Source organism: Macaca nemestrina, chromosome 1, assembly GCF_043159975.1.
Source record: "Macaca nemestrina isolate mMacNem1 chromosome 1, mMacNem.hap1, whole genome shotgun sequence".
Lineage (NCBI taxonomy): Eukaryota > Metazoa > Chordata > Mammalia > Primates > Cercopithecidae > Macaca > Macaca nemestrina.
In genome coordinates this window covers 66167443-66455800 of record NC_092125.1, presented here as the reverse complement: position 1 = coordinate 66455800, position 288358 = coordinate 66167443, and the positions used below count along the sequence as shown (strand labels likewise).

The 288358-nt window shown below is 46.9% G+C and overlaps 1 protein-coding gene and 2 long non-coding RNA genes across 4 annotated transcripts; 1 reads left to right on the top strand and 2 right to left on the bottom strand.

The window, feature by feature from the left end:
* Positions 1 to 39390: 39390 nt before the first annotated feature.
* LOC105484885 (uncharacterized) lies at positions 39391 to 41227 on the bottom strand. The gene is made up of 3 exons (XR_989270.2): positions 41119 to 41227; positions 40827 to 40877; positions 39391 to 39490 (listed from the first exon to the last, which is right to left on the bottom strand). It is a non-coding gene; the product is annotated as an uncharacterized lncRNA (long non-coding RNA).
* Positions 41228 to 49562: 8335 nt separating this feature from the next.
* Positions 49563 to 267030, top strand: LOC105484884 (plexin A2). Its single transcript, XM_011746981.3, has 32 exons — positions 49563 to 50301; positions 75393 to 76660; positions 82972 to 83154; positions 151109 to 151243; positions 190307 to 190407; positions 194577 to 194700; positions 196656 to 196809; positions 197414 to 197510; positions 200631 to 200745; positions 208942 to 209142; positions 210969 to 211065; positions 213961 to 214151; positions 232793 to 232944; positions 239078 to 239195; positions 241153 to 241289; positions 242527 to 242694; positions 242847 to 242940; positions 247824 to 248063; positions 248712 to 248855; positions 249179 to 249413; positions 250720 to 250862; positions 251529 to 251797; positions 253846 to 253912; positions 254136 to 254282; positions 254942 to 255101; positions 255452 to 255555; positions 259291 to 259390; positions 260353 to 260543; positions 262092 to 262261; positions 264785 to 264997; positions 265664 to 265814; positions 266490 to 267030. Exons 2-32 carry the CDS (start codon positions 75428 to 75430, stop codon positions 266583 to 266585), a joined length of 5730 nt encoding a protein of 1909 aa, XP_011745283.2. The 5' UTR covers positions 49563 to 50301; positions 75393 to 75427; the 3' UTR covers positions 266586 to 267030.
* Positions 67464 to 94794, bottom strand: LOC105484883 (uncharacterized). 2 transcript variants are annotated; one of them, XR_011613535.1, is made up of 6 exons: positions 94667 to 94794; positions 80474 to 80609; positions 76415 to 76760; positions 71784 to 71979; positions 68469 to 68730; positions 67464 to 67668 (listed from the first exon to the last, which is right to left on the bottom strand). It is a non-coding gene; the product is annotated as an uncharacterized lncRNA (long non-coding RNA). The 2 variants fall into 2 exon arrangements; XR_011613534.1 differs by lacking the exon at positions 94667 to 94794 and adding an exon at positions 89790 to 90138 and having other exon boundaries at positions 80474 to 80613.
* Positions 267031 to 288358: the final 21328 nt, after the last annotated feature.

Sequence of the window (288358 nt, the reverse complement as noted above, 5' to 3'; positions counted from 1 at the left end):
AAAGATGGGAGAAAGGAGAAGGAAGAGGAAATGGAAAGGACTAATTCAGTGTTGAGATGTATATTTTCTAGAGTTATTCCAGTCACTCATCTTCTTCTTGATCCATTCTGTTTTTGAGACTTGAAGCCTGTTGGAGTTGGAAGGCCCCTTAGAGATCAGTTAATTCCCTGGCTTTACAGATGAGAAAAACTTCTTGGAGGAAGTAACTTGCCTGAAATTTCTGGCAACTAACCATCAAAGTGTGTTTGAAAGCTGGTCTGGTACACAGCTATGAAATGAAGACAGCAAAGACAAAATGCAAAAGGTGAATAAGGAAGAGGAATTACCCCACAAGAAGCTTGTAGCTCCAGAGGAGGCTGGGGTGTGAGTTTGGAATTAACTGTTGTATGTCTTCCCATCCTCCATTCTCCACAAGTCTTCTCTAACAACGTTAGCATTCTTACTCTTTCCTTCCTTAAGCCTCTAAAATAAAATGAGAAAATGGGACTCTCCATCCCATTGTCTTGTACTGTCCTAATTTACCTTATGTAAGGCTTATTCCCCAAAACTACCAGCTCCTTCAGGGTAGGAACAAATTCCAGGGATTGTACCATACCATACGCTTCTCTTTAATGAAACGCCCAGCCCAATTTGGAATAAGCAATTCATACTCAATAAATACCTGTTGGGAGGTTAACCTTTGAGAAAACTGCAAAACTTTTCATAGTGCAAATTCTTACAGGGAAATAATTAAGGTGAGAAAGTGAGACTCAGTTTTCTAATCTGAACAACGGGGCAAAATAGATTCAATGATATCTTGCCATCATTCCTTCTTATCTGAGACCTGTCATTTGTGGCCAAAATTTAGCTACATCACGAGATACATTCTCATACCTTTCTCCCTTTCCCTGCCATCCCCTGTTCTTTCATCCCACACACAACCTTACAAAAGCCTTGCCATACAGCAGAGCTCAGGACACCCTGAAGCCTTGCAGGCCTCCAGCAGTGACACAGGCAGAAATTTGCCCAGAGCTTGTGAAGGGTGGCTGCTTTTTACTGCCTTCATATTGGTTCTATTGAAAATTTGTGACGGAAAGTGAGGATGGGGGTTCTGAGTGCATTTGCAGTGGTGGGAGCTGTCAGAGAACTGAGCTTGCTTTGCCTCCTGGGATGGAGGACAGGCAGAGGCTGGGCTACAAGTCAGTGATAGTCACAACCAGAAAACATTTCTCAGGCAGGCAGGAGAGAAGATGAATGTGTCAGTTGCTCACTCTCCCCAATATCTCCTTCCCACAATCTACCAGTTAATTTCCCTCTTTATGTCCATGTAGTAATAAAATTTTACTCATAATATAAAATACCACCCTGAAGTCCTAAGGTAACTATGAGACCTATAAAACTATTTTTGGAAAGCTTGGATTTTAAACTGTCTCTTCTCCTTATCTCAAAACCCTCCGGGTTGAAGAGGGAGGAAGGAAGGACCCACTCAGACAGCCTTCTTCATCAGCTTGGGAGATGGTGACAAAAGACAGGAAAGGTACAAGTATGTTCCTGCCTAGCATACCCATTACAAAGCCTTTTGCTTGGCATTATTCAGCCACTTAACCTTTTCCACTTGAAAAGCAGATTCGGAATTTATTCTTTGTCAAGCCAGGCTATAGCTCCACAGCCCTACCAGGGAGAAAATTCATCCATTGCCCATCCTTTCATTCGGGAAAATCTAGGTGCAGCTAAAAACAGGCTCCTCTCTGGTCCCCATCTGACCTTCACTCGTAAAAGCCACTTGCTTTCAAGGTGAGCAAGTTCTTGTCTTGGAACCAATTAAACATACATACCACCATGACTGGAGAGTTCTTAAAAAGATGTGCACAGGGAGTACCAAGAAAGAAGATTCACTTCAGGATGAATTATTGATCCAGATTCCTCTCAAACACTTACATGGGTACAAAGGTCTGGTGCTCCCAGCCAGGGGAGATTGCATCTTGTGTGGTCTTCACAGGGTTAAGAAAGATAACCTCTTTGCTCTAAATCCTATTTATTTGGTGGATAGGAAATGTGTTTACATCTCTGTGTGTCTCCTTTGGTTTGGTTTTCCAAGAAAGCCTGAATCAGCAGATTTCAGAAGAAAGCCAAAAGATCTGACAGGCTTAGAGAAGTGATGTGTGCCACGCAAAAAATATTAATTGAAAAAAAAAGACCCACTTTTCACTTATATAGCAGTTTTTACCCCAGTCTCTAAATAGGTCATAGATATTAATTAAATGTTGTCATGCATCACTTGTCACCTTCATTTTATTAACCCAAGTGGAAAAATCAAGTTTGATTACTGTTGAAGTGGGGAAACTGAGGCAATGTGGAAGGACTGATAAAATAGTCAATGAAGAAGTAAAGGGAGCTGTCACCTTTATCTGAACCACTCCAATCTCATTCATCTCCTGAGAACTGCCATGGAAATGCCAAACAGAATACAGTTCACTCTAATCCAGGCACCCTCACTCTCATCAGTCGCTATTTTCTGCTTACGCAGAGCTGATTGAGCTGTCTCCTTACAGGTCAGCTTAGTGGCTATTACTGGAGTATTAGTTTTCTATGGCAGTGTAACAAATGACCACAAACCTATAAGCTTACAACAACACACATTTATTGTTTCACAGTTTCTGTGGGTCAAGAGTTCAAGCATGACCTAACTGGGTCTTCTGCTCACGGTCTTATGAGGCTGCAGTCAAGGTGTTGATCAGGCTGTGTCCTCATCTGGAGCCTCAGCCGAGAAAGAATCTGCTCCCTGTTCAAGTAGTTTTGAAAGCATTCTGTTCCTTGCAGCTGCTTTGTGCTGGCATTCAGCCATAGTTCTTAAAGGCGGCTCACAATTCCTTGCCACATGGGCTTCACCAGCATGGGCACTTACCTCAGCACGTCAGCAAAGAGAATATCTGAGAGTCTGACATCAAGACAGAGTCTTATGTAACATAATGCAATCGCACAATGTGATCTGAGATTCCAAAGAAAATAGCCCGTCCATTTCGCTGTATTCTATTGGTTAGAAGCAAGTTGTGGGTCCTGCCCACGCTGGAGGTTAGGGGAATGACAAACAAGTGTGAGTACCAGGAGGCAGGAACACAGGGGCTACTCAACAGTCTGTCTGCCACATGCAGGAATTTGGAAATAGAAACTCTTTAATACTCTTAAGCTTTGCGGTAAGCTTTGGAGAAAAAAATGTAAGGATTTGGTCAGATTAGTTGATATTATCTATCTTGCAGAAAACACAAAGACTCAACAGAACACTGAACCCATACAAAATAGGTGTTTAATAAAGATATCGGGGAGCCGCAGTAGTTTAGTTCATTAATTGAGATCTACAGGATTAATACACTCAACTAGTAGCCAGAAAATATACTAAAATAGCCACCTTCACATCCCATTTTTTAGTTTCAGGAAAAAGGATGTATAAACAAGAGAAATTCAGTTCAATTCGATGAAGATTTATTGAATGCCTACTTTTTGCTCTCATCATCCAAAAGGTGGATAGACACAGGACACTTACAGACTGGAGCAGTGTTTTTCAAAGTGTGGTCCTCAGCTGGATCAGTGTTACCTACAGACTGTGTGACAAAAGGCAAGCGTCTGGGGGCTATCGATCTCAGACCTATTGAATCAAACTCTCTGAGTGCATAATCCAGTAATCTGCATTGTAACAAGAACCAGGGGGATCTCATTCACACTGAAGTTTGAGAAACAGGGGTGGAGCGTCACTTGCGACACTTTAATAATATGACCCACCTGAAGCCCTGTTAGGTTACAGATCCTGATTCAGCAGATCTGGAGTAGGGCCTGAGATTCTGCTTCTCTCACAAGCTACTGGATGATGTCATTGGTGCTGGTCCTCAGAGCCCATCTCGAATAGCAAGAGTAAAAGATAAGAAAGACTGGAAGGACCCAACAGCAAAAGGATCTCCTTACCCAAAGTGACTGTGAATTATGGAATGGAAAGTAATTTAAATATTTTAAGTGAAAATCCCTGAAAACTTTCCAAAGCCAGATGGGGATTGCTCTTTTTTGTTGTTTGTTTGTTTTTTCACACGGCATCTTGTGTTGGGAAGAAAGGAAAGTGATGTTTAGGCCTGTGGAGAGAAAAGGCTTGGGTCAGAACATTGAGTGATGCCTCGGAGTTAGATATGAAGTTAGTAGGTACATGGTTAGAGAAATAAAGACACACAGAGGAAGAAGTAAGGGTCCAGGAGAGTGTCTGGGGAGGCTAGAGCTTGGTCAGAGCTAGCTAAAATATCCTGGATAGGGAGAAACGCTCCTTTTAGCAGGACCTCTGGGAGAGATGGGGCACAGAGCATGCTGGTACAGGATCAGCCAGAGGGAGGGAGAAAAAAGAAAACATGAGATGGGAATATTAACAATTGTAGAGCAGAATCAACCAAGAGCTTCTGACCAAATGCACAGAGCTTAGAGAACAAATGGCACTTCCTAGGAGAAGCCTGAGGATAGCAGTCAAGTTAATAAGGGAGATGGCCACCAATTTAGTTTCTCACCAGAAAGAAACCAACAGCAATACATCTCGAAGGCAAGGGTTTGGTTCTGAGCTAGAGAGTGAGAGCAGGGAAAATGTCTGGGAGGTCCAGGGTGGCTAGTTAATATTTTAAACTCGAGTCAAACTATTTGACTATGGGAAAAACATCATTTTAGAAGGCCTGAGGCAGTGTGATCTGGAGGAGAAACTGTGGAACTAGGAATCAGGAGATCTGGCTTCTCCTTCCAATTCATTTATTCATTCATTACAAATTTATTGAGTATCTACCTGATTATACACCCTGTGCTAAGTTCTGGAGAATTTAAAATAACAATAAGATAACAAAAATGATATAACAATAATGTTAATGATAATAACCTATCAAGCAGTTAATTTGTAATAAGTACAGCCCACATTTACTCTTATATTTATTGGATACATTAAATATCAGAAGGGTCTACTGAGGTGAGTAGTGCTTTTATACCCATTTTTTAGATGTGGGAGCTAAGGTGGAGAAATAAAAAGACACTTTATTTTCTGCTGTAATGGAACTTACACTCTAACAGTCATGCCCCTGATCGATAGAATGACTAATGGTGACTTTTCAGACTGTTTCCTCTCCTACAGCCATGGCAGTAATAACTAAAAATGTTAAGAGCTGACTCTAAGTCATAATCCTCATGACAAGCTTATGAGATAATTACTACTATCATTCCCATTTTACAGATGAGGAAACTAAGATTCGAAGAGACTAAAGGGATTTAGACCCAGGGAGTATGCCTTCAGACTGAGATATAAACAACTGAAAATCCAGGAGACTGAACTGGTTAATCTCTGAGCTCACATCTCTCTGGAATGTCCTCTGACATTCCTGTGCATTCTCTAAATCTCATATAATTTATAGCTTAGTTTTATATCTGAACCAGCTATGTATGCTAACAGACTACAAGGGACAGGTTGAAGAAAAGGCCACAACCTAAGCTCCAGTTGTGGTACAGAAAAAATCCATTTGGCCTCGGTGTGCAGTGGCAGTGAAAAGCAGATTCTAGCTCTCTCATCTGTGGCTGATGGTGCAGGATGGGTTGTGCCCCCATGTGGGCCCAGACCGAGCACTGTATGAAGACTTTCTATGCAACTCAGAGACCTCAAGGTGCAGGGAATAACTGACACTTTGTGAGCACAGGGATTTGTTTCACTACAGATCCAGAAACCTTTCCTGATCAAGATGAACAGGAAAGAATTTAAATTGAGGTCCTGAACTAAAAGGAGAATAACATTAATCATGCTCATTACCGGAGTCAGAAGCAAATTCATTTTTTCCACAAGGAGTATTATCAAGCAGGAAATCAGGTCCCCAGGTGAGGTAAATGGCAAGATGCCAGAGAGGAATGGCAGAGGTGCCGGGTTAGACACCAGGGTGGGGCATCTCCAGATCCTGTAGAACTTCCTAAGATAAAAAGTCTTCCTAGACCATGAGCGACCTTTTGGCTTATAGAATTGGATGATCCAAAATTTGAGAGCTTCAACTTATCCAGAGTCAAAGTGGCTCAATCATTCATCCAACAAAAATTTAGTGAATGCCTACTAAGCTCCAAGCCCAAAGAATTTAGTCAAGAACCAACAAAAATTGGCCCTGCCTTTAGCAAGCTTATTTCTAGTTACAGAAAATAATTAAAGACCCTGTTAACTATAGATAAAATAATAATTAGGCACAACAGTTTTTGATGGTGATACATGTTATGAAGGGCACATGTAGGATGCTTTGATAGAGAGTGGCAGGGAGGGCACAATCTTAAATACGGTGGTGAGGAACAAGCTCTATTATGAGACAACTTTGGATCTGAGACCTGAAGGATGAAAAGGAATCCATGTACCAAGCAGGGGGAAGACAGTGCTAGAAAGAGCGAAAAGTATAAAGGCCTCTGAAATGGGAGCAAGTGTGGCCTGTCTGAAGACCCAACAGGAGGCCGTGATGGTTGATGTGTGATTGGGGAGCCTGTGGGATAAGATGTGTCAGAGAAGAGGCCAGGGCAGGACCAGATCACACAGGGCTTTTTGAGCCATGCTGAAGAGGTAGGCTCTATTCTAAGAGCATGCAAAGCATTTTAAGCAGAGGAGTGACCTGATTTGCTTTATGAAAAAGATCCCTCTGCTGCAGTGTAGAGAATGAATCGTAGGGATCCAGAACAGTGGCAAGGAGACCAATTAGAAGATGATTGAAGTTGTCCAAGTGGGAGATGATGATGACTTGCATTAAGGTGGAGGCAGGGGGCATGAAAAAAGTGGAGGGATTGAAGAGCTATTCTGGAAGTGGAACTTATAGGTCTTGCTGATGGATTAGGCATGGGGATGAGTACAATGGCGTATATGTGCCTTTATACCATAATTTTTCTGTACTTGAAGCTCTCCTCTGTAAATCCAGTTCAGCTGCATAGAATAGAGATGTCCCCATGTATGAAGCACAAGTGACCAGTCTGAGCTTCTCCCACTCCTCTCTCTGCAGATGACCATGCCCAAAGGTAAACCTCAGGAGGGAGGAGAGGGAGCCAAGAGCCTGAACGATCTACCACCTGGACCTGCAGCCTCCTAGCATAATCAACTTTTTGGCTTGCTTCAACAAGACAGTAAAACCTACAGGAATCCAATGACGCAAAGTGTTGAAGACGGAACACTGGAAGATGGCCATGCCAGTCATTTTAGATTGAGCTCATCCCATCAGTGAAGAATGGGCAAGAAGATCGGGAGAAGCAAGCCAGGTGCAGGGGCTCACGCCTGTAATCCCAGTGTTTTGGGAGGCCAAGGCAGGTGTATCACCTGAGCTCAGGAGTTCGAGACCAGCCTGGGTAACATGGTGAAATCCTGTCTCTACTGAAAACACAAAAAATTATCTGGGCTTGGTGGCACACACCTGTAGTCCTAGCTACTTGGGAGGCTGAGGTGGGAGGATTGCTTAAGCCTAGGAGGCAGAGATTACAGTGAGCCAAGATTGTACCACTGCACTCCAGCCTGGGTGACAGAGTCAGATCCTGTCTCAAAAAAAAAAAAAAAAAAAAAAAAAAAATCTGGATGAGCATGCTGTGTGTGTGTGTGTGCACGTGTGTGCACAGTGAAGCTGAGGTTACAGTTGGGAAAGACAGATAGCAGAGGTAGGCTTGCTATTGTCGTTAGTTAGAAAGAGTACTCCTTGGCAACACTGGCTGAAGAGTAAAAAAAATAAATGCATCCAAATCCTAGAGAGTTGAACTTGTGTTGATCTGAAGTACAAATTTGCAAGTGTGGAAGTGGTTAAAAAAAAAAATTGACCAAAACATTATTCTATAACCGCAGCTCACCTCGCCCCCAGTACCACAAGCCGCCTCTCCACGCAGCCCCCTCTGGCTAGACCCTGGCATGTAGAAGCCGGGTTACTGCTTCACAGAGGTCAGGTCCCGGGCCAGAGGAAATCTGTGGAAATGCTGCCCCCCTATGCCCTAGTCAAAGCCAATTAGCCTAGGTAGGGGAGTGTAGGTCTTTTAAAACCTTTCTTTTAAAAAAATATATAAACCCAGAGCAAGGCTTTAGTGATCTGCAGTGGGAAACCAGGGAAAATGGAGTAGAATCTTAGATGGGAGAAAAAAACAACAGCATCACTGAGAAGAGAATGGAAGTGTGCATTTGGTTTGGCCTGTGATAAAAGGGAGAAAGCCAGGAAGAAGGAGTGGTGCCCCTCTGACCCTTCAGACAGGGGCTCCTTCCCTCCAAGCCTTTAAAATCTCCATGTTTTGACAATTACTTAACCCCTTGGGACTCCATTGCTTTGTAAGGAAAGATGGAAAGGGAAAACATATAATAAAATCTTACTTACCTGGAGACTAGGGCTGGCCCAAATGACCAAGAGGTCCTTTCAAGCTCTGGGGCCTATGATTCTATACAGGAGGCAGTACCACACCTGATGGAGAATGCAGGATGGACCCTGAGTTTATACAGCTCTGCTGTGTCCCAGGTGAGTGGCCCTGGACGAGTTACTTACCTTCTCTGTATCTTAATTTCCTAATTTGTAAAGTGCAGATTATGATAGGGTTATTATGAGGAATGAATAGGTTAATATAGGTAAGTTACTTAGAACAGTGCCTGGTGCTTGGTTATTGCTCCATAAGTATTAGATATGTTTTCTCTGAAAACCAATCTTCTGTGCCAATCGCCCTATTATTTTGGCTCCAAGGAATTCATTTCAAGGATCCTAAGGCTATCAGGATGTCTATTCTCCTGACTTTATGGAAACTTTGTCTAAACTACCCCAAAGAGATAGAAATTGGTGCCACATACTATAGTTTGGGGAAGCACCCTGAGGTGTCTGGTTTCCATGGCTACCCTCACAGCTGGTGGGCTTGAATGATGTGACGAGGAGGTCCCCTTTGACTAAGAAAACTTGTGGATGCCACAGCCACCTTAAATGAAGCCAACATCAAAAACCGTTTGGGCAAAAGATTACCAATGATGGGTTTTGTTCAAGCATCAAAAGCTACTTAAAGGGCTTACTCTAGCCCTGGTCCCCCAGTCAATATTCCAGAGACTCGGGAAGCAGAATAATCTCTTCCCAAGTTTGTTTTACTTCATAAAGCCAAAGATTCATTAATTAACCATTAGCCTCATTAAAAAGACGAGACACTACTTCACAAAGCACTAGGGATCCACAGTTCTCAGAGCCAGGAGTGGAGGCTGTCGGGGGAGGCAGGAAGAGAACAGATACTTCATGACCTGGCTTGGGAAGCTGAAGACTGCCTAAAAGTCTGCCCTTCCTTAGTGCAGTTGTGAATGTTTCTCAAAAATGTGAATAATAAATGACATGTAGGCGAGTCCATTATTTAGCAAACTCAGAGGTCTTCAGGAGCAACCTCCATCTTAACTCATTCCAGAAGAGACAAACAGCTTTGCAAATGCCTGTCCCTATTAATAGAAAACTGAGGTCCAAAGACAGAACTTGTCCGAGGTTGTATGCACTAGAAAGGCTTGAAACAGAACTCCACTGTGCGACTCCCAGCTGCTCGGGCAGGCTCTTAAAGTTAGTTTTTAAACAAGGAGGGGCAAAGGTGACTCCCCACAGAATCTTCTGGTTAACTCCCTTGCTTGACCCAAAGCAGCAACAATGTTTTGGAAGGAGTAGGGAAACCAGCCCCTAGCTGGTCTTCCTGCCTCTGATCCCTTCTTCTCAAATTCAGTACTGATCCCAGAGTGCTTTTTCTAAAAGTCAAGTCTGCTCATGTCACTCCCCTGGTCAAATCCTTAAGTGACTCCTCATTGACTTCAGGATGAAATCCAAAGGCCTAATAGTAAGGCCATTCATCTGCAGGCTCCTGCCTCCCTCCCCAGCTTCGATCCCTGCCCACCCCAACACACTCCATACTCCACCTGTAAGAAGTTGCCCACTTGTCCCCAGTAGCCATACTCTCTCTTTCTCTTTTCTCTGAAGTCCTAAAAATGCTACACACTGCCCATCCATCCCTTTCAGCCTTCAACTTCAATTCCTCCCTAGCTCAGATATCACCTCCTCCAGGGTGCCTTCCCTCACCTTCACTCTGAATGAGGGTCTCCTATCAGTGCTCTCCAAGCACACCTTCTAATCAGGATGTTTCACCACCTTTCACGCTATCGATCTGTCAGGCTGCTCGTGAGCACCCCTTGGGCAGAGGCTGGAAATGGTCATGTCTATATCCCCAGCCCCTAGTACACAGCCTGCTGAATATATAGAGCTATCAAATGCCTCTCCCTTACCTAATGTAGGTCCCATTTATCTTTAATAATTTTATATACATAACTACTTGCATGTCTATTTTATTAAACCCTAAGAAAAAACAGAGGATCAGAACCAGTTGTGTAATTACTCTGAATGTGATTATCACCTGATTTATCAAAGAAAAAGAGTGGCATTAATAACACAAATTAACAGATGATCCGAAAGTCATTTCTAGCTGGCCTTGGATGTGGCATAGGTATGAATATGCGTATGAGGAGGCAAGGGGCATGTACAGTTATGTGTGAGGTTTACTCCTATAATTTAACCTTTATTTTTGCTGATATTTTATACGTGCCTGTTCTAAGAAAGCACTCTCACTAACGAAAAGAGTGAAGGGGAGAAAATGACAAGAAGTTGAAAGAAATGGGTCTAGTCTATGTCTGACCATAAACACACAATCCACCAAACAGATGGCTCACAAGCCTGCACCCCAGGAATTTAACAACAATCTATCAGTGTCCGTAATCCTTTCATAACAATAACCCTAACATTTAATTTGCATGTTAGAGTTTACAAAGCACTTTAACATTGCTTATTTGTTTCTCACAAAATGCAGAAAAGTATGAAGAATATTTTATTTTGCTTTTTTAATATTTAAAATATGTAATAAGCAATAATATTTCCACAAACAATATAAAAATGGAAAGTTTGACAAAAACTTGTGCCTATGTATGTTGTGATCTTCTCGGATTCCATCTACTTCATCTCACATCCCATAATACCGTGCTGAAGGAACCTATTTTATTTCCTTTGTATGTTTCTTAAAAGCATTTTTTTATTTTAGTTTTTAAACTTTATGAAATGAGCATCATGCAACCAACATGAGATAATTGGGCCTTACTTTTTGAAAAAAGTAGTTTATTGCTAAGTTCCATCCATAATGTTGTTTGATTTACATGCTAGGTAATATCATAATATTACCAACTGACAGTTTACTCACCTACTTCTCCCTCACTGGGTACTTGAGTTGTTGCATTTTTTTGCTATTGAACAGTGCTGCTATGAACATTCTTGTATATGCATCCTGGTAGACATGAGAAGGAGTATCCCTTGCATTTTAACCTAACAGTGCAGTTGCTAAGGGACAGGAAGAATGAATCCTTAACTTTTAAAATAATATCAACCTGTTTCCTAGAATGGTTGTACCAAATTGCATGTCTGCCAGCAGAGTATGGAAGTACCCATCACTCTGTATTCTGTCCACCGATAGTGTTGACACAAATGACTAAGAGTAAGAAACATAGGTCTCAAACTCGCATCATTTGAGCCAAATTAGCTCATCTGTCTTACAGAATATTTTATTAGCTTTTTAAAATTTTGCATTTGAAAGCCTTTAAATGGACAGACACTCTTCAGTCTACCATAGGCCCCACTATTCCCTAATGTCTTGTGCTTGGGCCAATCCACACATTTATGTTATCTGCCTGGCCCTTGTAGGCATTAGAGTTGGAGGTTTCTGTGATTCATAAAGTCTATGAATTTAGACTTAGAGAAGAATACTGGTTCTAAACAAAAGTGCTTTCTAAAAGAATGCAGGAGGAACCCAGTTGAATGCCCTGCAGATTTTTGACAATCAATCCTAAACAATGAAAGTGTGGATATTCTTCACACAATAAAGTGAATTATAATCTAAAGAGTTAGTGGAATTTGAGTTCAAATGATGGGTACAATTGGTATCGTACTTGAAAATAAATACTTGTTGAAGGTATCTACTGCCACAGGTAATCCTCTCACCAATCCTTAGATATATGTATTATTATCCCCATTTTATAGGCAAGGAAAATAATGAACTGAATTAAAAACCCATGCACAGTACACTACAGCACATTGCCTCCCAAATAACACTTACTAAATGGCTCCTCTCTGTTAGAGCACTGACCAGTTTTATGGGAAGCACCTGATTTAATCCCCAAAGCTCTGCAAGTGGTGATAGCAAGTGGTGACAGCAAATGGTTTTAGCACTTACTCTTGCTATTTTGTAGATAAAGAAACTGAGCCGGGCATGGTGGCTCACACCTATAATCCAAGCACTTTGGGAGGCTGAGGCAGGTGGATCACCTGAGGTCAGGAGTTCAAGACCAGACTGGCAAACATGGTCCCTGTCTCTACTAAAAATACAAAAAAGTAGCCGGGCATGGTGGTGGGTGCCTGTAGTCCCAGTCACTTGGGAGGCTGAGGCAGGAGAATCACTTGAACCTGGGAGGTGGAGGTTGCAGTGAGCCGAGATTGTGCCATTGCACTCCAGCCTGGGTGACAGAGGATAACTCCAAAAAAAAAGAGGAAGAAAGAAAGAAAGAAAGAAAGAAAGAAAGAAAGAAAGAAAGAAAGAAAGAAAGAAAGAAAGAAAGAAAGAAAGAAAGAAAGAAAGAAAAGAAAGAAAGAAAGAAAGAAAGAAAGAAAGAAAGAAAGAAAGAAAGAAAGAAAGGAGAAAGAAGAGAGAGGTAGAGAAAGAAAGAAAGAAAGAAAGAAAGAAAGAAAGAAAGAAAGAAAGAAAGAAAGAAAGAAAGAAAGAAAGAAAGAAAGAAAGAAAGAAAGGAAGGAAGGAAGGAAGGAAGGAAGGAAGAAAAGAAAGAAAGAAAGAAAGAAAGAAAGAAAGAAAGAAAGAAAGAAAGAAAGAAAGAAAGAGAGAGAGAAAGAGAGAGAGAGAGAAAGAGAAAGAAAGAAAGAAAGAAAGAAAGAAAGAAAGAAAGAAAGAAAGAAAGAAAGAAAAGAAAGAAAGAGAAAGAAAGAAAGAGAAAGAAAGGAGGGAGGGAGGGAGGGAGGGAGGAGGAAGGAAGGAAGGAAGGAAGGAAGGAAGGAAGGAAGGAAGGAAGGAAGGAAGGAAGGAAGGAAGGAAGGAAGGAAGGAAGGAAGGAAGGAAGGAAGGAAACTGAGGTTCAGAGAAATTAAGGGACTTTACCCAAGGCCAGTTAGTGAAAGCACTAAGATATGAACATAACCTCCTCACACTAACACCTACTTCTTAGTCCATGCTGACCAAGGATCCAATAGAAGGGATAGTTTTGGAAATAGAAAGTCAGTGAGGTTCACACCAAAAGGCCCCAAGAGGACTCATTGCAGGCTGATAGAATTTATTCTTCCTGGACAGAATCCCAAGTTTCTTTACAAGCAGGCACAGAAGATGATGGTCCCAGAAGAGCATGTTTTGGAAAAGAGAAAAGAGTTTTACCTCTATTGATTTAGTAACTGAATACCTCCACAGATATCGGGGCTGCACTTTGAGTGTGATTGTCTCCTTTGGAAGCCTGTTAAAACAGGAGGCACACACCAGAGCTTAGAGTTTTGCTAATTTTTCTGGAAAGAAGAGCAATGTTAGAAAAGCAATCTTCCAGAGAAAAGTGACATCTTTCCTAGAAATAATGACAGAGAGTAGGAACCCCCTTCCATGAAGTTTTAATGTGATGCCCTTCTCCTTCTCATAGTAGGTTTGGAAGGTTACAAGAATGAACTGATCACCTTGGAGAATAGATTAGACTTTGAAGTTTTTCAGTTTAGGTTGACTTCCTTCCAAGCTGAGTCTTACTGAGGGCTCCATTGTAGACACCAGGAGGACCCTCCAACTTCAGAAAAATCCCCCAGAGGAGCCACCACTGAATCATTTACCAATAACAATCCTGATTTCATATCTGTTGTGAGAAAGATCCAAAAGGATGAGGATGCCATCAGCACGAGCTGCTCCTAACTTTCACAGAAGCTGCCTCTGCCCTGGACTTAACTCTATGAAGTCGTGGGTGAGGACCACTTGCCTTCCTTCAGTGACAGAACTGGACACAGAAGAGACAAAGATGAATAAGATAGACCATGTGCTCAAAAATCTCACAGTCTAGTAGAGAAGGCATATTTAGAAACAGGAAGAAACCAGAGTTACTATGTGCAATGATAGAAGCGTGCAGTCAGTCCTATAGAAGAAGGAGAGAGTGATTAATACTCTCAGTGGTGGAGAAAAACACACAGAAAAGGAAGCATAGGAGCGGAGTTTTGAGGATGAGCGTAAAGCTCAGTTCTATCTATGCGATCTCAAACATGTTTCTGAAACTCTTTGTCTTGGGCTATCTATTTTCTTGGGCTATCCAAAGAAGCAGAGTAGTTATCTCCTGTGTGGCAGAGAATTAACACTTTCATTTGTCGAGCTGAGATTAGGTAGCCCTGAGACTAAAAAGCAAATCTATCACCTTGAAAGGCATCCCTACAGCACACATCCTTTTCCTACAGTACATGAGGGAGAGAGATCTGCTCCCAAGCTTTCTCCACCTATCTGGATATGTTTCATACCTGTGGAGACAGAGGATGAACTAATAACCTCTAGCAATAGCATCCTCTTATCTTTCTCCCTATTGTTCAGCAATAATAGTAGCCTCTTCTATTGTCTCGGAATTCACAATTTCACACTAGCACCTCTATGTCTTGTGACCATCAGACAGCCAGATGTGACTGCCTCTCAGCTCTCCTCTCCAGATAAACCACAGGTTAATTTTGTTCCAAAATAGTGGAGGAGAAAAGTGGGGGGAAATAATTGGCATCACCCTCTCCCAGGCAATTTTAGCATTCCCACTACTTCGTTCCCCCTCCCTCCCATTGAAGTCAAACAAAGCAAACCATTCCATCGTGATCTGTCCCTTTTCCCTGCACTATATAAAGCTAGCTACAGATGGCATGGAAGGATTGATGCTCCAAAACTCCCCAGTGCCCACTCCCTTCCATCAAGCTGGTTCCTAAATCTGTGGATGCAGCAGACTTCAGAGGAGGAAGCGGCGTGATCGCGCAGCATGGGCCTTGGCACGCCGGAGTCTGGGCTGTGCCAGGGCCATGATGCCCGAGTCTCACCCGATCTGATGCAGCACTCAGAATGGCATCTGGTTGCCCCACTGCCCACATGATGAGAGCCTGGTGCTGAAAGCCAAATTTCTCTCTTTAGTGCACCCTGGATTGTAGGTAAAGAAGTTCATGATAAAGTGGGGAGAAAGGAAAAATGAAAATGATCAGGGGAAAAGTAGTTGAGAAGCTTGGAGGAAACAATCATGAATAGATCCTTCTCTGCTAGTTTATTTTCCTGTGTACAACTTCCAGCAGAGGAACACGGAAAGTGTAATAAAGATTATTGGAGGTCTCTTTCCCTTGGGAGTTTTTGTACTGCTGGCAGTACTTTTCAGTACTCCTTCCCCCAGACATCCTAGATTTCATTCCAGACCCCTTCACAACCAAAACCATACACATTTATCGATATTTATTATGTGCCAAGTCCTGGATGAAATGCATTATACTCATTTTCTTATTTAATCCTCAGGAAAAAACTGAAAACTGCATCATTTTCCCCATTATTCAAAAGAGAAAACAGAGACGTTAAAGAAGTTGCCAAGATAGCACAGCTCTTAAATGGTGGAGCCAAACCAGGTGTATATAATTTTAAATCCTTTATCCCTAAAGAATCTCTTCAACCTCAACTATCTGTCATAACAGAGCCAAAAAGCATTACCTGAAGCTCTCTACCCCGAAGATATTTACATTTTAATAGCCTGTCTCTTAACGAGGCTTCAATGAGCAAAGAAATGAATTGCTTGTAATGCTATTTGGGGCACTGTAATAGGTCACAGAAGAAGCACATGGGGTCAGGGGCGTCTCAAATAACAGTGTCTATCTCAACTCCATAGAATGAAGCCAGGCTCTTCTGAAGGAATGTTGAAGCTACTGCTTTGCATTTATTTCAACAGAAACTGCTTATTCGGGGTTAGAACCAAGAAAAATGTTTGGATGTAAGAAAGGCTTCTCAGTGAGGGAGCACGTGGAAGTTTGGTAGATGACTGTAATACACACACACACACACACACACACACACACACACTTGTCACTCTCCAGCCTGGGAGGGGTTCAGTCCTGCCTGGTCACAGAGAAATGAACAAGGTGATTTGCTAAGAAAACTCTTGGCTCAACTTGGAATCCTTAACCTTGACTTGGAGGATCTCATTTTATTTCCCAAGACTTTCTTAGAGACCCAGATGTAGTTGATGCTTTCTGTCCTTAAAACAACATTAGACGAGCAAAGCTGGAGACTTCCAACACATTGTTTGAAAAGAAAAACATTTTCCCAGACTTGGGAAAGAATGAATTGTCCAACCAACAATGTCTAGGGATTCATTTGCCACCCTCTTCTAGGCTTCCAGATCTCTCTGCAGGGAGTCTCCAATTACAACCCAAGTTGACTTTGTGTCTTCCTGGATCAACCGTTATAGGAAATCATTTCCCAACAAGCTACAAAACACAACTCCTTGAAAGCAAACAGCAGACCCAAATGTTTTTATTTGTCTTTGTCTCTCCTCTCCTGCTGTGTAGAGAGAGCTCATCTCCAGCAGAGGAAGAGACAAATGGTGCCGACCTGCTCCACTCCTGGGACTGGCAGAGGCTAGGACACCATTCTTTTCTCTGAGTGGTGCTCCTTCTCTCCTCTTCCTTTCCTCCCAGAAGGCATCTGAGACTGCCCTAGCTGAGAGGGAGAGGAGAGAAGACAACAGCTACAAGAGGACAGTTCAGGTAACATTCTATCATTCAGGATCCTGCCATAGCAGATAAGGCATGAACAAAGATTTAAACATAGCTTCAACTCAATCATCCCTGACACAGAATTGCAGAACAGTTAGATGCATGTAAGTCTGGCTGCCCCAGGGTTGCCTTTCTATGTCTTCTTCAGCATTTTAGCACAGGCAAGAAGCCCTGAATAGTCTACTTTTATCCCATCAACAACAGATGCTCTGTGATTAATGCTTTCACAATTAGCTATTATATTTGTGACACAAGGTGTGTTTTTGTCCAAGGGGAATTTGCATTTAAGAAAGGAAGCTTAACCATTAAAAACAAGGCTATGAAAATACTTTTTTTAAAGAAAGAAAGGATGCTCAAACCAGGCAATACATAGCCTCAGAGGAAAAGCCGAAGTCCCCATTACAATGTCCTACAGGACACTTTGCAATTTGCCACCCCCACCTCTCTGACCTCATTTCTGCCTGGTGGCCCCTTGTCTTCCACTCACCCCACTCTGACCAAAATGGCCCTCTTACTGCATCTTCCATCTTAGGGTATTTGGCCTGGCTATTCTTTTTGACTAGAATAATATTTCTCCAGAAATCTCAGCTCATTCCCTGATTATATCAGGTCTTGCTCCAATACTACCATTCACAGAGGTCTCCTTCCCCAAGCACCAAATGGAAATAGAACCTGCCCTCATGCTCTCCATAAAACCCCTTTGCCCTGTACTTGTTATTTCTTTCACAGCACTTTGCATTTTATAACATAATGTATAATTTGCTTGTTTATTAGGTTTACTGTTTGTTTTCCTTTATCTTCACACCCTGCTAGAAAGTAAAACCTATGAGAGCAAGGATTTTTGAGTTATTTCATCACTGATAAATCTCGAATGTCTAGGCTAATGTCTGTCATGTAATAGTCGTTCAAGAAATATTGGCTGAATGTATGTTGAAGGAAAGGAACACACACTTCTAGTGGAGAAATTTCAAATACTCTCTAGAACCTGCCTATCCACCCCTACCTGTGTCCTAGGTGGTCAGGTCCACCCCAACATGTACAGAGCAGACCCCTATGCCTCTTGTATTTGCCACAGTCTTGGTGCTTAATCCACTTGGATCTATTTTCCTTTGCATGTTTCACGCTCTGCACCACAATTTGAAGTAAGTCCCTCCAGTTTTTTACCACCTAGTTCATGTCCCATTCTAGATTTAAGATGCCCATAACCCCTCCATTTGCTTCTTTTTTTTTTTCCCCGTTTGCTTCTTTACTTGCTGATAATTCAGGCTCTCCTTCCCACTCTCTCTCTGGTCTCCTGGGGCTGCATGTCACCTAGTTCTACTTGGATACCAGGCTCCCCTGCCTGGCAACAGCCCCCACAGGCACCCTGCATGGCTCACAGAGGCCCTTCTAGGGGAACGTGGACCCTACGAGGAAGTCAAGCCCCTGCATAATTCCCTGTTATCGATAATACCTGAACACATTTATATCAATAACAATAAGCTCTCAGTTCCATCAGGAAACAAGTCTAATAAAGAGTATGACACACAATTATGCCTTGCTTTCTTCTGAATGTCAGAACTAACCTTGAATTTGTACATCAATATGACAAGAGCAAAACATGTAAAAACCGGAAGCCACAATGATGACAAACTGTCCCCAAATTGCACATGTGTTTTACAGAAAATTTCTCCTGGTCTAACTCTTTCTGACAATAAAAATCAAATGATACTTTACTTTTCAACAGCCTTTCAATCTCCAAGCTGAGCAGCCATTTTTTAAACTGTCAACAGCCATACTGCCAACTTTATAGCATGGAAACTCTGAGCTCTCCAGCCCAGTTGGGGCTGATGTGTATGTGTGCCGCTGAGCTCTCCACCGGCCCATTACATCTGTGAAATTTCAGCGTCCACATTAATCACAAACCCCTCCCACTCATCCCCACCATTCCCCACTGTGTAGGACCTACCTGTTTTTAACTTCCTAGCTTTCTTCTTTGCCCTCCCTTCCCACAGTATAAAAATAATACCTAACATGTGCATGTCACTTTCTAGATTCCAGAGTACATTTACATCCGTAACCTAATTTTGCCCCCGTATCAACACGGTATATAGGGTATTATTGTCCACAGTTTCTGAAAGTGGAGACTGAAGTTCTGAAAATATAAGAGACTTGTGCAAGGCTACACAGCTGGTATGCAGTAAGCTGGGTTCAAACCCGGGTGCGAACTCAGTCCCCGGCACTCTTCAGCTCTCCAGTTGACATTTCTGTGGTTAAACTATTTTTATGCTGCCAACATGCTCTTCCTTATTGTAACTCTATATCAATGCCATTCCATTTGTGGATGTGCTGTGCATTTATCTGGGGTTCAGACACCAAGTGCACATTCTCTGCACAGTCTCTCCTTCCTCCTTTGTGCTATTGATTCACACTTTGACTATTTCACTTAATAAATTGTTTCACAGTTACTTGCTTATGCATCTCTCTCCTCCTGAAGTTTCCTCCAGAACCAGAATCATGTCTTACTCAGCTCTGTTATTCCAGATTTTAGCACAGTGCTTGATATGGAAGTTTGCAATAAATACATGTGATTTTCAAGATGTTGAATGAATGACAGTTGTGCCCAAGAGAAGAGGGAACATCCCACAGAGACCGGGTCCTGGCTCACTTGCACTATCACAGCCACACAGGCTCCCCCAGAGCTCAGCAGAAAGAAGCGTATGGAGTGGTTACTGCTCAAGGGAGGCACCTCACTTCTGAATCTAAAGTCCTGAGGATCCCACAGTACTGCTACTGCAAGAGCCTTTGGGGAAACTCCACACAGAGAAGAGGATGGTGGATAGGGTTGATAGGGATTGTAGCACAGGAATGGAGGGAAGGAGGACTGTCGAGAGGGCTGGGGAGGGAGGTGAGATGGCAGGAGCAGCATCAGCTACATCTCCAGCCATGCCCTTAACGTGGTAGATTCCGAGAAGTTGCTATGCTAAGAGTGACTTACACTGAGGCCTCTAGAAGGAGGGCAACAGCTGTGCCAAGGAAAGGCGTATATTTCAATGGGGAATTGTTTTCTCTGTACACAAAAGCCCAGTTGCAGTTGGTTTTACTTCCATAAAGCCTCACTCCAAATCCATCTTCCAGTTGGGGCCTCTTTCCTACACACAGACACAAGTTCAAACATCTATCACAGTGCTGTGACCTGGGTCTTTCTCAGTCATCTGTACAGATCAGTTAAATTGAAGTCACGTATTAAGGTCTCCTGTGCATCCAGCAATGCTCTAGGGATGCAAACCTGAATGAATATGACTTCTGCCTGCATGGAGCTCTGTCAAGTGGATCCCATAAATCCATATAGAAGTTAGGGAGGGACCGGGCATGGTGGCTCACGCCTGTAATCCCGGCACTTTGGGAGGCCGAGGCGGGCAGAGATCACTTGAGGTCAGGAGTCCAAGACCAGCCTGGCCAACGTGTTGAAACCCTGTCTCTACTGAAAATACAAAAAATAGCTGGGTGTGGTGGCAGGTGCCTGTAATCCCAGTGACACAAGAGGCTGAGGTAGGAGGATCACTTGAACACAGGAGGTGGAGGTTGCAGTGAGCCAAGATTACGCCATTGCACTCCAGCCTGGGTGACAGAGAAAGGCTCTGTCTCAAAAAAAAAAAAAAAAGTTAGGGAGGCAGTAAAAAGTGCTAACATAAAGATGCTTTGGGATGAAGGGAAGGGAGATTAATTCCACCTGGAGGTAATATATACGATTATATTACCTAGTTAATTACATTCGAATTCTCCTCCAGCCCGAAATCTCTGGGTTACTAGACTTGGGTGAAGCTGGGGCAGAAACTGGAAGTCAGTAGAAGTAAGATTTTGTTGTTCTTGATTCTGGGTTATTGGAGACTAGAGAGTGTTTCCATGACAAAATAAATAATCTGATAGTTACAGGAAACATATTCTTTAAAATGTAAAAATTGTGGTTTGATAAGTACTTTGGGAGATCTAAGAAAAAAGCATTTCAAATTGAGACATGCCCCTAAAAAACTCTTTGGCATGTGGTCATCTTCACAATGCCCCTTCTAAAGGAAAAGACAGTACCCATAATCCAGGATAAGTAAATTAACGCAAATCACCAACTGCAGCTATCACTAACCTACGGTCTACGTGTAAGAATTCGTCAGCACTCCTCCGCTGAGCCTCCTGGTGACTGTCAGCTGCTAAGCCAGGCACTCTGAGGTCTCAGCATCTGAAAGCAAGAAGCAGACTCAGAAGTTGATCAAGTTAAAAAGAGAATTACACACTGATCTCCTAGAAAGCTGACCCTGATGGATTCATTCATCTTCTTTTGTACAATGTAGACCAAAATAAAATAACAACTTCTGTTGCTACCTCAGTACATGTATGTACACACACGGTCAATCTCTCTCTCTCTCTCTCTCTCTCTCTCTCTCTGTGTGTGTGTGTGTGTGTGTGTGTGTGTCACACACACGCACGCATGAGAGAGAGAGAGAGAGAGAGAGATGTAGAAGCAGGCTCCGTTTGGTTATAGCTCCTAGGAGGGATGCAAAATGCAGCCAAATTTGCATAGGATGCCAGACAAGCCCTCCGGCCCCTGAAACTTCACACCTGTCTCCTGCCAGTACCCAAAGTGCCATCTGCTTTCCCAGGAAAGCCAGACACAAGGCCCCATCTTTATGACTTTGGTAGAGGATGAGAAAACCTGGCATGGGGAGGCTTAATTGCTCAAAACTAACTCCATGGTACATAACATACAGTTACATGAAGTTCAGAAGAAAAAGCCTTGGCAGTATTTTTTGCAAACATTCGGAATAATGGTTGGGGCATGCAAAAGGGAAACTATTTAAGGACTCAACCTAGTCCCAAATTATTTCCACTGCCAAGAACTCTACGAGTGAGTTTTGTGTGTGACAGAGAGTTCCACAAAAAAGAAGCATAAGGCATCCAGGCAGGATTGTATGTTTTCATCTACTCCACCCTGAATTTGAGATGCTCTCCTAAAGATTTTTCTACCATCTCACATAAATAATTGTATCCATTTGTGCTATTTTTAAAATACAGTTCTATCCCCCGGTATTAGAGCAGGGCAAAAGGAAGTTTTCTCTCTCAAGTCCATTCAACAGTGGCCGAGCAGAGCCCAGCAGCATGAAACGGTGATTTGAGAGAAGCCAGATAGTTCTCAGGATGGGCTCAGCACAGGCCTGTCTGGAGGCAGAAGGATAGACTAAAGCAGAGTTTGTCCACAGTGGCACTACTGACATTTGGGCTGGATAATTCTTTGCTGAGAGAGGCTGTCCCATGCACTGTAGGACTGAAAGATACTTTGCAGCATTCTAGCCTCTACCCACAAGATCCCTGTAGGTAGAGATTCCATCCCCCTTCCCATTAAAAATGTCTCCAGACATTGCAAATGCCCCTGATGGGCAAAAATAACCCCGGGAACTGCTGTACCAGATGATCTCTGGAAGCCTTATCAAAGGTCATTATTGGGGTATGTGGGTCGCAGAGAGGTTCTGATAGCACAGCATTTATCACAGAGAATTCTGTTCACTGGTTTATGAGTCTTTATTTCCCATTTGATGGTAGTTTTGAGGACAGGAACAATTTCCATCCAAGCACAGCTGTCTCTCTAGCACAAGGCCGAGTGCCTGGCATGGGGCTGAATGAATGACAGGCTGGATCCAGGGATCCCAGTCTTGTCTCCCAGCCCCGTACTCCTTGTGCCAAGTGCTATGTCTTTGTGTTGGATGTGGGGGAGGAATAGGGGGGATCTTCAGAAAACTAATAAAATAAATGACTAAATAAATGGAACCTCTTGTCTAAAGAACACGGAGATAAGATAAATCATTTTGAGTCCTGGAAAAATTATCTCTACCATCCTGCCCCCGTTTCTCCATTCAGCCAGAAAACACTTTAATTTATCTTGTGAAATTTTTCATCCACTAGACAAACATTAAGCATTTCTTTCTTCTTCTCCTCCTCCTTCTTTTTAATATTCCTCTCTCCACAAAGGTGGGTTGGCTCTCAACTCATTGGAATAAAAGCTCCATTAGCCTCAGTGCACATAAGGTTGTGGGGTTGGCAGGGATTCAGGATCCGCAGAAGGATAAAGAAACCTGATACTCATTCTTCAAGTAATTAGAGTTGGTAAAATAAACTGTGTGCATTTCATTAAGGGAATGGATCCATCAGGCTCAGGACAGGGCAGGAATCCCATGCTCACAGCACCAGCCTTTTGTCTCAAATTAACCCCTGGCTGATAAAAAAGGTTCCTGTGGAGTCACTGGGAGAACATTCTTGTATCCCATCCCCATTCCTTCCTGTCTGTCAGTCTCCGAATCCACATAGTTTTTCTCAGCTGTCTGAAGCCCTGCAGACACTACAGCTCTCTTCCTATACATGACATATGTTCTCCAACTCCCCCAACAAGTTCCTGCATGGAATGCTCCCTCCCTCAGCAACTTGCTGTAATTTGCAAACATATATCCAGGAACCTACTCTCAGTCAAAAGAACATGACTTTTCCAGGCTTGCCAGTAGCCAGGATGGTGTTGCACTGAGACAGCCACACTTTTGATCAGCCTTGTGACAAGTAGCAACATGGATTAGATGATTGATTAGACATCAACAGAATAATATGTGATTACGAAATAAATTCTCTTTGGAAAGTAAGAAGGTCTTTCCTAAATTCAAATGATCATTCTTAGCTATATTAGCACCTTCTTTTAAAAGTCTGAGACAACTGAACCAAACTCAGCTTTCAAAAAGCCAAGAATGTCTTTGAAATTTCATTCTACGTTCCTGGATTAACTGATGCTGCCTCTCTATCAGAGCTCTCTATCCTGCCTTCCCTTTTTGCAGACTTCAAATCAGCCTCAGTTTTCTCCAATTACCCTTTTGCTTCTCCTAGAAGATACTCTGAAAATTTTTTGCATATTTGATGGATAAGATGGAAAGGACGGTAGGTGAGGAAATACAGCAGCTAAGATGACAAGCCAGCTCTCCGCTGACCACACAGGCACACCTCAAGCAAGGGACAGGAAGACAGAATAATGAATGCAACAGGACTGCTAAGAAGTAAAGAGAGTCTTCAGCTATGCAAGAATAGCAGCTAGAAATGGATAAACTGAAGAAGAGTATATGGAAGGAGGAGCTGTTTTGTCCAGAGAGCAGCCTGGTAGTTTTCCCTTTTCAAATGCTTGGCTTGCAGGGCTCTGATGTTTCCTGGCATGGTTGTGTCCAATCATGACAGAGACAAGGGAAACAACCAAGGCTACAGTATCAGGGAATGAGGGGACTTCCCTGACAACAAGGGCTGGGAAACATGGCTTTCACCACTTTTGAGGGTCTTCGGGATTAGGAAAGGCAGTCTTCTATCCAGGGAAAACAATACAGAGCTATCCTGGATGAATTCTGAGTAGCATTTCTAACTCTAGAAAACTTGCACATCTAGGGGCATATACCAGGGCAGAATGTAGCACTGGAGTAGGGCTGGGATGGGGACAGGGTAGTGCTAGCAGGAAACTGCTCAGCTCCTCAACCCAGCCTGGTTCTCCTCTGGCTTCAGATGAGTGGCTGGTATACTTCCCTATAGTCCTGGCAGATATATTCCATGGTGTTTTGTTTCTCATTGTCTTATTGATGATAGTGTGTGTGTATGTGTGTGCACACGTGTGTTTCCTTGGCCATTTGCCCCACAGGAAGGTTTCCAGAGATATTTCCGTGAGCACAGATGCTTCAGTGGTGACAGGGAGCAGGCAGAGACAGCTTTGGAGGATTGGGACGAGGTCTGTTCGTGCCTGTGCCTTCTCTCCTCCATGAACTCAGCTACTTGGCATCCATGACGTCTCTCACTTTCAGCTCACTGGAGAGTCTGAGGGCGGCTCCTGTTCCCTGCTGTCCTTTGCACACTCCCCTCCCTTCTCCCTCCTCACCCCCTTCTATTCCCTGATCTCCATCCCCCCTCTGGTTTCTTCAATTTCAATGAGTTTATTGGCATGACGAATGTTGCCAAAGCCAATAACACTGAGTCTCAGTGTCTGGGGATGGATTTCACAGTGGGAAGGGGGCGACGGGGGCCTCGGACCGCATTCCCACTGTGGGTTTCTGCCTCAGTCTGAGGTGGTGGCAGGCTGCCAGAGACCTTGTTCACTTGGGTTTCCAGTCTCAGCTGAACCCACCAGCCTTGTCTCCAGACAAGGAGAATATTCTTACGATGGCAGAGGTCATGTCTGGAGCCTCGGGTCTAGGAGAGGAGGGGCTTTAAGCTTATATTTTCAAGGAACAGTCTATAAATAAATTCCACACTGCCCTATACTAACTATGTTGTTAAAACTCCAGCCTCCCACTGACACTGCACATTCCCAGACCAGGTCCAGGGTGATAAGACAGGTGGCTCTCAGCCCAGGAGTTCACACAGAATTTGAAAGTGTCTTTGAGGGGTCTTCTAAATAAGTAAGAGTCACCTTTTTCCATTTTTTCCATACAAACACACAGGCACAGAATACAAGAACAATTTAGAGAATCTGAGCTAGGCAAGAAAAAATGGGTTTTATTATAGCTAGAGCCTCAAACATCCATTTCAAATGAGATCTAGCTAAGGAAGTCTTCTTTCTAATGAATGAATTTTCTCAAGCTCCCATTTTCCCTCCCTCTCTCCCTCTTTCTCCCTCACTCCCACCTCCTCATTTTCTCAGACAACACACACACACACACACACACACACACACACACACACACCCCTTGTCAGCACAGCAGACTTTTCCCTCCAGGGTGCCTCAGCTGATGGAAATTTCTATTTGCAATGAAAATCAACTTTGGAAAACGTCACAGCAAGGGACTTTTTTTCCTGGCTGCCCCAAGATTGATCTGGTCCATAGGATGCCCCAGATCATTGCATTCGGTAATTTCATTCTGCTTATGATCTATTTCTTATACGATCAATATGATAAATGCACCGGAGAGCAAAGTGGGTTACGGCCCGACGCTGGTGAAGTGAAGAGGAGAAAGGAGCGCTGGGCTGCTGTGCTGTGTGTCTCATGAAGCAGAAAAGCAATTCAGTCAGACTAAAGGCTACAGACAAGGAGGCATATTCTCCTGATAAATGCAAATGATGTGACTACATTTCCCCCAGCACAAATGGGATGGGGAGGTACAAGAGGAGACCAGGCCTGCTGTCTGTATCAGAGCATTCTCCTAGGAACCCATAGGACATCTGCACACAGCACATTGGAGTGATGAGAGCAGGATATGGGAGGGAAGAACGAGAGTTTGCTTAAATAATCAGTACTAATGGCAAGCTCCCTCTTCCTGACTCCACTGCGATTCTGAACCTTGTTGTTTTTAAATCACAGTACGAGAGAACCAGGCATCCAGTGAGTGGAGAACCACAGGGAAATATCGGACTGTGCACTGACCCATGAGCACCCCATCATCTTCTCTGAGCATCAGAGCTCCCTTGGCTACAGGTCTTGTTAGGTAACAATCAGTTTCACTGTCTGTATTGTGATTTTGTGCCAGGGCCTTCTGTTTTCCCACATGAGCCCACATGTCTTGGTGTCCTTGGGCCAGCCATGGAATTCTCTGCCTTAAAGCTGAATCATCTGTAAATGGGGGTCAATTACATCTCTGCCGCTGCTGCTGCTGCTGCTAGAAAGTAATCTTACGAGGAAAAAAATGAAATAATGTAAATAACTTCTAAAAGTATATAATGTGCTGAAAGTATGAGGTATTAGCTGTGGTAGGCATCATGAAGCTCTAAAAGGAGAAGAAGAGGTCGCTGTCCTTAGACAGTTTAGAAATTAACAGAAAACGTGGGTCAGATGCTTGAAAAGGAGAAGCAAGACAAGTCAACACAGAGGGAAGGGTTCCGGACTCGGAGAGGCCAGCCCTGAGTTGTAACCAGGGATCTACCACTCCCTCAATGCACAAGTTGTACAAGTTCCTTCCCCACTCTGGGCCTCAGTTTCCCCAAAGGAACATAAGGCAGTTGAGTAATCTATTAAGGCCACCTCTGGCTCTGGCTTTTTGTGAAACTATAATAAATTGAGCCCTAATGTGGATTCAGATGTTAACGAGTGATCTGGGCTCCAGAAGGAGATGAAATAGAGCAAGATTTTAGAAGAGGGGCAGGAAATATTGGTAGGACATCCCAAATGTAGAAATCAACCTTGCTAAGTCCCCAGTTTGGAGTGAGCAAGTCCCAATCAAACATGTTCAAAGAGGAACCTAGAGAAACGTAGTAAGGAGAAGGGTGAAGAGGCAGGGAAGGTGCCTTTGGCTCAGAGCCCTTGTCCAGGATGAGAGAAGATGGGAAAGAAGGAGTGGACATTGTCATCAGGCTGGGTGGGATCTTCATATCACATTCAGAGGAGCCTGACTGCTGGCCCCACATCCTTCCATCTGCCTCAAGCAGACTGCAGCCTTAGGGGCCCCTTCTCAGTGGTGGGGGTGGTTGGGGAGGTACTCTGTCACTGCACACTGCCATTGCTTATGTCCTTTCAGGAAATTAAATTTGAAGTTGCTCAGTTCTGCCAATGCTTGATCCCTTCCAGATACTTTCCGCTTCTGCTGCGGAAAGCTTGAGGATGGCCGGGAAAGATGGGAGAGGAGGGAATGCCATGGGCGGAACTGTCATGGTGAGATGGATCCCAGCAACTCTGCATTGGTGATTCTCCGCATGGAAACCTAGCATGTGGACCTCTAGTCTGTGGAGAGAGGCAGACAGAAGGCCCCTTCTTCTATTTTCTCAGTGAGATGGCAGAGGCTGTGATGAGACTGTCATTGGGAATATTGATTACATGGCTACTGCTCCAAGGACAGGGCTAGGAACTCTGATTCAACTGAGAGCCAAGTCATTCATGGCTCAGGTGGAAGTGGTCAGGAGAACAGCTCACCTGGACATTTCTAATTTGCAAAGGGACCAAGGAAATTGTGTTCTGACTGGGTGCAGTGGCTCCTGCCTGTAATCCAGTACTTTGGGAGGCTTAGGTGGGTGGAACCCTTAAGGTCAGGAGTTCAAGACCAGCTTGGCCAGCATGGTGAAATTCTGTCTTTACTAAAAATACAAAAATTAGTCAGGCATCATGGTGCATGCTTATAATCCCAGCTACTCAGCAGAATTCCAGGAGAATTGCTGAACCTGGGAGGTGGAGGTTGCAGTGAGCCAAAATCAGGCCACTGCATTCCAGCCTGGACAACAGAGTGAGACTGTGAGAAGGAAGGAAGGAAGGAAGGAAGGAAGGAAGGAAGGAAGGAAGGAAGGAAGGAAGGAAGGAAGGAAGGAAGGAAGGAAGGAAGGAAGGAAGGAGAGAGAGAGAGGCGGAGGGAGGGAGGGAGGGAGGGAGGGAGAGAGGGAGGGAGGGAGGGAGGGAGGGAGGGAGGGAAAAGGAAGGAAAGGAAAGGAAAGAAAAGGAAAGAAAAGAAAAGGAAAGGAAAGAAAAGAAAAGGAAAGGAAAGAAAAGAAAAGAAATTGTGTTTTTTAGTATACACTGGGTTTACCAAAGGTGTATCTTAGGCTGTATTCAAAATCGCCATTCATTCATTCGTTCAGTATATTTTCAGTCATTGGGAAAAGGAATTCCAAAGCACTGATGTACTGCATGCCTTCTCTGCAGCTGAAATGACTGAGGCTTGCCCAGGATCAGACAGATGGTAATTAGGAGAGCCATGGGTCTAGACCAGCATGGAAGGTTGAAGGCTTTTTGAAGGAGATGGGGGCCTGGGTGGGTGGAGGGCCACATTCAGCTGCTGAGGCAAATGCAGCTGTTAGAAAATTATGACAAGAAATAAAACTTTTAAAAATGGGCACTGCTAATTTTAGTCAAAGTTTTCTCATTTCATCTCCACCCAAATTTCTCAGCAAGTGTGAAGTTCAAAAGAGACTGCAGAATAGTGTCAAGGATCAAAGGACAAGGCCTACCCTCTTTGACCTTCATGAAATGAGTTGTCTAGACAGAGCACATCAGCTTCCTTATTAGTGACTGAGGATCATCAGCAAAGTAAAACAAACAAAAAAAAGTTATTGACTTGCAATCCAAAAAGAGAAATATTCCTCCTCACCCTCTCCCACTGAGTTCGTTTTCTATTGACTTTACTTAAGCTTCTCTAGGTTCTTGGCCTTGAAGATGTTTCTGATTTGCTCTCTGCCAGCATCCTGGGATGCTCTTCTTTTGTTAGTAATGAGTTCAATTCACATGAAAAGCCAGAGCCTGCTTCTGAGGCATTTGGGTAAGTCCCAAGCTGCACTTCTGCCAGTGCCACTGCCTGAGAATTCTTATCAAGCCCCTGGACAATTTAGACTCTGCTCACTCCAGAATATTCTCAGTGCTCCAGAATAAGGCAAACACCAAAAATCAATAGGAATTTTCCAGTGGGAAGATTTCCAAAGTCACCAAAGATTTGAATTACCTTTCCATAATTGGAAAAGTCCACCAAATAGCAGAGAAATGATCTCTTTCTTTTTCCCCTGGCTTGCCAATCGAAACAGGGTCTGCTCCTAATCCAAAGAATATCATGAGACCTATTCCCAATGAGCTCAACCCCAGTAATTGAAAGCAGCCCTGTATCGCCTTTGGTCTTGGGTATTTTCATCATAGGACTGTTAGCGCCAAGACATACACTTTGCCAAGGAAAACTTTCCTTTGAAACCTCTATCTTATCCAAACAGAGAGTTGGAATTGACTCTTGGCAGCTCCATAGATAGTTTTGAGTTATGAAAAATAATACATATGTGTCTGCCAACCTATAAGATTGTCCCCAATCTGGAAAAAGTAGCCTTGTACATGGACCCATCTTTCCTTCCAATAAACTGATAAAAACCAATGCACCTGTTACAACTTCAGAGCCTGCTATGTTGGCCTTTAAAGCCACCTGTCCAGTTCCTCTGGATGTGACCCCAAGCTGTTTCTACTCAAAGAGATGTGTGTAGCAAAAGAACAGGAGATGTTAGAATGAAAGGGAAGAGCTGGCATGTAGAGAACTTCAGTTGCATTCTTCAAGGAGAGGCATTCATGTTTCAGCTCTTGGCAAGATTGCAGTTTGGGGAAGGTTTGGTCCAGCGTGGAGGAGCTGTAGTGTTAGAAAACAAGGCATTTCCAGGCACTGTCTACCTCCTGGGGGAGTGGAGTGGGTCTTTGTAAAGACAATCATGTTTATATCGAGAAGCCGATGAAAACATTTTGCAAATATCCAAACCAAGTATGTGACCTGGAAAAGGGAGGTATCCAGTCTACATGCAGCCTTTTGCAGGGCAGAGGCTTGGTAAGGAAGAAGACAGCCTTTCTTGAGGAACGGCAGGCCCTGTGGCTTGTCTGCCAATCTGCAGAGCCCAAGGCTCCCTGTGCTGCGTCATCCTGGGTTACTGATTTCTCTCCTAGTTGTCTTTGTAGCTCCTCAAGGTAAAGTTTTGCTGCACCACACTCTCAGGACACTCACTTTCGTGGGGGAGAAAACCTACTTAGAATCATAGAATCGCATAATTAGACATGACCTTAAAGCCCATTTAGTCAGATCACCCATCTCACGCTAGAATGCCTACAAAACAGAGCATACCGCCAATGACAAGACTATCACTACCAAGTGCACCACATGAGAAGCAGGACTGCACAGGACCAGATGACCCCAAGTAGCAGCCACAAATATCAAAGCAGATAAACCAACTTTGCCAGTTCAGGGGATGAGTGTTGTGGTTAAGATCATGGGCTTACACTGTGTGGAGTTAGACTTCTTGGGTTCAAACTCTAGCTTCACCATTTACTCCTAGATGACCTTGGACAAGTTACTTGATTTGTGTGTGACTCAGTTCTTCATATGTGAAATAAGAGTAATGCTGTAATACCTACTTCATTTGGTATCTATGAGATTAAAATGAGGTAATATAAATAAAGCACCTAGAATAGTGCTTGAAATGTCTATCCTACCTAATCAACTGAGATCCTCCTTAATTTTGTTTAAAAAATACTATACGTAATTTTAAATATGTACAAAAGCAAAAATAATATACTGATTTCTCACATATCAAAATAGTATAATGAATGCCTCCCTTAGCTTCAACAATGATTAGTATGTGGTCATTCTTGCTTTGGCTACACCCCACCCACTTTACCCACACTCCTGATTGTTTTGAAGCAAATCATGTTTAAACTTTCAGTATTTCAGCATGTATCTCAAGAAAGGGATTCTTTAAAAAATAGTAACCACAATAGCAATATCACATTCAACAAAAATATAAAAATAATTATATCATACTAAATATCAATGATTGTTTTATCTCTCCCTCTCATTTTATTTATAAAATTAGGTCATTTGTTGTACAGGGTTTCCGACAGCCTATATTTTCCTGATTGCACATCGTTTAACGTGTCCCTCTCTCCCCCGTATTTCCCGTAAATTTGTCGTTAGATCTGCCAGCTTGATTGATTCAAGCTCAATAATTTGATAAGGCTACTTCATAGGTCATGGTATTTCTATCAGGAGGGTCATAAGGTCTGGTCATTTCTTTTGTATGTGCATGCATGTGATGTCACACAATATCAATGATCATTGCCTAGATTTATAAACTCATTGTTGGGTTGCCAAACAAAATATAGAATATCCAGTTGCATTTGAATTTCAGATAAACAATGAATGATTGTTTAGAATTAGTATAGGGGCCTTCAAAAATTAATGGAAAATGTGTATTATGAAAAACCAATGCAAGGATTTCAAAAACCTTTTGCATCAAAATACACTTACTCTAATCTATTATAACATGTCTGAACAGAAGCTAGTTTGATGAACCAAGAAAGATAAGACATCAGTTTAGAAAGAGCTCCCATCAGAGCAACATGAATTCTGCTAAAATTGAGGCAAGAACCATCAAATTTATGGGGAAGCTTGAAAAAACAGTGAAATCTTTGCTGTTTTATGAAATCTTTATGGTGACAATGCCCCAAAGAAACCAGCAGCTTATAAATGAATAACTTGTCTTGAGAAGGGATAGGACAATTTTGAATTTGAAGCCTACAGCAGCAGATTATCCACATAAAGTTTTGAGGATAAAATTAATCTTGTTCATGCCCTAATTGAAGAGGACCAATGATTAACAGCACAAACAATAGTCAACACGATACATACCTCAATTGGTTCAGCTTACACAATTCTAACCAAAAAATTAGAGTTGAGAAAACTGACCATTGATGAGTGTCAAAATCATTGTACCCAGATTAGCTGCAAACAAATGCAGAGCTTTCAAAGGAAATTGAAAAGCTCAGTGGATCTTGATCCCCCTCATTGCTTCAAAGCATTTCTTTGAAGAGTCTTAACTAGAGATAAAACATGGCTTTACCAGTACAATCCTGAAGACAAAGGACACTCAAAACAATGGCTACCAAGAGGTGGAAGTGGTCCAGTCAAAGCAAAGGTGGACTGGTCAAGAGCAAAGGCCGTGGCAACAGTTTTTTGGGATGATGAAGACATTTTGTGTGTTGGCTTTCTGGAAGGCCAAAGAACAATTGCATCAGATTATTATGAGAGTGTTTTGAGAAAGTTAGACAAAACTTTAGCAGAAAAACTCACACTCACTTCACCAAGTCCTTCTCAATCACAATATTCCTGCTCCTTCCTCTCATCAAACAAAGGCAGTTTTGTGAGAGTTTTGATGGAAAATCATTACGTACCCACCTTATAGTCCTGATTTGTCTCATTCTGACTTCCTTTTGTTTCCTAATGTTAAAAAGATCTTTAAATGGCACCCATTTTCTTTAGTTAATAATGTAAAAAGACTGCATTGACATGGTTAAATTTACAGGGCCCTCAGTTATTTAGGGATGGACTAAATGGCTGGTATCATCACTAACAAAAGTGTATTAAACTTGACGAGGCTTATGTTGAGAAATAAAGTTTCTATTTTTTATTTTTATGTTTAATTCCATTTTCCATGAACTTTGTTAAAGTCCTCTGGTATATTCCAAATATTTCATGAGACATATAATAAGCAATTATGTGTTGTTTATCTGAAATTCATATTTAAGCAAGGGGCCTAATGTTTTTATTTGCTATATCTGGCAAGCCTAATTAGGGGGGCTTGCAAAATTGTCACATTTTAATTCCATTATTCCTTATTTGTTTGTTATTGAAATATTTTTATAAAGAGCAACTTCCCCTCATCTACTTGATTTTCCCAAGATAATAGATTGTATAAGAGAATCAAAATAAATGCTTGATTTTTTCTCCTTTTACTTAGTTTTTAAAATAATGAAAGTTTTTCAATGACTAGTAGAGATATAATTATAAACTCATAAAGTGAACATATTTGTTGTGAATTTCAATCCTTTACAGTTATTATCCTTTCTTATGCTCAAATTATTTCATGTTTGATCAATAAGAATCTATTCAAGTACATTCCTGAGTCCTTTTGACATGACAGTAGTGTTTGATACTTACTCTGTTTTCTGGTATAACAAGACTTTCCAGACTTGTATATTTCCTTCCATGAATCTGGACTCAGACATTTCTTCAAGAAACTCTGGTTCCTTTTAAGAGAAAATGGTATTTAGAAAACATAGTCTGGGAGTCAGAGGTGTTCAGTACTACTAGGTTGCTCATTATTTTTGTTCTTTTTGGTAGACAGAGCCCGTAAACATGTATTTTTTTTTAAATAATGTAGATCTCAAGTTCATAATGATACTTCCAGTGTAAATACAGAACCAGGTTTTCTTCACTTCGTCAATCCCACATCTGTATCTTTCTCCCATAAGAAAAAAATCCCAGCCAGGCATGGTGGCTCACGCCTGTAATCCCAGAACTTTGGGAGGCCGAGACAGGCAGATCACCTGAGGTCAGGAGTTCGAGACCAGCCTGGCCAACATGGAGAAACCCTGTCTCTACTGAAAATACAAAATCAGGCAGGAGTGGTGATGCATGACTGTAATCCCAGTTACTCGGGAGGCTGAGGCAGGAGAATCGCTGGAACCACAGAGATGGAGGTTGCAGTGAGCCAAGATCACGCCACTACACTCCAGCCTGGTGATTGAGCAAGGCTCCATCTCAAAAAAAAAAAAAAAAGAAAAAGAAAAAGAAAAAGAAATCCCCATTCTCTATGACAATCATATGATCACTCATATACAGCACATACCCATAAAACAATATGCATACCTAACATACTTTGCAGACACTATAACTTCAGAATAACCATACCAACACTACCACCAACAATATGATTACTAAGAATAGCTTAAGATTTTGTTTTGTTTTGTTGTTTTTGTTGTTGTTGTTCTTAAGGTATACCCCACTAAGGACATAAAAAATACACTTATTTTTTTTACAGTACTTGAAATACTTCCCTGGTATGATTATGCTGTAACTGCAAATACATTTAAGTACTTTATTTTTGCTTTCATTTTACTTTCTAAATTTTTAGGAATTGCTTTTTTGTCTTTGTTACAAAATTATGTAAAAATATTTGCATAGCTTCAAAAGCAAATCTATAAAACATGGCATATTTAAAGTCTAATCTCTATCCTGGTCTCTATTCTTTCTCTCTTTCTGAGGGTAAACTTGTTATTTTTATGGTTTATCCTTCATTGTTGTGTTCTTCCACACATTAAGCAAATTCAGAGATATGTTTGTATCCTTCTGACTCTTTGAGGTTCAATTCCAATGTTGCTCCTCTGAGGCATCACCACCATGAATGGAGTACTCATCAAACAAATTACAGTCAGAGGTGTGCCCTGCCTGACAATATACTGGAACAGACATACTAATTGTTCATAGTTACCCTCTGTTCTGATTGTCCACTCCTCTGTTGTAGTTATTGGCGCCTGAGTTTTACCCGATTACAATTCATTGCATTCATACCTGCCTCCTCTGGTAGCAAAAATTGCCAGGATTTCCTAGAAAGCCAAGACCAGACTAACCCTTACACAGTTTTTACATTCCACATAGCCACAGCCTCGATGAAAATTTGCTAAATTAAATGCATAAATCAGTGTCTCTCAGCCCTGGATAAGCATCCAAATTACCTTTACAGCTTTTTCAGATTTGTTAAAAAGTACAGGTTGCCAAATTATACCCAAAACTCAGTAAATCTTCAAAAGTGATCAACAAGAATCCGAATTAAATAATAAAGTATGCTTCTATTATGCAGCCAGTTTGAGCCATTGATCAAAAGCATAGCCACTCAGCATAAACGTACTGATAGAGCACAGGCACTTGCAGTGGATGTTTCTAAATAGATTCTCCCCTCTGCTGCTTGTGATGGTGCAATTCTGCTAGCACAGCCCAAAGGAAAATTTAGCTTGTCATTTTATTTATCCCAATGGTTTTCTTTGGAGAAAACTTAAGAACTGTGGAGGGTGTGGTTTCTGCTTTTGAAAGAGAGTTGGTGGCATATAAAGGTTAACTACATTTTCCAGGTTACACAGTTGGTCAACACTTGGGATGAACCCAGCTTTGTGACCCTCTGGCCCAGAGCTCTGTCCACCATTAGAGAAGCAGCTGCTTCCCTTTCCCAATCCTAAGATCACCGTGGAGCAGAGATGACACCAATCTTCTGATCTCCCTAAGGGCACTTTCTCCACCCACAGGCAGGACTTCAGAGCCAGAAGGAAACTTGGGGATTTTCCTGAATCCCTAAGGTAAGATAAGTGTGGCCTGACTCAGAAAGACAGTTAAAGGCAGCAATAGGACTAGACTCAAAGTCATCTGCCTCCCTGACCAGTCAGGCTTTTCACTTCCTGTGCTGCAGCAGTGACAGTCTCACCTATTCTTGTGCCATCAGAGCTAATAGTCAGTGCACTGAAGCCTTGTGGTAAGAATGAAGCCAAGTTAGAGTTGCTGGCATCTAATCGCAGCCAAACAGCCTAATATCACATTTCTGCAGCTATGCAGAAGGCAAGAATCAGACTCAACTCCACTTGCCTAAGCTTTAGTGACAATGGCCATTCCCAGACCTGGGTCCAGGACATTACACCCAGTGCAAGCTGAAAAGAGAGTGGGGAGTAGGCTAAGAAAGGCTTATCTCCTCCTACAATAACAACTTTAAATGAGCTCTCTCATTTCATTTTTCTTGATCATCCATCTAGCAGTGAAAAGAGGCAGTGGGTGGATGGGACGGCTGGGGGCAGGGGTCCCCAGGAGTAGCAGCACAGTCGGCTTCCTCCAAGTCTGCCTTTTCACTTTTATCCCCAGGACTCGATAGGCTAGAGATACTTTAATTGGTGTCCTGGTGGAAAGAGATGGCAGTTGGGTTCTATAGAAATAAGGCTTAAGTTTTTCTTCCATTGTGCAGGTCCACATAATCCTCACCATTCCCTGTGCCCTTGCCCACAGTTTGAACCAAAGGCAAAAACTGGAGGTGGTCCTCTTGGTACATCTGGCTGTTTTGGAAAGCTCCAGGGAGGGAGTCATCATGGTAATCAAATGCATCAATTAAACCCAACAGACCCTTTTAATCATAGGCACTGTGCACACGTGTGCATGTACACACACGTGCGCACACATACACACACACACACACAGTTGCCTGTCTCAGTGCACTCTCTGGGGCTCACTCTGGTCTCCCTGGCTTCCACGGTGTGAAGCAGGGCAAAAAAACTATCCAGGTCACAAGGCCAAGGTTATGTGGGAGGAAGGAAACTCAAGAGGGTGGGCAACCATGCTGGTGAACTTGAATGTGTGCCAAAGAAGGGGACTGAAAGGCTTTGAAGGCAAAGAGTCCTCTAGGGATGCTAATCATGAGTATTTTATTGTGATAATGCTGGGTCTCTTTCTCTCACTGGGATGCACACAAAACTGTGATGGGGAACAGGAGCCTCCCAGCTGCTCACTGTATTGCCATCAGAAAAGAGGTCAGTGGTACAGAAAAGCCAAAAGGCTTTTGGAGAAATCATTGCTTTCACTGGATGAAAATTCACAGGAAAAACTTAGCCTAGAATTTAAGAATCTTCTTGCTAAGAGCACTGTAAAACTATGATAGTATTCAAGGTTATTGGTAATATATTCTAGGCCCTTTAAAAGTTATAAGGTGGTGAATGTCCTATTATCGGATGGATCCAAGGAAATAAAGAATGACGACTTGCTGAGTTGATGTAGGAGATATTCTTACAGAGTGTGGAGTGGAGCTGAATCGTGTTTTCCGAAAAGTTACATGTGTTCAAATCTAACTCCTGGTACCCCAGCATGTGACTTTATTTGGAAATATGGTCTTTGCAGACATAACCAAGTTAAGATGAGGTTATACTGGATTTGAGTGAGCCCTAAATCCAACGACCAGTGTCTTTATGAGAAGACCATGTGAACACACACACACATGCACACACACATGGAAGATGGCCACGACCATGTGAGGACAAAGGCAACAATTGGAGTGAGACAGCTCCAGGCAAGGAATGCCAAGGATTGTGGACAACCAGCAGAAGCTGGAAGAGGCAAGGCAGGATTTCTCCCTAGAAATTTCAAAAGAAGCCTGGACCTGCTGAAACCGTGATTTCTGACTTCTGGCCTCCGGCACTATGAGAGCAAAAACTATTGTTTTAACTTACCCAGTTTGTGGTCATTTGTTATGCAACCTCGGAAACTAAAACTAAGGGTAAGACTAAATGGCCTGGAGGCTTTTTCCAACTATGAAAAGCTATAGTCCTAAATTGGTGGGGGTTTCTTTGCTGGGAGTTTACAGAGAAACATCTTTTTAGACTGCTCCCCACACTGTCCTATCATGACAGAGAGAAGTGTGACTATGAACGAGAGGAAGGGAGGAATGAAAGCCATTGTAGGCCCTTCAGGCAGAGCCCCAACCGGACCCTCCCTTCCTCAAGAAGGGTGCTGGTTCTCTCCACCTGTGCTGCCTTCTCCTACCCCCATGAAGAATAATTGCATACTTTATGCTGGCTCCTGAGGCAGAAACCAGACCCCAGTTCCCAGGGTTGTCAAGTGGCATTCCTGACTCAGGAGCTCCATCCAATTCCAAACAATTAGATAATTTAATTAACATTGCAGAAGGCACACACTAATGCCATTAGAGGCAAGATCTCCCAGGGCAGTCTGGGAGGAGCAGAAGGGGAGACAAAGCAGAGTGGGCTCAGCCTCAAGGTCACTGTGTCCTCCTCCACTGAGTTTCTGAGAGGGATGGTTCTCAGGCAATGCTGTCGTTCCCGGGGGTGGAGAGCAGTGACCCCTTCTCTAGAAACCAGGGACCAAAACCAAGATGGAATCTGCACGAGGACAAGAAATCATCCAGAGACTTGTAGAAGAAGCCTTGCATCTTCATGAATGCTGCATGGGGCTAGGAATCAATAGATCTTGTTTCAACCCTTGATCCATCATATATCAGCTCCATCACCTTGCACAAGGCACTTACTCTCCTAAGCCTCAGTTTCCACATTTAAAAATAGAGACAATTGGCCTGGCACAGTAGCTCATGCTTGTAATCCCAGCACTTTGGAAGGTCGAGGTGGGAGGATCACGAGGTCAAGAGATTGAGACCATACTGGCCAACATGGTGAAACCCCATCTCTACTAAAAATACAAGAAGTAGCTGGGCGTGGTGGTGTGCGCCTGTAATCCCAGCTACTCGGGAGGCTGAGGCAGGAGAATTGCTTGAACCACAGAGCTGGAGGTTGCAGTGAGCCAAGATCATGCCACTGCATTCCAGCCTGGCAACAGAGTGAGGCTCCGTCTCAAAAAAAAAAAAAAGAAAAGAAAAGAAAAGAAAAGAAAAAAAAGAAAATAGAAACAATTACACTGCTTTCTAAGATTTGCAGAGTAAGGGAAAGGAATACGTCATTTTTTGTTAGGATTGGGAGTCAGAGGTTGTGTTCTAGCAATCATTGTGCATTGTTTCAGGTCAGGGCCAAAACTGGAACCAAGGATTTAATAACTATTATGAACAAATATATGGAAATTACAGTAGTGCCTATGGCGGGGACCAAAACTGTGACTACCTACCTTAATGTGTTGGCCTGAAAACCAAAATGTATCAGGATGCCATGCTTCTTGCTTTCCAGAGGAGGAAAATAAGACTGTCTGATTTCCCAAAGTCACACCACCAGTTAGTGACAGAACAATGACTGTCACAGAGAAATTGTCCTGTAAGTAGCCGTTTTTCTTGTGCCAGATACTGTGGTTTACAAGCCTCTCATTTAATTCTCATAACAACTCTATGATGTTCACATTCTTTTCCCATTTTACCATTGAGGAGATTGACATTAGATAGAGGTTAAGTAACTTTGCTGAAACCACAGTGGAATGAGCCCTGGAGCCAGGAATCAAACCCACTCTGAAATCTGTGCTCTTAGCAGCAGCAATGGAACCTGGCAGTCTTCTTAGTATATATCTACTTGCTTCTAACGTACAAGAAAACTTTGCCAATGACAACTTGCTATACACATGACTGCATTTATTATTAGTACAAACTGTGAAATGCAATGATGACATTAAGAGAACTTAGCATTCATTGGACTTTAAAGCTTATCAAAAGCACAGAGGTGATTCATAGGTCCTGGGATGAGCTAGATATAGAAACCACAGAGCAATTTGGCACATTCCTTTATCACAGGGTCTTTTCTGAGCTCATCAGTCAAAAGGAAAGAGAAGATAGTACCTTGTTTAAACAGGGCCAGAGGTGTTAGTGGCTTTCCCTGATGGTAGAAGTTGTAGTGGTGAAATTCAAGCCATATATAAAGTCCCAGAGGAGATTTTTGGCATCCTGACATTCCCTGTGGTCAGCTTCTGTATATGAAAGAGGGATCCAGATTAGTGGAGCAGAACTGGATGGGTCCCAGTGTCAGCCTTAGAGAGAAACAGAGATCGTGGGTGCTTTCCATCCCAGGCCCACAGGGGTCCCAGCATCAGGACAAAGATCTTCCAAAGTGTCACTCCATAATGCTGTGCCAGTCTTGACAGACAGGAGAAAAGTTGAGGTGGCAATGGGTATAGGGAATTAATACAAAAGTTGGCAATGGCTACAGGGAATTAATACAAAACTTTCACTTCAGATGGAAGGTGCAAGAGAAACATAAGTCATAGCCCCTGCCTTTAAGGAATTTGCAATCTAGTGGGGAAGATGAAGGTGAAGTGCCCAGGTGGGGCACAGGGGCTCACGCCTGTAATCCTAGTACTTTGGGAGGCTGAGGTGGGCGGATCATAAGGTCAGGAGTTCATGACCAGCCTGGCCAATATGGTGAAACCCCATCTCTACTAAAAACACAAAAATTAGCCAAGCATGGTGGTGGACACCTGTGGTCCCAGCTGCTAGGGAGGCTGAGACAGGAGAATCGCTTGAACCTGGGAGGCGGAGGTTGCAGTGAGCCGAGATGGTGCCACTGCACTCCAGCTTGGGTGACAGAGTGAGACTCTGTCTCAAAAAAAAAAAAGAAAGAAAGAAAGTTAGGTGCCCAAGTTAAGCACACTGATTAGCAAAAGGAGAGGTCAGAGGGAATTGCAGTGAGAATGCAGCATAGCAGAAGAGAAAGAATGCTGGACTTGAAATTAAAACACCTGGGTTCCAGTAACTTATCTGCCATTTCCTGGACATGTGATCTACAAGTCACTTATCCTCTCTGAGTATCCTTGCTTCTCTCATTTCTGAAATGAGTTTCTTTTAAAAAAGCAGATACCACTAGTGAAAATATTTCAGCATATATTTTTTAAATGACTTACCTGTTACAAGCTCACAATGAAAAGAAACTAGTGTACAAATCCTTAAAACTCTGTATGAACAGAAAGTGTCATGGCATCTTAAAAGGCATGGATCTTGAGAAGGTCTTAAAGATTGTTCAGGCATCGGATGACCGTGGGAAGTGAGGTAGGGGAATGCCACATTCCACACTGCAGGATTAACATGGGCGTAGGTTCCGGGGAGCGAAATGAACTTAGTATCTTCAAGGAACCCCTACGCCCCGGGGTGGTAGGGAGGGGGCTGTCAGAAATAAGATTGAGCACAGAGGGTAGCGCAAGATTATGAAAAACTTTGAAAGATGGCCTTTAGCCCTCTGATATTATGGTTATGGAGTGTAATTTTTATTCAAGGAGAAGAAAAAAAAAGAAAAAAATGCATGCTTCTCACCCAAACATCAGGACATTCTGCTCTGTGATTGTGCTTCGTGAAAATGTTCTCCTGCAAAAAAGAAAGAAAAAGAATGATTAAGGGAAAAACATACTAGAGCCACATTCATTTCAGCTCCACTGAAAGCACAGCAGGAGAAAGTAGCTGTGTTTGCCAAACTCCAGAAAGAGACACAATTGATGGGGGGTGGGGAGAGGGGAGGGTGAGGCAGGGAGTGGGAGATGAGGAGGAGCAGTTCTGCGTTGTTTTATTCCCCCAAGAAGATATTGTAAATAATGGAGCGGTATCGTACATGGAAGGGGAAATTACTCTGACAGGGCCCTTTTAGCGAGGAAAATGGAACTAAATACACGTTCCATTATTCCTGATCTTTCATTCAACTCTCCATTTACATGGGGGCTTCCCGGAGCTGATGTTTCGCTTTTGCTGTCATAAGTAGTCATTGACTGGAGCCGATCATTTCGAAATAACGGCCTGCAACTCTTCCACTGTAGTGATTAACACAGAGTAATAATTATTAACCACACTGTAACTGCAGAGGAGAGGGGGGACGGCTGCCAGGTTGCCCTGCTTTTCTGAAGCCAGGAAAGTTCCCTGTCATTCCACCAGGGGGGGGTGATGTCCTGGAGAGACCACAGAAGGCTTTCTGCTGGCTTCTCCAGGAGACCAGGAGCTGGGGCTCCCGCACCCTGGGCAATCGCCAAGGCTGGGATTGCTGTCATATCAGGACCTTGTGCAACAATGCAAAAGTAGGAATTCCACAAGAAAAAGCTTGAGGGATGGGGGAAGAAGGGAGAAGGTAAAGAGACACCACAGGATTGTCCTATGCCCTTGGCCTTCGAAACATCAGGAAATATTGTCAGCTGAATGGATTGAAGGGGCTATAGCCACCCGTGACTCAGAAAGATTCGTAACACCAGAGCCCTGAACGGGAGCGTTTATCAAAGGCAGGCAGAGAGAGAAATCATCCGACTTGAGACAATTCAAAGGCAAAATCCTATTTCTCAGCTCTGTCCCTGGATTGCACTCCCTCGTTGATTTTTTAGGCAGTGAGTTTCTCAGGCATTAAAAGAAGCCTTTTTTTTCTTTGGCATCAACATCCTTCCTCCGTTCTCCAAGGAGAGAGTTGGAAGGGCGGCAGCATGACAGGCTGGCAGTTGTGCTGGGGAGTAGAGGGTGCATCAAAGCTAATTCCTGCTTTTTACAGGTGGGGAAACCAAGGCCAGAGGAGGGAAGGTGACCTATAGGACGTCACACTGCCAGGGAGTGCAGAGTCAGGAATCAAACCCAGGTCTCCCGAAACCCAAGGTGGAATTTTTTTAGTTCTGTTTTTTTTTGTTATTGTTGTTATTAATGGAGACAGCAGCCTTCGTCCTATCAGCATTGATTCCGAGTCAAAAGAAACCATTCCAGAAAATCAGTGCCGTAGCCCCAGAGAGAAAGAGGAGGAAAGCCAGAAGGCAATGATGGAGAAAGAGAACTGCTTTTGCTGATCTTTCTTTTCCGTCCCATACAGCACTCATAATCCCCGGCAAGAGAGTATTTCACGAAAGAATCACAATGAACTTAATATTAAACTGACTAAGAGGGGAAACCGAAACATGGACCTTTCTTTCTAGGAATTCGAAACTCAGAATATGGAAAACATTGTTAATGTAGCTATTAATTGTTTCATGATGTCAGCGCTGATGCAGTTGATTCCTGCCTGCCCAGCGCTCGTGCCACTCCTGGATTTTTCTTTTCAGATGCTAGTAATTCACGCCCTGTCCTAAATTTATAGCATGGGGGCAGGCACTGTGGTTTGCACCTGGATGCCAGGATATTTGATTTGCTTAAGCAGGTGTTTGTTTATTTTTGCATGGAGTGATGGACTTCACTCTGCCAGCCTCCTTCCCAGAGTAAGGTCCCACCCACCCCTGCAAGGCCTAGACCAGCCTTCACCTGTCTGGCTTGAGGCCTCCCAGACCCCCCCAGCCTGCTGCTCGGCATTGCCTTACAGTAGACCAGAGACAGGCCCCCAGAGCAGGGACTGGCTTTTCAAACCAGCCCCTGTTCATCACTCTTGTCACACTCAGGGCTACAGTCCCAGGGAGAACCTGGCACCATGTTAGGTACTCCAGATACGAGTCAGGAAAGAGAAGTTGGAGGCTGGGGGCTTAATGGGCTGTCCCTGAAGAGCTTGCAGTCAGAAGCAGGAAGAAATTCTTCTGCTATCATTCTTGTCTTTCTTTCTCCCCTAATTAGGAGGAACTGTGAGTTCAATTCTGTTGGGGTTTGTAGGGCACAGATGCAATCAAGGCGAAGTCAGACACTGGCTTTTTGCTCACCCGGCTCCCCGTGGATTACCACAAAGACCGACTGGCATGTTCTCTCTAAGGGGTGGGGGTGACACGCGTTGCACCCAATTATCCCATTATTTTGAAAGGCAGGCGTGGCCACATATGTGGTGTTGTGGTGTTGTACAGGGCAGAGGTGACAGAAGCTAGTAGAGATTTGCATGTATTGGCAACTTCTTTCCTACAGGCCAATTCCCATTGTTAAACACACACCCAGTATAGAATAGAGGAGAATTGAGCTCGTTAGTATGATTGTTTATAAAAATCATGAAAACAATTACAATAACATGCTCTCCTTTGTAAGAGAAAACGACACTCCTGACCCTCGGCAGAACTAAAGCTCTGCAATGCTTTGCCTGATTCATGATGAGTCTGGGGGCATTCTCCTATGGCAGGGGCTCCAGGTCCTTGGCCGGGGAAATGCTAAGAAGCAGGATGAGGCCTGTTGCTTCCCACTTACTGGCATTCGAACTCCCACATTGATGGGACCCCACACTTTCATCACTTTCTCCTCTTCAGAAAAGGGCAAAATTAGAGAAAACGGGTGCCAGATCAGCCTGCATTCACATTCTGACCATACCACACACTACCTATGTGACCTTAGGACCATCAGTTGACTTCTTGATCATCAGTTTCAGCATCTGTAAAATGGGATGATAAACCAGGCATGCTGGCTCACACCTGTAATCCCAGGGCTTTTGGAGAACGAAGCAAGAGGATCATTGAGCCCAAGAGTTTGAGCCTGCAGTGAGCTATGACCACACCACTGCACTCCAGCCTGGGCAACAAAGCAAGACACTGACTCAAAAAAAAAGGAAGGTGGGTGATAATAGCTACTTAATTACCTTGTAAGATTAGAGTCGTGAGGATTAGGATTAGCACAGAGTAGGAATTCAATATATTTTAACTTTTACCATTTTATTTTGATAATTATGGGCAACTGAAGAAAAGGTATTGTTTTGTCTCAATGAAGAAGCTGGGACAAAATAATTACTTCCTATCAGTTCTGTGAATTTCTGATCTCAAAACAAATAAATGGCACTGATTTTATCCAGTCTTATCCCCACCCCAGAAAGCCCTGGCAGGCCTGCCCAGGAGATATTGAGCCCTCAGAAAGCCTTAGCAACCCAACTGTAGTTCTGGCAGCAACTGTCCTCTGAACCAGGTTGGGCATCAAAGACAGGAGGTCAGTGACTCAGCACAGGCAAGGACTTCCTGGCCAGTGAGGGCTGCTGAGCAGGGGTGGACCCTAAAAGCACATTCGCATAATACATCTCAGCCCATGAGGAATGGGGCCATGCTAATTCTTATGCAATCACAGCGTGTTCTCCAAGGCACCTCAGCCACCCCTCTCTTCTCTTGCTGCCTGAGAGGGTGTGGGTGTGTACGTGGGCTGCTTAGTAATGAGGACCAACTCCAACATGGGTGTGCTTTGTGATTCCATAGTGGAAGGCTGGTGGACAGAATCTCTTTTTCTCTGCAGCATTTTTGAGTGGAAGAATAGGAGAGAAGGAAGGACCTCGTGGTGATGGACAACAGTGGCCCCATAAGCAAAGGGATATTTCTGGTGAGCCCAGCTGTTTTTCCTAGAAAACCAACCAAGAGAAGAACTGCAGTTGTACAGTTGGGAAATAGGTTTGCCTCCGGATGGAACTTTCAGGTTTTAAGAAAACATTCCCATGCATTTGTATAATGCTTTCTGGCTACTGAAGCTCTTTCCTAGTCAGCATCTCGTAAGACACGAAATGCAAGGGACATTATTCCACTTTATAAAGGAGGAAACCAAGGCACCAAGAGATTTAGTTTCTCCTTTGGGGGGATTCTTTTAGAAAAAAATAAGAGAGGAAGGCCCTTTTCCTGACCCTTAGTGCTAGGAATAGAGTAAGAGAAAAGTCCTGAGCCTCAGCCTTCACCTTCCATGCCTGGAGTCCAGTTGTCCACACTTCCCTCCCCCACCCCTCCCCTGAAGCCTTCTGACCTTGCAAATGCCAGAGCCTTGCAAACTGTTCCAGGGACCTATTTAAGTAGGTTTGGGACTGTAGTTGCCTGGGCTTCACAGAGAATATTCTTCTCCCAGAGCAACACACTAGATGGATGGAGGAGGGGAGGGAGGGTTAGGGAAAGAGGACGAGGTATACAGGGACATAAGCTCTGCTCGTGGGAGGTTTAGTGAGAAAGGAGTGAAATCCTGCCTTGTTTGATTTGGAGCCTTAACAGGCTTGCTACTGTTTAAAGTACACAGGAAAGTGGGATTTGTGAAGGGAGGAGAGGGGAGGGGAGGGGAGGGTGACGTCTTTATGAATGGTACTGAGAACCCCAGAGCAGGTGCCCTGTTCCTGTGTCCTGGGCTGCCGGCCCCATTGCCTGGGCTGAGACCCACCACTCTGGCATCCCGCAGTCTCTCTATTCCATTCACAGGACTTGGCCCACACACTCCAGTCTGGCCTGTCAGACCAATCCCTTTGTTCCTAACAATGTAGGGGATAAGGGGAGGCTGCTCTGCTGCTGGGGTTCCCTGACAGCATCTGCTGGATGAAGGTGAGGTGCCTGGTAGGGAGACAGAAGGAACCACATTCCTGCCTGTCTATAGTGGCAAGCCCGGTCTCAGGGCAAGTGAAAGATGACATGCATCTTAGAGCAGAGACCAGTCAGCTTGGTGGTGGCATCAGTAGTCTCAACTTTGGGAGCCAGATACAAACTGGGCAACAGCCAGTGCACCATCCAAACATTGCCCTCTGACACTGGCAAGCAGGAGCTCCCTTGGCTCCCAAGCACAGGTCCAGGCACACATCCTCCTGAGACCACCTCCCAGCCAACTCAAGGCACCATAAATATATGCATGCACACACTTGCAGGCAGCATTCCCATGCTAAACACTGATAGCTTGCCACCCCCCACCTCTAAGGGGAACAGACTTGATGCTGAAAGCCTGCCAAAGTGTGGCTGGCTTCCAGTACCAAAAATACCTCCTGTGATCCGAGGGGCTACTGTACTGGCATCTATTTGTGGGGCTGGAGCTGCTGCTGTGACAGAAAGGACTTTCCCTGGGGATGGGCTAGCTGCCCATTTGGGCCTGTACTCCCCAAAGCCTAAGAGCTTGCTTTCCAGGGCCAAGGCCTGCTCCCAGCCTGGGAAATGCAGGTGGGAGCAGCTTAGCCAAACCTGTCTTCCACAGGAGAAATATTCATTCTTCACAGGAAACATTCTGTGGCATTCCAGAATGCTGGTGCCCTGGCCTCTCCTACTTCTCGCATTCTCTTGCTTAAGTAATCCATCGAGTTTCTTAGTTTTCTTCTTTGACAAGCAAAGAAGAGGCCTCAGGCCTGGAACAAGAATGCAGAAGTGACAAATGACTTTCAAGGTGAGGTTCCAGGAATGTCTTGACTAGGGAAGGTAGGTAGGTTGGGGTGAATGGAGAACCCTGTTGAGTGTGCTACGATTTTCCAAAGATGAGAATTTGGCATAAGATAAACATTTCCCCATTCATTATTTTGTTCATTCATTTGATAAATATTTGTTAAATATCTACAGCCTGCTCACAAATGTGTTGCACTATGTCTATCCTTCCAGATGGAAATGAGGATAAACTACAAGGCCTTGACAGAGGACTGGTCAGTCCCCAGGGGCTGTGGGTCTGACATCAGATGGACAGAATGAAGAGGAATATAGTGAAGGCCAGAAACATACAAGAAAACCAGAAACCTCAGAAAGAGAAGGATCTGAGGGTATAGAATCTGTAGGGTTATTGCCATGCTTTCTTTAAAAATATGTGCCAAAGTAGTAATTATGAACTATGTATAGTTCTATTAAAGGAAGAAATTTAGAAAATTTGCTCTTCATAAATATTTGCATAATAAATGAATGAATACCCAGATCAAAAGGAGAAGGTGAATGAGCAGATGTAAAGACTAGAGGTTCAGGTATACCACTGTTGTCTCAGACGATGTCAAATCTAAATACGAACCCAAGGTTTTGTTTTTTTTTTTTAATTTCTCAGAGCATGTTATTATAATTAGATGTTTAGCTAATAAACATATACTTATTCTAGCCTATTAGGACTAAATATAACAACAATCTTTCCATTTCGATGATACTATTAATTCTTCCAACACTCTTACATATATCTATTTTAACTCCCCCAGCTGTCTGGAGAGTGAAGACAGAAATTCCCATCTTACAGATGGACAAACCATGGCCTAGAGAAGTTAGAGGTGCTTCATCAAGGGTACCTCCCAGTAGATCAAGTTAGTGCTTTTTCCATTGCTATGCTGACCACAGGCTCTTCCATAGTCTCACAGGACTCAGATCTTAGACCCTGTTCAGTGGTAATGTGGAATCTGGATGGCATCGTGCCACCCTGTCAGCCGCAATGTGTTCTCCCGCCTGTGTTCCCTCTTTCTCTCCCTTTATTCAGGAAACAGAGCGGAGGCGCGGGGGTAAAAGATGGGGTGAGTGGAGGAGTCTGTTTCATTTTATGCTTCCTTGCTCTTCATTCTAGGATTTATTTCTGGACCACAGGAGTGGGGCTGGAGGGGTGTATGAGAAAATTATTTAAATTGTATCATAATCTTCCCAAGATGTGATTAAATTGAGGCATGGGGAAGAGAGGTGACCTCTTCCAGAGTTAGACAGCACTTGATTTAGAACCAGAGGGCCCTAATTTTCAGCTTGGAGCTTTATCAATTAGATGTCTCCAATCCTACCACTGCTGGTCTTAGGTGTAGCTGGCCAGACTCCATGAACAAATGGGGGAAGTGTTCCAAAATCTTCTAGCATCTTCTTCAAATCATCTTTCTTAAGAAATTGTGGTTTAGATTCTGTCTACCCAGAGATAAAGGGATCGACTAGACTGTCTGCATGGGGAGACAAGATCTACTTATAAAAATAAATAAATAATAATACAGGGTAAATATGATAATTTATTGGTGTGTTACCAACAATAAATGCTCTTAAAGAAGTTTGAAGGAAAAAACAAGTATGGATCAGGCAACACAGCTTAGACAGATTCTTTGTGGCTCCACAGGACAAAACTAGCAGGAACCAGTGAAAGTTACAGGATCGCAAATTTCAGCTAATTACAATGAAGGACTTTTGAAGAATTAGCTGATTTCTGCAGATACTGGAGGAAAGCCTGGATCCCCCAGTCCTGTATTGAATGAACGATTGTTCGAGATGACTGGTTAGTCTAGATTTCCTTTTCTTCTTCCTCTCTTTCTCTCTCTCTCTTTTTTCTGGCTCCCTTTCTTCATCCCTCCCTCCCTTCCTTTCTTCTGCCCCTACTGCTCTAAGAATTTCGTGCAATTGCTTTTAGGTTTTCTGTAGTGATTTATGTTGTTTTTTCGATTATACCACTGAGGACTGTGGCCACGAGAGGGCAGTAGAGGAAGCTTAACAGAGTACTTGGACAGGAGTAAACTCGTGTGCGCTCTAATCGCGAGCAGGGACTACGCAGACCCTGTGAACTCGCTGGGGTCCAGCTTGCAGGCCCCTTCCGAAAAGCAGTGTTTAGAAGCTGCAGAGTTACTGAGACTGTGTAGCAAGGCATCAGTGGCCTTGAGGGCACCGAGGCATTGTCGTCCAGAATCCTGAAACCTCTCACCTTAGGTTATTAAAATAAGTTATCTTATCGCCACCCCTCTGATTCCCCTGGCAAAAAGATTCTCTGAATTGGATATAGAAAGCTCTTCTCCGGTCCCCAATGCCCTCATCCAAGTCGGGACTTCTCAGATGCCCAGGATCCCTATCAGGGCTGGAAGCTTGATATTCAATTCAGAGCAAGGTTCATCTTCTCGTTGCAATAATAATAACTTCAAGCCTTATTTGACAGCTTGCTGGCTTTTTTTTTTTTTTTTAATTTACAAGAAGAGGAAATTTGCTCCCACAAATTCCAAGACTCTAGTCTCAACCCCATCAGACAAGCCCCGTTCCTCCCCGCTCACCCCTCACTCAAAGATCAAGAGGGAGGTGTGCAGGATGTGCGCGGTGACAGGTGATGCGAATGGCGGGGGAGTCCCTGTCCCTACTGCCCTCACCCACTCTTCCTGTGTCCTGAGCTCCCCGCTAACCCCAACGCTCGACCTTCTATCTCCACCGGGGGCTAAACCAGCTGGGTTCGCAAGGCCCTACTCGAATTCCCGGGCCCTGGTAGCATTTTCCTTGCCCCCTTGGCTACTTAAGGTGGCCAATGGGTCCGGGCTGAGCTGGGCGCAGGACAGGCAGCGGAGCGGCCTCCGGATGCCAAACCTGCTTCTCCTTTGTTGACAGCTTGCGGAGGAGGAAGTCCGCGCGGGCGGGGGAGGGGGCACGGGGCTGGCTGTGGCGGGCGGTGCCAGCAGCGGGCGCGGCCCCAGCTCGGGCGGCCGCGGCCGGCGGGGAGGGGGTTAACGCGCGCGGCCTCTATGATAATGAGCTGCATGGTAAAATAGGGAGGCCGGCGCTCAGGGCTCCGCCGCCGCCGCCGCCGCCGCCGCCGCCGCCGCCACCGCGGGAGCCAGAGCTGCCGGGCTGAGAGGCATCCGCGCCAGACTGGAGCGGGAGGGCAGCGGAGCGCAGTTGCTGAGAATTTTTCAGCCGAGAGGGCGAGCGATCCGGAGAGAGACCCCGCGAGCTTGGGAACGGTAGGCAGCGCGAGGGCCGCAGCCGGCGGAGCAAACCTCGAAATAGATCTGGAAAGCCAGGCTCCCGGAGGAAATGGGACTGTGAACGAACCGGAGAGCAAGAAGGGAAGGAAGCGCCGGGATTGCTGATGTCAGAGGAGCCCGGAAAGTCGCGCTGGAAAAATCTGAAGACAGCCGGGGCTCTGCTTCTTCCCAACGAGAGACACCGCCGGCCACCCCCACACGCCCCCTCGGCGCCTCCAGGTGCCCCCCGCAAGCCGGCGACAGCGCCCAGCCGGGCTGCTGCGGGGCGACGGAGGACTGAGGGGCGCGCGGAGCGGAGACCGCGGGGCGACTTCAGGAATACAGATAAGTGGCTGGTGGCTTGACGTGGATTTTAATGAATTTGGACTCCATGTGGATTTGGTCTTCTCCCTGATTCGGAGCTGCGGGCAGGGAGAGGGGCCTCGCGCCGCCCTCAGCAGCCGGCGGCCGAGGCAGACGGAGCAGGGACGGAAGGACAGACCGACGTCGCCGAGCTGGGTAAGCGGCGGCTGGGCCGGACGCTCGGAGTCGGCAGCGCCTTCAGCCTTCTCCCCACAGGCGCGCACACCCGTGGCGGCTTCTCCCGCACCCGCCTCTTTGGGGTCCCGGCCCCAGGCAACCGGGCTTGGCCGCGGCGGGCGAGTCCCCGTGTGGGCTCGGCCACTTTCGCGGGCCGGAGCGCGGCGTGCGCGCGATCTCAGGCTCACTGGAGCCGGTGCCTCCCGCCCAGGGCTTCCCGGCCGGCAGCCAGCAGGCTTCCCGGCCGCGGGCTGAGGGCGGCAGCAGCGCTCCGCGGCGCGCCTCCACCGCGCACCTGCCGGCGCTCTGCGGCTTTGGGGAGCTCGGGGCGGCAAGGCTGTCCCGAGAGCTGGAGCCCAAAGAGGGCCTCGGTGGCACCAGCGAGACAACCCAAAGCCACAGTGGCCAGCGATCGATTTGGGGGCGTTCACTCCAGTGCCAGAGTCCCTGGTGGCCGCCGGCTGTCCCTTCAGATCCGGGACTGGAGATCAGGGGAAGGGGAAAACATCATTTGCGCGGGTTCCATAAGGCTCAGGGAGAGATTCCCAGGCACTGAATGGGTCTGAGTGTTTCATCTCCCAGGACTCCCTTTGCAGTGTATCGCCCAGCAGGGGTCCAGCCCCATAGTTTGAGGACCACGCGAGTGCTGGGGGTTGAAATGGGAGTTTGCTTAGGGTCCCAGAGGCTCCTTATGAACCATTTGAGAATATTTCCTTCCATGTGCTCTTTCTTGCCCCACCCCACAAGTTAGGTAGGGATCCTGGAAAATTCTAGCCCTTTTTATCCATCCCACAGGTAGTCTCTACAATACCAATCATGGTCTAGATGCCCAGAGAGTCACCAGAAACTACCATTCTAGGTCCCCGAAAAAGTGTCCACCTGTTTGGAATGACCCTTGCCCTAGTGGGACCTACCTACTCAAACTCAGCTCTGTTCAGGAGGGATAGAAATAATGGGGGAGAGGAAGTTGGATAAGAGATTTGAGGTTCTAGGTCAGCAAGGGTCTAGAAATGAGAGCCCCAGGAGGTGGGCAATGGAAATATGAACAGGATTCCTGTAGGAATCTAAGATGTTAGAGTGACAGTGGCACATCATAGAAGGTACGCAAGGGACATGAAGGCAGGATCAGTTTGAGGGGATTGGGACTGCCAATCACAGCTTGAGGCAGTCACTTGGGGGCCCATTGGCTTGGAGGAACCCACAGAAATTTGGGGTCACATTCATTTCCTTCCATTCACGTGCCCAGTGGACAAGGCTTATGAGCGGCAGGCCAAGATGAGTATCTTGGCTGGCCTGGGCTGGACACTTTGAGAGCACGAGTCAGGTTTAGCTCTCCCCTCTCCCCACACAATAGCAGTCTCCCTCCTTTGCTGGGCTTCTTTCCTAGACATTGAAACCTCACTGTTCCCTCTGGGTTGACTTTGGATTCTGGGGCCTTCTACTGAGTGACAGAGCCCCAGGAAGAGATAACCTTGGCTGGAGGAATTCAGCTATTCCTAACTGAAATGCACAACTTTTATGCAATGACCCCAGAAAGCTCCCAGAGTTTCTTGCAGCCCTCTCTCCTCTGACCTCCAGGCAAGAAAAGAGAAGAATTCATTAACTTCCCTCTCTCTTCACAGAGAACCATTTGAACTAATTACCTGGGATCTCTCCTCGGTGGTGTCCTGGGGGCTGAAGGGGCAGTGAGGAGAAAGGGTAGGGAACCAAGGAAACAGAGTGGAATCTGTGAAAATACCCTAGCGAGGTTGTTTTTCATTCCCCTTCTTCCACCCAGCATCACCACCAACCCCTCCTCATCCCGGAACTTGCCCCTGTTGCCACCAGCCAGCATTACCTAAAGGAGTTATTTCCCTCCACTCTGCAGCTGATCCTCTTCAGGGACCCGCTGATAAAGGGAGGGCAATGCAGACTGCCCTCTCTGCTCCCTCACTGTCCTCAGCAAATTGCATTAGGATGGGGGCAAATTGGCTTGCAAAGCAGTTAAATGGAAATGACATTTGGAGCGATGTGCAGGGAAGATGCTGAAGAGCAGCAGTGGTAAAGTACCAGGAGATCTCCTCTACCCAGGGACCATGAGTCTGCCAAGGAAATCCCAGCTGGTCCTTCTTTTTGACAGGGCATAAGGACAGGGGTCCCTTGAAGCCTGGAGCAGGACGGGGGGCTGGCTAGCTTTTCAGCCCGAGTCTAAATGAAGAGTATGGCAGTGTCTTATGTCCATCACCCAAAACCATGCCATTACAAGGTTGGTGGCCCCCCTTTCAGAGCTGGTCTGAATACCTACCTCTGTCTTCAGAGCACCAGGGGAGCATTTACCCTGCAACTCTCTTGACCATCAAAAGCTGCAGATGCGGTGAATGTAAAAGTTCATTCACCATCTGTTTTACTGAAGTCTGCACTTAAAATGAGGTTAAAAAGAAAGCACTCAAAGAACAGCTACCTGTTTCCTATTTACAAATACTTCTGATTACTCAGCTAATCTTTATTTCATGGGCAGGTTATAAGAAAACACAGGAGCAGGAGGCGAAACCAGTGACATGGTTAAATATACAAGGCAGCAGCTGACAGCAGCCTAAACTCACCACTTTAGGTGCTATGAAATATTTATGGTGCTGGAGTTGTCACTGTTTGGGGGTTTAATAGTTTCTATCCTACCTCATCTTCTATGATTGCCTCCCTAAGATATAGGGTTTGGTGTGGGGGAGGCAATTCCTGTCTCCAACAGCACCTCCCCACCACCACCAGCTGTCTCCCTGCATTGCCACACAGCTGTCTCCGCACACACGAACTGAGGCACAATATACTTCTGTCCATCATGGCAAATGGAGAGGCAAGGAGCGCCTAGCCGGCCCCCCACCCCCCACCCCCATTCTGATCATAAAGAGACTGCAGCATTGTGTTACAGTCTGTTAACTAGAAATAATTCAGGACTGTCCATAGGGAAACTGGTAGAAACAGGCTCTGAGGTGCTGGGAGTTTTACAGCTCATGTGCATTCCCCCCTCAGCCCCAGTCACCACCGCCCCACCCAGGGGCAGTCTGTTATCAATTCATTGTATGTGAATATTCTATTTCTACCCTTCACATATGTTCAGTTCAAACAATGATGAATGGAACCGGTTCCCTTAACAGTTTTTTCACTTCGTTACAAAGATTTCATGCCTGATTAGAGTAAATGAGGGGTGGGTGTGCATCCACTTCTTTTTTGGTCATTTCTAAAGGTGAGCCCTGTGGAGACAGAGAGAAAGGCAGTTCTTCCCAGGGTCAAACAGCTGGTCCCAAGGCGCGAGGGAGGGATGGCTGGTAAGAAGAGCATACCCCCGTCCTCCTGGGCTTAGCCCTCAGGCTCTCCTGGGCCTCATTCCCTAGCATTTAGGCATATGGAACCTCTTTATCTAGCTCCACACTGCTCCATCTGGAATTGGAGGGCAGAAATAGAGGCGAGAAAGTTCTTTGTTGGGGAGCAGGGTCCCTGCTGGGTAAGAGTGTAAGGGGAGATGAGGAAGGAAGGGTGCAGAGCTGAAAGAAATGGCTGAGGCCTGAGCAGTGCAAAAGTTCTCTGCTCCTACAGTTGGTTAACCATTAACCGCCTTCCCTGCCCCAGTTCTGTCTCCCTCTTGGGTGAAAGAATATCTCTGGGAAACTCAGAGGACCAGCAGGTGTTCCCCCATCTCCCCCCTCCTCACCCCAGCTTAACATTCGCTCTGTCTCCACTGTCCTGCCACAGCCCCAGGCTCAGCCTCTGACCCCTACTCACCTCTTCCTCACCTTCTTCCCCTGCCCTAGCATACTCTTCCTACCCACTGCCAGTTGTCCTTTTACCCAGGCATTGCCAGTTGTTTGCAGGGCAGGGTGTGTGTCAGAGACTGGGAAGCAGGCAGGGAGCTGGGGAGAAGCTATTGAAGGGAGCGACTGGCTTCACACAGGATTTGGAGCAGGAGCTCTGAGCTCAGGTTATAGACAGCTCTATAACCACTAGGATTTTCCTAAAGCTTCTCACTGTGGATCTGGCTTGTGGGTGGCTGTTTTGGCCCTTTGAGGTGAGTCCATGTGGTCCAAGTCCTTCCCAAGGCATTCCTAGCAAGTCAGACCTGGAATCCTGAACGTCAGAGGAAACCAGCAGGTGGATGGAAGATGTAGATCAAGATACAGGAGCAAAGGCACATGTGGAAAGACAGAAGTCAAGATATGGGCACAGGCGCAAATAAATGGAGAGAGGGAGGGAGACAGCAAGGGAAGATAAAGACAGAGAGACTGACAGTGTGAATGGGGGCAGACAGAGCTCAGAGCGAACATAAAGAGAAAGTGGGAAAGAGAGCCTTGCAGGCAGAAGGGGGTTTTCTGAATCTTCCCGGGCCAGGGAGGCTCTTGGCTGAACTGGGAAGCCGAAGTAGCAGGTTATCTCCACTAGAGGGGACTCTTGAAAGCCAGGCTTGGCCCAAAACAGTGGCTTTTGTGTGTGTGTGTGGTTTTTTTTTTAGAAGAAAAAAAAATATTAATAGATGAGATATATTCGAAACTTCCAGCTGTCACTTCCCAGAGACCACAACTGGTAGGGTCCTATTGCCAGGGAGACCTTTGGGCCTCTGTCTGTTTGCAGAGGATGAGAAGGCGCCTGCAGCATTAAGCAGGGGTGCATGGGTTGTGAGCAGCTCCGGAGAGGCCTGCCCCAGCAGGTCACGTCTAGGGGTGGGTGGCAGGGAGGGAGTGCATTCTCAACTTAATAGGCAGTCCAATCTGCTGGCTGGCCCCCCAAAAGGCCCTTGCCAGTTCTTATCAGCAACAGAAGTTTCTGGCCCATCCCCGAAGGGCCTTTACATGCCTTCCCATCTCTCAACTCCCTAAATGCAGATTTTTGAGACTCTCAGGTGGTAGCAAAACTGCTCCTGAGACTTTTTTTTTTTTTAAGACCTTTCAGGAACTGAATGCATGTCAACCTTGTATCGCTGATTTAATCTTTTTCTTCATATTCTCTGTGGGAGTCTTTCTCTGAATTAGAATTCCCCCTTTCATTTCAGCAGAGGACAATATTGAGAGACAGTGGAGTCCAGAGGCTTTTCTCATCTAAGGAGATAATAACTGCCTAAAAGGGGCATGGAAAAATATTGAAGTTTTGGGATGGGCAGGAGGCCAGAGCTTAGCAGCGTCTCTTCCGATCTGATAGCATCCCCTGATAGTTCATCTTGGTTTGCTTTAGCTCAGATGTACCTGGAGGTCAGGGCAGGGGGAAGGGAGGATAGAGAAAAGAAAGAAGAAAAACAAGATAAATGTATCGTGTTATGAAAGTTTAATTCTGCTTTTCTTTGGCTAAAATTACTGTGAGAGTGAGAGATAAAAGGCAGTGGAGTTGCCCTTGGAAAGTTCAAGTTGTCTTTCAGAGGGAAGAGGAGGAGGGATCCCAGGGCTCTGAGTGAAGAGCTGGTGAATGAGCTTGTCTCCTCTGTGCCTCCCAACACACACACATTCTCTCTGAGGCTTTGAGAAGACAGAAGCTTCTGACAGAGGAACCCTAGGCCCTCCCAGCCCTCTTGGAGGAGTTGTTCTCCCAGGCTTTCTCTTGTTCTATCTAAACAGCCTCCCTCTCAACTGCAGTATAGAGGGAGAGAAGAAGGAGAGATTCTTGCCCTTTGTACTAAACCAACAGGATGACACTGAAAGCGGGAATTGGAATTCATTTAAGTTTAAATAAATAGGGATCCATCATCTCTGTGGTGCCAAGAATGTGGTACCTCCCTCCTAATACAAGGATGAAAAAGTAATAGATCCTACCTTCAGGGCATTTACAGTACATTAAGGGAGTGAAGGAAGAAATTGCATAAGCCAAGTACCCCCCAAATACCTGTAGTAAAAGGCAGAATGGCATTAACAATGTGTACTAGGGGGTCAGAGGAAGTGAGAGCAGACAGCTCCTCAAAGCCTTTGCTTTAAGTCATGGGAGATGAAGATTTCCAGGAGAGACTCAGAGGTGCTGGAGAACGTCACAGTTTCCTGTGAAGAATGATGACTATTTAATGCCCTTGTGGGCTCCAGCCTCTCACAGCTACCCCTACTTACCCGATTTTTCCCTCATTCTTCTCTGAGGATTTTAAATGGACAGCGTTGGAGTTGTTTTCTATTAGTCAACATCCTAGAGCAAGGACTCCAGGGTGCACACTCCCAAGGGTTTTCATGTTGTATTCTATGCAAATTTCATCCCTTTCTGGTACTTCTGGAGCTGGCGTGTAGAGGCCAGTGTGGTGCCTCAGGAAATAATATTACTCATCCACATTCACATTTAAGTGTCCAGAATCCTGCTATTATGCACCTACTCTTATCTGAATGAGGTTATTAAATGGAAGGACCTGAGAGGGAAAATTTGGATTTTATCCCTACACCCTGGCTGGGCAGGGGAGTCTGTCCACTCCTCAGGCTCCCTCTGCCATGTGCTTGCTATCTGGAGAAGGAGCCATTCTCTTTTAAGCTTTCTGTCCATTAAGAGGGTAGAGGGATACTAATGGAGAAAGGTTAGAAGGATGAAGATTTCAACTCAAAGAGAAGGTAGCCATTCTCTTTTAAGCTTTCTGTCCACAAAGAGGGCAGAGGGATACTAATGGAGAAAGGTTAGAAGGACGAAGATTTCAACTCAAGGACAGTCTCTAAACCTATAAAGGAAGGTCATGTTCTCCCTGCACCTTGTCTGAGGCTGGGGGAGCCACATCAGTGATGCTGTCAGGGAACAGACCCCTGCACTGGGAAGCGCAGAGCCAGGGCCATACTTAGGCTTCAAGAGGCCTGTGAAACCTTGGAGATTCTGTATCTTCAAGAATGATGTGGGTACATGTTGTTTTGTATTTCTGAAGAGAAGGAGTTCTTGCCCCCTCCACAATGTAAAGAACCACTAGATCCCAGTCTCTAGAACCTTTCCTAGCCGTCGTTTCCGCTTCTGCTCTGGTGGTGGAATGGGGCTTTGGATGAGGAGTTGTAACCCCAGTGCCTCTGAGTGGTAGAAAACTCAGTAAGTGAACAAGAGCATGCCAGGGACAGCTCAGAATGTCAGGGGAGCCTATGGATTGTGATTGCTCTGTGACTATGGGCAGGTCTTTTTACCTTTGAGCAGGGATTAGAGGGAGTGGCCGGCCAGGCAGCGTGCTCCACCCTTTAAGGGAGAGAGGGTGGAAGGTTCAGGAGCAGAGGAAAGGGTGAGTAGAAAAGCCCTGCCTTGCGGTGTAGAGGCAGGAGGACCAGCAGGCAGACAGAAGTGGCGAGAGGGGATGTTGCTGCTTTGAAGTGGTTTCCTGCTTCATAAAAGCGAAAGGCCTCGGCCGGGCTGGGTAAATATTACGTTGGCCTCTGACCTCCCACCTCCCCTGACTGCTCCCCCGGTTTCCCATTTTTTTCTCCTGAGGAACAAAAATACCTGAAGGAGAAGAGCCAATTTTTTGAATTTCACTGAGAATGGGGTTCTTAGCGGGAGCCCAGCCCAAGCCGGACAGGAAGACCCAGGCTCCTTCCCTGTCCACAGACAGGAGGCCCCGCGTGAGTCAGCAAAGCTCTCGTTCCAGGTCTCTGCTCCGTGTTTTTGGGTAGTGGTGTTTTCCAGGAGCAGGGCTGGCTGGGGATTGCACAGTGCCCTGACGACACTGACGCCCCACCCTCACTCCTGCTGCCTGAAACTTTCTAACAAGTCCCACCACTCTCTGTGAGATTAAAACCCAGGCTACCACGTTTTCTGTAAGACAAACACCCCACCCCCATGAGGTTTATCTGTAAATGAACAAAATTCGAGTCTACCACCCCACTCGGAGTGACCCCCCGGGGGTCAAGTTCTTCAGCTTTCTTGACCCACAGACTGAGAGAGAAAGATCTGAACTGCATGGGGAGCTGGAAGCCACTCCCAGCGCCCTCCTGCGGGAGGTTTAGGCCCCACTGAGATGGTTGAGAGCAGATGGTCAGGAAGAGCCCGGTGTCAAAGAGTCAAACAGGAACTAAGTGCCTGCCTTCACACTTGTAGCCCTTCCCTCTTCCTAAAGATTTCTCACCTGTTGACCAGTGCTTACCCTCCATTTGTTCCCTGGTCCCAGGAAGGAGATAAGAGGTTAGTTACGCTCTAGCGGAATTGGCTCCTGCCCCTTACCCAGCACCTTGGTTTCTCTGGCTGTATAATGGAGTGAATACTCAAGCACCCTCACTTGTCTTTGTTTCTGGAGTCAGGCCCAGGAAGAGGGTGTTAGGTAAGTTGGAAAAATGACAAGTACTGGAAACAGGGAAAATTATTCTAAATTTTGGAACAGGTATAAAAAGCAAAACCAGGGTTATTTTCCCCCTCTCTCTCCAAATTTGTTTGGAATTTTCTGAGAAAAATAAGATTTCATTTAAAGAAAATCTGTATGCTAAAGTATAAAGGGCTGACTACTTGGTGGAGATGGGAAATAGAGAAGAAAGTCAACAGTGGCCCTGCAAGGAGACTACCTTCAGGGCTTGTGGTCAACACTTAACCAGTGGGATTGGAATTTGAATTCTGACTGTGCCGCCCTTGGATTTTTAGTGCCTTCAGAGCTCTAAGAGTGGACACGAGTGACACTGTCATAGGATTGGTAGGTTGGCATTGCTATGGGAGTCAACCCTTCATGGAAGAAGAAAAGGCAGAGCTCATGAGCGTCTGGCTGCTTGGCTGCAACAGGGCTTGCATCTCTCCTGCAGAGAGAGCTCCTGGGGCAGGGACGTGGATGGAGCAGACACATCACAAAGAGCGTTAGCAGGAGTGGAGTCCAGGAGCCCAAACTGGACCCTGGGGCTCAAGGATCATGTCCTTGGTAGTACTGATCATCGGTCAAAACATAGCAGGATGTCTGGGGAGAAGCATCAGCTGTCTTCTAGTAGGCCAAGAAGCTCCCCAAGCACCACAAGGAGACTTGTCCCTGTTGGAAGTGCAGAGTGCGGGATGGGGCCTGTGAGAGGAGAGTCCTAAACATCCCACAGCACTGTCCAAGAGCCTGCTTCAGAAAATGGGGGCAGCAAGATGCCTTGATTTCCTTTCTAAATATTATTTTTTAAGAAAGAGTTTGAATTGCAGAATAAATAGGTGTTTGGTGTAGAATACTTGGGAAATGTTTTTGAGCGTTTAATAGTAGCTTTTACCCAGGCCCTCATAGTGGATGTTAAACCCAAGTCCAAACTGGGTAAGTGCATTGCCCTGAGTCACACAGCAAGCTGCCATTCACTGCCCTCCAATTGCTAGGAGGTTTGTTTGCCCCAGCCTCACCCACCACACTCTCTTGATCTGCCCACTTAGCTACCTTTGCTCTCCAGTCTCTTGTCCCTGCACTGTGCCCAGTGACCTCCCCCATCTCTCTCTTCCTTGGTTTTGAGCAGACAGGCATCTCACGATGACGCAGTATTCCCTGTGAGAACTGACCTCTCCTCTTCTCTACCCATCTGCCGGCCCTCAGCACACACCACAGCCCTTCCATGGTGCTGGGCAGTGTGGTGTCAAAAAACTCCCCCTTTTGAATAGCTCCAACCAGCTTTCCTCCATCCACAGTAAGCCTTGATATTTGCACAGTCAATGGCTCTGGCAAGGCCAAGCTGCCCCTCCCTCCCCGAGAGGCACTGTGGGCACTGTTTGTGTTTCAGTCTCTATAGACTCAGCATTCACAACTTGAAGAGGCTGAGACAATGACCCAAGCAGCTGCCTGCAGACTGTGCTGGCTGGGAGGCGCAGAGAGCTCCAGTCTCACAAGGCTGCGAGGGAATGAGAGGCAGGGAGGGTCGGCCCAGACTGGATTTGCACATCATGCACCTGGGAGCATTCTCGGGCAGCTGTGGCTGACCTGAAGGGAATGAGGGGTGCTGGGATCCAGAGAACCTTGTCTAGGCCACCCAGTTGACGTCCACTGCATGCCCCCAGCTTCCTTGGCCAAGTTTTCCACCAACTGTGCAGTCCCTGGGGGCCTGGAAGAAAAAGCAGGGCCCTGGGGAAGCAGCCATGTCTGGCCTGGGGATGGGAAGAGGCAACATTTGTCTGCATAGAGAAAAACAGGAAGCTTCACCTGGGAGAAGAAAGGTACATTCCTTGCAAGAAATTTTAAAGTTGGTGCAGCATAATTTCATTTGACTGAACAAGTGTTTATAGAATATCCATATACTAAGTATGGTAGCAGGGAGATAAGTCACTGTCCAGGTTCTTGAGGAGGTTTCAACCTGGAAGAGAGGGTATGCACTCAAATCATTGTCCTACAAGTCACAAATAAGTATTGCAAAAAGACAGAAAGAGCAAGATTAGTCAGAGCTATCCCAGCCTGGAAAAGGCTATCTAGGGAGGGAATGGGCTTTACAACATTTAGGGAATTCAAGCAGAGGCTAGAAGATGGCCAGGTCTCAAGAAGAGATTCCTGCATAGAGCAGAGATATCATAGCTGATAGCTGAGGGCCCCACCCATCCTAAATTGTCTAAGCTTGAGTTTCCCTGTTTGCTGCTCAGTAAATCCAAATTCGGTGGAGGAAAAGGCTCTGTTATGAAGTGGAGTGTCAGGTCCATACAGTTGAATTACAAAGTAAGTAAAGTTGGTTCTCACACCTTCAGGCCCATGGCAGTCTCCTCTGAGCAGGGTGCCAGGAAGGCTAGGCTGGGATTAGCCCTGGTCTCCTCTGGAGCCAGAATTCTCCTAATCGTGTTAAAATTAACACTCCCTCTACAAGCAGGAGCAGACCCCTCTGAACCGAGATTTGGTCAATTCTCTGCTTGCACAGCTCTAACTTCTAATCATTGTCATAAACAGGATGGAAGCAGCTGCTCACTCCAGTCTATTATCAGCTTGGTTGGAGACAGAGAAATTTAAATGACAGTAAGATGCTTAGCAAAGAAACGAAAGTCAGTGTTAAAAATAAAGAAAACAAGACAGCTTGTTTCATCGAAATAGAAGGGTTATTAAACAGCCCTGAATTAATCAGTGATCTGCCACTGTCGGGAATTGAAGAGCAGCAAGGCCAGGGCTGAGAGCTGGGAGGAGATGGGTAAGGAGAGGAGTCTAAGGCAGATAAGAGGCTCCTGCTTTCTTGGGCTGGCTGTAGGGACTGTAGAGGTGGTTGGTCTTCAGAGGGGTTGCTGGCAGTTAGCATTCTTTCCCACAATAAAGGGCCGGCTGGGGAGAGGGAGACTGGCACAGTGGTCTCTCCTTACAGATTTGTGCTTTTGGATCCTTTCCATCTGCCACCACCTGTGCAAGCCCCTGGCCATGTCCAGGCCTCAGCCCCTCCCCAGCCTTCCTTCCCTCCCGCCAGAACTGGGCAAGAGCCAAATGGCATTCAGTGGATGGCCAGCAGCTCCCAGCCCCAGAAATTTTCCTCTAATCATTCACGGGGGGTCCCCAAGAATTCAACTCTGAGTCACAGCTCCTTAGACCCCACCTCCATTCGCAAAGAGTAGTAACAGGATATCCTCAACTATGGGCAGAGTATTGCTTATGTGCAGGCAGAGAGTGTCCTCTTGAGTAAGTGATCTCTTCCAAGATATATCAGTTGGTGACATCTGCAACACCAGGCAGCAGAGAAGCCAAGTGACATGTTTAACTCCAAGACCCCCCAAGTCCAAGTCCCATTTTCACATCTGGTGCCTTTGCCAAAATATTCAACCTCAAATACACCTAAGTCCTCTCACCTGTAAACTGGTGATGCGGATGCTGCTCTCAACCTCACCGGCTTGAGTAAGGGGTACATTAGTGGGATGATGCATGTGAAATTTTTAGGAAATTGTAAAATCACTGCACAAATACATGTTCATATTACAGTGGGGTCCCTTGCAGACTCAGAACCAAACGTCAGAAGAAAGGTTTTCCAGAGGGCATGGAATGCATCTGGGAGGAGAGCAGACAGACCTGCTCACACCTTCGCAGGGGTGTGGAGGGGAGGGCGGGTGGCCAGGCACATCTGCGTGCACATGTGCCTTCATCCAGTATGGAACATGTTGGATCTTGAGTCAATCACTCCAGGAGCATTTTCTTTGCTCCTTGACCTCCACATTCTTTCCCCTCACCCCTTCCTCCCGCTTCCCTCCTGGGTCCCTCCTGGCTGTTTACCCTTTTCCCGGCTTCTCTCTCACACCCCATTCATCATCCAGGGCCAGATTCTCACTCAGGGAGCTCTTTTCATCTCCTGCCCTAGGTCCTCCCTCCCCGGCCTGCCATTCCCACCCTGCTCCCTGTCAGCACATTCCTCTCCTTGTCTCAGCCTCTCTGAAAACTGCACCCTTCGCTCTCCTTCACAGCGGGCTGAGGGATCCGAGAGGGGTCTGGGGCTGGGCTGATAGCGCCTCGAGGGTCTCAAATGTCTACTTCCTGTGCTCCTTCACCAAGGAGCTGATGCCACTCAAGGTGCTTAAGTGTCCTTCAGGCCAAGTGTCTGGACCTCTTGGCACAGAAAAGACCTTTAAGTGGTCAAACCTCTTCCCAGAGTTCCAGCCACCCCTCAGTTTTCGCATGCCCCTTTAATCCAGCTCCATGGCACTCCCCTTGCTTGGTGTGTATGAGTGTGAGAATGCCTGTTATTTAGGAGAGGCTGTCTGACAGCTAAGGATCTCTACTGCAAGAGCTGGGAGTCTCAGACAAAGAGAGAAAAATAATAGAAACTGCAGGTGGGAAGATACAGGGTGGGGACATAGCCTGCTTAAGAAGCTTCCTCCTGAAAAGGAGTTAGAGCTTTTTTATTGGAAGGCTGGCTGTTGGTTCAGAAAAGCACTAGCGAGAAAGAGAGGCAGGGAAAGACAAGGAAGGAAGAGGAACTTCAGCCTGTGTACCAAGGCGGACCTGTATGGGAAGGGCCCAGAGAATGCGGGGCCCCAGCCAAAGGAGCTGGTATCTCAGCATCTTCTCCTCCTCCTCAGGACCGGTTTTCCTCTTTCCTCCTCTACGCCCTTCTGTGCTGCCACAGGTGGCTGGACAAACAGCAAGAGCAACACAAGTTGTCCTAAATCAGCTGAGGGCCATGAGAGGAGGGGTGGCCTGGAAGTCATGGGACCACTGATAGAACTGGTGGGAATGGCTACTCAAGACCTCAGGTTAGCATGGGGAGAAGGTGGGACTAGCAGCACCCTGTTTGTTTCTTCCAAGAGGACTGAGTCTCGGCAGGCAGGTGCTGGGTCACCACATTCTACTGCACATGATCACTGCTCTCTTGAGCTAAAACAGAACCCTCAGAGTTTGTCACCATCATACAAGGCAGCCCAGGAGATGATGTTTTTGTACAGTGTTTCTCCAAAAACAGAAACAAGAGTAACTGGTGTTTACTTAAAGCACTAGAGTTTACAAAACAATTTCACATCCATTATCTCATTGATTCTCACCACAGCCCTGTGAGGTGTCATTTTACAGCTGAGGAAAGTGAGGCTCCAAAAGGTTAAATAACATGTTCAAGGTCACTGAATTCGGAAGTGACAGAATGAGGCTTGAGCCCAGGTCCCTCTCCAAAGGCCAAGGTCTTTTGTTTGTACCATCCAGCACTGTGAGCTTGACCTCCTTGTTGAAGACCCTGTTCTGGAACCTTCCAAAGGGACTTCCCCCACCCCACTCTGTTGATCACTTTATATTGTGAATTTTTCATTTTTTATTATTTTATGCTTCTTATGTGATCCATGATATTATATGGTTAGCGACTCTGGAGTGCTCTTGCAAAGACTCTTCCTGCACAGGTCTGGATTATACATTCTTCAAAGACAGAGCTGGTATTTTCCCATTCTTCTCCATCTTTCTTCCCACCTCACCCATCTAGCCTCACCCAGTGTGTTCAAGACAAATAATAGCCAGGATCCTTCCTAAATTATTCACCTCCTTCTTCACTACCTCCTGAAGATCAGTCATGACAGATCCCTGAGCCAAGTGTATTAGTCCAAATCATTTCTTGAGGCCGACTAGCAGGGACAGTGTCCATTGAGGGAAAGCAAATGAGCACCTGGGTCCCGCCTCTCGCTGCTCTCGACAATTCAGGCTGAGCACAATATGGAGTGAAAGTTATCATGCTAGCCCTACACGGATACCAAGAAGCATGAGATACTGTTCTTGCCTTCAAAGGGCTTCTAATTCAATGGGGAGATAGGAAATAGTCACATAAAAAAGACAGCCAATGCTGCAATGTAGTGTGTGCTAGAATCAGTGTGTGCCCAAACCAGCAGTTTTTAATCGAGTTTAGAGGAGAGAAAAGAGATTGGAGGTGGAGAGGCCCTAGAGGGTTTATGAGGCTTTGAAGGATGGGCTGGGTATGGATAGGCAAAGAAGGGAGTGGAAACAAGCATTCCAGGGCAGGTTGTTTTGGGGACTCAACAGACCAGCCAGTTTGTTGGGAGAGGAGTCACTCTGGGAGAGGTGGGCAGTGAGGTTCGAGAAAGAAGAGCCAGCTGGGGAAGGACTTGAACTTGGGTGCTTAGCAGTGCTGAGTCTATCTGGGCAACAGCAAGGAGCCATAGAAGGTGTTTCCATAGGTGAATTTCACACTTTGGCCATGTGCGTGGCAAAGTTAGACAGTGGGTCTGAGGCACAAGAAATGAGGCAGCACAAGGCACAAATTGCAGATATGTGGCTGGATCTTGGCTGCCAATGGGTTTCACCAGGGTCTGTCTCAGAGGAAGGCCTGGATGGTGACAATGTGACTGGCTTAGAAGCATTATTTTCAGGGAGGCAGCATGGGGATTCCTGGTGAAGAGCCCTGCCTTTTGAACTTTTGGGAACCCTAGCTTCTGGAAATGAGCAGTGCTAAAAAGTGCACATCATCTGGCACTAATGGTCACTGTCCCTGAGATAGAGATGAAGAATCACGGATTGGGAGTCATCCTTGTCCCTAGAGAGCTTCAGTGGCCAGCCATGTGAGGCCACTGGAAGTAGAAAGGAAAGTCTGCAAAAGAAAGCAGGAAGTTCTCTCACCTGGGTCTTCTGGGAGCCATTAACATTTTTCTTCAAGAAGAAAAAGATGTGGACAGCTTCAAAGGAGAGTATGTGGGATTTTAGGGTCAGTTGAGATGAATGCCTAGTGCTTTGTTCTGGTTTTTTCTTACTCCATCATTGTTCCTCCTTTTCCCTCCCAGTAGTGTAAATTAGAGCAGTGTCATTATTTTTGAAAACGTTATGTTTAATGGCAGCATAATATGCCATTATATGGAGTAACTGTAATTTATTTAGTCTTTTAGTTGAGTACTTTTTAAGCTTGCTCTCCTGCCCCATCTCAACCTCAAAGAGTCCCTGGCTCTCCCTTGTACAGTGAAGATTACATGAGAGACATTTCCAGGCTGTTTGAAAATATCATTTGGAATTGCTCTGAAAGGTGGCTGCCAAGCTAGCAAGCCTCTTGCCACCCCTGGATTCCACCTGGTGCGTGATAACCATGACTCCTGTGTGCCCTACCCCAGCACTGCCTGGTTACCAAAATAAAGGATCAGCTCGGCGTAGACATAAATGGAACTGTGGAGCCCCAAGTTTTGACCTTTAACATAAAGTACTTGCCAAATCTTACTAAACATTCTGGTGAGTTCTTCCAGACCAGTGATAAGAAGGTTTGGCTGAAAAATAAGCCTTAAGAATCTAGGCAGTGTAGAGTAGTAGGGAAAGCATGGGCCTCAGCAATCTTGGCTTCCTAGCTGATACTCGTCAAGTTAGGCTTCCTGAGATTCCATTTCTTCATCTGTGAAATGGGGATAGTCATGCCCATCTTGCAAGGTAATCACACAACTATGGATAGCATATACAGGGCATGTAGCATAGTGTGCCATGTAGCAGGTGGTTAATAAAGGATAATAATAGTAACTTCTCTTCATTGTTTTCTTCCAGAAAATAAATGAGAGTTGCTAGTAATTTGCTACTTGTGGTCATTAGAGTATGAGGTCTCCTAACGTGAATCTTGGCTTAGCAAAGCCATATGCCTACTTTTATTTCCTTTTCCTGCCTTTGGAAGGAGCCTGAGAATTCCTTTTTCTGTCCTTTAATCCCGTAATGTCTACCAGAACAGCAACTCAACTGATAAGGTGGTTTAAATAGGGTCCTGTTAGAATCAGGGAAGAGGTGGGATGACCTTCCTTGGACTCCCTTAGCACAGAAGGCAGGAGTGCTCCCACGGCCTGCTTCTCATAGCATCAGAACTCTGCTAATTTGGAGAAATTTTTTCTGACCCAGTGGGGAGGTGGCCATGGCAAAAGAGGGCTCCTTCCTGACCCTCCCCCAAAGGGGGTTGAAGAGGACAGAGCCTAAGGAAGGGGGAGCAGGGGATGGGGTGGCAGGGAGGGCAGCTGCTTGAAATTGATTGCCCTTGTAGTTTAGTTTATACCATGCGGCTCTCTCAGCTCTGCCCGGGTGGCGACCTTTAGATAATAAAGGGAATTCTGGGAGATTTCTGACAGGCCCATGACATATGGGGCAGGTCTGCAGGGTCAGGCGGTGTATCTCCCTGCTCCCGGCCCCAGGGTAATGAATCTTGTTTTGACTTTGCAAAGCCAGCTCAGCCAGTGTCCCAGAAAGAAACAGAGCCCCCGCCAGCCCCTCAGATGAGTGCACATCTTGGAACCCTTCATAATTCAGGGATACAACTCCAAACTTTTATAGCCTGTGAGTGGAGAGGACAAACACTGCCTGTTTTGCTAAGGCCCTGGGAGAGCTGGTGTGGTTTCCAGGGCTCGATCAGAGCCTACTGGGAGACCTGGGGAAAAATAAAACCACAGAAATCTCTCCCTGACGTTAAAAGCAGTGGTCCCAGGACAGGGCCTGTGCCTGGAGGAGGAGCCGGGGTGGGAGAAGGGGAGATCTCTCCTTGGGGTCTGGTAAGTGGTAGATTCACTCTTCTGGGTAGGAAAAGCCAAAAGAAAAAAGAAAAAAAAAGGGTAGGGTCCACCCTGCAGGAAAAGCAGAAATCAGCACATCCTAATTCTCATCCCCAAGCTCTCAGGGGCAGAGCAAGTGAGTTCTCTGGGCTACTGTTTTCTGGGCTGGGTGAAGGCAGCAGGAGTCAGCAGCTCCTGACTGTTGATACCCCCCCATCTCTGCAAATCTGCATGTGCATGCACACCCACACCCCTCTTCTTTAAAAGAACAATTCCTGAACCATGAAGTTTGATTGCCTTTCTCCTCCCTGCTGTATTAGTTTGCCAGGGTTGCTGTAACAAAGTATCACAGACCAGGTGGCTTAAGCAACAGAAATTCATTTTCTCCAGGTTCGGAAACTGGGAAGTCAGAGATGAGGATATGAGGATGTCGGCAGAGTTGATTCCTTCTGATGGCTGTGAGGGAAGGAGCTGTTCCAGCCCTCTCTTCTGAGCTTGTTGATGGTCAGATGAGGATGTGGATGTCTCTTTACATCAGCTGGCCTCTGTGGGTGTCTGTCTCAGGCTCCACATTTCCCCCTTTTTATAAGGACACCAGATCATACTGAATTAGAACCTACCCTAGTGACCTCATCTTAACCTGATTACCTCTATAGAGACCCTGTCTCAGGGAGGGTGCTGTGGCTCATGCCTGTAATCCCAGCACTTTGGGAGGCCAAGGCTAGAGGATCACTTGAGCCCAGGAGTTCAAGACCAGCCTGGCCAGCATGGTGAAACCTCATCTCTACAAAAAAAAAAAAAAAAAAATTAAAAATTAACCAGGCATAGCCATGTGCCTGTGGCCCCACAGATCCCTGTGGTTCCTAACGCTGATGTGGGAGGATGGTTTGAGTCTGGGAGGTGGAGGCTGCAGGGAGCTGAGATCGTGCCACTGCACTCCAGCCTGGGAGACAGAGCGAGACCCCGTCTAAAAAACCCAAACCAAAACAATAGTAACAAAATATGCTGTCTCAAATAAGAACACATTTTGAGGTACTTAGGGTTAGGCTTCAACACAGGAATTTTCAGGGGACACAATTCAGCCTTTAACTCAATCCCCTGCTTTCTTGCTAATACCCAGCCCCTGCACTTGTGCCTCGTTACCCTGCCTCTGTCCCCCATTGCAGAGATGGATGGTCCCTCACTGTCACACACGTATGTAAGATCCAAGGGCCTTGTCCAAAGCTGAGAGCCACACACAGCTCCCTTCTCACAGTCCCTGCTGCCTCACCGCCTCAAGTATGGGTTCTTTCCTCTTTACTGATTGGGACTGTGAGAGCGTGCCCAAATTTCCATCTCTTACTCCTTGGTTATTGGAGTGTGGACGTAGTTTATCCCACCTGTGAAAGGAATCGCGTCTATGAAGACAAACAGGAGATCCACCTTCTTATAGTAAGAGAGGGTGACTGGGTAGAAATTGTCACCCAAATTTGTCTTGACACCTCCTCGAGGGGCCATACTGCCATCTGTGTCACCTTCTCGGAGAAGGCTGCCAAGGGTGCATGCAGGCAAAGATCTGTTTTCCTCCACTCTCTCCTCTCACCTTCCTTCTCCACTCTGGGGCACGGTATAGCCACTTCGCTTCACATAACCGCACAGAGTCTAGGGAAAAAATGACATTCGATTAATGAAGCAAATGCAGCTGGTACAGAAGTGACATCTAAATTGTTCCTTTGGTCCCGTTATTTTCCGTAGGAAATTCTTTCTCTCCTCACCCCCCCCCCCCTTTTCCCTTTAAATCGCGTGCATAAAATACGCTAATAACAATCTTCAGTGTCTGTGCATGAGTGACAGCTGAAATAAGAAAAAGACTAATCGTACCTCCTGCAGCCCTGTCACATGGAGATTAAATGAGTCTCTCCCCACCCTCTCCCTGTTCCCCATCCCCTCGCCCCCACTCTCTCCTCTCTTGGTTCTCAATGAGAATCATGGGCATTTGAATAATAATATTATAGACGCCATCAGGGTGACAGTGGGGAAAAAATCAGCTCAAACCCATGATTATTCCTTCACTCTAATAATTATTTAAATACCAGATAACTCCTTTCACTCTAATTGAGGCCTTTCAGCTGTCGGCATTACCCGGGGCTTTCGCGTTCGCCCTCTCGCTCACCTTGTGCTACCCAACGTGCCTGGACTACCTCTAAGGTCGGTGTTAGGCAGAGCGACGCTTAGAATGCTTGCACATACAGCTGCACAAGGATATGAAGACAAGTCCTTGAGTAGCATTCCACCCACAGGGACAAGATGGGGCCTCAGACTCTCACATTTAGACAATTTTATTCTCATAGAAATTTTGAACCAAAAGGAGCCTTCTGAGACCATTGGGACCAATTCCCTGCCTCTAGGTAAACTTATTCCTAGGCAGCTTCCAGGAAAATTCGACATCAGAAAATTTCACAATCTCCTTGGCAGGATGCTCTTGAGATCCTCTCTAGACAGAATGTCCCCCTTAATATCTAACTTTAGTCCCTTCTGCTGTAGCTCTAACTCTTTGGGAAGAAGGAGCTTTCTGTGCATAGACTAAATCTGACCTGTCCATGGGGTTGTGGCACAGGACACCATAGCTCCCAAGTTGCAGCCTAGGTGATGGTCCTCAGTGTGACATTTGCCTGGGCCTGCCTGGGCCTAGAGGAGGACAGAAGCAATCATTCTCCCCAAGGGGGAAAGGAGCCATTCAGTCATGTGTCTTTCATTCGTTCTGCCCCTTAATCTGCCCCTCTTTGAATCTGCCCTGAGCACCACCTCGTTGTCCAGGCCCAATGCCACACTCACTTCTGCATATCATGGGGCTACCATCAAAGGCATCTACTTTCCCCAAAACAGGACAGCCTGAAGGCAAAATGTAACTAACTCCCAGGACCCTTCCACCTGCAACAGAGGAAGTGCCTGTCTTTTTGTCACAAGGTCTGGGTTGTGACTGCAGCCTGTTTCTGACTCATTTTGAGTCAGCCTGGTCAATTTGTTTCCTTTCTGTGGGCTGTGGTGTCTTTCATATTAAAAAAAAAAAAAAACAAAAAACTAGTGAGTTGGAATAATCTTATAATCTCCCTCAGCATTCATCCAAAGTTCCTGCTTTAAAGGCACTACTCATTAGAAGGAAGAGCTGAAGGAGAAGACGGACTCCTCTCCACCATGGGAAAGGAAGGAGGCTAAGTGACTTCCATGAACAGCTGCTAACTTCCCTGAATTCACAGCCCTCATTTTCATGCTCATCTTTTCCCTACCACCATCTGGCTCCTCAGGGTGCGTGAGCCCCCTAGTAGGTGCAGCAGTAATAGTAGGCACCCTTTACTGTTATTGTTATGAAAACTATCAGCTCCAGGATGGTGCTGGAGGTGATGATGATGTTGATGACAGGGTTGTTAGGAATGAAGTTAGTGGCAATGGTGGAGCTACAGATGGGCCCACAGGTATGAGACCTACTAACATGAACTTTGACTCAATTTAGCAAAATCGTATTTCGAATCTAAATTCTCTTTCCACCAGCTCCTTTTGCTATAAGGGGAAGCCAAGTGGAAACATAGAGGCATGTGCACCCAGATCTCCTGAAAGGAGCAACAGGAGAGGGTAGCAGGGAGGAGAGAATCCTCCGCTGAGCTGAACTGGAAACGCCTGGTTGTCATTTCTTCCCTGCTTTGCCACTGACGCCTGCAGCAGCTGATCAGGAAGGTATCAGATGCCTTCACTAGCTGTCACTAACACCTGCCTCCTGAATCCTGATCGGGGAGATGGTGTCATCAGGCCCTCCACATAAAATATTCAGTGGCACTTGCTTCCCAAAGAGGCAAGCGTGGCCTCTCCTTGGCATCAGGAACACTCCGAGTTACATGTCCTGGGAGACTCTGTTGTTTGGGCAAGAGTCCCAGAGCAGCATTCCCTGGCTTGAGACTTGGAGTAGGAGAGAGGGAAACTGGTAGAACAGAGACTAGGCAACTTTTGGCTCTTGAGAATGCATGTGACAAGTGACTTCATGCACTAGACAGAGAGGGATGTGACAGAAAGAAGAAAGCATCATTATTAAGAGAAAACTCCTGAGGTTGACACTAGCAGAAAATTGGGGATAGGAGGAAGTGCTACTGGGTATGCAAAGTCATAGGCATGTTTGTTTATCAGTGTCTACCAAACTGAGGATGGGAAATTCATTCTAAGACAGATGGGATGGATGGAGGTGAGGAGCTGGAAATAATGACAAATAAATTGCTAATAACAAAGGCTAATGTATCTTGAACACTTAAGATGGCCAGGAACTGTTCTAAGTGCTTGATATGTATTAACTGATTTCATTGTAATAATACTATGAGGTAGCTACTAGTACTAACCCTATTTTATATGGATAGTTAGATAACATCATAGAATGGCTAAGTACCTTGACCAAGTATACACAGCTATAGGCTCCATTTGTATCCAGGCACCTAAGTTCAGAGCTCATGCATTTAACTATTATAACACACTGCCTCTCACCAGAGGCACAAAGGTGGGCTCCCTCCCTCCTTACTCAGAATGTGGATAGGAAGCCTGATCTTTGCCCACTGGGCTCTGCTTGGAACAGCTACTTAGTCACATCAATTTGGCATAGAAAGATGAAGGCTCTCAACGTGCCCTTGAAGTCAGCTGTCTTTATGAAGGCCACACTCCCAAGGTGGGGTGCAAACCTCCTTTCACTGCAGGAGACTGTGCCTCCTCTTGACTCCAGTGTCCAATGACAGCTGTTCCCAGGTGGGCGGTCCCTGAGCCCTGTGAGATGAATTCACTTGACTGGTTACCAGGAGCGGCTTATCCCGAAGCAGATGCTGATTGAGGGTGAGAGGAAAATAGCCCAGCTGGAGTGGTCTGTTTAGAACTCCTGGCCTGAAAAATAAAAAATTAAAAATTAAAAAAGCTCCTGGCCTAATCAACATCTCCAGGTTGGAGTGAAAAACCTCAGTTGCTATTGGAATCACAGACTCTGGGAACTGAAGGAACCAAGCTTCAAGGCAGCATTTTATCTGAAAAAAGAAATCTTATAGGTTGACTCATTCAAGTACCTTTTGTTTTAAGATCAAAAAATAGGCTCATGGAAATGCGAGACTGGTCTAAAGTGGGTGACACTATAATTCATGAGTCACACAGGCAGAATGTGAACCCAGGGTTCCTGAGACTCCCACCTTTCTTCCTGCCCTGTGACCTCATGCCTTATAGACATCAGGAAAGTTTTTTCATTCTCAGTCTAACTCTCAGGATCCTGTGTTTCCACCAGCCTTCCTGCAGTCTGCAGAGAGGCTACATTGGGACTTGTGCAGTAGTATGATGAGAAGATCACCTTGGATCTATTTCTTTCCGCTTGCCACATACTTCCAGACTTCCCAGCTCTGTCACTGGGTCGGGGAGGCCTAGAGATCAAAGGCCCACCCACAATGTTCATCTCATTGTGAATGGGACAGGAAGAATATAAGCAAAAAGAGAAGTCAAGAGCTATGGCGGGATTTCTGAAGTGCCATCTCCTGTGGAGTCTTCAAAGATAATAACAGGCCAGGTGCGGGGGCTCACACCTGTAATCTGAGCACTTTGGGAGGCCGAGGTGGGTGGATCATGAGGTCAGGAGATTGAGAGCAGTGTGACCAACATGGTGAAACCCTGTCTCTACTAAACACACACACACACACACACAAAATTAGCCAGGCATGGTAGCGCATGCCTGTAGTCCCATCTACTCTGGAGGCTGAGGCAGGAGAATCTCTTGAACCAGGGAGGCGGAGGCCTCAATGAGCCGAGATCACGCCACTGCACTCCAGCCTGGGCGATAGAGCAAGACTCCGTCTCAATAGTAATAATAATAATAATAATAATAATAATAATAACAAAAACTAACACAAGTTAAGTGCTCACTGTCTGCCTGCAACCATGCTAAGAGGTTGGTTTCTATATTGTCTCATTTACTGTCATGACAACTTGAAAGGTACATACTGTAGTTATTCCCATTCTACCAGAAAGGGACATGAGACTTAACTTGCCCCGAATCCCAAATTTGTTGCCGAATTCTGTCTAACAACAACATAAGCCACTCACTATTCAAACTGTGTCTTGGGAGGGTACCAAGCAGGGAGGTGAGGTGGCTAATCTTAACTGTATACCATGTCCTTCCATGTTATCTCTGCTACCAGGACCCCCTTCCTTCCCTCGTGGCTCCTCGAGGAGGAACCGCTCTCCACCTGGAACCCAAAGAGCTTTTCTTCCCAGAGACAAGGGTGTGCAGAGAATAGCCTCTTGCAATTCCCCGTCCAGCTGGAGAATTTAAGGATTCTGTTATTTCCTTTCCACAGCTCCTCTTCAGGAATTCACGTCCTGCTACCGGCCTCAGGACATAGCTAAAAATAACCTCTGGTTTCCAAACTGAAAGCTCTGTCTGTTGGGAGGCTTTGCCGGTGTGCGCCTGGGGCCGGAAGGGCTGTGTCAGAGTAACTGAGGTCAGCCTGAATCGCATGCCTCTGTTGCTTTCCCCTTTCCAAGGAAGCCCAGGGCCTCATGAGTCACCCCGAACACTCCAGGGGAGTCAGGTTGGAGGAGGGAGTCACGTGGGACCTGCTGTGGCACCATGGTGGCTGCCAGGCCGAGGATGCAGAACTGAACAAGAGTAAGGGTCATTCCTAAAGAAACTCTAGGGGATTCTCTAAGTGGTGCCTGTTCTAATTATAACCCCATCCAGCCAGAATGGGGAGTTGAGGGAGAAAGGCCTCTCCTAAGCTGCCTTGGAGCAAATTCTCTATCCTTCGGGTGTTCCCATCCCTGCCTCCTTATGTGCCCAGAGTTCTGTCTGGACTTGCCTGAGAAGGTTGCTGGATGATCTGTCCAGATGAGAAAAGCTTTCTCTGCGTGACAGCTTGCTGCCTTCTCCTCCTGGTGCCACAGTCACTTCCCACTTTCCCTCTCCATAAGTCAGGACAGTACCGTGATAGTGATGGAACAGGCCCTGCTCTCTGACCTCCAGGTCCTGCTCACTGACCTCCAGGCTGTCCTCTCTGACTTCCTGCCCCTGGCCCAGCCTGCCCCTGGCTACAGGCTGTCCTCAGGAGCCCCACCTTGCCTCTCTGGGCAGCTTCCTTGGAACAGGGAAGAGTAAGCACCAAGGCTCTGGAAGTGGAGGAGCCTTAAAGCCTAGGAGTCAGGAGGCAGGGGGAAATGTAAAGGAGTCAGGGCTAGAGACTGGGCTTTGAGCATGGCCCACTACGGCCCACGGGTGATTTCATGGATGCTGAAACAGTCAGGAAGCCCCAGCAGTGCCTGAAATGAGACTGAACCTCACTTCACCCTTTGCTGCTCGTCACATTCTCCCAAACCTGGTACCCCTGCCCCAGGTGGCTGAAGCTGAACTCAGCTAGCCAGTACTCCCTAGCAAGGAGACTGGTTCTCTATGTGTCCTGGCTCCCCATGTGCTCTGCCTGCAGAGAGGCAGAGGTTGAAGCAATTTCCTGAGGACCTGGCTGCCTGGCAGCAGCTGGGTGTCTACCTTGAGAAGGATGGGGGGATCTCAGGAGATCTGCCTATCACCCAAGGGCTTTTCAGGCTCTGGAATGGCACATGTGGGAATCCCAGTCTTGTTGGCTACAACATATTTCCCTTTCCTGACAAGTTCTAACAGCTAGTGATCCGGGTTCTTCTTGCTAGAGAAGAAAGGGCTGAGGTCAGAGAGGGGCACTCTCACTCAGGGTGACCAGCTCCTCGCCTCTCTGTGGACAACAGAGCATGAGAAAGTAAAGAGATGTAGTGGAGTGAGGTGATCAAAGTCTAAAATAGGAAGGAATTTTGTGTGCAATATCAGACTCTGGGAGCAGTTGACCTGGAGAGCCTGGGGGAGGGCCTGCCTAACAAGCTTTCAAAAAACAGGCGCGATTTCCACTGGACTGGGATAAGACGTGCCGGTTGAGTGGGGAAGACTGGCTTTAGTCCTGACATCGGATTGACTGTCTGGGTGAACTTCAACAGCCTTTTAACCTCTCTGAGAGATGAAAACGATGGCTTCAGAGGCCAGAAATAGAGATGCTTTGTAAAATAAAATTTTTTTAAAAAGCAAGTATTCTATAGCGTAAAGGCTAGGGACCAAAATAGATAACAGGATTCCCTGAACATCCCTAAGAGGGAGAAAGTATGTTAAAAATAGAAAAACCAAAATTCAGAAGAAAGAGACTCACAGAGCTAAACCAGGATGGGGACCCTGGGTCAGGCCAGCCACTTCGCTCCTCCTGGAACTTATTTTTGGTCTGACCACTCTGCCTTGTGTTTTGCAGAATCATGTGAGGGCCAACCAGGGAAGGTGGAGCAGATGAGCACACACAGGAGCCGTCTCCTCACCGCCGTCCCTCTCAGCATGGAACAGAGGCGGCCCTGGTCCCGGGCCCCGGAGGTGGACAGTCGCTCTGTGGTCCTGCTCTCAGTGGTCTGGGTGCTGCTGGCCCCCACAGCAGCTGGCATGCCTCAGTTCAGCACCTTCCACTCTGAGAATCGTGACTGGACCTTCAACCACTTGACCGTCCACCGAGGGACGGGGGCCGTCTATGTGGGGGCCATCAACCGGGTCTACAAGCTGACGGGCAACCTGACCATCCAGGTGGCTCATAAGACAGGGCCAGAAGAGGACAACAAGTCTTGTTACCCGCCCCTCATCGTGCAGCCCTGCAGCGAAGTGCTCACCCTCACCAACAATGTCAACAAGCTGCTCATCATTGACTACTCTGAGAACCGTCTGCTGGCCTGTGGGAGCCTCTACCAGGGGGTCTGCAAGCTGCTGCGGCTGGATGACCTCTTCATCCTGGTGGAGCCGTCCCACAAGAAGGAGCACTACCTGTCCAGCGTCAACAAGACGGGCACCATGTATGGGGTGATTGTGCGCTCCGAGGGTGAGGACGGCAAGCTCTTCATCGGCACGGCCGTTGATGGGAAGCAGGATTACTTCCCGACCCTGTCCAGCCGGAAGCTGCCCCGAGACCCTGAGTCCTCAGCCATGCTCGACTATGAGCTACACAGCGATTTTGTCTCCTCTCTCATCAAGATCCCTTCAGACACCCTGGCTCTGGTCTCCCACTTTGACATCTTCTACATCTATGGCTTTGCTAGTGGGGGCTTTGTCTACTTTCTCACTGTCCAGCCCGAGACCCCCGAGGGTGTGGCCATCAACTCCGCTGGAGACCTCTTCTACACCTCACGCATCGTGCGGCTCTGCAAGGATGACCCCAAGTTCCATTCATATGTGTCCCTGCCCTTCGGCTGCACCCGGGCCGGGGTGGAATACCGCCTCCTGCAGGCTGCTTACCTGGCCAAGCCTGGGGACTCGCTGGCCCAGGCCTTCAATATCACCAGCCGGGATGATGTACTCTTCGCCATCTTCTCCAAAGGGCAGAAGCAGTATCACCACCCGCCCGATGACTCTGCCCTGTGTGCCTTCCCCATCCGGGCCATCAACTTGCAGATCAAGGAGCGCCTGCAGTCCTGCTACCAGGGCGAGGGCAACCTGGAGCTCAACTGGCTGCTGGGGAAGGACGTCCAGTGCACCAAGGCGGTAAGGAGGCACGCACCTCGCTCTGCTCCTGCTCTGTGACACAGGTTCCAACCTTCCTGTCCATGCCCTGGGGCACACCTGCTCCCACACCACCACGGGCCTGAAATGAAAGAGGTTTTCAGACTCAGGTTATCAGGTGGTAACCAATAACGCAGGGTCTTACGTACACCAGATACTTGGGATATGTGTGTTGATTTGTTATCATTTCAAATACATGTATTGAGTGCCTACATCACACCAGCTGCTACTGTAAATGCTGCAGGCTTCAGCTATGAACCATACAGCCCTACAAAGCTCACTGCCCTCAGGGAGATAACGTGCCAGCTGGGTGAGACAAATGAACACATAATATATGTTAGTTTGCCAAATGGGGATAATGGCTGTAGAGAAAAATAAACAGGGAAGGGGAAGAGGCAGTAGCTGACAGGACTGACTCACTGAGAAAGTGGTGTCTAAGCAAAGACTGAGGATGAGAAGAAAGGGAGTCATGCAGGTGTCCAGAGAAAGCATTCCACAGAGAGAGAAAGGGTGAGGAGAATGTGCAAAGAATTCAGGGCATGCCTGGAGTGTCTGAGGAACAGTAAGGAGGCCACTGCAGCCAGATCAGAGTATGTGAGAGAAAGAGCAGCAGGTGATGGGGTCCATCAGAAGTAATGGGGGCCAGGTCATGTACACACAGAGCCATAGACCATTGTGGTTCCTAGTGAGGGAGTCAAGTGGAGATTGGAAATCTAAGTCAGAGGAGAGGGAAAGGAGTCTGGCTTGACCAATTGATGGAAAACTGGAGAAGAATCAAGAGTGTGGACAAAGGCAAAAGAGGAGGGGATGAAAAGCTGAGAATCCAGATCTGAGGAAAGCAGAGACAAGAAAATCAATGGCAAGCACTGCCCTGTCAGAGGCTCATGGTGCTGTCATCAAAGTATTCACGATCCACTCTTCCTTCCATCATTTATCCAGCCATCCAACCATCCATTCATTTATCCACCCATCCCTCCTCCATCCATCCCCTTTCCTTCCCTCCTTTTATTCTCCTATCCATCTATCCCTCCCTCCTCCTTAGCTCTCTCCCCCATGCATCTCTCTATCCATCCATCCATCCTTCCATCCATCCATCCATCCATCCATTCAGCCATTTACCCATCCCTCCATTCATCTGCCCCTGATCCTTCCCTTCATTCTTTCCTGCATCCCTTCATCCATCTATCTCTTTATCCACTCATCCTTCTTTTTTTCTCCCTTAATCTATGCCTCTATCTTTATCTATCCATCATCCATTTGTCTATCTAGCCCTCCATCTATCCATTCATCCCTCTCTTTATTCATCCACCATCATCCATCTACCCATCCCTCCATTCATTTACAAATAGTATTGAAGATCTTCTGAATGCCTGGCACTGTACTAGGCACTGGGGATGCAAACATAAAAAGACATGATTGGCTGGGCGCGGTGGCTCACACCTATAATCCCAGCACTTTGGGAGGCTAAGGCGGGCAGATTGCTTGAGCTCAGGAGTTTGATACCAGCCTAGGAAACATGAAAAAACTCCATCTCTACAAAAAATCCAAAAATTAGCCCGGTGTGGTGATGTGCACCTGTAGTCCCAGCTACTCTGGAAGCCGGAGCATGGGAGGTGGAGGTTGCAGTGAGCCTAGATCATGCTACTATATATACTCCAACCTGGGTGACAGAGTAAGACCCTGTCTCAGAAAAAAAAAAAAAGAAAGACATGGTCACTACTCTCACAGATCTTATAATCTAGTAGGAGAGAGAGACACACACAGAGAGAGATACAGAGAGAGAGAGAGAGAGAGAGAGAGAGAGAGAGACAGCTGGCAACATAATGTAGCGGCTAAGAGTTTGAGCTTCTGAGACAAAAGCCAGACTTCAAGTTCCATCTGCGTTTCTTCCTCCCTTCTTCAGAAGCACCTTATCATCTCTATATTCTCATCTGTGAGATGGGAATGATAATGCCTAGCTCATGGGATGATCAGATGAGATAATACATGGAGAGATTTGCACCATGCCTGGAAATGTTAGGTTTATCATTACACAGGGAGTTAACAGGGAGTGTGAGAAGTGCAAAAGTAGGTTTCTTATACACAGTGCTGAGGGCTCTGGATCTGCAGCCTAGAAAAAAATATATGAGACCAAGGGGCCCATATGGCTACTGAGTACTCTAAATTGAAGGTGCTTGCCATTGGGACCAAACACTAGTACTTGAAGCAAGAAAACATCATTCCAAGGCTACACTTCTATTCCTGTCATCATTTGCTTGGTGTGGTAGAAGAGTCATGGTTAAGGCTTTGAAGTAAAACAGATGGGGATTAAAAATCAGTCCTACCACTTACTACTTGTGTGACTTTGGCAAGTTATGTACCTGATCTGAGTTGTAAGTTTTTCGTCTTTAAAATAGAGATAATATTATCTTCTTTTGATGGTTAGTATGAGGATCAAATGGAAAATTTATGTAAAGTGCTTAGCACAATACCTGGAACATAATAAGCATTCAATAAATGGGCAGCTATGATTATTAATATTAATCACAGTAGTAAAGAGCCAGATATTTTCTGAGTTATCTTACTGTTGTAAAATGAGGAAGCTGGACTAGATAGTGTCTAGTTTTTTGTTTGTTTGTTTGTTTTTACACCAAAATTATATGGCCACTGGCCTTAACTAATAGGGAGAAGTGGAGAGGAAATGTAACCCTCTGTAAGGGTTAAACGCTTGCAGAGTCCAGCCTAGTTCCCATAACCCAGTGGGGGCCTTGTCAGGAGGAAACTGCTGATTCCTGCCTGCTTCTGAGCAAGAGGAAAGAGGAAGATGACACTCTTCTCTGCTCCAGCGCAGAGAGACAAGCCTGGGCTAGTTACAAAAGGACAGGAAAGGCACTGGGAGAGAGGTGACAGTGAATGGGGCTGGGACCTTAGAGTGGAGAGCCCCTTGCCTCCACCCCTTCAGCACCACACCCTTCTGGTGCAGGGGCTGCAAGAGGAATGGCCCCTTAAAGATCCCGACAGTCCAAAGGACCAAGACCCGGGGACCCAGAAATATTTTGGTGGCCTTAGAGGGGAATAAGGATAAATGAAAGAAGCTGTGGTCCCAGAGCTTGATTTTAACATGACTCTGGAATAACATGGAAATCTTAGATCAAAAATTTGAGCTCTGATCCCAGAAAAGGGAGAAAGAAGGGGGCTATCACTCATTGAATAGCAGCTATGTCCTAAAGGTTAAGCTTGGCAATTTAAGTGTTATCTCACTTGTTCCTCACAATGACCCCATAAAGCAAGAGTTATCACCCCCATTTTACAGATAAAAAAAACAAAGGCTCACAAAGACTAAGCAAGTTGCTCAGATCTCCACAGCTATAAGTGATAAAGTGGGGATTTGAATTTAGTTGGTCTATATTACTTCTTAGTCCAGGCTCTTTCTATGTAGCCCTTCTGTTTCCAAGGAAAGCCATACACAAAGCTCTCAACCATTGGAGCAAAAGTAAAGGCACATCAGGTGTTTGGAAATATCTGACAATATATTGAAAAAGAACTTGAAGAGAAAAGAAATTCTAACCAATCCTAATGGCTTAGGCTGAGAATAAATCTTTTTTTTTTTTAATAGTTCTGGAGATTCTAGAATCAATAAGATGGTAGCAAATTCCAGAATTACTAGGTTTTTGCTTCTGTGTCATTTCTCAAAAGCTGACTTGGGTTATGCCTCTGCCCAGACTCTGTGGCCTTACCAGCCCTGCAGAAAGTGGGAAAGAAATGGAAGCCATGAAATTAAGGACTTCTAGAGCTCAAAGGAAGCTTGACAATTACCTGGTCCAATACTTTTACTTTACAGATGAGAAAACTGAGGCTGAGACAGGGTACATGACATATGAAGGTCACACAGCTGGTTTCAGTAGAGAAAGGACTAAAATCTGGATCACTTTCTTCTTAGCCAGAGCAGTAGCTGCCTGGAGTGTAGGGATGAGATGAGGAAGAGAAGTACAAAATGTAAAATGTGTAGCTGATAACCCTGACCAGCCTTTCTAGGGAGCTAGAATTCCCATGGTTGGCTCCAGTGATGTGCTGGTAAATATTAAATAACTGGCTCTATGCAGGCAGGGGAGGGAAAGGAAAGCTGTGGTTTGTAGCCCCTGCCAATTGCCATGGTATAAATACACCTATCCTGGCTGATTTCAAGCATCATGGGATGTCACTTAATGCACAGTTATCCCCTGTGAGCTGGCTTCAGCACACCACAGCTTCACTCCCTTCCAGAGAAACTCATTCCTTCTGCTCTGTGAGGCTCCATATTATCCCACGTTCAAAAGTCATCTTAACCTAAAAATTTGTTTTCTTTCCTGAAGAATATACACACACGAGTGCAGCACCATCATTCCTACCAGTAGCAGGAGCAGCAGCTCTCTACAAAACACTACGGAACCACAAAAAATGAGCCTCTGCTCCCTTTGGGACTGAGAAGAGAAAGGAAGGGAAGTCCTTGGTTTAAAAAAAAAAAAAATCACATGCCATAACTTATAAACCAATTATTCCAAAGAAATGAGGCTGTCAACGAGTGATGATGTGTCAGCCTGCTCTTCCCTGGTGAGGGTGAGAGGAGGCTGAAGGGAGCAGGGGGGCAGGCTGCTCTGCTGCTTTCTATGATTCCTACGACAGCCATTTCCTTCCTCCTCTGGGATGCCTTCGCAGACCCAGAAGGAACAGCTGCCACAGGACGTGGGGCTCTTTCTGGCCCAGAGCCTGCAGCCTTTGCCACAGGATTCCACATTGTGCCATTAACTGGGGCATGTCAGAGCATCCATGCTGGCCCAGCCCCGTGCTGAGCACTGTGTACAGAATGCAAACCCCTCAGCAGCCCCTGCCTCAGGAAGCATTACAGTCTTTGTCTTTCATTCTTTTTTAGATGAGAGACCTAAGATCTTGAGATCTTAGAAATCATCAATTTAACGTTACCTTCAACAGCCCTACAGGAGGACCCTACTGGTCCAAGTTTTCACAACCCGTTAGTGGCAGAACAGGGAATAGGATCAAGATCTTCCTACTTTCCTTCCAGCAATTCTTTTTTTTTTTTTTTTTTTTTTTGAGACGGAGTCTGTTGCCCAGGTTGGAGTGCAGTGGCACGATCTCAGCTCACTGCAACCTCCGCCTCCCGGGTTTCACGAAATTCTCCTGCCTCACCCTCCCGAATAGCTGGGATTATAGGCACACACCACCACGCCCGGCTAATTTTTTGTATTTTTGGTAGAGACAGGGTTTCACTATGTTGGCCAGACTGGTCTCAAACTCCTGACCTCATGATCTACCTGCCTCAGCCTCCTAAAGTGCTGGGATTACAGGCGTGAGCCACCGTGCCTGGCCACAGTTTTTTTTTTTTCACTTGCTCAAGGTGATCTTTCAAATGTGCTCCGGTCACTCCTGACAGACATATTATGGAGCCACACCACCACTCTCCTTAAAGGCTGGAAATACAAAGGACACCACCTCCAGAATTCTCTCTTAATTATATTTACCCAAACATTGTTGAAGATCTATAATGCACAATAGTGGAAATAGCTGGACAACTTAACACAAATCTTTTGCATGCATTATTTCATTTGTTCCTTCACGGTTCTATCAAAAAGGTGGGCAGGTATTATTCCAAAGGAAGAAACTGAGGCATATGTAGATTAACTTTTCCAAAGTGTAAGGTACTGTCCAATATTGTTATGACACTTCTGATCTCTTTCCAGTATGGAAAGATAGTAGGGAGCTAGAATTCCCATGGTTGGCTCCAGTGAGGTGCTGGTAAATATTAAACAACTGGATAGTTGAATGGCCTAAAATTTCTTATGCCCAAAGGGAGACCCTACAGCCCAAGAAACAAACAAGAAACCCTCTCTGGGCTGGTAGAAGTCCTGTAATGTTGCCTTTAGACTGATTATCCACTGAAGGAACTCTTGTCTGAAATAGAAAGATCCCCACAGAATGCCATGGTCCTGAGGGACATTAAAATAAATAGAAAGTGAGTTCAGGCACTTAGCTTGACAAATTGATCCTGGTTCTCCTGGCAGAAAGGTAGATGCAGGTGACTCCAGGTGAGTGGAAGGTTGCTGCCTGTTCTTTCATCTGGCTTCATGAGAACCAACATGGAATTTGTGTGTAAGCTGGTGAGAAGATTTTGTCTGCAGCATGTGTTAGGGCCCCTGAACTCCCACGTCTGCCTCTCTGAGGCCTGGCGTCCTAAGACTGGAAGTTGGGGATATGGGTTGTGTAGAGACTCCACCAGGCCTCCACTGTTACTCACCCCAATTCCTTCCCCTTTCCTCCAGCCTGTCCCCATCGACGATAACTTCTGTGGACTGGACATCAATCAGCCACTGGGAGGCTCAACTCCAGTGGAGGGCCTGACCCTGTACACCACCAGCCGGGACCGCATGACCTCTGTGGCCTCCTACGTTTACAACGGCTACAGCGTGGTTTTTGTGGGGACTAAGAGTGGCAAGCTGAAAAAGGTAAGAGTCTAGGAGCTTACATGCCCCAATGCCATTCAGCTCCACCGTAGAAAGTCCCTCTTGGAAGGTAGCTATTGGTGGAGATTTAACTACAGGCAACTTTATTTTCTTGGGGAACGAAGGTGAAATGGGGAGGTAAGAAGGGGTTAATTTTGTGACTTAGCTTCTAACTACTTCCTCCAGCCATCAGTCATTGAGTATGTAAGGAATGCAAGCATGTTTCAATATTTCCCAAACTTTAAGAAAAAACTTTAAGAAGGTACATCCATCTGCAAAGGCAAAAAAAAAAAAAAAAAAAAATTGCTCTTCATTCCCAAATCAAGCAAAACTAAGTTTTTGGTTACGTACATTATAAATCTCCAACATCACAAACCCCTCCCTAGGACCTGTCAAGTTGATTATACTGGTCTTTGTTGAATTCAGAGAAGTTGGTTGAAGCAGATTACTGGTCCCAATTCTAAGACCTGGGGCAAACGGTGGGTGCTGCTCTCTGATGGTATATGATGCCTGAAGAAAACGCCATTCTCCAGTCTTTCCTTTTCCTGCAATCACAGTCTCTTCCCTTCCCAGCTCCCCACCCAGATGTGAGCTGCCAGGTGGAAGTAGACATTTTACCTTGTGCCTCCTTGGGCACTTCTGCCAGCTGGAGGGCACAGGCTGTCTGGGGCTGGCAGCATGGGAGGCCTCTTGTGCAGCAAGCTGAAGCCAACAGCTTGTGCCTACTTGTCTAGTGCCTAGGGTGCAGAGAGGGTGCACAATCTGGTTCATTATATGGGATTAGAGCAGCCACATTCTTTCCGGTCTCAGCTAATCCCCTTTTCCCATGCTTACCCTCCTGCCACCTTTCCCTGGTCCCAGCACCTGTGGATCAAGGAACATGCAAGACCTCACTGCCTCTCACCCTTTGATGTTGACATCACCCTGGAGCTCTTTCCTTATAATCCATTTAGAGCCTTGGGAGGGATGCTGTTTGGAAATGTGGAAGGAGGGTAACCTGGAGTGAGCCCAAGGAAGAATTTCCATGTTCTGCTTGTTCTGAATTACTGCCAGGGGAGGTGAGAAGAACTGGTCTGGGTTCACCTAGCAGTGCTAAACCCTCCAGGCTTCTTCTGGTTCCCATGATACCAAAGACATTTAACCATTTCCTCACTTGCTGTAGAGGTTCCTACATGTTCCTCTTTTGTGCCCTCCACTCTGCCTGGGACTAGAGACCCTAGGTTGGCTTTTCGGCACATGGAAGAGAGAAAGAATGTGGTCCTTGTGTTTGCTTTTTCAAAGTGGGAAGGGAAGGAGTTGCTCTGTGAAATTCTGCTAAGATTTAAAAGTGGCTTCTACCAGGAAGCAGTTTGGCTTGGAACCCTGAGGCTAGTTACTTCCCTGCTCAGCCAGGGTCACCACATCCAGTTGGACAAATTGTGCCTGGCCTAGGGGGATTGTGTTAAGGAGCCTAGTGGGAGTTGAAATCCAGCCTGAGCTCTCCCTGTCACATGATGTACCCTGTGGTATAAACATCTGCCCAGTGGGCCTTCTCTTACTAAGTCATCTGCCCATAGGGACCACCTTTTCCTAAATGGCACACAGGCTCTCTAAGGGCCAGCAGAAGCCACACAGGCTGGTGTGAGCACCTTTCCCCCACCTTCAGTCACTGCTCCAGGTCATGTGTGTCATTCTGTCTCCTTGATTCTCTTCAAAGTTCCATGAAAGGCAGGGGTCATGCTTTTTGGACTGTTCCCTTCTTCCCCTTTAATCACCTCACCAAGTGTTCACTCATGGGATAGGCTTCAAAACTGCTTTGAAAAATAGAACCATTCTTTAAGGAACCTTAGAGAGTGCCTGGCCCAATACTCTCATTATTTGACAGGGAAACTGAGGTCCAGAGAAGAAAATTGACTTGCCCAAGCATAGAGATCTAAGACAAGTTGCTTCTTGCCTTGACACCCAATTTGGCACCATTTTTACTTAAAGAAGCAGCTCTAGAGCCCAGGGAGGGAGACTGAGAACGATCTTCAGGTCCAGGCTTGCTACAGAGGTCAGCTAGGGGCTAGTGCGTTCACTCTCTTCAGATCTAGATGTGAATTAAGGAATCAGTGTATAATGAATGGATGGATGAGAAGTGAATAAAGGAAAAGGGACCCAACCAGACACAAAGGGACCTTGAGTTGCCTTTCCCATATCTCCATGCATCGCGCACAGCACACACGAGGGGCTGCTTGGCATCTTTCCAAGTCACACACCTGAGTTGGCCAAGTTCTCCTGGCCTTATTGAAACCCTGACGGACAAGTTGCTGTGGAGACAAGTCAGCAGGTTCAAGGGCAAAGCTGGGGGCGTGGTTACCCACAGCTTGTTCTGACCTGTAAGTTGGCTGCTTCTTCTCACTCTTTGCTTGGCCTTTCTTTGGCAGTTTCTATGAGCTCATGACACCCCTCCTTCCTCCTCTGTGCCGCTCACCCTTCTCTCCCACCCACGCTGCTTTGAGGTACTTGACATTCATATCCAGGCCCCTGCTGGCCTCCCATCTACCAGCTTACTTGTTCCCACCCCTCTCCAGAGAAATAACCCATGAAGAATTTATGGAATGTCCCCAGGAAACCCTACTATGGTCCAGGCCCCATAGCTCTTTCAACACAGGAAGGAAAATAAAGAAAAAAATAGCTAAGAGTTTGGAAAGGGAAGGGAAGGCGGGTGCGTCAGAACTACTCACTTCTCCCGGCGTCTGTCAGGCTGTCCAGCCCTCATCTACTGTGGCCTGTAGAAACAGGATGTCCCTGTATATGGAAGTTTAGAGGAAGCAGAGACTTGCTAGAAGCGATAGGACCACAGGGCACTCTTATGTGCTGTGTCACATAGCTGCTTATACACTGCTGCCTGCAAGATGCATAGAGAGCACCCTAGACAAGACCACTGCCTTCTGAGCTACAAACAAGTGGAAGGAACAGACAGAATAAGGTTAAGTCCCCAAAACCTGTATGTGAGGATGGGTGCGGTGGCTCACGCCTGTAATCCCAGCACTTTGGGAGGCCAAGGCAGGTGGATCAGCTGTGGTCAGGAGCTCGAGACCAGCCTGGCCAACATGGTGAAACCTCGTCTCTACTAAAAATACAAAAATTAGCTGGGCATGGTGGCACCTGCCTGTAGTCCCACCCCCTCGGGAGGCTGAGAGGGGAGAATCACTTGAACCCAGGAGATGGAGGTTACAGTGAGCCAAGATCATGCTACTGCACTCCAGCCTGGGCAACAGAGTGAGACTCCATCTCAAAAACAAAACAAAACAAAACAAAACAACAACAACAAAAAAACAGGAGTTTGAGACCAGACTGACCAATGTGGTGAAATCCTGTCTCTACTAAAACTCTGAAAATTAGCTGGGCGTGGTGGCACACACCTATAATCCCAGCTACTCAGGAGGCTGAGGCAGGAGAATTGCTTGAACCTGGGAGGTGGAGGTTGCAGTGAGCCTAGACCGTGCCACTGTACTCTAGCCTGGGTGACAGGGCAAGACTCTGTCCCCCCTCTCCCCCTAAAAAAACTATATGTGCAATGTTTGCATAAGCTAAGGGTCAGTGCATCACAGGTGATAAGAAGACATGCAAAGATTCACCATAAGGGTGGAATAATTCAAACAAAACAGCAACTGTAGTGTGATCAGTCTGCAAGGCTTTACTGAAAAGGAAGATTACCAGGGTCTGCTTATAGACTAGATGAGACAGATGAAGTGATGAGTTGAGGGAGAGAAGGGCATGCTAGACCTTGGGTGCCACACTGAGAAGGTACAAAGCACATGCAATGAAGGTCCAACATGCAGAGGAGTTTGGAAGACTTGGACAGATAAGAGGGGAGGGAGAGCCCCTGTGAGACTTTAAGCCCTAAGGAGATCAAGCGAAAAGGATCTTGGGATTTTAGTGAACCGTGAGGTTGACATGAGCCAACTGTGTGATATATTGCTTTAACAAAGTTAGTCTTCATCATGATAATAGAAGAACAGCTTCTGTGTCATGAGACATAGTGACTCCACTTTACCTTGAAGATAACATCACAAGAGGGTGTTAAGCAAACTCAAGTGCCAGATAAATAAGAGCTGAACGGATGTGGGAATCATGCTATGTGAAGGGGAAAAGAGTGAATAAAGCAGGACATAGAACAGCTGTCTTTAGATAACATAATTTACTGAGCACTTATTATATGTCACATGCTATTGAAGAGCTTTATATCTGTTAACTCATTTACTCTTTTACTCTATGAGGTAGGTGCTATCACCTCCATTTTAAAGATGAGGAAATGGAGGCCAAGAAACATTAAAAAATAATAATAAAGCCACACAGTAAATAAAATGGCAGAGCTAGGACTAGAACTGTGATTATCTGGTTTTACAATCTGCCGGCTTATCCATTAAGCTATGGAAGATGAATTAGGCTTATTCAGTGTGACCCCAGAGGAAAGAATAGGGCCATTGGGTAGGCGTTACAGCACAGCAACTTTCCCCTTCATATAGGGAAAATGTTTTTTACGGCCAGACTGTCCCAGGATGGAAAGAGCTGACTCAGGAGGGAATGAGGTCCTAGTCAGTGGAAATATGCAAGCAGAGACTGGATGGTCACCAACCAGGGGTGCTGCCAAGGGGACCCCTGCATCAGATCTCACGGTCTTTTCAATGATGCTGCCACTATTTCTCTGGCTCTGTCAGCAAAGCATGTGAAGAAGGAGTATGGGCTGAGGCAGAGAAGAGGAGCAGAAAAAGGAAGACCAAGGACCCCTGGGTGTGGACTTTGGAATAAGGCTGGTTTTGAGTCTGCCCTCAGAGTAGCAGAAAGCCCCTCAGGGTCAGGTGGGAGGGGCTCGGCACAGACATGGCAAAGCCTGGCCAGGATGATGAGGACAGGCAGTCCTGGGGCCAGATGTAGGGGAGGGAAAAGCAGGTTATCCTGGGGCCCGGGTCCAGTTCCTCATGACAGCATCCCTCCTGGTTAAGAATAGGCAGTGAGAGTCCAGATGATACAGACTGAGTGCGAACACCAAAGCAGATGGAGGAAGAGTGGCAACAGGAACTGGAAACTCATTTTACATGATTTTCCAGGTTTCAGGGCAGAGACAGGTGGCAAATCAAGCTCATGTCATGGGGCAAAAGAGGGAGGATGTCAAGCTGAGCAAGTGAAAGATGCCAGGACAATGGAAGGAAGGACTATCTTGGGTTCAGGGTGAAGTTCCTTTGGTTTCTTCCTTCCATTTGCAGCTGCTAAACTGCCACCTCAGCCCAGGTTTCACATCCCTGCAGGGCTCCTCACAGAAGCTGGAGGGTAGTGTTTTTCTGGGGCTCTCTAGCCTCTCAGTCCCAGGGACCTTAAACAACAGCAGATGCTGCTGGCTCTCTTCTCCATCCCCATCAGAAACCTCTTTTGCTGCTCAAGCATTGCTACATGTCCTTTACCCTGTCCCTTCAACCACTGTGCATGGCACCCTCCTAGACCCCACAGCATCTGGCAAGGGAGCAGCTGCTAAGGTGTCTGCCTCCCTTGAGATTCATAGATCCTTGAGGGCAGGGACCTTCCTTTTCACGTTCATCACCCCATCCCCACTGCCAGATACACATTAGGTGCTCATGAAAGTGATCTCAAATGTATTGGGTGCCTGTTCTATGCTAGACATCTATTTGTACTAATTGAAATAGAATCAGACACCAACAGTGACTCCTGTTGATGTGGCTGGTTGCAAAGAGGAAGGTATGATGTGTTGGGTAGGTCGATGCCGGGAGGAGGAGGGTTGGCATGGCAGTGGCATGAGAAGTAAAGGAAACAGGACAACTTCTGGTGGGTAACAGGAAAGGAGTTTGTTTTCTGGTTAACAACATCTGGAAGAGGGTGGGGTGGTAATCTCAGAAATGTTGGCTAGAAGAAGGGGACAGCATTTACACTGTTGCCTGGAGGGCCCCAGAATAGTACAGACAGCCATCTGCTTCACCTGGATCAGATGCAGGCTTGTGTATAGCAGGGAAGCAGGCAAGAATGCCCAGGGAACCACTGCTTCCTCCACCAGTCTCTGTCTGTATGACTCCTGGGATGTTTTTGCAAATCCCCAGAGACTTTCCAAGCTCTGGGGAGGGCCCCAGCCTATTCTGGCACTACCTTCTTTCCCATTAGCTAATGGTGGCCGATGAAATGCCTGTGAAATTCTTAAAGGAAAATTCTTTCTGCCTCTCCCTAAGGGACATACCAACCCAAGGTCTCCAGTCCCTGGCCCACAGGAAGCCCTGACGTCCCAATTCTATTCTTCTCTTTGTAATCACACAAACGATTTACTAAGCAAAGCCAGGAAAACTGTGAGCTTCTTGCAGTAGCAGCTTAGGCGTTGGAAAGAATCCATCAGGAGCACCAAAGTATTAACTCTCCTCAGCCCTGGGGTTAGTACTCAGTTATTCGATAACACTGACTGTTTATAAGATACGTTTCCATGGTTCTTTTCATCTTCCTCAAATATTTCAACTGAGGGTACTGATCACCACTGCATTTTTACCCCATTTTACAGATGTAGGAAACTGAGCTGTAGCAATACTAAATGTCTTGCCCAAGGTTATATGCTCACCCCCACCCTCCAATGCCAATATTGACATTGGCGTTTAGACTTTCTCCCCAAACACACTAACCTGTTACTTGGCTCCTCTCGTGGGGTGGAGTTGCCTTGGCGGACGGAAGGCCAAGTTGGATGAAAAGCTGAGAAACATGCCTTTCTCTCTGTGCCAGCCCCACCAAACAATAGCCACTCATTCCTCTGAGTGGAAATGATTCACTTGTCTCTCTGTATGAACCCTTGATTGAGTAAACAGCCGGAGCTGCAGGTCCACATCTAAGAGACTTAGTGGCTCTCCTGGGACCTGAGACCGCCCATCCGATACCCTAACTCTCCCAGGTGTCTCAGCAATGCTGGACACTGGGGTGGTGGGGAGTAGAGACCCTCTCCCCTTCCTCAGAGCCTGCACGGAAGGGGTGGGGTGGTGGTTCAGGGAGCTCACCACCACATCCCTCGTAATGAGTTTGGCTCCCTGCCCGGGCTCCTGCCGCCAAGCTTGCTGTTTGTTTTGTTGTTTTATAGGCCTCTTGGGTCCCCAGAACTGGTCTTCTGAAAGCTGGGAAAGGCTGCATTTGGTTGGCACAAGAAAGGGGCATATTTACAGAATGCCCCACTCCCACCCCCCTCGACACACACACTCCGGCCAGCACATCTCCTTGCTTGACCATGGCAGGTGTAGACAGGCGATGTCGGCTCTACCCAGAGCCCCAGCAGACCCCAGGGAAGGAGGTCCTGATCTCCCAGAGTCATTCTGAAAGGGGAGAAACTAAAGACTCTTTATTTTTTGTACTTTTTTGTGTAGTTTCTAATATACTTCAATCTTGGACGATTCTTGTATGAGGCATCAGGCTGTGTATTCAGCTGGCTGTTTTGCAGTCTTAACAGTGAGCTCCTGCAGCTCAGGGCTTTATTGCAGAGCAGGTGAAACACAGAAAACTGTGTTTTGGGGACAGGGGGGATGGGCGTAATGATTCAAGCTTGCAGAATCCAGGTGACCTAAATAGGCTAGGCAAAATTTTCAAGAGGCCAAGGTGCTGGTGTTTACAGAGGTCCTGTCTTTAGGAAAATACAGACTCTTCTATGCCATTAATCCTTGCCTGTCTGTGGATTTGGAACATGGACATAGATCTCTGAGTTGGAAGGGACTTACAAAGACCACCTGGTCCACTCTCCTACCTTCAAGTAGGGACCAATTTGCATAACAAAGAGTATAGGGGCTTAGGAGAGATCCAGTCCTGACTCCATCCTACTAGCTGTGTGACCTCTGAGCTTTAATTTCCTCAATGTAAAATGAGGACAAGTCTGGTACCTGCATCATAAGATTACAGTAAGGATTAAATGACATAATTCATTATTGACCTGATATTTATTGAATATGTACTGTGTGCCAGGAGCTTGGTATAAAGCAGTAGAAAACAAAACTGTCAAAAATGCCTGCCGTGCTCAGGTATGGTGGCTCACACCTGTAATCCCAGCACTTTGGGAGGCCGAGGCGATCTCATCACCTGAGGTCAGGAGTTCGAGACCATCCTGGCCAACATGGTGAAACTCCATCTCTACTAAAAATACAAAAATTATCTTGACATGGTGGTGTGTGCCTGTAATCTCAGCTACTCAGGAGGCTGAGGTGGGGGAATCGCTTGAACTTAGGAGGCAGAGGTTGCAGTGAGCCCAGATTGCGTCACTGCACTCCAGGCTGGGGGACAGAGAGAGACTCCATCTCAAAAAGAAAAAAAAAAATGCTTGCCCTGATGGAAATTATATCTTAATGTGGGAAGTCAGACAAACTAACATAAGTAAGCATAATATATAGTATGTTTAGTGGGTGATAAGTGCTAAGGAAAAAATAGATTACAAAGAAATAATTCATGGAAAGGATAGAGTGCAGAGCTTGGGCACATGGGCATATGTGCACTTAAATATTGCTACAATTGTGGCTTAACTTGTGAACCTCTACTTTTTTTTTTTCCTGTGGAGTGGGGTAGTAATAAACACTTTGCATATTTGTTGTAAGGATTAAATAAAATCATGTGTAAAAAGTGCTTAATGTAGTGCTTGGCATGAAAGTGCTTTCTATTATTACTGCTATCTTTGAGGCTTCCCCCAAACCCCACTTCTTCCCTGGCTCCTTGGGGTAGTGAAGCTGTCAGATCAGGCTCCTTTTCAGTGACATGTTTGCAAGGTCAGATGGAGGAAGAGAATCCTGTCCCCTACTCCTAGCCCTGAGTCATGGGAAAAAATACTTAGAAAACGGGACCAGCTGAGCCGAACTAATCTAATCCTGCTGGACTTTGGCATCCAGTTGCATTAGTCACCAGTGAGAGGTTTCACAGTCTCATATCACCAAACAATATGTACTGACCCCCTCCCCAGGGTGGGGCTGAAGGAAGTGTCAGTTGCCCAGTTGCAGTTTCGCAGAATTAACTAAAACAGGCCCATTCTCCCCCTTTGCATGTCTCCACACCAACCACAATATCCTGTGCTGCACAGCTCTGCCTTGGATGAACTGTGTGACCTGAGGGGACCTCAGTTTACTCATCTGGGTCACCCATGCCTGCCTGGCAAGATTGCTATGCCTATCAGACATGGAGGATACATAACATCTAACACAGATCTTGACGTAGTAGATGCTTAATAAATGGCAGTCATTGCTGCTACCATCTCTGTTACTGCTAGAGTGACTCCTCCTGCTAGTATTACTACTACCACTCCTGTACTATTACCATGTTTTTCTGCCACAGTCCCAAATTCTCTTTGATTCTATTAGTTCATTAATCCCATCTAATTTTCAGATGATCAAGAAGGATTGGAGGCCAGGCGCCGTGGCTCACGCCTGTAATCCCAGCACTTTGGGAGGCCAAGGCAGGCAGATTGCCTGAGGTCAGGAGTTCGAGACCAGCCTGGCCAGCATGGTGAAACCTCATCTATACTAAAAACACAAAAACAAATTAGCCAGGCCTGGTGGTGGGCGCCTGTAATCCCAGCTACTTGGGAAGCTGAGGCAGGAGAATCGCTTGAACCCGGGAGGTGGAGGTTGTAGGGAGCCGAGATCATGCCACTGCAAACCAGCTTAGGTCACAGAGCAAGACCGGTCTCAAAAAAAAGAAAAGAAGGATTGGGATATTTCATTACTCTGTTGCAGATGGTGATTCTGAAATTCAGAGATTATGGACTAACTTGGGGTTGACTTGTAAATCAAGGGAAGATGTGGAAGTTGGAACCAGAATGACAAATACTTCAGGGTGGAGATGGGCCCAGCATATACCTAAGTCACTTGTGTAGCCCAAGATGATCAAGCTAAGAGCTTATGGCTACTTTAACATCTCTTTCCTTCTTGCTAACATGTGCCCCTCTGTCCAGGGAAGCAGGAAATATATGGAGATGAATGTGGTGAAAATGAATCTGGAGCTCTGGCCTTCTGAGTCTCTTCCTGTGGTTCTACCCTTCTCCTGGCCTCAGCCTCCAGAAGGGTTTCTAGCTCCAAGGCAGGAAAGAGGTTCAGGAGCTGGTGCCATTGGGTTGTCCCAATCAGCCATCCCTGTCCTGGTTTCTATGGCAAAGGTTGAGTGTCCCCAGCTAATCTGGAAGGAGAAATGGCATCAACAGGCTTTAATAACAAATCTGGAATTCCCACGCTTGACAATTCAGGGGAAGAGGCTGAGGAATTGGGGTTAAGGCCCCCAGAGGATAAGATTGAAACTATCAAGCAAGATCAAGAGTCTTCCCTTGAATGTGTATCATAGACTTCGTAGCCGGAGGGGACCTCAGGAAACTGATCTGGTCACTGACTTTGGACAAGTAAGATGTGTATTGTTCTATTTTATGAATGAGAAAGCTGAGGCCTAGAAAGGTGGAGTGATCTGCGGAAACTCACCCAGGTTCTTCCCGCAGAGGCAAGAACAGAACCCAGGTTTTTGAATTCCAATTTTTGGGCCCTTCTCGATATTATTTTAAAGGACATTTTCTTTTCTTTTCTTTTTCTTTTCTTTTTTTTTTTTTTTTTTTTTTTTTTGAGACAGAGTCTTGCTCTGTCGCCAGGCTGGAGCGTGGCATGATCTTGGTTCACTACAACCTCTGACTGCCTCATTCAAGCGATTCTCCTGACTCAGCCTCCCAAGTTGCTCGGATTACAGGCACGCGCTACCACGCCCAGTTAATTTTTGTATTTTTAGTAGAACGGGGTTTCACCATGTTGGCCAGGACGGTCTTGATCTCCTGACCTCATGATCTGCCCACCTTGGCCTCCCAAAGTGCTGGGATTACAGGCATGAGCCACTGCGCCCGGCCTGAAGAACATTCTGCGCAGAACATCAGACTGACCTCGGCCTCTTTAGCATGCAGGCATTTTCTATGCAGAGCTTAAAATTGATCTAGGGATTTTTTCCCTGGAGCAAGAGTCCAGCTGAGCTTCGCGTACCAGGCCTGACCATACAACCTTGATCTATGGTGACCGGCAACCCTGAGCCCTCACTCCACATGGTAAGTCTTGGGAATCTTACCAGAACCTGCCCAGCAGGGAGACCTACTTAACTTCTTGCCTCAGAGCTAAGAAGTTTTGACAAATCAGAAGAACACTGAATTGGGACCCTCAAGTCTTACATGTTAGTCCTCTCTCTAGGAATGCCACATTTTTGGATGGGGATAGGCATAAGGGATCCACTATAAATTAAGCACTTACTGTATGCTAAGCCCTGGGCTAAGTGTTTTGTTTTGTTTCAGTTAAACCTCATTAACCCTGGAAATTGTAAAAATCATTAGTCTTATTTCCATTTACATATAACAAGCTGAGGCTCAACAAAATAAGTAACTTGGCAGAGTCACACTGCTACTAATTGGAGAGCTGGGATTTGAATCCAGAGCTCTCTGACTCCAGATCTGTGCTTTTAACCACTAGCTTTTTAGCATTCAATTGAACTTCTCTACGCTTCCGTTCGTCCACTCATAGCCTACCACTTGCCTGATGGAGAGCTGCAAGAAGATGCATGAGAGGAGGGGGAAGGGCCACCTCTTTGCACTCTTTTGAGTGAAGGTGCCCTGGAAACTCGGGACATGGCAGCTGTCACCTTGGCACACGCTGTCTTGCTTGTGTCCCTCTCCTCAGGCCTCTTCCTCCACCTCCCCACCCCTCTCAGCCTGGGTCACAATGCACAGGGTGGCAGCCTTTTGTGCCACACACAGTCCCCAGCTGACTCCCCTTTCTCCAGGCATCACTGTTTGCCATGAGCTTTCTGAAGGAGAGACAAAGGAGTGTTGCTGACAAGGCCAAAAGCTGCTGGGTAAAGCGTGGGGCCAGGGCCCATCACCCATGCATCCCTCGGAGCCCCCGGGCTCTTCTTCAAAGACATTGTCTGGGATCTTTTGTGTGCCAGTCATACCCATTCAGAGCTGGCCAGGCAAAGGTTTCAGTGGGGAGAAGGAGAACACTGAGAAATGGAGTCATTTTGATCTGGCAAAATTGGAAGAGACATTAATGCAATAGTTAACAGCAGACCACTGCTGGGGGGATGGGCCCAAATGCTTGTTCTCTGTTTATGGGGCTTATGCAATTCCATCAATATTGATGCCTGATGCCTTTGATTCTGACACTAATCATTGCTATGAATTAAATTTGCAGCCATATAATTAGGATTGCTATTAATAGGGCCCTGAGCTAAGCACTCCAATGCGGAGTGTCTTTTTCTTGATAGAAAATGGCATCCTTGGAACTCTGCTAATGGGGCGCACCTGGGATTTGCCAAGAATGATGTGAAAATTATACATTCTATATTTGTATTGGGTCTTTTACTGAAATACCAGCAAGCAAAGGTGAGGCTGGAGGGAGGGTTCTCTCCTACCCAGTGCTGTGGGCAGCAATTAGGTGTCTCTGCTGCTCTTTAAAGTCTTTAGGAAAGAATATGCCAGAGCCAATATTGGTCACTCATGGCCAAGCTTCAGACAGCTCATAGCCAGGAAGTTCTGCTTTATGTCTAATCTAATGGGAGTCAGTTTAGGCTAAGACACTAGCCAACTAAGGAAAGAGGGATTTTCCTCATACCCTAAGCTTGTTTGAAAGAGGCTGAGCCAAACTCCTATTGATGGGCCCAGTTGGGCCTCGTTTCTAGGTGGATGATTGGGCAAGACCCCTACTGACGACTGATTTCAAGGGTCCCCATCCAGAGAGCTCCCTGGGCCACAGAGAACCCGTTCACTTCACACACAAGGATTAGCTCTCTTTCATGTTGAGATTCTTTTCCAGGTAAATTTGCAGCACATTTAGTCACTGGGAAACCCAGTATTTTCCTGCAATTAGCCCCCAGTTCAGCTTCGGTGACTGTCAATGCCCCATTCACCCTCAGCCTGAGTAATCACGTGTCATCGTGCCCAAGGGTTATCTAACCCTTTTCCAACAATGGCACACGTGGTGACCTCCCTTTATCACTTAGAATAATAATTTGTACCAGTTGGCACAAGGGATGCATTAGTCCCTGCTCTTTTGATCTTCAGACTGAAAATAATTTTTCTTCTAAACCATCATTTATCGATTTTTTTTCTTTCATAGTTTTATATCATTGAGAGAAGACAATGGTTTGAGTTCAAGTCCTAACTCTACTGTTTACTAAGTACGTGACCTTGGCCAAGTTATTTAACCTCTTGGCAATTCAGAGTTGAGAGTTCTTGTCTTTAAAACGGGGATAATACTACCTACTTCAGAAAGATTATAATAAGGTTCAATAAGCTTCTAAATCTCTTAGCACAGGTCTAGTACACCTAATAAGATTCCCTGCCCTCCCTTTTTTCTTTCTCCTCACATATACCCAGATACGGAGGAGAAAAGAGATAGCTTTCTTTTCCAACATCTACCCCGGCCCTTGCCACCCATTTTCTGAGTACCACTTTATTTTCCACCCATTCTCAGGGACAACACACATAAAATTAATTTCTCCAAAGCAAATGGTGCAGTGGAATCTGAATTCCAAATGCCTCCAGTCTTTTTCTCCCCACGCACTGCAAGGGTGAACAGGAGCTTCTTGCCCCCACTGCCATGGTTTCTGCTGTTACTCTTTCTTCTCAGTTAACCCAGGGTCTTAGGTGGACTGAGTTCATTCTCCTGTTCAATTCTCAGGACCCCACCACAAACTCACAGGTGTTCAGCACCTCCATGATAGGGAGAAAGGAGAAAGAGCATCTCAGCACCACCCAAAACCAAGGCTACTTGAACACAGCATTTGCATTCACTTCTGTCCTCTGCCCCAAAAATACACTGTACATTTACCCACTTTGTGTAAGTGCATGCTTAAAGTCAAGTGTGTGGCTAGAAAGCAATTGGCTAATGGTCAATATTAGCAGAGAACAATTTTTTTTTTTTTTTTTTACATAAAACCCTAGGAAACAGTGTATTCGGTTGAGTCCTCAAGTACCTGAATTTTTTATTAATTACCAAACAGGTATTTTACTTTTCAAAACTGAAGTTGGGCAGGGATGGGATTCCTGTTGGGTGATTGTTGGTGATGGTGTTGTTTTGGTTCCTACTAAATAGAAAACATTAATTAGTTCCTTCAATATTGGAAATGTGCCTGCTGTTGGGCAAGTTCATGGTTACTCATAGATGCATTCAGTCATATGCCCAACATAACTATACTCGCTCCCTTCAGTTATCTTGTCGCTAGCAAGATCTTGTATGGTACAACCAAACCCCAAAATTAGACTCCCCCATGAGGCCATATAATGTACCCACCACCTCCCTTGTACCTTCAGTCTTTCCAATAGTCTAATGGCTGCCCCTCTTGAAGCTGTAAAATGTTTGGTAATTTCAGTCTCAGACAGATTGGTGGTATCCCCAGAGGAATGGTCATAGACAGAGAAGTGAAGGAAAAAATATGCCCAACCTCCCCCCACCATCAAATCAAAGAAATAAAAAAACTGTCTCCTTGGTGCCTCCCCAGTATTTATGTCTGAGCTCAGCAGACACCCCTGGGCTGCAGCCTGTCTGTGTATTAGCATTAGTCCATTACACTTTTTATGATGCATGTTACCCACCCCTAACTCCCCCAGAGGAACATTTTATGACTGTCCTTTTCATTTCTGGATAAAGCTTCACAGAATGGCAGATGCCTGAATCTCCCCACTCTTTGGGGAGCTATTTGTAGGCAGCCTGTCCCAGGCCATAAACAATGGGAGATAAACCACAGCCACTGACAGTAAATGCAGCCAAGGCCATGGAGGTGCAAAAAGTAGGGGGCGGGATAAGCTTGGTGGAGTCTTGTACAAGCACAGTGCCTGGTGGGTCTGTGGGTCTCCCCTACTCACAGAAGGAGAGTCAAGAGACTGGGGCTGAAGAGGTTGCCACCCTCCCAGATCTCCACAAAAGCTCGAGGGAAATCTTACCGCTCTCCCTCATGCCTGTCTCTCCCAGTGAAGCCATGCATCCCTTAACTGTGATCAGAACCAGTCAACTTTCCAATCAGAAGGAGAAGGTTCACTTTGGCATCATTTTCTACTGCCAGCTCATGCTGCTACCTAGATTACTACATGCCACTCATCTCCCACAGATGCTTCTAGATCTTGGAGCAACTTCTTGGAAGTTTCTCTGCCTTCTCCCACTCACTCTTCTTGTGACACCCACTCCTACCTCTTCCTCCTCCACTCTCCAATGCTCTTCTTCTCCCTTGTTGCCAAGTTCGAGTCTTACCAATCCATCACCACTACTTCTGGCTGATTAAAACTTCAGCGTGGACTCTGGTGGCCATGGTGGTGATACTTATTTATAGCACCTTTTGAGCTGTACCTACAAGCAAGTCACATAGGACACTGCAGGAAACAGCACCTTGAGCCGGCTTTGCTCCAGAAAAGATGCCCTTGGGAAAATAAAAACAAATTCTGAATGAATACTACAACAGTGGAGATTTCTGATTCTTCCTACACACACGAAACAGCAATTGAAAGCAAAGAAGGAGATGGAAGGGCTGGGAGATGGAGAAGGACAGCAGCAAAGCCCTGAATAGTTAGTGCGTGGCGGGGTTTTGTTTCTCATCTGCCCCATCTTGGTGGCAGGATGTATAGATAGGATAGAGGTAATGGTGTTCTTTTTCTTTTCCTTAGTTGGTTTTGGACTCCACATCAGATGGAGACATGTAGATGAAAGTGGTGTGCATTTAAAATGTATGTACACATCAGACTGCTGGAGATAGTAGCTATTATACTGCGTGTATTTTTTTTTTTCAGTAAGCTGTTAAATTATTTATTGGGCACTGAGCTTTAATCTCATAAACCTGCCTTCAGGCCTCAGGCACCGGCAGCCTGAGCACTGCATAAAACACATACGTCGGGCGGGCTGCATGGAGCACTCCGGTGACTCTAGGTAGTGATTGTTCATTTTCACTCAGCCTTTTCCCTCAGATCAGCTCATTAACAGCAGGCAGACCCTATGAAGAGCCTTCTAGTTTTCCCATCACTGTGAACTTGGAAATTGATTTGCATCTAGTAGCAGACAGGGGCCCCCAACCTGAGCACAAAGTACCAGGGGAACTGTGGCAAGAGGCTGTTCTCACAATCTCTTTCCTTGGCTGAGGGATCGGCCTAAAAAGATGGAGTAAATGACTCCAGGATTACAAACCATTGCTGGATTGTCCAGAGCTATGCGCCCTAAGCTATGAACCCCCTTAACTTCCCACTCCCAGAACTCATGGGTGACTGATCCTGGACAAGTGTTTTTTATTTAAAAATTTAAAAATAAATTTTAAATAAAATTTTTAGTTATTTATTTTACATTAAAAAATTTTTTTAGAGACAGGTCCCACTCTGTCACTCCAGCTGCAGTACAGTTGTGCAATCATAGCTCACTACAGCCTCCATCTCTTGTGCTTAAGCAGTCCTCCTGACTTGGCCTCCTAAAGTGCTGGGATTACAGGTGTGAGCCACTGTGCCCAGCCCAGATAACTTTTTTATATTTTGGGCATCAATTTGCCTTTTCTAAGTGAAAAAGATATTTATTATCCTCCCTGGTTTCAAGGCCTGAGAGCAACTCTCTTGGTATGAATCTCCTTGTCAGTCTCTTAAATGCCAAGATAATAGTAACCTCCTTAAACTTATTCATTGGTTTCAGTTCTATAAAGAGCTTTCGTAAGTATATATATATTGCCCGTTCTGATCTCATCTTGTAATCCTAACAGCCCCATGGGCTGCGATATTGTGGGTGAAGAAACTGGCCAGAGTGGTCAAGTGATTTGTCACTATCACCCAGTAATGACACTGAGATTAGAATCTGGATGTCCATCCTTTGTCCACACTAATCATTGCCTAGATGTGTGAACTAAGTAGCATTACACGAGTATGGAAACTGAGGCACAAATCATCTCTGGCACCAAGGGGCCCTAAGGCTATGAGGGAGTAATGTTAACACCAATGCCCTTGTCATGGAAATGTGAGCACAAAAAGGGTTGTGCTTTCCAAACCCTGGGCCTCTGCTGTCTTTGAGCAAACTAAGCAATGCCAGGACTGTCTGGGTTTCATCATTCACTGTGCTGCAGCAGCCAAAACCTTATGACCCTCCTTTACAAAGTCAGTAAGAAGAGGATATTGCAGTAGTTGGATGCACAGGGTTTTTCATCTATGTTCCAGGATTCAGGGGCTCCATGATCTACCCGAAAAATGTTTTACAAACATTTGTATATTTAGTTTTTTGTGTAGCAGGCCCATTGCTTACATTAGAATTTCAAAGTTGTTTATGACCCTAAAATATTAAGACCCTTTGTCTAATTTTTTTTTTTTTTTTTGAGATGGAGCTTTGCTCTTGTTGCCCAGGCTGGAGTACAACGGCACAACCTCGGCTCACTGAACCCTCCACCTCCCAGGTTCAAGCAATTCTCCTGCCTGAGCCTCCTGAGTAGCTGGGACTACAGGTGTGGACCACCACATCTGGCTAATTTTTGTATTTTTAATAGAGACAGCGTTTCTCCTTGTTGGCTAGGCTGATCTCGAACTCCTAACCTCAGGTGATCCACCTGCCTTGGCCTCCCAAAGTGCTGGGATTACAGGCGTGAGCCGCTGCACCCAGCCTGTCTAATGGTTTTTAAAAAGTGTGCCTTTGAGCTCTCGGTGGCCACTCCCAACTCCCAACTCCACCCTCCTTCAATCAAAGTGTCTTACTTTCATCTATTTCATCTATTTCTTCTAGTAGAGTTAGGAGTATGGTTTCTTTGTTGTGTAAGAAAAAGGTTCAAATGGCAGATGATGACATTTTAGGCCTGCTTGATCATCACATGTTATGTACCCTGGGTAATAGGCATATGTGCACCACAGTCACCACCTGCCATATGTACACACACACACACACACACACACACACACACACACACGCACGCACACCATCCCCAAACCCAGTATCCATGGCAGCAGGACAAGACAACCCTGGAAGAATTCAGATCAGGGCCCAGAGGTGAGCCAGAGGAGCCAGCGGGCCCAGGCCAGGAAAATTGATCAGGGCACGTGGAAAGAGTGGACTCTTGAAGGTTACATCTAGGAGACAAAGTCAGGGTCATGGTCTTGGTCGTGACACCAAATCAGGCAGCACGGGCTGAGAGAGGAGGCTAAAGAGGTAGCTCCAAATCAGTATTGAGAGAACCAAATCAGGCCAGAAGATAGGAGTCCCATCAGCTGGGTGGATCTTAATGCCACCATGAGGCAAGGGGAGGGAGTCCATTCAGGGAGGATAAGAATCGCCTCGTGGATCCCTGACCCTGACATGTCTCCATGCTTGTTCTCACCTCGGGACTTTGTGTGCAGTGTTCTCAGACTAGGAACCCCTCGCCCTGCCCCATGCCCAGCTAACACCTCCTCATCTTCCACGTGCTGATACACCACCTCCTCTGGGAAGCCCCCATGTGCTTCATAGCACCCCAATTATGTGGCTATCAGAGCAGGAGAGCACCGTGGTTAAGAAGAGTCCAGGCCCTGGAGCCAAAGTATCTGTGTTTGACTCTTAATTCTCTCCCTAATATTTGTGCGACATAGTGACAATAACCTCATCTCTCTGTGCCTGTTTCTTCATTTGCAAACTGGAAATAATAGTAATTTCTGCCTCCCAGGCTCATTGTGAGGGACAGGTAAATGAGTCAATACATGTAAAGGACATAGATAAGTGTCTAAAATAGAGTATGCACTCAGGAAACTGTAATATTACTATTGTATGTACTGTTATAATTGTCCTTTTTCTTTTCTCTCTCCCTTCCCTCAGTACACACAGTGATTTTAGGATAAGGGCTGCATTAATTATCTCTCTACCTACAGTACCAGCTAATGTAAAAGACATTCAATAAATGTTTCAAAAGAAGAAACGGAGACAAGAAAAGTGGGGAGGGGGAAGAAATCCTAGGACAGGAGCCATCTCTCTGCCCCAATTTTGAGGCACCTTCTTGATGTGAGTCAAAGGCGCTTGCAGATATGTGCTATGTTTCTGAGTGAGGTAGGACCTCGGGGATTCCTATCAATGTTTGTTGCTGGCCATGGGCAAAGAACAAGGTTCTTGGGGAGTGCACATGATTCAGGCAGTCACATCTCATACACAGAAATTCAAGCCAGCAGTGCTGCAGCTGAACCCTTTTGGGACTGCCCTTTTCCAGAGGGAAAAATCCTTTAGCCTCACTTAGCTCATAGCCTCCCTCACCTGTTAGTGCCCCATCTGCAAATCCCAGCAGATGCCAGGTCTGCACTGAAAGTCAACTACAGAGGATTCCATCAACCTTCTGGGGTCCAGGACTGAGTAGACTGTACTCCTCCTGCCACCAAAGTTTCGAAGATGCAGAGCAATGCCCGTTATTAGTGTGTTCATTCATACAATTATTTACTCACTTATTCAAAAAAATGACTATTACATATGGGCCTACTATGTGCTGTCAAACATATTACTTGTTGCGAATATCTGTATTAATTTCATCAAGCCAGTGGTTTCCAACTGGAGGTGATTTTGCAGACATTTGGCAGTATCTGGTGGTATGTTTTGATTGCCATGTCTTGGGCAGAGAGAGCTGTTGGCATCTAGTGAATAAAGGCCAGGGATACTGCTAAACATCCTACAATGGACAGGACTTCCTCCCCACAGTGAAGAATTATCTGGTCCACAATGTCAGTAGTACTGAGGTTGAGAAACCCTGATCAAGGCAACCAGCATTTCTGGAGTGTCAACTATGTGCTAACCACTGTGCTAAGCACTATTCATTTGATCTTTCTAACAGCCCTGCAACATAGGTACTATATTTTTTGAGATGAGAAAACTAAGACTCAGGGAGATTAAATCATTTTCCCATTTATTCACATAATATGTAGTTATTAAACAACTCAGTATGCAGTGGATTTGAAAAGCAAACCCAGGTCTTCTAGCCTCAAAGTCTACTCGTCTACAAAAGCATGCTAGCTCTCTGCACAAGGTCAGAAAGGAGAAAACATGAAAGAAGTAAGTGAAGAAGCATGAGTTTTGGGAGGAAAATGTTGTTCATAACTGCCACTGGGAACGAAAAAAAATTCCCTTTTCTGCCTCCTTCTCTCCCAGTCTCTCATCTATACTCACATACACACACATACACAATCGAACAAAATCCTTGAGGCCCCCGTTTGCCTTCAGGTTTACTTTGGTGTGGTTGGTAATTTTAGCTTGAGATTCCACCCTCCATCCCCCAGCCCAAAATGTTTCTCATCTTACACATACAACCACACTTTTGGCTGGGAAGAGGGTGGAGATATTTCTCCTGCTCCTGAAATGCCTTGATAAAGATCTTCTCTCTGCCAACCTCCAGCTTCTCCTCGTGCTGATTTAGTGCCTGCTGTAGGAGGTGTGGGATTTTATTTGTAGCTCCTGACTGGCGGGCTGTTGGATAGGAGCTGTGTGTGTAGCGGGAAGAATATGGACTTTGGCATCAGACTATCTTGGTTCAAATCCTATCATCTAAGGGGATGATATTGGGTAAATCCGTTAGCCTTATTGAGCTTTGGTTTCTTCATTTGCAAAATGAGAATGATGATACCTACCTTGCAGGGTTGCTCCAAAAGTTAAATGAGGTCAGTTGTGTTCATCTTTTAGTGCAGTACTTGGCAAACAGGGAATACTCAGGAAATGCTAGCCAGTATGCTCATCCTTCTGCCTCAGCCCCAGGTTCGCTTTTTTTTTTTTTTCCTCTTTATCTCTTCTCAGGATCTCAAAGAGAAGGGTAGGAGGAGTCAGGGTTCCCTTCTGGTGGGCCTGCTGGACCATGCTTCCCTCCCTATTCTGGGCCTCCTTTGGGGCCCTGTGTATAGCTCAGCCCAGGCCCTTGAATCAACCACAAGATCACTATCTTTGCTCTGCCTCTGTTTAGAGTCAGGTAACACAGACCACAGCTGCCGCCACCTCCCCAGGCAGGATCATGTGAGTGAGACTTATCACCATAAGACTCTCCCACTTCATCCCTAACTCAGCAGAGATCCACAACGTGGCTGGAAGCATTAAGCAGTGGTACTCGTTCACCCTGTTAAAAATGTAGCCCGAAATCCTTCAGGATATTGAGGCTGGGAGGGATCCCCAAGATGCCTTGCCCTTGTGATTGTCCTCATGACTGTCTTTTTGCCCTTTTCTTTGCGCTTCTCATAGAGAATGTTTTGGGATGGATAGAGACAGAAGGGAAACTCATTCATAGAGAACCTGCCATGCACCAGGACCTTTCCATCCTAAGGTGGCTTATCCCTTTTCCTGGGCACACTACATCCAGCCCACCTGGGACTGGAGTACATGAGCATTGCTCTACAGAAGAAGAGGAGCTTCCACAACCCTCTGCCATCTTATCTTTGGTGACTTCTGGAACCACAGGGTCAGGAAAATCCAATTTTACACATTGCAGTATGCAGTATACTTTCACATTTCTCCTCTCATTTACTTCTCATAGCAGCTTGAGAGGTGGGGATTCATAGCTCCATTTTTTTTCTTTTTTCTTTTTTTTTGAGATAGAGTTTCATTCTTGATGCCCAGGCTGGAGTGCAGTGGTGCCATCTCAGTTTACTGCAACCTATCTCTCCCAGGTTCAAGCAAGTCTCCTGCCTCAGCCTCCTGAGTAGCTGGGATTACAGGCACCCACCACTATGCCCAGCTGATTTTTGCATTTTTAGTAGAGATGGGATTTCGACATGTTGGTCAGGCTGGTCTTGAACTCCTGACCTCGGGTGATCCTCCCGCCTCAGCCTCCCAAAGTGCTGGGATTACAGGCATGTGCCACTGCCCCCGGCCCGTATCTCCATTTCGCAAATGGATTGAACTGAGATTCCCATGGATTATTCAGTCAGTAAGCGGTGGATCCTTGGCATAAATCCCTAGTTTTGTGGCTCAAAGTTCACAGTCTCCATGAGGGCTCCATACTCTTGTTGTGTCTTTTCCTCTATCCTACCTAAGACAGGCATTCAGTCTATCTTGCTAGAACCTCTGTGACATGTAATCTCTGTAGGTTTTGGGCTACAGGAGGTGTAAAGGACAATAGAACATGGGTTCTTTCTTCAGGTGCCTAGTTGAAGGCATGAGATAAGCTTGCCTCCTTTGTACTTCCCCTCAAGACAGGATCTGGGAGCTCCATTCTCATAAAGATTCGGGTGCGCGGCACTGGTGGTGGTGCAATGTGGAGCTGGGGAAAAGAAGCCCATAAATCAGGCAGGCTGAGCTCAGTCCCAACTCTACAGCCACTGGCCTTGGGGAAATCACCCAAGTTCTCTTATCCCTAAAATGGAGACATTGATCATTTCACTTCCTCCTTCACAGGATCGTGGGGCAGATTTAGCGAGATGATACGTGTGAAAGCAATAGTAACTGCATACCACTGCACAAATGTAAGGGTTAGTGCTGCCTTCTCTCTGCTACCTGACCCATCTGATAAGCAGCATCAGAAAGAACCTGACACCTGCAGGTTATATCCCTCAAGTACATGGCCTGGTAATGCTCTGAAGGTGGAGAAAATGCTTGCCAGGGACTTTTACAAGATCTTGGTCATTGTGCTAACAGTAAGGGAAACAACAGTTCAGACAGGACAGAGTACCTTGCAGACATCTTCACATAGCACTGGCTGGTTTGCTGTCTCTAAAAGATTTTTTAGCTTGTGAGAGTTTCAGGTTTGCTTTCATGAGTCAGCTTTAGGGAACTAAGCTAAAAGCACAGAGCAGAAAAGATTTCAGAGCTCGAGTGTTCAGGTGGTGGTCTTTGGAACGCATCTGTTGTTAAGGCTGTTGCTCCTGCTTCCCTCCCTTCCAAATCCAGCCTCCCTATGGTCTCTCTGTCTCTCTCACATACTACAGAACCAAGATCAGCCTCTCTGGGCTGTGTAACAAAAACCATCTTTCTCTTGCTGGTCCATGACACACCCCTGCCAGTCTGGGAGCTATTACCTTTTCCAGATGTGGAATAATTGCAGGGCTAATCACCCCTGGAGACTGCTGGGACCCTTCTCTAAGGGTCTCCAGGTCCTTTCATTTAATCCTCATGACAGTCACTAACAATAAAGAAGAAAGTGGTAGATGCTGAGTGAGGAGCTAAGATATTTGTCCAGAGACACAGCAAGCTGCATGTAATTCTGGTTCAAAATTCTTAGGTCTGCAAAAAAACTGAAAAATGTCTCTTGTCCCTCCCCCTACCTTCCTACAGGAAGGATTTTGTACAGAATAACATTGCAATTCCCAGGACAGCCCTTCATTCCTTAGCTACTTCTCTACAGATGTGGGGCCACCTACTCTCTCCCCATCCCATTTTCTCCATCACCGCCTCCTGCCTCCAAGCCTACCTTTCTGAAAGATGTTCTTGACACTGTCATTAAACAGCTGCCAGCAACACCTGCTGGCATTCTCTGTTGCAAAGATAACAACCCAACTTTAAAAAGAGAGAATACAAAACAAGAAAGGCTACGGGAGGTGTAGTTGTGGGTTTTGGTTTTATTGTGTTTTTTTTTCTGTTTATTTTTTGCCAAATTACATTTGTACATTTCTCTGTTGATTCTCTTATTCCTTTGCATTTTCTATTCTCTATTTATGAACCCCCTCTTCCAACCCCCACTTTGAAAATCAAGAAAAGGAAACGTGTTTCAGGATTAAATATGGTGTCAACATGTAGCTAGGATCTGAATACCTCAAAGAAAAGTCACAGGGGTTGTCTCCACCTACTCAAGCCTTTAATGGTGAAGAAACAAAGATGGATTAAAAAAAAAGATGGAGGGGCCAGCATTTTCCTCCTACCCTCCTGGGCCTCCTTCCAACAAATGCTGATGCAAGGTGACGAAGATAGCGTTCTCAGAATCTGTACCTAGTGATAACTCCCTCAGAAAGTCATGGGAATGCTTTCCCCACCTGTGCGTGTACACTGGTGTTTCTTCGGTTTATCCAGGGAGTCATTGCAGGGAGGGCTACATCTTGTCTGCTGCCCCAGCGGTTGCTAAGTCTTGATAGACACCACTTCTATCTGCCCCGCCCTCCTGCCCACCCACAGAGATGTGGCCCATTCTGAAACCACCAGCACCTCTTCCTTGCCACACCTGTCTCTAAGTGCCACGGGATCCCACTGCACAGCTAATTCCCTTTTGCGACCAGCTGGAGGAACACAAAGCTTATTATTCTTTTAAGACAATAGCTCAAAAGCGATAGGCTTTTTTTTTTTTTTTTTTTTTTTTTTTTTCTTTCAGAGACCAACAAGGAATAAAGGGGCAGCTTCAGGAAATCAAGTTGTGTTTTGTGTTGCCAGGGGGTTGGGGGCTGGCGAGGGCTGGAGGGGTTGGGTTACTGGAAGCAAGATTCAAGGGAGCTTTGCAGAGGTCAACCCCAAGCAGTGTTTGTGGGAACCATCAAACTGATGACTCTGCTGATTTTCTATAGTGTCATGGAAAAGGATTGTAGGGAATTCTTGCCAAGTCTTTAGAAGAAAAGATATATATAGCTAAAGACATGTATATTTATAGAGAGATATATGGATATATTTATGCCAGACATGCCAATGAGCTCTGCAACGAGAAGGAGGGGCCTCTCGAGAAGAGCAGGGCACCGGGATCTCCCTGCAGCACTTTCTGGCCCTTGGGAGAAGGAAATAAGAACATCATCGAAGGTACCTGAATCTGTGGCCTTAATCCCAAGGGGCCCTACCTCCTGGACTGAGAGGGCCTCCTTAACAAGGCCAAGCCAGGAGTTTTCCTTTGAACGGTTCAGTCAAATCCCTGCAGCCTAGAAGGCACCTTAGAAGGAAATCTTTCTGGGAGTCTTTGATCCCTGAGGAACCTAATGTTCAGAGAAGAGTGTGAGAGGCAGGGATTCCCTATGGGCCAATGCCAGAGGTAGGGAGGGGGCTGATGGGAGGGCTGAGCGCTCCATGCCTAAAAGAAGGGAAGAATGGCCCAAAATTCACTTTTGCTTCCACCTGTGGGCAAAAAGCTTAATTGGACTGTTGGGCTTGGAAGGGCCCAGACCCTGCTTTTAGAGGAACTGGGAGGATTGCCTATTTAGCTGGGACCATCTGTTGGCCCTCCGCTTAAGCCTGGGGGAACAGCTGAGGCTTACTGAGAAATTGGGCTAAAGATTCTTTCCAGAAATCTCCCTGGAACTGCATGAGGCGTGTGTGCGTGTGTGTGTGTGTGTGTGTGTGTGTGTGTGTGTGTGTGTGTACTCTTTGTGATTTCTCTGCACCAGCGGATCTCTTGATGTGAGTGAAGCAGTGCAGGCTCAAGGGTGAGCTGGGCGGGAGGCTTTGCTGGGTGTGCCCAATATCTGGCTTTAACATCTCTCATTCCATCTCCATCATGTCAACAACTTTCAAGATTGACTGAAGCATAACTGCTTGCCTCATCCCCAGCCTGTGTGCCCCTTCCATCCCTGCCTACACCCACCCCAGTAGAGGCCCTGGGGTGTGATGAGTAAGTCAGGCTAATGACACTACACCCACCTTATCTAGGGCTGGCCTTGGTATCCTTTCCTTGGTTTTTTTAAGCAGGGGGCGGAGATGGGAGGCAGAATATGATTGCAAAACCCATTTGGCTGTAGCTACCACCTGAATTCCTCCTTTGCTAGAGACAGCCTCCCCCTTCCTCCCCAGGCAAGTTGAATTGCTTAGGACTGGCAAAGAGACTCAGAGTCTAAAGAAAACCTTCAGGTTGGCAGAATAAACATTCTTACCCGTCCCTTCCCTCCTCCCTGTCTCAACCCACCCCACATCTATCCTCAGGGCCAGTTAGCCCTCATTCCTAAGGAGCAGGCTATCATGTGAACATCTGGAGAAATCAAGAATGAAAGTTACGCTTGAGTAAAAACTTCCTAGAACAGCACTGTCCAAGATAACATTCTGTGATGAGAAAAAACTTTTGTATCTGTGCTGTCCAATACAATCACCATTAGCTACATGTGGCTATTGAGAGAGTGACACATATTAGTGTGCCTGAAAAGCTGAATTTCTTATTTTACTTAATTTTAATTAATATAAGTATACATAGCTACCTGTGGCTAGTGACTATTATACTGGATGGTGCAGTTCCAGAATATGAAGTAGAAATAACTTAGAAGTCTAGGGTACCATGAAATCCTAAAGGAATAGTCTCCATCTCTCAGTCCCAGTTGAAAAGGGGGCAGTTTTGTAAGATGCTACGGTGCAATTTCTTTTTCATCTGCCCCAGAATAAACCAAATTCCCAGCTTAAATCATCAGACAGGACTCTCTCGGTGATCTCTTTCCCAGGTAAAAGAAACCGAGGGGTGGATAAGCAGGAGTGGGGCCCAGCACCGCCCCCCACCCTCAAAGAACCCCCACCCCCTGGCACCTGGCTCTGGCTTCTCGTCCACAGCAGGGACCCCAGCGGGGACGCCATGCAGAATGGTGCTGCAACTGCGGACATCTGGTTTTCCTCCCATCTTTGCCCCTTCATTTCTTTTCTGTCAGCAACGACTCCTGGCTGTGGATAGTCAGTGGAGTCAACGAGGCCCTGCAGACCTCCTTTCCGGCTCCCTCTACTCCCCAGTCCCCTGCTGAGGAAGGTTAAGGGGGAAAGCGAAAAAAAAGAGACAGGAAGGCAGACTGAGGGTGAAATGAAATGTTAGTGACATTCAAGAAAGTGACTTCATGGGGCTCTCACTGCCCTCCCTCCAGATTCAGGATGAACCTTGTCTGGTTTATAAGCCATCAGTGGCTTCTCCTGTCTGAGTTGCCAAACTCTTGTGCCCCCACCCTCCATGGCTCACAGCAACACATGTGCCTCCTCCCATATCATGGCAGGTCCATCTGTGACCTTTGTTCTTCTGACCTCTCCCCTAGACGAGGGGGGAGTGCCAGAAGAACTTTCCCTCCCTATTCCAGACTGAATACATTCAACCTGCCTCTCTGTACAGCCTTCCCCAGTCCCTGTGGGTAAACAGGAGGAAGAGAGGAAAGGCTATCTTTCTTGACAAGGAGGTTGGCAGCCCCAGCTAGATTCCACATGGGAAGAAGCTGTTCCTTTTTCTGATCTTGGCTCCTTGCCTTTTACTGTCCCCCACCCCTAGCCAGGGATGTGACCACCCTGTGAAGCTGCATTAATTCACCGGGTTACTCAGCAGCCAGATTCTCTTCCGGGAGAGGCTGAGCTGCCCATCCTAGGAATGGGCTACAACCCAGCAGTGCTGGATGCAAACTCCCCACACAGCTCTGCCCAGCTGAAAGGCTGCTCTTCAAGCCCCTTTTCTTACTCAGAACTGCAGAGGAAAGCAGGAGAGCCCTTGTTTTGCTACAAACCAGCAGAGTGATGGCAAATACGCCTCAGTTTTCCTATCTGCAAAATGAGGAGACGGCCTCATAAGGCCCTTCCAGAGTTCCATTCTATGAGTGCAATGTCCCAACATCGCCACTTGTGTGGGCAGAGCAGGATGCTTTCAGTAGCTATGGAACTGCCATCAAATTCTCTTGCAGTTTTTTGGTGGTTCTGATTTCTTTTTCTTTTCTTTTCTTTTTTTTTTTTTTGACACAAAGTATCTGTCATCCAGGCTGGAGTGCAGTGGCGCGATCTAGGCTCACCGCAACCTCTACCTCCCGGGTGCAAGCAATTCTCCTGCCTCAGCCTCCTGAGTAGCTGGGATTACAGGCAGGCGCCACCACACCTGGCTAATTTTTGTATTTTTAGTAGAGATAGGGTTTCACCATGTTGGTCAGGCTGGTCTTGAACTCCTGACCTCGTGATCCACCCACCTCAGCCTCCCGAAGTGCTGGGATTACAGGCATGAACCACCGCACCCGGCTTCTGATTTCTTAAGGAAGAGAGATGAGCTCATTGCTCATCTCCTTCTACTGGTTTGATTCATTGTGTTTCGAGTGCTAAGCTCTGGAGCTGAGCTGAGCTGAGCTAGACTGAACAGACAATGGTGGAAGAGACAGGAGAGGTACTAAGTCAATTTGTCTTTGTTTGTAAAGCAGCTAGAGCAGGGAGGAGTTGAAATGAGATAACAGAAAGAACTTCCTAAATGGGACAGGGTCTCAGGGGAGTGTATGTAACATTTCCTTTCCTAGCAAAATTTCAAAATAAGAAAGTTGGAGGAGAACATTTGCCTCCCAGAGCTATTTTTCAGGACATGATTTAAAATTACAGCTTCTCCTATCTCTCTGCATTCCGCCACTTCCCCATCCCTGGACCCCATCCCTCCCTTCACAGTGAACTCGGGCCCACAAGGGCCTGGTCTACAGATGGCGGAAAGAGGTGGGCGGTTTTGCCAGAGAGCAGGGGCGAGATTCCCTCCCAGCCCCTCTCTGACTTCTGACCTCTGCACCTTTCTTGCTAGTGATCCCTAAATTACTGAGCTGTCTAACCCTCTCTAGGGAGGAGGGAAGCAAACAGGGCTGACGGGAGGTGGAGCAGAGAAAGTATGAGGTGGAGGTCAGGGGTCTTTTCACAGTGTGTTTTGGCAAAGGAAGCCTGTGGAGCTGCCAGTGGGATTGGACTTTCATCTCCTGAGCTGGCCCCCTCACTGGGAAAGCAAAAGCTGTCACTGGAGCTGTGATTTGGAGCATGTGCTCTGGGGGACTGGGCTGCACCCCTCAGGGTCTGGGCCCCTGAAGGAAAGACCAGAGAACAGACAGGGCCTTCCCTGCACCCTCCTGCCACCATCCTCCTCAGCCTTAGGAGGCGACAGCAGTGCCTGGGAAGGGGCTTGCTCAGAAGGAAAAGGCTTGGTCTGGCCTGCCTGGGTTGGGAAGTGGTGGATGGGATGGTCCTCAGGGAACCAGACAGCATGAAGCTTCTCTGATGCTTCTTATAGCGCTCAGTGTGTTCCAATCACTCCAGAGAACCTCCCACATGCATTTGTCTCCCAGCCTAGCAAATTAAAATCTGAAAGGAAGGAAGAGGTCACAGGCTCAGAGCCTGGACCCTAGAGGTTCCTCGCTGAGTGAGCATGGGAAGGCTTGGAAGGCTGGAGTTTGGGGTCACAGAGGAGCCGGGCTCCACCATCCCCTCTCAAACTTGGGCAGGGGGAGACCCCAGAAGCTTGACATGGCCAGGGCCAATAGCGGTTCCTCCCTTTCCCTCCTACCCCCATTTCCCTTATCACAGTCCTTTTTACCCCTCCTGGGGTATCTTCCATCCCAATTCCCCTCGATTGCTTTCAGGTGTGGGGCAATGGCAGCGAATACTCACGAGGGGCAGAAACTTCAGACAAAATCTCTGAAGACTCACCCGTGTCTCCACGCTTCTTCCACCCCTTGCTAGCTGTGTTGAGTTAACCACTGTGACTCTCAGTTTCCTCATCTGTCAAACGGTGTAAATAATAGTGCCTTTCTAGGATGGATGTCAGTGTTGTTTGGATTCAACATAAAGCAGATTCAGAGGGTGTAACAGTGCCTGATACATGCAGGTTAAGCATGAGCTCTTGTGTTTTTGTTTCCCAGGTTTCTTCTCTGTTGGTGGCTCTTTAACGAATAGCGACAGTCCATACCCAGGCAGCCACAGCCACAGCCACTGCCACTGCCACAGCCAAGGCTCAGACTATGTGATGAACTGTTTTCTCTGTCTTCTGCCCCTGCTCCCAGCCATTCCGGCAGAGGTGCCCACTCAGGCCTCCCACTGGAGCCCCTCTCCCACCGCTTGAATGCAGAGGCGTTTCTTCTGCTGACAGCCTGAAGACAGGCCATTTTTCTTCTCCTCCCATATAATGGCCTTTACTCCCCTACCACTCCACCCCCCTTTCCCAGCCTTAATGACTTTAACATACACACAGTTCTTTAAAAAAAAAAAAAAAAAATACAAGCCCCCAGTGAGCTGCTCTAAACCGCCTGTTGTGGAGGAGAAACAACCCAAGCACATGTTCACAAGTCACTGCATGTGATGACAGGGGGCCTTGTGCTAATTTCCTCGCGTTTGAAGCCCCAGGGTGGGGGCGGGGCGGGAGGCAGCCAGAGGAGAGAGACCCAGGGCTTGGGTATTTGCTTGTTCCTTTGATCCTCCTAGAAAATGCTGTAGCATTTAGGGAAGTATTTCATCCTGGGAAATCTTGAAGAAGTGTAAGAAAGATGCCTTTAGGCAGGGGTTGAGGGTGGCAGGGGATACTGTAGAGGGAGGATGCTACCAGATGACCTTTTCTCTCCTTGAGATTCTGAATCCCTGCTCTGGCTTCCCTGGGCTGTGGGAGAGAGGACAGGATCTCCAAGGGGAGGCTCCAGCTCAAGGTATTTATGGATTTGCTGAAGTCTCCTACTCTAACACTCACACAGTTTCTGCCTCCAGTTTCTCTTTGTGGCTTATCTGAGAGAGGCTAATAGAGCCTCCAGGGCCCTCATCTGCCCCCGCTGTGGATAGCATCTAGGATAAGCCTCTTCCTCTGATCTTGACCTCTAGGACTGATGTGTAGTCTATGAACCAAGGAATGGTCTGGTGGGGGAGTAGGGGAGTGAGTGCTGCCTGCCTCTTGGCAGACCACTGTGCTAGGAGGGAGGAGGTGCCTGACCACAGGACAGGTCCGGCAGAAGGGAGGGAGGACAAAGAGCCAAGAGCCCTGTTTGCACCCCCTAGCATGGAAATGGAGCTGGCTGGGAGCCAGGTTTTCCTCTAAATCAGAAGCAAATGCACCAAAGCTGCAACCTTACCCCTTGACCGAGGACGGGAAAGTGCCTGTCTGACCTCAAGTTATTGGTGCTATTATCATCATTATTGGTAATATCACCATCATCATCCTGTAATTTACCAGCTTCAATGGCGAGGACGCTTCGGCCTCCTCTGGGCTTTCATGTTAAGAGAAAATGAGTTGTGGCAGCCTCCCCGCCTCCCTCCTCCCCATAACCACCCACAGGGCCTCTGCCCCTGTCCTCATCACCAGAGACTCTCTGTAGCCCAGGCCCAGCATTCTGTCGTGCTTGTGGGGATGCCGTGTGTCAGGGCTTACATGCTAGGGCAACGGGGAAGGCCCCTTTGCATGGTAGCATGTGTCCCTCCTCTTTAAACCAAGAAAAAGACTTCAACCCATACCCTAAACTAGTGGTTCTCAAACTTAAGCTTGCATCCGAATCACCTGCAGAACTTATTAAAATGCAGATCACTGGGTCCTACTCCCAGCGTTTCTGATGTAATGGATCTGAGATGCAGCCTGAGAATTTGCATTTCCCAAATGCTGATTTTGCAAGTTCCCAGTTGATGTTGATGCTGTTGATCTGAGTACTACATTTTGCAAACCACTGCCCTAAGGGTGAGTTATTGGAACTCTCCTTCTCCTTGCATCCTCCTGGAGACAGGTGTTTACATTTTCCCTCATTCGATACCTTCCAAATTGGGTTCCCAACAAGGAGGCCAAGGGCCCAGGTGCAGTGTGAGTGCTGCTAGCTCTCACACATAGGAACCCCTTGGAGAGAAGGCAGAGGCAGGCAACACCCCCGCCCCTACCCCTGAAGATTTATTCTTTCATTTGGTATTTCAGGCCTTCCTCAAGGGGGTGCTGGGGCCAGCCTGACTCATTGTGTAAACCTTTTTTAGGAACACTGGGCCGCAGCCAAGCTCTCCTCCCTCAGTTAGGCCCACCCTCATTCTTCCCCACCTGTTCCTCTAGCTGAGCTTCAGGCTCAGCAGAAAGTGACAATGTCCCTGGGCACACTCTCCCCACGCCCAGTAGGGAACAGGCACCTGGCTGCACATTGTGTACATTAATTTTCAAAGCAAGCCTTCTCATAACTCTTTGCCATAGCTTTCTCCTCTCCTCTGCTCCAAAGAGCTCAGGAATTCTGCAAAAACAGTGCCATGGGAGCATGACCTTTGCTCTTTTTTTTCTCCTCTCAGTAGGATAAAGAGGAAAGAAGGTAGGAATGAACACTTATTATGCTCCTATGGAATGACAGAGGCTGTGCTAAATGCATTGCACATCATCTTCTATTACCAGGAGTGTTTTCTGCCTAATGTTTGTTCAAGTCCTCAGGGTTAGCCCCCTGTTTTGCAATAAGAGGTTTGAAATCTCCAGGTATACACTATACACAGATAACAAGAGATGGGCAAAGTCTAGTCCAGTGATTCTCAAACATGAGAGTGCATCAGAATCACCTGACTGCTTGTTAAAACACAAATTGCTGGGTCCCACCCCCAGAGTTTCTGATTCATTAGTACTGGGCTGGGGCAGGGCCCAAGAATTTGCATTGCTAACAAGCTCTTAGGTGGGGCAGATGCTTCTGCTCTGGGGACCACGGGTTGAGAACCACTTATCTAGTTCTACAGCCCATTGGTTAGACTTTTGCTGGCTGTTATTTTATGTTTAACTCATCAGAACTGTATTTCCACCTCTAGACCAGATTGTACTCTTTCTAAGGTCCCTTGAGGTCACTAAGGAAAAATGTGATCAGCTTGCTAATTCCATGTTGTTTATTCATTTGTTCAAAAGATAATAATCATTATAGTAAACACTCATTTAGTGCTTACTAAGTGCCACTGTCCTAGAGCTTTGCATGTATTAACTCTTTTAATCCTCCTAAATAATCCTGAGGTATCTGTAATTATTATCCCCATTTACAAATGAAGCAACAGAGACACAGAGATGAGAAGGTTACACAGCTGATCCGAGGTGGAGCAGGGATTCAAACCAGGCAGTCTAGTTCCAGAATTTGTTTTGCTAATCAGTCCTCTGCTTGGTGAGTATCTGTTTTGAGTTAGGCACTGTGCTGGATTCTGAATGCATCAGGTAGGAAAAAAGCAAAAAGGTGAATAAGTCACAGCCTTTCCTTTAACAATTAACAGTGTTTAACAGTTACAGCCTTTCCTTGTATGAACAATTGGAACATCATAGAATAGTACCAAGACAGAAATCTGTATCCAGTACTGAGGCCCCTAAAGCAGGCAGAATGAATAACTAGGTCTGGGAGAGTCGGCAAAGGCATCAAAGAAAAGTGTGCATGGGGCTTGGTTTGCAATGCAAGGAGTTTTGAGCTGTGAAAGAGGCAAAAGGCCATTCCCCAGCAGCAGCCAAAGCAGTCTGTGCAAAGACACCGTGGTGAACTGGGCACAGCAGGTTCAGGGGACAATGAGTGGTTCAGTGCTAGAGGAGCCCAGGACTCAAGGAGGAAGGGAGTAGGGCAGAAAGGAAAAGCAGCTGACAGGCAGGCTATGGCTACGTTGTCAGCACTCAAGAGTCTGGACTTTGGTTATCAAGGGGAAACCATTTAAGGTCTTTGGAGCAAGTGAGGGACATAATCAGATGTGTCATTTTGAAAGATAACTCCAGGTTTTAGCTTTTAGTTCAGCATGGGCTACATGAACAGACACAGCAGGAGCTGGCCTTCCCTCGCATCCTCAGTCACTTACATCTCCCTGGGTAAAATCACCCTCTTTCCCTGGCACTTTCTGTCTACCTGGACAGCATCCCCTTATTGTCTGTTTCTCACTGTGGGACTTTTTCTAGTTGATCTTTTCCATTCTTCTCAAGGCTTTTTCCAACCTGTACCCACCTAACTCTGACCTTGTCACTCATTAATTTTGCATCCTAGTTTTCATGACCCCGAGATATCTGTAGCAATGTTGTTTGTAGCCTGGAAACCCATGCTTAGGTTGGCCACGGCTCCTTGCTCTGGTAGGTAAGGGCAGATGTGGATTCATGCATAATTTGAGGAGTAAAGAAGGGGCGACAGCCTCTTCCTACCCATGCCCGTGGAAATGAATGAGTCTAGAGTTAGTTGCAGTGCTTACCTGTCTCACTCAGCTCTTGTCATCTCATTGGAAAGGCTGATGGGAACCAGTACTAGAAGCGCCATCCCGGGACCTTTATTTTTTCATCTGTGAAATGGCAACAATTCCTTACCTGTTTATTCCACAGTTATTGTGACCTTAACACAAACCTGACTTTGAAAGCCTATTGTAAACTGTAAAGCACCAGACAACTATGAGAGAGAAGGAGGGTACGTAAGGCTGGTTGGTTCCAACAGAAACAGAATTGAGCCATCCATCAATTCACTTCAGACAAAACCCCAAGATACCACGCAATGGGAAGCTGGCTGGTGTCCAACCCTATAACCATCCCAGTGAGTCCCTAGGCACCTTTTAACTATGTTTTGAACCATACTGTCCTCTGTCTCTGGCTGTTAGGTCTTCTTAGGCACTCTCTTAGGAAGACTGCCTTTCTCCAGCCTGACCTCTGCCCACCAGGGCTTCAGGTTGTTGCTCCCAGCCCCCTCTGGGGCTATGGATGACCTTTCCAGATTTCCAGCCCATTCCCCTGGGGAGCAGTGATTCCTATTGTAGAGACAGCTGGCCCCAGGACTCCAGCTCAGGCTTCTCAACAAAGGACTGGACCAAGAAAGAGAACATAGTTCCAATCAGACTGCCTAGACTGTCACAGGACACAAGCATAGTTTAGTCTCCTCTACCCCTATAGGATCCTTTGGAGGCCATTTTACATTCTTCTTCTTCCTCCAGGCCAGGTAGCTTCTATCTCTTCTTACTTTAATGCTGGAGCCTTTGTGTCCTTGTTCAGAGGACGTACCAGCCCTGGAGGGATACAGTGGGGGAACAAGAAGGAACCTCCCCCGGGAAGGAAGGACTCTTGCCAAGTGACTGGCTGTATTCCATACTGGAGGCCACATTTCACTGTCGGGTGCTCAGCTAGGATGAGTGGACCCAGTTGGAATGTAGGAAGACTCACACTTTGTTCTTATCACATCCCTGCCCTCTTCCCCTCCACCCTTCAGCCTTCTTTCTCATCCTCCCTTAGTGGAGCTCCCAAGTGCTCTTCAGGTACAGGGTCTCCAGGTGTTCCAGTTCACTCATCATATACCTTTTCCCCCGAAAAGATTCCCAGCAGGATCAGCCAGTCTGCTCACTGCTGTTGAGTTCTGGGTACGGGAGCTCCCACAGAGCTGTTAGTGTGCAAAGTCCTAAAAACAGCTGGCTCCCAGCTGTCCCAGCTCCCCCAAAGGCAGCAAATGGCCAGGGCTGGACAGAGAGTTCCCAGCACCAGGGAGGTATCAGATCAGCATGGGCCAAATCCAATTTCCCTTGCATTCCAGAGGCATTGAGGGAGACCAGGAAACACCAGCTCATTTCCTCGGGGAATTTCTCTTATATCCACCACTGTTGTCACTTTGCAGTCATGAACTTGAGGATATACAGGTGGGTGGACGTGAGGAGGAGAGAAGGCCTAAGGGCTAGTGTGGAGCAGGGGGTGCATTGTGGGGTTTGAGTTTCAGAACTGAAAGCAGAGGAACTGGGCTGGGCCTTGAGCAGAAGTGCCTGGTGACCCCTGTGGCCCTGGTGCATGGACCAGCCTATAGGGGGCATGGGAGCTCCTCCGGCTTCCCACTCTGATGGCTTAGGTCAGCAGCCTTCACCTGCCTCTTCTGCCCTTCCCGCTGTCCTCCCCTCAGTTTGTCTTCTACCTCTCCTGCACACCTCCAGCCCGCCTCCTCCATATGGTCTCCACATCTGGCTGATGACCATCCAGAGAGTTTTACAATGCCTTCTTCACTCTCTCCACAGCCCTTACCTCCTCCCACCCCCACCCGCAGCGTCTCCTTCTGACTCTGCCTTCTGTGTTCCTCCCTGCCTCCCCCAGGTGCCTCTGCAAGAATAGAACAAGCAGGCAGGCTTTCCAAAGAGTTAGCCCTTCTCTCTCCAGCCCCCAACCCTACACACAACTGTTGGCTGCCAGGCCTTAGCAAATCCCCACTCCTCTCTTTTCCATACTTGAAGCCCCTCACTGACAGGAGCTGAGGTCTGCCAGTGGGCAGGACCCCTCCATGACCAGGCAAGTGGCCTAGACACATTTGCAAAACCCAGTCACATCATGACTCAGAGATTCTGCCTCTGATCCAAATACCCTTCTCAGAGGGGACTTGGCATAAGGGAGAAAACCCACATATTCCAACTTCTCTTTTTTTCAAAGTGCTATCTCAGTGGGCTCCTAATTCTGTCTCCAGCATATGTGCTTCTGTGTGAGTGGGGGTGCTCACATGCACCACATCTCAGCATCCTGGTACCCGCGTGGCATTCCCAGGAGGGACAGAGGAAATGAAAGTCGAGCAAGCAGCAGCAGATGTTGCTGGAATTCTTCTTCCTGGCTTGGTGCTGCTCATCCTTCTGCAGGTCAGGCTGGTAATGAGAGGATTAATTTTAGTTCCCCTCCTTCTTGGCCCCAATATGGCTGGCTAATGCTAGTTCAGCTGGTAACATTTTCATTGGCAAATCCTCCACCCACCCTTGAGACAGGCTCAGCATGCACAGCCCCAGAACCAGATCTGCTGGGAACAGGAGCCTTGGCCCTTATTCTTGGACAGATGTGACAGCTTGGTAGCAAATAACCGATCCTTTGTCCCCTTGCTGGTAGAGTGGAAAGAACACTGGACTGGACTGCAGGTGAATCCTGCTTGGCCGTGTGCTAGCTGTGTGATCCTGAGAACTTCACTTGGATTCTCTGAGCTCCAATTTTCTCAGTTCTTAATGAACATAATAACATGGGATGCACAGGGCTTGTTGTGAGGATTAAATAAGATAATATATTCATATGTAGTAAGCACTCAGCAAATGCTAGATTAAGTCTGAAATCTAAACCGGGCTCACAGTGCAGGAAAATAGAACCGCAGACTTTTTAAGAGACCTTCAAAGACTCACTAATCCAACATCCTTGATGTAGCAGTAAAAGCATTAATACTAGTGGCTGTAATACTAATAAACACATATGATGTTTTCTGTGCCATCTACTGGTCCAAGTACTTATATATATATATATATATACACACACACACACACACACACACACACACATACATATATATACTCTTGATCTTGCACCAACAGGATTCGAAATGAGGAAATTTTACAAATGAGGGCATTTGGCTTATAGAGGCTGAGAGCCTTGCTCTCGTTAGTGGTAAAGCCAGGAGTCCAATCTAGCAATACTGGTTGTAGATTTTGCTCTTAATCACTACCCAACACCGCCTCTCAGATATGCCAGTGAGGCAGTTCCAGCCTAGAGGGCATAACTTGCTCACAGTCACCTCGCTGTTAATCTTCTCCCTCTTAGGCCTGGGCTCTTTCGGTGACATTGAGCTGATTAGTTATATTCCTTGGGAGCTGCTAGAAGGACCCATTTTCTGCAGCCAGCCAGCCCTCCCCAGAGTATCCCAGTTACCCCTTTCTTCTCTAATGCTGCCTGAAAGTGTCCCCTGAACACAAAAAACAGCTTCGTGCAGGCTCCTGCAGGGACTCTCGGGTAAGGCCTGAGCACTGTCAGCCCTCCCTTCTGCCAAGATGGATAGCACTATCGAAGGACATGATGAGATCAGCTCCCCCAGCCCTCCAGAATCTGTTAGAAAGAGAAGGCAGCTTCCTTGGGATAGTTGCCACCCAAGAACTCAGAAGCCAAGCTTTCCAGCGGTGAGATAAGTGTCAGGGCATGTGCTCGGCTCAGCCTGCCCAGAGCCGAGATCAGACCCTTGTGACCCCGAGGTGTCATCTGCGGATGTGGGCAGTGCTGTGGGCACAACTAGCAGGCAGAGGAAATGGAAGAGGAGGGGGCAGCGATAACTTGGAAGTACTCAGGAATTGTTTCTAAAAGCAATGTCAGAGTAGAGACCTAGAAACTGAGGGAAGAACTGAACACATTTTTCAGAAAGCAAAATCCAGGGATCCCTGGCCTTTCACAATATGACCCCACTAACCTTTCCAATTCCACAGTACTTCCTCCAACCCAAAACATTACCTCTGCAGATAACAGAGCCCCAAACAGTGGTTTTCGCACAGGTCTGCAAACAATATGTGCATCTTTCCTTCGGAGCCACTCTTCAGGCTGCTATTATGTTGGTGCAAAAGTCATTGTGGTTTTTGCCTGTTTTCCCCCAGCTCTCTATTTTGACACTGCTTTGCGCTTATCTCACTGCACAACATTGGTGCAGAAGTAATTGTGGGTTTTGACTTTTTTTTTTAATGGCAAAACCCACAATTACTTCTGCACCAGTCTAATAACTGCTAAGATGTACTGAGCACCTACTATGTGCCCCAGGCACTATGCATCATGTGCATTTTCTTAAATTAATTCTCACCACATAATCCTATTAGGGTAGGAGCTATTATTATCATCTTTAAAAAAAAAATACTTTCTTTTTGTACAGGGTCTCACTGTCACCCAGGCTGGAATGCAGTGACGCAATCGTGGCTCACTGCAGCCTAGATCTTGTGGGCTCAAGCGATGCTCTTACCTCAGCTTCCCAAGTAGCTGGGACTAGAGGCATATGCCACATCATGCCTGGCTAACTTTAAAAATGTATTTATTGTAGAAACAGGGTCTCACTCTGTTACCCAGACTGGTGTCAAACTCCTGGCCTCAAGCCATCCTCCCGCCTTGGCCTCCCAAAGTGTTGGGATGAGGCATGAGCCATCTTGCCAGGCCTATTACCAACATTTAATAGTTAAAGAGATCAAAGGTTAGCAAGTAGGTTATGTAACTTAGGCAAGTTTCTTAAACTCCTAGTGCCCCCATTTTCCTTCTGCTACAATGGGGGACTAAGAATTTTATTTTGAGGATTAAATGTATTTTGAGAATTAAATGATAGAGTACATATCAAACCTTTAAAATGTATCTGGGCTATAGTAAGCATTTAGTAAAAGTTTACTGTTATTATTATCATTACTGCATTAACCATCTCCTCTGATTGAAAGTACCCCAGTCCTTCCCCGGCATGCTCAAATCCTACTAGTCCTTCAGATTCAAGCAGTGACAGTGCCAACATGGCACCCTGCACTACCACCACACTGCTCTTCTTTGATAAGGACAACTTGCCTCTTCCCAAGTCTGTCAAATGCTAAGGAAGCTTACCTACTTACCTTTAATCTATGTCCCCTGGTTCAGATTGCAGCCCATCACGAGATGGTACCACTCATTACAGCCTGTGTTGGGAATAACACCCACTCCAGGAAGTCTTTCTTCCTCAGCCCCCATTGATATCCCTGAATTCCCGTAAGACCATCCTCTATAATATTCAGCATTTGCTCACTGGCATTACTTCTTGTTATTTTTCTTCCTCTGTCTTGCCCTCTTCAATGGATTATAGGATTCTTGAGAGCAAGGACTGTATTTTATTTTATTTTATTTTATTTCTGTTTATACTGCTAGGATATTTATCACTCTGGAGGCACTTAAACCACTTGTTGGTTCATGCGTCAACTAATAATGGTTAATTGTTCATTAAAAACAATGTAGATTATAGGGTAAAAGGCGATTTTTGACAGTACTTATTCCTACTTCAAAGGCCAGAATAACACTGGGGTCACGAAATCATACCATGAAACCTATTGGGCTTTGACCACATCAGATTCATTCCATTTTCTTGTGCTTGGTTGAACTAGCTCCTTATGAACATGCCCACAGACAGCTCTTGCCTGCTAGCCAGGCTCATGCCCTGGCTCTGGCAGGCATCCAGCCCCACAGGGCCTCCTGCTCCCCTGCCTCTGTGGGTGGCTGTGCCTCTCCTCCTGGCCGTGGTTCAGATCCACCCACCCCTGCTTCCCCCTGCCTGTCAATCACCAGTCTCTGGAGATGGTCCCCAAGGCCCATGCTAGTTCTCCCCAGCCTCCAGTCACAAATGACTGCTTCAAGGCAGGCTGGTCTTTGTTTAATGCTCCTTTCATTTGACTTTGGGCTAAAGAGGAAGATAAATGACACTCTGTCTCTTTAAGGTAAAAGAGAGGCATTAAAAAAGGCCTATTTTTTTTTTTTGCCTTTTAAGAAAAAAAATCCTCCAAGTTATTAGGGGAAAGAAAATCATTTGACTTAAGCAGCCTCTGGCAGTCTGGTGATGCTGAGAACAATATACCTGTCAGCATCTATCAGGTTTGGAAAACAAAGCCATCTGCATATGGGGAAATGAAGGGGGGCTGGGGAGTGAGAAGAGGTGGTGAATATCTAATGAGGTATGCACAGAGCACCCCACTCCTAGCTGGGAAAGTTCTTGGAGATCCTGATGTCTGTGGTTGTCAGTGACTAGAAAAGTCTAGACATTTAGGGAGGGAGCATTAAGTCTGGACTTTGAGACTTTTTCTTAATAGTCAATACAGATTTTAGAGTTCATCCAATCTAAGCCATCTTTTTTTTTTTTTTTTTTCTTTTTGTAAACTCAAGACTGTAGAAGAGAAGTGACTTGCCCAAGGCTATACTTGATTTGCACCATAATCAGGGCTAGAATCCAGGTTCCCTGGCTTTCTGGGTTTGGTTATCCTGTCTTCTGACAGAAGCCCCTTTTCTCACCTGTTGAACACGCTGTTTCTTGTCTTCTTCCTGTCCCCCAAATTCTGCCCCAATCTTTCTTTCATTCCAGAATCTCTCCCTGTGGACCCCAATGTGACTTTCCAATCCTAGTCTTCTGACTTCCTGGTGCTCCAGCCCTTTGTCCACTTGCCCACCAGGCATACCTTCTAGGACAGGGGCTCTGTTTATTCCCAAACAGGTCCACGTACACCCAAAATAGACTTTTGGGTGCAGCAGTAACTTGCCTCAGGGCTAGGTCCCAGCAACATCAAGTCTGCCATGGAAGACAGAGAAATATCTATGACAAGTTAAAGTTCTGCCCACAGACAAGGCTGATGGTCCAGACTTGCTGATCGTGTGTGACCTGTCTGAACTCTCCCTGTGTCTTGTCATCACTCCGTTAATCTGCACTTGTTTGTCAGTTTTTGAATGTGTGCCCTGTCAACTCCTGCCTACTCTTGACTCCCAAAGGTCAGCCTCAGAGCCTCTTTTTCCCTTGAGCTCTCTCTGGGGCACATGGAGGAGCTCAGTGCGGGGAGGAGTCTGCCCTTACCCCAGCCCAGCTGTTTCATGTTCAATAACTTGGTCTGAGAGCATCCACAGGCCAGAGTGAGGACAATCAAGATCCTCTCTAGGGAGTTCATGACAAAGAGTGCAAGCCAGGTGGGTGATCAGCTTGGCCTTATAGAAAATCATTGAAGGGCAGGGTATCCTTTGAAATGAATATGGGGGTGGAATTGAGAGTCCATGATCCTGGAGGAGCCTGGTATTCTGACTCCCAGAGGTCCCGCTTCTTGTGCCTGCTGAGAAGTCCTGCTTCTCTGGCCTCATGTCCTGATTGAAATTGGGTCTCACTGGGGTAGCATGACCTGGCCACAAATGGCTCATTAGAACTGTGTTGAGCCATCAATCTCTCAGGAGCAGTACCTCTCATTCTTAAAACACACACACACACACACACACACACACACACTCTTTATCTTCTTTTTGTCTTTATTTTCCCTTTTAGAGACTCCGTAGTCTCTTAGGGCCTGCTGAAAGCAGCAGATAGAACCTTTGAGTCAGACACCTGAGTTTATATCCCAGGCTAGCTGTGTGCCTTGGGCAAGGCACTTACTCTCTGAGCCTATTTGTTCTTCTGCAAAGTGGGGGCAATAGACTTCCCCACCGACGTTATTATACGAATTGAATAAGAGATGAAATATCATTCATTTATTCAGTAAATATTTCCTGAGCACCTCCTATGTGTTGGTCACTCTCCTAGATGTTAGGGATATATCAGTGAACAAAACAGATCAGCGCCTGTTACATTCTAGTGCCCTGTTTTAAATTGGAATGTGTGTGTTTTAACTGAAATCTGAGGGAAGGATTTACATCCTTATACTCCATTCCTCATCTCTGGACAGAATACCTCTACTTGCTATCCAGATGTGGCTATATGTGAAGAGGAGAAAAGAGAGGGAGAGAAACATGAACATTTAAGGAGGACGACTTCTCCTAAATTACACCTTTTAGTCCTCACCGATGGTGTAGGTGTCACTGTCCCCACTTTTCATATAAGTAGATGAAAGCCCCAGAAGCTTACGGAACTTGCCCAAGGTTTCACAGCCCATGAGTAGCAAAACCAGGATTTGAACCACAGCCTTCTGACTCTAACGACCTGCCTTTGGATTCCATCAAGCTGCTCCACATAGCACATTCACTTTGTCACTCATCTCAGTATTAAAACTCTGGTCCCCCAAGCCAGAGAGCAATTCTGTAATGGATTTGGGTCGGGTGGGGTGGGGAGTGGCAAATGGGGGGCCAGCACGCAGGTGCTTGTGTTTGTGTCTGCTGAGTCTGTGTATGTGTGTGGGGTTTCAACGACAGGGATCTCAGTAGGGAATTGGTATTTGGGCTGCTAAATAACCACAATTTGTATTAAGCAGAAACATAGTCATTATGCACCACGTGCGGGCTGCTGCTGCTCACTCCCATTAGGGAAAAGCGCAGCTGATGGCACTTTGGCCTGTGGTCTGGTGAAAAGCTTCCACCAGGGGTCCTGAGATGGCCTTCTGGGGACAGGATATTGGGAGGAGGTGGTAGGGAGTAAGAAGAGCAGGGTGCTAGGGCATATGCACCTCAGTTTCAGGAGACGTGCTCCTCGCCTCCTACCTCTATGGGCCTCTCATCAGTAAGGCCATTCTGGTTCTCATTAACACAAGTAAATACGCATCCCAGCACTGGGCAGGGGACACATGTGTTGATATTTAATTATATAGTATGCGCTGAGCATATTATGGCTCCTCCAGGGAATGGCAGCTGCAGACAATGAGGTGCAATGGAGTACATTCAAAACTACTTAGTTAATTAATGCATTAGCGGCCCACTTTGCTGTGAGGGGGGTGTGGGAGAGAGGGCAGAGATTTTCCTGGTGTTCTTTTCTCCCTTCCTGTTCCTCTCTTCCTCTCAGCCTTTTCTTCCAGAAACTATAAAATCGCCATAGTCAGGGGAGTCCTCATTAGGAACTGTGGTCCAAGACTTACTGAGAGAATAAGGTTAAAATTCAGCACTGAGATAAGTGAAGATTGGAAATCATACATGGATTTCCTTTGCCTAGTTGATGCTTATCCCCAGCGACCTAGAGATGCTGGCAGTCAGCTAACCGACATTCCAACGTAGCCCCAAGCTCTGCTCTCTATTTTGGGAACTCCCTTTCTCGTTCAGTAGCCCCAGGTGCAGACTCAGGTGTGGAGTTGCAGCAACACACAGAATTCCATTGTGCTGGGAGCTTTGTGGTTTGACGTGAGGAAGAAGGAGTGCTATGCCTGACCCAGGTGAAGTGTGAGGAACCAAAACCAGAGGTTTAGAATCCATCTATTTAGAAAGAGACCCTTCCCTTCTAGGTTTCTTTCAATATGTGTTCCCCCCTCTCCTCCCACTCCACACGCCACCTTTAATTTTTACATCAATGCATGAAATCCTCATTCTGTGTTCTTTGCAGTTTTCATTGTTATAAACTTTGTACATTTGTTAATTTTCCTTCCTCACCCTGGAACCCTGGGACTTTATCTCTCATTCTTTTGAACTCAGAGGCATTTTCCAAACTGCTCCATGTGCATTTGTCATTAAGCCTCATAGTTACCTATATTGCTGCCTCTCAAAACAAGCTGCTAAGATCAAGGACTAGATCATACTCAGCATTCTGTGCATAGCACCATACTTTGCACAGGAGGCATTCAAGCTGTATTTGAATGCCTTCCTTATTGGATCTTCAGGAAGTACCTGCAGGTCAATGATCACGTCTTTTTGTCTTTTGGGATCCCTGCTGCCAGCTCAGCGGGCTGAGCCTGCTGAGGGTTCAAGCAATGCAGACCAGTTGGCTGCCTTAGGTCCAAGCCAGCCTAATGTCTGCTCTTAGGGCAGTCACCTAAGCCAGAAATCTCTCGGAGAGAAGGTGTTTTAGCAAATCTGTGACCAGGAATAAACTCCCGTCACTGATTTCTGATGTTATCGAGATTTTTTTCCCTTTTTCAACATCTCACTATTTGTGGTTGATTCTTTTCTATGTTGTGTGTTTAATGTGACAAACATAATCTGCCCGTATCATTTCTTTGTAGAGGTGGGATGGTGGGGAAGGAGAGGTTCCCTTTTCAGAGTTCTCTCTCCTTGGGCTGTTAGAGATGGGGTCTGCCCATGGGAAGTAACTGTCAGTTCATCTGTGTGGAAGAAAGAGCCCTCAGCTGTAGTAGGAAGTCAAACCTTAGGGGGGACCTTTCTGAGCAGGAGAGAGGAGTACAGTAAGCACTGAATCAGTTTGCCAATGGGAGTTGTAGAACATTTGTTCTCTCTGATCAAAAAATGAGACCCAGATGTCCTGGCCCATGTGGGAGAGGATGAAGTCACCTGAGGCTTGAGACCGCTCTCAGTCCTCGGACTCCGTAATTCTGAGGTGAGGCAGGAACGCCAAGCTGAGGTGAGGCAGACTGCTCAAGCTGCCTTCTGGTCCTGAGGGAGTGGAGACCAAGGACCCCAAGACCAGCCTAGGGTTCGACCAGCCCCAGACCACGTAGGGGCAGCTGGGCTTGTGGGGTTTTAAGACAGATGAAGTTGAAAGAGGCTGTTGAGGAGAACTGCCCCATTGGTGTTTTCCTGATGGGAAGGTTAAGGAGAACAAAATCGTGGAGAGAATGGAGGATGCAGGAGGAGCCCTGGAGAGGACATCAGAAAGCCCTTACTGAAGTCCACACTGCCACTTCTTAGATGTGTGACTTTGGGCAAGTCTCGTAAACTCTCAAAGCCTTGTTTCCCCAAATATAAAACCGGGGTAATTATCCTCACCTCATAGGCATGCTGTGAGGCCTCAGCGAGGTGTTCTATGTAGGAACACTCGGACGCAGTACAAACATTCTCTAAACACCGGGTACTATTACTTCTTCCCATCTGAGACTTAGTTCCTTTTCCTGGGTAAGAGAACGTAAGCTATAAGATGAATGAGGGCTTGGGTGCCCCCACTAGAGATCTGCTGGCATGCCAAGGATGCCCAAGCCTCAGGCTGAGAAGGAGGGAGGCCAGGTGACTGCCATGGTCCTCATTCGCTACATGGCTCCCCAGGCCTTAGAAAAGAGGCAACATTAATCCCTCCATCTCCACAGACCTTTGCCAATCATTGCAGCAAATTCAAATGGAAGGCAGAATAGAAGCGGAGGGTCCAGCAGCTTTGGTTCCATCCCTGACTTCCCGCCCCAGAGGCCTCTCATCACTGTAATTCCCCTGGCAAGGCCCCCACCTAAGCCTCTTTGCTAACAGAGTATTTTTAACCTGCCACCTCCTTGCAGCTTTGCCGATCTGCAGACAAGGGTCCCAGTGAGATAAGAGAATCCATTAGTGCCGCTAGAGTCAGGCAGTGCCTGCTAAGTACGTCCTTAGGAGCTCCCTCCTCTGCCCCCAGGGAGCCACTGCCGGACTGACACCCAGGGATCTGAAGGCGAGGCGGGCTGGGTTTGGCGCCTGCGTGAAGGGAGCTCCAGCTTCTTCACTCAGCCCAGCCTCTAAAACAGAGATTTTATTCTCTTTCTTAGGTGTTTTCAAAGATGGTCCCTGCCCTGTCTTTTTAAGGAGCCAAATTATTCCACTTCTAAGGGTATCAGATACCTTCATCTTTCCTTTTCCCTCCAAATTCAGTGGGGATTTGGAAAGAAAGTATCTCTTAGAAGGTGTCTGGAACTGGCCCTCGATGGAAGACACCACCAAAAAGCAACTGGTACTAAACCTCCCTGTGAGAGGGAAGGGAAGGAAGGCTCACCTCTGCTCTTACCTTTTGCATTAGGGCATGGGGAGCAAAGAACTGCCAAGTCCTGAACAGGGTTCAGGGAGTGGGGGTAGAGCTCTTGTTTCTCATCTTGCGCCTCTGCAGGTAGATGTTGGTGGTGAATGGGGCAGAGGAGGGTTTGGGGGAACAAAGAAGAGGCAGAGGTGGATTGGGCTGGGAGGGGCTTGCCCAGGAAGGGGAATCACAGATCTCTTCCTCTGCAGCCTGCAGGGTTAAAGGTGTCCCCTAACCAAATGCTCTCTAATGGGGCACACACACGCCAGCCCCTTCCTTCTAAGGTCAATTTCCATGCTAAATTGTTCATTATTGCCATGCGGCAACACTGTTTGGAAGCATCAGAACCCGTAAGTGTGGGCAAAGTGGACAGGTGAACACATGAATACATCTGCCTTCCTGTGCTCCATGGGGAGAAGCGGCCCCTTTGTGGGAGGCAGTGATGAGATCCCATCATGCTGACGCCCAAGAGTGGGAGAAGGGCATCCGACCCAGAGGCAGAGATCATCAATTCATTTAGCAAGGGTTTATGGAGCATCGACGTGCCAGGCACTGTGTTCAGCACTGGCGACACCGAACTCAACAAAACACAGGATGGCTGGGAGAAAGGACACCAGCAAGTGGTTGCACAAATAACTGTTTATTACATGGCTGGCCAGTGTTGTAGAGATGTCCAAAGTCCAATAAGCATCATGGAAAGCTGTAACTAGGGAACCAGAACTACTGGGAGAAAAGGGATCAGGAAAAGGTTCCTGGGGAAGCAATATTTAAGCTGAATTGCAAATACTTTGTCAGCCTCGCTGTCTCATCCCTAATATGCAAGTTTAGAGCTCCCTACCCCATGCCCCTTGGGGCAGCCCATCCACGTTTCCCACCAGCCATCCCAGGCACAGGTCAGCTCTCTGACTCCCCTACTGCTCCCTCTCCCTCATTTCCCACATTGAGTTTGTTGTCAAATCTTGTCTGTTCATCTTTTCCCTCACCTGCCCTCCTTTCCACCTCCCCGCCCCAGCCCAGGCTGAGACTTTTTTATTATCTGTTCTTGAACTTGTGCTGGCTCCTGCCCTGCCTTCTCTAAGTTAGCTTTCACATTTTTTATATCATTTAATGGCTCTCTGCAGCTTGTAGGTAGGGTATAGCTGAGTCTCTTGAGCAAGGTCTTGGCATCCCTCCACCAGAAACACTTCATCCCTCCCTACATCCCTTCCCCATGCCACTTCTGCCACACTCACACCCTGTTCTTCCAGCTTTGTCAATCCCTCCCTCTTCCCTAAGTGCCCCCGTGCCTTGGCTCAAGCTGTCCCTGCCATGCCTCCCTACTCTCTGCCTGAGGAAGTGCCCTGTCCTTTCAGGCTTAAGTTATATCACACCTCCTCAGTGAAGCCTTCCTGATTTGCCCCTCTGTAATCCCACGTTTCTTATCATTGGTTACGGCACTTAGCAGAGTCAGCCATGTCTGTGAGTTGCTTATATTTCTTGGTTAAAGGCAGTGTGCACAGGGCTGAATGTTACAGACTTTGGAGTGGGATTATTTGAGCTCAAAACCTGGCTCTGTTCTTACTAGGAGTATAACTTTGCACAAGTTACTTAACCTCTCAGTGCCTTACTTTCTTCATCAGGCATACAGAGATAACAGTAGGACCTACCTCATAGAGCTGTTGTAGGCATTTAATGTCTTCATACAGGTAAAGCACACGGAACAGTACCTGTTTGCTGTTGTGTTTATTTCATAGTTTATCTGCCTTCCTTGCCTAATTGTGAACTCCTGGAGGTCAAGAAGCATGCAGGATTCATTTTTGTACTCCCCTAAAAAGATTCTGCTTCTCACCATAATCTCCTCAAAGAGAGAAGCACAAAGGGCCAAAGCTAGAAAGGACTTCAGAGCTCACCTTGAGTAAATGCTAACTTTACATATCAGTCAACTGAGGCCCAATAAACTGAAGGACTTACCCAAATCACACAGCTAGAAACAGCTCTCAAAACCTAGCAGTCAGGAATGTAATACCCAGGTCTAGCTCACTTCTCTCCTGCTCCCATACAAATGCTATTTCCATCTCCTCTTCAGAGAAGAACAGATGGTTAGTGTCATCTCCAGTCTTTCCTTGGCATATCACTGAGCCACATTTTCCAATCATCCTCAGCCTTCTGCCCTGCCTGCTAATGGATGTCAGCTGTCCCGAGCCCTTTGGCCTTTCTTAATGAGGCAGGTTTTTCTACCTTCCCATCAGGGTGCTGTGGTTCTACACACGGTGCTGCGTGTTCTTTAAACAGAGAGCTCTAAGGAGCTACAAGCAGGATTTGCACTTGGCCTCAATGGAGACTCCAGGATGAAGAAGGGGAGAGATCAAGTCGAGGCACACACAGGCTGGCTCCTGCTCCCCGTCTCCTCCCAGCACCTACCCTGCCAGGCACCCAGGCCACATTCAGACTCCTCCTTTTACTGTGGATTCGATACAATCTGGAAAATGCATTAAACATGACACAGAGTAGTTGACGCGTAATTAATAAAGTACAGATTTTGGCTGGAAGCCTCAACTTAAAATAGCACCATGACTGTGAAGAAAGGGAGGGCAGGGGAGAGAGGCTGGAGATGCATGCGATGAGAACCAAGACCGTTACCTCTGAGAGTAACAGGACCACTTTTCCCTCCAAAGCACCCTGAAATTAGGGAGGGAGGAGAAAGATAACAATTTTTTATATTATTATTAATGAGATGAAGCTGAGGCTCGGAGAGGCTAAATGTCCTGCCCAAGGACACTTGTGCACCACAGGACAGAGCCTTTGCCACTCATCCATGCCCTCAGGTGGTCAGAGTCCACCATTTGCGTATTAGTGAATTACTCTCTCATGAAGTTGCACATTTCAGGACTGTTTTTAATTTGAGAGATGTTTTAATGGCATTTTGAGACAGACTGTTCCCTCACTGATTCTCCTGAGAGGCTGGAGGGAGCTTCGCATTTTCTTTGAAGAAGCAAAAAATAAAATAAAGCCTTTTCTTCTGCAAGCACATTCAGAGAGCCCTTTGCTACAGTTAACCAGCCTTCTGGTGTAAGGGGAGAGGTGAGAAGGGGCTTGAGGAAGGAGAAGGAGAGGGTAGAAAAGGCTTCTGTGGTTCATTCAAATGCTTGGGCCTCAGGGGCATTCTCTATTGAAGCTGGATCCCTGCTGCTTTCTGCCAGAGATTCCAGACTGGTTTTCTGAAGCAAAATGCAAATTTCAGCCCAACTAATCAACCCTGATAAGACAGCATCACCTCCAGCCTGCCAGTCATTAAAAAGGACCCAAGGCAGACCTGGGAGACTAGGAGCAGCAGCTCTGGGTGGAGGAGGCTGAAATGGAATGTTCTGGAAACTCCAGAAGCAAATCACCAGAAAGCAGAATTTTGATAACAAAGGGGAAACCGAGGCAGGAAATCCTGATGTGATTCCCTCATGCCACTTGCAGTAATTCCTTCCTAGCTCTACAAGGTAGAAATGAACTTGATCCTTTTAAAACAGCAGTGGAGAGATGAGGACGTGTAAAAGTCGATTATATTACAAGGCCCAGTGGGCCCTCTCTGAGAATAATTAATCTATGAATTATGTGACATAGGAAAACAGCACTGGTTTCTGTGGCATGATCTGTGTTGCATTTGTTTCTGTGCCCCAAAGCATAAATGCTATCCTTAACACATAGTAGGTCCTCAAAAATGTTTATGGCAAGATTCAGGAGACCGAAACCAAATCTGTGCTCTAAACCTCCCAGAGCCTTGGTATATCTGTCCACAGAATGGGGATAAAGAAAGCTTGTCTTTCTTCCAGCCTGTTAGGCAGATTGAATGAGATGATGCTGCCCGTGTGGAAGCCACACAGCAATAAGATGCAGTTGGGCTATCAGATATCTGACTGCCTTGTTCTACCTAGTTCTGTGTTCTCCTTTCTTCCCTCCCATGCCTGGGTCAGGGCCAGCTAGACTGATCTGGCAATCAGAGGGGCACAAGGAGTATCTCCACCCCCGTGGCTCCCCTTACAAGCACACTGTTCTCAAATATTCAGAACTTGAACCCAGAACCTTATACAGCTACCCTTCCCAGGGGGAAATAGTTCAGGGCTCCAGAGCTAGAGGCCCAACTGTCAGCTAAATTCCCCACACTAACCCTTTCTACTTCTGGGCGGCGGGGGGTTGTACTAATGAAGGGAAGAAGGGACACAGAAAAAACATGCTATCTATCTCTAGTAGCAGAAGGAGTGAGGGAGGCTCTGGTGGGAGAGACGGGTTGGGTTTCACTGGCATTCCATAGCAGGCCTTCCGCGTGCAGCTGAATCAGAGCTGAGGGAGCTGCCGAGACCAGAGGAGCCTTACAGTCGACTGTGGGCAAACCTGATAGCCCATCTGGAATCCATCCATGGCCTGGCTCCCTCCCCCATGTCCTGAGCTCACTGCAGAAGCCATGGTGGGGGAGCAGGGCCAGGCGCCTCAACCAGCAGGCTGGACAAATCCCCCAAGTGCCAGCCCACCAGCCCCTGCTGCCCCCTCCCTGGCTCTGGAAGCACAGGTTCTCCATCCCACACACCAGCCCCTCGATTCAGTTACTGCCCCTTCCTCTCTGAGAACCAGAGTGAATAATCTTATGGCTTTGAGTAACACAGAGAGGAGGAAGCAGCATCAGAGATCCGGCCCTCCTGAGGTTATTTAGAGGCCTGATAATACCAGCTCCAGTCCATGTCAGCAAGAAGTGCAGGTGGGCGTCACGGTAGCACCAGACTTTCAGATCTTCACAGAGGAGTTGACCAGCCCTTGACTGTCAGAGTCCTAAATGCCCTTGGATGGCTGGTGTCCCCAGTCTCCTATGACTCTAACATCCTAAATGCCCAAACTCTCAAGACAGGAAGAGCAGGAGCTGGAGGACATGGGATTGTGCGAAGAGCAGGCGCAACCATCTTCCCGGCAGCCATCTTCCTGGAGCCTGGTACTCGAGCATCCGCTCCACAGAGGTTTGCTTGGTGATTTTGAGCTTTCACCAGGACTCAGTTCCTCTTCTGTGGGAAGATACTTCCCCCCACAGGATGATCATGAAGATCAAAAAAGAAAAATTAGGTGGTACAAACAAACAAAATATCGTTACCTTCAGCCTACCCTCAGCCCAGCAGATGACAATGCGGTGCCTATTATATGGACAAAGGACAGCACTGGCTGGGAGAATCCACGCCCAGCTCTGAGGAGCCTTCCCTAGAGCCTCTAGGGAAGGGGTTTCCCCATTTTCCTGGCATTTCTCCCACTCCCTGGTTGATTGGAGTCATGGTGGTTTTGTTGTCACCTGCCATATTTTAGTAACATTTGACCATCGTCCAGCTAGCCTGTGGGGGTGGATGCCTATACGGCTCTGCCTCCCTCTCCCATGCAGAGAAGCACAGTCCTCCCTGGGAGAACAAAGGAATGTGCTTCCTGGGAATACTCCTTGCCCCGTGTGCTGGAGATAGAGCCCACCGCAGGGCTCCGCCACAGGGAGGATCCTGAAAGCCAAGAAAAGCGACCCATTTGTTGGAGAAACTGACAGGGTCAGAGGCAGCTCAGACCACCTGTAGGGAATCAGGCCCTTTTGCCCACCACAAATCTCTTTTAACAACAAACTTTGAGAACAGCCTGTTTTCCCAGTGCAGCTTCCTGCATAGTGTTTGCCTAATCTGTCTGTCCAAAATCCCTCTCCAAACAGGAGGTTTCCTGCCCAGCACTGGCAATCAGAGAGCTAATTATCTGGGATTAGAGATGGAGTTGTGGGTGGGAGGGGGTTCCTTTTAATTACAGGAAAAAATTAGTCCAACTAATGTTGGCAAGGCCACTGGGATTAGAATGGAAGTCCAGGTTTGGGCACAGGTCAGTTTGGGAGGTGGTAGAGTTCCCGTGCTCCGGGGCTGTTGTCTTCTGCCCTTAACTGCCTCTGCAGTCTGGGGCAGACAGGGGGAAATGCAGGTCTCTGAAGAGCTTTTCTCTTGGGGATCTTGGGGAGGTCATGTGTATGTGTGAGAGTGGAGAAAGACACAGGGAGAAAGGAGCAGAGGCAGCACAGAGAAAGAAACAGTGTATGTAGAGATTTGGGGATTGATGGGAGAGAGACAAGGAAGGGAAGGAGAAAGAGAGAGGCAGGTGGGAGTTAAGAGGAGACTTTAAGTAAAAACAGACAGAGGGACACATGTTTCGAGGACCACCATTTCTCTCCTCACACTCACTGTGGGCTAGCATTTTTGTGACTGTCTCTTTCAACGGAGGAAGAAGAGAAAGGCATCAGAAGCTGTACCTAGGCTTCTGTCCTCCCTCCTTCCTACCTTCCTTCTTTCCCACTTCCCACCCTCCTTCCTCTAGTGTCCAGCACACTGGCCTGGTTTCACAGCACACGGTGCAGGTGAGGAATGCTTTGGCCTGCCTGGGGACAAGGATGGCATGGAGAGCTTGGACTCCGCTGGGCTCCCAGTGATCTTGAGTCTCCTCTGTGGCCTGAAGATGGGGCTTTCTGCCAAACGGTCTTGCCTTCTCTCCTACGAGAAGGATCTCTTGGCCAGAAAAGCGTTCATTCATTATTTATTCATTCTTCCATTTTACAAATAATTACAGCGCCTTATTATGGGCCAGACCCATAGGAGTCTGGATTTTTATTAGTGCAGTGGAATACAAATCAACCACTGGCTTTCTGTTTTGAGTGGTATCTCCGCACCTCACCCCTGTCATCCAGCCCCTCACTTACAACATCCTGAGAGTAGCCTAGACCCTCACTCAGAAACGTCCACTGGCCAACTCCTCCTTGAAGAGGCAAAGGATATAAGCACAGAGTAAAAAGACCCGAGAATATTTTGAGGCAGTTTACAACAGGTACAGATTCATAGGGTACAAAGAAAAGACCTGAGCATAATTAATTGCATGTATTCATATCTCACTTCTTTCCAAAGAAGGAATTAAGATGACTTACAACAAAAGATTTGGCCAACATGGAATGATAACTGTCTTAGAACTAGAAAGGCCAAGCCACAAAGGGAGTAGAAACACATGTTACCAAGAAGGTCAACATAGGCACCAGGACCCAGCATGAGATTTGGCCTGAGTGTCCCAGCAGCCGAGTCATAAAGGGAAATGAAATGAGCTAGAAATCTTTACACTTTGAGAGAAGGCAGTGTTCCTACTTTTTAGGACAATTCCAAGACATTACATTCTGTAAGTGATTTATCATGTGAGACCTTGTACAGACATCAGGACAAGAGTTTGACATCCAAATCAGATGCTTCTTTTATATGGCAATTACTTGTATTAGCTCCCGACAAAGTGCCCAGGCTGTGACTTCCATGCAACAAGCAGCATTCAATGCGTTATTCTCATGGAGTAACAAACACTAAAAAATAAGTTCCTGAGGCTGTGAAGGAAAGGGAAGCTTGCTGGTTAGGCTTTTGTGGTCCAAGTTTGCGGCTTTCTGGAGCTCTCACTTGATTCAGGGATAGAATGCAATTTTTAAGCACCCTGTCATGCTTGGCACTCTGCTAAAAGTTGAATAAAATGAACTACACAGATTCAACTTCTACATCTGGGAATTTATAATTTATGTTGGCACTTAGATGAGGCTCAGACAGCAGAATAAGAGCATTAAAATGACAGACAGTAAGATGTTAACATTATACACAAGACAAAGGTGAGTGTATTTTAGGGAAGTAAATGGATTAATAAAAGATTTTATAATCAAACTGACTCAAGTTTGCATGCCTTTCTACTACTGACTGGCTGTGTGGCCTAAGGCAGTTACTTAACCTCTCTGAGTCTCAGTTTCTTCATCAGTGAAATTGGTTTTGGGTTTCATCAGTGAAATGGGTTTTGTAAATGATTTGCATGTAAATCATTTACATAAGGTGCCTGGTGTCCTGTCCAATTCGTCATATGTGCTCAATAGGTGTAGCTATGCTTACACTCTAGGATTGTTAAATAAGGATGAGTTCCTAGTGGGGAGAGAGGAGCAAGAGTTTTCTGATCCTCTCCAGGGAAGCTGAAGACTCATTATCTCTGTTGACGAGCACCCCCAAAGCCGTTTACTTCCTAATAGTCAGGATGTCTAAGGCTGAACAGGAAATATTCCAGCATAGGTCATCTCAGGTACTGGAGAAACCTCTCCCTTTGGTCTGTTTCTATCACAACTTAACTGGGAAACCCATAACCCTCCTTTCTCTCACCCTGCTTTCCCTACTTAGGAAACACCCAGGACTTAGACTTTGCTGCCCCAGGGTCATTATTTAGACCATCTTTCCTCACCAGCCACACAGGCTCTCCTTTCCTTAAGAATCGGGTACTCCTTCACTGCACTTCACAGGGAGGTCCTGGTGTCAGGCAGAATGAAGGGCATTAACTCCCATCTCTCCTGGAGGGATCCCTTTGTCCAGATTGGTTGTCAGCCAGCCCCAGGCAGCCTCCAGGCTATAGCAAGAGGGGGTGAAGATGGGAAGCCATGTGACGCTCCCCTGCACACCCCACCACACCCCCCTGACAGCTGGAGCCCAGCATCCCATGAGCCAGAGCTGGGCAGGGAGGGTGGGGCAGATCCAGTGCAGCCAGGTGTTGGGCCAGGAGTCAGGCAGGCCCCAGGCGGGTCCTCCAGGCACACCCCCTTGGTCTCGCCCTCCCCATCCTCACCCCCGCTTCTTTGCAGCTTCTCTGATACTTTCCAACTTACTGCCAAATTGTCAAAAGCTATGAGAGGCAAAGTGCTGTTCAGTTAATGATTCCAGTCCCCGGAGAGGTGGAGCACTCTTTTAAGAGAAAAAAAATTCTAGAAGAGTGGGGGTATGGGAGGGGCAGAACGAGGGATGCTTTAGTACTTTACACAAAAGCCAGGCTATAGCTCCTTTCAGTGCTTTTTAAGGAGCATATTAGCAGTGGGTAGGTTTGCCCCGAGCTGCCTTCTCTCTGTGGGTGAAGGACTGGAGCCTCCCCCTTGCTTTTCTCTATTTCACAAAGTGAAAAGGGTCTGAGACAGAAGGCTGCCGTCCTTTCGGCTCAGTGGCCGCGGCCCTCTGTGTCCCCAGCACTGGTCCTGTGGAGACCCTAGTCAAACGACTCCTCCTTGCTCTGAGAGAGGCTGCCTTCAAAAGCAGGCTGGAACTGCCACCATGCAAGGGGCTCCCGCTCCACGCACCTGCTGCCCTTCTGCTGCCGCCCCCTCCTCCTCCCCGGAATCCTGCTCCCTTGGAAAGGACAGAGGAGGAGGTATCAGTTTCCCCCATGTCCCCCTGAAGAATTTCCTCCCTGCCCAATTTTCCTCCTCAGTCTGGTCCCACCCAAGTCTATGAATCAGAGATAAATCAATCCAAAATCCCTCTCCTTCATGCTTTCCTTTCCATTTTCCCAAATGCTTTCACGTTCCTTATCTCATTTGTTCCTGCCCCTGCCTTGTCACGCTGCATGTTGTGTTACCAGTTTTGTAGATGAGGAAAGTGAGAATTAACTCCCTTGACTGAGTGCCCCTGTGTGGCCTCCACCCCAGAGAGCTAGACATCAGCCTTCACTGGACAATCAACATCTATCGGAAGGGAAGATGGAAGTGCAGGGCTTGGAAGATCTAGAAAGGAAATCAGAAAAATCTATGAAGAGACTGCCCAAGGTGACACTTGTACAATCTCTAACTTCCATTGTCTCTTGCTGTGATCTGGCTTGGAGAGGGGAGAATTTTTTTAAGGTTATTTTTGTTTTGAGTTGGTCCTAGTGTAGCTCCCTCGGTTTAGTCCTCGGTCACCCACCCACATCCTCTGCAGCGGATGCCACTTTTTGGGTGCGGTGATGTGGCTGCCCAGGCCCAAGAGCACATGACATCCTAGGTAGTGCCAACTTCTCAGGGGCCAGGAGGATTTGGGGAGGCCTGAGGAGAAGAATAGAGGCTGTACTTTGCCTACTGTTGAGCACACTGGATAGTCTGAGAATGCTCAGAGTAGAGGCAGGACAAAGTTCCTTCCTCACAGGGCCAAGCCTTGCGTCTGTCCTTCCCACTCTGCAGTGAGATCCGGGCACCTGCTGTACCGTACCCAGCATCAGCAGAGTCTTCACGCTGGCACTCTGCCCAGCAGCTGTGGGGCGTTATCACAAAAAGGGGGTGGGCATCGAGGACAAGCAGGTGTCCAGCCAAAGAGAACAAGGTGACCGGGGAGGGTCTTGGAGCAGTGATGGCGAGGAGCAAAGAGAGTCCATGGCAGAACAAGTGGATCGAGACAATCCTTACTCGCCACCCCACCCCCACCCCACCTTGATTAGAGTGATCTGGCCCCAGAAGAATAGCAATGAATTAATTAGAGGCCTGTTTTCATGAAGCAGCTCATTATTAAAGCCCCTCTCCTGGGAGTGGAGATGGGAAAAGGTGTGAAGATGACAGCTATTCAAACAGAATCTTTTAAAACAGCTAGACCTTCCTCCAGCTGTCTGTTCTGCCCTTGGGCTCTGCCAAGCAGTCAGACAGACCAGAGCACACAGGGTACCCCTGGGCTGGCTGCCGGGGACTACAGGGGATGGAGGCTTTCTGGCCTGACTTCCCTTCCCTCCCTTCTCCTCTTACCCTGCTCCTCAGACCCCAACGCTGACCTCATCTTTGTGACCTCAGTCCTTGCTTTCCACCTGTCTGAGCCAGCAGGGCTTCTGCTTAGTGGCTCTGGAGTTCTTTTCATAGCAGTACCTTGAGTGTTTATATTACTGTCCTCCTAAGAGCTGTCACCAGTCCACTGGGGAGCCAGAAAAGATCATTTCAACAGAAACAAATGTGGATAGTGTGTTTACACGCCAGGTTCCGGAAGATTTCAGGTGGGTAGGATGGCATGGAGCAAGATTTCCTCTTTCTCTGCTCGTTTTTCTCTAGTGATGGAAAAACAGAGGCCTAGAAAAATGAAGACCCAACAGAGTTCAGATCCTGGCTCTTTTGCCTACCAACTTTGTGACCTTGGGAAAGTTACTTCACCCTACTATGCCTCAGTTTCCTCATCTCAGCCTTAGGGATAATAGTAGTGCCTACCCCATTAGGTTGTTGTGAGGATTAAATGAGAAAATGTGCATAAAGTCTTTAGCATGACATCGAACAATAATAGGGGTTCAACCAATGTGAGCCGTGAGTAAAGTTCGACTCCTGCCCAGTCTCAGCAACAGGGATTCCTTCATTCCATCAGCCTGTGGTACTGAGAGCCTACTGTGTGCAGGGCAGTACCAAGTGTAGTAAGCCATATGAAGCTGTACAAAGCATGGTTTCTTCTCCAGGAGCCTTTTTTTTCTTTTTTACTATACTTTAAGTTCTAGGGTACATGTGCACAAAGTGCAGGTTTGTTACGTATGTATACAGGTGCCATGTTGGCATGCTGCACCCATTGATTGTCATTTACATTAGGTATATCTCCTAATGCTATCCCTCCCCCCTCCCCCACCCCACAACATGCCCTGGTGTGTGATGTTCCCCTTCCTGTGTCCAAGTGTTATTGTTCAATTCCCACCCCACCTATGAGTGAGAACATGCGGTGTTTGGTTTTCTGTTCTTGCGATAGTTTGCTGAGAATGATGGTTTCCAGCTGCATCCATGTCCCTACAAAGGACATGAACTCATCCTTTTTTATGGCTGCATAGTATTCCACGCTGCATATGTTTACAAGTAACTGTGCCAAGAGACATTCTAGGTGCTATGGGAATTCCAAGGAAGGATTGGTGCAGGCTTCATGGAGTAAGTGGCATTTGGATAAGGCCTTGAAGGGTGGTTAGAATCTAGGAGGTAGAATAAATTGTCAAGCAAAGGCATGAAGACCAAAAAGCTGGGGATGCAAATTGGAAAATGGTGAGAAGACCGTGTTAGCTAGACCCCTGAATGACAAACTGAGGAGTATGAATTCTTCTAAATTATTAAAGGGGACAATTGAAGGTGGGGTGTGTGTGTGTGTGTGTGTGTGTGTGTGTGTGTGTGTGTATGCATGAATACGTGCCATGATGTACTTTTTTTCAGTATTCCAAAAATAGTGTATGTTCATCATAAAAAAAAAATTAGGAGACTGAGATAAGCAAGAGAAAGAAAATTACAAACACCTGAAATTTAAGGATTTTGCATACAGAAAAGGCAGGATCAAACAAGTGTTTTAAGAAGATTAATCTGGCAGTGTTCAGTAGAATAGATTAGAACAAGAATATGCTGGAGGCAGGGAGATTTCTCAGGTTATTGCAGTAGCCCAGATAAGAGGCAATAAAGACTCAGCCCCAGCTCACTAGCAATGGGAAGAGAGATTCAATGGCATGGATGTAGGCTGCATTTCTCTCGGTTACCATGGGTTTTCTGCACCATGGTGGGCACATGCCACATGTGTGTGTGTTTTTAATGACTTCTTTTAAAATCTCTGGGAGTCTCCTGCATTTAGGCACAAGCCCAGTGTCAGATAATGGTGCTCAGCGCTCTCGACCTCCCTTCCCATCCCTACAGCTGGAAATGCCATCCTCAGTGTTAATCAAAGCAAAGATTACTGTTCCAGATTATAAAATGCAAGGCAATCTCAGGCCATAGAAAAGAATGAATTAATTAAAGAGAGTAATAACCCTCTTAAACACCCCATCCTTTGCTCCTTTCTCCAGACTGCAGGTGGCCTTCTTTGTCACAGCAGAGGAGACGGCTATATGATCTATTTTGTTCGCCAGGACTTATCTCCAGAGGCACCCAGTGCTTTTTAAATGTAGTTTTTAGTCCTAATGTAGTCATTGTCCTACTGTTTAACTTAGAGAAAGCCTAGGCTCTGGAGGGAGGCAGAATAAAAGAGTTCAGGCTTTGGAATCAGACAGACTCAGCTTCAAGTTTCGCTCTGCCACTTTCTAGCTGTGTGATCCTGCAATAGGCACTTAACATGTCTTTTTCTATAAAATGGGGATGCCTACCTCAGTGTTTTGAAGAGTATTCATGTTTATATCCCTAACTTTTTGCACATGGGTTGACATAGAATAGATGCTCAATAAATGTGTTGAACTAAATTTATAAAGAGAGAGAAGCTATTTGAAAGCACCATGTATATCCAGTCCCAGGAAGTGCTAGTTTCCTATTCCTGCCCATTTTTGAGGAGTGAGACGGGCATTTCCAAGGTAGTTAACCTGTCGATACGCCTAATTCCGCCAGTTCTCACCACACCCTATTCCAGAGCTTGGTGAGAAAGGCTGCCCTGCACTCCCCATGGACTTGAAAGAGTGGCTGTAAATCATTCCAGTTCAAAAAGCCTAAGAGGTTCAATTCTATACTGAAACAACCAGGGCATCTCTAGGAAAGGAACCCATGTGCAGTGTCTTGAATGGAGATTCCGAGTGCCCACACTACTAGAACTTGGGGTAAACAAGTGTTCAGATTTGGCAGAAGTTCCTCATTATTCTTTATTAATTCCTCCTACCACCCCTCCAGCTACACACCCCCAACTCTATGTGCTCCATGTGAATTATTGCTTTGCTTCTGCATGATTTGATTTCATCTGAGGCTGCTTAATGCTTCGGCTGTCTCCGCTGTGTTTATCTTATTGTTTCCCAGAACAATCAAATGCTTCCTCTGCCCCTGGCAGCTTTGTCTTGTTCCTAGAGCCTCCTGACCTGCCCAGGCCTAGAGTTGGAGTGGTGTTTAAAGGTGGGGTTGGACTAAGGCCTGAGCCCCGTGTTCCTGAAACACCCAATGTAATTCACCTCTCATAAGCTCTTGTTCTGGCCCTTGGAGTTCAAAATTCTCCAAAAGTAGAACCCAGAGGTCTGGATTCTTTTTGCTTCTAGCTCTTTGTGTCACTCCCTCCTTAGTGACAAAGGGAGAGACCCCAGGGATGGGGTGCTGGTGCCTTTGTGAGTGTAGTTTTTCATTAACTGTAGGAAGGCATGGAGCAGAGGCCACTCCTCTTAGTTCTATGAGCAGCATGGATCAGTGATGGCTTGGCCATCCTCATCCACACTTATCTGATGAGGGAGCAGAGACGCCCCAATTTAGAAACAGAAAACTGGTCTCTGGAGCTCCTCACCAGCCAATCTCCCCACCCTAACCTTTGAACACAGACCTTACTCATAGTAAATGCTCAATAAATAGTCATTACATCTACAGTCTTTACTAGTCAGGCTATTAATTCTCATACTGTCCCAAGATGCAAAAGTCCAGAGAACAAGTGAGTCCTCTGGGGCCTCCTCCCCACATTCCAGGAGAAAGATCTCCATGGCCTGGCCCCCTGAAATCCAGGACTCTCTAGCCCCCATGCACCCTGCTATTAGCTCCACCCACCCCTAGTTGAATGTCTAGGGCAGACTCTTAACATGCACAGAAATAGAAATAATTGTACATGGAAATGTCAGTCTCCAGTGTCAACCGAAGATTGGCCGACAACTCATTGGGGACCAGTCCTAGAAGCACTGTGTGTGTGCATGTGCGTGTGTGTGCGTTTGTGTGTGTGTGTGTGTGTGTGTAAGGGTGAGCGCAGCAGAAATTCTCAAAGCTTAGAACATCTTAACAACCTCCTTCCCCTTCATGGACAAGAGAGACCCTCGTCCCTGTTTCCCTTCTTCTTCTCCTCTGCTAGCTCAGTGCAAACCACAGGCCAAGTTTTCCAGGCTCCTGCGTCCCCCTCCAATTAGCCAAGCATTTAGGGCCAGGCTCCTTGCTGTCCTCCAGGGAGCCTGAGCCTGCTGAGTTGTGACTCTGCAAGCTTAGTTAATGTTTTCACAGCTCGGAGGGTGGGGCCAGCAACAGGCACCCTGGACTGCCACCACTGCCGTTTCTGCTGTTGAATGTGTATGTGAGAGCGTGTGTGTGTATGTGTATGTGAGTGTGTGAATGTATGTGCAGGATAGAGGGAGGAAGAGTCTCAGAGACAGAACTTACCAAAGACTTAAATCTATAAATAATTCGGGTCATGAAGCTCTACAAAAATAACCTTCAGCTCGAATCTTCTCTCGTAGCACCAAATGCTCAACTGCAAATACACTGTCTCATTAGCTCACTCCCAGGGTCAGCCTCAGCAGCACCAGGCTCTCTCCACCTTTCACCTCCTTAAAGGGCTGAACACACACACACACAATATACATACACCACACTTATACACACATACTGCATACACACACCACATACAACGCATATACACCATACTCATACAACAGACTTACACACACCACACATACATACATATACAACACATATTATACTCATACACACTCACAACACATACACACCACATTTATATACACGACAGACTTATACACACATACCACATACACACACACCACATACATACACATACAACACATACACACCATACTCATGCACACAACAGACTTATACACACCACACACATATATATCACACATACAACACACATCATATACATATAACAGACTCATGCACACACAGCACATACACATCATACACATACACACAACAGACTCACACACACACCACATATGTACACACACCACACATGCCACACACATACACATTCACATGCCACATATATGTTAATATATGCCACAAAAGCGTAGAGTCCTCAGGTGAACAGAGGTAGAAGCAAGTGATAAAGGCCTTTCCTGAAGTGAATTTGAAGACATCAGATGCTGAGACCTGCTGAGAGTGATGTTGAGTCCTCAATAACTCTGTGTCAAAAGTCTCATCCTCTCCAAATGCTCAGGTCTGAGAGACCAAGTTTCTAAGAAATCTGAACTCAGATGTAACAATCTGAACTCAGATGTAACAAGAACAGCTTTATATTTATATTACACTGTACATTTTCCAAAGAACTCACATTTCCACTCATGCATTTTGTCTTAGGCCTCACCTCCTCCAGGAAGTACCCCCTCAGGGCCTCCTTCAGGCCAGGTGAGATGCTGCTCTGCCCCCTATGCTGGTCTCCATGCAAACCTCTTCTCACAAGGGGTGACCCCTGTGTTCGTGAAGACCAGTTAAATTGTCCATTTCCCCATCCCCGGGCTTCCTGAGGGGATCCTTACCCTTTATCACGTATCTGCAGCTCCTAACACAGGCCTGGCTCATGGTAGGCACATAATAGATGAATACTGGACAGTACTGACATTCATAGCTAATAACTCATTTTACTTTCACAATATCTTTTTTGAGCTAAGGACCGTTACATCCCACCATTATGGGACAGCTACAGAAACTATTACATAAACAAGTGAAATGACTTGCCTGAAGTCACACAGCCAATTGAAGAAAAACTTAGGATTAAATCCCAGCCCTCCAGACATGATCCAGTGCCTCCCTCTGTGTGCTGATGCCTTTCAAACCAATCTCTTTGCTACTAAGAAACCCAAGAAGAAGATTCCCAATTCTACTGCTCATCCATAGCTCTTGCAAAACAAACAAATAAATAAACAAAAACTATTAGTGCTACTACTACTACTAATAATAACGTGATATTAGAGTACCAAATTGCAAGTAAGGGCTCCATAAATTAGGGCTAACTGGAGAAGAAATCGAAGCACAAGAAAAAAGGAGTTTAAAGGGGGCTGCAGGTAAGCGAGTTAATTGGATATGCTGATTGGAATTGGATATTCAAGAAAAGAGGCTGACATTAATTTCTGTCCAGACATAGCTGTAATTTAAAGGAAAGGTACTAATAGGGTTACTATTTCATTCTCATTTCAACTGGAGGACTGGACACTAAATCTCTGCTGGATTTTACCTCACACACTCCTGCCCCAAAGCCAGCCCTGATAAACTGAGTTTTATGCCCCAGGTAAGGCCCCCCAAAATTAGGTTCTGAGTTTACTGTTGTCCCCAAGAAATAGGAGATTGTCCCACTTTGAACTTGGGATCCTAAAGGGGGAAGAGCGGATGAGGGGGAAATGTGGACTTTTAGATGACCCATCTACTTTGTTGAGTGGCAAGGGCAGCTATGTTTGCCCCATATTAGCCCCTCTTCAGAGAATTCAGGCTCCAGCTGTGAATCTTAGTTATGCCACTCTCCAGCTGTGTGATCTTGGGAGGGTCGCCTAACACTCCTGTGCCTCTGAGTTTTTATCTATAAAATGGGATTAAAAATAGTATTTACCTCAGGAATGCTTGGAAGTGTTAAATGAGATCATTTTTGTTAAGTACTGTGACAGCACGTAGCGCTGTGGTAGCTATTATTAAATTCTTTAGGTGAAAAGAACCTTTCAAAATCCAAGTCTATCCTACTGCCTTCAGGCCGGGCCAAATTTAACCATGAAGCAAAAGGGGTTATCCTGGGTTTAAAACCCTCCTGAGGAGATTACAGTCTCCTATAGTCACCCATTCTATAGTAAAGTCTCCAGTTCTTACTAGAGCTAGACTAAATGTCCTTATGTCAGTTTAGTGGCTCACACCTGTAATCCTAGCACTTTGCGGGGCTGAGGTGGGAGGATCACTTGAGCTCAAGAGTTTGAGACCAGCCTGGGCAACATAGCAAGACCCTGTCTCCCTTCAAGAAATTAAAAAGTAGCCAGTTGTGGTGGTGGACACGTGTAGTCCCAGCTACTTGGGTGGCTGAGTAGGAGGATCGCTTGATCTCAGGAGCTCAAGGCCTCAGTGAGCCATTATTGCGCTACTGCACTCAGCCTGGGTGGCACAGAGTGAGACCCTGTCTCAAAACAAATAAGTAGTTTAGGCACATTTTGAGTAAAGACTGTCACTCTCTTGTGTACCTTGTGCTACCTGGCTGCTGAGCCTTGTCCAAGCAAAATAGCCTGCATTGGCCGGGCGTGGTGGCTCAAGCCTGTAATCCCAGCACTTTGGGAGGCCAAGACGGGCGGATCACGAGGTCAGGAGATCGAGACCATCCTGGCTAACATGGTGAAACCCCGTCTCTACTAAAAAAAATACAAAAAACTAGCCGGGTGAGGTGGTGGCGCCTGTAGTCTCAGCTACTCCGGAGGCTGAGGCAGGAGAATGGCGTGAACCCGGGAGGCGGAGCTTGCAGTAAGCTGAGATCTGGCCACTGCACTCCAGCCTGGGTGACAGAGCGCGACTCCGTCTCAAAAAAAAAAAAAAAAAAAAAGCCTGCATTTCCACCGAGGTCAAGTCTTCCCAGAAGAGGAAGTAGATCCCAAATAGAAAAACACACTCCAGTGACTCATTTCACCTCTCCCTGTCACCTCCCTCCTCTGCCCCATCTCCAGTATCCTCCGCTGCTTGGTTGGATTTTGGGACCTGTGCAGCTTGGTGTTGGATTGCATATAACGGATGGTTCAATTTATTGCTGTCACTTTGTGAGACACCATAGAATAGACTTAATTAGTTGGCTTTTAAAATCCCACTCTTGTTTTGGGACTCCTTGACCCTCCCCTCACCACTGGCCATCCTGTTTCTGGCAAAGACAGAGGACAGCTTTGAAACCCAAAATTTCCTGTCCAAGACAGAGACATGCAAAGAATCACAGACTTGAACTGCATTAGCAGCCTTCTTCCTAGTCACTTCCAAGGCGTTCTCCCCATCAGCCATGTGCTTTCCTCTGGACCCCACCAGCTGGGGCTGGTTTGAGTCCCAGTTCCACCATGGATTGGAAGCTTTGAATGGAAGAGTTTCGACAAGATTAGCTCCAGTAATTTTTATAAGTCTATGATTCTCCTGTGATAGGTACCCAGCAGATTGCTTCTTCTAGTTATTCAGAGAGGATCACTGAGGCTCAAAGAGGTAACTCACCTAACAGTGTTCCATTAGGCAAAAATCAAGCCCCAGGGAAGAATAGAGTCAGAATGGAAACCCAGGATGCCTGAGGCCCAGACTTATACCCTGCACTCATTGGTGTGTTGCCTTAAGGGAGCAAAGGGGATCAATGGAGGGGAAAGATCTCTGCTGCCCAGGGGATCTGCTGCCTCCTCTCTGCCAGCCCCTGCCCCACCTTTTTCTCCTTGACCTGGCCCCTACTTTCCATCTTCTCTAACACCCTGTAAGTATCTTGAAAGCTGACTCAATCTTGGGGCAGAGAGCATGGATCGGGGGGTGAGTCGGGGAAGTCACAGACTTCTTGGCCAATATCACCTTTCTCCCCAGGGATTTAGACTGAATGAAGTAGGATAGCTTAGTTCAGGTTCAGTACCAACAACATTTTCTGTTCTGGTTTGGTTTTAGCTCTGACATTTGAGACTTTATGTAGGTTTGATTCTGGCTTCAACTGGTTTATTAAAAGATTGGGGTTGCAGACAGGGAAAAAAATGAAAATCTTCAGATTAGGTCTCTGATTCAGTAAAACATTAATGGTTGGGATTGGTCCTGACCGAATGCAGCAGAGTATGTGATGATAAGTTGTTTTTGGTTCAATTCCAGCTCTAATCTTGCCACGGGTACCATCTGGTCCCAGGGACCACAGAGGAAGGGCCATCGCCATGGCATTCATTCTCTCTTCTGACTTGGTGTGCAGGCCTTGCTGAATCCACACAAGGGTTCAGGCTCTGGGAGAGGGTAGAGACCAACGTGTAGGAAAAGGCAGATGAAGAATATTGAAGTGCCGTTAGCATGAAAATAGCGGACTATTCCAGCCAGCAGAGGGTTAACTGGCCTTCTGGGGCAGGAGATCCCAGACCCGGCCTGAGGGAGGGGCCTGGCTCTGCAGCTCCTGGGACCCAGCCCTGCAGCTGCTGGGACACAGTCAGCACCTTGAGGAGACTTAAATCTCCCTGGAGAGGAGTAGCTGTCACAGGGAGGGTGGGAGAAGCACTGACACACTTTCTCTTTAGAGGAGGGGCACAGTTCAGACTAAGGCAAGAAGCAGGGGCTGAAAGCCCCATTTTATGGAGGCAGAAAACTGAGACCAGGCCAACCAGAAGTCATGACAATCACGTCTGCCCTCTACCTCCTGCAACAGCCCAAGAACTTTTGTGACTAAAAGCTATGATATTTCTGTAAGAGTCTTATGGAAATGTGGGTCTGTCTATCTAAGGGAGAATGTCAAGGGGAACCATTTTAATTGTGGGGCACTTTCCCAGACAGAGACCCCTGTTCCTCCTTCTGCTTGAATCTCCTAATCAGAGTTGCTCCAGGTTCGAGGGTGGTGGCCTCAGCCCTGTAACACCACTGCTGACTCTTACAGTCCCCTTGACCCTATGAAAATGAAACAAATGGTCTTCTAACAACATTTCCAGAAGGAGGGGCTTTACTGATAGATGACAAGGCAATAGCCTTGAACAGCAGGAAGCCCATTCACTAGGTAGAAAGAGGGCAAGAGTGGAACTTAGGGGAAAGTCCCACAAGGGGAGTGATGAGGGATGGGAATGGCTGAGAAGAGTTTATTTGGTTCTATTGAGGTTACCTCCTCAAGTTCAGGCCCAGAAGCCTCCAAGTCACCGAACAAAGCAGGTGAGGAGGAGAACATGGTGTCCTTGCCTCTGGACCCTGACCTACCATTTTCATCCCTGGGGTATAGGCACAAGGGCCTCAGGCAAGAATCTGCTGTTTCTACCACCGGGGACTCCTGGGCCAGAGCTTCCCACCTCATGATGGACTCATGGTCTGTTTCCCACGCACCTCGAGTCCATCCCAACCCGACAGGTACAGACCAGTCCCTGGCTCAGGCCCCTCAAGTATGCAGATTCTTAGGACAGTAGAGAAATAGGAATGAAAGGTCTTCTCCCACTCCGCTAGCTCTGCAATCAATAATGCTGTTGGCCTTCCCCACTTGGCCAGTAAGAACTGAAAACACATCCATCCGTCCATGCTTGTGTACTTGTTGTGGCATCAGGCATTGAACTTGGCACATGGGATGAATAAGTCATGGTGCCTTGACCTGAGGAGCTCTCAGTGTGGTGGGAAGAAATAGGCAGAGGGAGAAGATGGTGAAGGGCACAAGAGATAATCCAAAGGGTGTAAGGGAGAAGAAGCCTTATCTTAAAATCTTCCAGAAAAAATGTCTTTTGACCTCACTTTGATTCAGCCCTAAGGAGTCTAGGATATGCTGTCAGTTGGTGCACAGTTCATGTTCTTTCAACAAGCATTTCACAAGCATTCCCTTTTATCCATCGCCGGCTGTGTTCCCAGCCACATGCTAGTCCTCAGAGGGTTATAAGATAAATAGAAAAGATATCCCTGCCTTCAAAATGTTGACAGCACTTACACACATCTGAAGCAATTAGAGAACAATTCGAGTAGGTAGTCAATACATGTTAGCTAGTACGTATACAATGAACAAATCAATTGATTATAATCCTAGGACAAAATGTCTGGCCAAAAAAAAAAAAAAAAAAGGCATCAAAGTGGGAGCAATTAATTAGCCATTACAGAGGATGGGGAAGGCTTCGTGGAGGAGGTGGGGCTTGAGCTAGAGATGGACAGTGAAAACAGGCTGGGGTCATGAATATTGGTCAGCAGTCAGCTACTATGCTGGAAGAAAAAAACTAGAAAAACTGGAGGTGGGGCACATTCAGACCAAGGGCTCCCTGCCACCAACTTTTTGTATGACCTTAGGGACCTCTTTCCTTTGAGGTCAGCATTCAGTATAGGGGCCTAGATAGTACTTCTCAAACCCTTATAATAACATCATCAGCATCAGCTGGGGAATTTATTAGAAATGTACATTCTCAGCCCTCATGCCCACTGAGTCAGAAATCCTGGGGGTGGGCTTTGAAGTACATTCTACCAAACCCTCCAGGTGATTCTGAGGACATACCAGTGTGAGAACTGTAGGACTACCTCACTGCTCCTCGACCCTGGCTGCTCATTAAATTCACCCGGGGAGCTTTTAAGTCAAAGAAGATGCCTGGGCCCCACCCACAGAGATTGTGATTAATGGATGTAGCCCTGGCATTCATATTTTTTAAGGTTCCCCAGATGATTCTAATGTGCAGCCAGGGCTGAGAAGCACTGGACTAGATGACATCTCAGTCCTTTCTGACTTATTTTCCTAGGATGGGCTCGGAGAAGCTAAGCCAGGATTCCTGGCTCCCCACATCTCACAGGGTGGATTTGTGGACAGTCAGGGCATATGTTTGGGGGCTGAAAGACCCTCGTGGGATCCAAAAATCTTTAATCTCTTAATGAGCAGCTTTTTTGGTGATTTATATAAATTGTTCACCATTCCTTCATACTTGTCTGAGGCTAAGATACTGTGAACAGATGTTGACTTTCCCACCCCAGCCACCATGAAGGAGTGTGCATCAGCACACACTCACTTACACACACATACAATACACAGTGCTATAAATAGATGTACATGCACACAAGAATAACTGCATAGGGATATTCAAAATCATTCCCAAGGGTGTATATGCACACACAAATAAATCCACTGTCAGAAATCCCAGGCCCAGAACACTGAGACTGCTTGGGAAAGGATTCCTTTTGGTGGAAATTGGACTATTTAAAAGTAGTGGCACTTCAGTGTATGGAGTAGTGATTGGGGGCTAGCAATGGTCTTCTGTAAGCTACCTGCTCTGGGCAGGGGCAGGTAGCCCACAGGGGGATACTGAGGGCAGATGCTGAGGACATCCTTGTTTCTCATACAGATTCGGGCCGATGGTCCCCCCCATGGTGGGGTCCAGTACGAGATGGTCTCTGTGCTCAAGGACGGAAGCCCCATCCTCCGGGACATGGCCTTCTCCATTGATCAGCGCTACCTGTACGTCATGTCTGAGAGACAGGTAAGTGCTAACAGCCATCTCTCCTTTCTAAACTCCAAGAAACTGCTGATAATCTGTCACCTTTGTTCAGAAACTGTTCAGTCCAAGAAGAGAGACCTCTGGGCTTGCAGCACAGGGGTCCTGAGAGAGGCAGAGTCCCTGTAGGCTTTTGCAGGGAGCTAGAGAGAAGCAGCCGGGGGCCAGCCACTTCCCGGAGGCTTCACTCTAGGCCACAGCCCCTGTCTCAGCAAGTGATGAACAGCTCTGCAAGAACAGGCCAGACTGCATGGAGCAGCTTGGTGTGATTAGGAGGTAGATTTACTGCTCTCAGGCCCACAGAGTCTGCGGCTCAAGGGAGCCAAAGAAGTGTAAATAATCCAGGCCTCCAGGCTGGGCCCACTCCTGGGAGAGGCAGACCCAAGATAGGGCCCCAGAAGGAAATAAAAATCTTGGCGTGAGTCTTAGACTAGTGCAGAGTATAAGCTGGCCAGCATTGGGAAGCTGAAACCAGGCCTATGGAGGTGAGAAATAGACTTCCACCCTCGGTAGGGAAACAACTGAGCAAGTCTTCCACCCTCTGGGATGGATGGAGGCTGTATCTCCTGTGAATATGTGTGAGTAGAGAGAAGGCAAATGCAGAGAGAGCCATGGTGAAGGGAAAGAGAAGCAGGGAAGGCAGGGGATTCATGAGATCATTAGAGACCGACCCAGAAAGCTAAGCAAAGACCTTAGCCAAGCCTGGCACATTCCATTCACTAGGTCAGTGGGTTAATAGTTGTTCAGCAGCAGCAGGGGTCTTGTCATTTTTCTTAACAGGGTAAGTGAAATAAAAGTCAAAGAAATGAGGAAAAGGATTGCCAGTCTGTCCCAGCCGCTGAGGACACTGACTTTGGTAGAGCTGAAAGCCCAGAGAGCTTTCACCAGTTGCTTCCCAGCTCATGTCATTCTCAGAGAATTCTGCAAGAGTTCCAATTCTGCAAGTTGATCAAACTTACCCTTTCCAGAGCTCTCCTTACCTCCTTTCTTTTCAAATGTAAGGAGTCTGAATCAGGGGATGAGGGATGAGCAGAAGAAGTAAGGAAGAGACAAGTGTGCACGCGACAGCATTAAGAGAAGCAGTGATGCAGTTCTGACTTGAAAATTAGTTCTTGAGGACAGATGACGTAAATCATATGATAATTGCATGCAAATTACATCCAGATCCTCTTGAATCCACCTGTCTTTTTCATCTTCTTTCATGTGGCCTCTGCAGTTGAAGTATAAACAGGTCCAGATGGGAATTTCGTGGATCTGCAGACAGCTTTGCCTAACCTAGAGTGGGTAAGACAGTCTTGGAAATAAACACTGACCTATCATTCCAATGAAACCGTCAGTGGGCCTAAAAAGAACTATTCCTGGGCACATATTTATCGGGAACAAAGTGCTGGGAATCATCAAAATGAATGAGACTTAGTCACTACCTTAAGTTGATTGCAATCTAACAAGAGAGAGACAGGTACTCAAATAGCCCAATAACATAAGATTGAATTCTATACATGCTCTTTTATCCTGTTCTTCTTTTATCCTGTTCTTCTATCCTGTTCTTCTATTATTTGTTTAGTAAAAATGGTGGATACTTGTGATACAAATTCAAGCAATGCATACAGAAAAGAAAACAGCAGCAGGTCACCAAATCTCACTACCCAAAATATAACACCATGTTAACATTTGGTGAGCACCATTCCAGGCACTTACGCAGAAATAGATACAGATAAAAGGACAGATGGGTAGATGATGACCTATATAGGTGGATAAAACGATGGGCAGAGATTGAATAGACGTGCATTTTATGCAGTATTTTTAAGAGGCACTGTGGGTAGCAGAGGACCAGGCAGGTAGCTCTGGGTAAGAGCTTTCTTAGATTCTCTGAGCCCAGCAAAGTGGGAAAGAAGAAGTGACCAATGAGACCTTAGTGGGACAGAGAAGGTACCAAGGCATACATTTTAGCTGCATATCTTTTTATCCAATGAGACGCTTTCTGAAAATCCATCCGAAATGTAACCAAAGAAGAGGGGCTGGGTCAAGTCTGGAGGCGGATGAGTGGGTTTCAGAGAATATAGTCACCTCCTAGATCCATATCTGACACCATATCTGAGAGCATCAGCCTGGCCACACCAAGTGTCCACGTAGCTTATCTGTAAATACCCCTCCTCTGTCCCACCTTCTGCTTCAGGTACCCAGTTCTTGTTACAATCTGCACCAAACAGAGGGATTTAGCAGTAGCCAGCCACAATGAGCAGAGATAGGAAGAACTTAACGTTTCATGCCATGAGCTGTCTCTGGTCAAGTGAGATATTAGTAGGGGGAGCTCCCTGTACCAGATGGAGCTGTGATTAGGAGGCAAAGTCTAAGGGGGAATTGTGGTGGAACTCTGAGACCTGTCACCTGGAGAGCCATAAATTATGTAGAAATAGGTAGCCAGGTGACTTCACCAGGGGCTGAGTCCAAAGATGAAAGCCAAGAACAGCTCAGGAGGCCCATCTGTCTGAGGCTGGCTGTGAGTTAAGTACTTACAGACAGCTCAGATGTCTTTAAGGAAGCAGTTGACTGTGTGGCAGGAGAAAAATCTGTAAAAATGAAGCCAGATGTCCTGGGTTCTAGTCCAGCTTGTGCTATCACTGATAGTAGAATCCTCTGACAGCTTCAGCTCCTCTTTTATAGCTGAGAGGAGTTGCATCAGATAACAGGCTTGTCTCTGAAGTCCACGGGTCTGATTTGGACTTCATTTCACCATTCTCTATCTGAGTGGCCTTGCACAAGTCACTTAACCTCAGTGTTCTCACACAAGGTCAGTGTGAGGCTCAACTGAGACAACAAATGGGGAATTTCTTTTTATACTGCCTCACATGCCGCATTTTATATGGCCCCTTCTAACTCTCATGCCTCATGACCCCATTTCTCAGGAGTATGAAGATGGTGTGTGATGAGGAGGGGGTAGGGGGACATGACACAGCCAGTCATCCTCAGCCTGAGCCAGGAGATCTGTGTTCTAGGCCTGGCCCCACCTCTGACTTCAAGGGTGACCTGGGCCCTCAAATTCTCAGGGTCTCAGTTTCCTCATCTTTAAAGATGGAGATTATAAATCTAACTCTAAAGTCTCTTTCAGATCTTACAGAAATTTGTTTAAGGGCCTAGGACTGGGACTCTGCTCTGTCTCTCTCCAGAAGATGACACCAAAAGCATAAGAGATGGGCGTGAGACTAACCCAAAAGCACAGTGTTCTCTTTTTCAATTTTTAATTTTAAAATTTTTTTATTTTGTTTTGTTTTGTTTTGTTTTTGAGACAGAGTCTCACTATCGCTCTGTCACCCAGGATGCAGTACAGTGGCGTGACCTCAGCTCACTGCAACCTCCGCCTCCCGGGTTAAAGTGATTCTCCTGCCTCAACCTCCTGAGTAGCTGGGATTACAGGTGCGTGCCACCACACCTGGCTAATTTTTGTATTTTTAGTACAGATGAAGTTTTGCCATGTTGGCCAGGCTGCTCTAACTCCTGACCTCAAGTGATCCACTCGCCTCGGCCTCCCAAAGTGCTGGGATTACAGGCGTGAACCACCATGCCCAGCCAATTTAAAAATTTTTTGTAGAAATAGAGATGGTGTTTCACCATGTTGCCCAGGCTAGTCTTGAACTCCTGGGCTCAAGCGAAAAGTCCACCTCAGCCTCCCAAAGTCCTGGGATTACAAGCGTGCGCCACCGCGCCCAGTCAATACAATGTTCTTAAGGAGAGATTTATGAGGCCATGTGTGCTCATATGAGCATCTTTCCTGAAGGGTGAACACTGTAGAGAAAGCTGGAATGCTGGTTTGGTTATGGATATGTACAGATGCTCTTCAACTTACGATGGGGTTGCCTCCCAGTCAAGCCACTATAGGTTGAAAATACTGTAAGTCAAATACATGTTTAATACACCTAACCTACCAAGCATCATAGCTTAGCCTCACCTACCTTAAACATGCTCAGAACACTTACCTTCACCTACAATTGGGCAAAATCATCTAACACAAAGCCAACTTTATAATTAAGTGTTGAAAATCTCATGTAATGAATTGAAGATTGTACTGAAGGTGAAGGAGAGAGTGGTTGCATGGGTACTTGAAGTACAATTTCTATTAAATGTGCATTGCTTTCACACCACTGTAAAGTCAAAAAATCATAAATTGAATCATCGTAAATTGGGACCGTCTATATTCCTACTTGGAGGCAGCAACTTAAGACTTTCGAGTTCTCTAAAAGTCTTAAGACCTTTTAAGACATCATGGGAATGAGTTTTTCATCGTTTCACTTTAAAACAAATCTCTGGGCAACCTGTCTTCCACTCTGCCCCCAACCCTTGCCTCTCTGTTCCCCCGCCCCTCCTCCAAACACGACACATGTCATATTCTTGGGGCCGTGACCGTGGAACACACGGTGAGAGTAAAACCAAGTTTCTGGTCTTACATTCTGCCTAGAGAGGTTTTCATCTCCCCACAGAGCTAGAACAATCCAATATAGCTCTCATGTGTTCTCTCTCATTCTCAATGAATTAATTAAATGTAATTAAGCAATAGGACTAGTAAGTGTTGGGTCGTTAGTGTCACTGCCTAACAAGTCAATGTTAATGTACTGTTAATAGATCTAAGACCGGCCAGTCCCAGGGGAAAATTTGGGAACTGATTCCCCCAATCCTGTTAATTGCCCAGGTGCTCCACTGAGAGGATGCCTGGCTCTTTCCTAGAAAGTCTGCCCCAGCTTCACTGACAGCGAATCAGCAGACGTTATGGGCATGCATACAAGTTGCTCCCATATCCTCAGTGTCTAATGGAAGTCAGACAGCGAGTCCAGGGGAAATCAGGCTATGAGCCAAGTGAAAAACCAAGCAACAAGATGAAAAGAAACTTGATAGCCCCAGTTTTCACCCAACTTGTCAGGCTGGCCACTCCTAGAAAAGGAGTATAACTCTAGACACAGGGTGGATGGGAAAAGAGTATAGGGATGGAAGCAATTATTCTATTTTATACTTTAATTAGTTTGAATTAGCAGAGGGAATAGAGGCATAAAATGATCCAGCGAAGGGTGAAATGGAAAAAGGGAGTCACAGTGGAGAATGGCTCCGTACAGACTGGAAAGGGCCTCGGGAACAGCAGAAAGGATGGTGATGGGTGTGTGTGTGTGTTTGGAGTGGGTGGTGGGGCATGGGATTCTGTTCTCTTATTTCAAGGCCTGGAGAGGCAAAATAGCATAGATGTTAAGAGCCAGCCCATAGGAGTTAGGCCAACCTCCATTCCACAGACACTTACTAAGTACATGGTTTTGATAACGTTATTCAACTTCTCTAAACCTCAATTTTTTCATCTGTGTAATGGGCCTAATGCAATTGTTGTGAGGATTGAGAGAATGTATATAAATCACCTAGTGTCGTGTCTGACACATAGTGTTTTCAATAAGTAGTGGTAATTATTATTACTAGTATTATTCTTAGAACTTCTTTGGAACTTCAGAAAGGGCTAGAAACATCTCCACCACAAATTATGGCTGGCACAGAATTCCCATTTTCAGGCAGTGGCCTCCAACTGCCATTCCTCCTGCTTCCTCCCAAGCACTGCCTCAGAAGCCTCTGGTCCAGCCAAATGACAGCACTGGGCTAAGTATCTCATAATCTGGTATTTATTTTAAAAATCCAGGAATGTGCAGGCCAGACTAAACAGTCCTGCTCCCCTCAGTACACAGGCAGGCAGCCCCAGGCCGATGTGTGAGGCCCAAAGGCCAGGATAGCAGGCATCTGTGGGGAGAAGGGAGGGAGACCCTGTGAGCCTGGGGCTGCATGCGTGGACAACGGGCCAGAAAGGGAATACCTATGGGGCCTTTCATTTCTGGTTTCTCCAAGTAAGTAACAAAGTCTCATGCTCATTGTGAAAGATGGGTCTGTCCCTCTCCAGGTAGTGAACATTCAGACCCCAATTCCAAATGTCCTAGATGTGCTAGTAGTTGGCACACTGTTCTGGTTATTTATTGCTTTGTAACAAACCACCCCCACATTTGGGGATACTTGTAAAAAACATGTCACTATGCTCAAAGACTGTGTAAGTCAGGAATTCAGATAGGGTGCACCGAAGATGGCTCATCTGTATTCTATAATATCTGCAGCCTCTGCTGGGATGACACGAATGGCTGGAGCTGACTAGAAGGACAAGGGGCTAGAATCATCTGGAAGCTTCTCCTCCTACATGTCTGGAAAGTGGAAGCTGGGATCAGCTGGGACTATTGACCTTAGTGCCTTAGACAAGCCCCTGCCATGTGTGTTGGGCTTCCTGACAGCAGGTGGCCCCCAAGACAGTCAGAATTCTTGCTCATGGCAGCTCAGGACTCCAAGAGTGAGTACTCCCTACAAGAAGGCAGAAATTGCATTGCCTTTTTGTGACTTGGCTTTGGCAGTCACACACTCAGTCTACCTGCCTCTTCCCTCTGCTGCCCACCACCCATGTGATTCTGATGCGTGTGGCCCATGAGCACACATTAAGAACATGATTCCCCGGCTGCCAAGGTCATGGAATCACAGAGCATCAGAGCTGGTAAGGACTGTAGAGAGCACCCATTCTGACCCCAGAGGAGAAAAACAAGGCCCAGAGAGCACCCTGTTTAGCTGTCCCATCAGCATTGTGCAACACCCAACGCTCAGCTGGAGTCATCAGAGCTGGATTGATTTCTTCAAACATACGGGGAAGCACAGACAGCTTTAAAGCTTGCTGTTGATTTGCTGAAGGCTGTGTAAGTCCTAAGTGAGGTCTATCAAATGCCTATGGGCCCTGAAAATGCTTTCAAGAAGGGTTTGCAGGAATCCATCAGTAGCAGGATCACACTGCCTGGAAATTGCCCCATCAAGGGGATGCTGCTTATAAATAGCTCTCCAGGCAGTCTTCCTGTGGCAATATTGTCTCATCTTGCACAAGAGCAGGCCTCTCAGTGACTTACCTTCAGTATGCAGGGGAATGGGACCTCATCCCCATGGATTACAGGAAACTGGCTTTTTAACCACATCTGTTTAACGTAATTTAAGAGAGTTGAGGCAAGGAGACTGTCAGCCTGGAGTTTTCGGAAACAAAAATTATTTGGAAAGATTGTAAAGCCACCCTTTCCTGAAGGTCTTAAATGCAGGAGAGACCCCCCACGACCCCCCCAAGAAATTCTCTGCATTGTTTGAAGACCCTATGCAATGTCTGGGGAGAGATGGAAGGACAGGCCAGACCCTTAGCATGCCATCCACCAATGTCCAGCAGCTGCACCAGAAAACTAATTGTGATTTCCTCAGTTTGGAGGAGGCCCTGTCAACTACTAACCTGAATCTAGAGCCAAAAGTAAGAATCCTTTTCAGAGGTGCTATTGTGATCCATGGGGCAGTAAGTGTTCTACCTGTAGCCAAAGCTACTGAACTGTCAAGTCCCTAAGGCACCTAAAGACCTTGGAGAAGGGAAAGAAAACACGTGGGGAGCCATGCTTCCAGATGTCCCCTGCTCATTTATTTTGACATCTCAGACTATTATTTTGATTGTGCACATTTGTTTAGTCCAGGCGATAAGGCTTCCCAGGGCGCAGGCAGAGCATGCCAAGGTATATTTTTACAAGGCGGGCAAAGTCTCAGTAACAGGAGACCTCCCTTCTGCCTGGGCTGGGAGGCCTTGGCTGAGCCTCTGGGGAAGAGGGAAAGTGAGGGGGCAGGGAGGAGAGTTGAGCCTGAGGGACTTTGGGGAGAATTACAGAGTTTGCGGATTAGGAAAGTGAGGATAAGCGAATTGCTGCTGCACTTTTGTTTTAAAATGTGTCACTTTCAGTCCAAGCCTTTGATGCACATGTGTTTCTGGTTAAGGATGCAGGATCCCAGTGTGGCCCAGGAGCTGAGCACTCACATCAGTGCCTTTCCCAAAAAAAGGGACGGAATCCTGCCTCCCCCGGGGCTGCCGGTGCAGGCAACAATGACCACCTCAAACCCGGGTTTTGATTTTTTCCTCTTTCTTTCCCCCATTTCAAATGTCAAGGAACAAAGAAGCTGACAGGGAGCTGATTCTCTGGCTATTAATATTCTCATCGGAGCATTTTTTTTAAATAAATATTTTCACATGAGGGAAAGGCAATGCAAACCCACCCTATTAATCAGACACTTGGCTTGCTGTATTTAAGAGAGAAAACTCCAGCCTCTTATTTTGAAATCCTTTGGTTTGGAAAGAAATGATTGAATACAATGCCCAGGCTGGGAGAAGTGGTGCCAAAAACCTCATTTCTCTAAATGGGCAGGGGGTTGGAGACTCTTTCTCTAATCCTTGACGAGGGATTTGATTTTTCTTTCTAGATAGGTGCTGCTGAAGGCTGACACTGACTGCCCAGAATGATGTTCCTGTGAGCGGGAGATGGGAAGTTACAATGTCTCACCAGAAGGAAACTTACCCTCCCCCATTCTTTTAAAAATGGGGAAACTGATGCCTCCAAAGAGGACAGTCATTTGCCTAGGTCATCATCTGAATTACCAGAAGAATCAGGGTAAATCCTGAGTAACCTGGTCTAGCCCAGCATCCTTTCCCAACTTGACAACAGTTTCACTCAGCACAGGCAAGAGCGAACACTGACTGTGTTTAAAACTTTTAATTAGCAAAATTAAAACGACCTAGGCCCAAGAGAGTTCCTGAAGATGTTCCGATGGGTCAAATTAAAATAGGGAAAGATTTGCATATTGTTTGCATATGCAGACTCATTCATTCAATAGACCATTAAGTGTTGACCATGTCTAATGCATAGAGCTGTCCACTGACAAGTCATTTGCATATGTAGATATAGATAGGGCTGTCTTTCTAAGTAATATTCCAGCAAAAGTCTCCTTCTAAATAGGGCTGCCAGAAAGATAAGTACCTTCTTGATTTCTTTCCGCTGTTTTCAATGCAACAGTAGCACTATCATGTATGTTTTTGTATAGCAAAAAATAAAATAGAATCCCTGCCCTCAAGGTGGTCAAATTCTGGAGGGGCGCAATAATGTATAGATAAATCACAAGATATGGTTATTTATTTGTACATCAGAGCAATGCTGTAGAATGTGTTTATGTAAACGCATACCACCAGGAAGGGACCTGTCCTGGTTCCCTCCATAATTGGGTCACTCAGGGGACTCACCCTCTCCCTAACATAAGAATCCACAGCTGGTTTATCCAGAGATTCTCTAGTGAAGAGCAGCCCATTATTTTACAAAAAAAGGAGATGAGAGGTCTGAGGGGGCAGTGACTCCGGAGAAGAAAGGGTGTACCAAGCTGCACATGGAGGAGCAGACAATGATTGACTATCAGTAGTTTCCTGACAGCCAGGGGGAGCAGCCAGCCTGGGTTCAAGTCCTGGCTCTACCGCTTACTGCCGTGTGACCTTGGGCAAGTTGCTTCACCTTTCTGTGCTTCAGTTACCTCACCTGTAAAATGGGCATAATTATGGCGTCTGTTTGAAGATTAAATTAAATTAATTAATGCATAAAAAAGCACTCTGAAAAGTACCAGGAACACACTACCTGCTTAGTAAATGGTAGTAGTAGTAATTATATTTTTACGGTTGTGCCCCCATACATCGTCATTAGGCCAAGCCCTGCAGATCATGCTTTGCAAACAGCCACACCTAAAAAAAAGCTTAACCACCCTGCCTTGCCTCTCAGCCCTACCTTATTTAAGCTGTGTTGAAATCTAACTAATATTTTTGCCATGTTTTTCTTATTTTAGTTTACAAACATGATCTCAGCTAATACACCAGTCCCATGAGATAAGTATTATTGTCCTTGCCTTTTTAAACAGATAACAAAACTGAAATTCAAGTTGACTAAGTAATTTGCCCAGGGCCACCAAGCTGTCCAACAGCAGGGCTGGGACTCCACCCCACACCTCTGAAGCCAAATCCACACCTCTTCTGCTTCCTGAGACAGCGCCCCCTGGCTGCCCTGTGGCTGCAGAAGGCTCCTCCCCTCCTGTTCTCCCCACACCCGGCTCCCAGTTAGGAAAAGGGTTCAGAGGCGGCTTTCTGGGCTCCAGGAGACCAGCACAGACTCAGTAACTCCTCACTTGACACCTTCAAGGAGATTGGAGTAGTGCACTATTTTGTTTAAAAAACCAATAAAGGAAAGCAAGCACTGCCCCAGGACCTACGTGGACAGTCAGAGGAAATGCCTCTGCAGGTGGTCAGAGTGCAGGGAGAAAAAGGACCACTCCCCAGGAAGTTACTGTGGAGTTTATCCTGTGCAGCCGGCCAAGCGCCTCACAAGCATGATCTCCCCTCCTCACAACAACCTGGTAAGAAAGGTATTATCTCCCCCATTTAGCAAATGAGGAAGGCCAGGTGCAGCAACATTGAGGGATCTGAACTAGGTGTTTCTATGACTTTTAGGAGGCAGAGCCAGGAGTGAAGAGCCTGTCTGTGTGGCTGCAAAGCTCCTGCACTGCTCGCCCTCCCCCAGCACCAGGAAAGCCCATGCAGAGACCCCAGAGGGAGACATCATGACTCCCCTGCATATTTTTCTACCCCCATCCAAAGCTTGTCAGTCTGGCAAAGGAAAAACCTTTGCAAGGAGGGCAGCTGCAGAACACATGGGAGGCATTGAAGCCCTGATTCAGCTTCTCTGGTGCTATTTCTAGTGTGAACCGTGCAAACTCGTATCAGCTCATTCACTGGCCCTAAGTAAGAGGTTCTCAGGCTCAAGAAAGCATCCTCTATTCGCCATCTTAAGTCTTATCCAGCCAGACACAGGCGGTGGGGCCGGAATGACACCCCAGAGCTCTGCAGCCTGCTTTTCAGCTCCTTCCAGGAGCGCTCCCTTGTGCTCCCTGCGTTGAGTTTCAGTAATTGAATGTGTTTTATTTAGACCATAACATTTAGTGCCACTTTGGATTTCCAATTAGGCTTCAATCAGATGCCGAGAGTCTGATTCGTTTTGTTGTTTTGATCAACACGAAAGATGGCAACATCAGAGGAGCTGTCATGAAAAGTTATTTCCTTCCACTGATGACTAGGACAGTTTCTGTAGTGTGAAGACACAGGTTCAGAGGTGTCAAGAGAGGCACCATGCATCAGGGAGAGGGGCGGAGGCAAAGGGGAAGTCAGTGAACCCCTAGAGATAAGAGCAATTGGAAGTCCTGGGGTACGTGGCCGGGACTTGACAAGGCCCCCCTGTATATGTGGGCCAGGGCCCTGGGTGCCCCTGAGGGAGGGGAAAGGTGTTGGTCTCCACCCCAGCAGGTTTCTCACTCAAATGGTTCAGGCCTGGCAGCCCCTCTCAGGCCTTTTATCCAGGGAGCTCTTTGTGAACACAGCGTTCCCATGAGGTGGGAAGCTATAACCACCACCGTTGATTTCTTTAGGGAAGGCCTCTGAACTCCTCAGCCAGAAGTGACCAGCTGTACTCATTTACACGAATGTGTGGGGGCTTTTTCTCACCACCTGTGAGTTCTGGCCAGCCACTCGCACATGCTGCCTGTCAGATAAGGTTTCTCAATGGGGTTGATCCTAGGGACAAAATTTGGAATCCAACTTTGAACTGCCAGGGAGTTTATTGTGGGAGGGAGGTGGCAGGATGGCAGAGGGGTGATGGGACAGTGGCTGGGGAGTGGTAGGTAAGAGTCTGCCTGTGCCAATCATCAGGAGTCACTCACCATGCATCTGAGTCAAGGCCAACTGGAGCCTCCTTTTCCCCATTGATAAAATGTGTTTGAATGCCCCTTGCGGCCATGACATTGGGTGCATTCTTTCTGGCCATGAATGTGTATGGAATGGAGGCTGCATGCATAGCGCTTGGAGGCTGACCTGGGTTCGAGTATGCATGTGCTTGTGAGAACAGACGTTGGTGGAGTTGGTGAGTGAGATGAGAGCAAACATTACTGTGTATTCTGGCGGTGATAGTGTCTACACTATGTTAGTGTTAGGCTCTTTCATATACCATTGCATGTGCCCACTGGGGGAAATGTGTGTTCGAGCCCTTCTCCTCCCAGTTTTATGCTGTTTTTAGAGCCCAGCTTGGCTGCATTTCCAGCTGGCCCTTTGATCTTTCTGTAGCAGGCCAGCTCAGGGACTCAGCATTTCCGCGGCAATCTCTACTTCATAGAGTGCATGCCTTGTGGTTAAGTTCCCCGAGCCTTTGCCACTGTGCCTCAAGTTACCTCCCTCACCTCACCTTGTTCACCCCAGTTATTATGGTCCCCACTTTGCAAACAGGTTGGGGTTTGAAACTCCCACCAGGTGGAGAGAAGACTGACTGTGTAATCAGCTGTTGGTGGCTTAGCAAACAGTCTGGGTTCAGCCTCTGTCCCTCAACTAATATTTAATTACAAGAAAGAGGTGGGAAGAGATGTGAGCCAGGTAGAAGGAAAACAGGAGGGGGAAAAATGAACTGAGATGAAAAAAATGTTCTAGCCACTTAGCCATTAAATAGCTCATCAAACAGCCTTTGAGGACCTACTGTGTTCACAGCAAAGAGCTTATCCTTGCACTATCACACATACATATGGAAAACAGACAAGTAAGTAGTGAGTTACAGTACGGTATGCAGAGTGCTGGGATTACGGGAGAGGGTGCCACCCAGTATAGCCTGTGAGTCAGGGAAGGCTTCCTGGAGGAGGTGATGCTCTAGGTGAATCGTGAGAGGGGAGGGGCTCACCCAGTGGAATAAAAAAGCAAATAAGTATTGTTCAAGTTAAGGAAAGCTTGGAAGTGTGAGAGAGTTTGGTATATTCAAGGAATATTTCCCAAAACTTGATACTGGCAGAGCTGAAGGCAAGGATTAGGAGGCATCCATCCTCACAGAATGCAGGCGAGCAGCCTTCAGGTGGGCTCAATCCACCCACCTTTCCTAAGAGGGATTCCCCCAGCCCTGGCTGCTACAACATAGAATTGGTAGGAAGCCATCATGCACCCAGCCCCTGGTGCTTTCTGTGGCAAGCTCACCAGCGGGTCCTCTGGACATGCCCTGGTTCTAAGTAACATCATCAAGAAAAAAGATGCTAGCTCTGGCAGAGCTCCAGTGCTAAAGCCTGTTGTGACCTTGCCAATCCCCTCCCCTCAGGACAGCCATTTCTCTGACTGTACAGCAAGGAAGACCTCTGCCCATCCCCGGTTCGTGGGAAGAGGATAAAGGAAATGAGGTAGTGCACCCATTTCAGGCATTCATTGTATCATTTCTGCAACATTTATTACAGGCAGAGACCTTGCTCTCTGGGCTGCTTCTGTCTCCCCAAGAGATACCACAGTGTTTGGTACTTAGTAGTACTCAAGAAACACTTGGGCTGGGCACAGTGGCTCACGCCTGTAATCCCAGCACTTTGGGAGACCGAGGCAGGTGGATCACGAGGTCAGGAGATCGAGACCATCCTGGCTAACATGGTGAACTGCTGTCTCTACTAAAAATACAAAAAATTAGCCGGGCATGGTGGCGGGCGCCTGTAATCCCAGCTACTCGGGAGGCTGAGGCAGGGGAATGGCATGAACCCAGGAGGCAGAGCTTGCAGTGAGCCAAGATTGCTCCACTGCACTCCATCCTGGGGGACAGAGCGAGACTCCGTGCCCCCACCCCCAGAAAAGAAACACTTGTTGGAGCTTAGGAAGAAAGAGAGGAGGTGAAAAAAAGAAACAAAGGAAAATATCTATGAAAAGGAGGCATTCTAGTTTACTGTAAGGCCTCATCTTGGGAGGCAATTAGAACTGTATTCAAATCTTGGCTCTATCACTCTTTGATATGGCCTGGTGTATCCTCTCTAAGCCTTGGTCTTGTCTTCTGTAAACTAGGGATAACAATAATACCTACCTGATAGGACTGCTGAGAAAGTGAAATCCCTATACAATGCCTGGGACAGAGTGAGAGCCAAACCCTCGGACATGGCTGTAGCTAAGCCCTGTGTTTCTCCCTGCCTCCATGGTAATCTCCCTCTTTCGCTACCATGGAGTCCCCCACAACTAACATGTTGCCCATTTTTCATCCTTAAGTCATCTGCCAGTTGCGTCTATTTCTAGCCTCTGTCTTATGAGACAAGAATAAGGAAGGAAAACAGATAACTGTGGAGGCTCATTTGCCAGTTGTCAGCTCCTACCATCAGCTGAGCTCTCTTGTCTGCTTCTCCCTGGGTGCCTGGAAAAATCATTGTGACCTTTTATTTACTGGTTGATCTAGTCAGCTCTTGGCTCCGGAACTCTCTGCCCGCCCCTCAGGCTCCCCCCAGCTCTCCCAGCCCTCCATCAGCCAGTGTGGGTTCCCTGCCTCCCAGGCAGAATCATGCTGCAGGACAGGCAGGCTGTGCTGGGCCCTCGGAGCCTCCCTGTCTTCATGATCAGATTCCTAAAAACCTGTGGGCACAGAGAGGAGGGGCAGTCAGAGCTATTGATCTTCCCTACTCGCTGCTCCCACCAGAGGGGATTTCTGCTGCAGATCCTCTCCTGCAGGCCTCTTCTTCCCACCGCATTTTACTGAGCAGCTAAACTGAGCTTGAGGCTAGTGAGTGGCTGCCCCGGAGTTACTCCGTAAGTCAGCAGCATACTCTCTCGGCCCCTCATCCAACTTTTTGAGCTTTACCAGGTTCTTTTCATCCATGTCCCTTCAACCTCTTCTACTCCCTACATCAGCTCCCAGCCTGGCTGGCTGGCTGGCCGGCCATGGCCAGCAGCTATTTCTGCTTTTCTTTCTCTTTCTCCCTGGGCCCAGCCGTGCATTTCTCTGCAGCTCCTCTGAACCAACTGGACTGAGGTGTGCACCTCGGGAAGTGAAGGGTGGCTGTTGGGAATAGGGACAATTGTAGTGGTGACAAGGAGACAGAGGAGGCTAACAAGTGTGTGCTGACAAGAAGACATGTCACATTGGTCCCTGGAAGGCCAGGAATGAGCCAGGCAGACCCAAACTATGTCTGGATTGGTTGCAGGAGTTAATGGTGTATACATCATAAATGTGACCTTTTGTTTACTGGTTGTGAGTAAATAAAAGGAGTGTGTGTAGGTATGTGTGTGTGTGTGTACACACACGCACACATATGTGTTTCATACCCAAATCAGCTTCTGGAAAAACAATCATCCAAGGTAGAGTATGGCTTTCTCACTTCATTTTCTTCAGGCCATCTCCTTGGACTTCCCAAAGTTTTCATCGCCAGTAGTGGAATTAGGAAGCCTTATGCCTCCCTCAAATTTGGAGAAAGGAGTTTTAAAAGCCTCTTGTGCAAGTCAGCTCCCTGCTTTCCAAGCTCTCTTCTTGGCCCTTGCTGTCAGCATCAATTTTCTGCAGGGAGTGATTTAACCTTCATTTATTCATTAATTCCTTTTTCCTCTTAACTTCATTAGGTAAGATTTATAAAGGTGCTGAATTGGAAAGGTCACCTGTCCCTGGGCCCAGGACGCAGTGTGCCTGCCTCTCTTCTTGTGTGCTTCCTTTCAGGAGTGCTCCTGAGGTAGGTAGGCGAGGAGAGTAGCAGAAGAGAGAGTGAGAGCAGAGCCTGTGCTCCAGGAAGGCAGGGCAGGCAGGCGGATACCGTAGGCTCTGAACACGCTTCCAAATTGCCTGCTTACTGTTGGGAGGCAGGATGGCATGGTGGCGAGGAGAGGCTCTGTGTTAGGCACATCTGGAATCCTGGCGCTACCCTTCCTAAGCATCAGCCTTCCCCAAGTTACCTGTCCTCATTAAGCCTTCAGTTTCCTCTTAGAAAAACTGTCAATAATGCTAGAATCTACTCCATCAGGTTCTTGCAAGGATTAAATGAGATGCTTCATGAGCACAGTGCCGAGAACACAGCAAACATTCAACAAACAAATTGAAAATCTTTTTAAAAAGATCTTCAGTTTTCCAAGACAAGCCTTGGTAGCACTGGGCAGTCAGTCATTGGATCATGGACCACTAAAGGCTAGTGTGCAGGAAATCTATTTGATTCCTCCCCCAAGCAAGCTAAGCCCACATATTCAGTAACTGACCGTACCTCCAGAACCACAGGAAAAGCCTGTGGTTTCCTCATGGGGGAGCCAGAAAGAACCAAACCACCCCGTGGGGCCAAGGTTGCTCCCAGGGTCTAACAGATTTCTGCAGAGTTAGGGTAAGCTAGCCTCCTGTTCACTGCTGTCACCCTCTGAAGCCCACCCAGCAATCATTCACAGTCGTAGACCTTTTTTCAATCCCTGAGGCCTGCTGGGCTCAGCTGCTAATCATCTCATCTTAAGGTGCTGTCTCTCTCATTGCCAGTCTCCCTGGAAGGAGGGAACGCACTACAGACTAAAGAGCATGCAGGCATTTTGAACTTGTCCAAAGGTCAGAATATCTGCCTGCTGCCATCTCCGTGTTGTCTTTCCTCCTGTGACCACAACAGAACTCAAAACCATCTCAATCCACCCCAATCGCAGTGAATTCAGTCCTCTGAACTTCTCTAACTCTTACGGCAAAACTGCCTGTCTGGATCTATCTATGTGGTGTCTTCCCCCGTCAGTCTTTAAACTACTCCGGGAGCGGACACAGGCTGGAAGCAGCCCACCCCTCCCAGGGCCATGTGTGCAGCCAGAACTCAATCAGGTGTTTGAGAAAATAATTTTAATAGAAAAGCACAGAGGAAAGCGGGCAGGCAAACCTGTTCTGTGTGCCAAGCTGAGAATATTGGGTTTGAATATGATCACAGAGGATTACAAGAATTAATTTTATTTTATCTAATATGCTTCGAATTGGGCTTCTGGAATTCAACATGCAAATAATATGCTCCTAGTGCAAATTGGAGCATGCCCAGATTAATGGAGAAAATTCTCGTCACCTCGCTTTTCTCAGAATGCGATTTCCCTCACCTGGGATCACCTATTTGTTTGCCAAGGATGAACCAAGGGGTAAATTCTGATGGAGGAAGGAATCTGAGGGCTGGGTCAGTCTGACCAGTGCCTCCCCATGGCAGGTGGAATGAAGAGAGACACTGAGCAGTGCATGACAGCCCTTCACAGAGTATGGGGACCTCAGGGCAGTAGCCATGGGAAGTCCAAACTGCTCCTCTGGTTCCAGACCAGCCTTCACTGCTATACAGATCACTTCAAATGCACTGTATTAGTTCCTACTATCCTCACCTCCCAGATTTAATGACATTCTTGGGCATCGTTAATAAACAATGCCTGACCTTTTTAGAGTGGCAACCATTATATTATTTCATGAAATATGGCCCTACACAAAAGGCCATTTGGTGTAGTTATTGTTACAGTGTGAAGTGAATTTGGGTCTAACAATGAATTTGGTTCTGAGACTTTCACAGTATCCATTGAGAAAACTGGAGATACTAGTCACTGAATAGCCTAAATAGAAAGTGAGCAGTGTTTATACCTGCATGTCATGGCTCTACGTCATTCTCTGAGTTTCTGCCCTCATTCTCTAGCTGTGGCCGATACGACTACCACCATGCCTGGCCACTAAGGACGCTGTGACACCAGCTTGGCCTAGCTGTGGACAATTTCCTCTCCCTATAATTCAAGCTAAATCAATATTTGAATGTATAGGAAAGAAAGAAGGCCTCACATGTATAGGAAATTTATTTTCTCAACCCTCTTTAGTTGGGCTTGCCTAAAACATAGGGCATCCCTGGTTCTTTTTTTTTTTGTCAGAGTTTTGCTGTTGTTGCCCAGGCTGGAGTGCAGTCACATGATCTCGCCTCACTGCAACCTCTGCCTCCCAGGTTCAAGGGATTCTCCTGCCTCAGCCTCCCGAGTAGCTGGGATTACAGGTGCCCGCCACCACGCCCAGCTAATTTTTGTATTTTTGGTAGAGACGAGGTTTCACCATTTTGGCCAGGTTGGCCTTGAACTCCTGACCTCAGGTGATCTGCCTGCTTCAGCCTCCCAAAGTGCTGGGATTACAGACGTGAGCCACCGTGCCTGGCCCGGTTCTACTTTTTAAAACGATTTTTATTTAAGGTTCGGGAGTACATATGCAGGTTTGTTATTTAGGTAAACTTGGATCATGGGAATTTGTTGTACGGATTATTTCATCACCCAGGTACTAAGCCTAATACCCAATAGTTATTTTTTCTGCTCCTCTCCCCCTTCCGTCCCTCCACCCTCAAGCAGGCCCCCGTGTCTGTTGTTCCCTTCTTTGTGTTCATGAGTTCCCTTCATTTAGCTCCCACCTATAAGTGAGAACATGTGGTACTTGGCTTTCTAGTCTGACAACCACTGGATTGGTTCTACTTTTTATGAAGTTCAGTTTCTTTACCAGTGGCCCTAGACTAACATCTAGTGGCCATGGGGTAATGTTGGTAGACGTCAGTGTAGAGTGAAGCTGCACACACAACTTGGGCTTTAAATAGTTTCTCTCTCTGGGGTCAACTAGGTGGAATAGATACCTGGCCATTCCCGTAACTCTCCAAGTAGCTTCCCTTAGAGACACATCTCCCTTCGGTTATAGAAGAAAGGTGGTTTATGTTTTTCTAAGTCCAATAACTAGCTGCGTCCTTTTCAATCCAGATTAGAAGCTCCTCCAACCTCAGGAACTGCATTTGGCCCAGGGGTACTGCTTCCTGCTTTCCTGTATCCTAAGGCTACAGTCTTAACATATAAAATTACTTTAAACACAATGACAGATAACCATTAGAGGAGAGTCATTCTTTTACATTGTAAAAATCGAACTGGGAATTGTCACTTTTAAGAGGTAAGAGAGAGACTTATGGACAGACTACCAAGACGCCCTTATTTGTCTCTTAACATTAAATCTAAATCATAAAAACCATAGACAAGAGACTCTTACACTTGGAGCTATTTCATTTTCTTTTTTTCATGAGAGGTGTATGGAGGGTGCAAAAGGCCCACACTCAAAAATATCATTTCACTGTGCTTCGGTTTCCCCGGTGGTAAAAATGAAAGAATCCAGCTGCCTGATCTCTTAAGACTGTATATTAATGACTAAACTGGATCAGTGGGATTTCTTGGGGTGAACAGTTGGACAGTTTCCATCATGATACTTGCTTATGTGGGAGGATATTAAGCTCTTCCACCTTCTTGCTCTGAATTAAGAAATTTAGGAAGTTACTAATATAGGCTACAATATGGATGAACCTTGAAAACATTATGCCAAGTCAAGAAGCTAGTCACAAAGGATCACGTGTTGTATGATTCCATCGCTGTGAAATGCCCAGAATAGGCGAATCCTTACAGACAGAAAGTCGACTGGTGTTGCCTGGGACTGGAGCAGACAGGAGGGAATGGGACTGACTACTAATGGGTGTGGGGTTTCTTCTGGGGGATGATGAAAGTATTCTGAAATGGATTGCACTAATGGTTGTACAGTTCCTGAATATTCAAAACACCATTGAATTGCGCAATCTAGGTTGGTGAATTTTATGGTATGTTAATTATCTCATTAAAGCTCTTATATTAAAAATCTTGGGAAGATCATGTCCTAATTTTATGGCTACTCCAGCACCTCTCCTTCTCCTGCCAACCACCACCCAAAGAGGAAGTGGACACTGCACCATGGATGACGTCAATCTGTGCATCTGAGGGCTCGCCATCCTTATTCTCTGTTCCTCTTCCCTTCTCCCTGTTTTCTTCCCCCTGCTGTGTTCTCCTACTCTTTCCTATTCCCTCTATCTCCCTTCTCCTTTTTCCCTTATTTTCCTACTGATCTCACCATCCAATGGGTGCATCTCGTGGGCTTTCCTTAACCCTAGGAAACTTCCTTAAGCCTAGGAAGCTGAAAGGGGCGTGGAAGAGGGAACAAGAGATGGTGAAATTTAACAATCATCATCATAATAAAGTGTTAATATTATTATAAATTATTATTATAGCTGTCCAGGACTTAATTTAATCTTCACAACATTCCTATTAGGGAGATAATCATCCACATTTTATAGATGAAGAAGTTTTTATGGATAAAGATGAAGAAATAGACTAACATGGCTAAGAAAACCCAGCCAGTTAGAGGCAAAAACAGAATGCAAACCAGGGTCTGTCTGGCCTTGGAGCCTATTCTCCAAAGCATGATAAGGACCTTAAATATGAGGCTGGGACTAGTTATTTATTGATGAATTATAATAGAAGTAATTTGATGGGGTTCCAAACTGCAGTATCTAGGATCTCATCTGTTGGTCTGATATTTATGGCCGTTTATGGGTGATATCTGCGTGGCTCTTCCATTCATTATGGTTTTCATTAAGACTCTAATCCTGTTTAGAAGTCTGTTTGTCATTTTTAACTCTCCTGTTTAATCTTGGGCAGCCCTAATCTTTTTTCACTACCAGCCAGAGGAAGACAGCTCCTGATGACTCTTTTCTTCTCACAATTGTGTGCAGGTGGGGGTGTGAGGGGAGATGAGTGTAGTGGGCCTGCCTGTCCATGACTGTGTGAGACACGAATGTGTGTGTGGAGTATCCATGTGAGCTGTGGTGTGAGCATGTGTGAAGTTCGTGCATGGTGTCACTGTATTGGTGGTGTGCACTGTGAGTGTGTGGTATGGATGTGTGTTTGTGTTCATGAGTGTGTGTATATGAGTATGGGTATGGGTTTGTGGAGTAATGGAGTACATATGTGTGTGTGTCGGGGCCTACCATTCATGGTATTTGTATTAGTCTGTTCTCATGCTGCTACAAAGAAATGCTCTAGACTGGGTAATTTATAAAGAAAGGAGGTTTAATTGACTCACAGTTCCGCATGACTGGGGAGGCCTCAGGAAACTTACAATCATGGTGGAAGGCACCTCTTCACGGGGCGGCAGGAGAGAGAATGAGTGCCAGCAGGGGGAATGCCAGATGCTTATAAAACCATGAGTTCTCATGAGAACCCACTCATTATTATGAGAACAGCATGAGGGAAACTGCCCGTATGATTCAATGACCTCTACCTGGTCCTGCCCTTGATTACAATTCAAGGTGAGGTATGGGTGGGGACACAGAGCCAAACCATATCAGTATTCTTTTTTCAGAAGCATGAGAATTCTTGAATGGAAACCTAACCATCTGTTCCTAAAACACAGAGACCATTCTTGCCTCACATCTGACCTTCCCTGTTGTATAAATCCTCCTGGGGTAAGAAGGTTTTAGGGAATCTGGAAAGGGATAGAGATTGACCAGGCCCCCTCCCCTAAGACATTCTCGGAGCCGGAGAGGATTCTTCAGTCCAGCTCTCAGTCATGGTGGACCTTACTTAGGTTTCCCTGGGGATGGAAATCTCCTTCCTAGAAGCATTGGTTTACAGAGAAATTCTTCCATTGGGCTCTTCATCCTCGAGGGAGGCTTAGACTTGTTTTACTTTTTCAGTTATCAAGTGTCTACTCCTAAGGAATGAGTAACAAAGGAAATCTACATGGGTGACATCCCATATTGTGTCCTTCACTGTCCCCAAAGCACACCCAAATCTCATTCTCTCTGCTTTGGCTTATGGCGTTTTCATGCCCAGGCCACTTTTCACCCTGCGCCTTTTCAAGTCTTGCCTCCATGGAGCTTTGCCTACTCTCAGACCCAAAGGTGATTCCCATCTCTCTGCACCCTCTGACCTCCCCTCACAGACATTATAAGAGGGTCCACAATATATAGTACTTTAAAATATTCTAGCTCTGGGTCCGCCAGGCCAGAACTCTAGGAGACCCACCAGTTACATTTCAACTCCCTACTTCCCTAGGAACTTGGGCATCAAGGCTGAAATGATGGCTCAGGAAATGCACCACATAAAGGCACCTGGCTGAGGGGCAAGTAGGGGCTGAAACGAAGTCCTCATTCATCTTACCAAGCCATGTACCTAGAGGGGGCACTTCTTTCTAATCACACCAAAGTACCGCACTGGCAAGTGGTAGTTCTGAAAGGGAGTCTCAGAGAGTTCAATTTTCTTGTCTGAGGGCCTATAGTAGCAGCCAGAGGAATGCTTAATGAAGAACCCAAAGAGTGCTGCCTGCCCCTCCCCGTGTGTCAAAGATGAAGTCTGGCCTCCAGTCTGTCTTCAGAAAGCTTCACCCCCTCCCTGATGAATCCCACCCCACTCTAATCACCACTTAACTCCACATGCCCTTGTCTGGCTCCAGCTTAATTTTCACATCTCAGTATCTGCCTTTTAAGAGTCCTAAATCTTTTTTTCACATCTTTGTTATGTCCTTCCAACTAGTTAGCAAGCTCTAGAAGGGCAGAGAGCATGTTTTCATTTCCTTTGCTTTTGGCCACCCTTGTGACATCCATCAGAAAACTCTGCACCCAGCTGGGGCTAAATCAGTATTGTTGACACACTGAGTCACCAGCCAAAGGTGCAGAGACACCAAAGCCCCATGCTTAGAGCTAGGAACTGGGCCAGTGACCACTGTCCCCAAAAGCCAGCTCAGCCAGTCGTCTCAGGGGACACAAATCCATCCACTCACCTCCCTCCAATTCTGGACCTCATTACCCAAAGAAATGTCCCTAAGGATTAGAAAGCTCCAGAGGCCAGATGCAGTGGCTCATGCCTGTAATCCCAGCACTTTGGGAGGCCAAGGCAGGTGGATCACTTGAGATCAGGAGTTCGACACCAGCCTGGCCAACATGGTGAAACCTCTTCTCCACTAAAAATACAAAAATTAAATTAGCCGGGCATGGTGGTGCATGCTTGTATTCCTAGCTGCTTGGGAGGCTGAGGCAAGAGAATTGCTTGAACGCAGGAGGTGGAGGCTGCAGTGAGCTGAGACTGCATCACTGCACTCTAGCCTGGGTGACAGAGCAAGACACTGTCTCAATAAAATAAAATAAAATAAGAAAGAAAAACAGAAAGTTCTGGAGAAACTCAGCCAATCTCGTGGTCTCTTTCTGTGGTGACATAAAGTGCTGGACAGCAAGAGGAAGAAGTGGCCCTAGCCCTTCACCAGACTCACCTTTCCTTATCACTTAGTGAAGGATTGATTCGATTTCTTGTGTTCAGGAGCTTTGGAGGGACTAGAGCTTCACCCCTCCCTGAAGGTGTGTTTGCTTTGGATCAGGGACAGGCCTGTTTGCAGACAGAGCATCCAGAGACCTTTTGCTGGGTCTGTGATATAGTGGCTTTGTCGCTCTCCTAGACAACAATGTATATGGCATGCCTGGCCGGTGGCATCAGGGAATGTATCTCCTGCCACTTCTTCCTGGAGACCTCCAATCCTGAGCCCCTGGCTGACCTCCTCCACTTTCACCTTTCAGCCTCATACTCCTGTGCCGCCTCAGCACACTCTCCTGTTCTAAAAAAAAAAAGCATTCAGGCAGTCACTAAATAGCAGTATTGATGCCCCATCCCCACATGCCCTGGAATGATAATGCATCACCCGCGGTGCGTATCCAGACGGAGCCAGATTACGCTCAGGTGGTTAAAAGTCCAGGTCTAATTAGAGTTCCAGGGAATCAAGCCATTGTATTATTAATGATTCTCCGGCAATGTTCTGATTAAAACAGTAATTTTAATAAGCACAGCTCGATGCTAAGTGTTCACTGAGCACCTAATTACATCAGTTATAACTCCAAAATTATTTAAAATTCCGCTTTTTTTCACCAGACCCGGCATGCACCAAATAAAATAGAGACTCAGACAACTCAGGGATTATTTGCTCCAATTAATTTCCTAAGCACCTGTTTAAAATATATATATATATATATATATTTGTCTCTCTTCTATCTCCCCCAAGTTCCTCCCACTCCTGTGACCCCCAGAAGCTCGATGACATTGGTTACATTTGAGGCAGCCATATAGGGAGGTCAGGAATAGAAAGCTGTGAGGAAGGTAGATTTGCACAGTCCCCATACTAACCTCCAGGTGAGGGGAGGCTGCAAAGTGCTAATCCCCATTGACTGCCCAGGCAGGACAAGACCCTGGGGTGGGGGAGGCAGAAGCACCCAGAGAGGGCTACTAACCCAGAGCCAGTTCCTGACTGCAGCCTTATCTTCAGCAGACCAGCTTCAGCTGTCACATTTAACCATCACACTTGCATCTCCTGGAAGAGGGTGGCCAGTGGGTCAAGGGGCTTCCCTGTGTGGCTGTTCTCAAATTCTTCTGGCCACTTTCGTTGCAAAAGAGACTGCCTGACCTAGTCACTCCCTGGAAGGACACCAGGATTTCAGGAAAAATGGTCTGCTGAACCATCTGAGGGGTGGTGTCCGCAATTTTCTTTTTTTAAACAATTTTATCAGTAAGTTATCCATCTGTACCCAATAAGCCTGATAGTGAACAATGCGGTGCTGAAACTCTCACTTTTTGTGACCCTCATGACAATATGCTAGTGAGGAACAGTAGTCCTTAACATCATCGCGCCCAACCCACGTGCTGGGAGATACCATCACAAGGCAGCTTTCTGCTGTCTCCCACTGTCTCTTCAAGATGTTTATCATGAGTAAAGTTTTGCCTGGATCTCAGGCAGGTGGCATAGCTTCTCTGCATACTTGTAGATAATGAAAGCCCTTTTGTCACTCCAGTCTCAAACACAGCCTCAAATCGGAATGATAATGTCCAGTTCCAGACCAGACTTAAACTGTGGACTGACGTGCAGATTATTTTCCTCCCCTTGCCTAAGCCTGCTGCACGGTCTCCAGTTACTTCTCTCTCTCTCTTTCCCGTTTGCTTTCCCTTAAGTGGATCCACTTTGTAGAAAGGAGAGGGGTCAGAGGGGTTCTTTCTCACATGAACTGGAACTGGCAGCAGATAGCCTCTGTTCTCAGGCCTGGTGGATATTTCTGACTCTTACAGGGCTGGGTTCTTCCTGGGCCTTCAAAACTACCCCCTCCTGAACCATTCCATGGCTGCGGCTCTCATCAAGTGGGTGGTGCTTTCTCTTGACCGGACACTGTCCTCTCGGCTCTGATTTTCCAGTTCTCGCCATACAGATGTTCACAGTGGGGTCTCAGCACCACCTCCAGGGGGTCTTTTGGACGAATTGTAAAATGCTTCAGGCCAGCCCTCCCTCCTAAGGTGTTCACGTCTGCTGCAAGGGAAGTACTTGCCCATCCTTAGCCTGCCACCGATGTGGGGGTGGGGTGGGAGCAGTGACCTCCCAAGTTGCTGCTTCGCTCTGCCTCCTGCGGGCTCACCAGCCTACCTTCTGGGTTTCCTCCTGCATCTTCCTATCCACTTCCAGGTGGTCCTGTTGAAGGGTGGTTAGGTTTCAGCCTTCCAAGGGCTCCCTCCAAAAAACTCACACAATCTCTTCTTTTTTATTCCTTCAACCTTTTTTTATTTGAGACAGAGTCTTGCTCTGTCACCCAGGCTGGAGTGCAGTAGTGTGATCCCAGCTCACTGCAACCTCCACCTCCCAGGTTCAAGCTATTATCCTGCCTCAGCCTCCTGAGTAGCTGAGACCACAGGTGCACACCACCATGCCCGGCTAATTTTTGTATTTTTGTAGAAACAGGGTTTCACCATATTGGCCAGGCTGGTCTCGAACTCCTGACCTCAAATGATCCTGCCCAGCTCAGCCTCCCAAAGTTCTGAGATTACAGGCATGAGCCACTGTGCCTGGCCCCTTTCATCCATTTTGCTGCATTCATCTGGGTCGGGGACCCAGGGTCAGAGGCGGAAGAATCATGAACTTGGATCTTGAGAATCTACTCTGAAAAATTGTGTGGCAGTCTCCCACTTTACCTCAGAACACAGCATTATTATATCATGGTGTCTTCATGGATGCCTTAATTTTAACATCCAGTAATATTTAACAAATGTGAAAACTGAGGCCCAGAGAGGTTAAGGGACTTGCCTGGTACAGTTGAGTATGTGGTGAGGCTGAGCCATGTTCTTCTGACCTTAATAGCTATGTCCTTTCCATGACACCAAAAGCCTCTGCTGTGTTATAAACATTGACTATTAAAAAATTTTAAAAGCCCTCAAGTCACCTAATGGATCCTCGAAGAATACCAGGGGGCCTCAACCACACCTAGAGAACCTTAGCATAGTGCATTTGATTAAGGAGCTTAAAATAAAACCTGGATCATTGGGCAAGTATAATTAGCTTCTCAGCAGGTATTTATAGACCTATTTTGCACAAGAAACTGAAGTGGAAGCATACAGAGATATCTCATAAGAAGAAATAAAAAGCAGAGCCCTATAAGTAATCTAAAAAGATACCTACCTAAGAAGAGTATAAAAAGTGCATTAGAGTCATGCCAATTGGGCAGGTAGTCAGATTCTCAGTTCAGAGAGAGAAGTAACAAAGGTTGATCAAGGAGGGCTTCCGGGAGGAGGGAGGGCCCAGGGGTTTGCACATGAGCAGGAGAAGGGAGCACATTTGGATTAGTGGGAATGTATGAGCAGAGGCATGGAGGCAGGACTGCACAAAGCATGAGGGAAGGCCAGGCTGGCAGTTGACATTGACCAAAGGGGTTTGGAGTGGAAACATCAGCCTGGGTGAGGAGCAGAATTTAGAAGGCTGAAATGTCACACTGAGGTGTTTGGGCTATAAACTTCATGAGATAGGCAGAGTTTTCTTGTTGTTTCTGGATTTTATTTTCATTGTTGTGTTTCTTTAGCTGAAATTATCAGTACAAAACACTGCTCTTGAAAGCCTTCCCTGATTTGTACTTCCCTTTTGCTCCAATAGCTTTTACCATGTCTCAATCATATTGCCAATATTTCATTATAGTTTGGGAGGTTTGTCTGTCTTCCTGACAACACTATGAGTACTTTGGGATCAAGGTCATATCTGTTCATTCTGTGAACTTAATGTCTACACAGACTATATTTTAGGTGTTTAATACATATTTATTAATAATAAGTATCAGCTATCAGCAAGGCACAGGACTCAGCATTTTCTAACCCATGCCATCCTTCATGTCTCGGAGGCAGTATAGTGTCAAAGTAGAGAACATGGGCTCTGTAGCCAGCCTGCCTGAGTGTGAGTCCCAGCTGTACAACTTACTGAACACATGACTTTAAACAACTTCACTGAGACTATCTGTGCCTCAGTTTCTTCTTTAGCTGCAGACAAGTTTTATATAACTTATATATATAGCTAGTCCGGTGGATGGATGGATGGATGGATGGATGAACTCATAGTGGATAGACTAATGATTGAGTAAATGAATGAATAAACAAGCAAATGAATGAATAAACAAGCAAATGCACAAAGTATATGTGCCAGATGTATTTCAACCACATTCAGGTCTACTTGGAGATAAATCAAATATACCAGAATGCAAATTCACAAGACCATGCCAATCAACCCACACTGACTAACCCCTGGGTACAAAGCACTGAGGCCATGTGGCCATTGCTGCCTCCATGGAATGGTCTTGGTCCAATTGACCAGGCTATAAAGCTTCCCAGAGCGACACAGAGGCATGGAATCCAGCAAAGCCTAGGAGCTTTCCTGCCTCTCATATCACCACCTTGCCAGGGTTGAATGCATGAATGGCAGGAAAGAATAAATGAGCTCTATACAGAACGGAAATTAAAATGTTCCAATGTAAGTATAGGAGACTTAGGCAGAGATTTAACACATATTCTTATCCTCCATCTCCCTCCCCATCCCTCTATCCCTCCTTCCCTCTCTCACTCTGTCTCTCTTTCACACACATACACACACACTCATCTACTCACTCACTGCATCCTAGGAAGCTGTGATGGACAAGACAATTCTCTATAGTTCTACCCAAGGGAACCAGTCACTCAGCATACCAAGAAAAGTCAGAGAGAATACTATTACGGGGTCTGATGTGTCAGGGAGGACAAGATGCCCAAGTTTCGGATGGTTAGAAAGGAAAGCTGAGAGACAGTGGAGAAGATGCATTCCATGGTCTTCTCATTCTCATTCTCATTCCATGAATGAGGTTTGCTGAAAACCAAAATTCTGTTTTACAGCATGAGGTTCCAGTGGCTTCTTACCTACTCAGAGTCATACAACAGTTCAGGCAGAGAGGTAGAGGCTGGTCTCAGTTCCAGCGCCTATGGATAATGCTGAGCTAGCTCCCTGCTTCCTTGTGTACACAGCTGTTGACCTGGTGCAGTGAAGAAGGCCTTGAGCAGTCAGGCTTCGCCAAATCTGGTTCTATGTCATACCATTTGATGACACTGTCCTCCCTATGTAAAGATGACCTGGGAACATCAACGTGGGGTTCCTTCATAACTGGGGAAACAGATTCTAAGGGAAGTGTCAAGGATGGAAGATTAGAAAATAAGGAGTCCCTAAGAACCCACATGTATTATCAATAACCACAAATGCCAACAGCAGAGCAGGAAGTGTTGCTGGGGACCAAGAGGCAAAAACTGGAGCTCTGTTGGGAGGCAGTGCCAGGGACTTTGCCAAAGGGAGCTAATTTTTATGGTCTCTTTCAGGAGCAGTGATGTCCTAAAGGCCCCACTTTCCCTATTATAAAAGGATTCTCCCAAACATAAATTCTGAATCCTCATCTCAGACAACTCTAAAGGTGGCTTCGACCTTCTATTCAACAACAGCAAAGATGCTCTTACCCCAGCTGTCTGACCAGCTTCTTGGGCTCCTTCCCCTGATGATTTCCACTCCAAACCTCACCTTCTATGCTTAAAAAGGCCATAGGTACTTTAGATTTTAAAATGCATTTGGGGCTGGGCACAGTGGCTCATACCTGTAATTCCAACACTTTGAGAGGCTCTGGTGAGCAGATCGCTTGAGCCCAGGGGTTCAAGACCAGCCTGAGCCACATGGCAAGACCCCATCTCTATGAAAAATTTAAACAATTAGCCAGGCGTGGTGGCACATGACATGCCTCTAGTCTCAGCTACTCAGGAGGCTGAGGTGGGAGGACTGCATGAACCTGGGAGCCTGAGGCTGCAGTGAGCCAAGATCATACCACTGCACTCCAGACTGGGCAAAAGAGCAAAACCGCGTCTCAAAAAAAAAAAAAAAAAAAAAAAAAAAAGAGAGAGAGAGAGAGAGCATTTGGGATTAACTGGAGTTCCAAACCCCTTCTTTCATGCTCTCTTAGAGACTGGAAGGCAGGGGAAGTAGAAATCAAATGGGCAAAGCCCTGAGGTGGGGGCCTGTTAGGCAGATGCCCGGTTCTTGGATGAAGTCAAGCTCTGTGGTAAGGCTAGACTTGGGCTCTGTGTGTCCAGGGGCCTCACTGGAACAATGTCTGGGCAAACAACCATTGTGGAATGAATGAGTAGGAATGAATGGGTAAGGGGCATCCCTGCCTTGTCACCCCACCCCATGCCATCATCACCTTTCCCCCTCCTGGGGTAGGGCAGTCAATGTGGGCCCTATAAGGAGCTTTGTAGGACCTGGCTAATCCCGGGCATCTGGTCCCCAGATGAGAGGTCTGTTTTAGTTATTTCTTAGGCCCCAGTTCCCAAATCCTCCTCATCCCCCATTTCCTATCCCAGCTGCTTTTTCTAACTGAATAAGTCCACTGTTGTCATGGAGACAACATAGTATCAGCATCTCTGTTTTTTTGTAGGTCCTTCCAAAAGCCAGAACTTCCTAGAAAGTGTTCTACTTCTACCTCCCTAGTATTTCTGGCACGGAGTCTTCTCTGATAAAATATGGTGTGGTGTTTAGAATATCTGCCTTGTCGATAAGATTTTCTACCTTCTTTATAGTTTTACCTTGCCCAAGTTTTACCTTTATCCTTAGCAAGCTAAGCTTAATTTGACTTCTTTCAGCCAAGGATCCTGAGTTTCAGCACACTTCCAACATTGAGATTATTTAATAAAGACAGCAGTTCCAGGGGCTGGATGGCTCTTCATGCAAAGGGCAGACATAATTCTCCCCATGTCATAGATAAGCAGTCTCAGCTCAAAGAGGCTTGGTGGCTTGTGTAAGGTCACCCATCATAGAAGCACAAAGCCAGGGCCCTCTGCAGCTTTTCCATGCAAACACTGCCACCTTCAGTGGGGTCTGCATCTAGAGACTAAGCATGGTAACTACCACTATTGAGCACCAGCTGTGTGCAAGTCTGTATGTACAGACATCATGTAAGCCTCAGAACAACCTTGTGAAATTGATATCAATGTTGTCACCATTTTACAGAGAAGGAAACTAAAGCTCAAGGAAGTCCAACATCTTACTTAGTGTCATGCGGCTGATAAGCATAGAAGCTGGATTTGAAACTGAGGGCTGTCCCTTTCAAAGTGCAAAACCAGTACAAAACATGGCCTCTACCTGAAAACAGGTTTCAGGAACAGTCACTGCCCCAGCACTCATCCAAGGGTTTAATTCCACTGTATGGGGCCAGAAGTTTCTTTTCATATTGTTCTCTCCCCTTTGACTCCTGCAGGACCTCTACTGAGTTTTTATGAATGAGGAGAAAAAAAAAATGTCATTGAAAAGTTCAACCAACTTTGGACTCCTCTCTCTGAGTGATAGATAGGTTTAATTACTCCGAATTACTCAACCACTCTACTCTTCTCCCCCAAGTCATTAAAAATAGATTTTCTCTTTGAACTGCACTCTGCCCTCAGGTCTCCAGATAGTCAGGAGTTCTTAGGAGACAGCCCCGGGGTCAGCTTCTGGTCAGAAGGTTGTGTGTTGCTTTAGTTGCAATCACAGTCTCCGGAAACTCCAGCTGATTTTCTGGGGTTCTTGTGCCTCATTTTTCTTAATGATGTTGATCATGTGACTTTCACAGCCCAGAGGACAGGCAGGAGGCAAGGTTGGTATTTACTTTATAAGAATTTAAGGGGATCTGGATGCATGACTATTGATTTTTAAAGAAATGGATCTAACACTGAGAACAAACAATAATGAGTTCTTCACATTAATTACTGTGAAGCTGATTCATAGGAAAAACCGAACTGAAAGTGTGGGCTCGGAGGTGTTCTGCTTCCTGATGAGCCCCAGAGAATGGTGGGACAGGTATTGTCTTTATTTCAAAATAAGGAAATGAGGGCTTGAAGCATAACCGGAGTGCTCATGGCCACACAGCTGATCACTGGCAAGACCGGGACAGAAAACTCTCCTGTGGCCACTACCCAAGCTGTGCTAACAGAGGGCTCGGTGACATTCTGTAGGAGCCTCAGATGGAAAATGTGGAGCCTGCTCACAGCCTCTTCCCTTATTGTTCTGGTCCTAGTAGGCTTAAAAAAAGAAGTCCAGCCGGGTGTAATGACTCACGCCTGTAATTCCAACATTTTAAGAGGAAGAGGCAGGAGAGCCCTTGAGCCCAGGAGTTTGTGATTAGCCTGGGAAACACAGGGAGACTCTGTCTCTCCAAAAAAAAAAAAAAAAATTAATTAGGCACGTATGGTGGCACACACCTGTAGTCCCAGCTACTCAGGAGGGCTGAGGCAAGAGAATCCGTTGAGCCGGGGAGGTAGAAACTGCAGTGAACTGTGATTGCACCACTGTACTCCCGCCTGGGTGACAGAACAAGACTTTTTCACTTAAAAAAAAAATCCAGTAGGGAATCTTTCACCCTCCCCGATCTATGTCCCTCTTCGCCTTCTGGTGTCACCTCTCTTGCTGTCTGGCTCCTGATTCACCCAGCTGAATCATTGTTAGAAAACAGAGGGGAGTAAAATGAGCTAAGAGACTTGCAGCGGTCAGGCGGGTGAACATAATTGCAGCGTCCAGCAGCTTGCCTAGGAAGCAGAAAGATGTTCTTTCTAGGAAGAAGGATGGCCCCAGTGGCTGCTTTCGGGGCAGCTCCAGGAGAATGGGCCTTCCCTCTATAGTCTTTGCCTCTGTCTGTCTGGACCCCGCTGCATCGGTGTGGGAATTAGACAAGTTTAGACTCCAATTTTGTTTATGTTACCCTACAAAGTATATGACCTTACGTGCGTTACTTGAGACTCAGTTTTCTGATAGGTAAAATGGGCCTAAGAATACCTCCCTGGAAAGGTTGGTGTAAGGATTAAATGAGGTAATCTGTGTGACATGCCTGGCATGCAGTAAATACTGGATACATGCAGCTGTTGTTATTATTGTTCCTGCTGCTTCAATCCATTCAACAAGCTCGGTCCACTGCCCAGCTCAGGGCAAGGTGGGGCCAGCCAGGAGCCTGCCAGCTGTCAGGAGACCTCAGTGCCCATCACTTCCCCCAGAACCTTAGGCAGCAGATCCAAAAGGACATGATTTCCTTGCTGCCCCGCTCACCTGCTTCTAGCAGGGGAGATTGAGATTAAGGTGTTGCTTCAGGCATCCAGTAGACATCAGCTGTTTCCTGCTGAAGGATAGAAAGAGGTGTGGGAATTTTTCACTGGAGACTTGCTGAGCCAAAGGGGATGGAGGAAGAGGCATGTCAGGAGGGAGGGGGCCTGGATTTTCCCCAGAGGGTCTACCTTGGCCTCTATGCCTGAGAGAATCAGGTCAGGGTCAGGGGCAGGGTTAGACCTCCCCAAACATTGGCCCACATTTCTCTCCCTGTGAGGACTCTGAATGAGTGTCAAGGGAAGAATAGCACGCTAGGCTGCCAGGCAGAAAACCCACAGAAAATCAACATCTCCATGTTAATTGCACCCATTTACAGAAGGGCTTACAAGATTTGGTGCAAGCCTGTGAAGAAGAAAAACTCCACCCACCCATTTATTCCATCAGTTAACAGCTGCTGGGTACTAGGAGCTGTGGGGTGAAGAGAAGCAGAAGCCTCACCTGCCCTCAGGTTCCTTCAAGCCTCCTGATCCCCGCTCTGCTCTTGCCTCGGATCTCACAGTGGACTCCTGGGCCACCTTCTCCCTCCTCATCCCTCAGAAAGAGCCCTTGCAGTATATCTGAGAAGAGCAAACGGTCGGTCCCATCGTGGGCCGTGGAGGGTTCTCCTCCACTTGGCCACTTTGGCACTCACTGCAAGTGAGGACTTAAGTGCCCTTCGGGGGCCTTAATTACCCGGTGGATCCAGTGGAAATCATAACACATAAAAATACCTGTCCTCTCTTCCTCTCTGGGGAGTTGCGCAGAGCAAATGAGATAATGTGTGTGAAAGCATTTCAAAAATGCCAAAACCCTCTGCCAGGATTGCTGCGACTGCGTTATTGACCTCTGCCCATACAGCAGCCCCAGCGAGGGTCTCTCTTCAATCCACCATCAGCTATGTGTGTAAATAAGTGTCAGATCTTTTCTTGAAAACAGGTTTGGATTGGGGAAAAGAGACGAAAGTGGCTCTGAGACCCTACAAACCTGAAGGGGTGAAGGGGTGGGCCTGCAGGGAGGGACCACCAAGAGGAGGTACAAAGGAAAGGAGAGAGGCCCAGGGAGCCAGCTCCATCAGCTTCAGCTGCTGTGTGCTCTGCCCTGAGCCCTGGGGACCAGGAGGCTGTTGATGAGACCAACTGGTGCTCCATTTGGGCATCTGTGCCACCTCCCACCCCTGCCACCTGGCTCCCAGCCACTGAGAAGGCCTCTGTTTCTTCCCTTGTGTCAGGAGCAGGGGACACGTGTGAGGACAGGTGTACCATCTGGCAGGGGCGAAAGCAGATTCCAGGGAAGAAGGGGATTAAATTCTCAATCTCGGAGGGGCCCACCAGCCTGGGGAACAATTTTCCCTTGTTCCTTTCATCCCTCTGTGTCTCTCTTGCATTATTGCAAAGGAATCCTGCAGGTCGCTTGAACACTGAGTGCTCTTGCCGAGCCCCCTGAGGCGAGCTGCCACTCTCTGTCCTCTGAGCCATGACGGTCCTGGTTCTACTTCTATTGTGGCATCTGTCCCACCATATTGAGATTATCTGTTTCCTTGGTTTTGTTCTCAACTGAACCATGGTCTCCAAGAGGGGAGAGAATGTAGCCCTGATGCCTAACAGAGGGTTGAGCACAATGTAAGTGCTCAGTAGATGTTTAAGGACTAAATGGGCCTCTGGCATGATCCACTGTCAGAATCATATGAGGTTTTTTGCTTTCACCTCAGGTGTTTCTCCATAAGAGCCATGTAAGTGCTCAGAACCGTGTGGGTCCTTCCACGTGTCCATAGAGGGTGGCAGAGGTGCAGTGTTGATTCTCTGTTCCCGAGCTCACTTGGCAAAGGGCGCTTGTTCTTATGCCTACCATTGGGAAACTCCTCTGTGGAAAGGGTGATGTGTCGTCTTGCTCCTGATGGGAGTAACTGCCCAGGGGCTCTGTCCAGGATGACTCACTCTCAGGGCCTCTGAGGCCTTCCTGGCCTTACCTTGGATGGTCCAAACACTACACGTCTGCCATGCTTTTCGAGGCCTTCAGGAAAAAGCCTGGGTCCAGTGGCTTCTCTCAGTGTCTTGTCCCCACTGCCTCTAATTATCTGATAATGTGTCTGGCTGTACTAGGCCTGACACTCTGTGGGCTACTCGTGTGCTGAATTAAGAAAGTTGGTCGGGGAAAGAAAACTGCCCCACACTCTGCACCCCCTGCCAAGTCCTTCCCACATGTATCTTCAGCCCCGCTGAATCAGGCCAAGGCAGGCACCAGAGACGCGGGGCCCCGGGACCAGGAGAGCCAAGAACACAGTGTGAGTCACCTTTAATTAAGAGTATTTCTTAAGTAAATGACTTAATAGAACAGTTATATTCATCAAAGGCATAATTACAAGCCATAAGATCAGGCAGAAAAGAATGTCCAGCATGAGGGTGGAATCCGGTTTGAAGCAGTACAACGGGTCCCAGGGAGAAGGCCACAGGGGGACAGGAGAAGGGCACCCTCCCATTGTATAATTATATCATCACACTCATCCCCCAGCCCAGCCACCCCCAGATCCCAGCACTCAGAGTGGAGGGGGTCAGGGAGCCTCAGGCATAATTAAAATGCAATAATAATAAACAAATGCTAATTAAAGTGTCATAGAGTGTCCCATTAAACTCTGAGTCAGCCCCGACAGAGGACGCTCGACATGGTGGACACTCTCCAGGAGAAAGCTCCCTTTCTTTCTTGAGCTTCTGAAGACATCTCCCTCCCCACCCCACCCAGCCCTAGAGCAAGTGCCGGACGCCATTGGGGTGCACAGTGAAGTGGCTCCTGACTGCAGAGGTTTGAACTTGGTCCTTTATGGACTTCATAGTCGCAGAATGATTAGAACCAATTTCTCACTGGGCATAAAGTAGTCCCCAGAGTACTGTTGCCTTCCCCTACGCCCCTAAAATCCCTCTAATTCCTCCCATAGCCCCAAGGAAGAGTGATATTCTGTTTCTTCCTGGCCCCAGGACCTAACATGTAAAAAGACCCACTCGGGGAGCTGGAGTCATGTATATCAGTGGTTGACCTGCGTAAGAATTGGCTGGAGAGTTGTTAAGACCCATTTCCTGGGCCCCTTCCCCAGTGTTTCTGATTTAGTGGACCCTGGATTTTCATGTTCAGTAATGTCATAGGTGACACCAATGGTGCTGGTTTGAGAACCATACACTAAGGGCCATTGCTCCTTGAGAGCCCCAGGCCTGCCTCATGGAGGACATTGTTTTGGCCAAGGCTAGAAGGCTCGGAGGCATTACATATTCCAGCTCTGTGTTCTTTGCAGTTCTTCCCATGGTCACCCAGACCCACATATCCAGACCTGAACCATCCCTCCCTTGCCCTCACCAAAGGTGTCTGAAGGTGCTTTCCAATGTCTGCTTATTTGGTTCTTTCCACCTGGAATGCTCTTCATCTGACTAAATATTCTTCACTTTTTAAGGCCCAGACACAAACTGTGTATACTCCATTTAGGGCAGCACTGTCAGATAGAAATAAAGTTCTAACCACAGGCATGAACTACATGTGTAATGTTAACTTTTCTAGCAGCCACATTTCAAAAAGGAAGAAGAACAGGTGAAATTATTAAGACATTTAACTCAAGATAGGCAAAATATCTAACACGTCAGTAAAAAATTATTGATGTAATTTTTTCCCTTCTTTCTTTTCCTCAGTAAATCTTCCAAATCCAGTGTGTATTGTAGACTTACAGCACATCTTAATTTGTCCTAGCTACATTTCAAACTCAGTAGCCACATGAAGCTAGTGGCTATTGTATTGGGCAGCACAGATGCCGGCAGTGTTTTCTCCTTGCTCTGAATTCCCTCAGCCCTCTTTGAATACTTCTCTTAGAACATGTATCGCTTTCTTCTTTTTATTGCTTGCCTGTTTGCAACTTGAAGGTGCTAGTTGCGTTTTAATGCTGTTGTTGTTTTTATTCTGAAGTGCCTAGCACTGGCCTGGATAGAGGACATGATCAATGAATATTGGCTGACAAATGAATATAGAAGCACATGAATATAAGAGACAGAGAAGGCTCCTGGGAACATCTGACTTTGAAGGTCTCCTCCCGGTCACTGTGACATTTCTTTCCTCTGGTTTGTGTGTGGCTATTACATCTTAGAGGAGAGAGTAATTCAAGTTTTAGACCAACCCCCCACCCCCGCCAACTAAGTTTCCTGTTTCACTTTGCTCTTCAACTCAGTGCATTAAAAAAAAAAAAAAAAAAAATCACCAGGAGGGCCCAGGAAACAGGAAAAATAGTTGTGCTATTGGTTTCATGTTTGGAGAAGAACAGAGTTTCACTATCTCCGTGGCACTTGGCGTGAAAGTGGGCTTTGTTGCTAGAGACACTGCTCCCATTCAGGGCCCCTTTTCCCAGCTGCTGAGGGCTGGGCTGTGTTTTGACAGACGGGCCGAATGCAATGCAGACAGTTGTTTTAATTTGCAGCCAGATGCAGACATCACTCACAAGGAGCCCAAAACCCAAGAAAAGGACGCTAGGCACTGGACCGCCTCTCTCAGACCTCAGAGAGTGGTTTGGAGGGGGCCAGCGGAAGCCTCCCAGGCACCCTGGGTCTCTGATATCCCAGAGGGCTGATAGTCACCAGGCTCAGGAGAGGCACATTAGAAGGTCTCCTGCAGATACCTGTCTGAAAGGTGTTTCTTGTAGGCATTGTGGGCCATGAGGCAGGGTTCAAGGGTTGTTCTTTAAGGCGGTGTGAAATCAATTGGTGGTGGTGGTAGCTGCATGTTATCTTTTAACTGTAAGATTGTACAGGACAAAAATCATCAACAGTCTCAAGGAGGAGTTAGGGAAACTGTGGGAAATAGAAAGCTGGAATGTCAGAATTCGCAGGGACTAATGTAGCCTTCCTCTGAGGGCAGAAATCCTTTCTTCCAGCCTTTGGGATGAATGTCATGTTGACTGCTTATGCATCCCTGTGACAGGCGTTCCTTTGGAAAGCCAGGCGGTTGCATGATGTTGAGCTTTTCTGAGCTTTTCACCCATGAGTCCTACTGCAGCCATACTGCTCCCCTTCGAACACTGGAAAACAGCCTACATGACTACCTTGAGACTCTTCAATGGACTAAATAAACATCCCAGGTTCATCTGCTCTACCTCAGACACCACTTCTCTGTCCCACCCCATCCTGGTCACCCTCAGGGAAGGATCTCTGGTTGAGCCCCTCCTAGGGCAGATTGTGGAGACCTGAACTCCGTACTCCCCAGTATGGGGTGGCTTCTCTCGACCCTGATGCTGTGTGTGTATTTATGCAGCCCATGGTCAAATTAGCTTCTTTCATTATCACATCACCCTGTCAGGTCATATCAGATAGTTGAGTTGACTTTGAGTCAACTCAAACCCTCAGGTCTATTACACTTGAACTATTTCAAATCAGCTATCCTCCATCTTACACTTAGAGTACCAGGTTTTTTTAAAGCTGAAGTGCAAGATTTTATACTCATCTCCCTGCATTTCATGTTTTTATTATTAAAGGGAGGTTAGAGATATTTAAAGCTGATCATGTCACTGACTTACAGAAAAGCCTCGTAGTATGGAATGTTAAGCGTGATGATGTAGGAAGGATGGGTGGGGACACCCAAGAGAGGAAAGGCAGGCTCATCTCTCTCCCCTCCCACCCACTCTACATCCTACACTTAAGTTTATACTGAACTTGTCCGTGATTGCTTTTGCTCATCACAATCCTTCAGCTTGGCATGTCTTTCCAGGTCTCTGCATCTGACCCCGCCACCCTTACCCTTCAAGGCACCCCTACCCCACTGGTCACCTCTTCTCTAAGTTCCCCAAACCTTCAGCACTCACAGCAATCCCACACAACAAAAACTCAGCACAATGTAGAGCAAGTCTAGGTTTGTAATTAACAACTCCCACTGGACTGTAGGGTTCTGGGAGGGCAGAATCTGTGTGCTGTTCGCTATCGTTTCCCTATTGCTTAGCACCAGAGCTCCACAGCGTTGACATCTGATAAACATTTGCTGAGTGAATAGTGTTAGGATCCGTCCTGAACCTCTCAGGAGGATGGCGTGAAGTTGTCTCCATCATATCCTTTGTCTCCCTGCCAGAGGCAGAACACTGTGCTGCTGGACCACAGGTTATGTTTTTACTTTTTACACATCTGGTAGGTGGGGGACCTCTATGCCCTAACAAATAAGAACCCATTCCCAGCCCAGCAAATGCTTTTGCAGCCCAGCAGCCTCCTGCCCCAGCCAGCAACAGATACCTAGGACGTATCAACTGGAACACTTCAGTCCTCTGACCCCCCTTGCCTGGTCTTTCTTGTCACCCCTGCTGTGCAGGTGGGGGTGAGTAATATCCAGACAGGCCCAGCTCAAGTCCCTGCAGGGCCCCAGCAGAAGACCAGGAGGAGTGTACACGGGCTGTACTCTCCGCGGGGGTAGGATCTTGATCTGCAAATTCCCACTTTCCAGGCAAGACAGAATCAGGCAGCTCTTTTCTGTGGATGTTCCCATTTAGCCAGACTTTTCAAAGGATAGGAGATTTACTAGAGAAACTGAATGCAGACATCAGAGAATGGGATAATTGGATCCAGGTGGTATATTTGGTTGGCTGTAAAGAGTCTATGCCATACTATGAATATTATTTGATGGGAAAAGTTTCTCCTTTCCCTTTTTGAATGTTTTCTGTGTAGGCAGGATGTCTCAGCCCAAGCCCAGCTGAAAGCTCTTCAGAGATGAGTTTGTGCCACTCAATAGCCTTTCAACAGAGTTAACCATTTTGAGTACTTGCTGCTGGCTTGCCCAGCTCTCGGGAGGATGCTAGTGTCAGGCAGAAATAGATGGAGCCTTTGCTGCTACCTCTAGCGAAGACAAGAAGTCTTAGGCCTGCAACTCAGAGATACTTTCAGCTTAGACCACCTGCCTTATGCAGGTAAAGAGATTGGGGACATTGAGGCCATGGCCTGCTGCCCAGTGTTACCTCTTTAGGGGAGTTGACAGTGCAAGTGTGAATAGACGCAGGACTCTGTGACACACACCTGCTAGTCGTCACAGCCTAACCTCACCGTGCCCTCTTTCCTCTCTCTGCCAGGTCACCAGGGTCCCCGTGGAGTCATGTGAGCAGTATACAACTTGTGGGGAGTGCCTGAGCTCTGGGGACCCTCACTGTGGCTGGTGTGCCCTGCACAACATGTAAGTTTGGGGTATCCTGGAAAAGGGTTTGGCATGCAGAAGACCTGGGCTTTCCTGGAATGATGGGATAATGACAGCATTTTGCAGAGAGAGGAATTGTCCTCTTCAGAGCAGTGATTCTAATCGTGGCTTCAGTGTTGAGAATGGGAAGAGGCAAAGAGGCCATGGGTGGGCCTTCTTTCTAAGTGCAGAGCCTTTGCCTCTCTTCTTTCATTTTACTTCCAAATTCAGCCCTTCAGCTGCTCCGAAGCGAGCTGCTTATATCCTTGTGTCTTTGAAAGAACTCACAAGGGAAACTGTAGTCTTTAGGTTTCCCCAAAACCTCCACAGTGTAGCCTGAAATAGGTGCCCCTCTGTGCCAAGAGTGTGCAGATGGTGATGCACTGGCATTGGGAAGCTTAGACTCCAGCTAGCTGCTGTGTGACCCTGGATGGGTCCTCTGACAACTCCAGGCCTCTGTTTCTCCATTGCTGTTTAGGAAAAATGCCTGTTTCACAGGTGAATTGTGAAGACTAAATGAAGTAATAAATGCTTTGGTAATAAGGAAGCCCAGAAGAGGCTACACAAATCAGAATAATTATCATGGACCCTGTACCCTTGGGAGGACCCTTCTGGCCTCGTTATTTCATGATTACAAGAAGTTTGCATCTCACTTCAACTGGCTTCATCATCTGCCATTGAATACGAACTGAATATAAATGCTAAATCACACTTAAACTTTCTAATTTGAAGAGCCCCAGGGGAAGAGAAAGGGTGAAAACCCCGAAAGACAGGAGCTGGCTAGGAATTCTGTTGCCCAATGGAGTTGGAAACTCCAGGGCTCTGTGCCAGCCAGCAAAGCATCTCCATGAAATGAGCTGGGTTTGGGGTGGAGGCGGAGGCAGAGGGCCAGAGTTCAGGGTCCTGCACAATAGCTCTTGGCTTCCAGCCTCTGCAGCAGGTGTTGGGAGGGCTCTGGAGGGAGGGAGGGAGGCTGGCGCCTCACAGATGCAAAATCTGGACTGGATTTGAGCCCATGAATACTGGGTTCCCTGCTTGGGATTAGGAGGTAAGAGATTCCTCACAAAGTTTTGCAGAAATGCTCTTAGCAGACCTGGATGGTGTGCCTCCATTTAGGTCGGACAAGTGGTAGATGCTCATGTTGTGCCCCAGGAATGGCAAAAGCAGGTAAATTTTGGTTCCCTGCAGTGAGGCTGACCCACCAACCAGCAGGCAGGGTCTTTCCTCGAAAGAATTTCTTTCTCCAAAGAACCTGACAGCCTTCTGCCAGCTCTGTGCGAAGGGCCCTGGGCGGCCTGCCCTCTAGCTCTGCAGTGGTCATGTCTGGTGGTACCTCCTACTCCCCATGCCTCCCCCACTCTGTCCTCCCAGCTTCAGTGCCTGTGGCACTTCTCCCATGTCGAACACACCAAAATGATAGATCGGGGATTATCATTTATTCAACAGCAAGGACGTCTGCTTTCCCCGACTTGAACAAGTGCCTATAGATCTATCAACAATGCCTGGGCCTCCCCAGTGCCACAAACCACCCCGTCTTCCTCGTGGTGCAGGTCAGCTGTGACTGCTGGAATGAGCCACATCAGGATAGTCCCAGGTTTCCTCTGTTCCCTCAACTCCTTAACTCTTCAGAGAGTCCTCACTACCTACCAGGGCACTCGTCTCTCGGCTACTCTGCCCCAAGAGCTCATGGAGAACAAGATTTTTGCTGTTTATACCCAGAGGTTTCTTTGCATCTGGTCATTCTCTTCTCCACCAGACCCTCCTGCAGCGCTCTCCCGCCTGCGAGCAGCAGCCTGGTATCGGGCATGAGGAGATGGGGGAAGCTGCAGCTCCTGGGTCCCCACGGAGGCCTCTTTAACGGAGGCCGAGGGCTGAGGAGCCTCTGAGGGGGTGGGGGGATTTGAAGCCTTCCTGTCTCTTCTGTATGCCTTGCTCTTGCAAGTGTGTTATTGTCTCCAAGGCTATTTATCTCTGTTAGGGCTGTTGCCATAAATAGTATGATAAAAAAGAGCCATTTCAGTGAGTCAATGAGATAAAGGCTCCAGTCAAGAGCTCACTTTAGAGCTATCTTAAGGATTCACTTAAACCTCAATAATTCTTTTCTTTGACAGCATTCATATTTAGATCCATTATGTGCCTGAAAAGGAAGAGGGGAGGAGTTTGGGGGGAGTTAGGGTGCGAATCACTGCTTGATTGTGGAATCGCTAGTGTCCCTATGGCTATTTGATTTGGATACACTGGCACCAGCCATGGAGCGGGTTTCCATGTGGCAAGGCAGGCAGCAACCTGAAGCTCCCGAGTGCTGGTGTCACCTGCCCACCTGCCACTGTGGGCAGGGGGAGCCTAGAGCCCGAGATGAAGATGTTGGGAGAAACAGCCAAACAAGTTTTCTCACAGGCAGCCCTGGCTGCAGTGCCTTGTCTGTCTCTCTGTCTCAAGGCATTATTTCGTGACACAAATATTTATTTAAAATATACCATGTGACAGGTAGAATATCCCAATGAATAAAACATGGCCACTGCCTTCAAATAGCCATTAATCCACCCACAAGATCATCTGCAGACTGTCCCACACTGCCAAGACCCTCTCCTATTTTCTTAAAAATTTCTCTGGAGGAGAATGAGAATATGAATCATTATCAGCATCATTAATATTAATAATATAAGGGCTAACACTGTCATGGCACCTACTATGTGCCAGGCCATTTTCTAAGCACTAACTGCTTACACCAACCCTGTGAAATAGGTATTGTCATCATCCTCATCCTTTTTTTTTTATTTGAGATAAGGTCTCACTGTGTCACCCAGGTGAGAGTGCAGTGGTGTAATCACAGCTCACTACAGCCTCAACCTCCTGTGCTCAAGCAACCTTCCCATCTCAGCCTCTTGAGTAGCTGAGACTACAGGCCTGTGCCACCACACCCAGCTAATTTTTTTTTTTTTTTTTAGAATGAGGTTCCACTATGTTGCCCAGGCTGGTCTTGAACTCATAGGCTCAAGCAATCCTCCTCACTTTAACCTCCCAAAGTGCTGGGATTACACATGTGAGCCACAGTGCCTGGCCAATCCTTATTTTTTTTACAGTTGAGGAAACTGAGGCAGAGAGAGATTAAGTAGCTTGTCCAAGGGGTCACAGCTAGTAGGTAACAGGTCTGGGGTTGGAACCTGGGCTCTTTGGCCCCAAAGTTCATTTGCTTTTCCATGGCTGCACTGCTTTTCAGGTCCTGCAGGCTGCCCTCACTCTTTGGTCTCAGCATCCCACAGTGCTGTAAAGAGTCATTCTAGGGCCGGCTGCAGTGGCTCACACCTGTAATCTCAGCACTTTGGGAGGCCGAGGAGGGTGAATCACGCGGTCAGGAGTTCGAGATCATCCTGGCCAAGATGGTGAAACCCTGTCTCTACTAAAAATACAAAAATTAGCTGGGCATGGTGGCGTGCGCCTGTAATTCCAAGTACTAGGGACACTGAGGCTGGAGAATTGCCTGAACCTGGGAGGCGGAGGTTGCAGTTAGCTGAGATCCTGCCACTGCACTCCAACCTGGGCAACAGAGCAAGACTCTGTCTCAAAAAAAAAAAAATCATTCTGAGGCAGGAAAACAAGGTCTGGAGGCAGGGAACGTAAGGCTGATTCACACTTCAGCTCTGACGCAAAATATCCTCTCCATAGACGTACACTGGCTGTAAATGACTTTGTAACTTTCCTTCATCCTTTTCATTTACATAAGACATACTCCAAGTAGAGGGTATTTAAACTCCCCAAAACTCGGTAACAGGGCCTTTGAGCCCCTATGCTCAGGCCCACTCCCACATCGTGGAGTGGACTTTCATTTTCAATAAATCCCTTCATTCCTTCCTTGCTTTGTTTGTGTGTTTCGTCCAATTCTTTGTTCAAGATGTCAAGAACCTGAACACCCTCCACCGTTAACAATTGTTTACGTCAAAACTGCATCTCTTATGTTGGGGATTAATCCTCTTCCCTCTCGGTCTGTCCTTAACTGCAACAGAGACTGTCTGGGAGTCACCAAAGCCCTCTGGACTACAGTAAAAGTCTTCTTGAGAAGATAGGACACAGGCCTCAGGGCAGCAAACCCCCATCCTGCCCAGGGGACAATGGAGCCAAACAGATGGGTCCCAGAGGCCTGACCTCTTGTGAATCTGTGTTTATGGCAGGTGCTCCCGCAGGGACAAATGCCAACAGGCCTGGGAACCCAATCGATTTGCTGCCAGCATCAGCCAGTGTGTGAGCCTCGCAGTGCATCCCAGCAGCATCTCAGTATCTGAGCACAGTCGGTTGGTAAGTAACTCATCCAGGGGCATGGGGAGAGGGAGCACAGTGCATGCACCTGTGTGGGTGTGCTCCATTCACGCTTGCACAAGTATCTGTAAATTGATCAGACTTTAAATCCAGTAAGGAGACTTTATGTTTATAGCAAATGTATGGCAATGCCTATTGTAAAGGACATAATCATTCTCCAGTTTCCCTGCAAATTCATTACCCATTGATCTATTTGGTAAATCTAGATTTTGCATTTAGTAACAACCGTCTGCAACATAATGCAATCCAATACCAAATAACGCATTCTTTAGTATCTGCTGTATTTACAATTCTCCACTTGCTGCACTCTTAAAGAAATCTGCAAGTTGTGTGTGTGTGTGTGTGAGAGAGAGAGAGAGAGAGAGAGACAGAAAGAGAGAGGAAAGAATAAGAGCAAGAAAGTGACTGCCTCAATTCGAAGTCAGTGTATGCTTAAAGAGAATATTAAAGAGAATAAAATAGCCCTTAACTATCTGTCAAGGTACAACCCAAAATATTTGATGTCCTCAGGCCCTGCATTATTATTTCATTCTGAAGGTTTTATGAGCATTCACAAATGTTAATTAGTTAATGAACCTTCCAAGATTTCAGTTCATTCATCCCCACCAGGAGCTTTTGGCTCCAAGGGAGCTGAGGAAACAAACAGGGGAGTTTGTACCTAAGTCTCTTGGCCCCATGGAAACGAAACTGGGGCAGAGATTCAGCAGCAGACAAATGTATGGAAAGGCTAGGTGAGGCCCACTGAGACTGAGAAACCCACTGCAAATAAACAGCACTGGGTGTTGATAGGAAGACAGAGGGAAACCTACAGGCTGGGTGCAGTGGCTCACACCTATAATCCTAGCGCTTTGGGAGGCTGAGGTGGGAGGGTTCCTTGAGCCCAGGAGCTCAAGACCAGCCTGGAGAACATAGTGAGACCCTGTCCTTACTAACAATTAAAAAAATAAAACAAAGGGAAACCTACCTACGCCATCATGGTCCTCAACTTGGAGGCCACCGAGATGTCATCACCATGAACCCTGTGGGCACACCTCATGGGCAAAAGAAGCCAGTCACCTTTCTTACCTACTCAGATACCACTTAGATGCTGTATTGTGGTAATTTGAGTACAAACTCATTTAAAAGTGCAATGGATTTAGAGCAGCATTTTGCCATTGAATATTTTCTCATCAGCAGATTCCTCAGAGAGTCTGTGATAATTTTCACTATTAAAAGGAGGATCTTCAAATTCATAAAAGCTGAAAACCACTGGCCTAGATGATTGGAACCCATAGGTAATAGCAGATGTCAAGCAGTTGGTGGCCACTTCTCTGATCCCCTGAGCTCGTTATGAACCTACTGGTCCATTCCAAGGGAGCTGCTAGAGAACAGAGAGCCCACATGGAACAGAGAAGCAGAAACTCTAGGGAACCCGCAACCTTTAGAAGCAGCCTCTTAATGAATGACAGCCAGGGTGAGGAGCTAGCTATCTTCCGCCAACCTAGTGAGCTCCTGGTAAACCTCCAGGTTGGTGATATTTACTCCCATGAGCCATGCATCGCTAAGGCCTTGTTTGTGAAGGGCTTGGTTCATGACTTGCTTTCAAGTTTGCGTGGTGCCTTGCAATTAGTTTTCATGTCAAAATGAACAGAGGCTTAGATGGATTTTGGTACCTTTCCCTCTAGCACCCCCACCCGTAGGGCTTTCTGATGCTAGAGAAGATGGAAAAATTAATTAATAATATTATTAATAAAAACCATTGACCCTGCACACATTGAATAATTAAGGACTGTAACTTCAGTGTTCAAAGCTGGAAGACCACCTAGACCAACATCCTTCTTTTATAGATGAGGTCAGGGGAGATCAGTGAGCAAAGTGGGTCATAGCAGGGCTGGGCCTGGAGCCCAGGTCTCCTGAGGTCTGTCTTTGGCATCATCTCTTTGCTCCTCCCACAGCTCAGCCTGGTAGTGAGTGATGCTCCTGATCTATCTGCGGGTATCGCTTGTGCCTTTGGGAACCTGACGGAGGTGGAGGGGCAGGTGTCAGGGAGCCAGGTCATCTGCATCTCACCTGGGCCCAAGGATGTCCCTGTCATCCCGCTGGATCAAGGTAAGAAGTATCTGCCATGAGAGCCACAAATGAGGGGCTTCTCTATACTGAGGAAGCTGGGGTCACAAGAACCAGGCACACAGTCTTCTTATACCAGATACTAATATTGGCTTAGACAACTTGTTTAAGTTTGAAAGCAAACTGTCATGCCCCAAAGTGAATTTCAGGAAGGAAAACCCTTGCTCTGCTTTCAGTTAAGGCTACACAGAACACAGCATCTTTCCAGATAGCCCGTCCTTCCCAGGAATGGAGTGGCTTCCCTCAGTAGTTTTTTTAGTGGATCTCTCCACAGAACTGGGGGCTCAGACCTAATATTTCTGAAATCCTTTCAGTAATGGAGCATGGCTGACCAACGTAAGGGGCTCCATGGAATTCTGCTTCTTCCTCCCTGCAGGCAAAGGAAGTCTGGGTCTGGGGGGTGGGCTGGTATTTACCCAAAGAGAGTCCCTTGGGAGGAGAAGAGATGATTCAGGCAGGTTCCACCTAGTATCTGCATCCTAAGAGAGCCCTGTGGTGGCTTCATGGCTTACATTTTATTTTTGTGGCTGTCCACTGGGTCCCCACGTTGTTACCCAACCCCGTCCTTTTTTGTTTGTTTTTCCAGACTGGTTTGGGCTGGAGCTACAGCTGAGGTCCAAGGAGACAGGGAAGATATTTGTCAGCACCGAGTTCAAGTTTTACAACTGCAGTGCCCACCAACTGTAAGTCCTTATTAGAAAGGGTCTTGCTTTGGATCTGGATGTGGGTCTGGGGTTTCTCCCCCTTGATGCTAAGCTCCTTTAGGACAGGAACCATGTTGTAGTCACCTCACAGTTTCCCCATGGGGCCTGACACTTTGTTTGGACAGAATACTATACATAAATATTACCATATTAAACCAAATGGTATTTACTCTCTATAGTCTCTGAATCCTTGGACGCCACCCCAACACAACTAACCCCCAACTCTCAGGCCATGATAGTAAAAAGAGAGTCATAGAACAGGAACCGTAAAAAAAATTCTTCATTTTCCATCAGTTGGTGGTGACTTTGAAGGTAGAGGCTGACAGTGAGTAGAGTCACCCACAACCTGATGAAGAGGGATTCTGAGATAGGGACTCGGCTATGCACACAGTCACCCACAGAGGAGGAGCAGGGAAGAGGGAAAGTAGCCTCTCTCAGCACATGATAAAAAGACCTCGATGGGGAGGTAGAGCAGAGACCTTCACTCCATCATTTTTTAAATACATCCTTCAAAATTTTTCAGAGGAAGGGAAACCAGACAGGCCAAACCACAGCCTTCAGTGTGGCTTGACTTTAGTTCTACTGACCTCACCAGCCATTCCAGCAGCTGAATGTCTGCCAATTGGTGCCCACACGCTATAAGACTCCACAACTGTGTGAGAAGCTGGGAACATTTCACAAGGAAAAAGCAGAAATGGAGGGAGTGAAACCCCTATTTAGTTTCTGCTGATCCTCTCTGGTAGAGAAACTGAGACCCTTTCCACAGAAGCTGGGAACTCATACACCATTTGGTTTAGAAAGAAGGAAGCACAGGCCTCTGTAATAGAGCCACATAAGGGTCATAGGACCAAAAACCCTGGACATTCAGCAAGGGGAAAGGTCAATGAACAGCTCCATATCAGAGGAGGCAGTGATTCGCAATGTTTACAGACTCATCTTTCCTATTGCCCAGGGCAGGAACCACTTGGGATCCACATCATAGTCAGGACTTCAGGGGTATCCAGTCTGTAGGGTCCAAGCTATGGGCATGATGGACTCAGCAATCAAGATGGGGAGAGGGTCTGTTTGCAGCTAAACCCTAAAGGAATCTTTAGTCATTAGAAGAGGCAAATAAGCTAGTCCTCCTTATTCTCCATTTTTCTGAATTTGATTTTCATAATTAGAATAATCTTCTGGAGTTCTTTGGTCTCTACATTAGTCAAGGAAGGAGCCCCATTGGGACAAATAAATAGATGTACTGAGAAAGACAGAACAAGTTATTGAAAAGGCCTGGCAGGAACCAGGGAGGCCAGAAAGGGACTGAAGCTGAAATAGACAAAGTTGCCCTCTAACCACTGCATTTGAATCCCAGCAAACCCTGCTTTGGGAATGGCAAGCATCTTGGCAACAGAACCTCTTACCTCCTTCTCAAACTCCAACATGGTGGTGATGGAATCTATTATTTGTGAGAGCAATCTTATCTCCATGGCAACCCAGTATGATGTCACCACTTTCAAATATGTATTGCTATGGCAACACAGATGCTGTCACAGGCAGCAAGTTTTAACAGAAAAAAAAAAAAAAAGCAGGTCTCCTTGACAGCAAAGATTCCATTTTAATGCCAAACACTGTCTCTCTTGCCCTTCTTTACTGGAATTCAGTTAAAATTCATGGAATCAAGTATAGTCCCCTCCTTTCAATAATTTACTTTAATAAAAGTAAACTGAGACCCACAGAAAGATTAGTGCTACAATAAAGGTCACAAAGATAGCCAGTGGAAGAGCCACATGTAGCTAGAGCCCCAATAACCATCCTCCCAAGGCCTTTGATCCATTTTCATTATTTATTTGCTGAATCGTAAGATGTTACCAAGAACCAGCCTATCTGAGAGTACATGAGATAGCATGAAGCTCAGAAGCTAAAAAAGTCTGGGCAATGGAGAATGGGATAAAAATGCTCTGCATGGGAAGATGAAGTGTAAATGGGCTAACAAACCTAACATACTATGGCCTGTGAGCCGGTGACCCCTGGATCAAGCCCCAACCACTTAAATGTAATCAGAGCCCCACCAGGTGGCGCCAGACTGCAGACCTGGTCCTGTCCATTCCAGATTGGCCTAGTTGTGAAAGACTAGAGTAGGGGGACTGCAAGGAGGAGCAAGACTAACCCCACCTGCAAAACTCATTTCCATTACAATGACCTGATCACACACAGAGAGCCAAAAGAATATACACAGTCTCCAGGTGAAACTGGAAGTAAAGAAGTGCTCACCCTGGCAAGAAAACCACATACCACACACATATCCTATTGTTCCGTGCCTGGGGGAGTGGGACAGAGTTACCACTTAATACTGTTTGCTCCCCCAAGCCCAATAACACAGATGATATGAACCAATCGTTAACATCAAATGTTGTTTAAGAGGTTGAAATAATAGGTAATTTAAGCACTTGACAATAATACTCACATTTAGCATGGCACTTTTCAAAATCATTTTCTATACATTATCTCATTTGACACCAAACAGCCCTGTGGCACAGTCAGGAATGTTTTGTTACAGGCAGATGAAGATACTCCAACTCAGAGGGTGAAGTGACTTACTCAGTGTGACCCCAGTGTCAGCGGCAGAGGCAAGTCTATAATCAGATCTGCCGAACTCCTTTCCCTGTGCTCTGTCGGCTACCCTGTCTTTACAAACAGTGAAATATTGGGAAATGTTTAGCCACCAGCATTCAGAAGAAAACCTAGTTTGCAGCATTGCCAAATTCTGTGGCGCAACTATTTCCACCATGGCCGATTTCAAACTACTACCATGATATCTACCAGCTTGCAAAATTCCTGAAAATGTGAATAAAAAGTTCTCATGAGCTTATACAAGCACACCCCTGCTTTGTAAAAGTTATACTATACTATTATCTGGTCTCATTTTCTTTCCAATTTTCTGTTCCCACGAATATGATGGATGGAGAATCCACAATTCTCGAGGCTAAAGGATGGCCCACCAGTCTTCCCTCCTGAGAATGAGACTAGGATTTAAACACAGGTTAACAGACTTCTATCATGACACATGCCACCTTCCCTCTTTGTTCTCTTCTTTGCCTCTCACCATCTCTGTCCTTGCAGGTGCCTGTCCTGTGTCAACAGCGCCTTCCGCTGCCACTGGTGCAAGTACCGCAACCTCTGCACTCATGACCCTACCACCTGCTCCTTCCAGGAGGGCCGGATCAATATTTCAGAGGTAAGAAGGGCTCACCCTAACATGGCAGTGTTCCCAGTGAGTCTGAGTGGCCCCTCCCTCCTTAGATGGTCAGTCCAATGGCTTGGCCATTTTCTTGCCCTGGTCCATCTTGGCCATCTTGCCAGAAATTCTACATGCTAGAAAGCCTGTTATTATAAAGCTGAAAAAAGTAGCAACAAATGACCCCAGAGGCAGAGGCTATATCTACTAGACTCCTAAGACTCTATGCATTCAAAAGTGCAAAGGTAACTGGGGGTTGAGACTGAAAGCTTAGAGGAAACATATTCAACCAAACAGACTCCCTGGTCTAGAAGAGTGTAGTGAATGGCATTTATTCTTTGAGTCTAGCCCTTTGCTTGGCTGCAGACATAGTCTAGTTCAATAGAACATTCACTCCCAACCATTCTTTCATGCCAACTTCTCTTCCAACTCTAAAATTCAGTGATTCTTTGACTCTGATGTATAACTGGGTGGGTGGCCTTGTAGAAAGTGAGAAAAATTCAGCTAGTGAAAAGAACCAGGCATTGCTAAAAGTCCTGTTTTATTATAGTCGAAGCTCCGTCCCTAAAGCCTGACACACCTTTGTGAGCAACACAGTGAAATATCAAATTTCTTATCTTTCTAATGGATACTCCATTCAATGATTATTCACTGATGTCAACTTTCTTACATATTCATAGCATGTCTCAGGACAGTGAAGCCTGGTTGCTCAGTCTCCCTTTCTTGTGTCAAATGCTTTTCGTACCCCGGGGTGGCCAGTTGGGTTTGAACAACTATAGAGACCTTACGTAGTCGCCCAAATGCATGTGTGCATATATGCATATTCCTCTCTTACTCTATATTTTAGAAAATCCAAAAATGGTAATAAGTGAAAATGTAGCATTTTTATATACTACTGTAGTCTTTCTTTTTTTTTTTTTTTTTTTGATTCGAATTCTCACTGTGTCGCCAGGCTGGAGTGCAATGGCATGATCTCAGCTCACTGCAATCACTGCCTCCCGGGTTCAAGCGATTCTCCTGCCTCAGCCACCTGAGTAGCTGGGACTACAGGGGCACACCACCATGCCCAGCAAATTTTTGTATTTTTAGTAGAGACAGGGTTTCACCATGTTGGCCAGGATGGTCTCGATCTCTTGACCTCATGATCCACCTGCCTTGGCCTCTGAAGGTGTTGGGGTTACAGGTGTGAGCCACCGCACCCGGCCTACTATAGCCTTTCTATACACATCTTCCTCTTGCGCTAGACTACAAGCTCCTTGAAGGCAAGGACTACATCTTATCTTTAAATCTTCAGTGTCTTATTTAGCAAATGTTTGTAGAATGCATACATGCATGAAAGAATGGATGAACCAATGACATCTCTATTTGAATCCCATTGATGGCAATTGTGTCAATTTGTCTAAGATTTCAAGTAATGGAGTCTCGTGTCTTCTAATCTTGATAGCAGTGCTGGTTGCTTCCATGGCTAAGCATAAGAAAATCGACTCTGAAATGTTTCTCAAACACATACCCCCTCAAACTCTTCTTCGTTTATGAAACAACAGGTGTTATGTTCAGTCAGAAAAATGGAATTTGCCTGTCTCGAAAGGGAAAAACATAGGCGCCACAGGTGGCTTTTCAAACAGACCCATCCACGGGTGCCTCAGCGTGACGAAACTAGGCATCTAGTGCCCTGAGAACCTTTCAGAAAAGCATTTTCCTCTAGCCAGTTGGTATGCTTTGATGCAGCTGCCCTAAAAACCGTACACCAGCCTTCCTGGACACTGGAGATTAATTCTAGCCCTGGAATTCTGCAAGGGTGTGAAACTGCTCTCACTCAGAGAAAAGGGCAGAACTGCAGGGAGGGGTGGGAGTGGGCACCACAGCTTGGGAGCCAATGGAAGAATGGCTTAGAGGGGCAGACCTAGCCAGGAACAGCAGTGCCACCATGGGAGGCCTGCGCAGGGGTGAAGTCTGGGCAGTGAGAGAGTGAGACACAGTCTCAGAAACTAACCTTGACATGGACCACTTTGAAAGTTCCTTAATAAAATAGATTGAGGTGGCCCCCAGGATACAGAGAGATTGGGTGAAGTACAAATCTAGACAAGAAAGAGCAGCTGCTCCACTTTCTCCTGAGGCTGCCCGCCTCAGGCCAAGAGAAACCCAAAGCCAAGCCTGAAAGCGACCTGCAGCTGGAGCAAGGGCACGAGAGTGTCACTCAAAGCAAGATAAATAAACTCTGCTGGGGTGTGTGTGGAGGCCAGAGAGCTGAGCCCCTGCAGGCTAATTGGAAGCAGGCCCGGCCTTCCTTACACCGTTCAGAAGTCACTGAAATACAGCTCCCTGTCAGCCATGGATGAGAGATTCAACATTCCAGGGCTGGGCCAAGAGAAACTGTTGCCTCCCTGCAACTCAGGATTAAATTAATAACAAAAGGGACCTGCGGGCAAACTCAGAGACTCCCCACCTCCTTTTGTTTCATTTTCTCTCCTTGATGTCTGTGTCTTAGGGTTGGGGAAGAGCAGTCCCCTTTGTCTCCCTTCATCTCCCCATTGCCTTGAGTAGGAATGGTGGATGGCTGCTCTCTCTCTTATACTCCCGTGCATTGGTCCCTGGCATGGCCCCAGGAATTGACTGTCCAGAGGGCTGTGAGGGAAGCCCAGACTCCATCCAGCTCCCAACTTTGCTCAGGAAAGGAAACAGGATGCAGATTCTCAGCGAGGTTGCCAGGGCCACTTCCGGGGCTTCCTAAAATACTGCTTTAGCTCTTAACCACAACCGGCCACATGTTCCTTTTCAGCAAACAGCAGCCAGGCCCCACTCTTTTCTGTCCAAAGTTCTGCTTTAGGAGAACCTTATCCCTGAAAATTTGAGGAACAGCAAAGATGCACGTGCCCAACTTGGGTAGGGTGTCCCTTACTCTCTCAGGCATCCCAGCTGATATTTTCATGTAGTTTGCGGAACTAGAATCCCCTAGATTTCCAGCTAACTGGAAATCCCTTAGCTGTCTCTTTAGGGGTTCCTAGAATATCTATTTTAGAATTCCAGTAAGCCTCCCTTCCCAACTTTGAATCAAAATCTTATGTCTGTCTGCTTCCTAGAAACAATATATAACTGATTAGCTCCATTGATTAATATAGCAACATTAATGTATCACACATTTATAATTTCTTCACATGTGCCAGAAGTTCTCAAAGTGTGCTTAGGGACCAGCAGCAGCAGCATCACCTGGGAACTCATAGAAATTCAAAATCTTGGGACACATCCCAGATGAGGCTAAAGATTGAGAACCACTGACATTTGGAATTTCAATGGATTCTCACAACAGCCCTGCAATTTCATGTAATTTATATTTGACATCTGTAGTAGCCAGAAAGCTAAAAATGTCGGGATTTTGCCCAAGGCTACAGAGAACTCAGGCATCCAAAAAAGCTGAGTACGGTATGCTTTCTACAGAAAATCAGGGCCTGTGAGCTTGTTTGTTTCCATGGTCACAGCCACACTTGCTGGCCTGACTTCAACCTGGTCCTTCGCTATTGGTCATTAGGGTTCAGGCTATGGATGAGCCAGCACAAATCCATCTCCACAGATGGAGAAACTGCCCATAGAAGATGGGTCAGTGGTGCCATTTCCAGATAAAAAGACAGCCAGCATGTGAGGTAAATCTGCCCACATCTTTCCAGAAGCCTGATGGACCAATTCCATCCTTAGGCTTGACAATGAAGAACAGCTGTGCTAGAGCAAATGCAAGTCAAAAATAAAAATATTAGTACTTATTATATATGCAGCATATATATATAATTTAACCTTAAGTACTCTATGAAGTGGATATTATAGATGAATAGACTGAGGTTTAAATAAGTTAAACAGCTTTCCTATGATCATCAAATAAATGCAGAAATTAGGATTCAGAGACAATTTTTCAAACTTGAATAAGTTAAAGTCCACTGATTCTGCATTCACACACACACGCGTGCACACACACACACGACGAATAGACAGTAATATTAACAATTGTTAATCCAGCATATTACCACTTACAACACACATTGATATTCCTCCTTCACGCAATCTAGGTTTGTCAGATATTATTGGCACCATTTTATAGATGAGGAAACTGACTTTCAATTAAACCATCTGTGAAGTTCTCTTAAGGTAATGAGTCAGACCTTTCCAGCGCTCAGAGCCCAGCAGATCTCTGACGGGGCCCCCCCAGATCTCTTCCTCCCTGGGCCAGATCAGGCTGTGACATGGTGTTAGCAAGTGGGTGTGCACGGGAAGATGTATGCCTTTCAGCTTTTAAAGCTCATCTCCCTCCATGGCTAAACCAGGCCTAGTGAGATGTAGATACATAAATATCTCCTTTATGCCCTGTCCCGGGGAAAGATAGAACCAAATAAATCCGATTAGCTTCCCAGGATGCTGGCTGCTCTCTCTTTGAAGTCCAGTGGGTGAAGATAATGCCATTTCCACATGGGAGAAGTTGCCTCAGAAGGCTAAAGGGTCCCCAGCACAGAAGCTGGCAGAGCACAGCTAAACGGGTGGGCAGTGTGAGCCCAAGACTCGTAGGGCTCCTACACCAAGGTCCCTGCTCTCCCTGCACCTGTTTCCTCTTCCCCAGCCTACCTCCACCCCTGGGATATTCCCACAAGTTTAAGTCTTGGTTTAAACTAAGATTGCTGCTGAGGAGGTGATTCTGACTCCAGTTGGCCTAGAGACAGAAGAGAACGAAGATGACCCAAAGAGATCACTCAGAAGGCTGTGAGGATCCGAGGTAGCAATCAGTATTTTAAGAATGTGAACAACAGTCTTAACATTCTGCAGGAAAAGCATCTTAGGATGATTTGCTTTCTTGTTCATAAGACAGGTACTATATGTGTACGTACACATGTGTGTGCTTGTGTGTGTATATACCCACAGAAGCAAACAGGTTGGAAGGGGCCTCATTGTATCTAATTAAACCCTTCACCATCCTCAAGCCCCACAGATATTGAAGTTTCAACAACTTGGCTATTTTATGGGATGCCAGTCTCCTCCACCCACTTTCAGCCCTTACCACTGCAATTTCCACCCAAGATTCACAGATCTTTCATGAATATACTCACCAGAATCATCTCACAACCCGAAAGCCCTGTGTCTACCTGTTTCTCAAGATGAAGAAAGCGTACCTGGGGCACCAACCACTTCTTTCCTTTGCCTTAGAGAATAGAAGGGAAAAAATCCTATTCTGTCTGACCTGAGAGTAATCGCCAAATAAAGAAACAAAGCATAAGACTTTCTTTTTCTACGAGGGCAATCTTGGGGCCTAGTTCAGCATTTGGGAAGACCTTAATTGTTATCCTTAAATTTCATTCTAAAAAATCTGAAACAGCAGACCATGGGAAATGTCCTAAAATTCTAGAATCCCTTAAAAAAAACCTCATATAATAGTACTCATAAAGTCTACTCATGATTCTCCAACCTCCAGGCTGGACTGGACTTAGCCAAGCCGAAAAGATGAAAGTGTGTGTGTGTTACATATAGGTAACATTTGTGTTATATATAGGTATTACACAGAACATCTATATAAAAGTATACGTTTTTTTGGTCCAAGTTAAAAGGATTCAACAATCTTTTTTTTTTACTAACCCCAGACATCATACTTCCAAAAGCACATCTTTAAGATCCTGCTACTGAAATCTGAATTTGTTGTCTAAGCTCATTAGAGATGAAAAACAACTGCTCATCATTTACAATTCATCAGCTGGTTTGGAGTAAGAAAATTTCTCTCTCTCTTACTCTCTCTCTCTGTCTCTCTCTCTCTCTCTCTCTCTCTCTCACACACACACACACACACACACACACACACACACACAGGGGGAGAGAGAGAGAGAGAGAGAGACCATTATACCTCAGCCTTATTTCCAACTTAAATTCTAACATTAGATTTGATGGAGATTTTTTAGCTGCTAACAGGAAGTGTTATCTCCTTTTCCATGAGATGCCTGGGCTTCCCTAAAGTGGTGCTCATCTTTTTTTTTTTTTTTGGCTATAAATATATGAAAGAGTCTGTCAAGAGTGCCTGCAGGGAATGAAAGTAAAAGTGCAGTAAAGAGCAAGTTTATGAGTTGGCAGCTTGAGTGACTGGCTCCTAAACAGGGACCCATCTGTTCTGGGATTGCCTTATGATTCTCTCTCGTGGAGGCCCTGCCTGCCTGGAGTCCTTACATGCAGGTGGCCAGCTGACAAAGGATGACACCAGTAAGCCTGCAGGTGTGTCCAGACCCTCTTAGGTAGGTTTCTGTGCAGAATTTCCCCCGGATCGAGTTCTTCATAAATTGTCCTTAGTAAATGCAGACATGCCACTTTAGAAATCACGTGACTCCAAAACCTATGACTATTTCCAACTCCGGCTTTTGAGAACCAAATGCCTTCTCAAGTCTCTTCAAGTCCAGAAGGCAGGCTTTACCTCATCTCTAAAGAATCTACAAAGTTGGAGCTTAAAAAAAAGATTTTTTCACAGGTCGCTTTATTTTATTTTCCATTTACCCTCCCACAAGCAATGACCAAGTGTCCATTACATGTCGAGCACTGGCAGAAAGATTGGGGAGATGGCGGTGAGTAAGATGCAGCCTAATCCTCAAGAAGCTCACAGCCCAGTGAGGAAAGCAAATCAAGAAATTGTAATTCTGTGGGTCAAAAGCAATCATGGGTGAATATTCATAACCCATCCTGAAGCCATTGCGGGGACAGGGTCAGGGACGGCCTTGTAGAGAAGAAACTGGGCCGAGTTCGAAGGCTGATTAAGAGGTAATCAATTATTCATTCTCAGAGAAGGTGATGATTTAAAAAACAAAAAAGTAAAAGAAGAGGTAATCAACTGAAAGAGGGGTTGAAGTCAGGCAGCAGCAGGAGGAAGACAGGCAGGAGTGAGTGTTTCTGATAGATGGAAAAGCGTGTTCAAAGGGCCAGAGGCAGATCCTGTAAGGGAGACGGAATCTCAGAGTTAACCGTACATTCAGTATGGCTGGACTATTATGTGCAAGAACCACAGAGTTCAGAGGGAGGTAGGCAGGGGCCAGATGCTGAATGGCTTGCAAGTGGGGCCCAGAGAAAAGAAGCAACAGCCTGAGCCACACCGTGACAAGAGGCGGCCCCAAGAGATTCCCTGTGTGAGGCTGTGCCGGCATTGCACAAGGCTTCTTAATTATTGCATTTGCCATTAGGAGGACAATATTTTTGTCATTGAACACGTCCTACACCTTGTAGGAAGTCCAGCAATCTTAGCCCCTGGCATCAATACCAGTAACACTCTCTGCAGGCCCTGTAGCAGCATCAGCCCCCAGACATTCCCAGAAGTTCCCCCTAAGAACGACTGCCCAGGAGAAGGGGACAGAGAAAGGGAAGCCTTCTGTGAGAATTTCGCTAGTGATTCCCCGTGGAGGTGGTTCCCACATCATCACTGCCAGGGGCTACTGGGCTCATCTTCCCGAGGAGAGAAGGAGAAAGAGGAGATTGGCACAGTGGGGTGGCCCTTTGACCTCTGGTGGAGAATCGGCATCTAGTCATGGAACTCCAGAAAATCAATCTGTCTTTCTCACTGTCTCTCTCTCATGGTCCTTCCCAAAGCCCCTCCCTACCAAGACTTTCTCTTTGGTTTTGTTTTCCAAAACAACATGGCATTCATGCAGGGCCTGGTAATGAAATGAGATTTTAAAAAAGAAAAAAAAAAAAAAAAACCAGAGCAAGTGTTTAGAGTATTGCTGGGAGGGCTTGATCCACCTCCTGGAAAGCCCAGCTCAGTCGGTGCTGGGAAGCTGAAGCTGCTGATAACGGACGCCCCAGGCATTGGACAATGCAAGGCGCCGAGTATCTGGAGCCGGGAAACGAGATGAAACCCAGAGGTAGGGGTGCCAGGTTGGGGACAGGGACACGTGGAGGCTCTTTTATCCAGTGTCTCAGGAGATAAAATCCACAGCCTGCCACACTGTGCTTGAAAATTAATTCCTGCATTGTAACACACACAGCAGATACAGGACAACTTGTGGGATGGGGATGACAATATCAAAGCCCAGGAGCTAAGAGCGATTCCATTTTCCCTGCCCACTCCACGGGCCTTACATGAGGTGATGTTCTGCTCTTGGGCAGCCCGCCTGATACAAGAGGGGCCTGCCTGGCCCAGGCATGTAGTACAGCATGAACAGGGGACCGATGGAGCCTCTTCGTGTGTTCCCCCAGGACTGTCCCCAGCTGGTGCCCACAGAGGAGATCTTGATTCCAGTCGGGGAGGTAAAGCCAATCACCCTGAAGGCGCGAAACCTGCCCCAGCCGCAGTCCGGCCAGCGAGGCTACGAGTGTGTCCTCAACATACAAGGGGCCATCCACCGGGTCCCTGCCCTGCGCTTCAACAGCTCCAGCGTTCAGTGCCAGAACAGCTCGGTAAGAGAACTCAGGCTGGGCCCTGCCTGGAGGAGGGCTTCCTCTCACACTCGTGCTGGGGCCTCAGTGTGGCCAGCCCTGGCTTCCAGAGCCTTCAAGGTTCACAGGGTAAGCCCACATCCCCAGGGTCGCAGGAGCCAGCCAGCACCCTAGCCGCTGAGCCAGAGCAGAGCAGCTGACTGGTGCCAGAGGAGACAGTTTCATGAGGACCCTCATGGCAGACACTGAGATCTTTGTGCCCTTTCTGAAGTTGACTTTTTAAATTTTAATTTTTTTTATTTTTAATTTTTGTGGGTACACAGTAGGTGTATGCATTTATGGGCTACATGAGATGTTTGATACAGGCGTGCATTGTCAAATAATCACATCATGGACCTTTCTGAAGTTGAAAGAGCACCTCTTTTTGTCTTCAGTGAAACTTGAGCCAGAGCAAGTCAACTCCACCCCACACCCCATTCCTATCCCTGTTCAGGGAGTGAATCACCGGGAGAGTGCTCCGCAGGCGAAAGCTGGAGAAGAGAGGAACAGGAAGTGCGATGGGAAGAGGGGAGGTGGGAGGAGGGGGAAGGAGGAAGCAGTGAATTTCAAGAGCAGCAAGGGTTAAACCAATCCTGAATGGTAGACAGAGAGCATGAGGTGTTTAATTATAATACTAACCCCAAGAAGATCTTTTTGTCTGCCAGCTCCCTGTCTCCCACTGTGGGGGGTCAGCTGGAGATGCGGGAGAGGAGGAAGTGACAAAGGTGTTGAGGGAAGCTAATTCGCCTGGGAGAGATAAAGGGAATCTGGGCCTCTTATCAGGGAGCTGTCAGATTCCCAGGTCACAGGCGCTTGATAGAATTTGTAATCGGCAGAAGGCCGCCAAGCGCAAGGGGAAGGCAGATGAGAAAGAAACGGGACACAACAAAGGGAGGCAGGGGCAGGGGAGGGCGGGAGCAGAAGGCTGACAGTGACATGCCCTTCAGAGCTGAAGAGTGGGGGATCGGGGAGATGCCCCGAGGTCTCCTTCACAGGGTGCCAGGACTGGCCACCCAGGGGTGTTATTTCTGAAGTGTGTGAAGGGCATACATGTCTTCTGTGGGATCAGCACAAGAGAGAAAGTCATAAACTCCTGGCCACAGCTAGAGGACTTTAGTGGTAGGGCTGATGAGATGTGTGCCCAGAAAGCTGTGGGCGCTTCTCCCTAGTGGACCGTTGGCTAAAATAAGGCTCGTGTGGAAATAGAGGGCCACCGCAGGGATTGGCCGGGTGACTGCTTGATGAGACTCTCGGCCTTACAAGAGTAGTAAGAGGGCATTACCTCTGCCTCCGGAGACATATGGACTTTCTATGGAGACACGTGAAAAGAGGCACAGCAGATCCAGTGCAAGACAGAAAGTGGCAACACCAGGGGACGGACAGTTTGGGACAGGTCTGCAGGGTGGTCGGAGAGGACTCCTGGGGAAAGTAGAGCTGAGCTGGGCTGGAAGAATACGGTGGGCTAAAAGGTTGGAGGTTGTAAGGAGAGGGTTGCATTCCTTATGAGACAGGAACTCAACAAAGACGGAGACGGGCTTAAGAAGATGTGTTTGGAGAACAGTAGATTCAAAGCTTTCCACAGGAGAGTTGTGGAGGAGAAGGCTGGAGGAGTCGGTTTGCATTTGATTATGCGGGGCACTGAATGCCAACCCAGGAGGCTTGGGTGGGATTCTATTGGCATTAGTGACTGGGATCCAGGGAAAGGGCATCATGGGAATAATCTGAGCGGCACGCAGGGTTTCCCTGCATCCCTGACCCCTGTGATAGAGAGTCGCGTGAGCCCCGTGCCTCTGCCCGTCTCCCTACAGTACCAGTATGATGGCATGGACATCAGCAACCTGGCCGTGGATTTTGCTGTGGTGTGGAATGGCAATTTTATCATTGACAACCCTCAGGACCTGAAAGGTAAGCGGCTACTTCCAGGTAGAAGTTTGATCTTTTCACGACCCGGGAAAGACTGGGGCCGGAGGGATCAGAGCCAGCCAGCCGCTGTGCCATGAATAATACACTCCCTCTGTCAGCGGAACCTTTCAGAGGATCCTAAAGCAACATTTGGAGCCATCAAAGGAGTCCTGTTGGGAGCCCTGTTTTATTACAACCAGAGCATCCGCCGGGCGGCTGCCGGCCCATCCACGTTATTCTTTGGCTCATGCAGGCTTTGAAGTGTCTGTGGAACCTGACCTAGGAGAACAGCAGGCAGGAACGTCCGGCCAGTTTCCCTGGAAATGGAGATATTGTTTCCAATCAGGCTCTTGTTCCCCTGTCCTTGGCCCTGGTCATGATCACTGCACAAAGAAGGTTTATAAGGCTGCCCTCCTGTTCCTGAGGTGGGCGGGAGAGAGCCGCATGCAGAGTCCAGCTCACATCTGGAGCAAAGAAGTTCAGGAAGGGGATCTGGCTGAAGAAGGAGGGGTGCTCCATGAGACTGACCCTTATTCATTGTCCTATAAACCCATGTCAAGCTCCTCCCATGTGCCAGTTAGGCCCGACACTCAGTGCAGCAAATACCAAGATTCCACCCTGCTCTCAAGAATGATAAAAGTGACTCCAATATGATGAGCACTCATGATGGGTAGGCACTCACTAAGTAATTTATTAGAAATTATTTTCCTTAAGCATCACAATAACTCTGAGAGGTATGTACTATTATTATTCTCATTTTTTAGATGAGGAAACTGAGACCCAAAGAGATTAAGAAATGGGCCAAGAGTCAGATAGTAAGAACTGGGATTGGAAGCAAGACAGTCTAATTTCAGAGCTTGCAAACTGAGCCACATCACTGTGAGGATCTGCTGCTTAGGCCACTGTGGGATTTAAACTCCTTCCCCTCTGGAATACATTCCTATCCCCCACCCTTCTCCTACCCTCAGCCCCATGTCTCACCACATTTCAAGTAGCTAGGGTTGTCACAAGCCTCTGCTTCCACCTGAGGAGTCAGCCAATGGAGATGGGGTAGTCGGCAAGGCCATAGCAGGGGCTGCAAGTTTTTCAGCATCTTTAGGGCTGTAGCTCCCTGTCCCAAATGCTGCCATTAAAATCAAGGCTACTTAGACTGGGAGAAAGGAACTGAGCCAGGAGGATTATTTTTTTCTATTTCTCCTCATACCCAGGCCAAACTTTCTCACTGTTAAGACATAGGAGACACTTTCCCTGCTGGGAATCTGGGCTCAGATCCCAGAGGTTGCCTTAGCACCTGGAGCTTAGAGAGCAGCCACATCCAAGCTGTTGCATCAGAAACTCTGCTTGTGACTCTCACAATGTTGAAGAAGCTCTGAGAGTGCACAGACAGTGTTGTCTTCACATTCGTATCGCCTCCACCCGCCAGCCTGAGTGTCACTGCAGGCTGCGCATTGGGCTGGATGAAGAGGACCACACTGTTTAAAAACTTAGGTTCTAGAATCCAGCAAAGCGGGGTTCACCTGCTGGCTCTTTCACTTACAGCTGTGTGAACTCAGATGAATGGCTGTTCCCCTTTACATGAGCTCATGGGTATGGACCATGTGGTACATATTTATAGATGCTCAGTGTGTACTCATTCATTTTAAGATTCCCATTTCCTTTCCTCTACCTTACAAAGCGATAAGCATGAGGGTATTTAAATATAGGCCCTGCAGCTGGGACTAAAGGATACTGGACACAGCAGAGGAACAGGATGAAGACCTATGGGAAGAATGTTAAAATTACACTTTCCCTGGGGCATGTATCTCACTTCCAGCAATGGCATACCACCTGGTCCTGAAAGCTTATATGTGCTTGTCCAAAAGAGTGGAAAAATGAGTTTTACGTGTTTTGCTTTTGGAGAATTCTACTTTTAACTCGAAATCTCAGCAGGCAAGGAGCTAAGACCAGGTTCCTGAACCTGAAGCACAGTTCCACTAATTCGCTGGTTATACTAGCACTTATAAGTCAGCAGGAGACAAAAGCAAAGACAAAGGGTTTGCACACTCCAAATGTTACCATTTAAGTAGCCAGTTTGCCTTCTCTGGGGACATATTCTCAATTCATAAGGGCTGTGAACAGACTGTGTCACCCTCTTTTTTTTTTTTTTTAATCAGCAATTCTTCCCCCACTGCTAGCCACCTGGCCTTTCCTTAACCCCAAGCTGACTCCTCTCTCAAACCCATGCAATTTCCAGTTTGCCAGACAAGACCCCTCTCTTCTCAAGACCTACCATTTAGCAGCATAGCAAGTGGGAGTTTGAAGATTCCAGTTTGGGTCACTAATCTTACTAAGCTCTAAGAGTCATTATCTCTCTCTGAGCCTCATTTTTCCTTCGATGGAGGAAAGCAGCCCTTACTTCCTGCATGAGGACCATATGTGAGAGTGTGAGAGTAAGAGAAAAGGCAGCATAAGAATATAGCACAAGTTCAAAGAAAAGATAATAAACATGTATAGGGCATCAGATATGTTACAGGCACTGTGCTAAACACTTAATATGCAGTATCTTATTCCAACCTCACAAAAAAACAATGATTATCTTCATGTTAGAGATTAGGTAAGTGAGGTTCAAGGAAGTGAAATCCTTTGTCACATTGCTAGGAAGTAGTGAAGCCGCAATTAAAGCCCTAATCTGATTCCATCTAGAGCCAGAATTCTTAAATAATATTATGCTTCCTAGTGCCCTTAAGTGACTGGTAAGAGGCTCAATTTATTAATTCCCCATCAGTCATTCTTGCAATGATAATGATGATCAGTGGTGTTATCCACGGTGAGGAAGAGTTTCTATCACACCTGCAAGAGTAGGGCATATTGTGAGCAGCCCTTTCTGGTTTCATCTGTGACCACCTGCTCTCTTTGCAGTCCATCTCTACAAGTGTGCAGCCCAGCGGGAGAGCTGCGGCCTCTGCCTCAAGGCCGACCGGAAGTTTGAGTGTGGCTGGTGCAGCGGCGAGCGCAGGTGCACCCTCCACCAGCACTGTACCAGCCCCTCCAGCCCCTGGCTCGACTGGTCCAGCCACAATGTCAAGTGCTCCAACCCTCAAATCACCGAGGTAAGTCCTCCAAGTCCCTAGAGTAGGAAGGGGCAGCCAAGAGCTGACCCCAAGACAGTGGGAGAGGAGTGCAAATTGAGACTCTGTGGACAAATTCTTGGCGTAGAGTGAGTTTAATGTGGGGGGTGTAGGAAACCTCTTATGTGTGTCTCGATGGCCCCTGTCTAGGTATAAGAGGTAAGCGTATGGAAGCGCATCCTCATGCCTGCGCATGAATGTACAAGTGCATTGGTGTGCACGTGCACACGACAAGGGAGGCAGAGCCAGCCCAGTCTCCCTGCCAGGCTGGCTGAGCCAAGTGAGGAGGAGAAATTGGCTCCATGGTGGGTGAACATTTCAGAAAACAGGTTTAGCTTTTCTCAGCAGAAATGTGATTTCAGGAGCCGCAATTAGCTCGGAGTTGCAAAGCTGAGAACGGAAGAGGAGAGTAAAGGCAAGCACTGCATTAGCCACCGTGCCATTTCCCAGGATTTACTCCCTGTCCCAATTTTTTCATGCATTTTAATGGAAAGAAAAGGAAGTTAATTATCCTGGGGAAAAAATGATGTTTCCAAAATAGCAAATTTCAAAGGAAGATGAATAGATAATGTGGATGAAAATGCAATTGCTTGGGTTTCAAATGGCCTGGGAGAGGAGTCGCTGTATTTAACTCTGGTTGTGTTCTGTGCTCCCTTTTCACTGCTCCCTAGTATATAACTGTCACTCATACTTTGAAACTAACTGCACCTTCCTGATGGTGACTAGGAATAAAGGCCCAGGCAGGTACCCAGTGGTCTGCATGTTTAAGAAAGGAGGAAGGGGCTGCTCCTTTTCTGCCTCTTCCCTGAGCTGCTGCACCATCCTTTTCCCTGCTTCGTTTTCCCTGCTGACCAGGGAAAGCAACTCTTGTCCTCACCTATATCACAGAATATTGGGAAACTTCTAGAACATCTCTATGATCATATCAAAACCACAGATCAGTTTTAAAAGAAACCCTTAAGATGGAATGGGTGCTGCTAACCTACAGATAGGTTATTTGAAGAGGTAGAAATTATTTATTTAATGTGTGTAAATTACATTTAATCCTCACAACAACTATGGGAAATAAGTATTCTCACCCCCATTGTACAGATGAAGAAAATGAGGCTCAGAGAAATTGAGTGACATGCTCAAGTTTATACAGCTGATAAGTGGCAGAGCCAGTATTTGAACTCATATTTAATTATAAAACCATTTTTAAATTCTTCACAATATTCCCAAGTACATTAAAGAAGAAGAGGTGCTTCCCCTTCCTTAACCTTTCCTGGACCAGATAGATGCAATCCATCCACAAGGCAGCATATCCCAGACAGTGCAGGGCTGTCGGTGGGAGAGTGCTTACTGCTTCCAGGCCCTCATTCATCCATGCAGAGAGGAGTTAGGAGAGCACACACACTGCCTTTCAAAGACAGAGCTACTTCAATCCCATTTTATTCTTGATTGTGACCAGGGATGGTGCCTCCTGACTTTCTTCTGTGTCTTTAGGTCTCTGGAAGAGAAAGTTTGCAGGGGCTGCTGGCGGTGCCCCAGCCTCTGCCCTCAGACAGCTAGCTTCCTGAGCTGCTCAGGGCTCCGTGCCTTCTCCCTGATTCGAGTGATTTCCGGCCACTGCTGGCCTGAGAACTTGCACTGTTCCGTAATTCTCGCTGCTGCAGTTGTCAGTCTCTACATCTGTGGGCACCCGTGGTGTGGGGGAGCTTAAATTAGGCAGAGACTTGCTTCCATCAGCACCACCCGCCTCTGCCAGCCCCAGCAGCTGCACCATCCACTCCCCGACTGGCTGGGGCCCCTTTCCAGCCCCAAGGCAAGCTTCTCACTGGGAAACCTCTGCCTCAGCTGCCCCTGCTCGCTGACTGGGGGCTGATGGGCTGCTCTGTTCACAGAGGACACCCAAGCTACACGAGGCTAATTAACCCCCTGAGGTAATTAGGCTATAATTGATTTTCCCAGTGAACATATCAGCAGGCATCAGAGGCCCCAATCTCCTGCTGGTGCTTTTCAAGTCAAGGCTGTTGAGAAAGGAAGGAGCATCTTTGGAGAGAGACAAATCCATGCTGTGTCCCAAGCCACTCGGGGCACCTCACTCTGAACAGGACATGGGGGAGGGAGCATCCAGGCCTGGAATGTTGTATTCATGATTATCTGGAATATTTTCTTTCATTTCTTTATTTTCATTTCGATATTTTTTCCTTTTCATTTTCTCCTACCCCCACCCCATCCTCCTTTCCTTGTAAAAGTCATTGTCTCTTTCTTTAACTTTTCATTCTTGAAATAATTTTAGACTTATAAAAAGGTACAAAAATAGTACAAAGAACTTTCATATACCCTTCACCCATATTTCCAAAGTTAACATCTTACATAACCACAGTATAATTATCAAAATCAGGAAATCAGCATGGATACAATAATATCATCTAATATACATGCCTTATTAACATTCTGCTAATTGTCCCACCGATGTCCTTTTTCTGGTCTAGGATCCAATCCAGGATCCCATGTGACATTCTCTTGTCATGTCTCCTTTGTCCTTTAATCCTCAGTCCTTTTTTGTCTTTTATGACCTTGATACTGTTGAGAAGCACAGGCTAGTTATTTTGTAGAATGTCCCTCAATTTGGATTTGTCTAATGTTTCATGATCAAATTCAGGTTATGTATTTCTTTGGCAAGAAGTACCAAAAATTACCTGTACAGGACCTATCAAAAGGGCACCTGCGGCAACTCAAAGGGGATCTCAGAGGCCGAATCTGGGCAATTTGAGCAAGAACATAAAAAATGATAGCTGTGGATTTCACCAATAGAATAAGAATCTGTGGTTCTTCCTGATAAAAAGAAACAAACAACTAAATAAATAATGGGGGGACAGCTACGATGGCTCATGCCTGTAATCCCAGTTCTTTGGGAAGCAGAAGCTGAGAGGACTGCTTGAAGCCAGGAGTTCAAGAGCAGCCTGGGCAACACAGCAGAATCCTGATCTCTAAAAAATAATAATAATAGTTTTAAATTTTGCAGGATGTGGTGGTGCATACCTGTAGTGCTAGCTACTTGGGAGACTAGGGTGGGAGGATCACTTGATTCCAGAAGTCTGAGGCTAGAGTGAACTATGGTCATGCCATTGCACTCCAGCCTGGGCAACAGAGAGAAACCCTGTCTCTTTTTTAACTTTTTTTTTTTTTTTTTTTTTGAGACAGGGCCTCGCTCTGTTACCCAGGCTGGAGTGCAGTGGCACAATCGACTCACTGCAACCTCCAGCTCCCGGCTTCAAACAATTCTCTTTCTTCGGCCTGCTGAGTAGATGGGACAACAGACATGCACCACCACGCCTGGCTAATTTTTGTATTTTTAGAAGAGGCGGGGTTTGCCATGTTGGCCAGGCTGGTCTCAAACTCCTGACCTCAAGTGATCCGCCCACCTTGGCCTCCCAAAGTGCTGGGATTACAGGCGTGAGTCACCACACCCGGCCAAGACCCTGTCTCTAAATAAATAAATAGACAGAAAAACTCTTCTTTACACTAGAATTCCAACTAAAAAATGTAGAAGGAATTACAGAAATAGAAACCACCATTTGGCAAAGTACACAGTAATAATTGTTTCAGGCAAAGAATGGTCAATGAACACTAAAATTAGTAGATGAAAGTGTGATGAGAAATAGGATATTTACATAACCTTAAGCTACCTTCCCATAAGATACTTATTAATTATAACAAGAACAATAGTAACTGGGCAGTGAAGAAACGTGGTAGACCTCACCTAAACCAATTGATCAAAGTAAAGAAAGCCAGTAATGGGAAAAATCAACCTCATGTACCTTTCAATAGAATGCTCTGAGAAGGACACAATCTCATCTCTATGGTGTTTTCGGCAAGAATATGTAATTTGCTAAAAGTAACCTTTAAGGAGATTTTCTTTTCTTTTCTTTTCTTTTCTTTTCTTTTCTTTTCTTTTCTTTTCTTTTCTTTTCTTTTCTTTTCTGAGATGGAGTGTCACTCTGTCACCCAGGCTGGAGTGCAGTGGTGTGATCTTGGCTCACTGCAACCTCTGCCTCCCAGGTTCAAGGGATTCTCCTGCCTCAGCCTCCCGAGTAGCTAGGACTGCAGGCACGTGCCACCACACCCAGCTAATTTTTGTATTTTTAGTAGAGACATGGTTTCACTGTCTTGGCCAGGCTGGTCTCAAACTCCTGACCTCAAGTGATCTGCCCGCCTCGACTTAAGTGCTGGATTTATAGGCATGCACCACCGTGCCTGGCCAACTCATTTTCTTTACTTCAGCTTTCTTGGCTAATCCCTTTGCACTGGCATAGATGCTTTCCCCAAACCTCTGAATCATCGGACTTCCATGAGGCCCATACCCTTTGATGTAGACCTCCTTGTCCTCAGCCTTCATCTTCAGAATGGGTGCCCTCCTTAGTGCAGCCACTCTGTGCAGTAAATAGAAGCCACTTACTACAAAGATCCTTCTTGAAGGATGAAAAGAGAAGGATTCTAAGATGGCCTGTGATGGCAGTTTGGGGTGGCAGAATCTCCACCTGGAAATAAGTGGAAGCTGGAATGGATGCTGTCCTTCCTGGGACAACAGAGAAATAAATGAGATGATCTCAAAGGAGTTCTATGTTAGAAAAAGAAGTGGGCGCACACATAGTTAGATAAACAGCTGTGTTCTTCCTTAACCCCTCCTTACCCCATCTTCTCCATGGCAACCAGGCCCACCCCGAGGGACTCATCTTTTATGGCAGCTTCATGTAGAACAAGTTGTACAGGCTATTGAATTTCACAGTTTGCATAAACTTCAGGTTAGGACCCCCTCAGGACTCACCGTCTGCTCCTTCTCAGCGAGTTCGTGGTGTGATAATGATGCTGTCCCCCGTGGGAGGCCTCCTGAGCTGCTCCCACTTCCAGCTGTCATCATGGGTGTCTGTGCACGTGTCACCTGTTCAACCCTAGAAACAGGAGACATGCAGAGGACTGGAAAGCCCATGAGATGCCTGGCCCGCCACGTTTCCGTTTCCCCAGCTTGTGCTTCAGGACCTGCTGGGACCTCAAAGAGGAGGGTGTTAGGAGCCACCCACTGGAAAGGAAGGCCCAGAGAAAAACATTTCTTGAGGAGCCATGAGTAGGCAGGATCCAGCAGTAAAGGAAGAGACTGAATATTTTCTCAGAAAGATAAACTCAGGGAGGGTAAAGGGATTTTGGAGCTCACATAACAGAGGTCTTCTTCACTCCAAGCGAGTATATCAGTTTCCCAGGGCTGCCTTAACAAAGAAACACAAACAGGTGGCTTAAACAACCTGAATGTATTTGGAGGCCTGAACTTCAAGATCAAGGTGTCAGCAGTGTGGGTTCCTTCTGAGCTCTGTGAGGGGGAATCTGCTGCAGGCCTCCTTCCTGGCTTCTGGTGGTTGCTGGAATCTTTGCCATTCCTTGGCTTGTAGAAGCATCAACCTGACCTCTGCCTTCATGTCCACACGGCATTCTATCTCTGTGTGTGTATCTGTCTCCCTAGTTTTTTTTTTTCTTTTTTTAATAAATGCCCTGACATATTGGATTAGTGACCACCCTAATTATCTCATTTTAATATGATTACTTCTTTAAAGACCCTATATCCAAAGAAGGTGCCATTCTAAGGTACTGAATTAGGTCTTTACCATATGAATTTTGAGGAGACAGGAGTCAAACCGTAAGAGTGAGCATTCTGATCAGAGGGGGGAGATGCCACCATTCCAAATTCATTAATTCACTCATTACATGAATATTTAATTAATGACAACTGTATGCCATGAACTGTGCTGGGCTTGGAAGTTGTCTGTCGCATGTTTACATGAGTCCTGGTTAGGGAGATTAGGTTATGCAGCCTCTTCCAATGTAGCCCCAGCCTATCCTTGAACATTGGCTACCTGGAAGAGGCTGGAAACTGACTGCCCTGCAGGGCACTGTGCTTCCTCCAAAAGGCCTGGGGCAGACTTCTAACCTCCACCCTCTGCAGTTGTGTCCTGTGTAGAAGGAGGACTGAAGCAGGGATACAGGTCTCCTGCTAATGAGGACACTAACCTCAGGCAAGGAACATGAGCCGACCGGCCAACATTCTAATTCTGGGAGTCTTCATGACAATTGCTTCTCTTTAACAAGACTCTCCCATGTGCCAGGCTCTGAGCCTACTCCTCCAAACAACCCTGCAAGATGGCTATGATTATCTCCACTTAAGAGTTGGGGAAACAGAGCTTAGAGAAATAAAGAATTAGCCCAGTGTCACACCCATATCTGGTTAGCAGCAGAGCAGAAGGCAGACTTCCTCCACCACACCGTGGTGAGGGGGATGGGGGGCTGTTCCTTGGCTATACATTTCCCCACCTCATCCCACCCCAAGTGTAACAAAAATGTCTGTGTCCAGAATCAGAATCCTCTTGGAACTTACCAAGAGATGCCAGACAAATTGGGAATATTGGTTACCCTTTGTACTGAGCCTTAAAGTAACCTTCACCTAACTGTCTTCCTAAACATAATGAGGTCCACACTTACTCCTATGAGTGGGAGGAAAAACAACAAGAAGGGGATATTGGGGTGCATGTGAACTTGGGGCAGTCACTTCTTGCCTTTCAGGGGGAAGCATTATTCTAACCCCTACCCCAGTTATTTCTTGAAGCTATCACATTCAGTTGGGTTTGTTGTTGTTGTTGTTGTTGTTGTTTTTGCTATGCCCACCAATGAGATGGCCATTAAGCTAAAGTGAAATCTGGATTCCCTGGCCTGGCAGCTCTGACCTCTCAATCATCTCAGCCTGATGGGAGAGGCCAGACAATGGGGCCCAGGTGGTTCACACTTGCAGGCAAGAACAGATCAGGGTGAAGCCAAGGCAAAGCAGGCTTAAGATTCAGGAGATGAACACCAGAGTTGGTGTGACCAGGAGCCCACCACCCTTAAGATGTGAAAGAACATTCCTGTGTGTTCCCAAAGTCACCTGGCACGTTGCACCATACGGCCACACTGATGCCAGGCAGTGGGGGTGTTAGGTTTACAGCTGTTTCTCCATTGACCACCATGTAGCTTTTACTTTATGAATTTTTCAACCTCAGTAACTTTTCCATCACCTCCATAGTCCATGCTTAGGGAATATAAATTCTCTTTAACATTATCTTACATATCTTAGGTACATGTAACTGAGAAAGAAAATCAATTATAGAAAACCATGTACACTGGCCTCCAAAACCAAGCTCAAATAATTGTTGATAACTTAATAGTTTGAGATGATCCATCACTCCTGCTGGCTCCTGTTCTCCACTTGCACAAATAATTTAAAGTAGATTGGTTTTGCCTGGATTATCTCAGATGCAAATGCATTTGTGAAACTGTTGGGGAAACTGGGACATTTACAAGTATTTATCTGCAAGGCTGCACCAAATCTCTGCAGGAAAGGCCAAAAGCCACCTGCCCAGGGCCAGAGTGACTCACTGCAAAGTTCCCCACAAATAAATAAATAAGTCAGCCAGCTTTCCTGAGAAACAAGCCGGCACTCTGATCTTTCGTTCATTTATTTGCAGGCCTCATTAATATAACATCACTGCAACAAACAGCTAACGGGGAATGGTGTCAGGATGAATAATGGAGTTACTCTGCTGAGATAACAATTAGGTTTTGAATGTACTATCAGCTAAGACAGAGCCAGCAAGGATTCACGCCGGGCAGGAGAGCTGGCACCGCCAATGTCATAGATTCCTACAGAGCTCGTCAGCTGGGCTCTAGTCTACTGTGAAGAGTGCACACACGGGCACACACACACACATACACTCCAAGTGGAAAAGAATACCACAATTCGCTTTCTCAGACCCAGCATCCAGGTGTCTTTAGGAGCCAGGAAGGAATGAAAACGTGCAGCCACAAAGTTGGCATTGCTGCCCTCTTAAGTCAAATGAGTGAGAGGATTAGGAAAGAGAGGAGAAGCTGTCAACGCATCCTCGACTTGTCCTCACTGGTTTGTCCTGATTAGGGGGCTCCTCAGGGCAGAACCCTCCTGAAATCCCAATCTTAGACACAAAAGCTTTTAATACAGAGTATGAACATCCGCTGAGGATGCTGACGGGGCTGAGGCCATTCTGGAGTGGCTTCTTCGGCACCTCTTCTCCTTCTGGGAGGCTCTGACATTAGTTTCTCCTGTCTCCTTTTACAAATCCAGTGGGCGGGCACTGCCCACCTGCTGGAAACCATGGTGAGAGCTGCGCAGGCCCATCAGAGGGGCAGCCAATGCCACGCTGGGCAACGTCCACACCAACCACCTCTCCTTCTCGAGTCAGCCTGTCTGCCCCTGCCCTGAGTTCCCATCAAGAACAGGACCCAGAGGCTCCACCTGCATAGGATGCTCGTGAAAACAAAGCTACTTTTCCTTTGGACCTCAGCTAACCCAGCTTCCACCTGGATTTCTTCAACATAAAATAGTCATGAGAAAAATCATAGCCAACTTTCACGGAATACTTACCTTGCACTTAGCTCAGCACCTCACATATGTCATCTCATTTCGACCTCAAAACAACTGTTATGAAATAGAAGTTAGTATTGTCATTAGACCCATTTCATAGATGAGGACACTGAAGCACTATGAGGTCTGATAACTTTCTTTTTCTGCTTTTTTTTTTTTTTTTTTTTTTTGAGATGGAGTCTCACTCTGTTGCCCAGGCTGGAGTGCAGCGGCGCAATCTTGGTTCACTGCAAGCTCTGCCACCTGGGTTCACGCCATTCTCCTGCCTCAGCCTCCCAAGTAGCTGGGACTATAGGCGCCCGCCACCATGCCCAGCTAATTTTTTTGTATTTTTAGTAGAGATGGGGTTTCACCATGTTAGTCAGGATGGTCTCGATCTGCTGACCTCGTGATCCACCCGCCTCGGCCTCCCAAAGTGCTGGGATTACAGGCGTGAGCCACTGCGCCCGGCCAAGGTCTGATAACTTTCTTGAAGTGACATTGAGAGTAAGTTTTAGAACTGGAATTTGACCTGCAGCTACTTGACTCAAGAGCCCCTATGTTTGACCCGTGTACTATACTATCCTTCATCTCTTTCTTGAGCTCACTTGGACAAATAGAACTGTCAATCTGCAGAGCCAGAGGAGAGAAAGGAGCTGGCACCAAGCTCTTCCTCAAGCCTGCTGCAGAGATGGGAAGAAAGTCAGTAGTCCCCAGTCCCGGCATTGTTTGGGGAGACTGGACATTCACAGGGAGAGACAAAGGGGCAAGGCCAAGAGGGGAGTGTGGATATTGCCTGGCTGAGGTCAGAGAGGAGTGGGGATGGATGCTGAGAAGTTCAGGGAGCCAGAGAGAGCAGGAGTAAAGGCAGTGACCAGCAAGGCCAACTCCAGAGCTCCTTGGAAAGCAGCAAGGCATGGCCTTAACCACGTCTTAAGTCCTCGCCATGCACTTCTTGATCTGTGCATCTTAAGCCTGCTGCCGAGATGGGAAGAAAGGGAAAGGGGCTGGAGTGCCTAAGCAGACAGAAGCGAAGAGCAGGCCAGGGCATGCGTTCTTATGGTGGGTGACCAAGGATAGGGGTCTCCCCGGGGCAGTGCTGTGGGAAGGCAAAAAGCAGCAGTTAGATAAACCTGGCTGGGCTCTGCCACTCACTGTGGAACCTTAAACAAGTTACTTAACCTCTCTGGGACACTATTTCTCATCTGAAAAATGGGAACGATGATAACACCTCATAGCTTGTTTTGAGCCCTTAGTGGGATAACATATGTAAAGCCCCTGGCATAATTCCTTACTCATTATAAGCACTTAAAGAATGTGAAAGCAGCAGCCATCGTTCTCAGAATCTTCAATACCTTGGAGCTGAAGCCCTGCTTCTGGCTTCTTTCTCGCCATCTCTATGAGCCCAGTGACACAACCAGAGGAAGATAGGGTGTCTAGAATGGGAGCTGAGCTTTGTGAAGCTCCCACCAAGCTCCTCTGCCCCGACAAGCCCCTACTCTGAAGTTGGCCCCAACCCTGCCCCAACAAGGCTCTGCCTGAGGCTGAACGTGGGAACAGCCCACCTGAGCACTCACTCCCCAGGCTGCCAAGCCCCTGGGCCTTCCAGCGCCTCCCCGGTGCAGCCCTTCGCATCTCCCCAGCTGTAATTAATCGGCTGCATCTGCTCTTGCCCTTGGGCTGCTTTGTGGCACAGTTCCCTCCAAACTGTTCAATTAGTGGCTGCAAGAATGAGGTCGGGTACAGCATCACGGCGGCTGCTTTCCAGGTCATGGCACCCACGGAGGAAAACAAACATGACAGGGTCTGGCAGGAACACAGATTTAGCTGGGGTGCCCTGGCACTCTCCAGGGTTCAGTTGGGCTGTGCTGCTGTCCAGGTGGGGTCTGAGCAGGTAGAGAAGTGACTCCCTAAACCAGAGGTTCCTGGAAGTTTTGAGAGGGCCTCAGCAGAAGATAGGAATCTCCTGCTTAGTCCCCTGCCATCGTCATATGTGCTGTGACCTAGGCATGCGTGCCTGATCCCACATCCTGCTGGCCTAGTCTTCCTGGCTTAACATATACAGATCAAGAAGTACATGGCCAGGACTTAAACTAGCCACCTTTATACCTGGGCGTGGTCACTGACTGCTCCTGGGGCAGGGTTTAGCGCTGCTAGCCTGAGCTCTCTACCCTAAAGTGTTTCCCTTATTTTCCCTCTGAATCCTGCAAACAATAGACACACTTTTTATTCTACAAACAGTCAATAGATATCAGTGATCTTAAAGCCAAGTAATAACACAACTTAAAGTCCCATTAAGGTGCAAATACATTTTTTGTACTTGTTGTATACAAATACAGAAAGGGAGGAGGGAACAGCTGAGTGAAAGGTGCCTAAAATGGGGGAAAGAACCCCTGGGAGGAAAACACAAAAGAACATGGGAAAGATACCAAATGTTTATCCTGCACTGGGTTTTGCCCACGGCCAGCCTGGTTAATGGCGTGTGTGACAAGCAAAGGAAGTCATCTTCGCAGGCCCTCCTTACTGCTCATCAATCAATCAGGCCTTTGCTGAAGCCACAACCCGAGTCTGGGTCACTACACTCTCAAAAGATGCATAGAAATCCGAGGGTCCAGAGAAAAGCATCCAAAATGATCAAAGGGTTTAGAAACCAAGATCGTCAGTGAAAAGGCTGGAAGAACTGCAGAAGCAAAGGCCAGGGGTGACTTAATTGCTGTCTTCAGTAGCTGAAAGATGTTTGATGAGGAGGCAGCTGTTCAGTCCTCCATTCGATGAGGAATCAAACCAGAAATTGGCTTAAATTAAAGCAAGGGAGATTGCAGGAAGAGCTGTTTAATGATCCCGATGTTAAAATACTACATCACTCTCAGGCAACAGTTACGTACCTCCACTCCTCCAGTCATCATTAAAGAACACAGTCTGTTGTAGTATCTGGTTGAGACCAGCATTTCCTTTTAACAGGGAATTGGGGATATTTATTGACAGTTACTCTGTTCCAGGCAGTGTGCTAAGGATTAGTTTGCTAAGAAAATCTAGATAGTCCCTTGTCCCAAGATAGTTATTGTCTTATTGAGGGAATAAGTAGTTACAGTGTAGTGTGGCAATCGTGGTCCTGGAGGTGTTCATAGAGGGAAGTGGGAGCAGCACGTCAAATGCATAGAGGCTTTATAACCTATAGCTGTGGGGGCCCCTGAGCTTTCCCAGCGAGCACATGTACAGTCATGCATCACTTAACCATGGGGATGCATTCTGAGAAATGTGTCATTAGACAATTTCATCCTTGTGTGAACATCATGGCGGGTACTTACATAAACCTAGATGGTGTACCCTACTACACACCTAGGCTGCAAACCCGTACTGCATGTGACTGGTCCTGAACACCATAGGCGATTGTAACACAATGGTAAGTACTTGCGTATCTAAACATAAAAATGGGCTGGTAAAAATATGATGTAAAAGATTAAAAATGGTACACCATATTTAGGGCATTTACCATTTCCAGCTTGCAGGACTGGAAGTTGCTCTGGGTGAGTTCCGTGAGTGGTGAGTAAATGTGAAGGCCTAGGACATTACTGTACACTACCATAAACTGTAAAGACAGTATGCACTTAGGCTATACTAAATTAATTTAAAAATTGTTTTCTTCTTCAGTTGTAAATTAACTTTAGTTACTACAAAAAATAATTTTTTTTTTTTGAGACGGAGTTCACTGTTGTTGCCCCGGCTGGAGTGCAGTGGCACTATCTCGGCTCACTGAAATCTCCACCTCCCGGTTCAAGCGATTCTCCTGCCTCAGTCTGCCGAGTAGCTGGGATTACAGGCATGCACCACCATGCCCAGCTAATTTTGTATTTTTAGTAAAGACGGGGTTTCCCCACGTTGGTCAGGCTGGTCTCAAACTCTTGACCTCAGGTGATCCGCCCACCTTGGCCTCCGAAAGTGCTGGGATTACAGGCATGAGCCACGGCGCCCGGCCAGTTACTACAACTTTTTACTTTATAGACTTAACTTTTTAACCTTTTGACTCTTTTGTAACAACACTTAGCTTAAAACACACACATTGTATAGCCGTACAAAAATATTTTCTTTCTTTATATCCTTATTCTGTAAGATTTTTTTCTAGTTTTGAAATTCACTTTTTAACTTTATAAGATTATTTTGTTAAAGACTAAGACGCAAAGACACAGATCATCCTAGGCCTACGCAGGGTCAGGACCATCCATATCACTGTCTTCCACCTCCTTATCTTGTCCCACTGTGAGAACTTCAGGGGCAATAGCACGCAAAGAGCTGCTGTCTCCTATGATGACAATGCCTTCTTCTGGAATCTCTTCTGAAGGTCCTCCCTGAAGTTGTTTTACAGTTAGCTTTTTTTTTTAATAAGTAGAAGGAATACACTCTAAAATGACAATAAAAAATATAGTAAGTACGTAAACGAATAACCTAGTCATCTAGCATCATTATCAAGTATTATGTGCTGTACATAATTGTATATGCTTCCCTAGGCTTTCCTACAACTTATGACTGCCACAATGCCACTAAGTGGTAGGAATTTTTCAGCTCCATTATAATCTTAAAGGACCATCGTCGTATATATGGTCCATCATTGACCAAAACGTCTATTTGCAGGACAAGACTGTAGTCCGTAAGAGGACAGGGCCAGGACTCTGGGGGGTCCCAAGTGTGAGGGGTGGGCAGAGGAAGGGCACACAGGCAGTGCCAGCACAGCACAGAGGGGAGAGCCTCAGTGACCCCTTTCACCCCAACTCAACAGCAGCAGGCTGCTTCTAGGATGTTCTTTCTCCAGTCCCCTTCTTCTAGCTCTCACTTCTGAGGTCCACATGGGGAGAATTCAGATAGACTTCTAGTCCACAGTATAATATGGGGTGAAAAGCATGGGGCTCAAATGAGTCAGTATCCAAAGATCTTCCCTGCTGATTTGACGTTTCACTTCCCTTCCCCCTCTCTCCACCTCCCCACCACACACACACACACACACACACACATACCCCAAACTGTCAAATCATTTGTTTGTGTGGGTGTCTCATTCAGAAGTACTTCCCTGAAAGAATTAATTGAGTTCATTGTGGAATGCTGCACCTACCCCAGAATGGCTGATAGCCAGGGAAAGAAGAAATGGCCAGAAGGGAGGGAGGAAATAATAAAGAACGTCTTGTACAGGGCCAGTGTTCTTCCAAATTTATTTTGGGTGAAAGGATGATGTCTGGCTCTGAATCTGCTTCTGTGCAGGGCACAGAACTCACCAAAGCCAGGGCCCTACTGTGGCAGCGTCACCACTCTCTGCCCAAGCTCAGGCTTCGGGCATTCTCCAATAGGCCCATGAGCAGCTCTTTGCACCCTGGGTCACGCCAACATCTGTGATGAGCTCCCTCATCCATGTGTTGTCCTCCATCACCTCTAACCCTGCCAATTCTGACATCCCATGTTTAGTCATCTACAAAGACAGAGGTGCAGGGAAGGAGATTACCAATTATCAAGACCTACTCTCTAAATCAGCATACTAAGAACTCTCCAAATGTTATCTCACTTAATCTTCACATCATCCCTGTGAGGCAAGCATTATTATCTGTTTGTGAATGAGGATATTGAGATTCAAGGTCACATAACTCGTAAGTGTCAGAGCTGGTATTTAAATTCAGGCCTGTCTGATTCCAGAGGTTACTCTCTTCCTTCTACAGACACTCTCCCAGCATCAGATGGTCTTTCTCCCCTACCTGAGTGTAGCCAGCAGTATAGAGCTATCTGAAACTGATCAAGACATGGATCCGCCTAACATGCTGGCCATACTTTGGTTTCCCTTCTGTCATTGGGGCACTCCATATGACTCCACCACAGCCTCTCATCCTCACCTCTGTGGGAGATGAGCTCTCCCCTCCCCTGCAGCCTCTCAGCTCCATCCAGATCTGGAAGAACTTGCTTAGAGTCCTGCAAGCAGTAGCTGGGGATTCAGCCAAATTGCCCCTGTATAGATCCATATAGAAAGGCCAGACGTGGCTTCCAGGAGAGCCAACTTTGTGGAATGCAGACCTGAGTGCCCTGCAATCAAAAGCTGCTTTTAAGAGAGAGCCCTGGGGACATGGTCTCTGTGTGTGTTGGGCAGGGCTGGTGGGGGTCGGGGGATTGGGACCCTGCGGCTTCCTGGTCTGAGGTGGTGTCCTGCAAGATCCTGCTCACTCCCTCTCTGGAGAAGAAATTCTTTGTCACCAAGCCTCCTCTCCCTGGCCATCTTCAAGTACTTGATCCTAAGAAGAAATGCAGAAGGCAGGATGCAGGGTCCTTGCTTCCTGGGCCCACCAGAGATGGCATGGCCCTTAGACTCATTCTCAGCTGCCTGGAAGGCTTCACACAACAGAAGCTGCCTTCTACAGGGTGCCTCTCTCTGTTCCTTTGCACTCTGCACACAGACCTCCACCCTGAGCCACTCTGATTTTTAAGCTGGAGGTGAATGGGTAACATGTCCAAAGGCTCAGAGATTTTTAAAGAGCGTGATGTAGAAAGGAACCACTGAGAGGGTAGGACATGAATGACGTGCTATTGAATGGAAAGTGTGGCAGAAGGGGTAAAAGGGATCAGAATCAGAAAGACCACACCTGCCAGGCCAGCCTTAGGAATTAGGGACTTTGCCTTGGCAATGGCCAGAGCCATGGAAGGTTTTTAGAGCAAGAGACTGGTAACCTGGTCAAGTATGTGTTCGTGAAGGTCACCCTGGCAGCTATTGGAAAGTAGATTTACATGCAAACCCTTGGGGTTAGTGTGGGTAGGAGATGATGGAGCCCTGCTGAACACCTACTCTGGAACACATGGGCTCAAAAGACACCTGGGAGTCAGAACCGATAGGGCCTGGCGACTTTATTATTCGTGGTAGATGAGAGAAAGAAACAGTTGAAGGTGCTTGCAGAATTCCTGGCTGGGTGCATGGTGAGTCCATTAACCTTGAAAGAGGATCTGGGAGGGTAATTGGCTTGGGGGTAGGAGGAGGAAAAATTAAGAGTTCATTTTTAGACATGGCAAAATTTGAGGTGCCTGAGGGACATAATGGGGAAGTGGAGATGCCCAGTAGCAATTGGATATATGGCTGTGGAGCTCAGGAGAGGGGCCTGCGCCAACCATATAGATTTGGAAGTCGTCAGTAATGGAGGCCTTGGGAATCCACTTGCAAATCAGATAATCACCACTTCATCTATGTTTTGGAAATTCAGGATTTTACGTGTCAGTTTTGCTTTAAGCAAGGAAGCTATAAGCTGTGTCTCCTGTAAGCCCCAGAGCATGATAGTTGCTTCATTGTCCCCTGAACTCCCTTGCCACCTACCCTGGGTGCTGGCAGCATGGTACACAGCATAGAAAGAAGACCTCCATAAAGAGGTCCCCAGGCACTACACTCCCCAGGCACTTTCCAAGCCCCGTGGACCTGGTTTAATGACCCACAAGGACACTGATTCTCCTGACTTGGATTCCCCCAGCTGCTAGCTGGAACTACCTATCTCACTTGTATCTTCATGCCAAGATTGTAATACTTGCTAGTAACTTGCCCCCCAAAAAAGTCTTCTTCTCTAAACAATATAAGCTGAATTATGCTTCTGAGCAGCTCTGTGCTAGCAAATAGACCCTACAGCACCCCAGTGGCCACAACCATGTGTCTGCCACTGATCCCTGAATGTTGGAAGGGAAGCACTGCGGTGATTTACCAGCAGGAGGAAGCTACCCCGTGGAAGCTGCCAGTGCCGCTGAGGATCCACAATGCAGTCCCCACATGCTACCTGCAAGACAGAAATATTTTTAGGCTTTCCAGAAAGATTTCATTTCACAGTTTTTCTGAAAGGTTGTAATTAACTGCAGCGAGCAAAAGAATGTTTTTTAAGAAATAAAAGTAGGGGAAGGAGAGAGAACCAATCAACACTGTTTTGTCAGTTCCTTTGGGTAGGTGGGTTCATGCCATCCAGGTGGCTAGGGAAGGGGATGGAGGGGCTGGTGAAGCTCATTCCAAGTGGATTAAAAGAGAACCAGGAACTAAAAGCAAATTGTCTCCTATGGATGCTCTCCTGCAGCAGGTAAGGAAGCAGCCCTTTCGGTTTCTCATTAACGAGTATGCATTTCCCAGAGCCTAGGAGTCCCAGGTCCCTGAGGAAACCATGCCAGGGGAGACTGGAACAGCCAGGATGGATTATTGTTGGATATTTTTAGAGTCCAGGGACAGAAGAGCTATAGTGGCTGTCAGTTCCTCATGCCAGCTCCTTCCTCTCCAAGTTGTCCTTCCTTCTCCCTCCCTCACCCCCAGCATACAGAGACACCTCTGAGCCCCCTTGACTATATCTCCCTTGATTCATTTCATGTGTGTTGTTTAGTTTTATTCATAAGGGAGATATTTTATTTTCAGACAAGGGAGTCAGAGCCATAGACAAGGTGACTTGGGTAAAATGAGCCTCCAGATAAGAGTGTTCAGGGCCTGGATGGGACAGAGGGAAGGAGGCAGAACCATCTTTGTCCTACGGAGGATAGACAGGCAGGAGGTCTGAGTTCAAGTCCCGGCTCTGCAGCCAACTTACCAAGAGACTGGGAGTCTGAACAGCATATCAGCCAGGCAGTGAGGGAAGGAAGCATCTTTTCTCTCTCACTATCACTTGGTGGTTGGTGGCTGAATTGGCAGCACAATTCAGGGTGCCCACATCACAGGAAGGGAGCAGTGCACCTGCCGAGAAGCAATGAGATAAGAAGGGTCTCCATATCTCTCGACAGCATGTTCACCTGTACTCATCCGTCATCTCCACCCCCGGGTACGCTGACCCTGCCACACCATCAGACACTCCACCAGCACATACAGGGTCATGAGGGAGGCTGTCCAGAAGTGTCCAAAAACAGTTAGGCTATGGCTCTGCCCAGGTATCCTCTTCTGAGAGATTCTAGTGGACCCTCGATCTTCATCAAGTCCCCTTTTTTTTTGCTTCTTCCTTCTTCCATCCTGCCCTCCCTAGGATGTAGTAAAAAGAACACGTGACCTTTTTACAACTGTGTATACAAGTTGTTCAAAACTTTGGATATATCCCTGACTTCTCTGGGTCTCATGCATCTTGCTGTGAAAAGTAAGGATCTTAGAATAAGATACTCTGAGATCCCTTCCAGTTATGAAATTCTATGTTCCTCTGCTATTTAGGATTGAGTTCACTTCTAATTATTTTTCCTGCTTCAGATAACTATTGGCCACAAAGTGTGAACTTACTCACTGGGATCTGTTGGGTCCCAAAGAGCTGCATTTTTCCAAGAGCCTGGTCTGTTCCCAGATAGAACTGTATTATGTCTTGAGAGACCCGGATTCTGCTATTCTGTTTCCAGTGTTCGGGGGCTGAATTAAGGAATGAATAAATAAGCAATCCTTGCTAACAGTAAGCCAGCAAAGATTTGGAACATCCTAAAGTTATTTCTTCTTGGTCCTAGCATGTGTATAGGATGTTTTTTGCAGAACAGTGTCAAATGCACTTTCCATCTTTGATCATCTCCCCTGCAGCCACACCTAAACTCTATTCCCCGCACTCCCACTGCTTTCCCTCTGTATCTGTCTTACCCCTGTATACCCCAAATCAGTGGTATTCATGAACTGCCTTTATCTCATCCTCCTTGACTCTAAGTTTCATAAGGGCAAATTTCCTGTCATATTCATCATTGTACCCCCAACAGGCTCTAGGACACAACAGGGGCAATAATAACACTGTCACAATTACAAAGTCCTCTGGTTTCCAAAGTGCTCCCTAGCACACCTTCTATTTGGTTCTTCCAAGCTCCCTTCGAGGTTGGCAGAAATGATTATACCTCCTTCACAACTAAGAAAACTGAAGTTCAGAGACGTTATGTGACTGATCGTAATCAGGCAACTAGTGAGTTAGAGACACGTCTCAAACCATGGTTTCCTGCCTTGAGTCTAGTATTCTTTCTGATAATTTTTTTAATAAGTAAATGAATGAATGAATGACCTAAAGAACCGAGGAAGCAGTGTAAAACAGAACATGATGTCAAGATCCAAGATAACCTAAAAAGTGGACAAAACACAGTCTCTCACCAGAATTCCTGGTGCCCATAGGTTCTTAAACCTCCCTGGGGGAGGGGGAAGGGCGCTGCTGTTTCTCTCCCTGTGGCCAACCGAAATTTTAATCCCATTTTCCTACTGCAGATTTTGACGGTGTCTGGACCGCCGGAAGGAGGGACACGAGTGACCATCCATGGCGTGAACCTGGGTCTGGACTTCTCCGAGATCGCCCACCATGTGCAGGTGGCTGGGGTGCCCTGCACGCCCCTCCCAGGGGAATACATCATCGCTGAGCAGTGAGTCTGCCCTGGCCGGCCCTTTTCCCATGGGAGCTTCAGAGTGGAGACTGGAGACTCTCCCCTTTCCCTTCCCTGGGCCTTTTCCATGATTCATCTCCCATTACCTTCTCCTCCTATGGACCTGCCCCAGAAGCCTCCCCAGAGCCCCCTCCTCCCTCACCTCCACCCTCAGGTGGTCTCATTCTGTTTGATTCCCTGTTCCCTGGCTCTTATGGCATCAGGGCTCCGGCCCTGACGGTCTCTCATTCAGTCTTTGCCTGCCCACCGGTGTGACTGAGCGTTTCCTCCTACGTCTCCCCCAGCCCTTCCCCTGCCAGCCCCCATTGGAATGCATCCCGCACGGTGGGCTGCGGGCAACAATTTGTTTGGCGCATGGGGCTCTGACAGCAGCTTAATCTGAGCAGGGCCTCCGCCGGAGCAAATTCATTTATTTCACTAAGGGAAATGTCAGCTGGAAATTAGAAAATAGGCATGTAGTGGCGGACAGGCGAACGGGGCTCCAGGAGTGACATATGTTCCAATTTGGGGTGTTCGTTTGGCAGTGGCAGCCCGCTGTGGAGTTGGTGGGCAGGAGGTGGGCACGGAGCTGGGGGCAGGAGGATGGAAAAGGGGAGGCTACCCCTCCAAACGAGAAAGCAGGAAGCAGCCACATCATTCTGCGTGATTTATCAGGACAGTTGGGTCAAGCCATTCTGATTCCACTGTGAACACAGCTCTGCAGGGGGTACTGGGAGCATGAGCAAGAGCATGACTTTGGGGCAGGGACTTCCTTCCCTTACTCTCAACCCTCTGCCAGGTCAGGTTGTTTCCTCTGATCCACCACTCCTCCCGCCAGAGCCTGCCTTTAGTGGCAACCGTAAAAATGACATCGCTTTATCTTCCATCAGCACTTTGCAGTTAACAGAGCACTTTCTCATCCACTATCTCATTTTTAATTGGTAAGGACTCTGAGAGGTAAGTATTGTTATTGTCATTCTGCAAAGCAGCAGAGAGCAAAGGACTCATGAGAAGTGAAGTGACTTTCCCCAGTTCATTCAGGGCATAAGTGGCTGAGGCAGAATTAGACTTCGAGTCTCCTGACCCCTAATGCAGGGCTACTTCCCTTCCATAACAGTGATGGCGCACAACTCCTGGACAGGAGCAGTCCGAAATTCCACGAATCCGTGTGTAGCTCTGAGGCTCAGAGGCCATGATTCTCGCAAGGCCCTGAGAAGGGTCAGAGTCCAAAGGGGTGAATTCCCAGACTCTGAGGGCAGTGTGATGCCTGCCAGCCACAGCAGGGGAGAAGAAAGAGCTGGCCTGATTGCTCAGATCCTTCAGGTCTGATCCTTCAATGACAGCCTTATTCCTGCAAGGAATGAGTCCTGGAGGAAAGGCTGGCTGAGCCGATAGGAAAGAGATGAGGAAGATGGAAAAAGGGAAAGGAAGCAAATAGTGCTTCTGAGCCAAAAAAGAGGTGAAAGCTGTTGTGGCAGGAGCCGGGGCACCCACAGAAGGCCTCCTGGCAGACCATCTTTACAGAGCCCTGCCCCCTGCCAGACTGGGCAAGGTGCTCAGTTACATGACCCCAAATCCACCTCAACCTCAAGGACCTCCCTTGGGCCCCTGGATACGGACCTGTATCCAACTTGGTGAGATGCCACAGGAATCCAAAGGAAAGGGCTAGGGTATGGGGTGAGGGTGGGAGGTAAGGCTTTTAGCTGAGAAGTGCAAATTCCTGGGAAACTGGTCCTCAGAATCATAAGAGGTTTGGAATGAAGCCGTGTTTTAGACCTGCCTCCTCTACTGACCAGCCTCAAGACCTTAGCAAGCTGTTCAATCTCTGTGACCTTCATTAGCCTAATGTGCTGCCCAAATGTAAGGAATTTCAGTTCTATTTATGAAATGAAATGTACTGCACTCACCCCGCACCCAGGGCCATGGGGAAGAAAGTGTCGAGAGAAGCTGCAAGTGAGGCTATGAAAGGAGTGTGGGGAGGGGAATGGTCCCCATGCATTCCTGCAGAGGCTGGTGGTCGCTCCAGAAAACCACCATCTCAGGTATGGGGTAGGCAGGAGGCAGAGAACACGCCCCATGCCTCGCTGGATGCAGCCCTGGTTTCCAGCCGTGCCAGGCTCGTTACCACTCCCGAGGTTTCAGAGTTTGTTAACATCATTAAAGCCTCCATCCTGGGCAGTGAGCAGCAGGCACAATCATTACAGATGTCTGTGAGAGATGAATTTGGCTAAAAGAGCCTGGTGCAGAGTCCCGGGCGCGGGCAGGATTCGCCAGCACGGTAATGATTCACCATATGCTTTGCCGTGCCATCTATCACTCAGCAATTAGGTTAATGTTGGTTAAAGGGCCCCGCTTAGTCCTGCAATCAGCATCCCACAGGTCTGTGGAGGGCTGGATGATTCAGTCACAGGAAGTTTCCTGGACCATGGGATGCAGGTTGAGGCTGCAGCTCAGCCCCTCCTGGGACAGGGGCTCCACATGGGGCAGATTCCCCTCAGATCCTCAGGCTGCTTCCCTCTCATCTGCTGTACCTGAGAACTCAGCCACTGTGGGGTGGATGTGAGATGTGTGTGTGCTGCTGCCCCAGGGAGCAAGGCACCATCTATGCCAGTCTATGGTAGGTGGTGTAGTATGGGCAAGGGTACTGGGTTGCCTTTCAGGAGACTGGTGCTCAAGCCTTAGCTCAGCTGTGGATGAACCAGGTGACTTTGGGCGAGTTACTTTGCTCCCTGCTCCTCAAACATCTCATCTGGAAAATAGATATTTAGGAATAGATGATTTCTACATTGGCTTTGGTGGTCCTTTGGATGTCCAAACCAGTAAATGGTATGCCCATGGAATCTGCAGCTCCCATTGTAAAGATTACCTGTGGCACTAAGGTGCCTCCGGAAGACCCCTGGCACCAGGAGGAGTCAGATCTTCAGATGTCAAAGCTGGACAGCTGTTTGGTTCAACTTCCCATTTTATAAGGAGAGAATCTAGGCATCTCCAGCTATTGTCTCCTAACAGTACATAGGGACCCCAGAGCCACCAGGGACACAGGGAGGAGACAGGGAAGGCAAGAGGCCTCAAGAAATCAAACCACAAGAAATCAGCCAATCTTGCTGACTTGCAAGACTTGGAGGAGGTGGTAGTGGGCACACCACTGCCTATGGTTGTCTACAACCAAGAAGGTAGAGGGGACAAGTGGTTAGCTCTTAGAACCTGAGGAACCCAGCTCAGCCTTTCTCACCACCCCCTGCCAACAACCTCACCTCTACCATTGCTGCCATATCCATACTGTCCCTTCCTTGAAAGATGTACAGAGCATCCCACTAAATCTATTGGCAGTAGAGGGGAGTGGTCAGAAGCGTGAGCTCTGGAGTCGAGCTGACCCGGATTTGAATCAGGGCTCTGCCACTTACCAGAATTATGGCCATAGATAAGTCACTTAGCATCTCTGAGCCTTAGTTTTATTGCCTGTACAATGGAGATAAGACCCGCTCTGTAGCAGAGCCTGAGGATGGCATGAGATCCTGTCTTGTAGACTGCCTGGCAGAATCAGTAAACTATAGTTCTTATTATTAAGGTCTAGAATCTGCTTTGGCGTAATGCTCCTTCCACAATATAACCCTTTCCACTCCCTGCAGCTGCCCTAGCTTCTTCCTTTAACTCCTTATCTTCCTGAACTCAAATAACAAGTGCCTGCAACAAATACTTTCAAGCCCTTTCCACCCTTGCCTGCAGGCACTGGGTCCCAGGAATGAAAGGGAAGAAGAGTTGAGGTGATTAGAGTTTGTCTGCAATGCTGCCTGATTTTCTTAGGACTCTCCAGTTCTCAGATCTTCCTGCCCAGACCCTTTTCTACAACCCACTGCTAACCACAGGCCTCTGCCCACTCATTCCACACTCATTCCACAGCTGAGAAGGGGGCTCAGCCGATGCCCGAGAAAAGCGACCCATGGCCAGCTCTGATTCCTCCCCAGCACAGCCCCTGGACCCCTGCATCCTGCCTTTCCAACTACAGGTGCCCCTCCTTGGACACTTGGGTGGCATCCACCTCTCAGTCATCACTCTTCTCCTGGGTGCTTGAATATACTGCTTTTCTTTTGAAACATGAGCCCCAAGCAGGAAAATGTCCTAGAAGAGACAGTGTGCCAAGGGCCCATCATTAGCTCCACACAGGGGCAACTGACCAGGACTGTTCCAGGCCTTCTCCTTTCCTACACAGACCCAGGACCCAGGGAAGAACATTTCCATGCTGCCCATGACCTTCACATGTTCTCTTATTTCTTTTTTCCTTAACTTCAAGCCTGTGATGATTTCTTCCTCCTTTTCTTCTCTAAGATCACTCCAGCAGAGTGTCCGAGGGTGATGACTGAGTAGCAAGCAAACCCTAATTAGAAGAGAGGGAGAGAAACGTACCTGCTTCCTCCTGCTCTCTTCCCTCCTCTCCCCCAACACTGCCCACAATAGCCAGTTGATCCTCCCCTGGAGCTCCTTGAGCATACTGGGCATCATTTGCAGGATGTCAGGAACCTGAAACAGCAGCAGGTTGCCAGGGCCCAGGAAACAGGATGGGAGAGTCGTTAACCACACGCAGGTAGCAGCATGAAGATAACCACACGGTACCTTAAATTGAGCTTCTCGAATGCTCCCCTAATGGGGTTTCAGGAGACAGTTATGTGTAAAATATTAATTGATCATCACTATCATGTTTACTCGGGTTCATAATTAATTGATTGATTCATAGAGAAAGGGAAAAGAGACTATTCTTCCATATGAATTCAGTACTTTCTTGTTGAATCTAATATGCTAAACATAATAAGACAGTTATTGCATGTTAAGTAAATATTCGCCAGGAGTGAAAGTAGTTATTTGGGATTAACTGTTATGAAGGAGATGGAGATCAGTGGCGTGCCGTGTGTGTGAGCATGCAGCGTATTTGTTTAATGCAAGTTTTATTACATCGAAATGAAATCTCTGTTTAGTTACCTTCCTTCCTAGAGAAGCTGTTGAGATAAGCATCGCTCGGTTAAACACGGATCTTCCCCACCGTGCCAGGATAATGCTGGGGATTAGTGGAGATGGGGTCTGTTTTTCTGACTTCCCACTAAGCAAACTTACTAGCAGCACCAGACTGCTCTGAACCTCCGAAATGATGTTGGGAGGAAAGGAAAAATCCTTCCCTCTGTTCCCAAGGTCTTTTTTGCTAAACTGTCAGGGCCCTCTCCCATCCAGCCGAGGCCCGAACATTCCAGGCAAGAGTTTCCCCAAGTCCGTGATTCCTTCATCTCTCCCCATCCTCAGCTGCCCACCCTTTCTAGAAGGCTACCGTGGCTAAAGCAACCAGTATCTAAATGTGCTTGTGTAACTGCTCTCAGGCGCCAGGGAAGTCATCACTAGGGGTATTGATCTGGGCAGCTCAAGAGACAGGGCTGCACACCTCTTCCCTCCAGCTCTCCCGTTAGTGTGAGACTTGACTTTCACTCAAGGCCGTGTCACTGCCTCTTCTACCGGGTGCACTCAGCCCTTGATGAAGTGAAAGGCCAGTGTCACCTGCTGGCCTAATGAACTCGTCCAGCTCCCACCCCTTTGCAGGACTCCACCCCTCCCATTCTGCAGGGAGCTCCTTCTTTGAGCTCTCACTGTCTCACCAGATTATCTCTCCCCTTTTAAAAACTCACTACAGGAAGCAAACCACAATTGAATCGGCTTGGTAAACACGCCCTCACCCACTCCTTTAGGGAGCGTAGCAATGTCGGCTTGTTACATAGGAGAAAACGTCAGCTAGATTGCTGCCCTTAGATCACTCTGTTGGACATTCCCTTTATTCCACAAATTCTGGGTCCCTACCCAATGCTAGGCACCGCACTCGGCATGGGGAACCACAGAATTAGGCAGCAGAGCATATCAGAGGCACATAGGGCTGTAGAGATGATCCAGTTCAACCTTCACACCATACAGATGAGACCAAAACCCAGAGAGGGAAAGCACTGTACCCAAGGTCACACAGCAAGATGGATGACCAAGCTCTCTTGGTCTGGCATTACTGCAAGACTGTGATGACTCATTTGCCGTGACTGGGAGAGCAAGCGGGCAGGGATGCCAGCCCTTGCCCAGCCCCTCACCAGAAGGTTTGCCTTCTCCCCAGGATTGTCTGTGAGATGGGCCATGCCCTCGTGGGAACCACCTCCGGGCCGGTGCGCCTGTGCATTGGCGAGTGTAAGCCAGAGTTCATGACCAAGTCCCATCAGCAGTACACCTTCGTGGTGAGTACTGGGTCCAGGGCCGGGTGCCTGTGCCCAGGGAGGGCACTCACATGCTCCAGACTCCTCCCAGGAAGCCCCCACTCCCCTCTACCAACAAGCTTCTTGCAGACCAAGAAGGAGAAAAGGGACCCTCCAGATAAGGCAGCTTCTGGTCTTGCTACTTTCAGAGCCTGTCTTTCCAGGATGAGATGGGCCTGCGATTAACAAAGCTGTGGAGTCTTAGGAGTCCCAGAGGGCCACAGGTCAGCGTTCTAAATAAGGCAAAATCCAGCCTTTCTTAGAAAGTGGATCCTAGACTGGGGGCGGGGAGGGACTGCCTCTTGTCCCACCAATGTAATATCTTAGTCTGATTCTAGCCTAATGAGGATGCATAGCCTGAGGGACCTAATTAAATAAGTCTATATTTATCCACATGCTTTGTTTTCTGCCAAGGATATTTTAAGTGGGAGTTTAGAAGAGTCACTGAAATCTGGCAGGGCTGTGTATCTGTGCACAGGACCACCAGAGTCACTCTGTATGCTACTATAGTTACACGCACACACTCACACACTCACACTTGAAAACATCTCTTTATGCGCAGGCAACAGGTAGTCGAATTGCAAAGACTTTTTTCTGTGATGGCGCTCTATTCATACTGAATCAATAACTTGCTTCTGGGGCCCTGGAGCCAAGCGGGGCTATATTCATACTGAATCAATAACCTGGCTTCTTCAGCCCTGAAGTCTCTTTTCTGACACTTACCTACATTGCTACATGGAGTACTTCATTAAAAGGCATTAACACTAGCAGATGGGGTCAAACCAGCCTTGCTGAGAGTTTTAAAAAATCTTTAGAGCACAAAATTCTATTCTCTGTAAAGCATTTTACTGCTTGTTTCAGGTTTTCTAGCCTCTGCCTTCTTATCTTGGCATCTCCACCTTTTTCTCATACTCTTCTCTCTCAGATTGGAGAGTACCTTGCCCTATCTGCAGCCAACCTACTCCATCTCTTACCCAAGGCAAGGCAGGGGCAGTGGGCATTTGTGTTAGAAGCAAAGGCAGGAGAACTAGCTGGGGAGAATGTCAGCACTCTGACAATCCGGAGAAAGTCAGAGCTGAGAGGGGCTTTAGAGATAATCTAGCCTACCCTCCTCACTTGACAGAGGAGTAAAGAATGATCTGAAAACTTGCCTCAGGATGCACAGTGGATGAATGGCTGGTGCAAACTAGAATTCATGCCTGTATAGTTGCTCAGTTAAATGCATTTTCCAATTCACTCCACTCCACTGCCCTCCAGGCAGAAGCAATTCTTTTCTGATTTAGGTCAGCCGCCTGATGCATTTTAGGCTAGACATTTCTTTGAAGCTTCAGGCTGAATTTTACTACTTAGTGAGCTTAGTAGAAAGCCCTAGCCAGTGATGCACCATCCTCCTGATGAGGGTCTGAGATGCCATCTTAACATTTACTGACAGCTTTCTGCACCAGGTGCCCTGCTGTGCCCTTCTTATGCTTAGGGAAGGACAGAAGGGCATGTGCATGGGCCATTAATGGAGGACTTTAGCCTCTCGGTGGCCCAACCCAGGCAGGGACGCTTTATTCAGCCCTATCGATTTTGTGCCCAAAAAATCAGTACAGGCTCTAGATAGAAAAGCATTTTCAAATTGTTCTCAATTTGTAAACTAATTGATAGATTAGTCAGTGTCACCTCTGCTTTCCCTTCATTGTTATGAGCATGAGACTCTGGGGAGTTAATTAATTTCAGCACGTGGCTCTTCTGCCTTCCCGGACATGCCCAGAGATGATTCTTAGAAAGGTTCTCACCTCTGGGGTAAGCAGAGTGAGCATTTAGGATTGAAAAGGACAGGACAAGTACCACCATGCCTAGAATGAAAACAGTCTCTCCCATCTTTAGATCTAACCGTGGTCCATCCTTTTGGACAAAACCTAAGCTGTAGTCATTTCTCCGCTTCTTTCCAAAGAACCCTTCTGTGCTGTCACTCAACCCAATCCGAGGTCCGGAGTCCGGAGGCACTATGGTAACCATCACCGGCCATTACCTTGGGGCTGGGAGCAGTGTGGCAGTCTACCTGGGCAACCAGACCTGCGAGTTCTACGGGTGAGATGAACTTGAAGGCCCACCAGAAGACTGCACATCTGGGACACGTGCTGTACACATGTTACTGTGCATGTTCATTCATAGGCCTGCCCCATCACCTCCATATTATTTGCTACACCTAGACCCAAATACCATACCAGTCACTGTGAGAAATAAATGCCACTTGTCAGTTTATATCCCATATATGAAAGGGGCTGGATACTTCTAAAAATAATGAGAAGTGAGGGCCATGAGAACACCAGATGAAGGAGGCTCCTAGGAGCTCCCCAGTCACCGCTAGGATCAAGCATTCATTAAGTCCTCACTATGGTGACTTGAGAAACAGAGATTGCATAGCCACAGCTCTTAGAAAGCACAGACTTATGTTCAGGGCATCCTCTGTACATAAAAAATTGAACACCTACCATTTGCCAGCACTCCCCTAGCCCTGAAGATGTAGAGAATTCTGAAAGAATCCATGGATGAGAACCCAGTTTGCCCAGGATTATCTACTTGATAATCCTTCTTGATTATCTACTTGATTATCGCCTTCTTGGACTGGATATTCCACAAGGGCAAGGACTCTGCATTCACTGCTATATACAGTAGGTGCTCAGTGAATATTTGTTGACTGCCTGACCAGATTCTAAGCACTGGCTAAATAGTTATATTCTAGAAAAATCCAGAAAAGAGGCGTTCCCCAAAGTCAATGAAACCCTATCCCTGCCCCTCATTTTGTTTCTTTTTTTTTTTTTTTGAGACGGAGTTTTGCTCTTGTTGCCCAGACTGGAGTGCAATGGCACGATCTCGGCTCACCGCAACCTCCGCCTCCCAGGTTCAAGCAGTTCTCCTGCCTCAACCTCCCGAGTAGCTGGGATTACAGGCATGCACCACCATGCCTGGCTAATTTTGTATTTTTAGTAGAGATGGGGTTTCTCCATGTTAAGGCTGGTCTCGAACTCCTGACCTCAGGTGATCCAACCACCTCGGCCTCCCAAAGTGCTGGGATTACAGGCGTGAGCCACCGTGCCCGGAAGCCCCTCATTTTCTAACCCCCTTCTCCAATTTGCTACCTCCCAATCCACTGGAGCACTGATCTACACTGAAGCGGGATGTGTTCCATCGTATAGAATATAAAAGGATGAGAGAACACTTCTGTGGCCGTACCCCCAGACCAAGGAAATCCCCTTGTCGAGCCGGTAGGCACCTCTTGTTGCCCATGCCTTTCTTCTCAACCCTCCTTCTGTCTCCCTGTCAGGAGGTCAATGAGTGAGATCGTGTGTGTCTCACCCCCATCATCCAATGGCCTTGGCCCAGTCCCTGTTTCTGTGAGTGTCGACCGAGCCCGTGTGGATAACAACCTGCAGTTTGAGTACATAGATGACCCTCGGGTCCAGCGCATCGAGCCAGAGTGGAGCATTGCCAGGTGAGGCAGAAGGTGGGAGGGATGCACCTGGAAGCCACCCAGCATGATCCCTGCAACCCAAGTCTGGCTCATGAGAGGGTTTGCTAAGGTGGAGGTTCACCATGCCAGACTTGAGGGGGTTTTTACCTAACCCAGCCTCTGCCTGTTTCCAGTGGCCACACACCCCTGACCATCACAGGCTTCAACCTGGATGTCATCCAGGAGCCAAGGATCCGAGTCAAATTCAACGGCAAAGAATCTGTCAATGTGAGTAACTGTTGGTCCGCCCCAGCCTTTGGTAAACACAGCTCTGTGTTGATGTTTTGCAATGGGATGAGCTCTGGGTTAGGCACTGGAGCCCCTGAATACCCAAGACGAAAGCTGGCTTAAGATTCTGAGCCTGGAATCATGGTCCAAATACCTGAACATCACAATTTTTTTTTTTTTTAAGACATGGCCTCATCCTGTCACCTAGGCTGAGTGCAGTGGTGCAACCACAGCTCACTGCAGCCTCGACCTCCTGGGCTCAAGAGATCCTCCTGCCTCAACCTCCTGAGTAGCTGGGACCACAAGCGCCTCCTTGACTAGTTTATTATTATTATTATTTTAGAGACGAGGTCTCTTTTGCCCAACCTGGTCTCAAACTCCTGGGCTCAAGTGATCCTCCTGCCTTGGCCTCCCAAAGTGCTGGGATTATAGGCATGGGCCACCATATTCAGCCCTACAATTATTTTTATAGTATAATGACAGGACAATTTCTTGTCAGAAGGTGATATAGTGAGTGTACCAAAGTACTGGCTTCTGAGTTTATGCTACAGCACAAAAGGACTCCTGTTTTATGACAGGTTGACTTTGAGGTCTGACAAAAACCCATGTTGGGAGTGGTTGGAGAAATTCTGGCTCCAGATTCAGACAAGTCTGGAGAGGAAGCAGGGCTCTGCCATCTATTAGCTATACAAGCATGGTCAAGTCATTTAACCTCCGGATCCTCCACCCCTCAGCTATGAATGGTGACAAGCAGACCTGCCCCAGCTTCATAACCTGCCAGCCCGTGGCTGGCATGAGGTTGGCAGTTGATAAATGCTAGTCACTGCATCAGATAACTCCACCCCGCTTGCTAAGATGATCAGTTTGGACATTTTATATTAGTCTTCCATGCAGAGCCATGTAATTTTTGTAATTTTTAAAAAGTTGTCTGTATCACAGGGATAGAATGTCTGGTACGTTGTAAATTTTTTTATCATTTTTCTAGGCTCCATCTCACTCTTTCAGACAATATTTTTTGAAACATGATTGTATTCATAATTATATTATAGCAGATGCTACTATGGCCATTATTTTTTATAGAAATTACTTATATTACTGCTTTGACCTTCAGGGGCTTGACTAGGCTAAGATGGAGATGGAGAAGATGGTGTTGTCTCCCCTCTTACCCCTGACGCATTTCCAGGGTATTGAGGCTTCCATAAGAAACATGGAGATACATAAAATGACAGAGTGCTAGAAGGTTAGATATGGAAAGTCTCAGGGATCATCTGATGCAACCCCTTCATTGTGCAGCAGAGGAAACTAAGGCCAGAAATGTTAAATGACTTGCCCCCAATCATAAAGGTGACTGGTGGAAGAGCCAAGGTGGATCCCAAACATCCAGACTCTTCGTAACTAGGCCACATGAAATGCTGGTGGGCTTGACATTACCATCCTTCCTGAGATGTAGGGGCACTTGTACCACACCTTCGGTATCCACCACGGTCACTCCTTTTTGGGCTAAGTGAGCGCATGCCTCCTTCTACCAGGTGTAAAACTTGATCCATTGGTAAAAGAGCCTAGGCCCCCATTCCATTTCCAGACTGAAGCTTAGGGTCCCCAGAAGCTCACTGGTAACTCCAGGGTCTAGGGTGAGGTATGGGAACAAGAATGGTAAACTCACACCCAGGAAGGATTAAAAAAAAAAAAAGCAAGCAAATTAGATACACGTTTTAAAATATAGGTTTTGTTATTATTCAGGGATGGCAAGACCAGAATATAATTTGTTCTACTCATAGATCAGATCCCAAGAGAAGAGGGCAACCCATGCCCCAGGGGTCACAGGGGGAAGCACTGGGGTTGATCTGCCTGGAGGTGGAGGGAGAAACCATGGCAAGAGTCTTTTTGTGGTTTCTGCAGGAAGGAACAGGCACAGCAGGGTAAGCAAGTTTAGGATCAGCTAGTTTGAGTCATTTTAGCACGCTCGGGCCCAGAGCTGTCCCTAGATGTTTGGTGCCTGGTCCTGGAATGATTAGGGCATGAGGATAGTATGGAAAGGGGCAGTTGAGCTGTGTGGTCTGGATTGGTTTCTGTATATGAAAGGCAGGCTCACAGGCAAGTTATTTGCTATCTCTAGGATTTTGCCCTGGGAGGGACATTCCCTCCCCAGTCAGCAAGGCCCCAGATGTCAAAGCATCGGCATACAGAAAATAAAAGACATAATTAATACAGTCTAGAGATAATTTTGGAGGTGAGTACGTGACCTCCAAAGGCTTCAGCCTTAGTCCTCAGGAAGCCATGGAAGAGAAGCCTGGGCTGGGAAGCCCCTCTCCTTCCCCACACCTGACACCTGTGGCCAAAGGCTCAGGTCCCAATCCCCCTGCCCCTTCACCAGGACTCATTTACAGCCCTGGGCTGGAATGTTCTCAGTGCTTCCTCCAGCCCCATGCACCATGATCTCAATGTTCCAAGGACTTAAGAAGCAGTTCTGCCCTCTGGGGAGCTGGGGGCTCTCAGCTTCAGTGGTGACCTGCCTGGTATCTACAGGCTGGCAGACCCGGAGGGAAAAATGCAGGAATGTAGCTTTCTGTCAACTGGCTCCAGAATGGGAGGCTCAGAACCCCTGCCCTGTGCTTCCGCTTTCGGGAATGGTAGGAGAGAGGTAGGCACTTTGCCCCTGAAGCCCTGCCTGGTTGGGCCCCATCTCATCCTCAGCACACCTGGGCCTACCCCTCGCCTTTGGGATTTGAAGCTGCCCCAGTGGATAGCTAGGAGGGCCAGAGTGAAGCCGCCAAAGCCAGAGGAATGTTTGGCAAACAAAGTGCCAATGCAGCGTGGGGCAGGAAGTGTACAGAGGCCTGTTGCTTGGGAATGATTTGCTTATTCGTTGAGGAGCCTGGTCTAGGGAAGCTAGACTAGGACCAGCAGAGAGGAAGATGTTGGTGGTGAGGCTTACCAAAGCTCGGTGTCTTCTTGCAGAACCTAGGAACTGGGACCCCCTGGCTCAGCTGTACCCATTTCACCAAACCCCTCAACCTCCGCATGCCTCATTGCACCCTGCTGGAACATGAAAGGAGCATTAGGTTCATAAGGGGCTGCTGAATTGCACCACAGAAAGGGCAGGAATGTGTCCTCACTCCCACTACAGCATAAAGGCCACAGTGAGCCGTTTTGTTTAAACTCTTAAATTCCCTCTGGAAAGGAAGGGTTAAGACTTGGACTTGAAGCTCTGACATAATCTCTATGCAGTGTCAGCTATTTTTGCAGTTTCACACAGTCTTGGTTTCTGAACGTGAAGCTTGTGTGTGTGTATTGGCCAGACGCACAACATGTGTGGACCTGCCAGGACAGCGTGTGCTTAAGCAGCCTGAGTTCTCAGAGATGCCCTGGCTGTTGCTGGGACGCCGCTGCTCCCAAAGCTGAAACCGAGCTGTTCCGGGTGGGAGCCAGGCAGAGAGGGAGTAGGAGTCTGGGTTTTTCTTCCCAAGCCCCACGTGGGCGCTTTAATGGTTTCTGCAGTCTGACTGCTGTCTTGGGCAGCCCCAGAACCAGACCTCCACAGGAGAGAATGGCACAGCTCATGCTAAGGAGGGACTGAACCAGCCCAGCCACGATTTTAATTGGCACCAGAGTCCTCCAAGAGAAAAAGGATATCATGAACTCTGTGTCAAAACCAAGCTTCTGTCCCAGTGCAGAGTTAGGGGGCCCTTGGTTAGAGAAGAGAGAGAGGTCCTGCATAAAACATTTAAAGAGGGCTGGGCACAGTGGCTCAGGCCTGTAATCCTGGCACTTTGGGAGGCCGAAGCGGGTGGATCACCAGAGGTTAGGAGTTCAGGACCAGCCTGGCAAACATGGTGAAACCCCGTCTCTACTAAAAATACAAAAATTAGCTGGGCGTGGTGGCACATGCCTGTAATCCCAACTACCCAGGAAGCTGAGGCAGGAGAATTGCTGGAACCCAGGAGGCAGAGGCTGCAGTGAACCGAGATTACGCCACTGCATTCCAGCCTGGGTAACAGAGCAAGACTCCATCTCAAAAAACAAAACAAAACAAAACAAAAAAAACCAAAAAACATTTAGAGAGTTGCAGAATCCTATTTTTCATCAGTATTCAATCAACATTAACTGAACACCTACTACATACTGGGCAAAGTGCTCATCTCATACCACTTCCTGCTCCACACTCCACACACACACACACACACAATGCTATTCTGTCCTACTTTTTTCTCAAACATCCCATGCTCCCTTGTCCCCAGGCCTTTTGGTGCTGTTCCCTCTGCCTGGAACTTGTTCCCCTCCCCCTCCCTCTCCTTATCTAGGTAAGTCCTACTCATTCTTCAGATTAAATTTCATTCATTTCTTCCATGGGAAAACTTCCATGAGTCACTCCTACCCTGCTTCAGGCCATGCACACCCACGTGTGTCCATACATGCATACACACATACACACACTCATGCACACACACAGACACTCCTAGAGTAGCTGGTCCTTCCCTACCAAGGCGTTTATTTTTCACATCCCTGCATGCATCCAACAGTGCCATGTGTCCCCCATGCCCCAGGCCCTCTTCCAGGACTAGACTGTAATGCTTGTTTGTTTCCCCTCCAGACTGTGACTATTTCACTCTATAGCCCCCACCTCCTAGCACAGCGCCAGCACAAACTATAAACTAGATGCCCAAATAGTGTTGGTGAATGAATTAATGAAGAAGCTAAAATGCCCCCCACTCCCCCAAAATTTCACTGCCCTTTCCTGGAGGGCTTTCCCATGGAATGGAGACAAGCAAGTAAACCCAGTAACAAGACACAAAAACAGGGAGAGGGTTGGAGAACGGCTGCAGGCCCCTGGGCTCTGTCTGCCAGGCACTCAGTGTGTGAATGCTGTGCTCTGGATCTCTTAGGTGTGTAAAGTCGTGAACACAACCACCCTCACCTGCCTGGCACCCTCTCTGACCACGGACTACCGCCCTGGCCTGGACACTGTAGAACGGCCAGATGAGTTCGGATTTGTCTTTAACAATGTCCAATCCTTGCTGATTTACAACGACACCAAGTTTATCTACTACCCCAACCCGACCTTTGAACTGCTCAGCCCTACTGGAGTCTTGGATCAAAAGCCGGGATCGCCCATCATTCTTAAGGTATGAATGCCCACCAGAGAGGACCAGGGGCAGCGATGCCAGAGAGCACCCCGCATGCTCCTGGCCTTTCTTTCTTTCTGGCTCTCCTTTCTATGCTATCGAACCTGCAAAGCTGTCTCCTTCCTATAGAAGGAGCTCATGGATAGATATCGACCCATCAAGCCATATCCAGGCTTCTCAAGAAGTACTTTAGAATATTTCTGTTTGTTCTTGTGAGCTTTGGGAACCAGAGGTACTGCAATGACTTGGGAGTAACTGTTTCCTTTTCCATCCACTCTATGGCCACAGACACCTGCACACACATTTCAAGAGGTCACAGTCCCTGGCACTGTCCATCCAAGTGATTTGTTGCCACACTACTTTCATGAAATCCCATGTATCCTCCCCCAAATTTTCTCTTATTTAGTGTTTGTCTCCCCTGTATTTTTCCCACTCTCTTCTTCATTTTCGTTCTCTCCTGCCTCTGTTTTCTCTCTTTCTCTCTAGATCATGGCTGTTAGAAGTCCCCTCCACAAAAACTTGCCAAGGAGTCATTTCCTGGTTTTTGCACTGCTGCCCTTCCCCATCTCCTTAATCTCTTTTTAAGTAGGCAATTAACTTGTGCATGCATGTGTCAATTATGCCTATAAAGACTGCTATTCTCTACAGGGCAAAAACCTCTGCCCTCCTGCCTCTGGAGGGGCCAAACTCAACTACACTGTGTTCATCGGAGAGACCCCTTGTGCTGTCACTGTATCGGAGACCCAGCTTCTCTGCGAGCCTCCCAACCTCACTGGGCAGCACAAGGTCATGGTGAGTGAGCCCCTCCTCTGTTGTGCCTCCTCCCCGCCTCGTGGTGCATGTGTGATCTGTCCTAAGGAAAGGCTCTCTTCTGCCTCGTTGTCTGACTCACCCCCTCCATATCTCCTCATCTCTGTGTCCTACATCAAAATGGATATAAGCTGAGAACACAAGAAAAGAAAGGCAGATGCCAAGGCAGGAAGTTGCTTTTTATCCAGATCTGCACTGTGTGGTTGTGGTCTGTCATGTCCTTCCTCGCACTGTAAGGATCTGCTGGCATGCCAGGGCTCTACACCTTGTGCATCCGTGTGCGTCTGTGTGTGTACAATGCACAGGTTCACGTGGGCGGGATGGTGTTCTCGCCTGGCTCGGTGAGTGTCATCTCAGACAGCTTGCTGACCCTGCCAGCCATCGTCAGCATCGCGGCCGGCGGCAGCCTCCTCCTCATCATCGTCATCATCGTCCTCATTGCCTACAAGCGCAAGTCTCGAGAAAATGACCTCACTCTCAAGCGGCTGCAAATGCAGATGGACAACCTGGAGTCCCGCGTGGCCCTGGAGTGCAAGGAAGGTTAGTGGAAGCACACCCTCATTTGCTAGGTCCCTCTTTCTCCACCTGCCTTATTGCCCTTCTCCCTGCAGACAACTCCCATCTTTACTCCCATTGTTGCCAGCCATGCCTTTTCATTCCACTTTCACCTCTGTTTTCCCAGAACTTCTCTTGCCCATAGGGCCAGAGATGTCCAATGAAGAATGCCCACTGCATGAGGACCCAGGTCCAACTACATTGTTCTAGTCTCTTCTTCGCCCTGACTCATCCCACAATCTGGCCAACACCTTCTCCCTCTCAGGGCCTCAATGTCCCCACAGTCAGAGCCCCCAGGCTCCATAGCCTCAGACTCTAGATTCCCCACGGGAGTGTCCAGCTCCTGTTTTTTGCACACTATCTTCGCAGCACGTGAGAGCAATGGCAGGAAAGGCAGAAGAGCACCTGCCTCATCTCCCCCAGGGTTTGTTTTCCATCAGTGCTGCAGGCTGAGCGCTCTGAAGGCCGCCACTTGGTGTCCTTGGCTGTGGACGTGTGTGGGAGTGCACTTTGTGTTTTCTCCTGTGTACCACGCAACCACAGCCTCGAGGTGACGAGTGTACCTGGCGTCCTCTCAGGCTGAGGACCTGGCAGGCTCTCAGGGTAAACAGCTCAATTAGGAATGAAAACATTTCTCCTTTTGCTGCAAATGTCAAGATCAGAAACAAGCCCTCTGCTGGATGACAGGGAAGAGCTGGGCTGGGAAATAGGACAGGTGGAGCCAAGGCTCTTCCTGGCAACAGGGCTGGTGAGTTTGGGAGAGGAAGGAGCCAGGAAGACAGGTGTGCCACCACCAAAGTGAGGCTTCTGAAGCCCTTCCCGTCCCAAACTCGGCTCTGAGCTGAGCATCTCATGACCAGGCCTCCCCTAGGCTTTTGCATCTTGATTTATTGTCTTGCTTGGAAAAGGGCAGCACTTTGCCTGTTCTGGTCTTTGCTGGACCCCCTCAGCCATGGTCTCTCACCTGCCTCCAGCACCTCCGGGATCTTTACTAAACAGCCCAATCATAATATTCTTTTTTCCTTGTTGTAACTACACTTGTAATATGTAAAGAGAAAATTCAAAATTATAGATAAGTACAGAGGAGAAAATAACATAAAAATCACCCATTTCCCCACCACCTAAAAAAGATAGGCTGGAAGTAGCCCCGCCCTCTGGAGACACACCCCCATAATCCTCAGAGTTTCTACACCCTAGGTCCTCCCCTCCTCCTTTGCAAACTTCTTCTCCCTCTTTCTCCTCTCCCGACTGGGGCTTTCCCACGAGCCTGTCTGTGTGCTTATTCTCATAGCTTTTGCTGAGCTCCAGACGGATATCAATGAGCTGACCAGTGACCTGGACCGCTCGGGAATCCCTTACCTGGACTATCGTACCTACGCTATGCGAGTCCTGTTCCCGGGCATCGAGGACCACCCCGTCCTGCGGGAGCTGGAGGTAATGCCTGCCTCTTGGGCCCAGCCACCCATGCAGACCCAGTGTATCCTAGGAAATCCAGATGAGACCCAGCAGCACAGAGTAAGGTTAACAGTGAAGAGGGGTCAGTAGTTTGTAACAACATCTCAGCAACAGAGCTATCAGGAAGGTTACGGCCAAGGGGGCACCCAGGCTCATTGGGATGGTTCCAGGGTAAAGCTCATTGTCATTTTTTAATTAATGACTGAAATAACTAACTAAGATACTGCCTTATTCTAAAATGGATTTAAGATGGCTTAAAGAAAGACACAGGATTCTATGAGGTTTGTTTCTTCATTTGTTGGTTTGTTTTACTAAAGATAATAAATCAGGCAGAGGAGATTAAGGGGAGACTAATAAACTGAGAAGTTTGAGGGAGTGTCTCCTATTCTATCCTTGGGAAAATCAGGCAGCCTCCCCTCTGAGAGCTCCGCGTGGAGCCCAGCCTCCCCGGCCCAGTGCAAGGTCAGAGCAGACAGCTGTTCCTACATCATCGCAGGCGGGCGGAATAGGGTTGGGGTGGTGATAGGCCTCAAAGATAGGGTCCTACAGCTAGTGTCATTGCCGGCAGGCCCTCAGTGAGATCCTCGGGTAAGAGGCCCGATGCCTGTTCTCTAAGGGCATCGTCTCCACCACGCCCCACCCCAGGTACAAGGAAATGGGCAGCAGCACGTGGAGAAGGCCCTGAAGCTCTTTGCCCAGCTCATCAACAACAAGGTGTTCCTGCTGACCTTCATCCGCACCCTGGAGCTGCAGCGTAGTTTCTCCATGCGCGACCGGGGCAACGTGGCTTCGCTCATCATGACCGGCCTGCAGGGCCGCCTGGAGTACGCCACCGATGTCCTCAAGCAGCTACTCTCTGACCTCATCGATAAGAACCTGGAGAACAAGAACCACCCCAAGCTGCTACTCCGGAGGTCTGGCCTGCAGCAGTGGGTGGAGAGGGTGGCAGGAGTCTGAACGGGGACAGAGTACCTCATTATAGCAGGCCCCACGAGCAGCATGAGAAGGCCCATTCCCCAGAAGGGTCACCCATTCAGAGCAGCCTGTGTCCTCACGTCTCTGCAGGGCAGAATCTGACTTTCCTTCAGCCCGGGGAGACTACAGAGTCTGAAGTTGCCCAAGCATGATGGACAAGCTCAGACCTTTGCTTGGATCTCAGCTGGAGTCCCAGCTCTGCCTCCTGCTAGCTCTGTGATTTCTAGCCAGTGTTGTAACCTCTCTGTTGTTTAGTTTCCACCTAGACAAAATGAGAAAAATAATTCCTATCTCACGGTCTCTTCCTCCCCGTGTCTCTAGAGCTGTGCTGTCCAGCACAGCAACCCCTAGCCACAGGTAGCTGCTACAAATTAAAATGAAATAGACTGTAAAATCCAGCTCCTCCACTGCCCTAGCACCTAGCCGCATTCTAAGTGTTCGGTCGCCACATTGCAGCTAGTGGCCACCATACTGGACCGCACGGATAGAGAACATTCGCATTATCGCAGGAGGTTCTATTGCGTAGCACTGAGCTCAGGATTTGGACAGCCTGGAAGGCTGTGCCTTCTGAGCTCAGCTTCCTGGATCTGAATCACAGCATCCACTACACATGCCCGCTGCAGTTTTCCTGGTAGGGGAGAGGGTTAGAGACCTCAACATCCCCTGAGCCCAACCTCCCTAGAGGCCGTGGGGAGCCAGGCACAGCTTTGGAGTCCTCTGGGCAGCAGGGGCTGGAGGGTTCCACCTCCGTTCACCACCCCTCCTCTTTAGCCTTCCTATAGCAAGGTCTCAGGCTTCCAGACCCCACGTGGGCTGAGGAGGGAGGAAGAATGGCTTTGTTTTATGAGTACTGAGCCCCCATCCTGCCAATCTGAGCATTAGAAACTCTCATTAAGAACTGTTGTATTTAAATTAGAGCTAATCTCAGGCACAATGCAGGGAGAGGGTGCTGGGAGGAGCCAGGGGAGAAAGCTACAATTTTTTCTGCCATTGTCACTCTCTCCCAGGCCCAGATTGCAGAGCAGCCCTGGCAAATGCCTGGGATTTACTGCAACAACAGGGTATAATTTCTACCACGTGCAGGGAGTTAAAATACCCCTCCGGCATCCTCTTCACTGAGGGTCTGTCACAGTCACTTTGTTCCTTCCCAAATCCCCAGATCTGTAGCCCTGGGACGGGAAGGGGAGGGGGGCCAGTGCTTACATGAGCAAATACCCTGTTGGCAAAACACTTAAGCATTGCTCTCTACCTGAGGGCTGGGATCCAAGACCCCACATGACAGCAATAATGACAGCTAATGCATAGTGCTTAGCAGGTGCCAGGCACTTTTCTTAGCACTTTACAAATACAAATAGTAACTCATTCAACCTTGACAACAACCATCGGGGGTGGATGTTATTACGACTGTCTCCATTTAGAGATGTGACTACAGAAACCAGAGAGGTTAAATGACCTGCCCAAGGTCACACAGCCAGTGTATGGCAGAATCAGGATTTGAACCCAAGGAAGTCTAACCCTGAGTGTTTTTGGAGGGGAAGGGACCAGGTACCTTCCAGATAGGCAAAACAGGGTACTCATGCAGGCAAGAAAGCCCCGAAGGACCGGGAAACTCTCTAGTTATCACCCTAAGACCAGAAGTGAGTTGGGAGAACCGGTTCTTTATAGCCCCATGGGATAGTGAGGTGCCTTTATCCACAGACCTTGTCTCAGATGCAGCCAAAGCAGTTCAGAGCACCACGGACCATCAGGGCTGAAAAGGCCAACCTCTCCATTTTCATAGGAAATTGAGGCCCAGAAAGAAGCCACCCCTACCCCCAGGTCACAGTCTAGTTACTGGGCGAGCTGGGCTGCGACCCAGGTGTCCTGACGCCCCACCTTGCGTTCTCGCATGCTCCGTTGTTCTCTTGGGAGACCTCGCGACAAGCCCAGGCCCCACACGGAGACCCCTCTGTGAAGGACTGCCCCTTACCCTTTCTTCCTTCCCCAGGACAGAGTCTGTGGCTGAAAAGATGCTGACCAATTGGTTCGCCTTCCTCCTGCACAAGTTCCTAAAGGTGAGACAGGGAGTGAGATGGGGCCTAGGGTCCGGGGCAGATGGTGCTGCTGCTCAGATCCTGGCCACAGGGCTGCATGGGGACCCCCTCCCTCAGGAGCAGGAACCTGGACTGGGTGTGCTAAAGCCCCTCCTTCCACTGGCCTCGCTCCGAGAGAGGAAAGGGAAAACGTGCAAACCTGAGGAGGCCATGCCCACACTTCCTGCCCTGCCTGTGCCCACAGGAGTGCGCGGGGGAGCCACTCTTCATGCTGTACTGCGCCATCAAGCAGCAGATGGAGAAGGGCCCTATTGACGCCATCACGGGCGAGGCCCGCTACTCCCTGAGTGAGGACAAGCTCATCCGGCAGCAGATCGAGTACAAGACCCTGGTGAGGAAGCCAGAAGCTCCGGGCCCGCATGTGTATCTTCTGCTCCTGCCCCTTACTCTGCCTTCTGTCCATAAAAGCAGTCTAGGGGGTCAATAAAGAGGATGGGAGGCTGGTCTGGGGTGAGTCCAAAGGGCAGCTACGTGTACCAAGAGCAAGGCAGGCAGGCCCACCCCCCAATCCCATCTCATTTGGTAAGCCCTAAAAAGCACTCCATGCCTCTGTTTACCCTAGACAATATTGGGGGAGAAAAAAGTTCATCCATCATTAGGTATTGGGTAATTGGCATTATGAGAAAGATGTATGTTGGTTCCTAACATAGAGGCTTTGGGGAAGTGCACCACTAGTCTCTGATACATCTAGAACCATCTCTAAACACCGAGGGTGCCTCATTCCAGAACTATAGTCTCTCCTAAGCCATCCAGGAGCTAGAAAGTAGAGTCCTGGTGCTTTGAGAATGAAGAAGTGGACACAATGACTCAGGCTGTCATTTGGCAGATGTTACGAAGGTGAGGGAAACTGAGTCACAGACCAGAAAAGTACCCTTATTCCCTCTATAAAGAGAGTGAACTTTGGAAAAAGAAGATTCTGAGGTCCTGACCCTCTCCCTCAAACTACTCCTTCAGCTCCTGTCCTGCTCACCCTCTGTCCCCCACTTGTAGATCCTGAACTGCGTCAACCCTGACAACGAGAACAGCCCAGAGATCCCAGTGAAGGTGTTAAACTGTGACACCATCACACAAGTCAAGGAGAAGATTCTTGATGCCGTGTATAAGAATGTGCCCTATTCCCAGCGGCCGAGGGCGGTGGACATGGACTTGGGTAGGAAGCCTGGACTCGGAGTGTGAGGGCAGGGGTTGAGGGATGAAAGAAGGGAAGCTGCCCTGCACACAACCCTTGCAGGGGCATGACTGTGTCCTGGCCAGGTGAGGCCCATGTGAAATGCTTCCCGCTTTGGGCACTGCCTGTTCAGATGTGGCTGTCTCTGAGGAGACCCACGTGTTTCCTCTGCTGCCTGGGCCCAGGGAGCCCTAGATGTCTCTAGCCTCTGTTATTGGTACCAGCTTGAGGGGGCCAGGCTGCCAGGTCCCTAGAGAAGGTGCAATCGGGAGACACTGGCTCACAGCCCTCATCCCTCTCACGTTGCTCCCTGCACCACCCCCTCCTCCCAGAGTGGCGCCAAGGCCGGATCGCCCGGGTCGTGCTGCAAGATGAGGACATCACCACCAAGATTGAGGGTGACTGGAAGCGGCTCAACACACTGATGCATTATCAGGTGAGAGGGGGTGTCTCTTCCCCTCTTCAACTTCCCAGAATATTCCCTTCCCGCTAAGCCTTGCTCTAAGGCCTCAAAAGTCTGAAAAAGATTTTCCTCTCCCTGCTTTCCTCCTCCTACTGGAGCATAGAACAGGGATTCTCAGCCATGGCTGCCCATTGGAATTACTGAGGGAACTGATAAAAAACATGAGTGACCAGACTCCACCCTCAGAAACATATTTAATGGGCCTGGGGTAAGGTCTAGGCATTTCTATTCTGTGTACCTCTACATTTGCAAAAAAAAAAACAAAAAAACAAAAAAACAACTGTATATTGCAAAGCCTTCCACATTACCTGGCCCTCTCTCTTTAGCATCTTACTAACGCAGCCCACACCTCTGACTTACAGTGGAGCAGGGAGTTGGATAGACTTCTCTTGAGGTCTTACATTCTTCCTCTTAGTAGCTAGTTTCCTTGGGAAAATTACCCAGGCTTTCTTTTCTCTCACCTGTAAAATGGGGCTCCTGGTGAACCCTGCCCCGTACAGTTGTATGGAATAGATACAAGATAGAAGGTGAGGTGTTTAGCACACAGGCAGACACATTGAATGAGCAATCAAAAAAAAAAAAAAAAAAAATCCCTGCAAAAGAACACAAGATCAAGGAGGTATCTACTCCCGCGTCTTCTCCCCTCCCATGGTAACCACTCCCGGCTGGGGGGTCTCTGTAAGATTAAGCACAGGTAGACAGGTTGGGATTCAGAAAAAATACTAAAATAGAAACTGGAAATAAGAGACACCAAGGGAAATTAAACCAACCAGAGGAAGCGCCTCAGGCTGCAAGACCCATGGGATCGTCTGATTAATAACATCCTCCCATGTCCCTGTCTCGGAAAGAAAGATTTGCAGAGGGGCTGGCAGGCTGGGCTCTCAGGCACTGAGCTGCCAACCACCAGGCGCTGGAGCTGGCAGGAGCCTCCACGGGCACAGAGGAAGCTAGGGCACAGGGGATCCCCAAAAATGCTCTTCTCCAGGCTCCATCCCCCTGACTCACCTGCACCCCCCATCCTGACACCCTGCCTGGACCCCCGCCCAGAGGACATGAGTGTGGTGTAGTGAGAAGAGAAGAGGCTTTAGAAGCTATATTTAACCCCTGCTTCCCCACTCATTGGTGTCGTGACTTTAATCTCTCTGCACCTGGGGCTCCTCATCTATAAAATGGAGATAACAACCCTTACTTGTGAAAGTGTGAGGTGCCCAGGATTGTACTTGCAGATAAGGTAGCTGCCATCACTCCCTGTTAATTCTGTACACATACACACATGCCCAACCACCACCACTTCATATGGTGCTTAATGTATCCGGTAGAACAATTGTAATGAACCAATTAAAGTTGAATAAGAAAGTGCAAAAGAAAACGGCATGATGCTCCCAAATCATGAGTTTCTAAAGGGCAGGAGTGGGGTCTTTCTGCTTCTGCCTCTGATACCCTAATGCTTGTTACTGGGCTTTCCAACCTGCGGCTCCCAATCAGAAGAAGGAACTATTCTGTTCTTTTGGTGCTGATCATACAAAGCACTTTCAATTCCCTGATGTCATTTATCATTCATGTATGCATTCATTCCTCAAATATTTACTGAGCTTTTGCTGAGTGCAAGTCACTTCCCACATGCTAGCCCTGAGTGACAGGGGACAGCAGGGAGTATTCCCCCCTTTGGGAGACTGTGATGATGATGATGCTCATAATAGCACCACTAATACCAACATTTACTGCATGCTTACTGGATACCAGGCACTGCTCTCAGCCTTTCTGTGTTTTAACTTCTTTAATTCTCACCACAAACGACATGCAATTATTATCCCCACTGACCACTAAGGCTCAGAGAGGTTAAGTCCTGGAGCAGGTAGGCAGCAGAGTCAAGGTCAGACCCAGCCGGTCATCTTGACCATGGATTTGCACCACTTGTTGGTTAAGACAGAGAAAAACCAAGGACAAGAGAGGTTTAGTGATTAGACCTGCAATTGAGTTGAACTGTGGTCATTTGAGTCACCTTGTGAATCTTTCATTAGGTGACAAGAACTATAAATGATAATGTAATCTGTTCTCCCTGGGAGTGTAAACTCCTGCCCCTGCCAAGCTTTCTGGGTATCATTTCTGGGCTGTCAGTTATAAGGAGAATTCCTGAAAGACAGAGGTAGAGACTGCCCCCCTCCCTGCCCTGGTGCTGATGGTACCAACAGCTGACAAGTCCAGGGAGCTATTCTAGCTGGGAAGTAATGGAGTCTTGGCACCTCCCAAGCACAGGACCTTGGAGCTTTATACCATCAAGTCAATGCACTGCCCTCTTGTTACCCTCTCTGGAGTCAAAGGTCCTTGGAGCCTCTGCAGAAGAAAATCTGCATAATCTTAATTAACAAAGAGATGTTAAAAAACTTCCCAGGCTTCCGCAGATTTATAGGGAGGGTAAAATTAAACACCACCACTAAAACCCGCTATCAGGGAATCTCGTTAGCACTAATGTTCATTTATAGTTTGACTTCCCCACATTTAATTCTTTTTTGGTGGGAGAGAGGGACTGACAATTTAAGACCCAGAAAGATGGTTTTATGACTGGTGCAGCTATAAATCAAACTTATAAAGTTCATAAAAATTGTTAAAATAAAAAATGGTTTAATAGGAATGTTTTATGGCCCATAACATTATTATAGCTGTTTTATTCCCTCTGCGTTAGGGGTTTAATTGGATCGCCACGATTCTGGGGATTCTCTGTTTTTATTGGATGGAGGGTAATCTTAAATCAAAATGGCCCCAAATGTCTTCAATATGGCTCCTCATTTATCAGCCCTCTCCCTGCAGGCTGGGTGCTGAGCTGGGGCACCCTCATAGAGGATGGGACAAGACACCATCTTTCTCGCTCAGTCCCCAAGAGTGGCTGCCCTTTTGGTGAAACTATTTGAAGTGATCCAGGCATTATAGGACCCAGGCCAGAAAGAAAGCAGAGCCAAAAGGGAAAATGGGCTTCAGACCAGTGTGACTCTAAATAAAATTCCATGTTAGAATGTATAATGAAGAGAACATGTGCTCTGGAGCCTGACAGACCTGGCTACAAATATTGGCTCTACCATATATGAATTATGTGACCTTTAAGAGGTTGCTTAGCCTCCCTATGATTCCATTTTTTTTTTCATCTGTAAAATGGGAATACTTGTTCGTAGCTCACGAAGTGGATAGGAGACTGGGTCTAGCCCAGTGCTGTCCAGTGGAAATATAATGCAAGCCACATGTGCAAGCCACATGTGTAATTTAAACTTTTTGTATTCGTCACATTAAAAAGGTAAAAATAAAAAGATCAATTAATGTTACATAGTTTATTTAATCTAACTGGTCTAAAATCATTCAATATGTAATCAATTTAAAAATTATCAATAAGATAGTTAATATTTGTATTCATACTGTCATTGAAATCCAGCATGTAATGTATATTTATAGCACATCTCAATTTAGACACAGCTCATCTTAGTTAGGATTAACCACATTTCAAATGCTCAGTCAACACACATGGCAAGTAGCCATTATATTGGGTTGTGCCGCTCTAACCCAATAAAAGCTCAAAAAGCAGCAGTAATGGTTGTTTCTAGTATTCCTGTACTCCTTGCTCTCTACCCTACAGCTATCTTATAACCCTCTAGAAATACTTGACTCCAACTTCCCAAGACACCTACATTCACCACACTGTACCTTTTGTACCCTCTTCAGGTGTCAGACAGGTCGGTGGTGGCTCTGGTCCCCAAACAGACCTCCTCCTACAACATCCCTGCCTCTGCCAGCATCTCCCGGACATCCATCAGCAGATATGGTGAGAACCAGGAGGGCAGACTGGGCAGCTCAGAGCAGAGTCTTCTGCGACCTAGCAGGGCCCACTCGCTACCCCTTCTAACAGCAGGCAGCCCTTGCTCCTGGGCTGTTGGTTTCTGTCCTCCCCAGTCCAGGCATTCCCAGGCAGCCTGCACCCTCAGACCTGTGGGAGCAGGTGGCATCATGTGCCCTTTCTTTGATATCCCTGCCTGGTGGAGGAGTCAGAGTGGCCCAGAACCAGGAAGACACCTGGCTGGGGGTTCATATATCCCAGGTTGCCTGGGCCAGTCCAATTTATGCCTGTCGTCCTGGCTGAATTATTAAGAGTGCCCCTCCCTTTACTCTTAAAAGTGTCCCAGTTTGATCAATAAATTAGAGGAGTACTGGGGCCCCCAGACCCTCTGGGCAATGAGGTTATGGCACCTCCTTGTCCCTTATTTTATTTGCTCTGGTTTCATATATGCACTAAGGCCTTGGGCTTCCCAACCAAAAGGCACCGCAGGACTGAACCCAGCAGCACCAAAAAGGGCTCAGGAAATTCCATACCCCAGGCCCCATGCAAGAAGAGACCCTTAACTCCCAAGAGGAGAATTACAACTTACAGCTCTTTAGTATCCAGATTTCCATTAAAGCACTGACGAAAATATCCTATTGACATTTTACCTATTAATTATTCATTGCTGGGAGTGTCCGAGTAGAGGTGACTCCCAAATTCCTGAAGGTCTCTCTAATTCACAAAATTTATAAATCCTCTTCTAAAAAAGCCTTCAGGCTCTTCTGTCCTCATGCCAACCAAGGATCCCTAAAATAACCTACCATATATGAGGTCCCTGCAGCCCCTTTTCAGCTGAAATGAGTTTATTCTGAGTGGATGCAGCAGGCGGGCAGGGATTCTGGGAGGATTCTACAAGCAAGGACGGTGGCTCAGTTACTCACAGCCCTCCACCACCCCCTTCTCCTCAGACTCCTCCTTCAGGTACACAGGCAGCCCCGACAGCCTGCGGTCCCGGGCCCCGATGATCACCCCAGACCTGGAAAGTGGGGTCAAGGTGTGGCATCTGGTGAAGAACCATGACCACGGTGACCAGAAGGAGGGTGACCGGGGCAGCAAGATGGTGTCTGAGATCTACCTGACCCGGCTACTGGCCACCAAGGTAACTCCTGCTCTGCCCAGACCGGGGAGCGCTTGTTAGAGGAGCACGTCCCTCCACTCCACAACACAGAAAGGATGTCTAGAGTGTGTCCTTCAAGAGGACCCAGTCAGACAGTCCAGGTACAGCTGGACATGGTGGCTTACGCCTATAATCCCAGCGCTTTGGGAGGTCAAGGCAGAAGGATGACTTGAGCCCAAGAGTATGGGACCAGCCTGGGCAACATATCAAGACCCAATCTCCACTAACAACAAAAAAAAAGAGAGATAGTCCAGTTCCCCGGGCAGGGCTTCCAAACAATCAGGCCACTGCTGTTCTCTACCCTTTGGCAAAAATAACAAACATATCTTTGCTTTCTGCATACTTCTTGAGGCTACTGTTTCGCTTCAGAGGAGTAGCTCTCTCCCTCTGGACCCCTTAAGCTCTAGGAAGGCACTGGGGTTTCTTGCTGATATTAGTTGGATAGATATTCTGACCTCCATTATCATTGTCCTTTCTATCCCCTTTCTGGCCACAATGGGAGGGAAAGCACAGAGGCCTGGCCCTGCCAGTAATCCAAGGGGAGGCTTCCACTTCCCATCCCATCCCACCCCAGCTACCCCCAAATGTTGATGCAAGCGAGGCTACATCTTCTAGCCTTCCTAGCAGGTAACAAAATAAGCCTGTAAGTATGACAATCAAAGAGCCCATATTTTCCAGGCGGGGCTAGATTTCAAATACTCTCCCCCATGGACCCTCCAACAATGGCACTGAAGTTTTAATACAGTGGCATCCAACTTACAGCTCTCAGACTTGCTCCCAGAGTGGCCCAGAAATATTCCACCAGACCCCATGTCTCCATTTGAGCTTTGCCTGATATGCTCAGCATAACAATAAGAGACCAACAAAGAGATAACAGACAAGGCTAGAGGTTTCTACTGACCCTCAGAGGTGTGCCGTGAGCCTGTAAACTGTGGGAGCCAGGCCAAGTCTTATTCCTGTTCCAGAAACCCTCCAGAGCCCTGTGGATCAGCACTCTGCCTGGGGGTGTTCTTGAGTCTAGACCCTTCACCCGCATTCCACACTCCAGATACCACTTGTCCCAGGCCACCAATATCCTAAGCCTCTTCATACCTTTCTATCAGACTCTCCCGGTCCTGCTGTGCTCCTGCCAGGAGGCACCTGGTCCTCCAGCTTGTTCCTTGGACACCCTTTCCAGACTGGCTTACAGCCTGTGTCCCCTCATTCACCCATGGGAAGCCCGGACTCAGGGCACTTCCTGTCTTCCTATCAAAGACCCTGATCCTACACCCTATGTGGAATGTGGAATGTGGCTGCAGGTTGGAGGAGAGATTCTTCCCTAGGATCCACAGCCCACCCAGTTTCTCCCACTTCCCCAGCGAACCAACAGTACCCTTCCCCCGCACCGCCCCACCCCACAACACTGCCTGCATAGCCTCATGTCCCAGACAAATTTCCAAGGCAGGATGGATCCAAGGCACCATCTGGTATGCCTGTCTGCTACCTGCCATCACCCCCGCTCCATCTCACTCTCCCCAACCCCTCCTCCAGGGCACCCTGCAGAAGTTCGTGGACGACTTGTTTGAGACCTTGTTCAGCACTGTGCACCGGGGCAGCGCTCTACCCCTGGCCATCAAGTACATGTTTGATTTCCTGGATGAGCAGGCAGACAGGCACAGCATTCACGACACAGATGTGCGGCACACCTGGAAAAGCAACTGGTAAACCCTAGGGGAGCTCGGCAGTAGGTGCAGCCTGGAGAGGCCTGGAGCTACGAGGGATGAGGACCAGGAGACGGGAGGGTGGGAGGGTAGCCTATTCTCGGCTGGGGCTGGGTGATCCGAAGCTCCTGGAACAAATAGTGCACATATGCTCTGCAGAGCCCACACAGTCCCTAGCTGCCTGTGCCAAGTAGGGTCTGCCTGGCTTGTGGCCCAGCACTAGGATGCACCCTTGAGTCCCCCAAGAAGAGCCTCCTCCCCTGGCTGTGAGATCTCTGGTTCTCAGGAGAAGGGAGCTGGGGGAGCCCATGCAAAGAACTGCATTGGAAGCCTGCAGCAGAGCTTCACAGCCAGGCATTGTGGGCCATTCTGAGTGGGGCAGTTCTAAGGCACTTCCTGAGATGGGGAAGCCCTGAATTAAACTGAGACCCCTGGTGAAGTTGGTCAGCACTGGAGAGGGAGTTCACACCTGCTATAGACTTGAGCCCACTGACAGGGAGGATTTCATTGCAAACTTGATCTCTTAAGGCCAAGTGATTATCCTGGCGCCATAGCTTTCAGGAAGCAGCAGGCAGAATGCCCTGTAGGCATGACTCTCTCCCCTAAAGTCACCTCCGCAACCAGACCAGCAGTGGGAGAAGCCCTCAGGCCCCTAGTAGGAGACTTTATCCTTATGGGTTTTGAACCTGGACCACAGACCAAGCTAAGGACTGGCTTTCAGGTCAGACAGGACCCGGCCAAGAGCTGGCATCAAAAGGCTTCCTTTGGGAAAGAGCACGGAGAGGGGAGAGGGGAGGTCCAGGCATTTGGGTTGGGCAGGCAGCCCATGCAGCTGTCTGGAGTCAGCGGTCTCCTCAGAAAACAGAGCCGACACAGATGGGCCCAGGCTGTTATTTGGGAATCAAAAGTCCTAGCAACCAACAAAACACTTTGGAAAAAGCCAACCCCAGCCCCATCTATTCCTTCCTCCTCCTGGGTCTTGTGGTCGCGGAGCCTTCCTCAATCTGCAGCTTCGATCACAGTGGAGTGAAATGGATAGGCTGGGGTGGCCCTAGGGTTAAGAGCCCACAGTCCACTTTGCCAGGATAGGCCTTCCAGATCTGCATTCCCTGGACAGCACGTGCCTGTCCCCTTTGCTTTGGAGCATCCCCAGCCCAGTGCCGGGAGAGGGCAATTCAGGGGAAATCAAGAGAAAGTCCAGGGTTATCCCCATCTCTGTACCTTCGGCGTGCTGGCCAGACCCAAGTAATAGAAATGCACTACCCTGGCATCGCGGTGTGGAGAGAGTTTCCTTATCCAGGCCTCAATAGCAAATGTCCAGGGAAGGATTACCAGAAACTACCCAAGGCTGCCAGAAGAAGGGGAGGGCAGAAGAGATGAGTCAGCTCTCAGCTGCAGCAACTCCTCCTGGGCTAAAGGAAAGTGAGGGATCCTGTTGTGTTTTGGAGGATAGGCAGAAATCATCATGGAAGGGCCCAAGTCTGGGTAATGCAGATCTTTCCCAAGACCTGGCGCTACTGAGACATTTGGGAAAGTTTGGGGCCCATGAGAGTCAAGAGAAGATGAAGAAGGGGAAAGAAGAAGAAGCTGGGGAGCTGGGAACATCATCTCAGGCTGGAGGACAAGCCTGCGACAGGGCCTGTTCCGCAGAGGAGTCAAAAGAGTTAAAGCCCAGGAGACTGCTGGAAAAGAAGGCAAAGCTGGGAAAGGAAGTAAAAACAGCAGCTGTTCTGATTTTGAAGGAGAGTAAATGGGCTTATCTGCTTTATGGCCTAAGGAGCAGAGAAAACTCATTCTCCTCTGGTTATAAATTCCCAAGTTGCAGAAGGAAGTCTCCTAACTACTGATCGGTTCCTCTTGGGGTGGGAAAATCTCTGAGCTACAGCGAGTCATTCCCAGGATGCCAACAATGGCCTCCACTTCTCCCTCTGCCCCTGCCCAGATACAAGAATGCCCTGGGGAGAGTCATGAAAGAACTTCCCCCAGGGGAGCCCATTCCTCGGCCCAGCCAGGCCAGGCCAGCCCTGGGAAGTAGCTTGGGCAGCCGGGCTGGGCGGGGAGCGCAGGTGGCGCCCTTTGTGCCCGCTCTGAAGCTGAGCCTGGGGCTGCTGGCTGCCTTCTTCTGGACAATGGCCACGGGCACTGTGAAGGGACTCCAGGAGCCTGGTGGCTTTGTTTGAAGCCCTGAGAAAATGTGCTGTCCTCTGTACTTGGACTTGCCTAGGGACGCAGAGGCCTTTAGAAAAGTCTCCCAGGAGGGAATGGAACACACCCAGCCCCACCCCTCGGATGTTAGAGATCAGGGTCAGCGCCCCCTTAGGACACAAGGTGCCTCTCCCTCCATTTCTCCCAGGTCAGTAACAGCTTAGGCTAAATTCACCCTGGCTGGACCCATTTTCTTCCATTTTACTCCTTTGCCCCTTCAGGTGGACGATTTGAACTTTGTGGGGGAAGAATATCAGTGGGCAGCAGAAGGGGCATGGCCCACATGCATTCTCAAGTCTGCTCTGCCTTTCCCCACAGCCTCCCTCTGCGCTTCTGGGTGAACGTGATTAAGAACCCCCAGTTCGTGTTTGACATCCACAAGGGCAGCATCACGGACGCCTGCCTCTCTGTGGTGGCCCAGACCTTCATGGACTCTTGTTCAACGTCGGAGCACCGGCTGGGCAAGGACTCCCCCTCCAACAAGCTGCTCTATGCCAAGGACATCCCCAGCTACAAGAGCTGGGTGGAGAGGTCAGTAGCACCCTCAGGACAGGCCCATGCCCCTATCTCCCTGCCCATTCCCCGCTCTGTAGACATCACTGACCGAGGACTCAGACGATGGTGTCTGTCACCTCTTCAGGACTTCCCGCCCCCCTCCCTGCCCATACCCCCTGCTTCGGGAAGAAGGGCGGCTTTGTGCCCGTGGAAGTCAGATGATTATCATCCTAATTACCATTCATTGAGCATGTGCTAAGCACTCAGCGTTCTAATAAGATTTTGTGTGTATCATCTCATTAAAATGTCCAGCAGAGTTGTGGAGCCGCTATTATTATCCCCATTTTACTGATGAGGAAACTGAGGTACAGAGAGGCTAAATAACTTGCCCTGCGTCACACAGCTAGCAGGTAGCAGAGCTGGGATTTGAACACAAAGAGCCTGGTCAGAGTCTGGGCTTTTAACCACTCTGTTGGGTACCGCAGCCACGAGCTCTCAGCTAGATGGAATCTACTGAAGAAACCCTGGCCTTCAGCCTCAACGTCAGCTTGAAGCAAGAGGCCAGAGGAAGCCACATCAGAAGAGAAATAGGAGGCAGGAGCAACTGGGGACATCAGTGCCCTCGAAGGACCTGGGCCCAGGGTAGCTATAGGTAAATGTTTGCTGAGGCCTCCATCAAGGCGCCTGTCCTGTCTCTGGCAGATACTACGCGGACATTGCCAAGCTCCCAGCCATCAGTGACCAGGACATGAATGCCTACCTCGCCGAGCAGTCCCGCCTGCACGCCGTGGAGTTCAACATGCTGAGTGCCCTCAATGAGATCTACTCCTACGTCAGCAAGTATAGTGAGGAGGTGAGACAGGGCCCCAGCGGGGACAGAAACCAACAGGCAAGGAGCAGGAAGCCTGACTCAGTCCTTAAATAACAATAGATGGCAATGTAGAAAAACATTCAGGGAGTCAGAAGCCCATGAGCTCAAAAATTATCATTCCTTTATGAGGCAACTCAACTCCTGATTCACTGAAGGCTTTATACGCTTCATTGTCTTTCACTCATTGTTAACACAATAAATAACACTTTTAATCATTTGTTTTCCAGTTCAAAGTATTGTATAATTAATTTCATTCTCTCTTAATGAATCAAACTATTGTTTGCACTCGGGCGGATCCTGTCAGTTACATTTCGGATAGACAGGTGGACTCTAATACGAATACAAGTTGAATAGGACAGCTTTGGAAAATTCACAAAGCTTCTCTAGCATTGAACTTGAAAGTAGTAGTAGTAGTAGCAGCAATAACTAACACTTGCATAGTACTTCCCATGCCAGATAATGTTTTAAACATCATGCATACATACATATATATAGGTGTGTGTGCATGTATTCATTCAGTTAATCATTTAAATTATTTAAGGTTACGTGCATGAAGGCAGAATGGAAAGGTAGACAGGGTGAAGAGGGAGGACTCTGGAAAACGGTGTCTTCTATTCTGAGTCCTGAAGTCTTCCTGCCTTTGTTTTTGCTCCTCAGCTCATCGGGGCCCTAGAGCAGGATGAGCAGGCGCGGCGGCAGCGGCTGGCTTATAAGGTGGAGCAGCTCATTAATGCCATGTCCATTGAGAGCTGAGAGGAGAAGCCTCGCATTCCTGGGAAGAGGGACCCGTCCAAGCTGTCACACTGGGAGTCTCAGATGGAAGGACAAGTGATGGGGATCAGGCCCCAGAGCTTGCTGTCCCCTGAGACCCCATCCTGGGGAGAGGGGAGGGCCCCTCTCCCTATGCAAGCCAAGTTTCGTCATAGCCAGTTCCAGCCGGGAGAGACAGTGGGCGTCATCCATCCACAGTGAGAACACCAGAGAACCCGGGGCCGGGAGAAGGTGGTTCTTCAAGCCGAGAGGCACGAGCTGGGGACAGTTCTGCCTCTGTGACTGCTGCTTTGCATGAAAACTCATTTGATGTATATTGGGGAAATAATAAGAACTTTATTTAATTTTTTTTAAGAAAAAGGGAAAAAAACAGAAATAAAACAAAAAGCCGCCCTGTTGATCCCGTCCAACTTTTGTTTAATTCTGATTTCTGTCTCCCTTCCTTCTTTTCCCCCATTCCTCCTTCTTTATATAATGCCCATTTCCAAATGCCAGAAAAAGCAAAGAGATGCTGAGAGACATTGGAGAGAAAATGACTGTCTCCTTTTCCTTGAAATTAAAAAAAAAAAAAAAAAAGTGAAGAGGAGGAGAAGAAGAATGAGCACAAGTATGCACCAAACACTTCGCAAAAACGGAGGCCAGTAAAACCTGGAATTATACCGGCAGCCAGGAGAGCATAGGACTTCCAGAACTTCGCAAAAATTGCAAAGCCATCGAGAGCTCACCCTGGCTGACTGGAAACTGAGCTTTACCTACCACATACCTGCATATTCTCATCTTTTGAGAGGAGATGCGTACCTAGATAGTACCAATGCTTTTTGCTACTGTTTTTTGTTTTGTTTTATTTAATCTTAAACCTCAACAAATGAGGAGCTGGTGTTTGATATGTTTCCTTTCAATTTCCCTAAAGTTACTATGAGAAGTGGGGTGAAGTGGGCCTCTCCCAGACCAGACACCTGGCCTCCCTGCAAAGGTTGGGCAGCCCTGCCTCATATCAATCCCTGTCATAAACCAGGCACCCTCGGGAAACGGCCTGGAGGTGTGTGGGCCAGGCCTCCATTAGGTTCCATTTGGAAGTTGATTTGGGGACATGGATGTTTGACTTTGGAGTTCACTCCCATCATCCAGTAGTTCCTGGCAATTAAAAAGAAAACAAAAATCAAACACTGTTTACAGCAAGCAATACTTGAAGAGCATAGGTTACAGAAGCTGCAGTATTTATTACTATGCTTTCTTTCTTTCATTCTCTTGTGCCTGGAGAGGGGAGACAACCCTTCGCTCATATATGGAAGCTCCTGACCATCTGGGCCTACAGCACTTCCTCAGTAGAAATGACTGTGGCACGCCCACGTTACTACCTTCTGCCTCTCTTTCTGCCTCTCGTGGACTTGTGGGTGTGAAGGACAAGTGGATGACTTCTCACTGGACTTTCCTTCTCTGTCTCTTCTGATGACGCCTAAAACTATGGATGACCAATTCTCCTGAGTGTAGTTTCCAAACAAAGAGACCAAAGCTCCATGCCCAGGTCCAGAGGCCCCGTAGAAGCCAGCGGGAGTCATCGAGAGGAAAGGAGCTCTGTTGGTGTCAGGACCTTGGTGGCCAGGATAGCCATCAGAGTGTCCAGGCCTTCCACATTAGCCTGGATCCGAGCAGCCAGCTCCAAATTCTCTGCAAGCAGCATTGGAGTCAGGGGGTAGGAGGACAAGGGAAGCAAAGGGGTGGGACTGGGGAAGATAAAGAGGAACAAGCTGCCCTTCCTCACTTTTCAAAGGGTCGAGAATCCTAGGCTATGATGCTGGGAAGCTAGACCAGCTCCTCCAAGAGAGACTGGACCAGGGTCATTTTCTCTGCTATTAACTCTGGGCTCCACCTTCTCTGTGCCCTGCTTTACCTCCAAGTGGTTCCGATTTCCAAAGGCCCTGCTGACCACATGTGACTCCCAGGAGAGGGCTGGGGGAGGGGAGCATAGGGGGCTGGCTTCCATCCTTGGCGTGTAGCTTTGGATCGCTGTCTAACCACACAGCAGACGTTGCCTGGTCCCCCCAGCTCTAGTTTCTTGCCTGAATGCAGCTGACAAATGGGAAGAGAAAAGCATTCAGCAAAATACTCAGGAAACTTGCTGTTTTCATTATAATTCACAACCAGCTATGCCAAGGCCACTTTCTTTTGAAAATCCACTTCTATTAAAGTTTCTCGGGACCTATTAATAGCCTGAAGGAAATACTAATGACTGGCCTTCCGCACTAAGCCAAAGTGTTTGCTCTTCATAGCACCCAAAGCTTATCAGCGCAGAGCCCATAATTCATGGAGATAAAAGGAAAGGAGATACAGGCAAAAAGAGTGTGAGCAGGAGACTTTATGCCACCCGTGAAAAAGTCCAGCCCACCCCATCTAACTTCTGAGCTCTGTTTGGGTGAAGATTTTCTGGCCACACGGCTGCTCAGACTGGCATCCAGGCTTTGCTCCACAAAGAAGCTAAAGGCAGTTGGACATCTCAGCAGCATCTCTACCAACCCTTAACTCAATGCATCTACCTGGCATCTCCCAGCAGTTACTTCTGGAGATAATTCACTGCCCCTGGGGCATTTTCTTGAAGGTTTGTGGAGAGTGTGGAGAATGATGGGGCAATGGCCAATTGGAGGGTGGAGAGGGAAGAGCCAGAGCTGGCTACGAGTGGTTTGGCCACATTTCTCAGGATTCCATGCGAGAGTTGGGGAACTTGGGCTGACAAAGGAAGTGGCCTGGGGCATCCTTTAGGAAGGAATTAAGAAAAGGGAAAAAGCTGGACTCAAGCCATGCCATGAGGGTGAAAGGTTGTAAGGTCCTGCCCCCTTTCCAGCTGGCCACTTGTTCCTCCTCCACACCTCTTGGCTTTGGGCCACCAAGAACCAATGAAGTTCACACCCTTTGGAATGAGAAAAAGAGGGAGTTGGTTGGCTTCTCTTCTCCCTGTTACCCAATTTGAGGATATTTTGACCTTGAGTAAGGATGAAGTGTTGAAGCCACAGCTCCTCTCTACAAGAAGCCGTTCATCTTAGAGGAGGCAGAGACTGAAGTCTCTCTCCAAAGTCTATCCAGCTTTGCTTCATTTCATTGATCTGCACAAGAGACAATGCTCTGGAAAAGAAAGATGACCTCAGAAGGGTGCTTGGCAAGACAGAGGATGCTAATGGGTAACAGAGAGCACCCCCTCCAGCTGGCCCTTGCTGCTGCCTCCCGTCCTCTGCATGGGGTCAGGTGCTTCTGTGCTTGCCGTCCTACCTCTCTCCACAGCATGGCTCTCAAAACCATTTTGATCCCCCATTGGCAGAGAGTTCCCCTCTTTACAGAGTTCAGTCATTAAAAGCACGAATCAGCTGTTAATCTCATTGGAGGAGGGAACTGTTTCCTGAATTCATTCATTCGGGAACCTTCTTGAATAGCCACTGTCTGCCAGCCACTGCTCTAGAGATGGGAAAACAGCATGAAACAAAACCAAGGTCTTTCTTCCAGCGAATTTATATCCTTCAGGAAGCTGCTTCCTGCCACCAACTTAGCAGGCAACAGTTCTCCTCCCCTAGTGGCACAGGGTACCAGTTTTGTAGGAAAAGGGCTCCAGCAAAGGAAGAGAGTAGACCAACCCAGCTGCCTTACCTTATTCTGGGGCCATTCCCCCAGCGATGAGAGCTGCTCTTGTTTCTACTGCCACTATGTCTTCTGGCAGCATATCACCTGCTGCTTGAGCTCCTGACCTTCCTTCAATTCCACTAAATAAGGACAGGAAATAGTCAAGACCCCTGGCCCTGCTGAGCGTGAAACAGAATCAATGGATGGGTGTGCTGGACGAAAAATGACCTGGGTAGAACAAATAGGGAGCATTTGAAAGCCTCGGGCTGATAAATCTCCAGGTGCATCCCGGTTGCCACACCTGCCCCCATTAACCTGCTGCTGGTAAATACTGAGCCAGCAGCTGCTCCAGGACAGGCTGTTTTTTTTCTCAGCCACACTGTGTCTTGCATGAGACTCCTGGGGCCTGGGCACAGACAGAAAAGAATTGAGACTCAGGAGGCTCGGTGGGTGAGAAAATGAAAAGTGGCTTCATAGACACAGGGCTGTGGGAGCAGATCCCACAGGGAACTTGGGAGATGAACTTCAGGGCCTTCCGATGTCTTGTCTCAGGAATATGCTTTGAGAAACATGGTAGCATCCTTTCCATAACTCAGTCTTTCTTCCCTAGTTTCCCTGAAGTGTGACATTTTAGTATCTGGAGCTCAGTGATCCCCATCAATGAGGGATAAGGTTTCACTCTTGGTATTTTCTAACTAGTACCAAGGAAAGTCCTGAGACATGATCACAGCCACTGCTCGGCAGACAGGGCCTCCGCCCAATAAGCAAACTGGAGATTCCTCAGCCTCTCGTGGACACCCACATCTCGTTCTTCTCGGCGCAGAAAAGCTCTCCCTTCAGCCTGAGCTGTCTTCTTTCTGCTGCAGTGCAGCCCGCTCCCTCCTGCCCGGGCCACAAGGAAGGTGGGAAACATCTTCTGCATTTCAAAGTCCTCACTTTGACTTATTTGGCCTTCATCTTGGCATGGAAGGTATGGCAGGCAGAATGGAAATGGTCCCCCCAGACAGAACAGATGTTCTTGCGTGTGTAAGGGAAGAAAGGACAAGCTCTCTGTCACATGAGACTAGGGGCCAGAACCCACCTGCCTTTCCCCACAACTTTTCCTGCTCAAACCCACTCCTCTTGACACACTGGAATCTGTATTATATATATTTTTAAGAAAATACAATGATGGTTGTCTGGTTTTGTTGTTTTTACAGGTGTTGTGGAATAAAAATTGTAAGAAAATTAAGTATTTAAAATGTTCCAATAAAGTGGGGTTTTTTGTTATTCTAATATATTATTGTGTACCTATTGTAAATACGAAACACTCCTATTTTGCAAGCTGAGGACACAATTTGTACTGTTGTTATATATAAATAAAGTTTACTGAATTAAAAATCCTTAAATCTTTAAATAAACCTGATTGTTCAGCAGCATATATGCAGAATAACATTTTACGGGCATATTTAAGAAGGGTACTCATGGAAAGATGAGCTAAGTTGTTTTGAGGGAGTTTTAGAACTCTCTCTGGAGCCAGAGCTTATTAATGTACCCGTCATCATCATCAACATAACACAACACACACACACACACACACACAGAGGATGCCCTGGCTTATACCGGTAGGTGAACACACACACACACACACACACTCACACACACACACACAGAGAGAGAGAGAGAGAGAGAGAGAGAGAGAGGGGATGCCCTGGCTTATACCGGTAGGTGAACACTGCCCCCTAGTCCCAAGACCTCAGAATACAGCTTTTCTCCAACTGGAGGCAGCAAGTGCACTCCATGAGTCAGGACACCTTCCCAGAAGTGAAGGGAGGTTTCAGAAGAGTGAGATCCTCCTCTGCCTCCATGCTTAATACATGTTCTTCATGGGTATGTACACTCATGTGTACAAAGTGCACTCGTGTTTGTACAAAACATGTATTAAGCACGGCCTGGCACTGTGGTAAGTGCTGGGGGATAACATAATACATAAGAAAGAGGTGATCCTTGTCCTCATCAACCTTTTAGTGTAGTGAAAATCATAAGCATTCTTAAAAAGGAATGTTTCACCATGCATTGAGAAGTGGTGTTTTGGTGTTTTTATTTTTGTTTTCTTTTGTTTGTTTGTTTTTGTCATTTTCAGTTAATGGATTAAAGGTAAATAAAGGGAAAGATGCCAGATAGTGTGTGCTTTTAGATCCAGTGCAGGTAAGACAAGAAGGCGGGCCCTGCTTAGGGGAGACCAGCAGCTGAACTGACAAAGTTCAGAGGCAGCATGAACATCACAATTCCGCAGTAAGGCTGAGAAGTTGGGAATTGATCTTAGGACTCCTAATCCTTAGGGTTCCCTTAACCCAAGGAGCTCATGCCTCCTCTCCTCTGTACTTTCATCTTTCTGTTTTAAATTCTGGTATTCCAAAGTGTGTAGGTAACACTTCTGCTCTCTGGTAAGAGAAATAGATGAGAATAACTCAGGAATCCATCTGACATCTCAACTTAGCATGCAAGCAAACTGCTGTTCACTGTTTTCTTGATAATGGGACCAAGAGAGTTCTGCGTCTTCAACCTCATACCAAGCACTAAGAGTAGAGCCTCCTGAAGGATGAGGTGCAGGCCCTGCCTTCAGAGTGCCTGCAGTCTAATATGGACAGCTAGCACACAAGGGAGAATGGGGCCTGGGACTTATAAAACAAAGCATGTAAACAAGTGCATGTTGGTAAACATGGTGTGTGCTTACAGCTTCAAAGAGATCATAATTGAGAAGATCGTCAGTCCTGACTTAGCAGCCACTGAGTTCACAGTGTGTCCCCCATCCACACCGCACACATACACACACACACACACACATCCTTCCCAAATGGAATAGAGAGATGCAAAAGCTGGTCCCGAGGGTGAGAAAAATGCAAACATAACACCATGAGGAGTCAAGAGGAGAGGAGAAGAGTTCAGTGCTGAGGCATGCATGTAATTAGTGTGTCATTTTCAACAACACGGTGGGCCTCAGGCCTGGGGAGTGCACCCTTGGGCCTGGGGAGTGCACTAGAGCTTTTTACTAACTTTAAACCACCCTCCTCTTCTCTCTGAAATGCAAAACTAGAACCCTGGAAGCACTCTAGTGTCCAGCAGTGAAAAAGGTGTCTCTTCTCAGTAAAAGCAACAATATGGCCCCGGTGAGCTCCAATGTGGGACGGAGCAATTAGATGAATCTTGCCTCTGTCACTGCCTGACTGGGCTCCTGGCTTCACGAGAGGCTGGGATGCAGGGAAATTTGGACAGAGGAGGACATTTTTCGGTAAAGGATCCTTACATCCCTGAGTTTTCCCCAATCTTCTTTTTTCTCCCCTCATCCCACCACCATCTGTGCCCTCAACAATTTGGACTTAGGGTATCCCTACTATTAAATACCTGCTGCAGAAACTACCATCCTCTGGAAAGGAAACAAAGGAAGAGGATGGAAGCTACCAGGCTGTCTGTCTTGTTCACTATCGTATTCCCAGAACAGAGCACAGACCCTGGCCCACAGCAGATGCCCCATAAGTAGGTTCTGAATAAACAGATGATTGAACGAATGGAACTTGGGAACCATCTACCAAATTCCAGGCTCTGGAACATCCTCCCTTTTAGGCTTCTCATGCTCACATGATAAGAGTTTTCCACTTTTAAGTCTGAGACTCAGAGAGATTAAGGGATTTACTTCAGACTGCACAGTTGCAAAGTGGTAGAGCCACAGAGGTCTGATTCCAGACTTCATATTGCACAGGCTTTTTCCACTGCACCGTACTACCTTTCATTAGCTCTGGAACCATTGAGTACTTGGAAGTCCACCCCAGAAATGGATCCTTCCTCTTGCAACAAGAAGATCCTATGGAGACACTCTTCCCCATTCACTAATAGTCATGTTTGTTCAATGCAATCAATATCTTTTCCTCACTTGCTATGAGCATGACACTAGACTAGGTACTATTAGAGACACAAAGGGGAGGGAAAAACTAAGTTCTGAAGTTGCAGCTTTCCCAGGGTTTACAATCTAATGTCAATACCAAATCATTATTCTATAAGAAAAAGACTCGTCCCTTTTCTTAGGGGTACTTCTATCTTATTTTTACCACAAATGCAAAATAATTTTGCCAAACCGCATCAGTAAAACTCTCAGAGACCTGGTTTCCTCAATTTGAGGGTAAAACCTGCATGATAAGACACTCAAGAGAATTTAGGGAGAGGGGTGCTGCTGATTATCTTTGCTTGATCATATTGACACCACGAGCTACCAAACATCTCTGCTCAGCAAGTGAGCTGAAAGACAGGCGAGTCTTCCACCTGTTTTGCGTTGGCTGCTAGAATCTTAGAGCCAAATGAGCAGCCCACCAAAGCACAGGTACAGAAATTTCCACTGCGTGTTATTGCATTCATCTTATTCCTGGCTTTGCTTTATGTCTCTGTCTCATTTATCTTGATTCCTCACTCCTACTCCTTTCTAATTGCTAGGTTTCATGTATCCCTGTCTAAGAGCATAGGCTTCGGATTCAGATTGCCTCGGGTTGAATTCCATCCTCAAGCTGTATGGTCTGAGGCAAGTTATATAACCTCTCTGTGCATCAATTTTCAAATCAGTAAAATGAGGGTAATAATATGCATCCAATAAGGTTTTTATATGGGTTAAATAAGGTAATGTATGTAATGGACTAAATAAGTATTACAATAGGTAAATGAGCAGGAGAGAGAATTAACCATACATCCTTCTTTTACAGGCAGCCCAGCAGGACCTACAGGCAGGAATTGATGAGCATCTCCATCTGACTGTGGGGAGAAGTTGAATTAATAGAAGTTTTGGAGATGAAAGTTGGTGCCTGAGAGTTAGGTCCTTAGGAGACTAGTCATGGATGCTGACATAGGAAAATAGAAGATGAATCAAGGTTTCACCCAGTGGCAGAACCAGCTATGAACCTGCCAGTGAATATGCTATAGATAAATAGGAAGTGGCAGACAGAAGTGGATCAAGCCAAATTTCTATGTGCTAAGGCCACAGACAGGGCTCAGTTGGCTACAAGAGTCTGTCAATGGCCTCCTGAAAGCATGCCCAGGTCAAGGGTCTGATAAGGATTTGGGGTCTACTAAGAAAGGTGCTTCTTCACCCTGAGAGCCAGGGGGCAGGGCTGGCTCACAGGTAGAGGATAACAGCAACAGAGGGGAGCAAAGAGGCTGGAGGCAGAGGGCACAGACCCCAGAAGGACTATTCCCAGCAAGAAGTCAAGGAAGTGGAGTAGGAAATGGGCTGGAGCACTCACCAGACCTGAAAGGGGGATTCACCTATCTCCCCTCAGGGAAGAGTCTGGGCACCTCCATCCTGAGCTGGTTTTAGGTAAGTGATTAGTCAGGGTTTTCCAGAGAAACAGAACCAGTAAACCAATAGGTTGCGTGTGTGTGTGTGTGTGTGTGTGTGTAAGAGGGAGTGGAGATTTTAAGGAATTGGCTCATGCAATCGTGGGAGCTAGCAAGTCTGAAATCTGCAGGTCAGGCTGGCTGGCTAAAAATTCCTGCCAAAGCTGATGATGACTCAAGACTCCTGCAGCCTTGAGTCCAAAAGCAGTCTGGAGGGAGAATTTCTTCGTCTTCAGGAAACTTCAGTCTTTTCTCTTAAGGTCTTCAACTGTTGATGAGGCCCACTTGCATTATGGAGGGTGAACTGCTTCACTCAAAGTCTACAGATTGTAAATATTAATCACATCTAAAAAATACCTTCTTAGAAACATCTAGACTGGTATTTGATCAAAAAACTGGGCACTGTAGTCTAGCCAAGTTGATACATAAAATTAACTATCACAGTGAGGAAAAAACCAGTCAATCCGTTCTTCAAACGCTGAAACTAAATGAAGTGCCTGTGATCCTTAAATCTATTCACTTTGATGATTTCTTGTCTGGTTTCTTTCACCCTTAGTCTCTGAGGAGAAGATGCTTTTGAAAGATCCTAACCTTTACTGGGTAACCAAAGAAGAAGAGCAACAGACATCAATGGATATGGAGGGCCCTTGAGAGGCAGAGAGGGTACTGGCTCCAGATCAGGGAAGTGGACAACTCTCGGACTCATTATGGGAAATAATAAGAGGGAAAATCTGGAAGCCATCCCCCATCTGGTTTTCTTCCCAATATCATTAATGTCTGAATTATTCCAGCCCATTTAGAAGAGACCCACCTAAGAGGCCAACACCAGCAAACCGGTAAACAACAAAAACATGTGGTTGGTTATTTAACCCTCCCAAATCGGGTAGTACTCCAATCTTCCTGATCCATCTCCCCAGGCTCCTCTCTCTTTGGTTCTCCCGTCTTCATGTGGCTCCATTTTGAAGGTTCTACTTGCCATCACAGGTGCCCCTAACTTTCATGACCCATTTTAGAAAAGCTCACCTGGAATTCTCCTTTTGTCACAATCATTATCATCATCCTCTAGCATGCCACAGCATCCTAAAATGCCCCCAGCCCCACAGAAGAGCCTGCAGTGTCATACACTGGAGGGTGGGAAGGGAGCCTCCCCAGCCTGATGGTACCTGACTTCTCCTCTGCCTGGCACTGACCCTGAGTGACTTTAAAGGCCACAGGATCTTTTCAGAGCTGAGATCTGGGTGACTGCAGTGAACCCCGAGCTTCAGTGACTGCAGGAACCCAGCTCGTGCCCCTCCTCATTTGAGGCAGCCCTTGGTTTTCATCTTGACTCCATTTCCCTGTTCGAACGGTAAGGATGCTGAGGGAGAATGGAAGTACACATTGTCAATCCTCCAGGCCATTTCCCCAAAGAAGTTTTTCTTCCACCTTAAAGAGTCTCCCTGGTCATTTGTTTATTTAACTAAATCTTTAGTGAGTCACTTATATGCTCTGCTGTGTGCTAAGCAGAAAGGTCCAGGACCTGACCTCTTACTCTTGTGAGCCTCCCTGGCCATGATGTTCATCTGGTAGCAATGATTTAGTGTGTCTATTGCACTTTCATTGCGTAACCAGCACTGTGGTTAGCACATCACAGACATGATCTGATTGACTCTTATGAAGGTCAGAGGAAACAACTGGCATTCATTCCCATTTTAGAGATGGGGAAACTGAGGCTCAGAGAGATTATATAACAAATCCAAAATCACACAGAGGTCGCGAGATCCTTAGGATTTGACAAGATCTTCACAAGCTGTGGATTCAGTGGCCATGAAGAAAGTCCCATTGCTCTTTGGGGCTCAGGGTAGGGCTGTTCCCTGTTTCGGCACATAGTGACCAAAGCCGAGTGGCCCTTACTGCTCACAGCCAGCCTGTGACAGTAGCACTGGCCCTCAGGTCTCTACCAGCCAGAGCTAGGACAAGACACAGAAATCCACGAGACTCTTGGAGAGGTGGGTCCTATGACTCAGCAATCGGCCCCTGCCACTGGGCCTGTCTCCTCCTAGAGCCCTATCTGCTACTAAACCACTTGAGTGGCCCTGGCAAAACCTTTTTCTTTGCTCAATTTCAGTTTTCTCCTTCATAAATGGAAGGGACTTAGAAAAGATCAGTAGTTTCCAACTTTTTATCAAAGAAAGGCTCATACAGAATCCAGATCCAAGTGCAGTTGCTCTGATGGAAACAGATAGGAAGGCAAGACCCTACTCATTCCACCTCCCCTTCCCACACCAGCCCTCCCCCAACCTTGCTCCCACTCCCTGTGTTGGGCCCTGTATGCTTCTGTACAACCCTACAGCTCCATGGAATGCTACTGGTTCTCTAAGGTCCCACCTCGTCCTGAAAGTCTACCACCCTCCCTGTTAGGCAAAAGGCCTCTGACTACAGCTGAGGTGTAGGCCACATTAAGAAAAGTGCCCAGGTCAAACTGGAATTAGTGTCCTCGGGTTCCAAGCCCCACCTTGCCCTGGTTACCCTTGCCCCCTGTGCCTGTGTCTTGGCTTGCTTTGAGTCTTCTGTGAACTGAGACAGAAATAGAGCAAGGTGGTGAGATAATTACAACAGGCCAAACAGTCCACAGACTCCGTCAGCATGGAATAGCAACATGGTGATGACTCTGGCCTGTTCCAAGAGCAACTGAAAGGAAGGGTCAGCTCAAACAGATTGAAAAGGTAAAGACATGAGGCAGGAGTCCTGTGAGTGAGAAACAAGACAGCCTCAGGGCTCAGGGGGAACCTCATGACCCTTCTCCTCCCTTCTATAAAAAGAGGTCAAATAAGCCCCACAGAGCATCCAGAAGCAGAGGTACAAAGCAACTCCCTAGATGGAAAAACATGCCAAAGGCTCAAGGTTGGGCTGGGCATGGGTCTTAACGAAGGTTCTCTCCGGGCCTTTCTTCAGAGGACCAAACCCTCCATCTCTGATCTAATTCTCCAAAACTAGGAAGTTGGTGGAGGTGATGTCCACAGAGGCACTGGCTGACTCTGTGACCTTGGGCAAGTCACTCAACCTCTGGGGAGCCCTGCATCTCTGTGCTTTTGTGACTCCTATGATTATCAGAATAGCACAGATAAAATTTGGGAACCTAGGAAAGAAAGCATCTCACAAAGAAATTCAAAGTAAACAAAAGAAAAAGTCAAAGTCAGAGCCAGGTGCCTAGATCCCCAGCCCAAGGTTCTGTCTGCATCAGTGGAAGACTGTAAGAATAATACTTTGTGCTATTTCATTTCCCAAGCCCCCCGAAATGATAAATTTCCCCACAAAGCACATCTGCCTTATACTCCCAAGATCAGACCCTTCCCTATCAATCTGTTCATGTGTTGACCCTTTCAGACAACATTTAAAATATATTTTCTTAAAGTATGAATTAACATGATGGAACACTATAGGCCATTAAAAACTGAGTGGGACAACTGTGTCCATATGTGAACATGTGAGGATGGGGTAACTTCAAGTGGAAAAGTGGCGACTCCACCATACAGAGTACACAGTGATTACACGCATAGAAAAGCAACCATGTGCATGTTGTTTATTGACCAAGATTAGAAGTAAATTGAGATTGTGATCTTTAGATATTCAATAAGTGAGTGCTTATTATTTTCAGATTCTGGCTGTTTCAGCCTTCTGAACCACTGTTTTGATAGAAGGTGGCCAGGCCCACAGAGCACTTTTTAAAGCAGCGGGCTTCTGCCTGTCTTCCTCCTACCACTGCGCCCCACCTTACCCTGCTACATACATGAGCTCTCTCCCCTACACCACGTAACCTTGCATCTTCAGGTAACAAGGCAAACTTGCCTGCCTGACTGGGACGAGGAAGGTGTGGTGGTCTGGGGTAAGGAAGGGAAGCAGAGCTTCCACCCCCACCAAGCGTGGTATGGACCCCACTACCCTGAGTAGAGAGATGGCCACCGAGTTCTGGCTCAGGTGACCAGCTTCAAACCTCTGTCCTCACATCACCAGATTCTGTTACCATGAGAGCTGGAGTTGGAGACAAAGCAAAGCTCAACAATCCTAAACCGTTTTCTCCAGGGGTGGGGCTGTGGTGGTCGTTCTGGCTGAGTCAACTGCCAGTAGCTCGGAAGTAATGATTGTGGGTTTTGGAATTGGACACAACTGGGATGAAAAATAAGCCACTTTGTAGTTGGATGATATGTGGTAAGTTTCTTACTCCCTCTGAGCGTTCTCTAATGTGGAAAATGTGGTTAACATTAGCTCAGGCAGTTATGGTAAAAATTAGAACTAAGGTATATAATGTCCTCATCACAGGCCTGGCACAAAGCAGGAGTTGAGAAATGCAGAGATTTGTAGTATAGCATTACTATCTTGTACACCTCTCTGAAACTTTCTGGGCACTCACTCTTACCTGGGGAGTCTGGAGTCTGGGACCCCCTTTCAGCCAGCATCTGGCCATACTGAACAGAGGGAAGGCCAGTGGCAGGGATCAGGAATCAGTCTCCATTGGCCTGGGTGTTTTCTGAACTAAAACCAAAGCCCTGGCATCAACCCGCTCTACTGGAGTACCTTGAGGCACTAAAAATCTTCGGAGCAGAGGCTCTGACCAAGGAGCTGACTCTGTATTCAGGAAATGAATCCTGGTTTTGCAGAAAGCACGTAGTGACTCTGAGAGCCATCTGGAGTGGATGGCACTTCCCTCTAGTACTAGGAAAGACAGTAATCAGAGCAATGGGAATAAATAGATGGCCTAGAAACAGACCCTTCTATATATAAGGACTTAATAAATGATACAAGAAATGTTATAAGTCATTGGTGAGTTATGCAAAAACTGGAGTTTGAGAAAACTGACTAATTGAAAGGGAATTAATTTTGATTCCCATCTCACAGTATACACTAAAATCCCATTTAGATAACAGAGTTAAAGCTGCAAAAACAACATAAAGGGGAAAAAAGGTAGCATGCCATTTTCCCGAATGATAGGACTGAATAGTATAAAGATGCAAATGCTTTATGAATTAAGATATATATTTAATTTAATCCTTTACAAAATCCCAAATGAGATTGTTTTTTTCTAGACAGCATGACTCTAAAATTTATTTTGAAAATACACGAACAGAAGTAGTCTTTTTTCCTCCTAAAAAACAGAGTAACTAAGGGAGATTTTTCTGCCAGATATTAAAATGCTGTATTTCATACACAAATATGTTGTATTTTTAAGTGTGTGAATGAATAAAGATACAATAATTAAAACAGTGTGATTGTAATAGAAGAACCAACTGAACAGAATAAGACAGCTCCGAACAGTCTACTGTATATATATGTTTGAAAATTTAGCATAAACCAAAGGCAGCACTAAGCCAATGGGGAAAGAAAGTCTTTTTTTTTTTTTTTGGACAGGGTGTCATTCTGTCACCCAGGCTGGAGTGCAGTGGCACGATCTCAGCTCACTGCAACCTCCGCCTCTCAAGCTCAACTGATCCTCTCTCCTCAGCCTCCCAAGTAGCTAGAACTACAGGATGCACACCACCACGCCCAGCTAATGTTTGTATTTTTTGTAGAGATGGGGTTTCACCATGTTACCCAGGCTGGTCTCAATTTCCTGAGCTCAAGCCATCCACCCACCTTGGTCTCCCAAAGTATTGGGATTACAGGCATGAGTCAACATGTCCAGCCAAAAACATTCTTTAATAAATGATTCAGGGATAAATGATTAACTATTTGGGGAAATATCAATCTAAATGTTTACCATGCAACACAGAACAAAATAAATCCCAAATGAACTAAAAAATTAAATGTGAAGCAAATCAAACCTGACTGGGCGGTGGGGTCGCTCACACCTGTAATCCCAGCACTTTGGGAGGCCTAGGGAGGAGAATCACTTGAGCCCAGGAATTTGAGACCAGCCTGGGCAACATAGGGAGATATCACCTCTACAAAAATTAAATTAAAAAATTCTAAACCTTAGCCAGGAGTGGTGGTGTGGACCTGTAGTCCCAGATACTCCAGAGGTTGAGGTGGGAAGATCACTTGAGCTCAGGGGGTCAAGGCTGCAGTGAGACATGACTGCCCCACTGCACTCTAGCCTGGGTGGCAGAGCAAGACTCTGTCCCCCAACCTCAAAAGAAAAAAATCATAAAATACTTAGAATAAAATATTAGTGTGTTTATCTCAGTGTGGAGACAGAATTTCTAAGTATAAAAGCAATTGGAGGAATCACAAAGAAAGAATAGATATATTTGGCTGCATAAAAATTCAAACCATATCTATAAAAAACATCATGGAAAGTAAAAGCAAACAGCAAAATCAACCTGAGAAAAAATGTCTTCAACAAAAACATCAAAAAGTTAATGTTCTTAAAATACAGAATAACACACACATAAAAAACCCCACTAAACCCAAAAGAAAAATGTGCAAAGGATGAGAATAGGCTATTTGCAGAAGAAATACAAATGATTATTTAGACATACAAAAAAATGTTGAAGCTCACCAGCAGTCAATATATGTGAAGAAAACACAATAATGAAATACAATTTTTGCCCTATTAAATTAGCAAATACTTATAAAAGTCAATGTGGATTATTGATGAAGGAAGGTGTACTACAATGCTGGGTGCTCTCACACGCTATTAGAAATTTGTACAATATTTCTAGAACACAAGATGGCAGTAAGTCTCAAGGGCCTTTAAAATATTCATTCTCTTTATGGTAATAATTTCACTTCCATTTTGAGCAAGTAAAAACAAGGACAAACATACATGTACATGTCTTTTATTTAAAATAATAAGTAGAAACACATTAAATATCTGCCAATATGGGAAAGTTAAGTAAATTATAGTCTGTTCACAGGAGGAAATATTATATTCTGATTTAAAATTATGTCCACAAATAATTTTTAATGATTTGGAAACCTGTGCACAGCATGTTACGGTATGGTCTAAATAGGGGAGTAGGATTGTGTGAGAATTTTATTTGTTACTTTATTCTGTTTCCCAATCACCCTCCCAAATATCTACAAGTGTAATGACAATCTAAAAAAAACCACTATACTCCTAAACTCCTCATCATCCACAATTACTTGCATAGAACAGCAGAAGGTCCTCTCCCATTCCCTCATCTCAGGGAACCTACACCCCACCTCCCAGGTCCTAAACTAAATTGGTGACATCTTTTCCTCCTCTGAGGCTGCCCAGTGAAGAAGGTGGATGGTGACTCACAGTGTGGGCTTTGTAGGAGGCCACAAGATCCACAAAACCTAGCACTCAAAAGAAGGAAAAGCAATTCCCTAGACTTTGGCGTTGGTAGAACCTACCTGGTTTCCTATCTTAGCCCGGCCAAGTATGAATGTGGGTCAGTGACCTTGGAACCATCTCTGCAACGAGCAGGAACGTAGGCTCCAGGAGGGCAGGTTCTGTCTTGTCCACCACTGTGTCTCTGAGGCCTATCTTATGATATGGGATTCAGCAAATATTGAATGAATGGATGCCCAGTCTTCTTCTGTGCAGTGGATGAAATAAGCCTGTTTCACAGAGTGGTTTGATGTTTGTAAACAGTCAGACCACAGCAGACACTCCTTAGAGGTTGGTACCCATGCCACACCTAGCTGACCATAGCAGAGGCCTCAGTCTCCTCGCTCTCCTAAAGTTAGAAAGCTTTGCTGGAGGTATAAATGGTTTAGCTTTGTCTCTGAGTTTTCTCAGATGGTCTGAGACACGTGGCTTTTTTCACCTTTTCCTTCTGGTTTCCTCTGAATCGATTCTGCCACTGGTGAAGGGCAATCAATTAATAACTAGATTTCCCCCCCCATGACAACAAGACCAACAACTAATTGGCTCGATATCTCCCTGTTGCTGTAACACTTTGGGATTTTTCTGGGTGAGATATAAATAAGCCAATTCTATTAATAAGCCATTTGGCCAAGAGAAGAAAATACACTTCCGAGATCCCAAGGGGCCCGGGGAAGCCGCTCAGTGGCCCATGGAGTGAAAGACTTGATTACAGGAATGAAGTATTCCGCCTCTGTGCCCTCCTCCCTGCAAATCTGTCCTCCCGGCAGACTGCTCTCAGGCCTGGTGGGGAGGGGGAAGTGAGTCTTTGTTAAGTTTAAAAATTATAATTTAGATAAATCTGTGCATTCATTGGTATGAGCGTGTCTCTGGAAAATAATAGTTAACAGGGTAGAACCTGCTGCATTTCAGGGGCTTTATTGTCTCCTTATAATTAAGTCCTGCACCGAAATCCAATTACAAATGTTCTCAATCGCCCTCCAGCTAAGTGCTAACAGAGAGGGGAGGAAGGCTCCTGGACTTAAATAACTCTGGATAAAAATTAATATCGTGGCCGTGTTGGCTAATTAAAAGTGCCGCCTCTATTAGCGGGCCTTTATATTAATAAATGAGACTATTATTATCATATCCGACAACCAGGGTCCTTATCAAGTCTGCTCTGTCAGCCCCGCTCTTGAAAGCACAAGTTCATGGCCCCAGGTCTGGGCTTCTGTGGGAGAAGAGAGGACAGCTCCATCCTAACCAACAGTTGCCTGAGGTGGGAGCATTAGCACCCGCTGTCTTGTGCGGTCCTCACACCAACCCTGTCTGGTGTGTGTTATGGTTCCTTCTTCACAGCTGAGCAAATTAAGACTTAGATGTTGAGTAGCTTCTCCTAATAAGAGGCAGAGCTCGAATTCAAACCTGCAACCTCAGGACCCTGGGTCTAGCACTCATTCTATCACAGCAACTCATTGGCCTTACTGTGGATGGTTTGGGTGGGTTGGATGGGTGGCAGAATTTTACTATGGACCAATACCTAGATGGTGGAAAACTTCCCCTCAGTAGATCTTCAACATCCCTTGTGGGTCAATCATGTATTTACTGATCTCCTCCCGTGGGTTACGCACAATTCTAGGTGCTGGATACTATGGCCAGCCCTGCTCTCAAGAAGGCAAGCAGGTATTTACAATGACAGAGCAAGTGTAGCATGCCACAGAACCACACCAAGGAATATCCAACCCGGGCTTGGGAAATACGGAAGATTTCTCAGGGGAAATGGCATCTCAGTTGAGTTTGGAAAAACAAAGAGGAGAAACCCAGGCCAAGAAGTGAATTGAGGGAAAGAGTTCCAGGCAATGAAATCCTGTGTGCAAAGGCACCAGAGAGAGAGCAGCTGTAAGCAGCTTACTGTGTCTGAAATACAAAATTCAAAGTGTGTTGTGAAAAAATTATACAGCTGGAGAGGTAAAAAGGGCCAGATCACATGAGGCAGGACCTTGTGGCTGTGCTCACAGCTTGGGCAGCTTACCCCAGAGGTGCCTGAGCATTTTTGAGTGGTTTTTGGCAGAATGATGTGAACAGAAGCATTTTTTGTGTTCATCCCTCTGGCAGGCGTGTAGAGGATGGACTGGCCAGAGGCCACCCTAGAAGCCAACAGCCAGTTAGGAGTCATGCAGGAGACGTGAGAGTGACAGTGGGGATGTGGAGAAGTGGCCCTTTCCAGAGACAGGCAAGAGACAGAACTGACCAAACAGTGACTGACCACAAGTAGAGTGTGAGGGAGAGGTGAGAGCCATGTCTGACCCCATTTTTCTGGCTTGAGCAAAGCAGAGGGATTTTAGAAGGTGGGAAAGAGAGGATGAGGGAGCAGCTTTGGGTGAAGATAGTAAGTTCAATTTTGACATGAAGAGCTTTCAGTTTCTTAGGAACATTCAAGGTCAGGTGTTCAGTGAGTGGTTAGATTCATGAGCCCAGAGCTCCAGAGAAATAATGGACTGGAGATAATGCTTTGGAAATTATCAGGTCACAAATGATGACTGAAGTATGATCATAGATTAAATCATCCAGGAAGGGATGGAGTGGCCACACAGGTCTTAATCTCTGTTCATCATTTCGGTCCACATGTGCCATGCATCTCCTGTATGCAAACCACTCATCTCTTGTCACCAAGCATTTTCATCTATCAGTATAATATTTCCTTAGCGACAATAGATGAGGAATGTCATGTCCAATTTCCAACCAAGCCTAGACATCCTCCAACCCATGCAGAAACATGGAATTTAATGTGAGTCATCAGTATCTGTTGGCAATCCAGTGAACACGAATTGAAACCTTGACTTGACCTCCAATTTACTTCAATGCCTGACCTATCATGAAACCAGGAAGACTGAGAAAAAGTAGCCAAGTACTCCTTCAGTTTCACAGAATATTTACCCTAAGTCACCAGAGCCTGGTAATGAAATCCAGACTCAATCATTTTAATGTCTAAATTCCAAAAATAATGATCATAATGAATGAAATGCTGACTGGACTTAAGGAATGAAAGCTTTTAAGTGAGGCAGGGGTGGAAGGAAGAGGAAGGAAAGAAAAATATCTGAAAACAACATCTTGTTTTTACAAAGTAATGGCCCCACTATTTGCCATCCATCAGCTAACAAATGCAGGAAAGTCCTGATTGATAGGCACACTAAGAGATTGGGGTGAAAGTTACAATGTGATGAATTTTCTCATGATAAGGAGGTTGTTTCAGCTTTCACTGAAAACCTTGCCAGGGTGTCTGGTTTAGCTTTCTTGTTCTAGTAAGTCAGCTTATTTTCTGATCCTGTTTCTGGTCAGACCTGGGGCAGGTGAGAGGCAAGCCTGGCCAGAGTGGAGTTCAGGAGGTAGTTCCTTTTTTTTTTTTTTTTTTTTTTCTTTTTTTAGAGGTAGGGTCTCTCTCTGTCATCCAGGCTGGAGTGCCATGTTGAGATCATAGCTCACTGTAACCTCAAACACCTGGGTCCAAGCGATCCTCCTGCTTTAGCTTCATGAGTAGCAAGGACTACAGTCACACACAACCATGCCTGGCTGATTTTTAAATTTTTTTTTTTTTGTAGAGACAGGGTCTCTCTATGTTGTTCAGGTGGTTCTTGAACTCCTAACCTCAAGCAATCCTCCACCCTTAAAGTGCTGGGATTATAGGTGTGAGCTACAGCACCTGATGTCAGCAGGTAATTTCTTACACAAGATTATGAAATGTAAAGTCAGAAGGCAGATCCCCAACATTATGTCTGGGGAGGTACCAAGTTCAAAGCCACTTGATAAGGCCAAGCCCTGACCAGCCATCAAGGCCATTAGAGAAGGAGCCTAAAGGAGGCTATGGGAGGGATGGGGACAGTCAGGAAGCTGGAGGAAAGGACATAGGGACAGTGGTGAATGGGAAGGAGTCTGAAAGATCCCCAGTGATCAAGAATTGGCAACATCTGGAGATATTCATTATCCATTGCTACAAAACAAATTACCCCAGACCTGAAACAACCAACATTCACTAGCTTGCAGTTTTTGTGGGGAAACTGGGCATGTCTTGGCTGGATGCCAGTGGCTCAAAGCCTCTCCTGAGGATTGAGTCAAGGTGGAGATGGGAGCTCTGCCTCTTCTAAAGCCTCACTGAGGGGTGGGAGAGGGAGGATCCACTTGTAAGCTCACTCACGTGATTGAGGAAGGCCTCAATTCCTCATCCCATAGGCCTCCCCAGAGACTGCCCAAGGGTCTTCAAACATGAGAGCTGGCGATTAGAGAAAGAGGGAGAGGAAGAAACAGTGAGAGAGAAACCAGGAGAGAGCAAGTGCCCCAGGTGGAAGCCACAGTCTTTTTATAACCCAATATTGGAAGTGACTTGTCATCACTTCTGTCTCATTCCATTCATTTGGAGCAAATTCATAAGTTCAGCCCACACCAAAGGGGAAGGGATTATACAAGTAAGTGAACACCAAGGGGCGGAGAATGCTGAGGGCCACCATAAAAACTGCTGGCCACACTGGGGTTACTTTTCAGGTCCCAAAGGCAGGACTGAGTGCATGAGCATGCCAGGTCTATTAAAAGGCTATCAGGCCAGGCGCGGTGGCTAACACCTGTAATCTCAGCACTTTGGGAGGCCAAGGTGGGTGGATTACCTAAGGTCAGGAGTTCAAGACCAGCCTGGCCAAAATGGTGACAACCCGTCTCTACTAAAAATACAAAGATTAGCTAGGTGTGGTGGTGCATACCTGTAGTAATCTCTTGAACCTGGGAGGCAGAGGTTGCAGTGAGCAGAGTCTGCACCACTGCACTCCAGTCTGGGCAACAAGAGTGAAACTCTACCTCAAAACAAAACGAAACAAAACAAAACAAAAAAAAAAACGGCTATCACAGGCTGGACAGCAGAATATGGCACCAAATTCCTCTTTGGTGGATAAGAGTCTTACAGAATTTCTGGACCACATAGGTTATTATGTTCCATGGCAGCTGGAGTCAAGACAGAAGGTATAGACAGCTAGGGTAACTATGTACTGATTCTCAGATATTCTCTAGAAGTTGACTTTTTGAGTAAATCACTGATAGAATTCTGACATCTGTCCCCTTTTCCCCACTGACCTTTCCTTTCAAACAATTTCTAGGTCAGGCACGGTGGCTCACGCCTGTAATCCCAGTACTTTGGGAGGCCGAGGCGGGTGGATCACCTGAGGTCAATAGTTCAAGACCAGCCTGGCCAACATGGTGAAACCTTGTCTCTACTAAAAATACAAAAAAAGTTTTGCCAGGAGTGGTGGCGACTGTCTGTAATCCCAGCTACTTGGGAAGCTGAGGCAACGGAATCACTTGAACCCGGGAGGTGGAGGTTGCAGTGAGCCAAGATCGTGCCACTTCACTCCAGCCTGGGCAACAGAGCAAGACTCTGCCTCAAAAACAAACAACAACAAAAAAACAAACAAACAAAAAATGAAAAATGAAAAACTTCACTATTCTTTTCTGTGTTATAAATTAGTATTTCCTATAAAAGGCACTACCTTCAAATTTTCTG

Excerpts from the sequence above, each read along its gene's own strand:
- LOC105484884 (XM_011746981.3), top strand. The coding sequence starts at position 75,428 with ATGAGCACACACAGGAGCCGTCTCCTCACCGCCGTCCCTCTCAGCATG. Across the intron at positions 250,863-251,528 it reads CCGTCCTGCGGGAGCTGGAG|GTACAAGGAAATGGGCAGCA; the intron begins GTAATGCCTGCC and ends GCCCCACCCCAG. Across the intron at positions 253,913-254,135 it reads TCCTGCACAAGTTCCTAAAG|GAGTGCGCGGGGGAGCCACT; the intron begins GTGAGACAGGGA and ends CTGTGCCCACAG.